Source organism: Macaca fascicularis, chromosome 1 (assembly GCF_037993035.2).
Source record: "Macaca fascicularis isolate 582-1 chromosome 1, T2T-MFA8v1.1".
NCBI lineage: Eukaryota > Metazoa > Chordata > Mammalia > Primates > Cercopithecidae > Macaca > Macaca fascicularis.
The window spans coordinates 86,579,839-86,861,664 of NC_088375.1; the positions used below are offsets into that span (position 1 = coordinate 86,579,839).

General features: G+C 47.3%; 2 non-coding genes and 41 pseudogenes across 2 annotated transcripts; 40 read left to right on the forward strand and 3 right to left on the reverse strand.

The window, feature by feature from the left end:
- The first annotated feature begins 4,616 nt into the window (after positions 1-4,616).
- LOC123570581 (5S ribosomal RNA) lies at positions 4,617-4,734 on the forward strand (annotated as a pseudogene).
- Positions 4,735-30,633: 25,899 nt separating this feature from the next.
- On the forward strand, positions 30,634-30,752 carry LOC135968920 (5S ribosomal RNA). The gene has a single exon (XR_010583954.1). It is a non-coding gene; the product is annotated as a 5S ribosomal RNA (ribosomal RNA).
- A 2,870-nt stretch (positions 30,753-33,622) lies between these two features.
- On the forward strand, positions 33,623-33,741 carry LOC135968982 (5S ribosomal RNA; annotated as a pseudogene).
- Positions 33,742-35,196: 1,455 nt separating this feature from the next.
- LOC135968950 (5S ribosomal RNA) lies at positions 35,197-35,315 on the reverse strand (annotated as a pseudogene).
- A 3,746-nt stretch (positions 35,316-39,061) lies between these two features.
- LOC123570819 (5S ribosomal RNA) lies at positions 39,062-39,180 on the reverse strand (annotated as a pseudogene).
- Positions 39,181-48,162: 8,982 nt separating this feature from the next.
- Positions 48,163-48,281, reverse strand: LOC123570971 (5S ribosomal RNA; annotated as a pseudogene).
- Positions 48,282-49,959: 1,678 nt separating this feature from the next.
- Positions 49,960-50,077, forward strand: LOC123570717 (5S ribosomal RNA; annotated as a pseudogene).
- Positions 50,078-51,485: 1,408 nt separating this feature from the next.
- LOC123571000 (5S ribosomal RNA) lies at positions 51,486-51,604 on the forward strand (annotated as a pseudogene).
- A 5,089-nt stretch (positions 51,605-56,693) lies between these two features.
- LOC135969000 (5S ribosomal RNA) lies at positions 56,694-56,812 on the forward strand (annotated as a pseudogene).
- Positions 56,813-58,190: 1,378 nt separating this feature from the next.
- LOC135968983 (5S ribosomal RNA) lies at positions 58,191-58,309 on the forward strand (annotated as a pseudogene).
- A 1,476-nt stretch (positions 58,310-59,785) lies between these two features.
- Positions 59,786-59,905, forward strand: LOC135968938 (5S ribosomal RNA; annotated as a pseudogene).
- Positions 59,906-64,002: 4,097 nt separating this feature from the next.
- On the forward strand, positions 64,003-64,121 carry LOC135968929 (5S ribosomal RNA; annotated as a pseudogene).
- A 5,556-nt stretch (positions 64,122-69,677) lies between these two features.
- Positions 69,678-69,786, forward strand: LOC123571117 (5S ribosomal RNA; annotated as a pseudogene).
- Positions 69,787-72,916: 3,130 nt separating this feature from the next.
- LOC123570641 (5S ribosomal RNA) lies at positions 72,917-73,035 on the forward strand (annotated as a pseudogene).
- A 2,262-nt stretch (positions 73,036-75,297) lies between these two features.
- LOC123571088 (5S ribosomal RNA) lies at positions 75,298-75,416 on the forward strand. Its single transcript, XR_006695255.2, has one exon. It is a non-coding gene; the product is annotated as a 5S ribosomal RNA (ribosomal RNA).
- Positions 75,417-76,586: 1,170 nt separating this feature from the next.
- Positions 76,587-76,705, forward strand: LOC123570902 (5S ribosomal RNA; annotated as a pseudogene).
- Positions 76,706-79,368: 2,663 nt separating this feature from the next.
- LOC135968980 (5S ribosomal RNA) lies at positions 79,369-79,487 on the forward strand (annotated as a pseudogene).
- A 2,262-nt stretch (positions 79,488-81,749) lies between these two features.
- Positions 81,750-81,868, forward strand: LOC123570591 (5S ribosomal RNA; annotated as a pseudogene).
- A 13,893-nt stretch (positions 81,869-95,761) lies between these two features.
- Positions 95,762-95,880, forward strand: LOC123570655 (5S ribosomal RNA; annotated as a pseudogene).
- A 3,099-nt stretch (positions 95,881-98,979) lies between these two features.
- On the forward strand, positions 98,980-99,098 carry LOC123571225 (5S ribosomal RNA; annotated as a pseudogene).
- A 2,541-nt stretch (positions 99,099-101,639) lies between these two features.
- On the forward strand, positions 101,640-101,758 carry LOC135968937 (5S ribosomal RNA; annotated as a pseudogene).
- A 979-nt stretch (positions 101,759-102,737) lies between these two features.
- Positions 102,738-102,856, forward strand: LOC135968964 (5S ribosomal RNA; annotated as a pseudogene).
- Positions 102,857-104,878: 2,022 nt separating this feature from the next.
- On the forward strand, positions 104,879-104,997 carry LOC135968979 (5S ribosomal RNA; annotated as a pseudogene).
- A 5,232-nt stretch (positions 104,998-110,229) lies between these two features.
- On the forward strand, positions 110,230-110,348 carry LOC135969013 (5S ribosomal RNA; annotated as a pseudogene).
- Positions 110,349-112,857: 2,509 nt separating this feature from the next.
- On the forward strand, positions 112,858-112,976 carry LOC135968970 (5S ribosomal RNA; annotated as a pseudogene).
- Positions 112,977-121,550: 8,574 nt separating this feature from the next.
- Positions 121,551-121,669, forward strand: LOC135969006 (5S ribosomal RNA; annotated as a pseudogene).
- A 1,277-nt stretch (positions 121,670-122,946) lies between these two features.
- On the forward strand, positions 122,947-123,066 carry LOC135969011 (5S ribosomal RNA; annotated as a pseudogene).
- Positions 123,067-125,413: 2,347 nt separating this feature from the next.
- LOC135969014 (5S ribosomal RNA) lies at positions 125,414-125,532 on the forward strand (annotated as a pseudogene).
- A 1,444-nt stretch (positions 125,533-126,976) lies between these two features.
- On the forward strand, positions 126,977-127,095 carry LOC123570916 (5S ribosomal RNA; annotated as a pseudogene).
- A 2,342-nt stretch (positions 127,096-129,437) lies between these two features.
- LOC123570569 (5S ribosomal RNA) lies at positions 129,438-129,556 on the forward strand (annotated as a pseudogene).
- A 2,633-nt stretch (positions 129,557-132,189) lies between these two features.
- LOC123571272 (5S ribosomal RNA) lies at positions 132,190-132,308 on the forward strand (annotated as a pseudogene).
- Positions 132,309-134,860: 2,552 nt separating this feature from the next.
- Positions 134,861-134,979, forward strand: LOC123570881 (5S ribosomal RNA; annotated as a pseudogene).
- Positions 134,980-137,223: 2,244 nt separating this feature from the next.
- On the forward strand, positions 137,224-137,343 carry LOC123570579 (5S ribosomal RNA; annotated as a pseudogene).
- A 2,384-nt stretch (positions 137,344-139,727) lies between these two features.
- LOC123571275 (5S ribosomal RNA) lies at positions 139,728-139,846 on the forward strand (annotated as a pseudogene).
- Positions 139,847-145,640: 5,794 nt separating this feature from the next.
- LOC123570604 (5S ribosomal RNA) lies at positions 145,641-145,759 on the forward strand (annotated as a pseudogene).
- A 2,346-nt stretch (positions 145,760-148,105) lies between these two features.
- Positions 148,106-148,224, forward strand: LOC123570949 (5S ribosomal RNA; annotated as a pseudogene).
- Positions 148,225-152,780: 4,556 nt separating this feature from the next.
- On the forward strand, positions 152,781-152,899 carry LOC123571096 (5S ribosomal RNA; annotated as a pseudogene).
- Positions 152,900-155,323: 2,424 nt separating this feature from the next.
- On the forward strand, positions 155,324-155,442 carry LOC123570862 (5S ribosomal RNA; annotated as a pseudogene).
- A 2,427-nt stretch (positions 155,443-157,869) lies between these two features.
- Positions 157,870-157,988, forward strand: LOC123571026 (5S ribosomal RNA; annotated as a pseudogene).
- A 1,313-nt stretch (positions 157,989-159,301) lies between these two features.
- On the forward strand, positions 159,302-159,420 carry LOC123571260 (5S ribosomal RNA; annotated as a pseudogene).
- Positions 159,421-175,742: 16,322 nt separating this feature from the next.
- On the forward strand, positions 175,743-175,861 carry LOC123570597 (5S ribosomal RNA; annotated as a pseudogene).
- Positions 175,862-178,183: 2,322 nt separating this feature from the next.
- Positions 178,184-178,302, forward strand: LOC123570586 (5S ribosomal RNA; annotated as a pseudogene).
- A 4,439-nt stretch (positions 178,303-182,741) lies between these two features.
- On the forward strand, positions 182,742-182,859 carry LOC123570593 (5S ribosomal RNA; annotated as a pseudogene).
- The last annotated feature ends 98,967 nt before the right edge of the window (positions 182,860-281,826 follow it).

Here is a 281,826-nt window from a genome sequence, read left to right on the forward strand (position 1 = left end):
AGGAAACCCGTCACAGAGCTCTGTTGCTCCTCTCGCATGAACGGCCTGGCCACTCTGTTCTCGCCCAGCCCAAGCCCCCTCCACCCTATCCCGGCCTGCTCAAAAGGGCCCTGCCTAAAGGAACAGGGCGCTCTCTCTCCAAGGATCTATCGTTGTCGCTCTCTAGCTTCCACTCCCTCACTCTTCTGAGTTTGCCCCTGCAGCTCGCGATATTTCTGTCGCCTTCCCTCTGTCTCTCTGTCTCTCTCTCTTTCTCTGTCCTTCTCTCTTTCTCTGCCTCTCTGTATGTCTCTTTCCCTCTCCCTGTCCCCTGTCTCTCTCGATTGCTGTCTCTCTCCTTCCCTCGATTTCAATCTCTCCATCCATCTCTTCCTTGCTCTCCTTCAAGCCATTTGTGTGTACATGCATGTGTGTGTGTGTGTATGTGTCTGTGTGTCTGTGTGTGTGCCCGCGCTCGCGCGTGTGTGCATTCTTGTGCGAGAGCACCCTGGTGTGTCTGTGTGTGGGGCTGAGGATTTGCTTCTGGTGGTGGTGGGTTGTGTCTGGGTTTCTCTCAGCCTCTCTCACCAGGGATCAGGCTGCCGACTCTAGTGCCAGCCCGGGACAAAGCAGAGCATCCCCCAAACCCCAACTCCCATGCCCTCTTGCCCACCGGCCATTTCTTGGTCGGAACAAGTGACCGTGGTTGGCGTGTTGTGAGAAAAAGGCCACTGGGCCGGCTGTTTGATCTTGGCCAGCCTTGACGGCTCTGGGTGGGTGGGGCAAGAAGGGGGCCTCGCAGGAGATCGTGAGCCACCAGGGATCCAGAAGAATACCTGCGCGACAGGGCAGATGACCGGACAGGGTCCCAGGATCGTGGTCTCTGGGCCCTGACACCTCAGAGCACTCCCTGTTCTGAGCGGGCCTGACGTGGTGAAAGCTCAGGAGCTCGGGAGCTGGGGGAAGGCCACAGGCGAGGGGCTCGGGGGTCCCGATCCCAGCCACGCGTTCCCGGGTTGGCGCGGCCAGCTGGAAGCTGGCGGGCATGGCTGGCCAGGGCTCTTGAGGCAGCCAGGCGCCTCTGGGCCGTAACACCTTGAACACGCCCAATATCCTCTGATCTCCGAAGCTAAGAAGGCTCGGGCCTGGTTAGTACTTGGATGGGAGACCGCCTGGGAATACCCGGTGCTGTAGGATTTTTTGTTTTCTTTCTTGTCTTTCTTTCTTTTCCACCTTCCTTTCCTCCCTTCTCTCTCTCTTCTTTGTTTCTTTGTTTCTTTCTTTCTTTGTTTCTTTCTTTCTTCCTTCCTTCCTCCTTCTCTTTTGTTCTCTCCTTTTTCTTTCTTCTTTCTTTCTTCTTTTCTTTCTTTCTCTCTCTCTTTCTTAGATTTTTTCTCTTTCTATCTTTCTTTCATCTGTCTTTCTTTTCTTTCTCTTTTTCTTCCATTCTTATTTCTTTCCTCCTTTCTTTCTTTCCTTCTTTCTTCCCTTTCTTTTTCTCTCTCTCTTTCTTTCTTCCTTTCTTTCTTTCTCTCTTTCTTTCATTCTTCCTTTCTTTCTCTCTTTGTTTCTTTCTTTCCCTCTCTTACTCTCTCACTTTCTTTCCTTCTCTCTTTCTTTTTTCTTTCTTTCTTTCTTTCTTTTCTTTCTTTCTTTCTTTCTTTCTTTCTTTCTTTCTTTCTTTCTTTCTTTCTTTCTTTCTTTCTTTCTTTCTTTTTCCTTCCTTTCTTTCTTTCTTTCTTTCTTTCTTTCTTTCTTTCTTTCTTTCTTTCTTTCTTTCTTTCTTTCTTTCTTTCTTTCTTTTTCCTTCCTTCCTTCCTTTCTTTCTTCCTTTCTTTCTTTCTTTCTTTCTTTCTTTCTTTCTTTCTTTCTTTCTTTCTTTCTTTCTTTCTCTTTCTTTCTTTCTTTCTTTCTTTCTTTCTTTCTTTCTTTCTTTCTTTCTTTCTTTCTTTCTTTCTTTCTCTTTCTTTCTCTTTCAAATGCAATCTCAGTCTGTCACCCAGGCTGTTGTGCAGTGGCACGATCTCGGCTCACTGCACGCTCCGCCGCCTGGGTTCACGCCATTCTCCTGCCTCAGCCTCCTGACCCCCTGGGACTATAGGCACCCGCCACCTGTATAGGCCCGGCTCATGTTTTGTACTTTCAGTAGAAACAGGATTTCACCGTGTGAACCAGGCTGGTCTGGATTCCTGCCATTGTGATCCACCCGCCTCGGCCTGCTGTAGGCTTTTGTGGCTTGTCCCCTCCCTCATTTGCCCCTACTGTCGCCATGCTTCCCAACCTCCCCTGACTCTGCTCCCCCTATATCGCCCACCTACACCCCTGCCGCAGCCGGGGACCTCTTCCTGGGGGTCCGCCACCAAAGAACCAATGGGCATCTACATCCCACTGCTTCCGCCTTGCCGCCGCCCTGCCAGGAGCCTCGATCTAGACCGGGAGGGCAGGGGGCCGGACCCCAAAGGCGCAGGCGCGAGTTCCCTGCCGTTCGTGGTGCCTTCCCACTTCCGGAACGCCATGCGATTCCATTGACACATCGGGCGCTGCCGCAACTTTCCAAACTGGGGGACAGGGTGGGCTGGGGCAGCGGGTGCCACACATGCCAGCCAAGACCTCCGCTACAGAAGGCAGGGGCTGCTTTATCCGGGGGAAAGGCAGTGGCGCGATCTCGGGTCACTGCAAGCTCCGCCTCCGGGGATCATGCCATTTCCCTTGCTCAGCCTCCTCAGTAGCTGAGACTACAGGCACCTGCTGCGACTCTCGGCTCATGTTTTGTAGTTTTAGTGGAGACGGGGTTTCACTGTGTAAGCCAGGCTGTTCTGGATCTCCTGACTTAGTGATCCACAAGCCTCGGCCTCCCAAAGTGCTAGGATTACAGGCGTGATCCACTGTGCCCGGCCTGCTGTAGGCTTTTGTGGCTCCCCCCATCCCTCCCTTCCCCCTACAGTCGCCATGCTTCCCAACCTGCCCTGACTCTGCTCCCACTTTATCACCTGCCTTCACCCCCGCGGCAGCCGGGGACCTCCTCCTGGGCTTCTGCCACCAAAGCACCACCTGGCAGCAGAATCCCACCGCTTCTGCCTCGCCGCCGCCCCGCCAGAAGCCCAGCTCCACCCGGGAGGGAAGGGGGCCAAACCCCAAAGTTGCAGGCGCGGGTTTCCTGCCATTTGCGGTGACTTCCAGCTCCGGGAATGACCAGGCGATTCAATCCACTCATCAGGCACCGCCGCAACCTTCCAAACTGGGGCAAGGGGCGGGCAGGCGCAGCGGGTGCCAGACAGGCCAGTCAAGACCTTCGCTCCAGAACGCAGGGGTTGCTTTATTCGGGGGAGGGACATTGCTTCGCCAGCCACCAGGAAAAGAGTCTCTGTGCACCCGGATTCCCATTGCCACCATCTTCGTGTATCTCCAGTCCCAAGGACAATCCACAGACCCAGGTCTCCGGCCCCCTGGGCACGTCTGTTGCCACAGCTCCCGCCAAACCTGTGGGCACACTCTGCCAATCAAGGGGCGCACCGAACTGCACCAAGAGCAGATGGAGGTGCCAAGAGAGGAAGGAGCCTACGAAACCAACCTCCAAAGCAAGCAATTAATCCAAGACAAAACCCGTCTCAGAGTTCCATTGCTCCTCTTGCATGGACGGCCTGGTTACCCTGTTCTGGCCCACCTCATGCCCCCTCCACCCTATCCCATCCTGCTCAAAAGGGACCTGCCTACCAGAGCAGGGCACTCCCTCTCCATGGCTCTATCTCTTTTGCTCTCTACCTCCCTCCCTCTCTATCTTCTGGGTTTCCCCTGCACCTCCCGCTATTTCTGTTGCCTTCCCTCTGTCTCTCTGTCTCTCTTTCTCTGTCCCTTTCTCTTTCCTGAATCTCAGTCTGAATCTTTCCCTCTCCCCCTCCCCTGTCTCTCTCAATCCCTGTCTCTCTCCCTCCCTCGGTTTCAATCTCTTCATCCATCTCTTCCTTGCTCTGCTTCAAGCCGTTTGTGCGTGTATCTGTGTGTGTGTGTGTCTGCGTGTGTGCGTGTGCCCGTGTGTGGGTTCCAATGTGCCAGCACCCGGGCCTGTCTTTGTGTGGGGCTGTGGATTTTCTCCTGGTGGTGGTGGGGTGTGTCTGGGTTTCTCTCAACCCCTCCCACCAGGGATCAGGCTACTGGATCTAGTGCCAGCCAGGGTCAAACAGGATAATCCCCCAACATCCAACGCCCCACACCCTCTTGCTGACAGGCCGGGACTTGGTCGGGACAAACGACCATGGTAGGGTCATTCTGAGAAAAAGGCCACGTTGGCTGGGCTGGCTGTTCAGCCTTGGCCAGCCCTAAGGGCTCTGTGTGGGTGGGGAAAGAGGGGACCTCACAGGAGCTCCAAAGCGTCCAGGGATCCAAAAGAATACCTCCGTGACAGGGCGGAGTACTGGATGGCATCCCAGGATAATGGGATCTGGGCTGTGACGCTTCAGAGCACTCCCTGTTCCGACCGGGCCCGACGTGGTGGAAGCTCGGAATCTTGGGAGCCGGGGGAAGGCTGCGTGCAAGCAGCTCGGGGCTCCTGATCCGAGCCCTGAGTCCCCGGGCTGGCGGTGCCGGCTGGAAGCCGGCAGACATGGCTAGGCCGGGCTCATGGGGCAGCCAAGAGCCTCTGTGATGTCCATACCACCCTGAACTCGCCCGATCTCGTCTGATCTCAGAAGCTAAGCAGGGGCGGGTCTGGTTAATACTTGGATGGGAGACCGCCCGGGAATATCGGATGCTACAGGCTTTTTTGCTTTCTTTCTTTCTTTTCTATCTTCCTTTCTTCCCTTCTCTCTCTCTTTCTTTCTTTCTTTCTTTCTTTCTTTCTTTCTTTCTTTCTTTCTTTCTTTCTTTCTTTCTTTCTTTCTTTCTTTCTTCCCTCCCTCCCTCCCTCCCTCCCTCTCTTTCTTTCTTTCTTTCTTTCTTTCTTTCTTTCTTTCTTTCTTTCTTTCTTTCTTTCTTTCTTTCTTTCTTTCTTTCTTTCTTTCTTTCTTTCTTTCTTTCTTTCTTTCTTTCTTTTTTTCTTTTCTTTCTTTCTATCTCTCTCTCTTTCTTTCTTACTTTTTCTTCCAAACGGTGTCTCACTCTGGCACACAGGCTGCAGTGCTGTGGTGGGATCTCAACTCACTGCAAGCTCGGCCTCCCGGGTTCACGCCATTCTCATGCCTCAGCCCCATGAGCAATGTGGATTACATGCGCCCCCCACCACGCCTGGCTCATGTTTTGTAGTTTTAGTAGAGATGGTGTTTCACCGTGTAATCCAGGCTTGATCTCCTGACCTTGTGATCCACAGGCTTTGGCCTCCTAAAGTGCTGGGATTACATCTGGGGTCCACTGCCACTGCGCCCGGCCTGCAGTAGGCTCTTGTGGCCTCCCCCCTTGATACCTTCCCTCTACTATCGCCTTGCTTCCCAACCTCCCTTGACTCTGCTCCCTCTTCATCGCGCCCCTACACCCCCGCCGCACCCGGGGAACTGCTTCTGGGAGTGAGACACCAAAGCACCACTGGGCAGCAGCATTGCACCACTTCCGCCTAGCCGCTGCCCCATCAGGAGCCCGGCTCCAGCCTGAGAGGCTGGGGCCCGGACCCCAAAGGCACAGGCCCAGGTGTTGGCATTGTGAGAAAAAGACTACACACTGCTGGGCCACTTGTTCACCCTTGGCCAGCCCTGAGGGTTCTGGCTGGGTGGAGCAAGAATGGGCGTCGCAGGAGCTCCTGAGCCACCAGGGATCCAAAAGAATACCTCCGTGACAGGGAGGAGTACCGTACGGTGTCCCAGGATTATGGGCCCTGGGCCTTGATGCCTCAGACTGCTCCCTGTTAGGAGTGGCCCGACATAGTGGAAGCTCGGGAGCTTGGGAGCTGGTCGAAGGCCTTGGACGAGCGCCAGGGAGGTCAAGATACGAGCCCAGTGGGCTCCGGCTGGTGGTGCCAGATGGAAGCCGGCGTGCATGGCTGGGCTGGGCTCTTGGGACAGGAGGTGCCTCTGCTGGCGTCTACAGCCATACCTCCCTGAATGCGCCCTATCTCATCTGTTCTTGGAAGCTAAGCAGGTAAGCAGGGTTCTTGCTGGGTAGTGCTTGCATGGGAGACTGCCTGGGAATTCCAGGTGTTATAGGCTTTTTTGCTTTCTTTCTTCTCTGTCTTTCTTTTCTACCTTCGTTTCTTCCCTTCTCTCTATCTTCTTTCTTTCTTTCTCTTTCTTTCTTTCTTTCTTTCTTTCTTTCTTTCTTTCTTTCTTTCTTTCTTTCTTTCTTCCTTTCTTCCTTTCTTCCTTTCTTCCTTTCTTCCTTTCTTCCTTTCTTCCTTTTTCTTCCTTTCTTCCTTTCTTCCTTCCTTCTTTCCTTCTTTCTTTTCTTTCTTTCTGTATCTTTCTCTCTCTTTCTTTCTTTCTTTCTTTCTTTCTCTTTCTTTCTTTCTTTCTTTCTTTCTTTCTTTCTTTCTTTCTTTCTTTCTTTCTTTCTTTCTTTCTTTCTTTCTTTCTTTCTTTCTTTCTTTCTTTCTTTCTTTCTTTCTTTCTTTCCTTCTTTCTTTCCTTATATCTTTCTTTCTCTCTTTCTTTCTTATTCTCATTTTCTTTCAGATGGAGTCTCGCTCTGTTAACCAGGCTGGAGTGCAGTGGTGTGATCTCGGCTCACTGCAAGCTCCTCCTCTGAGGTTCACGCCATTCTCCTGCCTAAGCCTCCTGAGCAACTGGGACTACAGGTGTGGCCACCACGCCTGGCTCATGTTTTGTAGTTTTAGTAGAGACGGCGTTTAACCATGTTAGCCAGGCTGGTCTGGATCTCCTGACAACATAATCCACCCGCCTTGGCCACACAAAGTGATGAATTACAGGCATGATCCACCGCACTCGGCCTGCTGTAGGCTTTTATGGCTTTCCCTCTCCCTTCCTTCCCCCTTGTGTCTCCATGCTTCCCGAGGTCTCCTGACCCTGCTCCCACTTTGTTGTCCACTTACACCCCCACTGCATCTGGGAACCTCCTCCTGGGGGTTCGCCACCAAAGCACCAACAGGCAGCTGCAACCCATCGCTTCCACCTCACCTCCGCCTCACCAGGATCCTGGCTCCAGCCCGGGAGAGCAGGGGGCTGGACCCCAAAGGTGCAGGCATGGGTTCCCTGCCTTTCCCATTGCCTTCCTGCTCCCAGAATGCCCAGGAGATTCAATCCACTCATTGGGTGCCGCGGGAACCTTCCAAACCGGGGGAAGGGGCGGGCAGGGGTGAAGGGGTGGCCTGCCCCTCCACACCTGTGGGCGTTTCTCGTTAGGTGGAATGACAGACGTGAGAATAGAAATGAGACACAGATACAAAGTATAGAGAAAGAAAAAATGGGCCCAGGGGACCGGCGCTCAGCATACAGAGGACTCATACTGGCACAGGTCTCTGAGTTCCGTTAGTATTTATTGATAATTATCTTTACCATCTTAGAAAAAAGGGAAGTGGAAGGATAATAGGATCATCGTAGGGAGAAGGTCAACAGTAAAACATATGAATAAAGATCTGTGTGACATGAATAATTTTAAGGAAAAGTGCTGTGCCTTGATATGCATATGCAAACATCTTCATAAACATTTTTAGTGCATAAAGAGCAGCATTATGCTAGCAAGTCCCACCTTTCTCCCTAAGGTGGTTTTCTCCATTCTCAGTAAACAGAACATACAATCGGGTTTTACACTGAGATGTTCCATTGCCCAGGGACAGGCAGGAGACAGATGTTTTTCTCTATCTCAACTGCCAACAATGGCCAAGAGGCCTTCTTTCCTCTTGTACTGGTCCTCCTCAGCACAGACCCTTCACGGGTGTCAGGCTAGGGGATGATCAGGTCTTTCCCATCCCACAAGGCTGTATTTTAGACTATCACATGGGGAGAAACCTTGGACAATACCTAGCTCTCCTAGGCAGAGGTCCCTGCGACCTTTGGCAGTGTACATGTCCCTGGGTACTTGAGATTAAGAGAATGGTGATGACTTTTAACCAGCAAGCTGCCTCAGGCACTTGTTTAACAAAGCACATCCTGCACAGCCCAAAATCCTTTAAACCTTGAGTCACCACAGCACATGTGTCTTGCAAGGACAAGGTTGGTGGTAGGGTCACAGATTAACAGCATCTCAAATACAGAACAAAATGGAGTCTGTTATGTCTACTTCTTTCTATATAGACACAGTAACAGGCTGATCTCTCTTTCTTTTCCCCAGATTTCCCCCTTTTCTTTTCAACAAAACCACTATTGTCATCATAGCCCCTTCTCGATGGTCGCTGTCTCTTTGGAACTGTTGGGTATACCTTCTGACTAACAGCAGACAGAACAGGTACACAAGGATTAATATGAAATTTACAACAGTGGTACTTTAGATGGTCTTAACCGAAGTGACAGGGTTAAGATTTTTGAGGCCATCAGCAACTCCTGCAATTGCCTCAGTTTCTGGTACCAACACAGAGATCACATACTTCACAAGTTAATAAAATATCACAAAGCAAGTGGAAGCAGGATGAGATCACAGGATGGCGTTAAAATTAAAATGAAAATTGCTAATGAAACTTCGGGCATGCATTGTCATTGATAACATCTTATCAGGAAACAGGGTTTGAGAGCAGACAACCTGTCTGACCAAAATTTATTAGGTGGGAATTTCCTCGTCCTAATAGGCCTGGGAGTGCTACCGGAGATCGGGACTTATTTCATCCCTTTGGCTTCAATCGTAAATGTGGCACACTTCCAAGGGGGTCGTTTATAGACCTACCCTCAGAGTGCATTCTCTTTCTCAGGGATATTCAACGATATTTCTCCTGAGAAAAAGAATTCAGCGATATTTCTCCTATTTGCTTTTAAAAAGAGGAGAAATATGGGTCTGTTCCGTCCGGCCCACCAGCGGCCAGTTCAAGGTTACTTCCCTTGTTCCCTGAACATCGCTGTTATCCTGTTCTTTTTTCAAGATGCCCAGATTTCATATTGTTCAAACACACATCTTCTACAAACAATTTGTGCAATTAACGGAATCATCACAGGGTCTTGAGGTGATATATATCCTCCTCAGCTTACAAAGAAGATGATGGGATTAAGAGATTAAAGACAGACATAGGAAATTATAAAAGTATTAATTTGGGAGAACTAATAAATGTCCATGAAATCTTCACATTTTATGTTTTTCTGCCGTTGCTTCAGCCAGTCCCTCCGTTCAAAGTCCCTGACTTCCCACAACATCCTCTCTCCCTTTCCTTCTATATAAATGTGCCATGGCGATGAAGGCTTGTTCGTTCTCTCGATTTTGACGCAGGATTCTTTGACTGGTCTGGCACACACCTTTGATACAATCATTAAAGCTGCAAGCAGCATTTTTCCTGGGGTTTGTGTCAGCTTTGTGCTAGCTAGGCTTTTTCCAGCTAGCAGTGTCAGCTTCTTTAACTGTGCCCAGGTTGGCAGCTCTGCCTTTTTGGTGCATGGCGACTTCATCTGTTCTTCTGATATCACCACTTGGTTCATCTTGCGAGCCAATGGTGCTCGATTGTGGTGTTTCCATCTCTGTGGAGGTGCTTTTCTTTGCGTCTCCAATGGTTCCATTGTAGAACTTCAAATGTTTAGTGGGTATCCAAACAGGAAGCTGATTTTCTCCTGGTGAAACAAAAGCAAAACCTCTTCCCCAGGTTATCACCTTCCCTATTTTCCATGTCTTATTTTTGTTGTCTCTCCACCAAATCAGTTTTCCTTCATGTGGACTGTTCTTTTTACCAGTAAGATGTTGTTCTGCAGAAGTAGTAGTCTGATTTCTATAAATGTTTAAAAAAATTAAATTATTTAGTGCTAGATTAAGCTGCATCTGAGGAGTGGTACACTCCTTACTGTCTCCCCCTTCTTTTTGTTTAACTAACTGAGTTTTGAGTGTTCTATTAGTTCTTTCAACTACGGCCTGTCCTTGGGAATTATAAGGAATTCCTGTGTATGTGTAATTTTCCACCGATTTAAGAATTTTTGGAAAGCTTTACTACAATATCCTGGTCCATTGTCAGTTTTAATTTTTTCTGGAACTCCCATTACAGCAAAACAAGCTGATAAATGTTTTTTAACATGGGAAGTACTTTCTCCTGTCTGGCAGGTTGCCCATATGAAATGTGAATAAGTATCAACTGTTACATGAAGATATGATAATTTTCCAAATGAAGGTACATGTGTAACATCCATTTGCAATAATGCATTAGAACACAGACCTCTGGGATTAACTCCTGCCTCTTGAGTGGGCAGGTGTAGTACTTGACACTGGGAGCAATGTTGTACAATATCTTTTGCCTGTTTCCATGTGACATTAAATTTGTTTTTTAACCCTGCTGCATTTACATGAGTCAAAGCATGAAGTTCTTGTGCTTTTATGAATGCAGAGGATACCAGTAAGTCAGATTGTTCATTTGCTTTAGTTAAAGGTCCTGGTAAATTAGTGTGTGCTCGAATATGAGTAATATAAAATGGGAAATTCCTTTTTCGTACAGTTTGTTGTAAAAAATTGAACAGCTGGTTTAACTGATCATCCATGCTATGTTTAATTAGAGCTGTCTCAACATCCCTTGTAGCCTGTACTACATATGCAGAATCTGATATAATATTAACAGGTTGATTAAAATCTTGTAACACTGTAATGACTGCAACCAACTTTGCCCTTTGAGCCGATTGATATTGAGTTTTGATTACTCGCTCTTTTGGCTCTATGTAAGCTGCTTTTCCATTGCTGGAACCATCAGTAAATACTGTCAGAGCATTCTCTAAAGGTTCATGTCTGGTAATTTTAGGTAAAATCCAAGTAGTCAATTTTAAAAACCGGAAGACTTTTGTTTTTGGGTAATGATTATCAATAATTCTCACAAAATCAGCAAGACCAATCTGCCATGCACCAGAATTGATAAAGGCTTGTCTAAGTTGTTCCTTGGTTAAAGGAACAACTATTTTGTCTGGGTCATTACTACACAATTTTATTATTCGTAATCTTGCCTGACCAATTAATGTAGCTATTTGATGCAAGTATAATGTAAAAGTCTTAATTGTACTGTGAGGAAGGAATGACCACTCCACAAGATCAGTATTTTGAACAATGATGCCTGTTGGAGAATGTACAGTAGCAAAAATCAAAAGTTGGAGTGGGGCTAAGGAATCTATTCTGCTTATTTGCGCTGACTGAATTTTTTCTTCAGCTAATTTAATTTCTTTTGTTGCCTCTGGGGTTAATATTCTTTTACTATTTAAGTCTGGATATCCTCTTAGGATAGAGAACAAATTTGACATGGCATAAGTAGGAATGCCTAGAGTTGGCCGAATCCAATTAATATTGCCTAACAATTTCTGAAAGTCATTTAATGTTTTTAATGTGTCTTTTCTTATTTTTATTTTTTGTGGCTTAATTTTTCTATTTTCTATCTACATCCCTAAATAATGAAAAGGAGTAGAGGTTTGAATCTTATCAGATGCTATTGTTAGTCCTGCATTGGCAACCTCTGCTTGCAGAAATGTGTAACAGTCAATTAATTTGTCTCTTGTTTCTGTAGCACATAAAATATCATCAATATAGTGAATGATATAACAATCTGAAAATTTGTCTCTAACTGGTTGAAGGACTTGACCTACGAAAGTTTGACAAATAGTTGGACTATAAGCATTCCCTGAGGTAATACTTTCCACTGAAACCTGGTGGCTGGTTCTTTATTATTTATGGCTGGTATAGTAAAGGTAAATTTTTCACAATCTTGCTCTGCCAGAGGAATGGTAAAAAAGCAGTCCTTTAGATCATTTATAATTAAAGGCCAGTCTTTTGAAATCATGGCCGTAGAGGGCAATCCAGGTTGGAGAGGTCCCATGGGCTGAATTACAAATACAGGAGAATTCCAGGGCGAGAATGAAGGCTCAATGTGTCCCTTTTCTAATTGTTCCTTTGCTAACAAATGTAAAGCCTCCAGTTTTTGTTTTGGTAGTGGCCACTGATTTACCCATACCAGTTTTTCGTTTTCCAAGTTAATGGAACGGGTTTAGGAGGCTCTACAGTGGCCGCCCCTAAAAAGGATACCCTATTCCTTTTCTTTCTTGATTTTTTTCAGTCTCAATTGGGACTTTAATGCCATTTTCATTTTTCCTAATCCCTTTCCTGGTATATATCCTATCTTAGTCATGATTTTTTGACTCGTGGGGCTGTATAATGGAGCGGGCATAATGATTTCCGCACCCCATTGTTGTAACAAATCTCGACCCCATAGATTAACAGGAATTGAAGTAATCATTGGCTGAACAGTACTTTCTTGATTATCTGGCCCTAAACAATGTAAAATCATTGTACTTTGACACACTTCTGAAGCTGTGCCTATGCTGACAATTCTTGTAACAACTTTTTGTTTAGGCCAATTTTTTGGCCACTGATTTAAAGCAACGACAGAGACATCTGCTCCAGTGTCTACCAACCCTTCAAACTGTTTTCCTTGAATAATGGCCTTAAACACAGGTCTGTTCTCAGAGACCTGACTTGCCCCATATGCAGCCTTTCCTGCCAGATAAGTGCTTCCAAACCCTCCCGTTCTTTGTATCTCACTGTTTCCAACTTTAATATAAAGTAGGAGTAATAATTGAGCAACCCTGTCTCCTGGAATGGCACTCCAAGGAATTGAGGAACTAATAACCAATTGAATTTCGCCTTTATAGTATGAATCAACCACACCAGTATGAATTTGAACTACCTTTAGATTTAAACTTGATCTTCCTAAGATTAGTCCTACAGTCCCCTCAGGCAATGGGCCCTATACCCCTGTGGGGATTTTTCGTGGAGGCTCCCCTGGAAGCAGAGAGACTGCTTGTATAGTACATAAATCTACTGCTTGTGGCACGGGATAATTGCCGTATTGTGATAACTGGCTTATTCCCTGAAACACTTGTGACAGTGGGGGTTGTTGTTCCTGAAAACCCTGAGGAACAAAAGGCTGAATTGGGAATGCCTGTTTGTTGCGGGGCCTGAGGCTGGCCCCTCCTCTCATTTCCTGACAGTGGTTGCCCATTTTTATCAAATTTAGAACGACATTGATTACTCCAATGTTTTCCCTTTTTACATCTTGGACATAGGCCAGGTGGCTCTTTATCTGTTGTTGTAGTAGCTTGAGTAGTTGCATTTTGTTTATTTGAGACTAGGCAATTCTTTTTTAGATGACCAATTTGACCAAAATTATAACATTTTCCCCCGAATGTTCTAACTTGTCCTCCTAAAGCAATTCCTATGATTGCTTGAGTCATAAGCATAGCTTTATGCATAGCTCCTCCAATTCCAACACAGGCTTTAACATACTCTGAGATTACATCTGATCCTGCCGGAACCCTTCCTTTTAATGGCTTAATGGCTGATTGACAATCAGGATTGGCGTTTTCATATGCCATCAACTCCACTATGACATTATGGGCATTCTCATCGGTAATTGACTTTTGAGCAGCATCTTGAAGTCTTGCTACAAAATCAGGGTAGGGCTCTTTAGAGTCTTGTCTTATTGTATTGAAGGAGGGGCAGGTTGTTCCTGGGTCTTGGATTTTCTCCCAGGCCCTAAGGCAGATAGCCCTAATTTGCTCAATGGCCTCATTTGGCATTATTACTTGTTGGCTAGCAGTGCTCCAATTTTGACCTATTCCTAATAGTTGATCTGCATCTATGTTAATTGGAAGATTGGCAGTCCTATTTCTTCGGACCTGTTCTTGTGCCCCATCAATCCACCAAGTCTTAAATTGTAAAAATTGCGAGGGTAAGATTGATGATTTTGCCAGAATCTCCCAATCATAAGGAATGAGTCTATGTCCATGAGCAAAGGAATCTAATAATGTTCTCATGTAAGGAGAGTTGGGTCCATACTGTATTACTCCCTCTTTCATTTCTTTTAGCATTTTTATAGAAAAGGACTTATATCTGGCTTCAGCTACGGCAGACTCTCCATCATGGACCCCTTCTCCAGGTAGTCTTCATTCTAATATTACTGGGAATTGCCATGCCTCAATATTTCCTTGTTTTCTTGCCTCATCAATAATTTTATGTAATGCACTACACCCTGTGTACTAGGTGGTGCTGTAGGATTAAGTCTCATGGTGGGCAGCTGAGGATATGGCACCCTGCCCTGTGGCACTGGAAACATTCCTGGCTGTCCATACAGATTTTCTGGGGGCAACTGATACTGAAGTTTGGCTGGTGGCCAGTATTGATAGGCTACTGGCGGCTGGGTCTCATTTTCTACCGGATGATATTGTGGACACTGTATTTGGATTGGCATTGCTATGACAGAGACTCTATCTTTTTCTATTTGATCTTCTTTTGGAGTTTGTACTTGTTTAACCTGCATTTGAGGTTGTAAAGTTACAGGCATCTGAGCTGCTGTAAGAGGAGTTGGCCATCGTGGTTTAGACTCTGATGGCTCTGCTAATTCTGGACCTTTTTCTTCTAATTTTAACGTTTCAGGATATGTCACCTCCTGTAATTGATTATCGTCAACATTTTGCATTGACCGAGCCATTACCGGCTCTGCTACACATTTACAGTGTGAATTTTCTGTTCCTTTCCGGGATTCTACCCCTACCTCTTTTTCACAATCTACTGCACAGCTTTCAGGGATATCAGAAACTGAAACATTATCTTCTGTTTGAAACGGTTCTAAAGCTACTTTAATAATGACCCAATAATTCCATACTGTAAGTGGGATGATTTTACCTTCCCTACTTGCTTGTTTTAATTCTTTGCCAATTTTGTCTCAGTCTTTTAGATCTAAAGTTCCCTGTTCTAGAAACCATGGGCAAAACTGTTCTATTGTTTGAAATAGCGTAATTAGATATTTGGTAGAGACTTTAACTCCCCCTCTTTTTAAGAGAATTTTAATAAAGCTGTGATAAGAGGCATATTTACTTTTAGTTTCCCCCATTGTTACCCTAGGTTCTTCTGAGTGCATAAGCTTACTGCAAGACTGACTGTAGATGTACTCAGGAGTCTCTCATCGACTTGTCCTCAATGACCATGCTCAAGCATACCTTCACCTTAGAGAAAAGTACCCACGTTGGACACCAGATGAAGGGGTGGCCTTCCCTTCCACACCTGTGGGCGTTTCTCATTAGGTGGAACGACATACTTAAGAAAAGAAATGAGACACAGAGACAAAGTATAGAGAAAGAAAAAGTGGGCCCAGGGGACCGGCGCTCAGCATACGGAGGACCCACGCGGGCACCGGTCTCTGAATTCCCTTAGTATTTATTGATAATTATCTTTACCATCTTAGAAAAAAGGGAAGTGGGCCGGGCGCGGTGGCTCAAGCCTGTAATCCCAGCACTTTGGGAGGCCGAGACGGGTGGATCACGAGGTCAGGAGATCGAGACCATCCTGGATAACACGGTGAAACCCCGTCTCTACTAAGAAATACAAAAAACTAGCCGGGCGAGGTGGCGGGCGCCTGTAGTCCCAAGTACTCTGGGAGGCTGAGGCAGGAGAATGGCGTGAACCCAGGAGGCGGAGCTTGCAGTGAGCTGAGAGCCGGCCACTGCACTCCAGCCTGGGCTACAGAGCGAGACTCCGTCTCAAAAAAAAAAAAAAAAAAAAAAAAAAAAAAAAGAAAAAAGGGAAGTGGAAGGATAATAGGATCATCATAGGGAGAAAGTCAGCAGTAAGGCATATGAATAAAGATCTGTGTGACATGAATAAGTTTAAGGAAAAGTGCTATGCCTTGATATGCATATGCAAACGTCTTCACAAACCTTTTTAGTGCATAAAGAGCAGCATTGCCTTAGCAAGTCCCACCTTTTGCCCTAAGGCGGTTTTCTCCATTCTCAGTAAACAGAACATACAATCGGGTTTTACACTGAGATGTTCCATTGCCCAGGGACAGGCAGGAGACAGATGCTTTTCTCTATCTCAACTGCCAACAATGGCCAAGAGGCCTTCTTTCCTCTTGTACTGGTCCTCCTCAGCACAGACCCTTCACGGGTGTCAGGCTAGGGGATGATCAGGTCTTTCCCATCACATGAGGCCATATTTCAGACTATCACATGGGGAGAAACCTTGGACAATACCTAGCTCTCCTAGGCAGAGGTCCCTGCGACCTTTGGCAGTGTACATGTCCCTGGGTACTTGAGAATTAAGATTAAGAGAAGACTTTTAATCAGCAAGCTGCCTTCAGGCACTTGTTTAACAAAACACATCCTACACAGCCCAAAATCCTTTAAACCTTGAGTCACCACAGCACATGTGTCTTGCAAGGACAAGGTTGGTGGTAGGGTCACAGATTAACAGCATCTCAAATACAGAACAAAATGGAGTCTGTTATGTCTACTTCTTTCTATATAGACACAGTAACAGGCTGATCTCTCTTTTCCCCACACTGGGGGCAGCAGGTGCCACATACGCCTGCCAACACCTCTGCTCCTGTAGGCAGGGGCTTCTTTACCGGGTGGAAGGACATTGCATCGCCAGCCACCAGGAAAACAGTCCTTATGCACCTGGAATCCCATTGTAACCAACTTCGTGTAAACTCCAGTCCTGAGGACACACCAGAGACCCAGGCCTCCTCACCTATGGGCATGCCTGGCTCCATGGCTCCTGCCAAAAGGGTGGGTGCACTCTGCAAATCAAGGGGCCCACTGCTCCACACCGAGAGCATAACGAGATGGAACAAAGGATTGAACCTACAAAACCCACCTCCAAAGCAAACAATTAATCCAAGACAGAAGCTTGCTCCTCTTGCATGGACGGCCCGGCCACCCTGTTCTGGCCCAGCCCAAGCCACCTCCACCCTATCCAGGCCTGCTCAAAAGGGACCTGCCTACCAGAGCAGGGCACTCCCTCTGTAATGCTCTGTCACCCTCGCTCTCTAGCTCCCTCCCCCTCTCACTTCTGGGTTTGCCCCTGCACCTCACGCTACTTCTGTCGCCTTCCCTCTGTCTCTCTGACTCTCTCTCTTTCTCTGTCCCTCTCTCTTTCTCTGCTTCTCTGTCTGTCTCTTTCCCTCTCTCCCTCCCCTGTCTCTCTGAAAGCCTGTCTGTCTCCCTCCCTCGGTTTCAATCTCTCCATCCATCTCTTCCTTGCTCTACTTCAAGCCGTTTTTGTGTGTGTGCATGTGTGTGTGTCTCTGTGTGTGTGTCTGTGTGTGTGCCTCAGCCCCTCTCTCAGGGGATCAGTCTACCTGTTCTAGTGCCAGCCGGGGCAAAGCAGGGCCATCCCCCAACCCCCAACATGCCGCCCCTTCTTGCCCAACTGCCGGGTCTTTGTCAGAACAAGTGACTGTGGAGGGGACATTGTGAGAAAAAGACCATGCATGGCTGGGCCGGCTGTTCGACCTTGACCAGCCCTGACGGCTCCAGGTGGGTGGGGCAAGAGGGGATCTCTCAGGAGGTACTGAGTGGCCAGGAATCCAAAAGAATACTTCCACGATAGTGGGGAGGACTGGAAAGGGTCCCAGGATTGTGGGCCCTGGGCCCTGGGTCCTGACTCCTCGGAGCACACCCTGTTCTGAGCGGACCAAATGTGGTGGAAGCTTGGGAGCTCAGGAGCTGGGGGAAGGCTATGGACGAGCAGCTCAGGGGTCCCGATCCCAGCCTGGTGACCCTGGGCTGTTGGTGCTGGCTGGAAGTGGGCAGGCATGGCTGGGCCCGGCTCTTGGGGCAGCCAGGCGCCTCTGAGGCATCTACTGCCATACCAACGGGAAGGCACCCAATCTCATCTGATCTCGGAAGATAAGCTGTGTCGGGCTGTTATGCCCAGACCGTTTGTTCCCCAAAGAAGACCACTAGAGTCCAGAGTCAAAGCCAAGCGGCAAGGATCTTTACTACAAGTTCGAACTTGGTCACTCCATTCTACAGCATACAGGAGGGCCTCGAACAATGTGAGTGCTTGCTTTTTATAGCCCGATGTAAACAGGATATGTAAAGTTACAGGGAACAAGGTAGTTCTCTCGGTTATTGCATTACAATTGGTTAACATTATACATTTAGCATTCCTTATTGGAGATCTCCCAGGTGATGTTTTTCTGAAGTTTGAAAGAAATATGGAGGAATGTGTTTGTGCTGGGCTCAGGAAGTTGGGAGATATATGGGGGATGTGCCTCATTCCTTTCATTCCCCCTTCTTTTCAGGTAACTCTAGAGCCAATCTTGGGTCTTATAAGTCTGACTCTGTTTCAGCGTTTACAGGTTGGTATTGGGCTCTGAGGACCATGAGCTGAACGGTGTTAAACCTTTCTCTGACAAACTGCAAAATTCTGTTAACAACACAAGGTCCTATGGTTAGCAGAAATAGTAGACTTAGCAGGGGTCCAAGGAAGGGGGCTAACAGAGAAAACATAGAGGAATTCCACCGTTGGTCTGCAGCTGAAGCAAACTGCCGTGTTTTTACTTCAGTGCTTAACTTGCATAACTGTTGGACCCGGTCTTCTACAAGCCCTGATTCATTTATGTAGAAACAACAGTCCTCTTTCAGAAACATACATGTACCACCTTTTTTAGCAGTGAGTAGGTCTAGGGCCCTCTGGTTCTGCAAGGTTACCTGGGCTAGGGACGTGAGTTGCCGCTGAAGGGAGGCAAGGGACTCAGCTGATTCCTTCATAGCCACGGCAAATTGTTGGCACAAGTTGTTGCTTGCTATGAGGGTGTGACCTAGGGCTTTCCCCCCGCCATCTCGGCCGCAATGAGGGATGCGGTGAGGGAGATTCCTTCAATGAGGGGGAGAAATATGGCTCGTGCAGGTCTCGGTCTAGGGACTGGGTGAATAGCAGTACTAGTCCAGTTACCGGTGTACCCTAGGAACTCGCCAGCAGTTATTAGAGTCAACCGGGGAACTAATGGGACAGGAAGACACAGTAGGTTGGTAACAGAGGGACTAGATAGGTCCTTAGATAATGTCCCATTACACTAGAAGAATATGCCTGGCGGAGCCCTTAGGGTGATATTAGGGGGCACTGCAGTGATGCTGCAGAGGCTGGAATTGGTTCCTGAGAAACAGTAGGGAAACTTTTCCTGACTGGGGTTTAGGTGCTGGTTTGGTGTTTTCCCCAGCGGCCACTAGGGCGGCTAATGTTAGGGCTAGACTACCTAACTGCATGTTTGCAGTGAGCTATATTGCAGGCGCAGGGTGAGTTTTAAGGGGTTGTTCTTAGCTCTGTCCACAGTCCACGTGGCCGGTGCTTCAGCCGCTGCTGTGATTGGTCCTAGAAGGTCGGAGGTTGGGTCCACTGGCTTGACGTGGGTGTAGTGGATCCACGACGTGATGCCTTTTACCTTCAGGGTGGTGGGTGTGGTCAGGAGTACCTGGAGTGGTCCCTTTCACCTGGGTTCTAGGGTCTCTTGTCGGTGTCGCTTAACCAGGACCTAGTCTCCTGGCTGGGAGATGGGGTGTCGGTGGGGGACTGGTCTCATATAGTTCCTTCAGCTTGGGCCAGATTTCTTGATGAATTTTCTGCAAGGCTTGTAGGGAAAATAAGAGTTCAGAGACATTTTCTGTTTCAGATTTGAGCAGATCATCTTTTAGACTGGGAACCAGGGGTGGGGGTCTGCCATACATGATTTTGTAAGGGGTAAGGCCCAGTCTGTAAGGGGTATTACGGGCCCGGAACAGAGCGTAGGGGAGAAGGACCACCCAATTAGCACCAGTCTCCATAGTCAATTTAGTTAAGGTCTCTTTTAAGGTCCGATTCATCCTTTCTACCTGTCCTGAACTCTGGGGCCTGTAAGCACAATGTAATTTCCAATTTGCCCCAAGGATGGAAGCCAAATCCTGACTTACCTTAGCGACGAAGGCTGGCCCATTATCTGACCCTATCTGGACGGGGAAGCCATACCTGGGGAGGATATCTTCCAGAATTTTCTTTGCTATAACCTGAGCAGTTTCTCTTTTGGTTGGAAATGCTTCAGTCCACCCTGAAAAAGTATCTACAAAGACAAGTAAGTACCGATACCCATACTTTCCTGGCTTTATTTCAGTAAAATCTACTTCCCAGTAGATACTGGGCCTGGTTCCTCTAAGCCTTGTTCCCACTGCAGCCTGGGACTGGGGGTAGGCGTTGTTAAGCTGGCAGACTTTGCAACTTGCCACGATGCTGCTGGCCATCTCGGCTGTATGTCTGAATTTGAGCTTAGAGTGTCTGATCAGGTCTATCATCCGCCGAGCACCCAGGTGGGTGGCTCGGTGGATGTGTTCTAACACTTGTTGTCCTAATTTTTCTGGTAGGATGGTTTGGTCATTAGTATCAGTCCACCACCTATTCTGGGTCTGTTTCAGGGGAAGCTTGTCAATCCACTGGAGATCTTGTTCTGAATAATCAGGGAAATGTGGCAAGTCCCGGGGGCCCGGGTCAGGGAGCTGGAGCACAAGGAGTTGGCTGGGAGCCTTTGCCACATTTCTTGCAGTTTGGCCTGCCAGAAAGTTGCCTTGAGCAGTTGGAGTGGTTGATTTCTGATGCCCTGGGCAATGCACAATGGCTAACTTTTCTGGCTTCCATAGCGCTGTTAACAGGGCTAGGATCTCTTGCTTGTTTTTTTTTTTTTTTTTTATCTCTTTTCCTTTAGCTGTTAGTAACCCTTGCTCCCTGTAGATGGCCCCGTGTATGTGCGCCGTAGCAAAAGCATATCGGCTGTCTGTATATACTGTCAGCTTCTTCCCTGCCCCTAAGGTAAGAGCTTGGGTGAGCGCTATCAGTTCGGCCTTCTGGGCCGATGTCCCCGGGGGCAGGGGTCCCACCCAGATTACCTCAGTCTCTGAAGTTACTGCCGCTCCAGCGTACCTCTGGCCTTGATGCATGAAGCTGCTCCCATCAGTGAACCAGACGAGGTTAGCATCAGGGAGTGGGCGGTCCTGCAGGTCCTCTCCAACTCCGTGCACCTGAGCTAGTATCTCGGTGCAATCATGGAGCGGCATGTCCAGGTCCGGGTTGGGCAGCAGCGAGGCAGGGTTTAAGGTCGTTGGGGGCAGGAAGGTTATCCTGATAGGATTTAGTAGTAGTCCTTGGTAGTGGGTGAGCCGGGCATTACTTATCCATCGATTAGGTGGCTGTTTGAGTACACCTTCGATGGCATGTGGGGTAATGACCCCCAATTCTTGACCCATGACAAGTTTATCAGCATCTTGTACCATCAGAGCTGTGGCCACAATCATTCGGAGACAAGGGGGCCACCTGGCAGCCACTGGGTCTAACTTCTTTGACAGGTAGGCAACTGGCCTCCACCAGGGGCCTAAATTCTGAGTTATTACTGCCTTGGCGACACCTTTGCTCTGGTCCATGTATAAGTGGAAGGGCTTGGTGACATCAGGTAGTCCTAGTGCAGGCGCAGAGAGTAGGGTGGTTTTGATCTGTTGGAAAGCCGACTCGGCTTCGTCTGTCCAATTAAATGGCTGCTGCCCCCGTGTTGCCTGATACAAGGGTTTAGCCAGTTCTGCGAACCCAGGTATCCATAGTCTATAAAATCCCGCCGACCCCAGGAATTCCCTCACTTGTCGGGTGGATTGTGGCCTGGGAATCTGCAGAACAGTCTGCTTCCAGGCATCTGTTAACCAGCGCTGCCCTCTTTTTGGCAGGTACCCCAGATATGTTACTTCTGGCTTACAGATTTGAGCTTTCTTTGCCGAGGCTCGGTAGCCTAGATTTCCCAGAGCTTGTAAGAGACTCTTGGTCCCTTGAATACAAGCTTCTTGGGTCTCAGCAGCAATCAGGAGGTCATCAACATTTTGTAGTAAAGTTACCTCAGGGTGTTTACGTCGGTACTCACCCAGGTCTTCATGGAGGGCCTCATCGAACAGGGTAGGAGAGTTTTTGAATCCCTGCGGCAGCCTGGTCCATGTCAGTTGGCCACTTATGCCCCTTCCAGGGTCATTTCACTCGAAGGCGAAGAGCTTTTGGCTCTGAGGGGCTAAAGGCAAACTGAAGAAAGCATCTTTCAAATCTAAAACAGTGTACCATTGATGTTTAGGGTTTGGGGTACTCAGGAGGGTATACGGGTTTGGCACAGTTGGGTGTATGTCCACAATCCTCTAAGTCTTCTAATTTCTAGAGTTTCCCTTTAATGTCTGGGGCTGCCTGATTTCCGAAAGACATTACAACAGCTGCCTGACTTCCTGGAGCCTCTGGGTCTATGGGGGTGTACTGTCTAAAAGCTTCCATTAACCTTTCTAAGTAGGTAGCTGGGCTCTCTGTCTTTCCCTGCAGAACAGAGTATACTTTAGCCAAATTAGTGGGCTTGAGAGCAGCTGCCCAGAGACCCGCCATTAGAGTCTGGCGATAAAGGCGTAGCCGTCCCCTACCTTCTGTCGTGTTGTAGTCCCACGCCGGCCTGTATTCTTTCTCGCTTTTCCATTGTGTAGAAGATTTGGAGGAGCTGCTAACAATCATCCCAAATGGGCTGGTGGGTGAACATGACACTATCCAGTAAAGCCATTAAATCTTTGGGGTTGTCTGAAAACCGAGCACTTTGGGTCTTCCAGTTATACAGATCACTGGTAGAGAATGGCCAGTACTGGAGCCTGGGGATTCCTGTGTCATCTGGGGGTCCTATTTCCCGAAGGGGTAGAGCCACTGTGGAGTCAGGTGGCTGGGGGGGGGCTAGCCCGCGAAGTGTGCCCTCGCGTCCACCCCGCTGGCCCTTCAAAGTTACTTTTACTTTTAGCGGGTCCTTGTGTGCCGGCCGCCTCCCATCCGCCTGCTTTTTCCCCAGGCTCAGCGTGGGGGGCTGGGGCCTGGGGCCCGGAGGGGTACGGAGGGGGTTCTGTGAACAGTGGGTCCCCGCTGTCAGGTAGAACAGGATGGGATTTCCCCGCAAAGGTAGAACAGGATGGGGAGGGGCAGTTAGTTGCTTGGATTTTAGTGGTCGAGCAACCAGTGCCTTACAGGGTTCAGAGGCTAATTGGAAAGGGGACAGCCAAGGAGGCGGGTTCTCAACAAGATCCTGCCATATGAGGATATATGGGATTTGATCTAAGTGGCCCGCACGCCCAGGTAGGAAAATCTTGGACTTTACCCTAGTGATGACAGCAAGTTGGAAGGTCCCTTCGGGTGGCCACCCCACATCAAAGGCAGGCCATTCAGAGTGACACAGAGTAATTAGCTTTCCTTTCCTGATTTCTATACCAAGATCATGGCCCCTTGCTCTAACTTCTTTGAAATTACTTGTAAGGAGAGATAGAGGAGTGCTCTGGGTATTACCCATCCTGTAATAATTTGTAGTTTCTTCCTGTAAAGGAATGTGGGTTAGAATCCCTGTAAAGGAAATCTGATCTGACTTATTAATGATATCTAGTTGCAGGCGCACTTTGGCAGCCCTGCTCAGAGTTAGCTGCCTGGATTGCGATTGGGCTCAGGCAGCCCAGATCAGAGATAGCCGCTGCCCGCCAAACCGGGGCAGTTCAGATTGCAAGTGCGCACCAGAAGTCCGGGTCAGAGTTAGCTGCCTGGATCGCGATCGCGCTCGTGCTCGGGCAGCCCAGATCAGAGATAGCTGCTGCCCGCCAAACCGGGGCAGTTCAGATCGCAAGTGCGCACCAGAAGCCCGGGTCAGAGTTAGCCGCTCGGATCGCGATCGCACTCCAGCAGCTCGGATCGCAAGCGCGCACCAGAAGCCCGGGTCAGAGTTAGCCACTCGGATCGCGATCATGCTCTGGCAGCTCGGATCGCAAGCGTGAACCAGAAGCCCGGGTCAGAGTTAGCCGCTCAGATCGCAATCGCGCTCCGGCAGCTCGGATTGCAAGCGCGCATCGGAAGCCCGGGTCAGAGTTAGCCGCTCAGATCGCGATCGTGCTCCTTCAGCTCAGATCGCAATCTAGATCAGACGAGAGCAAGGGGACGTCTCCCACCAGTCTCCACTGGCCGTCCTACAGCGCGTCCACCAGGACTGCGCCAGCTCGTTTCAGACCTTGTGAGTCACAGATTCAGATTCAGAACAGACACAGACAGACAAACGGAGATGAGCCGGCTCACCTATCAGTAGATTGATCTTAGTAGATCCGTTGACCAGGGGTCTGGTGGGCTTGGGGAATCCCAGACGAGCCCCCAGATGTTATGCCCAGACCATTTGTTCCCCAAAGAAGACCACCAGAGTCCAGAGTCAAAGCCAAGCGACAAGGATCTTTACTACAAGTTCGAACTTGGTCACTCCATTCTACAGCATACAGGAGGGCCTCGAACAATGCGAGTGCTTGCTTTTTATAGCCCGATGTAAACAGGATATGTAAAGTTACAGGGAACAAGGTAGTTCTCTCGGTTACTGCATTACAATTGGTTAACATTATACATTTAGCATTCCTTATTGGAGATCTCCCAGGTGATGTTTTTCTGAAGTTTGAAAGAAATATGGAGGAATGTGTTTGTTCTGGGCTCAGGAAGTTGGGAGATATATGGGGGATGTGCCTCATTCCTTTCAGGGCCTGGTTAGTACTTGGGTGGGAGACCATCTGGGAATACCGGGTGCTGTAGGCATTTTTGCTTTCTTTCTTGCCTTTCTTTCTTTTGTACCTTCCTTTCTTCCCTTCTCTCTCTCTCACCTTAATTTCTATCTTTTTACTTTCTTTTTTCTTTCTTTCATTCTTTTCTTTCTCTCTTTCATTCTCTTTCTTTTCTTTCCTTCTTTCGTTCTTTCCTTCTTTATTTTCTCTTTTTCTTTCTTTCTTCCTTTCTTTCTCTCCCTTCCTTCCTTCCTTCCTTCCTTCCTTCCTTCCTTCCTTCCTTCCTTCCTTCCTTCCTTCCTTCCTTCCTTCCTTCCTTCCTCTCTCTCTCTCTTTCTCTCTCTCTTTTCTTTTCTTTCTTTCACCAGGCTGGAGAGCAGTGGTGCAATCTCGGCTCACTGTAAGCTCCGCCTCCCAGGTTCATGCCATTCTCTTGCCTCAGAGACCAGGTTTCACCGTGTAAACCAGGCAGGTCTGGATCTCCTGACCTCGTGATCCACCCGCACCCGCCTCAGCCTCCCAAAGTGCTGGGATTACAGGCTTTTATGGCTTCCCCCTTCCCTCCCTTCCACCTACTGTCACCATGCTTCCCAACCTCCCATGACTCTGCTCCCCCTTTATCGCACCCCTACACCCCTGATGCACCTGGGGAACTCCTTCTGGGGTTGCGCCACAAAAGAACTCCTTCTGGGGTTGTGCCACAAAAGAACCACCGGGTATCAGCATTCGACCGCTTCCGCATCACCACCGTACCGCCAGGAGCCAGGCTGCAGCCTGGGAGGCATGGGGCCAGGCCCCAAAGGCACAGGCCCGAGTGTTGGCATTGTGAGAAAAAGTCCATTTGCTGCTGGGCTGCCTGTTCGCCCTTGGCCAGTCCTGACATCTCTGGCTGGGTGGGGCAAGAGGGGGCCACGCAGGATTTCTTGAGCCTCCAGGGAATCCAAAAGAATAACTCTGCAACAGGGCAGAAGACCGGACGAGGACCCAGGATCGTGGGCTCTGGACCCTGATGCCTCGGAGCACTCCCTGTTCTGAGCGTGCCGGACGTGGTGGAACCTTGGGAGTTCGGGAGCCTGGGGAATCTGTGGGCGAGTGGCTCTGTGGTCCCGATACAAGTCTGGAGGCCCCGGGCTGGCGGTGCTGGCTGGAAACCTGTAGGTATGGCTGGGCTGGGCTCTTGTGGCAGCTAGGTGCCTCTGCTGACATCTGTGGCCACACCACCCTGAGCTCGCGAGATCTCATCTGATCTCGGAACCTGAGCAGGATCGGGCGTGGTTAATAGTTGGATGGGAGACTGCCTGGGAATATTGGGCGCTGTAGGCTTTTTTGCTTCCTTTTCTACATTCCTTTCTCTCCTTCTCTCTCTCTCTTCTTTCCTTCTTTTCTCTCTTTATTTCTTCCGTTTTTTCTTTCTCTTCTTTTTTAGTTCTTTCTTATCTTTCTCTCTTTCTTATCTTTCTCTGTTTCTTATCTTTCTCTCTTTCTTTCTTTCTTTCCTTCTTTCTTTTCTTTCTTTCTTTCTTTCTTTCTTTCTTTCTTTCTTTCTTTCTTTCTTTCTTTCTTTCTTTCTCTCTTTCACTCTTTCTTTTTGTCTTTCTTTCTCTCTTTCTTTCTCTCTCTTTCTTTCCCTCCCTCCCTCTTTCTTTCTTTCTTTCTTTCTTTCTTTCTTTCTTTCTTTCTTTCTTTCTTTCTTTCTTTCTTTCTTTCTTTCTTTCTTTCTTTCTTTCTTTCTTTCTTTCTTTCTTTCTCTCTCTCTCTCTCTCTTTTCCTTCCTTCTTTCTTTTTCTCCCAGACGGAGTGTCACTCTATCACCCAGGGTGGAGTGCAGTGGTGGGATCTCGGCTCACTGCAAGCTCCCTCTCACACGTTCACACCATTCTCCTGCCTCAGCCTCTCGAGCAGCGGGGACTACAGGCGCCTGCCCCCACGCCAGGCTCATGTTTTGTAGTTTTAGTAGAGAGGGGGCTTCACCATGTTAGCCAGACTGGTCTGGATCTCCTGACCTCGTGAGCCACTCACCTCTGAATCCCAACGTGCTGTGGTTACAGGTGTGATCCACCGCACCCACCCTGCTGTAGTCTTTTGTGGCTTCCCCCCTCTCTCCCTTCCCCCTACTCTTGCCATCCTTTCCAAACTCCCCGGACTCTGCCCCCACTTTATCGCCCACCTACAAACCCGCTGCAGCTGGGGACGTACTCTTGGGGGTCCGCCCCAAAAGCACAATCAGGCAGCAGCATACCACCACTTCCGCCTTGCTGCTGCCATGCCTGGAGCTCTGGTCCATCCCGGGAGGTCAAGGGGCCAGTCCACAAAGGCGCAGGCACAGGTTCCCTGCCGTTGGAGCTGCCTTCCCGCTCCCAGAATTCCAAGGCGATTCAATGCACTCATCGGACGCTGCCTCAACCTTCCAAACTGGGGGAAGTGGGAAGCAGCAGCAGCAGGTGCCACACACACCAGTCAAGACCTCTGCTCCAGAACACAGGGGCCGCTTTATCCAGGGGAAGGATATTGCTTTGCCAGCCACCAGGCAAACAGTCCCTGTGCACCCGGATTCCATTGCCACCAACTTCGTGTAAACTCCAGTCCCAAGGACATGCCAGAGACCCAGGCCTCGGGTACCGTGGGCTCACCCATTTCCATGGCTCCTGCCAAGTGGATGGAGGAACTCTGCAAATCTAGGGTCCCAATGCACCGTACCAGGAGCAAAGGGAGGTTCCAACAATGGAAGGAGCCTACAAAAACCACCTACAAAGCAAGCAATTAACCCAAGACAAAACCTGTCTCAGAGCTCCATTACTCCTCTTGCATGGATGGCCTGGTCACCTTGTTCTGGCCCAGCCCATGCCCCCTCCACCCTAACCAAGTCTGCTCAAAAGGGACCTGCTTACCGGAGCAGGGCACACCCTCTCCAAGGCTCTATTGCTCTCGCTCTGTAACTCCCTTACCCTCTCTCTTCTGGGTTTGCCCCTGCAACTCATGCTCCTTCTGTTGCCTTCTCTCTGTCTCTCTGTCTCTCTCTCTTTCTCTGTCCCTCTCTCTTTCTCTCCCTCTCTGTCTGTCTCTTTCCCTCTCCCCATGCCCTGTCTCCCTCGACTGCTGTCTCTTTCCCTCCCTCGGTTTCAATCTCTCCATCCATGTCTTCCTTGCTCTCCTTCAAGCCGTTTGCATGTGCGTGCATGTGTGTGTGTGTCTTTGTGTGTTTGCACACTTGTGTGGGTTCCCACATGCGATCGCCTAGGTGTTTCTGTGTGTGGGTCTGTGGATTTTCTTCTGGTGGTGGTGGGGTGTGACTGGGTTTCTCTCAGTAACTCTCGCCGGTGATCAGGCTGCCGGCTCTAGTGCCAGCCTGGGGAAAAGCAGGGCCATCTGCCAACCCCCAACTCCTGTCGTCCTCTTGCCCACTGGCCGGGTCTTGGTCTGGACAAGGGACCGTGGTGTGGGCGTTGTGAGAAAAAGGCCGCGTGCAGCTGGGCAGGCTGTTCACCCTTGGCCAGCCCTGATGGCTCTGTGTGGGTGGAGCAAGAGGGGGCCTTGCAGGAGCTCCTGAGTGCCCTGGGATCCAAAAGAACATCTCCACGACAGGGCTGAAGTCGGGACGGTGTCCCAGGATCCTGGGCCCTGGGCTCTGATGCCTGGGGGCACTCCCTGCTCTGAGTAGGCCCGATGTGGTGGAACCTTGGAATCTCGGGAGCCCGGGGAAGGCCAGGGGCAAGCGGCTCAGAGGTCCCGATTCGAGCCTGGGGCCCCCGGGCTGGTGGTGCCGGCTGGAAGCCGGTAGTCATGGCTGTGACGAGCTGTTAGGGAAGCCAGGCACCTCTGCTAGCATCTATGGCCATACCACCCTGAATGCGTCTGATCTCAGAAGCTAAGCAGAGTCGGGCATGGTTAGTACTTGGATGGGAGATGGCCTGGGAATACTGGGTGCTGTAGGCTTTTTTCCTTCCTTCCTTCCTTCCTTCCTTCCTTCCTTCCTTCCTTCCTTCCTTCCTTCCTTCCTTTCTTTCTTTCTTTTCTTTCTTCTTTCTTCTTTCTTTCCCTCTTTCTTTTTTTCTTTCTTTCTCTCTCTCTTTTTTTCTTTTCTTTTTTTCTTTCTTTCTTTCTTTCTTTCTTTCTTTCTTTCTTTCTTTCTTTCTTTCTTTCTTTCTTTCTTTCTTTCTTTCTTTCTTTCTTTCTTTCTTTCTTTCTTTCTTTCTTTCTTTTCTTTCTTTTCTTTCTTTTCTTCTGCCTTTTTCTTCCAAACACAGTCTCACTCTGTCACCCAGGCTTTAGTGTAGTGGCACATCTCAGCTCACTGCAAGCTCTGCCTCCCGGGTTCACGCCATTCTCCTGCCTCAGCCTCCCAAGCAGCTGGGACTACCCGCGCCCACCACCATGTCAGCTTAGGTTTTGTAGTTTTAGTAGAGACGAGGTGTCACCACGTAAGCCAGGCTGGTCTGGATCTCCTGACCTCGTGATCCACACACCTCAGCCTCCCAAAGTGCTGGGATTGCATTCGTGATTCACTGCACCCAGCCTGCAGTAGGCTTTTGTGGCTTTCCCCCTCCCTCCCTTCCCCCTACTGTCGCCATGCTTCTGGACCTCCCGACTGCTCCCGCTTTATTGCCTGCCTTCACACCCGCCGCAGCCAGGACCTACTCCTAGGGGTCCGTCACGAAAGCACCACTGGGCAGCAGCATCCCACCACTTCTGCCTCGCCGATGATCTGCCAGGAGCCCAGCTCCAGCCCGGGAGAGCAGGGGGCCAGACCCCAAAGGCGCAGGCACTGGTTCCCTGCTCTTCGCGATGCCTTCCCACTCCTGGAAGGCTTAGGCGATTCAATCCTCTCATCTTTCGCCACCCTCCAATCAGGGAGAAGGGGTGGGCAGGGGCAGCGGGTACCACACATGCTAGCCAAGACCTCCGCTCCAGAAAGCAGGAGCTGCTTTATTTAGGGGAAGGACATTACATCGCCAGCCACTACGAAAACAGTCCCTGTGCACCAGGATTCCCATTGCCACTAAGTTTGTGTAAACTCCAGTCCCAAGGACACGCCAGAGACCCAGGCCTTGGGCCCAGTGGGCACGCCCGGTGCCACAGCTACTGCCAGTTGGGCGGGGGCACTCTGCAAATCAAGGTGATCACTGTACCGCACCAAGAGCATAGGCTGGTGCCAACAAAGCAAGGAGCCTATGAAATCCACTTCCACAGCAAGCAATTAATCCAGGACAAAACCCGTCTCAGTGCTCCTTTGCTCCTCTCCCATGGACGGCCTGGCCACCCTGTTCTGGCCCAGTCCAAGGCCCCTCGAACACATCCCGGTCTGCTCAAAAGGACCCTGCCTACTGGAGCAGGGTGCTCCCTTTCCAAGGCTCTATCGATCTCTCTCTCTAGCTTGCTGCACCTCTCTTCTGGGTTTGCCCCTGCATGTCACGATACTTCTATCGCCTTCCCTCTGTCTCTCTGTCTCTCTCTCTTTCTCTGTCCCTCTCTCTATCTCTGCCTCGCTGTCTGTCTCTATCCCTCTCCACCTTCCCTGTCTCGCTCCGTCACTGTATTTCTCCCTGCCTCGGCTTCAATCTCTCCATCCATCTCTTCCTTGATCTCCTTCAAGCCGTTTGTGTGTGTGTGCACGTGTGTGTGTGCGTGTGTGTGTATGCATGTGTCTGTGTGTGTGCTCGCTCGCGTGTCTGTTCCCACGCACGAGTGCCCGGGTGTGTCTGTGTGTTGGGCTGTGGATTTGCTCCTCGTGTTGGTGGGGTGTGTCTGGGTCTCTCTCAGCCCCTCTTGCTGGAGATCAGGCTGCTGGCTCTAATGCCAGCCCAGGGCAAAGCAGGGCCATTCCCCAACCCTCAATGTCCTCTTCTCTACCCAGCCTGTCTTGGTCATTACAAGCGACCGTGGTGGGCACATTGTGAGAAAAAGGCCACGTGAGGCTGGGCCGGCTGTTCAACCTTGGCCAGCCATGACGGCTCTGGCTGGGTGGGGCAAGAGGGGGCCTAACAGAAGCTCCTGAGTGGGCAGGGATCCAAAAGAATAACTCCAAGACAGGGAGCAGGATATGGGCAGTGGGCCCTGATGCCTTGGAGCACTCCCTGTTCCGAGTGGGCCCGACACGGTGGAAGCTTGGGAGCTCGGGAGCTGGGGGAAGGTCGCAGGTGAGTGGCTTGGGGGTCCCGATACGAGACCGGCAGCCCTGGGCTGGTGGTGCTGGCTGGAAGCCAGTGGGCATGGCTGGGCCAGCCTCTTGGGGCAACCAGGTCCTTCTGCTGGCATCTATGGCCATACCACCTTGAATGCACCTGATCTCATCTGATCTTGGAAGCTAAGCAGGGTCGGGCCTGGTTAGTGCTTGGATGGGAGACCGCCTGGGAATACCAGGTGCTGTAGGCTTTTTTGCTTTCTTTCTTGTCTTTCTTTCCTTTCTACCTTCCTTTCTTTCCTTCTCTCTCTCTCTTCTTTCTTTTTCTTTCTTTTCTTTCTTTCCTTCTTTCTTTATTGCATTCTTTCTTATTTCTTTCCTTCTTTCTTTCTTTTCTTTCTTTCTCTCTCTTTCTTTCATTTTTTCCTTCCTTCTTTCTTTTGTTCCTCTCTTTCTTCTTTCTTTCCTTTCTTTCTCTCTTTCTTTTCTTTCTCTCTTTCATGATTTCTTTTTTCTTCATTCTTCATTCCCTTCTTTCTTTTTTCTTTCTTTCCTTTCTTTCTCTCCCTTTCTTTCATTTTTTCTTTCTTTCTCTCCCTTCCTTCCTTTCTTTCTTTCTCTCCCTTCCTTCCTTTCTTTCTTTCTCTCCCTTCCTTTCTTTCTTTCTTTCTTTCTTTCTTTCTTTCTTTCTTTCTTTCTTTCTTTCTTTCTTTCTTTCTTTCTCTTCTTTCTCTTCTTTCTCTTCTTCCTTCCTTCCTTTCTTTCTTTCTTTCTTTCTTTCTTTCTTTCTTTCTTTCTTTCTTTCTTTCTTTCTTTCTTTCTTTCTTTCTCTCTCTTCTTTCTCTCCTTCCTTCCTTCCTTCCTTCCTTCCTTCCTTCCTTCCTTCCTTCCTTCCTTCCTTCCTTCCTTTCTTTCTTTCTTTCTTTCTTTCTTTCTTTCTTTCTTTCTTTCTTTCTTTCTCTCTCTCTCTCTCTCTCTCTCTCTCTCTCTCTTTCTTTCTTTCTTTCTTTCTTTCTTTCTTTCTTTCTTTCTTTCTTTCTTTCTTTCTTTCTTTCTTTCTTTTTTTCTTTCTTTCGTTTTCTTCCAAATGGAGTCTCACTCTGTCACCCAGGCTGGAGTGCAGTGGTGGATCTCGGCCCACTGCAAGCTCCGCCTCCCAGGTTCAAGCCATGCTCCTGCCTCAGCCTCCCGAGAAGTGTGGACTACAGGCACCCGCCACCACACTGGGCTCTTGTTTTGTAGTTTTAGTAGGGACGGGGCTTCACCCTGTTAGCCAAACTGGACTGCATCTGCTTACCTCGTGATCCACCCTCCTCGGAATCCCAATGTGCTGTGATTATAGACGTGATCCACCGTGCATGGCCTGCTGTACTCTTTTGTGGCTTCCCCTCCCTCCCTTCCCCCTACTGTTGCCATACTTCCCAACATCCCAGACTCTGCTCCCCATTTATGGCCCCCCTATACTCCTGCTGCCCCAGGGGTCTCCTTCTAGGGAGGCGCCACCAAAGCACCACCAGACAGCAGCATCCCAGCCCTTGTGCCTCGCTGATGCCCCGCCAGGAGACCGACTCCAGCCCGTGAGGGCAGGGGGCAGGACACCAAAGGCATAGGCACGGGTTCCCTGCTGTCCGCGGTGCCTTCCCACTCCCAGAATGCCCAGGCGATGCAATCCACTCATCGGACAAAACTGCAACCTTCTAAACCGGAGGAAGGGGCAGGCAGGGGCAGCGAGTGCCTCACAGGTCAGCTACGACATCCGCTCCAGAACGCAGGGGTTGCTTTAGCCGGTGGAGGGACATTGCTTCGCCAGCCAACAGAGGAACTGTCCCTGTGCACCCAGATTCCCATTGCCAAATCTTCATGTAAACTCCAGTCCCCAGGACACGCCAGAGACCCAGGCTTCGGGCTTCGTCAGCACACCCAGTGCCACAGCTACCGCCAAACGGGTGGGCATACTCTGCAAATCAAGGGACCCACTGCACTGCACCAAGAGCACAGGGAGGTGCCAACAAAGGAAAGAGCCTAAGATATCCACCTCCAAAACAAGCAATTAATCCAAGACAACATCTGTATCAGTGCTGCGTTGCTCCTGTCTCATGGACGGCCTGGCCACCCTGTTCTGGCCCAGCCCAAGCCCCCTCCACCCTATCCTAGTCTGCTCAAAAGGGCCCTGCCTACCGGAGCAGGGTGCTCTCTCTCCAAGCCTCTATCGCTCTCGCTCTCTAGCTCCCTCTACCTCTCTCTTCTGGGTTTGCCCCTGCACCTCATGCTACTTCTGTCACCTTGCCTCTGTCTCTCTGTCTCTCTCTCTTTCTCTGTCCCTTTCTCTTTCTCTGAATCTCGGTCTCTCTCTTTCCTTCTCCCCCTCCCCTGTCTCCTGTCTCTCTTGCTTGCTGACTCTCTCCCTCCCTCGGTTTCAATCTCTATATCCATCTCTTCCTTGCTCTACTTCAAGCAGTTTGTGTGTGTGCGCGTGTGTGTGTGTCTGTGTGTGTGTATGCACTCGTGTGTGGGTTTCCACGTGTGAGAGCCCTGTTGTGTCTGTGTGTGGGGCTGTGGATTTGCTCCTGGTGGTGGCGGCATGTGTCTGGGTTTCTCTCAGCCCCTCTCACTGGAGATCAGGCTGCTGGATCTAGTGCTAGCCCGGGGCAAAACAGGGCCATCCCCCAACCCCCTACCCCACACACCCTCTTGACCACCGGCTGGGTCTTGATCAGGATAAACGACCGTGGTGTTGGCATTGTGAGAAAAAGTCCATGCGCTGCTCAGTTGCCTGTTCGCCCTTGGCCAGTCGTGATGGCTCTGGCTGGGTGTGGCAAGAGGGGGCCTCTCAGGAGCTCCTGAGCCTCCAGGGCTCCAAAAGAATACCTCAGTGACAGGGTGGAGGACCAGACAGTGTCCGAGGATCGTGAGCCTTGGGCCCTGATGCCTCAGAGCACTCCCTGTTCCAAGCGGGCCTGATGTGGTGGAACCTCAGGAGCTCTGGAGATGGGGGAAGGTGGAGGGCAAGTGGCTCGGGGGTTCATATACGAGCCTGGCGTCCCCGGGCTGGCAGTGCCAGCTGGACGACAGTGGGCATGGTTGGGCCGGGCTCTTGGGGCAGCCAGGCACCTCTACTGGTATCTATGGGCATACTGCCCTGAACCTGCCCGATCTCATCTGATGTTGGAAGCTAAGCAGTGTGGGGCCTGGTTAGTACTTGGGTGGGAGACCTCCTGGGAATACTGGGTGCTGAAGAGTTTTTTGTTTTCTTTCTTGTCTTTCTTTCTTTTCTACCTGCCTTTCTTTCCTTCTCTCTCTTTCTCTCTTGCTTTCTTTTCTTTCTTTCTTTCTTTCTCTCTTTCTTTCCTTCTTTCTTTCTTACTTCTTTCCTTCCTTCTTCCTTTCTTTTCTTTCTTTCTTTCTCTCTCTCTTTCTGTCTTTCCTTCTTTTTTCTTTTCTTTCTCTCTTTCTTTCTTTCATTCTTTTTTGTTTTATATTCTTTCTGTCTCTCTTTCTTTCTTTGTTTCTGTCCTTTCTTTTCTTTCTTTCTCTCTTTCTTTTCTTTATTTCTCTCTTGCTTTCTTTCCTTCTTTTCTTATTTCTGTTTTCTTTCTTTTTCTCTTTCTTTCTTTCCTCTTTTCTTTCATTCTCTATTTCTTTCTTTCTTCTTTCTTAATTCTCCTTTTCTTCCTATCTCTCTCTCTCTTTTTTCTTTTCTTTTCCTTTCTTTCTTTCTTTCTTTCTTTCTTTCTTTCTTTCTTTCTTTCTTTCTTTCTTTCTTTCTTTCTTTCTTTCTTTCTTTCTTTCTTTCCTTCCTTCCTTTTCTTCCAGATGGAGTCTCATTCAATCTCCCAGGGTGGAGTGCAGTGGTGCAATCTCGCCTCCCAGGTTCACACCCTGGGAGTGACTCCATCATGTCAAGGCGAGGTGAAAGCAGTGGGATGCTCTAGCCAGTGGTGCTTTTGTAGTGGACCCCCAGCAGGAGATCCCCTGCTGCAGCGGGTTTGTAGGTGCGTGATAAATGGGGAGCAGAGTCATGGGAGGTTGGGAAGCATGGCGACAGTAGGGGGAAGGGAGGGAGGGGGATGCCACAAAAGCCTACAGTAGGTTGGGTGCGGTGGATCAAGCCTGTAATGCCAGTACTTTGGGATACCGAGGCAGTTGGATCATGACTTAAGGAGATCTAGGCCAGCTTGGCTAATACAGTGAAACCCCATCTCTACTAAAACTGCAAAACATGAGCTGGGCGTGGTGACAGGCGACTATAGTCCCATGTGCTTGGGAGGCAGAGGCAGGAGAATGGCGTGAACCCAGTAGGCCGAACTTTTAGTGAGCTGAGATCATGCCACTGCATTCCAGCCTGGGTCACAGAGCGACACTCCATCTGGAAGAAAAAGAAAGAAAGAGAGAGAGAAAGAAAGAAAGAAAAAAGAGAGAGAAAGAAAGAAAGAAAGAAAGAAAGAAAGAAAGAAGAAAGAAAGAAAGAGAAGGAAAAGAAAGAAAGAAAGGAAGAAAGAAAAGAAAGAAAGAGAGAAAGGAAGAAAGAAAGAAGAAAGAAAGAAACAGAGAAATAATAAAAAAGAAGGGAAGAAAGAAAAAAGAGTGAAAGAGAAAGAAGAAACAAAGAAAGAAAGAAGGAAAGAAAGAAGAGAGAGAGAGAGAATGGAAGAAAGGAAGGTAGAATAGAAAGAAACACAAGAAAGAAAGCAAAAAGGTCTACAGCACCTGGTATTCCTAGGTGGTCTCCCATCCAAATACTAACCAGGCATGACCCTGCTTAGCTTCTGAGATCAGACGAGATTGGGCACATTCAGGGTTGTGTGACCATAGACACACATGATCCTGGGACCCTGTCCGGTTCTCCACCCCGTCTTGGAGTTATTCTTTTGGATTTCTGGCCACTCAGGAGCTCTTATGAGGCCCCCTCTTGCCCCATCCACCCAGAGCCCTCAGGGATGGCCAGATGTGAACAGCCAGCCCAGCCACACTGGGCTTTTTCTCACAACACCCCTACCATGGTAGCTTGTCCTGACCAAGATCCAGCTGGTGGGCAAGAGGGCGTGGGCTGTTGGGGCTTGGAGGAAGGCCCTGCTTTGCCCTGCCTGGCACAAGAGGCAGCAGTCTGATCCCCAGTGAGAGGGGCTGAGGCACACACACACATGCACACACACACAAACGGCTTGAAGAAGAGCATGGAAGATGTATGGAGAGATTGAAACAGAGGGAGGGAGAGAGATAGTGAGTGAGAGAGACAGGGGAGGGGGAGAGGGAAAGAGACAGACCGACGTTCAGAGAAAGAGAGAGGGACAGAGAAAGAGAGAAAGACACAGAGACAAAGGGAAGGTGACAGAAGTAGCGCGAGGTGCAGGGGCACACCCAGAAGAGAGAGGTGGAGGGAGCTAGAGGGTGAGAGTGATAGAGCCTTGGAGAGAGAGTGCCCTGCTCCGTTAGGCCAGGCCCTCTTGAGCCAGCCGGGATAGGGTGGAGGGGGCTTGGGCTGGGCCAGAATAGGGTGGCCAGGCCTTCTATGTGAGAGAAGCAATGGAGTGCTGAGACGGGTTTTTTCTTGGATTAATTACTTGCTGTGGAGGTGGGTTTCATAGTCTCCTTCCTTTCTTGGTACCTCCCTGTGCTCTTGGTGCAGTGCAGTGGGCCCCTTGATTTGCTGAGGGTGCCTGCCAATTGGTGGGAGCCATGGTACCGGGCGTGCCCAAGGGGAATGGAATGAGGCCTGGTTCTCTGGTGTGTCCTCCGGACTGCATTTTACACAATGTTGGTGGCAATGGAGTGTGTGGCACCCGCTGCCCCTACCTGCGCCTTCCCCTGGTTTGGAAGGTTGTGGGGGCGTCCAATGAGAGGGTTCAATCACCTGGGGATTCTGGAACAGGGAAGGCTCCGTGAATGCCATGGAACCTGCACCTGTACTTTTGGGGTCCGGCCCCCTGCCCTACCAGGCTTGAGCTGGACTCCTGGCTGGGTGGCAGCAAGGCAGAAGCAGTGGGAGGCTGCTGCCCTGTGGTGTTTGGTTGGCAGACCCCCAGGAGGAGGTCCCCGGCTGCTGTGGTGGTGTAGGTGGGCGATAAAGGGGGAGCAGAGTCAGGGAAGGTTGGGAAGCATGGTGACAGTAGGGAGAAGGGTGGGAGGGGGAAAGCCAAAAAAGCCTATAGCAGGCCATGTGCAGTGGATCATGCCTGTAATTCCAGCACTTTCAGAGGCCAAGGCTGGTGGATCACGAGGTCAGGAGATCCAGACCACCCTGGCTAACATGGTGAAATCCCGTCTCTGCTAAAGTTACAAAACATGAGCCAGGCGTGCTGGCGGGCACCTGTAGTCCCAGCTGCTCATGAGGCTGGGGCAGGTGGATGGCATGAACCCAGGAGGCGGCGCTTGCAGTGAGCTGAGATCATGCCAATGCATTCCAGCCTGGGTGACATAGTGAGACTCCATCTGGAAGAGAAACAAAGAAATAAAGAAAGAAAGAAAGAAAGAGAAAGAAAGAAGAGAAGGAAAGAAGGAAAGAAAGAATGAAACAATAAGGATAGAGATAAAGAAGGAAAAGAAAGAAAGAAAAAGGAAAGAAAGAAAGAAGAGAGAGTTCGGGCCTGTTCAGGGTGGTATGACTGTAGACGGCAGCAGAGGACCCTGACTGCCCCAAGAGGCTGGCCGAGCCATGCCCACTGGCTTCCAACTGGCACCACCAGCCCAGGGTTGCTGGGTTTGGATCCAGAACCCAGAGCCGCTTGCCCGAGGCCTTCCCCCAGATCCCAAGCTCCTGAGTTTCCACTATGTCGGGCCTGCATGGAACAGGGAGTGGTCCGAGACACCAGTGCCCAGGGCCTATGATCCTGGGAGCCCGTCCGGTCCTCCGTCCTGTCTAAGAGGTATTCTTTTAGATCCATGGTGGCTCATAAGCTTTTGTGAGGCCCCTCTTGCCCCACCCACCCAGAGCCATCAGGGCCGGTTGTGCCACTGCCCTCCAGCCTGGGTGACAGAGGGAGACTCCATCTGGAAGAAAAAGAAAGAAAGAAAGAAGGAAAGAAAGAAAGAAAGAAAGGAAGGAAGGAAGGAAGGGCAAAAGAAAGAAAAAGAGAGAGAAAGAAAAGAGAGAAAGATGGAAAGAAAGAAAGAAAAGAAAGAAAGAAAGAAGAAAGAAAGAAAGAGGGAAAGAAAAGAAAGACAGATAGAAAGAGAGAAAAAAGACAGAATTGAAGGAAGGAAGAAAGAGAGAAAGAAAAAAGAAAGAAAGAAAGAAGAGAGAGAGAAGGGAAGAAAGGCAGGTAGAAAAGAAAGACAGACAAGAAAGAAAGCAAAGAAGACTACAGAAACCGTTATTCCCAGGCGGCCTCCCATTCAAGTACTAACCAGGCCCAACCCTGCTTACCTTCCACGATTAGATGAGTTCAGGCGCGTTCAGGTTGGTATGGCCATAGACGCCAGCAGAGGTGCCTGGCTGACCCAAGAGCCCGGGCCAGCCATGTCTGCCATCTTCCAGCTGGCACCGCCAGCCCCCGGGACGCCGGGCTTGGATCGGGACACCCGAGCCGCTCACCTGTGGGCTTCCCCCGCTCCCAAGCTCCCAGGTCTCCACCACGTTGGGCCCGCTCGGAACAGGGAGTGCTCCGAGGGGTCAGGGCCCATGGCCCACTATCCTGGGACCTCATCGGCTCCTCCGCCCTGTTGTGGAGGTATTCTTTTGGATCCCTGGTGGTTCAGGAGCTCCTGCAAAGCCCGTTTTTGCCACACCCAGCCAGAGCCATCAAGGCTGGCCAAGAGCAAAAAGGCAGTCCAGCTGTGCCTGGCATTTTTCTCACAATGTTAACACCCTGGCCTGTGCTTTTGGGGTCCAGCCCCCTCCCTCCCAGCCTGGAGCCAGGCTCCTGGCAGGGTGGGGGCTAGGCAGGAGCAGTGGAATGCTGCTGCCTGGTGGTGCTTTGGTGGTGCACCCCCAGAAGGAGTTCCCCAGTTGCATCAGGTGTGTAGGGGCACGATAAAGGGGGAGCAGAGTCAGGGGAGGTTGGGAAGCACGACGATAGAAGGGGGAAGGGAGGGAGGGGGAAAGCCATAAAAACCTACTGCAGGCCATGTGCAGTGGATCATGAATGTAATCCCAGCACTTTGGGAGGCCGAGGCATGTGAATCAAGAGGTCAGGAGATCCAGACCAGCCTGGCTTGCACAGTGAAACCCCATCTCTAGTAAAACTACAAAACATGAGCCGGGCGTGGTGGCAGGAGCGTGTAGTCCCAGCTGCCCGGAAGGCTGAGGCAGGAGCATGGCTTGAACCCAGGAGGCGGTGCTGACAGCTGAGATCGCACCATGACAGTCCAGCCTGGGTGACAGAGAGAGACTCTGTTTGGAAGAAAAAGAAGAAAAGAGAGAAGGAAAGAAAGAAAGAGAGAGCGAGAGAAAGAAGGAAAGAGAGAGAGAAAGAAAGAAAAGAAAGAAGGAAGGAAAGAAAGAAGGAAAGAAAGGGGAAAGAAAGAAAGAAAAGAAAGTAAGATGGAAAGAAAGAAGGAAAACAAAAAAGGAGAGAAGGGAGGAAAGGAAGGTGGAAAAGAAAGACAAGAAAGAAAGCAAAAAAGCCTACAGTACCCAGTATTCCCAGGTGGTCTCCCATCCAAGTACTAACCAGGCCAGATCCTGCTTAGCTTCTGAGATCAGACAAGATCGTGCGCATTCAGGGTCATATGGCCGTAGACACTGGCAGAGGAGCCTCGCTGCCCCAAGAGCCCAGTGCAGCTATGCCTGCTGGCTTCCAGCTGACACTGCCAGCCTGGGGCCACCAGGCTCGAATCAGGAGCCCGCTCCCCCGTGACCTTCCCCCGGCTCCCGAGATTCCAAGTTTCCACCACATCAGGCCCACTCAGAACAGGGAGTGCTCTGAGGCGTCAGGGCCCACGGCCCAGAATCCTGGGAACCCAACCCATCCTCAGCCCTGTTGTGGAGATATTCTTTTGGATCCCAGGCCACTCAGGAACTCCTGTGAGGCCCCCTCTTTCTCCACACACACAGAGCTATCAGGGATGGCCAAGGGCGAACAGCCGGTCCAGGCACGTGGCTTTTTTCTCACAATGCCCCCACCACAGTCGCTTGTCCTGACCAAGACCCAGACAGTGGGCAAGAGGCCATGGGGGGTTGGGGGTTGGGGATGGCCCTGCTTTTCCCCAGGCTTGCACTATAGCCGGCAGTCTGATCTCCGGTGAGAGTTGCTGAGAGAAACCCAGCCACACCCCACTACCACCAGGAGAAAATCCACAGCTGCACACACAGACAGACCTGGGAACTCACACACGGGAATCCACACACGTGCATAAACACACACAGACACACACACCCACACACACACGCATGCACATGGGAACATCTTGAAGGAAAGCAAGGAAGAGATGATGGAGAGATTGAAACTGAGGGATGGAGAAAGACAGCGGTTGAGAGAGACAGGGGAGGGGGAGAGGGAAAGAGACAGACAGAGAGGCAGAGAAAGAGAGAGGAACAGAGAAAGAGAGAGAGATAGAGAGACAGATGGAAGGCGACAGAAGGAGTGCGAGGCAGAGGGGCAAACCCACAAGAGAGAGGGTGAGGTAGCTACAGAGTGAGAGTGATAGAGACTTGGAGAAGGAGCACCTTGCTCTGGTAGGCAGGGCCCTTTTGAGCAGGCTGGGATAGGGTGGAAGGGGCATAGACTTGGCCAGAAGAGGGTGACCAGGCCGTCCATGCAAGAGAAGCAATGGAGCACTGAGACAGGTTTATTCTTGTGTCGGGACCTGCGTGTTTCCTAAACAAAGGAATGAACACACAAGACAACACAAGACAGGACAAACATGGCGGCTGCCCCAAACGGCACTCTCTGCTTTATTTTATACAGTGGTTTGTGGAATGTTGCCAAGTCACAAGACACATGTTGTTCTTCTGACCTTTCCCTGACTTCCTGGTTTTTCAAGATGTTTACACATTAACCAGTCCCTAGCGTCTGCAGTTTGCAGCTGGCTCCTTTGTCCTCTCTGTTTGTGGGGAAGGAACGTCCTGTTTTGTTTGCAAGAGCAGGACTTATCTGGAACATCTCGTTTGTGAGCATGTAGTCCTCTACATTTCCCCTTTCTTTATTTACAAGTTTAAATTTCTTTCAAAACCATCATCACATGTTGAGCTCACTGGGATTCGGTGTTTGCCCTTTGGCACCATCTCCAGCAGACTGTGAAAATGACAAAGGCAAGAACAACAATCAATACATTACTAGAAACAGAAGTCAGTAAAGTTTTTACAGGGCTCATAGGGTTTAAAGACGTCAAGCTTTGTGCAATACCAGTCATCAAATCTGCTCCGGTCAGCAACGGTAACTGATTGCGAAATGTTTCAGAAATGTTTTGTGTTAATTCTTGTATTTCTAAGGAAAGATTATTATGGCCAATTAAAAGTCTCTTTATCTCAGTCCAATTATGTACAGTGCTGTTAAAAGGAACAGGAGTAATACAAAATTAGGTAGTATTCCAATCACATTTTAACAAAGCTCGCATATTTAACACTGTTAGCTGATCCCCCAACCAAGAAACCACTTGCTCCAGATTATCCACTCGTTCAGTCAGATGAGCATCTATGTCTCGTTGTTGTTGCCACAACAAATGTGATTGTTCATGCCATTGTTGTACAAATTCTGCATTTTGTATACTCTGGTGTAGAGCTAATCCAGCAACGGGGGTAGTGGAAGCAATTGCTACAAGTCCTACCACCGCTGCTATGACGACCTCAACTACTCTCCAGCTGCAGTGGACAAGATCTTGCATTACTTTGTAAATCTGAGTAACCCCAGCAGATTCACTCCAGGCATGTGTTAAGTTCACAGGTAGCCAGGTTTCTTTTCTGGCCCTTAGTATATATAAATCGGAATGAGACTCATTCCAATTATTATTCCACCAAGTATTATTTATACAACTTAAGAATGTGCAATTGTTTGTACAGTTAACTATTCCCGGATTATTATCCTATTTAGAAATTCCTGTTAACAATAAGTAAGGTTTTCTCACACAAGCAATTACATATCTAGAACTATTTTGATGCAAAGATATATGGAAAGGGTTAGAAATGTTAGTAGTACAATTCAAGGACATGTTTCCCGTGAAAGTGAACATTGGTTTACCTGCAGCTAGCAACTTCCAAATATGACTCTGTATTTGTGAGGTATTAGCCAAATGTGGCATAGGGGGTGATAAGCCACCATCATGCCAAATAATAGTTTCATTGCCATCTGCAGCAATGTTGTGATTACCCTTATGCCAGCGCAGGTTGACGTGACTAAATTTAGTTTGGAAATCTCTATGTGCACTCCAATCAGTAACAAGGTATCTACGACTTTTCCATTTTACTTCTAAAAATAATCGTGACCCACTGCCTCTACACCTAGTCCACTCTAGTTGGGAAACATCTCCAGACACATCAGGTGTAGGGCATAAAGATAAAGTACTTGGCAGAGTTTCATTAAGTATAGCAGTATGATTATACTTGAAACTTTGAGCCACAATAATCATAGTAAAAGCAGATATATGACTATGGTTATAGCGAACAGCTCAAGCCTCATGAGAAGGATGCAGACAATGTGGACTACTCCCCAGACATATAGGTAACCTTTCAACCCCAAATTGATATGAATTATTTACTGTGCCAGTGTCTAATTCAGGATCCTGGTTTAAAAAAGCTGATGGCATCCAAACAGTATCATTAGTAAATACTGGAACTTCTTTGTCTCCTCAGGCCACACCTTGATATAAGGGTGGAAAGGGAATATAAGCCCAGTATGAGAATTCTTCAGCTGTTACCTGGCAATTCACTACAGCCAGCATAGCCAAAAATAAAATCAGTGGGGTTTTGGGCTGCCCGGCTTGTTGAACAACCCCTTCAGCTTCCTGAGTAAGCTTTTTCAGTTGACCCCATGTTGGAGGCTCCGCACCTCGAGTCCCGAAGGTGAATGTTCTTTGAACGCTCAGATTCAGCTCCTGAAATTCCTTGAGGAACTCCTTGGATTGGCTTCTCTTCACCATGGCACTGTTTCAACCATTGAGATGGAAACCACTCGTCTCTGGCACCTGTATGGACAAAAGCATAGCCTCGGTCCCATTGTAAAACTTTTTCTTTTAAATATTGTCCTCGTAATGAAGGATAATACACCCACAGATTACTGTTTTGTGACTTTTCTAAAGGCTGTTGAAAATGTTTCACTGCTGCTGACTGCTGTAATTGGCGCCAATGGTTGAGAAAATTTAAAGTAAAAAGGGCTTTCAGAATTTGATGTTTTGGGGAGTCTCGCCCATATCCCCCTGTTTGTTTTAAAAGTTGTAATTTTAAAGTAGCATTGGCTCTTTAAATAATTGCTTGGCCTTGACTGTTAAATGGGATACTAGTGAAATGATGAATATGGTATAAAGAAAGGAAGGCAGCGAATTTACGAGAGCGATAAGCAGGGGTATTATTAGTTTTTAATTCAGCAGGAACTCCTATAACCACAAAACAAATGAGTAAATGAGTAATAACAGAATCAGCCTTTTCAGAGGGTAATGGTGTAGCCCATTGGAAATGGGACCACGTATCAATTGTATGATGAACATACTTTAAACGACCAAAAGAAGAGACATAAGTTACATCCATTTGCCAAATGTGATTTTGTTGAAGTAGGTATGCCTAAGATGGGGCAAAGCCAATTTATGTCTCCTAGCAATTTTTGAAAATCATTAAGGGTCAAAAGTTGATCTCTTCGAATTTGAACCTTTTGTGGCCGAATATGCTTTTCCACTACAAGATATCCTAAATATTGAATAGGAAATTGAGTTTGTATTTTCTCAGGAGAAATTTGCAAATTATATTGCGTTAATTGCTGTTGCAAAGCTTGAAAAACTTGACTTTGCAGGGCTTCATCCGGAGTTGCTAATAAAATATCATCCATGTAATGATATATCAATACAGTAGGAAATTGACATCTAACAGGATTTAAGGCTCTATGCACAAATTCTTGACAAAGAGTAGGACTATTAAGCATACCTTGAGGGAGAACTTTCCATTGGTATCTTTGAGTAGGCTGTTCAGTAAACAGTAAAATCAAATTTTTCACAATCTTGGGGTTGTAATGGAATATTAAAAAACAGTCTTTAAGATCTATGACCATTAATTTCCAGTTTTGTGGAATAAGGGCTGGATTAGGAAGTCCAGGTTGTAAAGTCCCCATAGGTTGAATACAAGCATTTACAGCTCTAAGATCAGCTAATAAATGCCATTTTCCACTTTTCTTTTTAATAACAAACACAGGGGAATTCCATGCAGAAGTACTTGTTTCAATATGCCCCTCGGCCAATTGTTCCTTAACTAAAATTTTTAAATCCTCAAATTTTTCTTTAGACAATGGCCACTGTTCCACCCAAACAGGAGTTGTAGTTTTCCACTTCAATTTTAAAGCTTGAGGTTTGTGGACAGTGGCTAAGAGTTTAAAAGATTGTAGCCCATTTTGAACATCATATTTTTGACAGCTAGAGAAATATGAGGAATGCCTAGCAAGGCACCAAATTGTTGTAAAAGTTTACAGCCCCAAAGGTTAATATTAATGGGAACAATATAAAATAATACTTTTCCCTGTTGTCCTTCAGGTCATACACAGCTCAGGGGCTCAACACTTTGGTAGACTACAGAAGCAGGACCTAGGCCGGATAGAGTAACCGATACTTGTTTCTTTTTCCAATGAGCAGACCATTGAGCCAAGCAAATAATGGATACATCTGCTCTTGTGTTGACTAATCCCTCAAAAAGTATCCCATTAATTTGCAATGAACATAAAGGTTTTTGATCGGAAACTAAAGTTTCCCAGAAAACAGTTTTCGTAGTACTACTGAAACCTCCTTGAGGAGACACATCTCTAGACAGAAAAGGAAAAAAAGGCAATAAAAGCAATTGTGCAAAACGTTCCCCTGCCTCTAGGTGCATAAATTGTGAGACCTGTACCATAATAAGGATTTCATCAGTAAAATCAGGATCAATGACTCCTGGAACCACCATTAACCCTCGCATAGTGCTGCTGCTTCGACCTAACAAAAATCCTACATGTCCCTTTGGCAAAGGGCCACATACTCCAGTAGTTAACTTATATATTCCTCCATTAGGAGACAGAGTATAAGTTTGAGTAATACCCAAGTCAGCAGCAGCACTCTGCTTAGTGGCAGCATAAAGCTGAGAAACGGGGGTGGGGGTGATACCATTAAGGATGACTTGAAGTCATTCCTTGATGTTGTAAGCCATCGCTCACTGTGTATTGTGGTAGGCCTGCATTGTAATTGTTGGGGCCCCAAGCCTGTGGGTCCCGGTTCCCATTTCTTGGGAGGGGTGACAATAAATTCCACTTTTATCAGTTTTTGAACAACATTCATTTGTCCAATGTTGACCTTTTCCACATAGTTTGCACTCCCCAGAAGGTAATTTTTTCTCTTTTGTGGTCAGGAAGCCCAGTTTTTTCCAGCATTCTTTCTTAAAAAGGCCAGGCTTCCTGCACTGAAAACATACACCTTGTTTAGAATTACTCTTTAAGGCCTTAGAAAGTGCTCCAGCAAACAGTTGAGCATTGTAAATAGCTCCTCCCATGCCCGCACAAGCCTGAATATACTCATCTAAATTGGCTCCACTGGCTTTTAAAGGTCTTAATAACTTTTGACACTCAGGATTAGCGTTTTCAAAGGCCAGCATATCCAGAAGAATTTTAAAATCAGGTCCCACACCTACAGTCTTTAATACAGCATCTTGAAGATGAGCTAAAAAATCTGGATATGGCTCATTAGCTCCTTGCAGGATTTTTACAAATGATAAAGAAGTTTTGCCTGCTATCTCAACTTTAGTCCAGGCTTTCATAAACAAAGTTTTAATCTGAACGATAGCAGTGTTGTCTAGGCCAGCTTGAGCATTAAGAGTGGCATATTGTCCAGAACCCATAAGTTGTTCTTCAGTAGGTCCTGGGGATTACGGGTAGCATTTTTTCTAGCTTGTACTCTTGCTTCCTCCTACCACCAAATTTTCAATTGAAGTCATTGAGAATGGTCAAGGACAGTCTTTCCTAACGTCTCCCAATCAATAGGAATCATCATATGTTCTGAAGAGAAGGAATCGAGAAGGCTGAGAACAAACGATGACTGAGGTCATAAATGGAAATTGCAGCTTTCATTTCCTTTAGAAATTCAAATTGTAGTGCTGTAAAAGTCACATTATGGCCACCGTTTGGAAACTGAGCATTGGGGCCAAAAGCGGCTTGTGTTATTGGGAACAAATCTAATTCTTCAAAATCATCTTTTACCTTCGATTCCTTCTTTTCTCCTACAGGAGGAAAGGGCACAGAGAAAACCTGACCCGACATAGGCAAAGAATTTGGAGGTGGCGGCAAGGGGAAATCTTCCTCCAAAGGAGCAGAAGGGAAAGTGACAGGAAAGGCTTGTGGCGGAGAGATAGGAGAAACAGGAGCAGCAGCACCTTGTAATTTTAACAACTGTTGTAACATATCTACAATGCACTGCAAGTCAGAATTTCCTTCAGATGAAGGAGGCATTAGCTCTTCTTCCAACTCCTTATCTTCAGCAACCAGGGTGTAAATATGTTCCTCTTCGAGATCATTCCTCTCTAAAGCTTCAGATGCCTCACCTCCTGTGGCAGTATCGCCATGTTCTGAGTCAGTTTCAAGTAATTCTAATGCCTGAGTAATGGAACTACACAAAGTCCACAAAGTCAGAGGCATCATTTGCCCTCGCTGATGAGCTCGATGCAGGACTTTGACTACCTGTAACCATTCCTTTCGATTTAGCTGTACTTTAGTTTGATATTGAAACCAATAAAAATGTTGTTCAACATGGGCAAACAATCTCTTCAAAGTCTTCTCTTTTACTTCTACTCCTATAGACATTAACAGTCCCTGGAGTAACCGCAAGTATTCAGAGGCCAGAGAGGTGGAATTCCCCATAATTTTCCCATGGGTCCCCCTTCTTTATTTACTTACCCGGGGTGCTCCCCCTCCAGTTCCTTGCTCTCAAGGAGCCACGGAACCTGCTCGCTGTGCCAAATGTCGGGGCCCGCGTGTTTCCTAAACAAAGGAATGAACACACAAGACAACACAAGACAGGACAAACATGGCGGCCAACCCAAACGGCATGCTCTGCTTTATTTTATACAGCCATTTGTGGAATGTTGCCAAGTCACAAGACACATGTTGTTTTTCTGACCTTTCCCTGACTTTCTGGTTTTTCAAGATGTTACACATTAACCAGTCCCCAGGGTCTGCTGTTTGCAGCTGGCTCCTTTGTCCCCCCTGTTTGCAGGGAAAGAATGTCCTGCATTGTTTGCAAGAGCAGGACTTATCGGGAGCATCTTGTTTGCGAGCATGTAGTCCTCTACATTCTTGGGTTAATTGCTTGCTTTGGAGGTGGGTTTCGTAGGCTCCATCCTATGTTGGCACCTCCCTGTGCACCTGGTACAGTGCATTGGGCCCCTAGATTTGCAGAGTGCACCCATCCATTTGGCACGAGCCGTGGAATGGGGCCTGCCCATGGTGGCTGAGGCCTGGGTCTCTGGTATGTCCTTGGAGCTGGAGTCTTCACGAAGTTTTTGGCAATGGAATCTGGGTGCACAGGGACTATTTTCCTGGTTACTGGCAAAGCAATGTCCTTTCCCCAGATAAAGCGGCCCCTGCAATCTGGAGCAGAGGTCTTGGCTGGCATATGTGGCACCTGCTGCCCCTGCCTGCCCCTTTCCCTGGTTTGGAAGGCTGTGGCAGCACCTGATGACTGCATTGAATCTCCTGGGCATTCTGGGAGTGGGAAGACTGCATGAACACCAGGGTACCTGCGCCTGAGCCTTTATGCACTGGTCCCTTGACTTCCCAGGATGGACCTGGGCTCCTGGCATGGAGGCAGTGAGGCGGAAGTGGTGGGAGGCTGCTGTCCAGTTGTCCTTTGGTGGAGGATGCCAAGAGGACATCCTGGCTGTGGTGCTGTTGTAGGCGGGCAATGAAGTGGTCACAGAGTCCAGGGAATTTGGGAAGCATGGTGACAGTACCGGGAAGGGAGGGATGGTTGAAGCCACAAAAGACTGCAGCAGGCCAAGCTCAGTGGATCATGGCTGTAACCACAGCACATTGGGATTCTGAGGAGGGTGGATCATGAGGTCGGGAGATCCAGACCAGCCTGGCTAACACGGTGAAACCCTGTCTCCACTAAAACTACAAAACATGAGCCCGGCGTGGGGCCAGGCACCTATAGTCCCCACTGCTCGGGAGGCTGAGGCAGGAGAATGGCATGCACCTGGGAGACGGAGCTTGAAGTGAGCCGAGATCATGCCACTGCACTCCACCTTGGGTGATAGAGTGAGACTCCATCTGGACGAAAAAGAAAGAAAGAAAGAAAGATAGAAAGAAAGAAAGAAAGAGAGAGAGAAAGAAAGAAAGAATGAAAGAGAGAAAGAGAGAGAGAAAGAAGGAAAGAAGAAAGGAAGAAAGAGAAAGAAAAGAAAGAAGGAAAGAAAAAAGAAAGAAAAAAGAGTGAGAAAGAGAAAGAAAAGAAAGAAGAAACAGAGAAAGAAGGGAAGAAAGAAAGAAAGAAAGAGAAGAAAGAAAGAAGAGAGAGAGAAGGAAAGAAAGGAATGTAGAAAATAAAGAAAGACAAGAAAGAAAGCAAAAAGGTCTACAGCACCCAGTATTCCCAGACTGTCTCCCATCCAAGTACTAACAAGGCCCGACCCTGCTTAGCTTCCGAGATCAGAGGAGATCATGTCCATTCAGGGTGGCATGGCTGTAGATGCTGGCAGAGGCACCTGGCTGCCACAAGAGGCCAGCCCAGCCATGCCAGCCAGCTTCCAGCTGGTACCAACAGCCCGGGGACTCCAGGCTTGTATCGGGAAACCAGGGACTCTAGCCAGTGTCCTTCCCCAGGCTCCCGAGCTCCCAATCTTCCACCACGTCCGGACCACTCAGATTAGGGACTGCTCTGAAGCATCAGGGCTGAGGGCCCACGATCCTGGGACCCAGTCTGTTCCACCCACCGCCATGTCACAGAGTTGTTCTTTTGGATCCCTGGCAGCTCAGGAGCTCCTGTGAGGCCCCCTCTTGTCCCACTCAGTCAGAGCCGTCAAGGTTCAAGCCAGCTTGATGGCAAGCTCTGCCTCCTCGGAATCCCAAGGTGCTGTGGTTACAGGCCCAATCCACTGCGCACAGCCTGCTGTAGTCTTTTGTGGCTTTGCCCCTCCCTCCCTACCCCCTACTGTCGCCTTGCTTCCCAAACTCCCTGAACTCTACTCCCACTTTAACTCCCGCCTACATCCCTGCCACAGCCTGGGACTACCTCTTGGGTATCCGCTATGAAAGCACAACTGGGCAGCAGCCTCCCACAGCTTCCAGCTCACCGCCGCCAGACGAGGAGCCCGGGTCCATCCCGGGAGGGCAGGGAGCCGGACCATAAAGGTGCAGGCACAGGTTTCCTGCCGTTCATGCTACCTTCCCACTCCTGGAATGCCCAGACGATTCAGTGAACTCATCGGGTGCTGCTGCAACCTTCCAAACCGGGGAAAGGTGCGGGCAGGGGCAGCGGGTGCCACACACGCCAGCCAAGACCTCCGCTCCAAAGCGCCAGGGCCGCTACTTCTGTCACCTTCCCTCTGTCTCTCTGTCTCTCAATCTTTCTCTGTCCCTCTCTTTCTCTGCCTCTCTGTCTCTTTCCCTCTCCCCCTGCCCTGTCTCTCTTGATCACTGTCCCTCTCCCTCCTTTGGTTTCAATCTCTCCATCCATCTCTTCCTTGCTCTCCTTCAAGCCGTTTGTGTGTGCATGCATGTGTGTGTGTGTGTGTCTGTGTGTGTTTGTGCACACGTGTGTGGGTTCCTGCTTGCGTGTACCCTGTTGTGTCTGTGTGTGGGAATGTGGATTTTCTCGTGGTAGTGTTGAGGTGTGACTGGGTTTCTCTCAGCAACTCTCGCCGGGGATCAGGCTGCAAGCTCTAGTGCCAGCCCAGGGAAAAGCAGGGCTATCCCCCAACCCCCAGCCCCCACCCCCCCTTGCCCACCGGCTGGGTCTTGGTCTGGAAAAGCGACCATGGTGGGGATGTTGTGAGATAAAGGCCACGTGCTGCTGGGTCGGCTGTTTGCCCTTGTCCAGCACTGACAGCTCTGGGTGGGTGGAGCAAGAGGGGGCCACCCAGGAGTTGCTGAGACACCTGGGATCCGAAAGAATATCTCCACAACAGAGCTGAGGACGGGACGGTGTCCCAGGATCCTGGGCCCTGGGCCCTGACGCCTTGGAGCACTCCCTGTTCTGAGCGGGACAGAGGTGGTGGGACCTTGGAATCTCGGGAGCTGGGGGAAGGTCACTCGCGAGCGGCTCGGGGATCCCAATTCGAGCCCAGTGGACCCAGGCTGGTGGTGCCGGCTGGAAGCCAGAGGTCATGGCTGGGCTGGGCTCTTGGGGAAGCCAGGCACCTCTGCTGGCGTCTACAGCCATACCACCCTGAATGTGCCTGATCTCGTCTGATCTTGGAAACTAAGCAGGGTCGGGCCTGGTGAGTACCTGGATGAGAGACCACTGGGAATACTGGGTGCTGTAGGCTTTTTTGCTTTTTCCCTTGTCTTTCCTTCTTTTCCACCTTCCTTTCTTCCCTTCTTGCTCTCTCTCTTCTTTTTCACTTTCTTTCTTTCTTTCTTTCTTTCTTTCTTTCTTTCTTTCTTTCTTTCTTTCTTTCTTTCTTTCTTTCTTTCTTTCTTTCTTTCTTTCTCTCTCTCTCTCTTTCTTTCTTTTCTTTCTTTCATTCTTTCTTTTCTTTCTTTGTGTCATTCTTTATTTTCCTTTTTTCTTCTTTCTTTCTTTGTTTCTCTTTCTTTCTTTCTTTCTTTCTTTCTTTCTTTCTTTCTTTCTTTCCTTCCTTCCTTCCTTCCTTCCTTCCTTCCTTCCTTCCTTTCCTTCCTTCTTCCTTTTCTTTCTTTCTTTCTTTCTTTCTTTCTTTCTTTCTTTCTTTCTTTCTTTCTTTCTTTCTTTCTTTCTTTCTTTCTTTCTTTCTTTCTTTCTTCTCTCTCTCTCTCTTTCTTTTTCTTCCAAATGGAGTCTCGCTCTGTCATCCGGGCTGCAGTGCAATGGCGGGATCTCAGCTCACTGCAAGCTCTGCCTCCCAGGTTCATGCCATTCTCCTGCCTCAGCCTCCCAAGCAACGCGGACGACATGCTACCCCCACCACGCCTGGCTCATGTTTTGTAGTTTTAGTAGAGACGGAGTTTCACTGTGTAAGCCAGGCTGATCTGAATCACCTGACCTCGTGATCCACATGCTTTGGCATCCCAAAGTGCTGGGATTGCATTAGTGATCCACCGCACCCAGCCTGCAGTAGGCTTCTGTGGCTTCCCCACTCCCTCCCTTCCCCCTACTATCCTCTTTCTTCCCAACCTCCCCTGACTCTGTTCCCCCTTTATTGTGCCCCTACACCCCCAACGCACTCAGGAAACTGCTTCTCAGGGTGCGCCACCAAGGCACCACTGGGCAGCAGCATTCCACTGCTTCTGCCTAGCCGTCACCATGCCAGGAGCCCGGCTCCAGCCAGGGAGGCAGGGGGCCAGACCGAAAAGGCACAGGCCTGGGTGTTGGCATTGTGAGAAAAAGGCCACACTTCGCTGGGCCACCTGTTCACCCTTGGCCATCCCTGACGGCTCTGACAGGGTGGAGCAAGAGGGGTCCTTGCAGAAGTTCCTGAGCCACGAAGGATCCAAAAGAATACGTCTGCAACAGGGCAGAGGACCTGTTGGGGATCCAGGATCGTGGGCCCTGGGCCCTGACACCTCAGGGTACTCCCTGCTTGGAGCTTTCCGGACGTGCTGGAGGCTCGGGAGCTCAGGAACCCGGGGAAGGCCACGGGGAAGCAGCTCAGTGTTCCCGATAGGAGCCTGGAGGCCCCAGGCTGGCGGTGCCACCTGGAAGCTGGCGGGCATGGCTGGGCTTGGCTCCTGTGGCAGCCAGACGCCTTTGCTGGCGTCTACGGCTATAACATCCTGAATGTGCGAGATCTCATCTGATCTCAGAAACTAAGCAGTGTCAGGCCTAGTTAGTACTTGGATGGGAGGCCGCCTGGGAATACTGGGTGCTGTGGGCTTTTTTGCTTTCTTTCTTGTCTTTCTTTTTTTCTACCTTCCTTTCTTTCCTTCTCTCTCTCTCCTTTCTTTCTTTCCTTTTCTTTCTTTCTTTCTTTTTTCTTTCTTTCTGTCTTTCTTTCTGTCTTTCTGTCTTTCTTTCTTTCTTTCTTTCCTTCTTTCCTTCTTTCCTTCTTTCTTTCTTTCTCTCTCTCTTTCTTTCTCTTTCCTTCTTTCTTTTCTTTCTTTCACTCTCTCTTTCTTCCTTCCTTCCTTCTTTCCTTCCTTCCTTCCTTCTTTCCTTCCTTCCTTCTTTCCTTCCTTTCTCTCTCTCTCCTTCCTTCCTTCCTTTCTCTCTCCCTCCCTCCCTCCCTCCCTCCCTCCCTCCCTCCCTCCCTCCCTCTCTCTCTCTCTCTCTCTCTCTCTCTCTTTCTTTCTTTCTTTCTTTCTCTTTCTTTCTTTCTTTCTTTCTTTCTTTCTTTCTTTCTTTCTTTCTTTCTTTCTTTCTTTCTTTCTTTCTTTCTTTCTTTCTTTCTTTCTTTCTTTCTTTCTTTCTTTCTTTCTTTCTTTCTTTCTTTCTTTCCTTCTTTCATGCTTGCTTGCTTGCTTTTTCTTCCAGATGGAGTCTCGCTCTGTCACCCAGGCTGGAGTGCAGTGGCACGATCTTGGCTCACTTCAAGTTCCGCCTCCCGGGTTCACGCCATTACCCTTCCTCAGCCTCCTCAGCAGCTGGGACTATAGGCGCCTGCCACCACACCTGGCTCATGTTTTGTAGTTTTAGTAGAGACGGGGTTTCACTGTGTAAGCCAGGCTGGTCTGGACCTCCTGACTTTGTGATCCACATGCCTCGGCCTCCCAAAATGCCGGGATTACCGGAGTGATCCACCGTGCCCGGTGTTCTATAGTCTTTTGCTTCTTCTCCCATCATTCCCTTCTCCCTACAGTTGCCATACTTCCCAACCTCCCCTGACTCTGCTCCCACTTTATCACCTGCCGACACCCACGCTGCAGCCTGAGACCTCCTCCTGGGCTTCCGCCACCAAAGCATCACCGGGCAGCAGAATACCACCACTTCTGCCTCACCGCCGCCCAGCCAGGAGCCTGGTTCCACTCCGGGAGGGCAGGGGGCTGGACCCCAAAGGTGCAGTTGCGGGTTCCCTGCCATTTGTGGTGCCTTCCTACTCCGGGAATGACCAGGCGATTCAATCCACTCATCGGGCACCGCTGCAACCTTCCAAACCAGGGGAAGGGGTGGGCAGGGGCAGTGGATGCCACACACGCCAGCCAAGACCTCTGCTCCAGAATGCAGGGGCTGCTTTTTTCGGGGGAGGACATTGCTTCAACAACCACCAGGAAAACAGTCCCTGTGCACCTGGATTCCCATTGCCACCATCTTTGTGTAACTCCAGTCCTGAAGACAATCCACAGACCCAGGTCTCGGGCCCCATGGGCACGCCTGGTGCCATGGCTCCTGCCAATTGGGCAGGCACTGTCTGCCAATCAAGGGGCGCACCGAACAGCACCAAGAGCAGATAGAAGTGCCAAGAAAGGAAGGAGCCTACGAAACCCACTTCCAAAGCAAGCAATTAATCCAACACAAAACCCATGTCACCGTTCCATTTCTCCTCTCACATGGACGGCCTGGCCACCCTGTTCTGGTCCAGCCCAAGCCCCCTCCACCCTATCCCGGCCTGCTCAAAAGGGCCCTGCCTACTGGAGCAGGGAGCTCTCTCTCCAAAGCTCTATCACTCTGGGTCTCTAGCTCCCTCATGCTCTCTCTTCTGGGTTTGCCCCTGCACCTCGTGCTACTTCTGTCGCCTTCCCTCTGTCTGTCTCTCTCTCTGTCCCTTTCTCTTTCTCAGCCTCTCTGTCTGTCTCTTTCCCTCTCCATCTCCCCTGTCTCTCTGAATCGCTATCTCTCTCCCTCACTCGTTTTCAATCTCTCCATCCGTCTCTTCCTTGCTCTCTTTCAAGCCATTTGTGTGGGCGTCCGTGTGTGTGTGTGTGTGTGTGTGTGTGTCTGTGTGCATGGGAACGCCTGTGTGTGTTCCCGTGCAAGAGTGCCCTGCTGCATCTGTGTATGGGGTTGTGGATTTGCTCCTGGTGGTGGTGGGGTGTGTCTGGGTTTCTCTCAGCCCCTCTTGCAGGGGATCAGCCTGCTGGCTATAGTGCCAGCCTGGGGCAAAGCAGGGCCATCCTCCAACCACCCAGTCCCATGCCTTCTTGTGCACCAGACTGGTCTTCTTTGGGACAAGCAACCATGGTGGGGGCGTTGTGAGAAAAATGCCTCGTACTCCTGGGTCAGCTCTTCACCATTGGCCAGCCTTGACGGCTTTGGGTTGGTGGGGCAAGAGGGGGCCTCACAGGAGCTCCTGAGTGGATCCAAATGGATACCTATGTGAATTGGCGGAAGACCAGATGGGGTCCCAGGATCATGGGACCTGGGCTCTGACACCTCAGACCATGCATATTCTGAGCAGGCTCTTTTTGTTGCTCGGAGCTTGGGAGGTGGGTGAAGGCCACTGGCAAGCGACTCAGGGGTCCCTGATCCGAGCCCAGCGACCCCAGTCTGGCAGTTCCGGCAGGAAGCCGGTGGGCATGGCTGATACGGGCTCCTGGGGCAGCCAGGGGCCTCTGCCGGCGTCTATGGCCATGTCAGCCTGAACGCACCTGATCTTGTCTGATCTCGGAAGCGAGGCAGGTTCAGGCCTGGTTCGTATTTGGATGGAAGACCATCAGGGAATACCGAGTGCTGCAGGCTTTTTGCTCTCTTTCATGTTTTCTTTCTTCTCTACCTTCCTTACTTCCCTTCTCTCACTCTCTCTTTTCTTTCTTTCTTTCGTTCCTCCCTTCCTTCCTTCCCTCCCTCCCTCCCTCCCTCCCTCCGTCCCTCCCTCCCTCCCTCCCTCCCTCCCTCCCTCCCTCCCTCCTTCCTTCCTTCCTTCCTTCCTTCCTTCCTTCCTTCCTTCCTTCCTTCCTTCCTTCCTTCCTTCCTTCCTTCCTTCCTTCCTTCCTTCTTTCTCTTTGAGATGGAATCTCACTCTGTCACCAAGGCTGCAGTGCAGTGATACGATCTCGGCTCACTTCAAGCTCCACCTCCCTGATTCATGCCATTCTCCTGCCTCAGCCTCCCAAGTTGCTGGGACTGCAGGCGTCCGCCAACATGCCTGGCTCATAGTTTCTAGTTTTAGTAGAGACAGGGTTTCACCGTGTCAGCCTGGCTGATCTGGATCTCCTGACCTCATGATCCACCTGCCTCAGCCTCCCAAAGTGCTGGGATTACAGGTGTGGTCCAATGCACACAGCCTGCTGTAGGCTTTTGTGGCTTCTCCCCTACCTCCCTTCGCCTACTGTCACCATGCTTTCCAAACTCCCCTGAGCCTGCTCCCCCTTTATCGCCTGCCTACACTCCCACTGCAGCTGGGGGCCTCCTTCTGGGGGTCCACCACCAAAGCACCACTGGGCAGCAGCATCCCAGTGCTTCCATGTTGTGGCCGCCACACCAGGAGACCGTCTCCAGCTCGGGGCGTGGAAGGGGGCAGGACCCCAAATGTGCAGGCATGGGTTCCATTCCGTTCATGATGCCTTTCCTCTCCTGGAACTCCCAGGCAGTTCAGTCCATTCATCGGGTGCCACCGCAACCTTCCAAACCAGGGGAAGGGGTGGGCAGGGGCAGTGGGTGCCACACACACCAGCCAAAATCTCCGCTCCAGAACACAGGGGCTGCTTTATCTGAGGGAAGGACATTGCTTTGCCAGCCACCAGGAAAACAGTCCCTGTGCACCCAGATTCCCATTGCCACCAACTTCATGTAAACTCCAGTTCAGAGGACATGCCAGAGACCCAGGCCTCAGGCTCCATGGGCATGCCCATTGCCACGGCTCCTGCAAAACGGGCGGGCACACTCTGCAAATCAAGGGGCTCACAGCACCAGAAAAAGAGCACAAGGAGGTGCCAACAAAGGAAGGAGACTATGCAACTCACCTCCAAAGCAAGCAATAAACCCAAGACAAAACCCGTCTCAGAGCTCCATTGCTCCTCTTGCATGGATGGCCTGGTCACCCTGTTCTGGCGCAGCCCATGCCACCTCCACCCTATCCGCTGCCTACAGGAGCGGGGCGCTCCCTCTCCATGACTCTATAGCTCTCGCTCTCTAGCTCCCTCCCCCTCTGTCTTCTGGGTTTTCCCCTGCACCTCGTGCTACTTTTGTGGCCTTCCCTCTGTCTCTCTGTCTCTCTGTCTCTCTTTCTCTGCCTCTCTGTCTGTCTCTTTCCCTCTCCCCCTCCCCTGTGTCTCTCGATCGCTGTCTCTCTCCCTTCCTCCTTTTCAATCTCTCCATTCATCTCTTCCTTGCTCTCCTTCAAGCTGTTTGTGTGTGAGTGCATGTGTGTGTGTGTGTATGTGTGTTTGTGTGTGTGCAGGCACCCGTGTGTGGTTTCCAACGCGTGAGTGCCCAGGCGTGTCTGTGTGTGGGGCTGTGGATTTGTTCGTGGTGGTGGGGTGTGTCTGGGTTTCTCTCAGCCCCTCTCGCCGGGGATCAGCCTCCTGGCTCTAGTGCCATCCCGGGACAAACAGGGCCATCCCCCAACTTCCAATGCCCCACACTGTCTTGCTCCACTGCTGGCTCTTGGTCAGGACAAGCGACCGTGATGGGGACAGCCACGTGTGGCTGGGCTGGCTGTTCGCCCTTGGCCAGCAGTGATGGCTCTGGGAGGGTGGGGAAGAGGGGGCCTCACAGGAGCTCCAGAGCGGCAAAAGATCCAAAAGAATACCTCCGTCACAGGGCGGAGGGCTGGATGCGGTCCTAGGATCGTGGGCCCTGGGCCCTGACACCTAGGAGCACTCCCTGTTCCAAGTGGGCCCAACGTGGTGGAGGCTCGGCTGGGGAACACCACAGCTGGGGAACACCTTGAGGTCTGCCACCAAAGCACCACCAGGAAGCAGCATCCCACCGCTTCTACCTCACTTCTGCTCGGGAGCTGGGGGAATGTTGAGGGTGAGCGACTTGGGGGTCCTGATCCGAGCCCTGCAGCACTGGGCTGGCGGTGCCCATTGGAAGCCAGCTGGCATGGCTGGGCCGGGCTCTTGTGGCAGCCATGCACCTCTGCCAGCATCTGCAGCCATACCACCCTGAATGCGCCTGATCTCGTCTGATCTCGGAAGCTTAGCAGGTTGGGGTCCATTTGGTACTTGGATGGGAGACCGCCTGGAAATACCAGTCGCTATAGGTTTTTTTTCTCTTTCATGTCTTTCTTTCTTTTCTACCTTCCTTTCTTCCCTTCTGTCTCTCCCTCTCTTCTTTCTATCTTTCTTTCTTTCCTTTCTCTCTTTTACCTTTCTTTCTTCTTTCTTCCCTTCTTTCTTTTCTTTTCTCTTTCTTTCTTTCTTTCTTCTTTCTTTTCTTTCTTTCTTTGTTTCTTTCCTTCTTTCTTTCCTTCCTTCTATTTTTCTTTCTTTTTTCTTTCTCTCTTTTTTCCTTCTTCTTTCTTTCCTTCTTTCTTTCTTTTCTGTCTTTCTCTCTCTTTCTTTATTTCGTCCTTCCTTCCTTCTGTCATTCCTTCCTTCCTTCCTTCCTTTCTTTCTTTCTTTCTTTCTTTCTTTCTTTCTTTCTTTCTTTCTTTCTTTCTTTCTTTCTTTCTTTCTTTCTTTCTTTCTTTCTTTCTTTCTTTCTTTCTTTTTTTCTTCCAAACGGACTCCCACTCTGCCACCCAGGCTGGAGGGCAGTGGCACGATCTCAGCTTGCTGCAAGCTCCGCCTCCCATGTTCACGCCATTCTCCTGCCTCAGCCTCTCAAGCAGCTGGGACTACAGGGGCCTGCCATCACACCTGGCTCGTGTTTTGTAGTTTGAGTAGAGATGGGGTTTCACCGTGTAAGCCAGGCTGGTCTGGATCTCCTGACCTCATGATCCACACGTCTCGGCCTCCCAAAGTGCTGGGATTACAGGTGTGATCCACCAGTCGTGGCCTGCTGCAGGCTATTTTGGCTTTCGCCTTCACTCCCTTCCCCCTACTATCACCATGCTTCCCAAATTCCGCGACTTTGCTCCCCCTTTATTGCATCCCTACACCCCCTATGCACCCAGGGAATGCCTTCTGAGGGTGCGCCACCAAAGCACTACTGGGCAGCAGCATTCCACTGCTTCTGCCTATTCGCCGCCCCACCAGGAGCCTGGCTCCAGGCTGGGAGGGCAGGGGGCCGGATCCCAGAGGTGCAGGCCCAGTTGTTCTCATTGTGAGAAAAAGGCCACGCCACTGGGCCGCCTGTTCGCCCTTGGGCAGCCCTGATGGCTCTGGCTGGGTGGGGCAAGAGGGGGCCTCACAGGAGCTCCTGAGCCCCCAAGGATTCAAAAGAATACGTCCGCGACAGGGCGGAGGACCGGACAGGTTCCCAGGATCATTGGCCCTGGGCCCTGGCACCTGAGAGCACTCCCTGTTCCGAGTTGGCCAGACGTGGTGGAAGTTCGGCAGCTCGGGATCCAGGGGAAGGCTGTGGGCAAGTGGCTCGGGGATCCTGATACGAGCCTGGAGGCCCCGTGCTGGCTGTGCCACCTGGATGCCACTGGGCATGGCTGGGCGGGGCTCTTGTGGCAGCCAGGCGCGTTTGCCGGTGTCTAAGGTCATACCATCCTGGACCAGCGAGATCTCGTCTGATCTCAGAAGAGAAGCAGGGTCGGACCTGGTTAGTACTTGGATGGGAGACTGCCTGGGAATACTGGGTGCTGTGGGCTTTCTTTCTTTCTTCTTTCTTTCCTTCTTTCTTTCTTTTCTTTCTTTCTTTCTCTCTCTCTTTTTTCTTTATTTCTTTTCTTTCTTTCTCTCTCTTTCTTTCTTTCTTTCTTTCTTTCTTTCTTTCTTTCTTTCTTTCTTTCTTTCTTTCTTTCTTTCTTTCTTTCCCTCCCATCCTCCCTCTCTCTTTCTCTCTTTCTCTCTCTCTCTCTCTCTCTCTTTCTCTCTTTCTCTCTTTCTCTCTTTCTCTCTCTCTCTCTCTCTCTCTCTCTCTCTCTCTCTCTCTCTCTCTCTCTCTCTCTCTCTCTCTCTCTCTCTCTCTCTCTCTCTCTCTTTCTCTCTTTCTCTCTTTCTCTCTTTCTCTCTTTCTCTCTTTCTCTCTTTCTCTCTTTCTCTCTTTCTCTCTTTCTCTCTTTCTCTCTTTCTCTCTTTCTCTCTTTCTCTCTTTCTCTCTTTCTCTCTTTCTTTCTTTCTTTCTTTCTTTCTTTCTTTCTTTCTTTCTTTCTTTCTTTCTTTCTTTCTTTCTTTCTTTCTTTTCTTTCTTTCTCTCTTCCAAACGGAGTCTTGCTCTGTCACCTAGGCTGGACTCTAGTGGCACAATCTCAGCTCACTGCAAGCTCCGCCTCCCGGGTTCACACCATGCTCCTGCCTCAGCATCCCGAGAAGCTGGGACTACACGTGCCCACCACCGTGCCTGGCTCATGTTTTGTACTTTTACTAGAGATGGGGTTTCACTGTGTAAGCCAGGCTGGTCTGGATCTCCTGACCTCGTGATCCACTTGACTCAGCCCCCCAAAGTGCTGGTATTACAGGCGTGGACCAACGCACCTGGCCAGCTGTAGGCTTTTTTGCTTCCCCCGTCCCTTACTTCCTGCTACTGTTGCCATTCTTCCCACACTCCCCTGACTCTTCTCCCCCTTTATCGCACCCCTACACCCCTGCCACAATCGGGGACCTCCTTTTAGGGGTGCACCACCAAAGCACCACCGGGCAGCAGCATTCAACTGCTTCTGCCAGCCTCCACTCTGCCAGGAGCCCGGCTTCAGACTGGGAGGGCAGGTGACAGGACTGCAAAGGCGTAGGCCTCGGTGTTGGTGTTTTGAGAAAAAGGCCACGTGCTGCTGGGCCACCTGTTTGCCCATGGCCAGCCCTGATGGCTCTGGCTGGGTGGGGTAAGAGGGGGCCTCGCAGGATCTCCTGAGTTGCCAGTGATCCAGAAGAATACCTCCCCGACAGGACAGAGGACTGGACGGGTTCCCAGGAATGTGGACCCTGGGCCCTGATGCCTAGGAACAGTCCCTGTTTCGAGCGGGCCCATTGTGGTTGAAACACGGCAGCTCGGGAGCCGGGGGAAGGCCTCGGGCGAGGGGCTTGGGGTTCCCGATATGAGCCCAGAGGCCCAGGGCTGGCGGTGCCTGCTGGAAGCTGGCGGGCATGGCTATGCCGGGTTCTTGTGGTAGCAAGGTGCCTCTGCTGGCGTCTATGGCCATACCTCCCTGAACGCACCTGATCTCATTTGATCTCTCGAAGCTAAGCAGGGTAGGTCCTGGTTAGTACTTGGATGGGAGACCACCATAGAATACCGGGTCCTGTAGTCTTTTTTGCTTTCTTTCTTGTTTTTCTTTTCTACATTCCATTCTTCTGTTCTCTCTCTCTCTTCTTTCTTTTTTCTTTCCTTCTTTCTTTCTCTTTCTTTCTTTCTTTCTTTCTTTCTTTCTTTCTTTCTTTCTTTCTTTCTTTCTCTCTTTCTTCTATCTTTCCTTCTTTGTTCTTTTTCTTTCTTTTTTTCTCTCTCTTTCTTTCTATCTTTCTTTCCATCTTTCTTTCTTTCTTTCTATCTTTCTCTCTTTCTACTTTCTTTCCTTTCTTTCTTTCTTTCTTTATTTTTTCTCTAATTCGTTCTTTCTGTTCTCTCTCTTTCTTTTCTTTCTCTCTTTCTTCTTTCTTTCTTTTTTCTTTCCTTTCTTTGCTTCTTTCTCTCTTTCTTTTATCTTTCCTTCTTTCTTTTCTTTCTTTTTTCTCTCTCTTTCTTTCTTTCTTTGTTTCTTTCCATCTTTCTTTCTTTCCTTTCTGTCTTTCCTTCTCTCTTTCTACTTTCTTTCCTTCTTTCTTTTCTCTCTCTCTTTATTTATTCTTTCTCTATTTTTTCTTTTTTTTCTCTTTCTTTTTCTTTCTCTCTTTCTTTCTTTCCTTCTATCTTTCTTTCTTCTTTCTTTCCTTCCTTCATCCTTTCTTTCTTTCCTTCTTTCTCTCTTTCTCTTTCTTTCTTTCCTTCCTTCCTTCCTTCCTTCCTTCCTTCCTTCCTTCCTTCTTTCTTTCTTTCTTTCTTTCTTTCTTTCTTTCTTTCTTTCTTTCTTTCTTTCTTTCTTTCTTTCTTTCTTTCTTTCTTTCTTTCTTTCTTTCTTTCTTTCTTTCTTTCCTTCTTTCTTTTTCTTCCAGACAATGTCTCACTCTGACACCTAGGGTGGAGTGCAGTGCTGCTATCTTGGCTCACGGGAAGCTCCGCCTTGCACATTCACGCCATTTTCCTGCCTCAGCCTCCCGAGCAGGGGGGACTACAGGCACCCACTGACACATCGGGCTCATGTTTTGTAATTTTAGTAGAGACGGGTTTTCACCATTTTTGCCAGGGTGGTCTGGATCTCCTGAATTCGTGATCCACCCTCCTCTGAATCTCAACGTGCTGTGGTTACAGGCGAGATTCACTGCGCCTGGCCTGCTGTAGTCTTTTGTGGTTTCCCCCCTCCCTCCCTTCCCCCTACTGTCACCATGCTTCCCAACCTTCCTGGACTCTGCTCCCACTTTACTGTAAGCCTACAACCCCGCTGTAGCTGGGGACGTCCTCTTGGGTGTCCGCCACGAAAGCACAACTGGGCTGCAGCCTCCCACCGCTTACTCCTCGCTGCCGCCATGCCAGGAGTCTGGGTCCATCGTGGGAGGTCAGGTGGCCAGACCACGAAGGCACAGGCACAGGTTCCCTGCTGTGCACGCTGCCTTCCCACTCCTGGAATGCCCAGGTGATTTAACGCACTCATCGAGCACCACTACAACCTTGCAAACATTGGGAAGGGCAGGTAGGGGCAGCGGGAGCCACACACACCAGCCAAGACCTCCGGTCCAGGACTCAGGGGCTGCTTTATCTGGGAGAAGGACATTGCTTTGCCAGTCACCAGGAAAACACTCCCTGTGCACCCAGATTCCATTGCCACCAACTTTGTGTAAACTCCAGTCCGGAGGACATGCCAGAGACCCAGGCCTCGGGCACTGTGGGCACGCCTGGTGCAACACCTCCTGCCAAATGGACAGGTGCACTGTGAAATTCTAGGGGCCCAATGCACCACACTAGGAGCACAGGAAGGTGCCAACAAAGGAAGGAGTCTAGAAACCCAACTCCAAACAAGCAATTAACCCAAGACAAAACCCGTCTCAGAGCTCCATTGCTCCTCTTGCATCAATGGCCTGGTCACCCTGTTTATCTCAACCCATGCTCCCTCCACCCTATCCCGGCCTGCTCAAAAGGGCCCTGCCTACCGGAGCAGGGTGGTCCCTCTCCATGGCTCTATCTCTCTCGCTCTCTATCTCCCTCCCCCTCTGTCTTCTGGGTTTCCCCTGCACCTCCCGCTATTTCTGTCAACTTCCACCTCAAGCTACTTCTGTGGCCTTCCCTCTGTCTCTCTCTGTCTCTCTCTCTTTCTCTGTCCCTCTCTCTTTCTCTGAATCTCATTCTGTCTCTTTCCCTCTCCCCTTCCCCTGTTTCTCTTGATGGATGTCTCTCTCCCATCATCGGTTTCAATCTCTCCATCAATCTCTTCCTTGCTCTCCTTCAAGCCGTTTGTGTGTGCATGTATGTGTATGTGTGTGTGTCTGCGTGTGTGCTCGCACGTGAGTGAGTTCCTGTGTGCGAGCACCTGGGTATGTCTGTGTGTGGGCCTGTGGATTTGCTCCTGGTAGTGGTGGGGTGTGTCTGGGTTTCTCTCAGCCCCTCTCGCTGGGGACCAGGCTGCGGGCTCTAGTGCCAGCCTGGGGCAAAGTAGGGCCATCCCAACCCCCAACCACCCATGCTCTCTTGCTCACCGGCTGGGTCTTGGTTGGGACAAGCAACCGTGTTGGGGGCGGTGTGAGAAAAAGGCCATGAGAGGCTGGGCCGGCTGTTCATCCTTCGCCAGCCCTGATGGCTCTGCGTGGGTGGAGCAAGAGGGGGCCTCGCAGGAGCTACTAAACTTTCAGGGATCTAGAATATCTCTGCGACAGGTTGTAGGATCAGACGGGGTCCCAGGATCATGGGCCCTGGGTCCTGAAGCCTCGTAACACTCCCTGTTCTGAGCGGGACCTACATGTTAGAAGCTTGGCAGCTTGGAAGCCATGGGAAGGCCATGGTCGAGCAGCTCTGCTGTGCTGATATGATCCCGGTGGCCCCGGGCAGGCGGTGCCGGCTACAAGCAGGCGGGCATGGCTGGGCTGGGCTCTTGTTGCAGCCAGGCGCCTCTGCTGGCATCCATGGCCACACCAACTTGAACGCACTTGAACTCGTCTGATCTTGGAAGCTAAGCAGGGTCGGGCCTGGTTAGTATGTGGATGGGAGGCCGCCTGGCAATACCGGTTTCTGAAGTCTTTTTTGCTTCCTTTCTTGTCTTTCTTTCTTTTCTACCTTCCTTTCTTCCCTTCTCTCTCTTCTTTCTTTCTTTTCTCTTTCTTTCTTCTTTCTTTCTTCCTTCCTTCCTTTCTCTCTTTTGTTCTTTCTTTCTTTCTTTTCTTTCTTTCTTTCTTCTTTCCTTCTTTCTTTCTCTCTTTGTTTCTTCTTTCTTTCCTTCTTTCTTTCTTTTCTTTCTTTCTTTCTATCTTTCTCTCTTTTTTTCTCTCTCTCTTTCTTTCTCTCTCTTTCTTTCTTTCTTTCTTTCTTTCTTTCTTTCTTTCTTTCTTTCTTTCTTTCTTTCTTTCTTTCTTTCTTTCTTTCTTTCTTTCTTTCTTCTTTTTCTTTCTATCTCTCTTTCTGTCTCTCCCTCCCTTCCTTCCTTCCTTCCTTCCTTCCTTCCTTCCTTCCTTCCTTCCTTCCTTCCTTCCTTCCTTCCTTCCTTCCTTCCTTCCTTCCTTCCTCTCTTTCTGTCTGTCTTGCTTGCTTTCTTCGTTGCTGTGGATTTGCTCCTGGTGGCAGTGGGGTGTGTCTGCGTTTATCCGAACCCCTCTCTCTGGGGATCAAGCTGCCGGCTCTAGTGTCAGCTCCGGGCAAAGCAGGGCTATCTCCCAAACCCCCACCCCCCACATCATCTTGCCCACTGGCCGGGTCTTGGTTAGGCCAAGCCACCATGTTGAGGTCATTGTGAGAAAAGAGCTCAGTGTGGCTTGTCTGGATGTTCGTCCTTTGCCAGCTTAGTCGGCTCTGGGTGGGTGGAGCAAGAGGGGGCCTTGCAGGAGCTCCAGAGCGGCCAGGGATCCAAAAGAATACCTCCGCAACAGGGTGGAGGACCAGACGGGGTCCCAGGATCGTGGGCCTTGGGCCCTGATGCCTCAGAGCACTCAATGTTCTGAGCAGGCCAGACGTGGTGGAAGCTCAGCAGCTCAGGAGTGGGATAAGTCTGAAAGTGAGCGGCCCAGGGGTCCCGATCCGAGCCCAGCGGCCCCAGGCTGGTGGTGCCAGCTGGAAGCAGGTGGGCATGGCTGCGCTGGGCTCTTGGGGCACCCAGGGGCCTCTGCCCACGTCTATGGCCATACCACCCTGAACGCGCCCGATCTCATCTGATCTTGGAAGCTAAGCAGGGTTGGGACTGGTTAGTACTTGGATAGCAGACCGCGTGGGAATACCGGGTGCTGTAGGGTTTTTTGCTTTCTTTCTTGTCTTTCTTTCCTTTCTACCTTCCTTTCTTTCCTTCTCTCTCTCTCCCTTCTTGCTTTTTCTTTCTTATCTTTCTTTCTCTCTATCTTTCCTTCTTTGTTTCCTCTTTCTTTCCTGTTTTCTTTCTCTTTCTTTCTTTCCTTCCTTCTTTCTTTCTTTTCTTTCTCTCTCTTTCTTTGTTTTTCTTTCTTTGTTCCTTCCTTCCTTCCTTTCTCTCTTTCTTTCTTTCTTTCCTTCCCTCCCTCCCTCCCTCTTTCTTTCTTTCTTTCCTTCCCTCCCTTCCTCCCTCCCTCCCTCTTTCTTTCTTTCCCTCCCTTCCTCCCTTCCTCCCTCCCTCCCTCTTTCTTTCTTTCTTTCTTTCTTTCTTTCTTTCTTTCTTTCTTTCTTTCTTTCTTTCTTTCTTTCTCTCTCTCTCTCTCTCTCTTTCTTTCTTTCTTTCTTTCTTTCTTTCTTTCTTTCTTTCTTTCTTTCTTTCTTTCCTTCCCTCCCTTTCTCCCTTCCTCCCTCCCTCCCTCTTTCTTTCTCTCTCTCTCTTTCTTTCTTTCTTTCTTTCTTTCTTTCTTTCTTTCTTTCTTTCTTTCTTTCTTTCTTTCTTTCTTTCTTTCTTTCTTTCTTTCTTTCTTTCTTTCTTTCTTTCTTTCTTTCTTTCTTTCTTTCTTTCTTTCTTTCTTTCTTTCTTTCTTTCTTTCTTTCTTTCTTTCCTTTTCTTCCAGACAGTGTCTCGCTCTGTCACCCAGGTAAGAGTGCAGTGGTGTGATCTCGGCTCAATGCAAGCTCTGAGTCCTGGGTTCTCGCCTTTCTGCTGCCTCCATTTCCCAAGCAGCTAGGACTACAGGCACTCGCCACCATACCCAGCTCATGCTTTGTAGTTTTAGTACAGACGGGGTTTCACCATGTTAGCCATGCTAGTCTGGATCTCCTGACCTCGTAATCCACCCAAATCGGTCTCCAAAAGTGCTGAGATTACAGATGTGATCCACCGTGCCTGGCCTGCTACAGCAGGCTTTTGTGACTTCCCCCCTCCCTCCCTTCCCCCTACTGTCAACATGCTTCCCAACTTCCCCTGACTTTGCTTCCCCTTTATTGCCTGCCTACAACCCGCCACAGCCTGTTACCTCCTCCTGGGGGTCCGTCACCAAAGCACCACCGAGCTGCAGGACCCCACCTCTTCCACCTCGCTGCCGCTCCACCAGAAGCCCGGCTCCAGCCCGTGAGGGCAGTGGGCTGGACCTCAAAGGCGCGGATGCGGGTTCCCTGCTGTTGGCAATGCCTTCCCACTCCTGGAATGCGCAGGTGATTCAATCCACTCATTGGACCCCACTACAACTGTCCAAACCATTTAAAGGGGCCGGCAGAAGTAGCGGGTGCCACACACGCCAGCCAAGACCTCTGCTCCAGAATGCAGGGCCTGCTTTATCCGGGGGAAGGACATTGCTACGTCAGTCACCAGGAGAACAGTCCCTGTTCACCCGATTCCCATTGCCAACAAGCTCGTTTAAACTAAAGTCCTGAGGACTCGCCAGAGACCCAGGCTTCAGGCCCCTGGGCACACCCGGTGCCATGGCTCTCTCCAAATGGGCGGGGGCACTCTGCAAATCATGGGGCCCTCTGCACCATGCCAAGAGCTCAGGGAGGTGCCAACAAAAGAAGGAGACTATGAAACCCACCTCCAAAGCAAGCAATTAATCCAAGACAAAATTGGTCTCAGTGCTCCATTACTCCTCTCACATAGACGACCTGGCCACCCTGTTCTGGCTCAGCCCAATCCCCCTCCACCCTATCCCGGCCTGCTCAAAAGGGCCCTGGCTAACAGAGCATGGCACTTCCACTCCAAGGCTCTATCGCTCTTGCTCTCTAGCTTCCTCCCCCCTCTCTTCTGTGTTTGCCCCTGCACCTTGCGCTCCTTCTGTCGCTTTCCCTCTGTCTCTCTGTCTCTCTCTCTTTCCCTGTCAATCTCTCTTTCTCTGATTCTCTGTCTGTCTCTTTCCCTCTCCCACTCCCCTGTCTCTCTCAATCGCTGTCTCACTCCCTCCCTCGGTTTCAATCTCTCCATCCATGTCTTCCTTGCTCTCCCTAAAGACGTTTGTGTGAGCATGCATTTTTGTATGTGTTTGTGTGTGTGTATGTGTCTGAGTGCACACGCCCATTTGTGTGTTCTTGCACTCGAGCACCTGGGTGTGTTTGTGTGTGGGGCTGTGGATTTCCTACTGGTGGCGATGGGGTGTGTCTGCATTTCTCTCAGCCCCTCTCGCCTGGGATCAGGCTGCTGGCTGGAGTGCCAGCCTGGGGCCAAGCAGGGCCATACTGCAACCGCCAACCCCCCACGCTGTCTTGCCCACCGTCCAGGACTTGTTGGGGAAGTGCGACCGTGGTGGCGGTGTTGTGAGAAAAAGTCCACGTGCCGCTGGGCCAGCTGTTCCCCCTTGGCCAGCCCTGACAGCTCTGACTAGGAGGGGCAAGAGGGGGCCACGCAGGAGCTCCTGAGCGACCATGGATCCCAAAGAATACCTATGCGACAGGGTGGAGGACTGGGCGGCGTCCCAGGATCAGGGTCCCTGGGCCCTGATGCCTCGGAGCACTCCCTGTTCTGAGCAGGCTCTATATGGTGGAAGGTCGGGAGCTCTGGAGCTGGGGGAAAACCACAGGTGAGCGGCTTGGGGGTCCCGATCGAAGCCCAGCAGCCCTGGACTGGCAGTGTTGGCTGGAAGCTGGCGGGAGTGGCTGGGCCGGGCTCTTGGGGCAACCAGGCTCCTCTGCTGGCATCTACAACCATACCACCCTGAGCACGCCCAATCTTGTCTGCTCTTGGAAGTTTAGCAGGGTTGGGCCGTTTAGTTCTTGGATGGGAGACTGCCTGTTAATACCGGCCGCTGAAGGCTTTTTTGCTTTCTTTCATTTCTTTCTTCCTTTCTTCCCTTCTCTCTCTCTTCTTTCTCTCTTTTTTCTTTCTTGTCTTCTTTCTTTGTTTTCTTTCTCTCTTTGTTTAATTCTTTCTTTCGCCCTTCCTTTCTTCCTTCCTTTCTTTCTTTTCTTTCATTCTTTCTAGCTCTTTCTTTCTCTTTCTTTCTTTCGTTCTTTTATTCTTTTGTTCTTTCTTCTTTCTCACCTTCTTTTTCTTTCTTTCTTTCTTTCTTTCTTTCATTCTTTCTTCTTTCTCTCCTTCTTTTTCTTTCTTTCTTTCTCTTTCTCTATTTCTTTTGTTTGTTTCTTTGTTTCCTTTCTTTCTTCTTTCTTTCCTTCTTTCTTTCTTTTCTTTCTTTCTTTCTTTCTTTCTTTCTTTCTTTCTTTCTTTCTTTCTTTCCTTCCTTCCTTCCTTCCTTCCTTCCTTCCTTCCTTCCTTCCTTCCTTCCTTCCTTCCTTCCTTCCTTCCTTCTTTCTTTCTTTCTTTCTTTCTTTCTTTCTTTCTTTCTTTCTTTCTTTCTTTCTTTCTTTCTTTCTTTCTTTCTTTCTTTCTTTCTTTCTTTCTTCTTCTTTCTTCCTTTCTTTCTTTTTTCTTCCAGATGGAGTATGGCTCTGTCACACAGCCTGGAGTGCAGTGGTGCAATCTCACCTCACTAAAAGCTTGGCCTCCTGGGTTCACGCCATTCTCCTGCCTCAGCCTCCGAAGAAGTGGGGACTACAGGCCCCCATCACCACACCAGGCTCATGTTTTTTTGTTTTAGTAGAGACGGGGCTTCACCCTGTTAGCCAGACTGCTCTGGATCTCGTGACCTCATGATCCACCCTCCTGAGAATCCCAACGTGTGGTGGTTACAAGTGTGATCCACTGCGCACGGCCTGCTGTAGTCTTTCGTGACTCCCCCCTCCCTCTTTTCCCCCTACTGTCGCCATGCTTTCCAACCACCCCGAATTCTGCTCTCACTTTATTGCCCGCCTACACCCCCGCCGCAGCCAAGGACGTCCTCTTCGTGATCCGTCACAAAAGCACAACCGGGCAGCAGCTTCCCACAGCTTCCACCTTGCTGCCACCATGCCAGGAGCCCGGTTACATCCCGGGAGGGCAGGGGGCCGGACCATAAAAGCGCAGATGCAGGTGCCCTGCCGTTCACGCTGCCTTCCTGCTCCAAGAACCCCCAGGTGATTCAATGCACTCATCGGACGCCACTGCAATCTTTCAAACCGGGGGAAGGGACGGGCAGGGGCAGCGGGTGCCACACATGCCAGCGAAGACCTCCGCTCCAGAATGCAGGGGCCGCTTTATCCCGGGGAAAGACATTGCTTCACCAGCCACCAGGAAAACAGTCTCTGTGCACATGGATTCCATTACCATCAACTTCGTGTAAACTCCAGTCCCGAGGACATGCCAGAGAACCAGGCCTCGGGTACTGTGGGCGCGCCCGGTTCCAGGGCTCCTGCCAAATGGACAGGGCACTCTGCAAACCTAGGGGCCCAACGCACCACACTAGGGACACAGGGAGGTGCCAACAATGGAAGGAGCATACTAAACCCACCACCAAAGCAAGCAATTAACCCAAGATAAAACCCATCTCAGTGCTCCATTGTTCCTCTTGCATAGACGGCCTGGTCACCCTGTTGTGGCCCAGCCAATGTACCCGCCACCCTATGCCGGCCTGCTCAAAACGGCCCTGCCTACCGGAGCAGGGCGCTCCCTCTCCAAGGTTCTATTGCTCTTGCTCTGTAGCTCCCTCGCCCTCTATCTTCTTGGTTTGTCCCTGCACCTCACACTCCTTCTGTTGCCTTCCCTCTGTCTCTCTGTGTCTCACTCTTTCTCTGTCCCTCTCTTTCTCTGCCTCTCTGTCTGTCTCTTTCCCTGTCCCCTTCCCCTGTGTCTCTCGATGGCTGTCTCTCTCCCTCCCTCGGTTTGAATCTCTCCACCCATCTCTTTCTTGCTCTCCTTCAAGCCGTTTGCATGTGCGTGTATGTGTGTGTGTTTGTGTGTCTGTGTCTGTGTGTGTTTGCACGCGTGTGTGTGGGTTCCTGCGCGTGAGCGCTCAAGTGGGTCTGTGTGTGAGGCTTTGGATTTTCTCCTGGTGGTGGTGGGGTGTGAGTGGGTTTCTCTCAGCAACTCTTTCTGGGGATTATGCTGCCGACTCTAGTGCTAGCCTGGGAAAAAGCAAGGCCATCCCCCAACTCTCAACCCCCCACACCCTCTTGCCCACCGGCTGGGTCTTGGTTGGGAAAAGCGACCGTGGTGGGGGCTTTGTGAAAAAAAAAACCAAGTGCGGCTTTGCCAGCTGTTGGCTCTTGGCCAGCACTGAGGGCTCTGGGTTGGTGGATCAAGAGGGGGTCTCGCAGGAGCTGCTGAGTGGGCTGGGATCCAAAAGAATATCTCCGTGACAGGGCTGAGGATGGGATGGGGTCCCAGGATCCTTTGCCCTGGGCTCTGACACTTCGGAGCACTCCCAGTTCTGAGCGGGCCTGATGTGGAAGCTTGGAATCTCAGGAGCCAGGGGAAGGCCTCAAGTGAGCAGCTCGGAGGTCCCAATTGGAGCCTGGCGGCACAGGGCTGGTGGTGCCAGCTGGAAGCTGGCGGGCATGGTTGGGTGGGGCTCTTGGGGCAGCCAGGTGCCTCTGCTTGTGTCTATGGTCATACCACCCTGAACGTACCTTGTCTCGGAAGGTAAGCAGGGTTGGGCCTGGTTAGTACTTGGATGGGAGACCACCTGGGAATACCGGGTGCTGTAGGCTTTTTTGCTTTTTTTCTGTCTTTCTTGTCCACCTTCCTTTGTTCCTTTCTTGCTCTCTCTCTTCTTTTTTGCTTTCTTTCTTCTTTCTTTTCTTTCTTTCCTTCTTTCTTCTCTCTTTCTCTCTTTCTCTTTCTTTCTTTCTTTCTTTCTTTCTTTCTCTCTCTTTCTCTCTCTCTTTCTTTCTTTCTTTCTTTCTTTCTTTCTTTCTTTCTTTCTTTCTTTCTTTCTTTCTTTCTTTCTTTCTTTCTTTCTTTCTTTCTTTCCCTCTCTCTCTCTCTTTCTTCTTTCTTTCATTCTTTCTTTCTTTCTCTCTCTCTCTGGCTCTTTCCTTCTTTTTCTTCCACACAGAGTCTCGCTGTCACCCAGGCTGAAGTGCAGTGGCGGGATCTCAGCTCACTGCAAGCTCTGCCTCCCAGGTTCACGCCATTCTCCTGCCTCAGCCTCCTGAGCAGCTGGGACTACATGCACCTGCCACCACGCCCAGCTCATGTTTTGCAATTTTAGTAGAGACGGGGTTTCACCGTGTTAGCCAGGATGGTCTGGATCTCCTGACTTCGTGATCTACACAACTCGGCCCCCTAAACTTCTGGGCTTACATTTGTGATCCACCCTGCCCAGCCTGCTGTAGGCTTTTGTGGCTTTACCCACTCTCTCCCTTCCCCTATTATCGCCATGCTTCCCAACCTCCTCTGACTCTGCTCCCCCTTTATCGCGCCCCTACAACCATGATACACCCAGGGAACTCCCTCTGGCGGTGCGCCACCAAAGTGCCATCAGGCAGCAGCATTCCTCCACTTCTGCCTAGCTGCCACCCCGCCAGGAGCCTGGCTGCAGCCTGGGAGGGCAAGCGGTCAGACCCCAAAGGCACAGGCCTGGGTGTTGGCATTGTGAGAAAAATTCCATGTGCCACTGTGCCGCCTGTTCGCCCTTGGCCAGCTGTGACGGCTTTGGTGTGTGGGGCAAGATGGGGACTCACAGGAGCTCCTGAGCCACCAGGGATCCAAAAGAATACCTCTGCGACAGGGCGGAGGACCGGAGGGGGTCCCAGGATCGTGAGCCCTGGGCCCTGATGCCTCGGAGCACTCTCTATTCCGAGCAGGATGGACGTGGTGGAAGCTCAGGAGCTCTGGAGCCAGGGCTTTTTTGTCTTTCTCTTTGTCTTTCTCTTTCTTTCTTTGTCTCTTTTCTTTCTTTTCTTTGTCTTTCTTTTCTTTGTCTCTCTCTTTCTTTCTTTATTTGTTCTTTCCTTCTTTCTTTTCTTTCTCTTTCTTTCTTCTTTCTTTCCCGTTTCCTTTTCTTTCTCTCTCTTTCTCTTTCTTTCTTTCTCTCTTTCTCTCTCTTTCTTTCTCTCTCTTTCTTTTCTTTTCTTTCTTTCTTTCTTTCTTTCTTTCTTTCTTTCTTTCTTTCTTTCTTTCTTTCTTTCTTTCTTTCTTTCTTTCTTTCTTTCTTTCTTTCTTTCTTTCTTTCTTTCTTCCTTTCTTTCCTTTCTTTCCTTTCTTTCTTTCCTCTTTCTTTCTTTTTCTTCCAGATGGAGTCTCACTCTATCACCCAGGGTGGAGTGCAGTAGCATGATCTCAGCTCACTTCAAGCTCCGTCTCCCTGGTTCATGCCATTCTCCTGCCTCAGCTACCCGAGCAGTGGGGACTACAGGTGCCCGCCACCACACCGCGCTCATGTTTTGTAGTTTTAATAGAGACGGGGTTTCACCGTGTTACCCAGGCTGGTCTGGATCTCCTGACCTCGTGATCCACCCTCCCAGAATCCCAACGTGCTGTGGTTACAGCCGTGAACCACCGAGCCCAGCCTGCTGTAGTCTTTTGTGGCTTCGACCATTCCTCCCTTCCCCCTACTGTTGCCATGCTTCCCAACTTCCCTGGACTCAGCTTCTACTTTATCGCCCACCTACAAAACCGTCGCATCCGGGGACGTTCTCTTGAGGGTCCACCAACAAAGCACAGCTGGGCAGCAGCCTCCCACCACTTCTGCCTTGCCACCGCCATGCCAGGAGCCCAGGTCCATCCCGGGAGGTCACGGGGCCAGTCCATAAAGGCGCAGGCGCAGGTTCCCTGACATTCTCGCTGCCTTCCCATTCTCGGAAGGCCTAGGTGATTCAACGAACTCATCAGGAGCCTCCACAACCTTCCAAACAGGGGGAAGGGGCGGGCAGGGGCAGCGGGTGCCACATACGCCAGCCAAGACCTCCTCTCCGGAACACAGAGGCCACTTTATCCGGGGAAAGGACATTACTTGCCAGCCTCCAAGAAAACAGTCCCTGTGCACCCAGATTCCATTGCCACCAACTTTGTGTAAACTCCAGTCCCGAGGTCACACCAGAGACTCAGGCCTCAGGCACCTTGGGGATGACTGGTGCCATGGCTCCTGCAAAATGGACCGGCGAACTCTGCAAATCTAGGGGCCCAACGCACCGCACCAGGAGCACAGGGAGGTGCCAACAAAGGAAGAAGTCTATAAACCCCACCTCCAAAGCAAGCAATTAACCAAAGACAAAACCAGTCTCAGTGCTCCATTGCTCCTCTTGCATGGATGGCCTGGTCACCTTGTTCTGGCCCAGCCCATGCCCCGTCCACCCTATCCCAGCCTGCTCGAAAGGTCATTGTCTATCAGAACAGGGCGCTCCCTCTCCATGGCTCTATTGCTCTCACTCTCTCTGTCCCTCCCTCGCTATCTTCTGGGTTTCCCCTGCACTTCTTGCTATTTCTGTCACCTTCCCTCTATCTCTTTGTCTCTCTCTCATTCTCTGTCCCTCTCTCTTTCTCTGAATCTCAGTCTGCCTCTTTCCCTCTCCCCTTACCCTGTTTCTCTTGATGGATGTCTCTCTCCCACCATTGGTTTCAATCTCTCCATCCATCTCTTCCTTGCTCTCCTTCAATCTGTTTCTGTGTGTATGCATGTGTGTGTGTGCGCGTGTGCCCGTGTGTGGGTTCCAATGTGTGAGCACCCAGGTGTGTCTGTGTGGGGCTGTGGATTTGCTCCTGGTGGTGGTGGGGTATGTCTGGGTTTCTCTTAGCCCCTCTCGTGGGGGATCAGGCTGCCTGCTCTAGTGCCATCCCAGGGAAAAGCAGGGCCATCCCCCATCCTCCAATGCCCCAGAGCCAAGGGCCTCTGCTGGCGTCTATGGCCATACCACCCTGAAGGCGCCTGATCTTGTCTGATCTCAGAAGCTAAGCAGGGTCGGGTCTGGTTAGTACTTGGATAGGAGACAGCCTGGGAATACTGGGTGCTACAGGCTTTCTTGTCTTTCTTTCTTTTCTACTCTTCTTTCTTGCCTTCTCTCACTCTTCTTTCTTTCTTTCTCTCATTCTTTCTTTCTTTCCTTCTTTCTTTTCTTTCTTTCTTTCTTTCTTTCTTTCTTTCTTTCTTTCTTTCTTTCTTTCTTTCTTTCTTTCTTTCTTTCTTTCTTTCTTTCTGTCTTTCTCTTTCTTTCTTTCTGTCTTTCTTTCTTACTCTCTTTTTCTTCCAGACAGAGTCTCGGTCTCTCACCCAGGCTGGAGTGCAGTGGCGCAATTTCATCTCACTGCAAGCTCCGAGTCCCGGGTTCACCCCATTCTCCTGCCTCAGCCTCCTGAGCAGCTGGAACTGCAGGCACCCACCACCACGCCAGACTCATGATTTGTAGTTGTAGCAGAGACTGGGTTTCACCATGTTAGCCAGGCTGGTCTGGATCTCCTGACCTCGTGATACACCCGCCTCAGCCTCCCAAAGTGCTGGGTTTCCAGGCGTGATCCACCAGTCCCGGCCTACTGTAGGCTATTTTGGCTTCCCCCCTCACTCCTTTCCCCATACTCTCGCCATGCTTCCCAACCTTCCCTGACTCTGCCCCTGCTTGATCGTCCACCTACACCCCCACCACAGCTGGGGAGCTACTCTTGGGGGTCCGCCACCATAGCACCACCGGGGAGCAGCATCCCACTGCTTCTGCCTCACTGCCGCCCTGCCAGGAGCCCGGCTCCAGGCTGGGAGGGCAGGGGGCTAGACCCCAAAGGCACAGGCACGGGTTACCTGCGGTTCGAGGTGCCTTCCCACTCCCAGAACGCCCAGGCGATTCAATCCACTCATCGGGCGCTGCTGCAAATTTGCAAACTGGGGCAAGGGGCAGGCAGGGTCAGCGGGAGCCACACACTCCTGCCAAGACCTCGGCTCCAGAATGCAGGGGCTGCTTTATCCAGGGGAAGGACATTGCTTCTCCAGTCGCAAGGAAAACAGTCCCTGTGTACCTGGATTCCCATTGCCACCGAATTCTTGTACACTCCAGTCCTGAGGACAAGCCAGAGACCCAGGCCTCGGGCCACGTGGGCACGCCCAGTGCCATGGCTCCCGCGAAACAGGCCGGGACACTCTGAAAATCAAGTGGCCCACCGCACCACACCAACAGCACAGGGAGGTGACAACAAGGAACGAGCCTACGAAACCCACATCCAAAGCAAGCAATTAATCCAAGAGGAAATCCGTCTCAGCACTCCGTGTTGCTCCTCTTGCATGGACGGCCTGGCCACCCTGTTCTGGCAGAGCCCAAGTCCCCTCCACCCTATCCTGTCCTGCTCAGAAGTGCCCTGCCTACCAGAGCAGGGTGGTGTCTCTCCAAGGCTCTATCACTCTTGCTCTCTAGCTACCTCCCCCTCTCTCTTCTGGGTTTGCCCCTGCACATTGTGCTACTTCTTTCTCCTTCCCTCTATATCTCTCTTTCTCTTTCTCTGCCTCTCTGTCTGTCTCTTTCCCTCTCCCCCTCTCCTGTCTCTCTTGATCGGTGTCCCTCTCCCTCCCTAAGTTTCAATCTCTCCATCCATCTGTTCCTTACTCTCCTTTAAGCCATTTGTGTGGGCATTCATGTCTGTGTTTGTGTGTGTGTGTGTGTGGGTGTGTGTTTCTGTGAGTGTGCATGTGCGTGCGTTGGTTCCCGTGTGCGAGCGCTCAGGTGTGTCTGTGTGTGGGGCTGTGGATTTGCTTCTGGGGGTGGTGGGGTTTGTCTGGGTTTCTCTGGACCCCTCTTGCTGGGGATCAGGCTGCTGGCTCTTGTGCCAGCTCTGGGGAAATCAGGGCCATCTCCCAACGCCCAACCCCCCATGCCCTCTTGCCCACCGGCCGGGTCTTGTTCGGGACAAGCCTCCATGGTGGGGGCATTCTGAGAAAAGAGCCAGGCGTGGCTTGTCCAGCTGTTCGTCCTTGGCCAGGTCAGAAGGCTCTGGGTGGTTGGGGCAAGAGGAGGCCTCGCAGGAGGTCTTGAGCAGCCACTGATCCAAAAGAATACCTCAGTGACAGGGCAGAGGACCAGATGGGAGCCGAGGATCGTAGGCCCTGCACCCTGATGCCTTGGAGCACTCAATGTTCTGAGTGGGCCAGATGTGGAGGAAGATCGGGAGCCCAGGGAAGGCCGAGAGCGAGTGGCACAGTGGACCTGATACTGAGCCCGGCAGCCCCAGGCTGGCAGTGCTGACTGGAAGCAGGCATGCATGGCTGGTCCAGGCTCTTGGGGCACCCAGCTGCCTCTGCCTACATCTACGGCAATACCACCCTGAACGCGCCCGATCTCATCTGATCTCGGAAGCTAAGCAGGGTTGGGCCTGGTTAGTAATTGGATGGCAGACCACCTGGGAATACCGGTTGCTGTAGGCTTTTTTGCTTTGTTTCCTTCTTTCTTTCTTTTCTTTCTCTCTCTCTCTCTTTCTTTCTTTCTCTTTCTTTCTTTCTTTCTTTCTTTCTTTCTTTCTTTCTTTCTTTCTTTCTTTCTTTCTTTCCTTCCTTCTTTCTTTCTATTCTTTCTTTCTCTCTCTCTCTGTCCCTTCCTTCCTTCCTTCCTTCCTTCCTTCCTTCCTTCCTTCCTTCCTTCCTTCCTTCCTTCCTTTCCTTCTTTTTCTTCCAGACGGAGTATCGCTCTACTCCCAGGGTGCAGTCTAGTGGTGTGATCTTGGTTCACTGCAAGCTTCGCCTTCCAGGTTTACGCCATTCTCTTGACTCAGCCTCCCAAGCAGCAGGGACTACAGGCGACCGCCCCTATTCTGGGCTCATATTTTGCAGTTTTACTAGAGACAGGCTTTCACTATGTAAGCCAGGCTTGTCTGGATCTCCTGACCTTGTAATCCACATGCCTCGGGCTCCCAAAGTGCTGGGATTATATTCGTGATCCACCGTGCCCGGGCTGCAGTAGGCTTTTGTCGCTTCCCCCTTCCCTCCTTTCCCCCTACTATCGCCATGCTTCCCAACCTCCCCTGACTTTGCTCCCCGTTTATCGCACCCCTACACCCCTGACACACCTGGGGAACTCCTTCTGGTGGTGCACCACCAAAGCACCACTGGGGAGCAGCATTCCATCGCTTCCGTCTAGCCACTGTCCCGCCAAGAGCCTGGCTCCAGCCTGGGAGGGCAGGGGGCAGGACCCCAAAGGCGCAGGCCTGGGTGTTGGCGTTTTGAGAAAAAGTCCAGGTGCCGCTGGGCCGCCTGTTCGCCCTTGGACAACCCTGATGGCTCTGGCTGTGTGTGGCAAGAGCAGGCCTCGCAGGAGCTCCTGAGCTGCCAGGGATCCAAAAGAATACCTCTGTGACAGGGCAGAGGATGAGACGGGGTTCCAGGATCGTGGGCGCTGGGCCCTAATGCCTCAGAGCACTCCCTTTTCTGAGTGGGCCGGACGTGGTGGAAGCTTGGGAGCTCGGGAGCTGGGGGAAGGCCATGGGCGACCAGTTTGGCGGTCCCGATATGAGCACGGAGGCCCCTGGCTGGTGGTGTTGGCTGGACGCCCGTGGGCATGGCTGGGCCGGGCTCTTGTGGCAGCCAGGCGCCTATGCCAGGGTCTATGGCCATACCACCCTGAACACACGAGATGTCATCTGATCTCGGAAGCTAAGCAGGGTCGGACCTGGTTAGTATTTGGATGGGAGATCGCCTGGGAATACCAGGTGCTGTGTGCTTTTTTGCTTTCTTGTCTGTCTTTCTTTTCTACCTTCCTTTCTCTCCTTCTCTCTCTCTCTTCTTTCTTTATTTTCTCTCTTTCTTTCCTTCTTTCTTTCTTTCCTCTTTCCTTCTTTTCTTTCTTTCTCTTGCTCTTTCTTTCCTTCTTTCTTTCTTTTCTTTCTCACTTTCTTTCTTCTTCCTTTCATTCTTTCTTTCTCTTCTTTCTGTCTCTTTCTTTCTTTCTTTCTTTCTTTCTTTCTTTCTTTCTTTCTTTCTTTCTTTCTTTCTTTCTTTCTTTCTTTCTTTCTTTCTTTCTTTCTTTCTTTCTTTCTATTTTTCTTTTTCTTCAGGATGGAGTCTGGCTCTGTCACCCAGGGTGGAGTGCAGTGGCGCAATCTCGGCTCACTGCAAGCTCCACCTCACGTGATCATGCCATTCTCCTGCCTCAGCCTCTGGAGTAGCGGGGACTACAGGCACCCACCCCCACACCGGGCTCATGTTTTGTACTTTTTCTAGAGACGGGGTTTCACCGTGTTAGCCAGGCTGTTCTGGATCTCCTGACCTCGTGATCCACCGTCCTCTGAATCCCAATGTGCTGTAGTTGCAAGCGTGATCCACCTCGCACAGCCTGCTGTAGTCTTTTGTGACTTTGCCCCTCCCTCCCTTCCCCCTACTGTCACCATGCGTCCCAATCACCCCGGATCCTGCTCCCACCTTATCGCCCGTCAACACCCCTGCCACAGCCAGGGTCATGCTCTTTGGGGCCCGCTGCGAAAATGCAACCGGGCAGCAGCCTCCCACCGCTTCCGTTTCACCGCCACCATGCCAAGAGTCCGGGTCCATCCCGGGAGTGCAGGGAGCCGGTCCATAAAAGTGCCGGCGCAGGTTCCCTGCCGTTCGCGCTGCCTTCCTGCTCCCTGAATGCCCAGGTGATTCAGTGCACTCATCGGGCTCCGCTGCAACCTTCCAAACTGGGGGAAGGGGAGGGCAGGGGCAGCGGGTTCCACACACGCCAGCCAAGACTTCCACTCCAGAATGCAGGGGCCGCTTTATCCGGGACAAGGACATTGCTTTGCCAGCCACCAGGAAAGCAGTCCTTGTGCACCCGGATTCCGTTGTCACCAACTTCATATAAACTCCAGTCACGAGGACATGCCAGAGATCCAGGCCTCGGGCACCGTGGCCACACTCAGTGCCACAGCTCCTCCCAAACGGACGGGTGCACTCTGCAAATCTAGAGGCCCAACGCACCACACCAGGAGCACAGGGAGGTGCCAACAAATTAAGGAGCCTACGAAACCCACCTCCAAGGCAAGCAAGTAAGCCAAGACAACACCCCTCTCAGCACTCCATTGCTCCCATTGCATGTACGGCCTGGCCACCCTGTTCTGGCCCACCCCAAGCCCCCTCCACCCTATCCCGGCCTGCTCAAAAGGGCCCTGCCTACCAGATCAGGGCTCTGCCTCTCCATGGCTCTATCTCTCTCACTCTCTATTTCCCTCCCACTCTATCTTCTGGGTTTCCCCTGCACCTCCTGCTATTTTTATTGCCTTCCCTCTGTCTCTATGTCTTTCTCTCTTTCTCTGAATTTCAGTCTGTCTCTTTCCCTCTCCCTTTCCCCTGTCTCTCTTGACGAATGTCTCTCTCTCACCATCAGTTTCAATCTCTCCATCCATCTCTTCCTTGCTCTCCTTCAAGCCATTTGCATGTGTGTTCATGTGTGTGTGTGTGTGTGTATGTGTGTGAGCCCGTGTGTGGATTCCCATGTGCAAGCACTTGGGTGTGTCTGTGCATGGGGCTGTGGATTTGCTCTCGATGGTGGTGGGTTGTGTCTGGGTTTCTCTCAGACCTTATAACCAGGGATCAGGCTGCTGGCTATAGTGCCAGCCCGGGGCAAAGCAGTGCCATCACCCAACCCCCAACCCCCATGCCCTCTTGCCCACCGGCACTGTCTTGGTAAGGACAAGCGACCCGGTGGGGGTGTTGTGAGAAAAAGGCCATGTGCGGCTGGGCCAGCTGTTTGCCCTTGGCCAGCTGTGATGACTCTGGGTGGGTTGTGCAAGAGGGGGCCTCTCAGGAGCTCCCGAGTGATCAGGAATCCAAAACAATACCTCCGTGAGGCCGGGCGCGGTGGCTCAAGCCTGTAATCCCAGCACGTTGGGAGGCCGAGACGGGCGGATCATGAGGTCAGGAGATCAAGACCATCCTGGCTAACACGGTGAAACCCCGTCTCTACTAAAAAATACAAAAAACTAGCTGGGCGAGGTGGCAGGCGCCTGTAGTCCCAGCTACTTGGGAGGCTGAGGCAGGAGAATGGCGTAAACCCAGGAGGCGGAGCTTGCAGTGAGCTGAGATCCGGCCACGGCACTCCAGCCTGGGCGGCATAGCGAGACTTTGTCTCAAAAAAAAAAAAAAAAAAAAGAATACCTCCGTGACAGGGCAGAGTACTGGACAACATCCCATGATCGTAGTCCCTGGGCTCTGATGCCTCTGAGCCCTCCCTCTTCCAAGCAGGCCTGAGGTGGTGGGAGCTCAGAAGCTCGGGAGCTGGCAGAGGGCCACTGGTGAATGACTTGGGGGTCCTCATCTGATCCCTGCAGCACCGGGCTGGTGGTGCCGGCTGGACGCTGGCCAGCATGGCTGGGCCGGTCTCTTGGGGCAGCCAGGCACCTCTGCCGGCATCTAGGGCCGTACCACCCTGAACGCACCCGATCTCATCTGATCCCGGAAGCTTAGCAGGGTCGGGCCCATTTAGTACTTGGATGGGAGACGGCCTGGAAATACCAGGCGCTGTAGGCTTTTTTTCTTTCTTCCATGTCTTTCTTTCTTTTCTACCTTCCTTTCTTCCCTTCTGTCTCTCTTCTTTCTTTCATTCTTTCTTTTCTCCTTTCTTTCTTTTCTTTCTCTCTTTTTTCTGTCTTTCTTCTTTTCTTCTTTCTTTTCCTTCCTTCCTTCCTTCCTTCCTTCCTTCCTTCCTTCCTTCCTTCCTTCCTTCCTTCCTTCCTTCCTTCCTTCCTTCCTTCCCTCCTTCCTTTTTCTTCCAGACGGAGTCTCACTCTATCACCCAGGGTAGAGTGCAGTGGCGTGATCTCGGCTCACTTCAAGTTCTGTCTCCCAGGTTCATGCCATTCTCCTGCCTCAGCCTCCCTAGCAGCGGGACTACAGGCACTGGCCCCCAAGCCAGGCTCATGTTTTGTAGTTTTAGTGGAGGCGGGGTTTCACCGTGTTAGCAAGGCTGGTCTGGATCACCTGACCTCGTGATCCACCCTCCTCAGAATCCCAATGTGCTGTGGTTACAGCTGTGATCTACCGATCCTGGTCTGCTTTAGTCTTTTGTGATTTCAACCATCCCTCCCTTCCCCCTACTGTCATCATGCTTCCCAACTTCCCTGGACTCTGCGCCCACTTTATTGCCTGCCTACAACACCACCACAGCCGGGGACATCCTCTTGGTGTCCGCCACCAAAGCACAACTGGGCAGCAGCCTTCTACCTCTTCTGAATCACTGCCACCATGCCAGGAGCCTGGGTCCATCCTGGGAGGTCAGGGGGCCAGTCCATAAAGGCGCATGAGCAGGTTCCCTGGTGTTCATGCAGCCTTCCCGCTCCTGGAACGCCCAGGAGATCCAATGCACTCATCAGGTGCTGCCATAACCTTCAAACCAGGGGAAGGGGCAGGCAGGGGCAGCGGGTTCCACATATGCCAGCAAAGACCTCTGCTCCCGAACGCAGGGGCCGTTTTTTCCCGGGGAAGGACAGTGCTTTGCTAGCCACCAGGAAAACAGTCCCTGTGCACCCAGATTCCATTGCCACCAACTTCGTGTAAACTGCAGTACTGAGGACATTCCAGAGATCCAGGCCTCAGGCACCGTGGGCACACCCGGTTCCACGGCTCCTGCCAAATGGACGGATGCACTCTGCAAATCTAGGGGCCCAGCGCACCGCATGAGGTGCACAGGGAGGTGCCAACATAGGAAGGAGCCTACGAAACCCAACTCCAAACAAGCAATTAACCCAAGAATAAACCCGTCTCAGTGCTCCATTGCTCCTCTGGAATGGACGGCTTGGTCACCCTGTTCTGGCCCAGTCCATGCCCCCTCCACCTTATCCCAGCCTGCTCAAAAGGGCCCTGCCTACCGGAGCAGGGCGCTCCCTCTCCAATTCTCTATCGCTCTTGCTCTGCAGCTACCTTGCCCTCTCTCCTCTGGGTTTGCCCCTGCACCTCGAGCTCCTTCTGTCACCTTTCCTCTGTCTCTCTGTCTCTCTCTCTCTCTCTGTCCCTCTCTCTTTCAGTTTCTCTCTGTCTGTTTGTTTCCCTCTTCCCCTCCCCTGTCTCTCTGACCGCTGTCTCTCTCCATCCCTCAGTTTCAATCTCTCAATCCATCTCTTCCTTGCTCTCCTTCAAGCCGTTTGCATGTGCGTGTGTTTGTGTGTGTCTGTGCGTGTTGCGTGCATGTGTGGGTTCCCGTGCTCGAGTGCCCAGGTGTGTCTGTGTGTGGGGCTGTGGATTTTCTCATGGTGGTGGTGAGGTGTGACTGGGTTTCTCTCAGCAACTCTTGACAGAGATGAGGCTGCCGACCCTAGTGCCAGCTTGGGGAAAACGGCCATTACCCAACCCTCAACCCCCATGCCCTCTTGCCCACTGGCCAGGTCTTGGTCAGGACAAGCTTCCGTGGTGGGGGCATTGTGAGAAAAAAGCCACGTGTCTGGAATGGCTGTTCACCCTTGGCCAGCCCTGACAGCTCTGGGTGGGTGGAGCAAGAGGGGGCCTCGCAGGAGCTTCTGAGCGGCCTGGGATCCAAAAGAATATCTCTGTGCAGGGCTGAGGACAGGACGGGGTCCCAGGGTTCTGGGCCGTGGGCCCTGATGCCTCGGAGCACTCCCTGTTCTGAGCGGGCCTGACATGGTGGAACCTTGGAATCTCGGGAGCTGGGAGAAGGCCACGGGCGAGGGGCTCAGAGGTCCTGATTCGAGTCTGGTGGCCCTGGGCTGGCGGTGTCAGCTGGAAGCTGGCGGGCATGGTCGTGCAGATCTCTTGGGGCAGCCAGGTGCCCCTGCCAGCGTGTATGGCCATACCACCCTGAATGTTCCTGATCTTTTCTGATCTCGGAAGCTAAGCAGGATCTGGCCTTGTTAGTTCTTGGATGGGAGACCATCTGGGAATTCCAGGTGCTGCAGGCCTTTCTACTTTCTTTCTTTTCTTTAATTTCCACCTTCCTTTCCTCCATTCTCTCCCTCTCTCTTCTTTTTTGCTTTCTTTCTTTCTTTCCTTCTTACTTTCTTTTTCTTTCTTTCCTTCTTTCTTTTCTATTTTTCTTTCTCTCTCTCTCTTTCTTTCTCTCTTTCTTTCTTTCTTTCTCTTTCTTTCTTTCTTTCTTTCTTTCTTTCTTTCTTTCTTTCTTTCTTTCTTTCTTTCTTTCTTTCTTTCTTTCTTTCTCTCTCCCTTCCTTCCTTCCTTCCTTCCTTCCTTCCTTCCTTCCTTCCTTCCTTCCTTCCTTCCTTCCTTCCTTCCTTCCTTCCTTCCTTCCTTTCTTTCTTTCTTTCTTTCTTTCTTTCTTTCTTTCTTTCTTTCTTTCTTTCTTTCTTTCTTTCTTTCTTTCTTTCCCTTCCTTCCTTCCTTCCTTCCTTCCTTCCTTCCTTCCTTCCTTCCTTCCTTCCTTCCTTCCTTCCTTCCTTTCTCTTTCTTTCTTTCTTTCTTTCTTTCTTTCTTTCTTTCTTTCTTTCTTTCTTTCTTTCTTTCTTTCTCTCTTTCTCTCTTTCTTTCTTTCTTTTTTTCTTCTTTTTCCTTCTTTCTTTCTTTTCTTTTTTTCTATCTCTCTGTCTCTCTTTCTTTCTTCTTCTTCCAAATGGTGTCTCGCTCTGCCACCCAGGCTGCAGTGCAGTGGCGGAACCTCAGCTCACTGCAAGCACCACCTCCTGGGTTCACGCCATCCTCATGCCTCAGCCTCACTAGCAATGTGGACTGCACGCGCCTCCCACCACGCCCAGCTTATGTTTTGTAGTTATAGTAGGGACGGGTTTTCACCGTGTAATCCAGGCTGGTCTGGATCTCCTGACCTTGTGATCCACACGCTTTGGCCTCCTAAAATTCTGGGATTACATCTGTGATCCACTGCCACCGCGCCCAGCCTGCAGTAGGCTTTTGTGGCTTCCCCCCTCGCTCCCTTCCCCCAACTATTACCTAGCTTCCCAACCTCCCCTGACTTTCCTCTCCCTTTATCACGCCCCTACACCCCCGACGCACCCGGGGAACTGCTTCCGAGGGTGAGCCACCAAAGCACCACCCGGCAGCAGCATTCCACCACTTCTGCCTAGCTGCCACCCCACCAGGAGCCCAACTCCAGCCTGGGAGGCCAGGGGCCGGATCCCAAAGGCTCAGGCCCGGGTGTTGGCATTGTGAGAAAAAGGCCACACACCGGTGGGCTGCCTGTTCGCCCTTGGCCAGCCGTGAGGGCTCTTGCTGGGTGGAGCAAGAGTGGGCCTCGCAGAAGCTCCTGAGCCACCAGGGATCCAAAAGAATACCTCCGTGACAGGGCAGAGTACCGTACGGTGTCCCTGGATTGTGGGCCCTGGGCCTTGACACCTCAGACTGCTTCCTGTTAGGAGCGGTCCCCACATGGTGGAAGTTCGGGAGCTCGGGAGCTGGTTGAAGGCCTTGGACGAGCACCATGGGGGTCAAGATACGAGCCCATTGGGCTCAGGCTGGCGGTGCCGGATGGAAGCCAGCGTGCATGGCTGGGCCGAGCTCTTGGGACAGCCAGGTGCCTCTGCTGGCGTCTACAGCCATACCTCCCTGAACGAGCCTGATCTCATCTGTTCTTGGAAGCTAAGCAGGTAAGCAGGGTCCTTCCTTGTTAGTGCTTGCATGGGAGACTGCCTGGGAATTCCAGGTGTTATAGGCTTTTTTGCTTTCTTTCTTCTCTTTCTTTCTTTTCTACCTTCCTTTCTTCCCTTCTCTCTTCTTTCTTTTTTTTCTTTCTTTCTTTTTCTTTCTTTCTCTCTCTTTCTTTCCTTCTTTCTTTCTTTTCTTTATCTCTTTCTTTCTCTTTCTTTCTCTTTCTTTCCTTCTTTCTTTCTTTCTTTCCTTCTCCTTCCTTCCTTCCTTTCTTTCTTTCTTTCTTTCTTTCTTTCTTTCTTTCTTTCTTTCTTTCTTTCTTTCTTTCTTTCTTTCTTTCTTTCTTTCTTTCTTTCTTTCTTTCTTTCTTTCTTTCTGTCTCTGTATCTCTTTCTTTCTTTTTTTCTTTCTCTTTTTCTTTCTTATTCTCATTTTGTTCCAGATGGAGTCTCACTCTGTTAACCAGGCTGGAGTGCAGTAGTGTGATCTCGGCTCACTGCAAGCTCCTCCTCTGGGGTTCACGCCATTCTCCTGCCTAAGCCTCCCGAGCAGCTGGTACTACAGGTGTGGCCACCACGCCCGGCTCATGTTTTGTAGTTTTAGTCGAGATAAGGTTTCACCATGTTAGCCAGGCTGGTCTGGATCTCCTGACTACGTAATCCACCCGCCTCGGCCACACAAAGTGATGGATTACAAGCATGATCCACCACTCCCGGCCTGGTGTAGGCTTTTGCGGTTTCCCCTCTCCCTCCCTTCCCCCTTCTGTCACCATGCTTCCCGCCCTCCCCTAACCCTGCTCCCACTTTGTTGCCCACCTACACCCCCACTGCATCCAGGAACCTCCTCCTGGGGTCTGCCACCAAAGCACCACCGGGCAGCTGCAACCCACCACTTCCGCCTCACCACCGCCTCACCAGGATCCCGATTCCAGCCCGGTAGGGCAGGGGACCAGACCCCAAAGGTGCAGGCGCGGATTCCCTGCCTTTGTTGTTGCGTTCCCTCTTCCAGAATGCCCAGGCGATTCAATCCACTCATCGGGTGCTGCCAGAACCTTCCAAACCGGGGGAAGGTGTACTCAGGGGCACATACAACTGCCACCACCTCTGCTCCAGTAGGCAGGGGCTCCTTTATACGGTGGAAGGACATTACATCGTCAGCCACCAGGAAAACAGTCCTTGTGAACCCGGATTCCCATTGTCATCAACTTCGTGTAATCTCCAGTCCTGAGGACACACCAGAGACCCAGGCCTCCTGAACCATGGGTACGCCTGGTTCCACAGCTCCCACCAAACGGGTGGGCGCACGCTGCAAATCAAGGGGCCCACCACAACGCACCAAGAGCATAGCGAGGTGGAATAAAGGATGGAGCCTACAAACCCACCTCCAAACAAGCAATTAATCCAAGAGAAAACCCATCTCAGTGCTCCGTTGCTCCTCTCACATGGACGGCCTGGCCACCCTGTACTGGCCCAGCCCAAGCCCCTTCCACCATATCCCGGCCTGTTCAAAAGGGCCCCGCCTACCAGAGCAGGGTGCTCCCTCTCCAAGGCTCTATCGCTCTCACTCTCTAGCTCCCTCCCCCCTCACTTCTTGGTTTGCCTTGCACCTCGCGCTACTTCTCTCGCCTTCCCACTGTCTCTCTGACTCTCTCTCTTTCTCTGTCCCTCTCTCTTTCTCTGCCTCTCTGTCTGTGTCTTTCCCTCTCCCACTACCCTGTCTCTCTCAAAGGTTATCTGTCTCCCTCCCTTGGTTTCAATCTCTCTATTCATCTCTTCTTTGCTCTACTTCAGGCCGTTTGTGTGTGCGTGCATGTGTGTGTGTGTGTGTGTGTGTGTGTTTGTCTGTGTGTGTGCCTCAGCCCCTATCGAGGTGGATCAGGCTGCAGGTGCTGTGCCAGCCCGGGGCAAAGCAGGGGCATCTCCCAACCTGCCACACCCTCTGGCCCACATGCTGGGTCTTGATCGGGACAAGCGACCATGGTGGGGACGTTGTGAGAAAAAGGCCACGTGCGGCTGGGCTGGTTGTTCGACTTTGGCCAGCCCGGACTGCTCTGCTAGGGTGGGGCAAGAGGGGGCCTCTCCAGAGCTACTGAGCGACCAGGAATCCTAAAGAATAGCTCTGCCATAGTGGGGAGGACTGGATAGGGTCCCAGGATTGTGGGCCCTGGACCCTGTCACCTCGGAGCACTCCTTGTTCCGAGTGGGCCTGACGTGATGGAAGCTCGGGAGCCCCAGAGATGGGGGAAGGCTTCAGGCGAGTGGCTTGGGTGTCCCCATCTGAGGCCAGTGGCACCAGGCTGGCTGTGCCGGCTGGAAGCCTGTGGGCATGGCAGGGCCCGGCTCTTGGGGAAGCATGGTGCCTCTGCTGGTGCCTACTGCCATACCACCCTGATCTTGGAAGCTAATCAGGGTCGGGCCTGGTTAGTACTTGGATGGGAGACCACCTGGGAATACCGGTTGCTGTAGCATTTTTTACTGTCTTTCTTTCTTTTCTACCTTCCTTTCTTCCCTTCTCTCTCTCTCTTTTCTTTCTTTCTATCTTTCTCTCTTTCCTTCTTTCTTTCCCTCTTTCTTTCTTTTCTTTCTCTCTTTCTTTCTTCCTTTTCTTTCATTATTTCTCTCTCTATTTCTTTTCTCTCTCTTTCTTTCTTTTTCTTTCTTCTTTCTTTCTTTCTTTCTTTCTTTCTTTCTTTCTTTCTTTCTTTCTTTCTTTCTTTCTTTCTTTCTTTCTATCTTACGTTCTTTCTTTCCTGCCTTATTTTCTCTCTCTCTTTCCTTCTGTCTTTTTTCTTTCTTTCCATCTTTCTTTCATTCACTCTTTCTTACTTACTTCTTTCTATCCTTCTTTCTTTCTTCTTTCTCTATTTCTTCTTTCTTTCTTCTTTCTTTCTTTAATCTTTTGTTTCTTTCTTTTCTTTCTTTCTCTCTCCCTCTTTCTTTCTGTCTTTCTTTCTTTCCTTCTTTCTTTCTTCTTTATTTAATCCTTTCTTCATTTCTTTTCTTTCTCTCTCTCTTCCTTTTTTCTTTCTTTTCTTTCTCTCTCTTTCCTTCTTTTTTCCTTTCTTCTTTCTTAATCCTTTTTCTCTCTCTTTCTCTCTTTCTTTCTTTCTTTCTTTCTTTCTTTCTTTCTTTCTTTCTTTCTTTCTTTCTTTCTTTCTTTCTTTCTCTCTCTCTCTCTCTCTCTCTCTTTCTTTCCTTCTTTCTGTCTTTTCCTTCCAGAGGGAGTCTCCCTCTGTCACCTAGGCTGGAGTGCAGTGGCACAATCTCGGCTCACTTCAAGCTCCGCCTCCTGGGTACACAGCATTCTGCTGCCCCAGTGTCTTGAGCACCTGGAACTACAGGTGCCCACCACCATGCCCAGCTCATATTTTGTAGTTTTTGTAGAAACCGTTTAGCACCGTGTTAGCCATACTGTTCTGGATATACTGACCTCGTGATCCACCCACCTCAGCCTCCGAAAGTGCTGGGATTACAGTCGTGTTCCACCACGCCTGGTCTCTTGTAGGCTTTTGTGGATTCACCCCTCCCTCCCTTTCCCCTTCTGTCACCATGCTTCCCAAGCTCCCTTGACTCTGCTCCCACGCTTTCATCCACCAACACCCCTGCCACTGGTGGGGACCTCCTACATGGGCTCTGCTACCAAAGAACCACTGGGAAGCAGCACCCCACTGCTTCCGCCTAGCCGCTGCCCCACCAGGAGCCTGTCTCCAGCCCAGGAGGGCAGGGGGCTGGACCCCAAAGGCGCAGGCACAGGTTTCCTGCCGTTCGCGGTGCCTATCTCCTTCCGGAACGCCCAGGTGATTCAATCCACTCACCAAGCGCCGCTGGAACCTTCCAAACAGGGGGAAGGAACGGACAGGGGCAGCAGGTGCCACACACGCCAGCCAAGACCTCTGCTCCAGAATGCAGGGCCTGCTTTATCCAGGGGAAGGACGTTGCTACGCCATCGACCAGGAAAACAGTCCCTGTACATCTGAATTCCCATTGCCAGCAACCTCGTGTAAATTAAGTCCCTAGGACTCGCCAGAGACCCAGGCCTTGGGCCCCGTAGGCACACCTGGTTCCACGGCTCCCACCAAATGGGTGGGTGCACTCTGCAAATCAAGGGGACCACGGCACCGCACATGGAGGTTCCAAAAAAGGAAGGAGCCTACGAAACCCACTTCCAAAGCAAGCAATTAATCCAAGACAAAACCTGTCTCAGCGCTCCATTGCTCCTCTCACTTGGACGGCCTGGCCACCCTGTTCTGGCCAAGCCCAAGCCCCCTCCACCCTATCCGGCCTGCCCAAAAGGGAACTGCATAAAGGAGCAGGGCGCACTCTCTCCAAAGCTCTATTACTCTCGCTCTCTAGCTCCCTCTGCCTCTCTCTTCTGGGTTTGCCCCTGCAACACGCGCTACTTCTGTTGCCTTCCATTTGTCTTTCTGTCTCTCTCTGTTTTTCTGCCTCTCTGTCTGTCTCTTTCCCTCTCCTCCTCCCCTGTCTCTCTCGATCACTGTCTCTCTCCCTCTCTCGGTTTCAATCTCTCCATCCATTTGTTCCTTGCTCTCCTTCAAGCCGTTTGTGTGGGTGTGCAAGTGTGTGTATATGTGTGAGTGTGTGTGTATGTTTCTGTGTGTGTGTGCAAGCACGTGTGTGGGTTCCTGTGTGTGAGCTCCAGGGTGTGTCTGTGTGCGGGGCTGTAGATTTGCTCCTGGTGGTGGTGGGGTGTGTCTGGGTTTCACTGAGCCCTTCTCTCTGGGGATCATGCTGCTGTCACAACTGCCAGCTCCGGGCAAAGCAGGGCCATCTCCCAACCCCCAAACCCCAACATCCTCTCGCCCTCCAGCTGGGTCTTGGTCGGGACAAGCCACCGTGGAGGGGGTGTTGTGAGAAAAGGGCTAGGATCGGCTGGTCTGGCTGTTTGCCCTTGGCCAGCTCAGACGGCTCTGGCTGGGTGGGGCAAGAAGGGGCCTCACAGGAGCTCCTGAGCCACCAGGGATGCAAAAAATACCTCCGAGACATGGCGGAGGACTGGGTGGGGTTCCAGGATCATGGGCCCTGAGCCCTGACGCCTCGGAGCACTCCCTGTTCGTAGCGGGTCCGACGTGGTGGAGCCTCGGCAGCTCAGGAGACTGGGAAAGGCCATGGGCGAGCTGCTCTGGGGTCCCGATACGAGCCCAGAGGCACCTCTGCTGGTGTCTACGGCCATACCACCCCGAACGGGACAGATCTCGTCTGTTCTAGTGAAGCTAAGCAGTGTCGGGCTTGTTTAGTACTTGGATGGGAGACTGCCTGAGAATACCGGGTGCTGTAGGTTTTTGGCTTTCCTTCTTGTCTTTCTTTCTTTTCTACCTTCCTTTCTTCCCTTCTCTCTCTTCTTTCTTTCTTTGTTTCTTTCTTTGTTTCTTTGTTTCTTTCTTTGTTTCTTTCTTTCTTTCTTTCTTTCTCTTTTTCTCTCTCTTTTTTTCTCTCTTTCTCTCTTTCTTTCTTTCTTTCTTTCTTTCTTTCTTTCTTTCTTTCTTTCTTTCTCTCTCTCTCTCTCTCTCTCTCTCTCTCTCTCTCTCTCTCTCTGTCTGTCTGTCTTTCTTTATCTTCCAGACGGAGTTTCACTCTGACACCCAGGCTGGAGTGCCGTGGCCCAATCTCGGCTCACTGCAAGCTCCACTTCCCCAGTTCACGCTATTCACCTGCCTCAGCCTCCCAAGCAGCTGGGACTACAGGCATCCGCCACCCTGTCCGGCCCATGTTTTGTAGTTTTATTAGAGACGGGGTTTCACTGTGTTAGCTGGCCTTGTCCGGATCTCTTGACCTTGTGATCCAACCGCCTCGGCCTCCGAAAGTGCTGGGATTACAGGCGTTATCAACCATGACCTGCTTTCTGTAAGCTTTTGTGGATTCCCCTCCCCCACACTTCCCCCTACTGTCACCATGCTTCCCAACCTCCCCTGACTCTGCTCCCCCTTTATCGCCTGCCTAAGCCACAGCCACAGCCGTGGACCTCATCCTGGGGATCCGCCATCAAAACACCACAGGGCAGCAACATCCCACCGCTTCTGCCTGGCTACCACCCCGCCAGTAGCCTGGCTCCATTCCAGGAGGGCAGGGGGCCGGACCCCAAAACAGCAGGCCCGGGTTCCATGCCGTTCTCGGTGCCTTCCCTCTCCCGGAACTCCCAGGCAGTTCAATCCACTCATTGGGTGCCCCTGAAACCTTCCAAACTGGGGGAAGGGGCGGGTAGGGGCAGCGGGCACCACACATGCCAGCCAGGACCTCGGCTCCAGAATGCAGGGGCTGCTTTATCTGGAAGAAGGACATTGCTTTGCCAGGCAATAGTAAAGCAGTCCCTGTGCATCCAGATTCCCATTGCCACCATCTTCGTGTAAACTCCAGTTACGAGGACACACCAGATACCCAGGTCTTGGGCTCCGTGGGCACGCCCATTGCCATGAATCCCGCCAAACGGATGGGCGCAATCTACAAATGAAGGGGACAACCGCACCGCACCAAAAGCACAGGGAGGTGCCAGCAAAGGAAGGGGCCTACGATACCGAAATTCAAAGCAAGTAATTAATCCAAGACAAATCCCATCTCAGCGCTGCGTTGCTCGTCACCCATGGGTGGCTTGGCCACCCTGTTCTGGCCCAGCTCAAGTCCCCTTCACCCTATCCTGGCCTGCTCAAAAGGGCCCTGTCTACCGGAGCAGGGCAGTGTCTCTCCAAGGCTCTATAGCTCTCAGTCTCTAGCTCCCTCCCCCTCTCTCTTCTGGGTTTGCCCCTGCACCTCTCAATATTTCTGTCGCCTTCCCTCTGTCTCTGTCTCTCTCTCTTTCTCTGTTCCTCTCTCTTTCTCTGCTTCTCTGTCAGCCTCTTTCCCTCTCACCCTCCCCTCTCTCTCTCGATCACTGTCTCCCTCGCTCGATTTCAATCTCTCCATCCATCTCTTCCTTGCTCTCCTTCAAGCCATTTGTGTATGTGTGCATCTGTGTGTGTCTGTGTGTGCACGCACGCTTGTGTGTGGGTTCCCGTGCACGAGCACCCAGGTGTGTTTGTGTGTGTGGCTGTGGATTTGCTCCTGGTGGTGGTGGGATGTGTCTGGGTTTCTCTCAGTCCTGCTCACCGGGGATCAGGCTGCCAGCTCAGGTGCCAGCCTGGTGCAAAGCAGGGCTATTCCCCATCCCCAACACCCCACACCCTCTTGCTCACCATCCGGGCCTTGGTCGGGACAAGCAACTGTGATGGAGACATTGTGATAAAAAGGCCACGTGCGTCTGGGCCAGCCCTGATGACTCTGTATGGGTGAGGCAATAGGGGGCCTCACAGGAGCTCCTGAGCAGCCAGGTACCAATAGAATACCTCCCCGACAGGGTAGAGGACCAGACAGGGTCCCAGGATCGTGGGCCCTGGGTCTTGACGCCTCAGAGCACTCCCTGATCCGAGCGGATGCGACATGGTGGAAACTCGGGAGCTCGGGGGAAACTCAGAAACTCGGAAACTCGGGGGAAGGCTGCAGGCAAGGAGCTCGGGGGTCCCGATCCCAGCTCGGCGGCCCTGGGCTGACGGTGCTGGCTGGAGTCCAGCGGGCATGGCTGGGCTGAGCTCTTGGGGCAGCCAGTCGCCTCTGCAGGCATCTACCACCATACCACCCTGAACGCACCTGATCTCAGAAGCTAAGCGGGGTCAGGCCTGGTTAGTACTTGAATGGGAGACCCTCTGGAAATACCAGGTCCTGTAGGCTTTTCTGCTTTCTTTCTTTTCTACCTTCCTTTCTTCCTTTCTTTCTCTCTCTTCTTTCTTTCTTTCTTTCTTTCTTTCTTTCTTTCTTTCTTTCTTTCTTTCTTTCTTTCTTTCTTTCTTTCTTTCTTTCTCTCTCTCTCTCTCTCTCTCTCTCTCTCTCTCTCTCTGTCTGTCTTTTTCTTCCAGACGGAGTCTTTCTCTGTCACCCAGGCTGGAGTGCAGTGGCGCGATCTCGGCACACTTTAAGCACTGCCTCCCGGGTTCACGCCATTCCCCTTCCTCAGCCTCCTGAGCGGCTGGGACTCCAGGCACCTGCCACAATCCCTGGCTCATGTTTTGTTGTACTAGAGACGGGTTTTCACTGTGTAAGCCAGGCTGGTCTGGATCTCCTGACTTCGTGATCCCAATGCCTCGGCCTCTCAAAGTGCTGGGAATACAGGCGTGATCCACTGTGCCCTGCCTGCTGTAGGCTTTTGTGGCTTGCCCTCTCCCTCCCTTCCCCCTACTGTCGCCATGCTTCCCAACCTCCCCTGACTCTGCTCCCCCTTTTCACTCGCCTACACCCCCGCCTCAGCTGGGGACCTCCTCCTGTGGGTCCGCCACCAAAGCACCACCAGAAAGCAGCATCCCACTGTTTCCTCCTCGCCACCACCTTGCTAGGAGCCAGGCTTCAGCCCGGGAGGGCAGGGGGCCGTACCCCAAAGGCGCAGGCATGGATTCCCTGCTGTTCACAATGTCTTCCCACTCCGGGATCGCCCAGGGGATTCAATCCACTCATCGGGCGCTGCTGCAAGCTTCCAAATGGGGGAAGGGGCGGGCAGGGGCAGCAGGTACTACACACGCAGCCAAGGCCTCCACTTAAGGACGCAGGGGCTGCTTTATCCGGGGGAAGGACATTGCTATGCCAGGCACCAGGAAGGCAGTCCCCGTCTACCCAGATTCCCATTACCACAAACTTTGTGTGAACTCCAGTCCTGAGGACACACCAGAGACTCAGGCCACGGGCTCCTTGGGCACGCCCATTGCCATTAATTCTGCCAAATGGGCAGGCGCAATCTACAAATCAAGGGGACCACCACATCGCACCAAGAGAACAGGGAGATGCCAACAAAGGAAGGAGCCTACGAAACCCACCTCCAAAGCAAGCAATTAATCCAAGACAAATCGCGTCTGAGTGCTCCGTTGCTCCTTTCGCATGGAAGGCCTTGCCACCCTGTACTAGCCCAGCCCGAGCTCCCTCCACCCTGACCAGGCCTGCTCAAAAAGGCCCCGCTTACCGGAGCTGGGCGCTCCCACTCCAAGGCACTATCACTCTCGCTCTCTGGCTCCCTCCCCCTCTCTTCTGGGTTTGCCCCTGCCCCGCTTGCTACTTCTGTCACCTTCCCTCTGTCTCTCTGTCTCTCTCTCTTTGGCTGTCCCTCTCTCTTTCTCTGCATCTCTGTCTTTCTGTTTCCCTCTCCCCCACCCCTGTCTCTCTCGATCGCTGTCTCTCTGCCTCCCTAGGTTTCAATCTCTCCATCCATCTCTTCCTTGCTCTCCACCAAGCTGGTTGTGTGTGTATGCATAGGTGTGTGTGTGTTTGTGTGTGTGTATGTGTGTCTGTGTGTGTGCGCGCGCGTGTGTGTGGGTTCCCGTGCACGATTACCCAGGAGTGTCTGTGTGTGGGGCTGTGGATTGCTCGTGGTGGTGGTGGGGTGTGTCTGGGTTTCTCTGATCCCCACTCGCTGGGGATCACACTGCCGGCTCTAGTGCCAGCTCTGGGCAAAGCAGGGCCATCTCCCAACCCCCAACCCCCCACACCCTCTTGCCCACTGGCCAGGTCTTGTTCGGGACAAGCCACCGTGGTTGGGGCGTTGCGAGAAAAGGGCCAAGAGTGGCTGGTCCGGATGTTCACCCTTGGCCAGCTCAGGCGGCTCTGGGTGGGTGGGGCAAGAGGGGTCCTCACAGGAGCTCCTGAGCAGCCAGTGATCCAAAAGAATATCTCCACGACAGGACGGAGGACTGGATGGTGTCCCAGGATAGTGGGCCCTGGGCCCTGATGCCTCAGAGCACTCAATGCTCTGAGCAGGCCGGACGCAGAGGATGCTCGGTGGATGAGGAGTCGGGTAAGGCTGAGAGCGAGTGGCCCCGGGGAACCTGATACGAGCCCGGCGGCCCCGGGCTGGTGGTGCCGGCTGGAAGACAGCAGTCTGATCTCCTCCAATCTCAGAAGTTAAGCAGGGTCAGGCCTGGTTAGTACTCGGTTGGGAGACCGTGTGGGAATACCGGATGCTATTGGCTTTTTGGCTTTCTTTCTTGTCTCTCTTTCTTTCTATCTTCCTTTCTACCCTTATCTCTCTCTCTCTCTCTTATTTTTTGCTTTCTTTCTTTCTTTTATTCTTTCTTTCTTTCTTTCCTTCTTTCTTTTTCTTTCTTTCTCTTTCTTTCTTTCTTTATTCTTTCCTTCCTTCCTTCCTTCCTTCCTTCCTTCCTTCCTTCCTTCCTTCCTTCCTTCCTTCCTTCCTTCTTCTTTCTTTCTTTTGTTTTCTTCCAAACGGAGTCTCGCTCTGTCACCCAGGCTGGAGTGCCATGGCGTGATCTCATCTCACTGCAAGCTCCACCTCCCGGGTTCACGCCATTTTCTTGCCTCAGTCTCCTGAGCAGCTGGGACTACAGGAGCCCGCCTGCATGCCGGGCTCATGTTCTGTAGTTTTAGTAGAGATGGGATTTCACCATATTAGCCAGGCTGATCTGGATCTCCTGCCATCGTGATCCACCCCTCCGGGCCCCAACAGTGCTGGGTTTACATACATGATCCACCACGCCTGGCCTGCTGTAGGCTTTTGTGGCTTGCTGCCTCCCTCAATTGCCCCTACTGTCCCCATGCTTCCCAACCTCCCCTGACCCTGCTCCCCCTTTTCGCCTGCCTACTCCCCTGCTGCAGCCGGGGACCTCGTCCTGGGGGTCCGCCACCAAAGCATCACCGGGCAGCAGCATCCTACTGTTTCCGCCTCACCACTGCCCTGCCAGGAGCCCGGTTCCAGCCCGGGAGGTCAGGGGGCCGGACCCAAAAGGCGCAGACACGGGTTACACTGCCAGAATACCCATGCAATTCCATCCACACATCGGGCGCCATGGCAACCTTCCAAATTGGGGGAAGGGACGAGCAGGGGCAGCGGGTGTCACACACGCCAGCCAAGACTTCTGCTCCAGAACGCAGGGGCTGCTTTATCCGGGGGAAGGACATTGCATCGCTAGCCACCAGGAAAACAGTCCCTTTGCACCTGGATTCCCATTGCCACCAACTTCTTGTAAACTCCAGTCCCGAGAACACGCCAGAGACTCAGTCCTCGGGCCCTGTGGGCACGCCCAGTCCCTCCTCTCCCGCTGGCACACTCTGCAAATCAAGTGCTATTGTTGCGGTGCAGAGGCCACAGCACCGCACCAATAGCAGAGGAATATGCCTACAAAGAATGAGCCTATGAAACCCACCTCCAAAGCAAGCAATCAATCCAAGACAAAATCTGTCTCAGTGCTTGGTTTCTCCCCTCACATGGACGGTCTGGCCAAGCTGTTCTGGCCCAGCCCAAGCCCCCTCCACCCTATCCCGGGTTGATCAAAAGGGCTCTACAGGGCTCTATTCGCTCTTGCTCTCTACCTCCCTCCCCCTCTCTCTTCTGAGTTTGCCCCTGTACATCATGCTACTTCTGTTGCCTTCCCTCTGTGTCTCTGTCTCTCTCTCTCTCTCTGTCCCTCTCTCTTTCACTGCCTCTCTGTCTCTTTCCCTGCCCCCCTCCTATCTCTCTCGATCGCTGTCTCTCTCCCTTCCTCAGTTTCAATCTCTTCATCCATCTCTTCCTTGGTCTCCTTCAAGCTGTTTGTGTGTGTGTGCATGTGTGTGTGTGTGTGTGTGTCTGTGTGGATGCATGTGTGTGTAGGTTCCCGTGCCCGAGCGCCTGGGGTGTGTCTGTGTGTGGGCCTGTGGATTTGTTCCTAATGGTGGTGTGGTGTGTCTGGGTTTCTCTCAGGCCCTCTCGCTGGACATCAGTCTGCCGGTTCCAGTTCCAGCCTGAGGAAAACCAGGGCCATCCCCCATCTCCCAAACCCCTACGCCCTCTTGCCCACAGACCGGGACTGGGTCGCGACAAGCCACCGTGGTAGGGACATTCTGAGAAAAACTGCAAGCTTGGCTGGGGTGGATGTTCGCCCTTGACCAGCCCTGACGGCTGTGCGTGGATGGGGCAAGAGGGGGCCTTGCATGAGCTACTGAGCGGCCATGGATCTAAAGAATACCTCCTAGACAGGGCAGAGGACCAGACGGGTTCCCAGGATTGTGAGCCCTGGGCCCTGATGCACTCCCTGTTCCATGCAGGCCCGACGTGGTGGAAACTCGGGAGCTTGGGAGCTTGGGAGCTGGGGGAAGGCTGCGGGAGAGCGGCTAGTGGGTCCATATCCAAACCTGGTGGCCCTGGGCTGGTGGTACCGATTGGAAGCCGGTGGGCATGGCTGAGCTGGACTCTTGGGGCAGCCAGGTGCCTCTGCTGCTGTTTACGGCCATACCACCCTGAATGCGCCCGATCTGGTCTGATCTCAGAAATTATGCAAGGTTGGGCCTGGTTAGTACTTGGATGGGAGACCACCTGGGAATACCAGGTGCTGTAGCTTTTTTTGCTTTCTGGTCATTCTTTCTTTTCTACCTTCCTTTCCTCCCTTCTCACTCTCTTCTTTCTTTCTTTCTTTGTTTCTTTTTTCTTTCTTTTATTTCTTTCTCTCTTTCTTTCTTTCCTTCTTTCTTTCTTACTTTCTTTCCTCTTTGTTACCCCCTTTCTTTTCATTCTTTCTCTCTCTCTTTCTTTCCTTCTTTTTCTTTGTCTCTCTTTCTTCTTTCTTTCCTTCTTTCTTTCTTTTCTTTTTTGTTCCTTCTTTCTCTCTTTCTTTTCTTCTTTCTTTCTTTTCTTTCTCTCGTTTTTCTTTCTTCTCTAATTCCTTCTTTCTTTCTTTTCTTTCATTCTCCCTCTCTTTCTTTCTTTTTTCTTTCTCTCTTTCTTTCTCCTTTCCTTCCTCCTTTTCTTCTTTCTTTCTGTCTCTTTATTTCTTTCTCTTTCTTTCCTTCTTTCTTTCGTTCCCTCTCTTTCTTTCTTCTTTCTTTCCTTCTTACTTTCTTTTCTTTCTTTCTCTCTCTCCATTTCTTTCTTTCTATCCTTATCTATGTCTCTATCTTTCTTTTCTTCTTCTTTCTGTAGTTCTTACTTATCTTTCTTTCTTACTCTCTCTCTCCCTTTCTTTCTCTTTCTTTCTTTCTTTCTTTCTTTCTTTCTTTCTTTCTTTCTTTCTTTCTTTCTTTCTTTCTTTCTTTCTTCTTGCTATCCTTCTTTCTTCCATTTCTTTTCTTCTCTTTCTTTCTTTCTTTCTTTCTTTCTTCAGGCTATCTTTCTTTCTTCCATTTCTTCTCCTTCCTTCCTTCCTTCCTTCCTTCCTTCCTTCCTTCCTTCCTTCCTTCCTTCCTTCCTTCCTTCCTTCCTTCCTTCCTTCCTTCCTTCCTTCTTTCTCTCTCTCTCTCTCTCTCTTTCTTTCTTTCTTTCTTTCTTTCTTTCTTTCTTTCTTTCTTTCTTTCTTTCTTTCTTTCTTTCTTTCTTTCTTTCTTTCTTTCTTTCTTCCTATCTCTCTTTTTGTTACAGATGGAGTCTCAGTCTGTCACCCAGGCTGTCGTAGTATGGCGCGATCTCGGCTCACTGCAAGCTCCGCCTCCTGTGTTCACGCCATTCTCCTGCCTCAGCCTCCCGAGCAGCTATGACTACAGTTGTCCGCCATCACACCCGGCTCATGTTTTGTAGTTTTAATAGAGGTGGGATTTCAACGTGTTAGTCATTTTGGATTTTGGTCTGGATCTCCTGACATCGTGTTCCACCTGGCTTGGCCTCCCACAGTGCTGGGATTACAGGCATGATCCACCACGCCTGGCCTGCAGTAGGCTTTTGTGGCTTGGCCCCTCCCTCAACTGCCCCTACTGTCACCCTGCTTCCCAACCTCCCCGGACTCTCCTCCCCCTTTGTCACCTGCCTAGACCCCTGCTGCAGCCGGGGACCTCCTCCTGGGGGTCCGCCACCAAAGCACCTCCGGGCATCAGAATCCCACCACTTCTACCTCACCACTGCACTGCCAAGAGCCTGGCTCCAGTCCAGAAGGGTGGAGGGCTGAAACCTAAAGGCGCAGGCATGGGTTCCCTGCTGTTCCCAGTGCCTTCCCACTCTGGGAATGACCAGGCGATTCAATCCACTCAACGGGTGCTGCCACAACCTTCCAAACCGGGGGAAGGGGTGGGCAGGGGCAGCAGGTACCACACATGTCAGCCAAGACCTCAGCTCCAGAACGCAGGGGCTGCTTTATCTGGGGGAAGGACGTTGCTTTGCCAGCCAAGAGGAAGAGTCCCTGTACACCTGGATTCCCATTGCCACTATTTTCATGTAAACTGCATTCCCGAGGACACTCCACAGACCCAGTCCTTGGGACCGGTGGGCACGCCCGTTGCCACGTCTCCAACCGTATGGGCGGGCGCACTCTGCCAATCAAGGGGCCCACCAAATCAAACCAGGAGCATATGGAGGTGCCAAAAAAGGAAGGAACCTACATAAAACCACCTCCAAAGCAAGGAATTAATCCAAGAGAAATTAATCCGTCACAGCGCTCTGTTGCTCCTCTCGCATGAATGGCCTGGCCACCCTGTTCTCGCCCAGCCCAAGCCCCCTCCACCCTATCCCTGCCTGCTCAAAAGGGCCCTGCCTGCTCAAAAGGGCCCTGCCTGCTCAAAAGGGCCCTGCCTAAAGACGCAGGGCACTCTCTCTCCAAGGCTCTATCGCTGTTGCTCTCTAGCTCCCACCCCCTCACTGGGTTTGCCTCTGCACCTCATGATGTTTCTGTCGCCTTCCCTCTGTCTCTCTGTCTCTCTCTCTTTCTCTGTCCCTCTCTCTTTCTCTGCATCTCTGTCTGTCTCTTTCCCTCTCACCCTCCCCGTCTCTCTCAATTGCTGTTTCTCTCTTTCCCTCAGTTTCAATCTCTCCATCCATCACTTCCTTGCTCTCCTTCAAGCCATTTGTGTGTACATGCATATATGTGTGTGTACGTGTGTGTGTGTATGTGTGCCTGCACTCGCGTGTGTGTGGGTTGCCGTGCAAGAGTGCCCCGGTGTGTCTGTGTGTGGGGCTGTGGATTTGCTCCTGGTGGTGGTGTGGTGTGTTTGGGTTTCTCTCACCCCTCTCGCTGGGGATCAAGCTGCCAGCTCTAGTGCCAGCCCGGGGCAAAGCAGAGCATTCCCCAACCCCCAACAACCCACGCCCTCTTGCCCACCAGCGGTTCTTGATCGGAACAAGTGACCATGGTTGGGGCATTGTGAGAAAAAGGCCACACGTGGCTGGGCCAGCTCTTCGATCTTGGCCAGTACTGACGGCTCTGGTTGCATGGGGCAAGAGGGGGCCTCGCAGGATTTCCTGAGAAACAGAGATCCAAAAGAATATCTCCGCGACAGGGCGGAGGATGGGATGGGGTTCCAGGATCGTTGGCCCTGGGCCCTGATGCCTTGGAGCACTCCCTGTTCTGAGTGGACCCAACGTGATGAAACCTTTGAATCTCGGGAGCTGGGGGAAGGCCATGGGCCAGGGGCTCGGGGGTCGCTATCCGAGCCTGGCGTCCTCAGGCTGGCAGCATCAGTTGGAAGCCGGCGAGCATGGCTGGGCTGGGCTCTTGTGGCAGCCAGGCGCCTATGCTGGCATCTACAGCCATACCACCCTGAACACATGAGATCTCATCTGATCTCAGAAGCTAAGCAACATCGGGCCTGGTGAGTACTTGGATGGGAGACCGCCTGGGAATACTGGGTGCTGTGGGCTTTTTTGCTTTCCTTCTTGTCTTTCTTTATTTTCCACCTTCCTCTCTTCCCTTCTCTCTCTCTGTCTTCTTTTTTGCTTTCTTTTTTTCTTTTTCTTCCCTTTCTTTCTCCCTTCCTTCCTTCCTTCTTTTCTTTTTCTTTCTTTCTTTCTTTCTTTCTTTCTTTCTTTCTTTCTTTCTTTCTTTCTTTCTTTCTCTTCTTTCTTTCTTACTTCTCTTTCCTTCTTTCTTTCTTTTTCTTTCCTTCTTTCTCTCTTTCTCTCTCTCTCCTTCTTTCTTTCATTTTTTCTTCTTGCTTTCCTTCTTTCCTTCTTTCTTTTCTTTCTCTCTTTCTTCTTTCTTTCTTTCTCTCTCTCTTTCTCTCTCCCTCCCTCGCTTCCTTCCTTCCTTCCTTCCTTCCTTCCTTCCTTCCTTCCTTCCTTCCTTCCTTCCTTCTTTCCTTCCTTTCTTCCTTCCTTCTCTCTTTCTGTCTTTCTTTATCTTCCAGATGGAGTCTCGCTCTGACACACAGTCTGGAGTGGAGTGGCCCAATCTTGGCTCACTGCAAGCTCTGCTTGCATCCCCGGCTCACACCATTTACCTGCCTTAGCCTCCCTAGCAGCTGGGACTAGAGGCGACTGCCACCCCACTCAGCTCACATTTTGTAGTTTTGTTAGAGATGGGGTTTCACCGTGTTAGCCTGGCTGGTCTGGACCTCCTGACCTCGTGATCCACCTGCCTAGGCCTCCCAAAGTGCTAGAATTACAGGCGTGATCCACCGTGCCTGACCTGCTGTAGCCTTTTGTGGCTTCCTCCCTTTCAGCCTTCCCCCTACTGTTGCCATGCTTCCCAACCTCCCCTGACTCTGCTCCCCCTTTATCGCCTGCCTAAATTACCGCCATACCTGGGGACCTCCTCCTTCGTGTCCGCCAACAAAACATCACAGAGCAGCAGCATCCCACCCCTTCTGCATCACCGCCACCCTGCCAGGAGCCTGGTTCCAGCCCAGGAGGGCAGGGGGCCAGACCCCAAAAGCGCAGGCGCCAGTTCCCTGCCATTCTCCATGCCTTCCCTCTCCTGGAACTCCCAGGCGGTTCAATCCACTCATCGGGCGCCTCTGAAACCTAGCAAACTGGGGGAAAAGATGGGCAAGGGCTGTGGGTGCCACACATGCCGGCCATAACCTCCGCTCCAGAATGCAGGGGCTGCATAATCTGGGAGAAGTACATTGCTTTGCCAGCACCAGTAATACAGTCCCTGTGCACCCAGAATCCCATTGCCACCAACATCGTGTAAACTCCAGTCCCGAGAACACACCAGAGATGCAGGCCTCGGGCCCAGTGGGCATGCCCGGTTCCATGGCTCCCACCAAATGGCCAGGCGCACTCTGCAAATCAAGGTGCCCACCGCACCACACCAAGAGCACAGGGAGGTGCCAACAAAGGAAGGATCCTACAATACCCAAATCCAAAGCAAGCAATTAATCCAAGACAAATCCCGTCTCAGAGCTCCGTTGCTCCTCTTGCATGGACGACCTGGCCACCCTGTTGTGGCCCACCCCAAGCCCCCTCCACCCTACCCAGGACTGCTCAAAAGGGTCTTGCCTACCGGAACTGTGTGCTCCCTCTCAAAGGCTCTACCACTCTCACTCTCCAGCTCCCTCTCCCTCTCTCTTCTGGGATTGCCTTTGCATCTCGTGCTACTTCTGTCGCCTTCCCTCTGTCTCTCTGTCTCTCTCTTTCTCTGTCCCTCTCTCTTTCTCTGACTTTCTGTCTGTCTGTCTCTTTCCCTCTCCCCTTCCCCTGTCTCTCTCGATTGCTGTCTGTCTCCCTCCCTCAGTTTCAATCTCCCCATCCATCTCTTCCTTGCTCTCCTTCAAGCCGCTTGTGTGGGTGTGCATGTGTGTGTGTGTATGTGTATGTGTGTGTGTCTGTGTGCGTGCGTGCTTGCATGTGTGGGTTCCCGTGTGCGAGGTCCCTTGTGTGTCTGTGTGTGGGGCTCTGGATTTGCCCCTGGTGGATGTGGGGTGTGTTTGGGTTTCCCTCTGCCCCTCTAGCCAGAGGTCAGGCTGCCAGCTCTAGTGCCAGCCCAGGGCAAAGTAGGAACATGCCAGAAACCACAATCCCCAACTCTGTCTTGCCCAGCGACTGGGTCTTGGTTGGAACAAGCGACCATGCTGGGGGCGTTGTGAGAAAAGCCCTGGGAGGCTGGGCCAGCTGTTCGAACTTGGCCACCCTTGATGGCTCTGGGTGGGTGGGGCAAGAGGGGGCCTTGAAGGAGCTCCTGATTGGCCAGGGATCCAATAGAATACTTCCACGACAGGGTGGAGGACCTGACGGGGTCCCATGATGGTGGGCCCTGGGCCCTGACTCCTCGGAACACTCTCTGTTCCAAGCGGGCCTGATGTGGTGGAAGCTCAGGAGCTCGGGAGCCAGGGGAGGACCGCGGGCGAGCGTCTCATGGGTTCCGATCCGAACCTTGCGGCCTAGGGCTAGCGATGCCAGCTGGAAGCCAGTGGGCATGGCTGGGCCAGGCTCTTGGGACAACCAGGCACCTCTTTCTGTGTCTATGGCCATACCACCCTGAACGCAACTGATCTTGTCTGATCTCGGAAGCTAAGCACGGTCGGGCCTGGTTAGTACATGGATGGGAGACCAGCTGGGAATACCGAGTGCTGTAGGCTTTTTTGGTTTCTTTTTTGTCTTTCTTTCTTTTCTACCTTCCTTTCTTCCCTTCCCTCTCTCTCCTCTCCCTCCCTCTTCTTTCTTTCCTTCCTTCCTTCTTTCTGTCTTTCTTTCTTTTCTTTCTTTCTCTCTTTCTTTCTTCTTTCTTTCTTTCTTTCTTTCTTTCTTTCTTTCTTTCTTTCTTTCTTTCTTTCTTTCTTTCTTTCTCTTTCGTTCTTTCTTTCCTTCTTTCTCTTTTTTTCTTTCCTTGTTCCTTTCCATCTTTCTTTCTTTTTCAATCTCTCCATCCATCTCTTCCTTGTTCTCCTTCAAACTGTTTGTGGGTGCGTGCATGTGTGTGTGTGTGTTTGTGTGCGTGGGCACAATTGTGTGTTACCGTGCCCGAACGTCCAGGTGTGTCTCTGTGTTGGGCTGTGGATTTGCTCCTGGGGGCGGTAGGGTGTGTCTGGGTTTCTCTCAGCCCCTCTCACCAGAGATCAGGCTTCCAGTTCTAGTGCCAGCCCAGGCCAAAGCAGGGCCATCCCCCATCCCCCAACAACCCACACTCTCTTGCCCACCGACCGAGTCTTCATCGGGACAAGCGACCGTGTTGGGGGCATTGTGAGAAAACGCCACACAATGCTGTGTTGGCTGTTCGCTATTGGCCATCTCAGACGGCTCTGGCTGTGTGGGGCAAGAGGGGGCCTTGCAGGAGCTCCTGAGCCACCAGGTATCCAAAAGAATACCTCTGTGACAGGGCGGAGGACCAGACGGGGTTCCAGGATCATGGGCCCTGGGCCCTGATGCATTGGAGCACTCCCTGTTCGAAGCGGGCTGGACAAGGTGGAAGCTCAGGAGCCCGTGAGCTGGGAGAAGGCCACGGGTGAGCTGCTCGGATGTCCCGATTCAAGCCTGGAGGCCCTGGGCTGTCGTTGCTGGCGGGAAGCTGGCTGGCATGGCTTGGAAGGGCTCTTGTGGCAGCCAGGTCCCTCTGTCAGTGTCTATGGCCATAGCACCCTGAATGCGTGAGATCTCGTCTGCTCTCGGAAGCTAAGCAGGGTTGGGCCTGGGTAGTACTTGGATGGGAGACCACCTGGGACTATGGGGTGCTGTAGGCTTTTTTGCTTTCTTTCTTTTCTACCTTCCTTTCTTCCCTTCTCTCTCTCTTCTTATTTGTTTTCTTTCTTTCTCTCTCTCTCTTTCTTTCTTTCATTGTTTCTTTCTTTCTTTTCTTTCTTTCTCTCCCTTCCTTCCTTCCCTCCCTCCCTCCCTTCCTTCCTTCCTTCCTTCCTTCCTTCCTTCCTTCCTTCCTTCCTTCCTTCCTTCCTTCCTTCCTTCCTTCCTTCCTTCCTTCCTTCCTTCCTTCCTTCCTTCCTTCCTTCCTTCCTTCCTTCCTTCCTTCCTTCTTTTTCTTCCAGATGGAATCTCTCTCTATCACCCAGGGTGGAGTGCAGTGGCACGATCACGGCTCACTTCAAGCTCCGCCTCATGCTTTCACGCCATTCTCCTGCATCAGCCTCCTGAGCAGTGGGGTCTACAGGTGCCCGCCCCCACACGGGCCTCATGTTTTGTAGTTTTAGTAGAGACCGGGTTTCACGGTGTTAGCCAGGCTGGTCTAGATCTCCTGACCTCGTCATCCACCCTCCTCAGAATCCCAACGTGCTGTGGTTACAGGCGTGATCCACCGCACCTCTCCTGCTGTAGTCTTTTGTGGCTTCCTACCTCCCTCCCTTCCCCCTACTGTTGCCATGCTTCCCAACCTCTCCGGACTCTGCTCCCACTTTATCGCCCACCTACACCCCCGACATAGCTGGGGACGTCCTCTTGGGGGTCCACTACGAAAGCATAACCAGGCAGCAGCCTCCCAGCACTTCCACCTCGCCACCGTCATACCAGGAACCCAGGTTCATCCTGGGAGGGCAGGGGGCTGGACCATAAAGGTGCAGGCACAGGTTGCCTGGGCACGCCCATGGCCTCCATGGCTCCATGGCTCCTGCCAAACAGGCAGGGACACTCTGCAAATCAAGGGGCCCACCACATGGCACCAAGAGCACAGGGAGGTGCCAACATGGGAAGGAGCCTACAAAACCCACCTCCAAATCAAACAATTAATCCAAGACAAAATCCATCTCAGTGCTCCATTTCTCCTCTTGCATGGATGGCCTGGTCATCCTGTTCTGGCCCACCCCATGCCCCCTCCACCCTATCCTGGCCTGCTCAAAAGGGCCCTGCCTACCAGAGCAGGATGCTCCCTCTCCAAGGCTCTATTGCCCTCGCTCTCTCGCTCCCTTGCCCTCTCTCTTCCGGGTTTGCCCCTGCATCTCGAACTACTTCTGCTGCCTTCCCTCTGTCTTTCTCTGTTCCTCTCTCTTTCTCTGTCTCTCTGTTTGTCTCTTTCCTACTCCCCCTCCCCTGTCTCTCTCAATGGCTGTCTCTCTCAATCCCTCGGTTTCAATCTCTCCATCCATCTCTTCCTTGCTCTCCTTCAAGCCGTTTGTGTGTGCGTGCATGTGTGTGTGTGTCTGTGTGTGTGTGTGCGCACACACACGTGTGTGGGTTCCCATGCATGTGCACCCGGGTGTGTCTGTCTGTGGTGGTATGGATTTGCTGCTGGTGGTGGTGGGGTGTGTCTGGTTTCTTAGCTGCTGACTCTAGTGCCAGACCGGGTTAAAGCAGGGCCATCCCCCAACCCCCAACACCCCACGCCCTCTTGCCCACCGGCCGGGTTTTGCTCGGGACAAGCTACCATGGTGTGGGCGCTGTGAGAAAAAGGCCACACCTGGCTGGAACAGCTGTTCACCCATGGTCAGCCCTGACGGCTCTGTGTGGGTGGAGCAAGAGGGGGATTCGCAGGAGTTCCTGAGGGGCCAGGGATCCTAGAGAATACCTGTGCGACAGGATGGAGGAGGGGACAGGGTCCCAGGATCGTGGGCCCTGGGTGCTGACGCCTCGGAGTGATCCCTATTTTGAACGGGCCCAACGTGATGGAAACTCGGGAGCTCGGGAGCTGGGAGAAGGGCCTGGGCGAGTGGCTCCTGGATCCCAATACGAGCCCGGCAGGCCCGGGATGGCAGTGCCGGCTGGAAGCTGGCGGACATGGCTGGGCCAGGTTCTTGGGGCAGCCAGGCGCCTCTGTTGCTGTCTACTGCCATACCACCCTGAACACGATCAATCTCGTCTGATCTTACAAGCTAAGCAGTGTCGGGCCTGGTTAGTACTTGGATTGGAGACCCCCTGGGAATTCCGGGTGCTGTAGGTGTTTTTTCTTTCTTTTTTGTCTTTCTTTCTATTGTACCTTCGTTTCTTCCCTTCTCTCTCTCTCCTCTTTCTTTCTTTCGTTCTTTCTTTCCTTTTTTCTTTCTTTCTTTTGTCTTCCTTTCTCTCTTTCCTTCTTTCTTCTTTCTTTTCTTTCATTATTTCTCTTTCTTTCCACCTTTCTTTGTTTTCTTTCTTTCTTTCTTCTTTCCATCCTCCTTTCTTTCTTTTCTTTCTCTCTCTCTTTCTTCTTTCTTTAATTCTGTCTTTCTCACTCTCTTTCTTTCTTTTCTTTCTCTCTTTCTTTCTTCTTTCTTTTCTCTTTCTTTCTTTCTTTCTCTCTCTCTCTCTCTCTCTCTCTCTCTTTCCAAATGGTGTCTCACTCTGTCACCCAGGCTGGAGTGCAGTGGCACGGTCTTGACTTACTTCAAGTTCTGCCTTTCTTGTACATGCCATTACCTGCCTCATCCTCCTGAGCAGCTGGGACTACAGAGGCCCGCCACCACACCCGGCTCATGTTTTGTAGTTTTAGTAGAGACAGGGTTACACAGTGTTAGCCAAACTGGTCTGGATCTCCTGACCTCGTGATCCACCTGCCTTGACCCTTGAAAGTGCTGTGATTACAGGCATGCCTTGACCCTTGAAAGTGCTGTGATTGTAGGCTTTTGGGGCTTCCCCCCTCATTCCCTTCCCCCTACTTCTGCCATGCTTCCCAACCTAGCCTGATGCTGCTTCCGTTTTATGGCCAGCCTACACCCCCACAGCAGTCGGGGATCGCCTCCTGGGGGTCCCCCACCAAAGCACCACCAGGCAGCTGCATTCCACCTCTTCCACCTCGCCTCTGCCTCGCCAGGATCCCAGCCCCAGTCTGTGATGGCAGGGGGCCCAACCCCAAATGCGCAGGCATGTGTTAGCTGCCTTTCCCAGTCCCTACCCACTCCCACAATGCCCAGGCGATTCAATCCACACTTTGGGTGCTTCTGGAACTTTCCAAACCAGGGAAAGGGGCAGGCAGGGGCAGCGGGTGACATACGTGCCAGCCAACATCTCTGCTCCAGTACACTTTGGCTGCCTTATCTGGGGGAATTACATTGTGTCACCAGGAACCAGGAAAACAGTCCCTGTGCACCCAGCTTCCCATTGCCACCATGTTCATGTAAACTCCAGTTTGAGGACACTCCACAGACCCAGGACTCAGGCCCCGTGGGCTCGCCGGTTGCCACAGCTCCCGCCAAATGGGTGGGCACACTCTGCAAATCAGGGGGCCCACTGCATCACACAAAGGGCACAGGGAGGTTCCAACAAAAGAACGAGCCTACAAAACCCACATGCAAGGAAAACAATCCAAGAAAAAACCAGTCTCAACGCTCCACGGTGCTCCTCTCGCATGGATGGTATAGCCACACTGTTCTGGCCTTGTCCAAGCCCCCTCCACCATATCCCAGTCTACTCAAAAGGGCCCTGCCTACCGGATCAGGGCAGTGTCTCTCCAAAGCTCTATCGCTCTCGCTCTCTAGCTCCCGCCACCTCTGTCTTCTGGGTTTGTCCCTGCACCTCGCGCTACTTTTGTTGCCTTCCGTCGGTTTCTCTATCTCTTTCTCTGTCCCTCTCTATTTCTCTGCCTCTCTGTCTGTCTCTTTCCCTCTCCCCTTCCCTTGTCTTGCTCGATCGCTGACTCTCTCACTCCCTCGGTTTCAATCTCTCCATCCATCTCTTCTATGCTCTCCTTCAAGCCGTTTGTGTGTGCGTTCATCTGTGTGTGTGTGTCTGTGGGTGTGCGTACACGCGTGTGTGGTTTCCCACATGAAAGAACCCAGGTGTGTCTCATTGTGGGGCTGTGTATTTGTTCCTGTTGGAGGTGAGATGTGTCTGGGTTTTTCTCAGCCCCTTTCGCCGGGAATCAGGCTGCCAGCTCATGTGCCAGCCTGGAGCAAAGCAGGGCCACCCCCATGCCCAACCCACCACACCCTCTTGCCCACCGGCTGGGCCTTGGTCGGGACTAGCGACTGTGGTGGGGGCGTTTTGATAAAAAGGCTACACATGGCTGGGCCAGCTGTTCGCCCTTGGCCAGCCCTGACGGCTCTGGGTGGGTGCGGCAAGAGGGGGCCTCACAGGAGCTCCTGAGCTGCCAGGGACCCAAAAGAATACATCCCCAACAGGGTGGAGGAGCGGACAGGGTCCCAGGATCGTGGCTCTGGGCCTTGATGCCTTGGAGCACTCCCTGTTCCAAGCGAGTGTGATGTGGTGGAAGCTCGGGAGCTCAGGAGTCAGGGGGAAGGCTGAGGGCGAGAAGCTCGGGGGTCCCGATCCCAGCCCGGCAGCCCCGGGGCAATGGTGCTGGTTGGAAAGTGGCGGGCATGGCTGGGCCAAGCTTTTGGTGCAGCCAGGCACCTCTGCCACTGTCCACCACCATGCCACCCTGATCAGATCTCATCTGATCTCGGGAGCTAAGTAGGGTCAGACCTGGTTAGTACTTGAATGGGAGACCATGTGGGAATACCGGGTGCTGTAGGCTTTTTTGCTTTCTTTCCTGTCTTTCTTTCTTTTCTACCTTCCTTTCTTCCCTTCTCTCTCTCTCTCTCTCGTTTGCTTTCTTTCTTTCTTTCCTTCTTTTGTCTTTCTTTTCTTTCTTTCTTTTTCTCTTTCTTTTCTTTCTCTTCCTTCCTTCCTTCCTTTTCTTTCTTTCTTTCTTTCTTTCTTTCTTTCTTTCTTTCTTTCTTTCTTTCTTTCTTTCTTTCTTTCTTTCTTTTCTTTTCTTTTCTTTCTTTCTTTCTTTCTTTCTTTCTTTCTTTCTTTCTTTCTTTCTTTCTTTCTTTCTCTCTCTCCCTCCCTCCCTCCCTCCCTCCCTCCCTCCCTCCCTCCCTCCCTCCCTCCCTCCCTTCCTTCCTTCCTTCCTTCCTTCCTTCCTTCCTTCCTTCCTTCCTTCCTTCCTTCCCTCCTTCCTTCCTTCCTTCCTTTCTTTTTTTCCAAATGGAGTTCCTCTCTGTCACCCAGACTGGAGTGCAATAGTGTAATCTAATCTCACTGCAAGCCCCGCCTCCCAGGTTCATGCCATTCTCCTGCCTCAGTCTCCTGAGAAGCTGGGACCACATGCTCCCACCACCACACCCAGCTCATGTCTTGTAGTTTTACTAGAGACGGGGTTTCATCGTGTAAGCCAGGCTGGTCTGGATCTCCTGACCTTGTGATCCACATGCCGGGGCCTCCCAATATGCTGGGATTGTATTCATGATCCACCCCGCCCGGCCTGCAGTAGGGTTTTGTGGCTTCCCCATTCCCTCCCTTCCCCCTACTGTCGCCATGCTTAACAACCTCCCCTGTCTCTGCTCCCCCTTTTTCGCACCCTACACCCTCAACACACCCGGGGAACTCCCTCTGGGGGTACGCCACAAAAGTACCACTGGGCAGCAGCATTCCATTGCTTCCACCTAGCCGCCGCCCCGCCAGGAGCCAGGAATCTTTGGCAAGACCCCAAAGTCGCAGGACCGGGTGTTTGCATTTTGAGAAAAAGTCCATGTGCCACTCTGCCGCCTGTTCGTCCTTGTCCAGCCCTGACGGCTCTGGGTGGGTGGGGCAAGAGGGGTCCTCACAGGAGCTCCTGAGCCTCCAGGGATCCAAGAGAATACCTCTGCGATAGGGCAGAGGACCGAACGGGGTCCCAGGATCATGAGTCCTGGGCCCTGACGCCTCGGAGCACTTCCTGTTCCGAGACCCCCAGACGTGGTGGAAGCTCGGGAGCTCAGGAGCCGGGGGAAGGCCGCAGGCGAGTAGCTCAGGGGTCCCAATAGGAGCCCAGAGGCCCGGGGGTGGCGGTGTCGGTTGGAAGCGTGCGAGATCTCATCTGATCTCGGAAGTTAAGCAGGGTCGGGCCTGGTTAGTACTTGGATGGGAGACCGCGTGGGAATACTGGGTACTGTAGGGTTTTTGCTTTCTTTCTTGTCTTTCTTTCTTTTCTACATTCCTTTCTTTCCTACACTCCTTTCTTTCATTCTCTCTCTCTCCTTTCTTTCCTTTCTTTCTCTCTTTCTTTTTTCCTTTTTTCTTTCCTTCTTTCTTTCCTTTCTTTCTCTCTCTCTTTCTTTGTTTCTTTCTTTTTTCTTTCCATCTATATTTCCTTTTTCTTTCTTCTTTCTTACTTTTCTCTTTCTTTCTTTCTTTCTTTCTTTCTTTCTTTCTTTCTTTCTTTCTTTCTTTCTTTCTTTCTTTCTTTCTTTCTTTCTTTCTTTCTTTCTTTCTTTCTTTCTTTCTTTCTTTCTTTCTTTCTTTCTTTCTTTCTTTCTTTCTTTCTTTCTTTCTTTTTTCTTTTTCTTCCAGATGGAGACTTGCTCTATCACTCATGGTGGAGTGCAGTCGCACAATCTCCCCTCACTGCAAGCTCCACCTCACGCATTCACACCATTCTCCTGCCTCAGCCTCCCGAGAAGTTGGGAATACAGGTGCCCACCCCCACGCTGGGCTCATGTTTTGTAGTTGTAGTAGAGATGGGGATTCACTGTGTTAGCCAGGCTGGTCTGGATCTCCTGACCTTGTGATCCACATGCCTCGACCTCCCAATGTGTTGGAATTACATTCGGGATCCTCCGTGCCCAGCCTGCAGTAGGCTTTTGTGGCTTACCCCCTCCCTCCATTCTGCCTACTATCCCCATGCTTCCCAACCTCCCCTGACTCTGCTCCCCCTTTATCATGCCCCTAAACCCCCGATGCACCTGGGGAACTCCTTCTGGGGGTGTGCCACCAAAGAACCACCAGGCAGCAGCATTCTACCGATTCCACCTAGCCACCGCCAGGCCAGGAGCCCGGCTCCAGCCTGTGAGGGCAGGGGGCCGGATTCCAAATCTCAGGCCCAGGTGTTGTCGTTTTGAGAAAAGGGCCACATGCCGCTTGGCCGCCTATTTGGCATTGGCCAGCCCTGACGGATCTATCTGTGTTAGGAAAGAGGGGGCCTCACAGGAGCTTGTGAGCCACCAGGGATCCAAAAGAATATCTCTGTGACAGGGCAGAGGACCAGACTGGGTCACAGGATCATGGGCCCTGGGCCCTGACGCCTTGGAGCGCTCCCTGTTCTGATCTGGCCAGACGTCGTGGGAGCTTGGGAGCTCGGAAGTCGGGGGAACGCCATGGGAGAGTGCCTCAGGGGTCCAAATACCAGCCTGGAGGCCCCGGGCAGGCGGTGCTGGCTGGAAGCCGGCAGGCATAGCTGGACCCGGCTCTGAGGGCAGCCAAGGGCCTCCGTGGTGTCTACATCCATACTACTTTGAATGTGCCCAATCTCATCTGATCTCAGAAGCTAAGCAGGGTCGAGTCTTGTTAGTACTTGGATGGGAGACCACCTGGGAATACCGGATGCTACAGGCTTTTTTGCTTTCTTTCTTGTCTTTCTTTTCTACCTTCCTTTCTTCCCTTCTCTCTTCCTTCCTTCCTTCCTTCCTTTCTTTCTCTTTCTTTCTTTCTTTCTTTCTTTCTATCTTTCTTTCTTTCTTTCTTTCTTTCTTTCTTTCTTTCTTTCTTTCTTTCTTTCTTTCTATCTTTCTTTCTTTCTTTCTTACTTTCTTTCTTTCTTTCTTTCCTTTCTTTCTTTCTTTCTCTTTCTTTCTTTCTTTCTCTTTCTTTCTCTCTCTCTCTCTCTCTCTCTCTTTCTTTCTTTCTTTCTTTCTTTCTTTCTTTCTTTCTTTCTTTCTTTCTTTCTTTCTTTCTTTCTTTCTTTCTTTCTTTCTTTCTTTCTTTCTTTCTTTCTTTCTTTCTTTCTTTCTTTCTTTCTTTCTTTCTTTCTTTCTTTCTTTCTTTCTTTCTTTCTTTCTTTCTTTCTTTCTTTCTTTCTTTCTTTCTTTCTTTCTTTCTTTCTTTCTTTCTTTCTTTCTTTCTTTCTTTCTTTCTTTCTCTTCCAGACAATGTCTCACTCTGTCACTCAGGCTGGAGTGCAGTGGCTTGTTCTTGGCTCACTGCAAGTTCTGACTCCCGGGTTCCCGCCATTCTCCTGCCTCAGCCTCCCGAGTAGCTGGGACTGCAGGCATCTGCCACCACGCCTGGCTCATGTTTTGTAATTTTAGTAGAGATGGCATTTCACCATGTTAGCCAGGCTGGTCTGGATCACCTGACCTCGTGATCCAACTGCCTCAACCTCCCAAAGTACTGGGATTACAGGTGTGATTCACTGTGCCGGGCCTGTTGTAGTCTTTTGTGGCTTCCCCCCTGCCTGTCTTACCCCTACTGTTGGCATGCTTACCAACTTCCCCTGACTCTGCTCCCACTTTATCGCCCGCCTACACACCCGCTGCAGCCTGGGACCTCCTCCTGGGGGTCCGCCACCAAAGCAGCCCTGGGCTGCAGGACCCCAATGCTTCTGCCTTGCTGCTGCTCTGCCAGGAGCCCAGCTCCAGTCTGGAAGGGCAGCAGACCGGACCCCAAAGGCGCAGGCGCAGATTCCCTGCCGTTCATGGTGTCTTCCCGCTCCCGGAATGCCTAGGTGATTCAATCTACCTATCAGACCCCGCTGTGACCTTCCAATCAGGTTAAAGGGGCCAGCAGGGGCAGCAGGTGCCACACACACCAGGCAAGACCTCCGCTCCAGAATGCAGGGCCTGCTTTATCTGGTCGAAGGACATTGCTCTGTCAGTCACCAGGAGAACAGTCTCTGTGCACCTGGATTCACATTGCCACCAACTTCATGTAAACTCTAGTCCTGAGAAACAAACCAGAGACCCAGGCCTTGGGCCCTGTGGGTACGCCTGGTTCCATGGCTCCCGAGAAATGAGTGGGCGCACTCTGCAAATCAAGGGGCCCACCACACCACAACAACAGCACAGGGAGCTGCCAGCAAAGGAAGGAGACTAGGAAAACCACCTCCAAAGCAAGTAATTAATCCAAGACAAAACCCGTCTCAGTGCTCTGTTGCTCCTCTCGCATGGACATCCTGGTCACCCTGTTCTGGACCAGCCCAAGCCCCCTCCACCCTATCCCAGTCTGTTCAAAAGTGCCTGGCCTAGCAGAGCAGGGCACTCCCTCTCCAAGACTCTATCGCTCTTGCTCTCCAGCTCCCTGCATCTCTCTCTTCTGGGTTTGCAGCTTCACCTCCTGCTACTTCTGTCACCTTCCCTCTGTGTCGCTGTCTCTCTCTCTTCTCTGTCCCAGTCTTTCTCTGAATCTCTGTCTGTCTCTTTCCCTCTCCCCTTCCCATGTCTCTCTCGATAGATATCTCTCTCCCTCCTTCGGTTTCAATCTGTCCATCCATCACTTCCTTGCTCTCTTTAAAGCCATTTGTGTTTGCATGCATGTGTGTGTATGTGTGTGTGTGTGTTGTGTGTCTGTGTGTGCGTGCACGCGTGTGTGGGTTCCTGAACGCGAGCGCCCAGGTGTGTCTGTGTGTGGGGCAGTGGATTTGCTCCTAGTGGTGCTGGCGTGTGTCTGGGTTACTCTCAGCCCCTCTCACTAGAGATCAGGCTGCCGGCTCTAGTGCCAGCCCGGGGCAAAGCAGGGCAATCCCCTGACCCCCAACATCTCACGCCCTCTTGCCCACCAGCCGGGTCTTGGTCGGGATAAACGAGCGTGGTGTTGGCATTGTGAGAAAACGTCCATGCACTGCTCAGCCACCTGTTCGCCCTTGGCCAGCCCTGATGGCTCTGGCTGGGTGGGGCAAGAAGTGGCCTCACAGGAGCTCCTGAGCTGCCGGGGATCCAAAAGAATACCTCCGTGACAGGGTGGAGGACTGGACGGGGTCCCAGGATCATGGGCCCTGGGCCCTGATGCCTTGGAGCACTCCCTGTTTGGAGTGGGCCTGATGGGTGGAAGCTCGTGCTGACAGGGACAGCTGGAAGCTGGTGGGCGTGGCTGGTCCGGGGTCCTGGGGCAGCCAGGTGCGTCTGCCGGCATCTAGGGGCATACCACCCTGACCCCGCCTGATCTCACCTGATCTCAGAAGCTAAGCAGTGTGGGGCCTGGTTAGTACTTGGATGGGAGACAGCCTAGGAACACCGGGTGCTGTAGGCATTTTTGTTTTCTTTCTTGTCTTTCTTTTCTACCTGTCTTTCTTTCCTTCTCTGTCTCTCTCTTCTCTCTTTCTTTCTTTTCTTTCTTTCTCTCTTTCTTTCCATCTTTCTTTCTTTCTTCCTTCTTTCTTTTTTTTCTCTCTCTCTTTTTCTTTCTTTCTTTCCTTATGTATTCTTTTCTTTCTCTCTTTCTCTTTGTTTCTTCTTTCTTTTCTTTCATTCTTTTTCTCTCTTCCTTTCTTTCCGTCATTCTTTGTTTCTTTCTTTTCTTTCTGTCTCTCATCCTTTCCTTCATCCTTTTCTTTCTCTTTCTTTCTTTTTCTTCTTTCTTCGTTTTCTTTCTTTCTCTTTCTTCTTTGTTTTTCCTTCTTTCCTTCTTTTCCTTCTTTCTCTCTTTCTTTCTTCTTTCTTTCCTTCTCACTTTCTCTCTGTCTTACTTCCTCCCTCCCTCCCTCCCTCTCTCTCTTTCTGTCTTCCTTCCTTCCTTCCTTCCTTCCTTCCTTCCTTCCTTCCTTCCTTCCTTCCTTCCTTCCTTCCTTCCTTCCTTCCTTCCTTCCTTCCTTCCTTCTTTCTTTCTTTCTTTCTTTCTTTCTTTCTTTCTTTCTTTCTTTCTTTCTTTCTTTCTTTCTTTCTTTCTTTCTTTCTTTCTTTCTTTCTTTCTTTCTTTCTGCCTTTCTGCCTTTCTGCCTTTCTGCCTTTCTGCCTTTCTTTCTGTCTTTTTCTTCCAGACGGAGTCTCCCTCTGTCACCCAGGCTGGAGTGCAGTGGCGCGATCTCGGCTCACTGCAAGCTCCTCCTCCGGGGTTCACGCCATTCTCCTGCCTAAGCCTCCCGAGCAGCTGGGACTACAGGCGTGGTCACCATGCCCAGCTCATTTTGTAGCTTTAGTAGAGATGTGGTTTCACCGTGTTAGACTGGCTGTTCTGGATCTCCTGACTAAGTGACCCACCCCCTCGGCCACACAAAGTGCTGGATTACAGGCATGATCCACCACTCCCTGCCTGCTATAGGCTTTTGTGTGTTGTCCTTTCCCTCAATTGCCCCTTCTGTCACCATGCTTCCCAACCTCCCCTGACTCTGCTCCCCCTTTATCACCCGCCTACTCCCCTGCCACAGGCAGGAACCTCCTCCTGGGTATCTGGCACCAACACACCACCAGGCAGCAGCATCCCACTTCTTCTGCCTCACCACTGCCCTCCCAGGAGACTGGCTCCAACCTGGGAGAGGAGGGGGCCAGACAACAAAGGCACAGGCGTGGGTTCCCAGCCATTCGCGGTGCCTTCCCGCTACCGGAATGCCCATGCGATCCAATCCACATATCGGGCACTGATGCAACCTTCCAAACTGGGGGAAGGGGCTGGCAGGGGCAGCGGGTGCCACACATGCCAGCCAAGACCTCCACTCTAGAATGCATGGGCTGCTTTGTCCAGGAGAAGGACATTAATTCTGCAGTCACCAAGAAAACAGTCACCTTGCACCTGGATTCCCATTGCCACCAACTTCTTGTAAACTCCAGTCCCGAGGACATACCAGAGACCCAGGCCTCGGGCCCCGTGGGCACGCCCGGTGCCACGATGTCTACCACCATACCACCCTGAATGTGCCAGATCTCATCTGATCTTGGAAGCTAAGCAGGGTAGGATCTGGTTAGTACTTGGATGGGAGATACCGGGTGCTGTAGGCTTTTTTGCTTTCTTTCTTGTCTTTCTTTCTATTCTGCCCTCCTTTCTTTCCTTCTCTCTCTCTCTTTTTTCTTTCTTTCTTTTCTTTCATTCTCTCTTTCTTTCTTTCCATCTTTCTTTCATTCTTTCTTCTTTGCTTCCCTCTTTCTTTCTTTTCATTCTTTCTTTCTCTCTCTTTCCTTCTTTTTCCTTTCTTTTCTTTCTGGCTTTCTTTCTTTCTTCATTCTTTCCTTCTTTATTTTTCTTTTCTTTCTGTCTTTCCCTCTCTTTCTTTCTTTTCTTTCTTTTCTTGCTCTCTTTTTTCTTTCTTCTTTCTTTAATTCTTTCTTTTCATTCTTTCTCTCTTTCTTTCTTTTCTTTCTCTCTTTCATTCTTACTTATTTCTTTCCTTCTTTCTTTCCTTTCTCTCTTTCTCCCTTTCTTTCTTTTTTCTTTCGTTCTCTCTCTCTTTCTTTCTATTTCTTTCTTTCTTTCTGTCTTCTTTCTTCCCTTCTTTCTCTCTTTCTTTCCTTCTTTCTTTCTTTTGTTTCTTTCTCTCTCTCTTTCTCCCTCTTTTTCTCTTTCTTTCTTTCTTTCTTTCTTTCTTTCTTTCTTTCTTTCTTTCTTTCTTTCTTTCTTTCTTTCTTTCTTTCTTTCTTTCTTTCTTTCTTTCTTTCTTTCTTTCTTTCTTTCTTTCTTTCTTTTCTTCTTTCTTTTTCTTCCAAATGGAGTCTCACTCTATCACCCAGGGTGGAGTGCAGTGGCGTGATCTCGGCTCACATCAAGCTCCATCTCCCAGGTTCACGCCATTCTCCTGTTTCAGCCTCCTGAGCAGCAGTGACTTGAGGTGGCCGGCCTCGAGTCAGGCTCATGTTTTGTAGTTTTAGTAGAGACGGGGTTTCACCGTGTTGGCCAGGCTGGTCTGGATCTCCTAACTTTGTGATCCACATATCTCGGACACCCAAAGTGCTGTGGTTACAGCCGTGATCCATGGAACCCGGCTTGCTGTAATCTTGTGGCTTCAACCATCCCTCCCTTCCCCCTACTGTCACCATGCTTCCCAACTTCCCATTTACTCTTCTCCCACTTTAGCACCTTTCTACACCCCCGCCACCACTGGAGACCTCCTCCTGGACTTCTGCCAGCAAAGCACCACCAGGCAGCAGAATCCCACCATTTCTGCCTCTCTACCGCCCCACCAGGAGCCTGGCTCCTTTCCGGGAGGGCAGGTGGCCGGACCCCAATGGTGCAGGCGTGGGTTCCCTGCCGTTTGCTGTGCCTTACAGCTCCGGAAATGACCAGGCGATTCAATCCACTCTTTGGGCGCCACCGCAACCTTCCTAACCTGGGGGAGCGGTGGGCAGGGGCAGAGGGTGCCACATACGACAGCCAAGACCTCCGCTCCCAAACGCAGGGGCTGCTTTATTCGGGGGAAGGACATTGCTTCGCCAGCCACCAGAAAAACAGTCCCTGTGGACCCGGATTTCCATTGCCACCATCTTCGTGTAACTCCAGTCCCGAGGACAATCCACAGACCCAGGCCTTGGGCCCTGTGGGCAAGCCCATTGCCAAGACTCCCACCAAATGGGTGGGCACACTCTGCCAATCATGGGGCCCACCAAACCACACAAAGAACAGATGGAGGTGCCAAGAAAGGAAGAAGCCTACTAAACCCACTTCCAAAACAAGAAATTAATCCAAGAGAAAACCCGTCACAGCCCTCCTGAGTGGCAAGGTATGAGAAGAATACCTCCCTGACAGGGTGGAGGACCCGACGGTGTCCCAGGATTGTGGGCCCTGGGCCCTGACGCCTCGGAGCACTCCCTGTTCCGAGCGGGATGGACGTGGTGGAAGCTCGGGAGCTCAGGAGCCAGGGGTAGGCCACAGGCCAGTGGCTCCACCGTCCTGATACAAGCCCGGAGGCCCCTGGCTGGTGGTGCCAGCTGGAAGCCAGCAGGCATGGCTGGGCCGGGCTCTTGAGGCAGTCAAGAGCCTCTGCTGGTGTCTACAGCCATATCACCCTGCATACCTGACATCTACTCTGATCTCAGGAGCTAAGCAGGGTCGGGCCTTGTTAGTACTTGGATGGGAGACTGCTTGCGAATACCAGGTGCTGTAGAATTTTTTGCTTTCTTTCTTATCTTTCTTTCTTTTCTACATTCCTTTCTTTTTTTCTTTCTCTCTCTCTCCTTTCTTTCTTTTCTTTCTCTCTCTCTCTCTCTTTCTTTCTTCTTTCTTTCCTTCTTTCTTTGTCTTCTTTCTTCCTTTCTCTCTCTTTCTTTCATTTTTCTTTCCTTCTTTCTTTTCTTTCTCTCTTTCTTTCTTCTTTCTTTCCTTCTTTCTTTCTTTTCTTTCTTTCTTTCTCTCTCTCTCTTTCTTTCTTTCTTTCTTTCTTTCTTTCTTTCTTTCTTTCTTTCTTTCTTTCTTTCTTTCTTTCTTTCTTTCTTTCCTTCTTTCTTTCTTGCCTATCTCTCTGTCTGTCTCTCTTTCTCTGTCCCTCTCTCTTTCTCTGAATCTCAGTCTGTCTCTTTCCCTCTCCCCTTCCCCTGTTTCTCTTGATGGATGTCTCTCTCCCACCATTAGTTTCAATCTCTCCATTCATCTCTTCCTTGCTTTCCTTCAAGCCATTTGTGTGTGTGTGTGAGTGTGTGTGTGTGCACGTGCCCATGTGTGGGTTTCAATGCGCGAGTGCCCAGGTATGTCTGTGTGTGGGGCTGTGGATTTGCTGCTGGTGGTGGTGGAGTGTGTCTGGGTTTCTCTAAGCCCCTCTCACCGGGGATCAGGCTGCTGGCTCTAGTGCCATCCCGGGGAAAATCAGGGCCATCCCCCATCCTCCAATGCCCCAGAGCCAAGGGCCACTGCTGGCATCTACAGCCATACCATCCTGAAGGCGCTCGATCTTGTCTGATCTCAGGAGCTAAGCAGAGTCGGGTCTGGTTAGTACTTGGATGGGAGACTGCCTGGGAATACTGAGTGCTACAGGCCTTCTTGCTTTCTTTCTTGTCTTTCTTTCTTTTCTACCTTCCTTTCTTCCCTTTTCTCTCTCTTCTTTCTTCCTTTCCTTCTTTCTTTCTTACTTTCTTTTCTTTCTTTCTGTGTCTCTTTCTTTCTTTCTGTCTTTCTTTCTTACTCTTTTTCTTCCAGATGGAGTCTCACTGTGTCACCCAGGCTGGAGTGCAGTGGCGCAATTTTGTCTCAGTGCAAGCTTCAACTCTCAGGTTCAACCCATTCTGCAGCCTCAGCCACCTGAGCAGTTGGAACTACAGGCACCCGACACCATGCCAGGCTCATGATTTGTAGTTTTAGGAGAGACTGGGTTTTGCCATGTTAGCCAGGCTGGTCTGGATATCCTGATCTCATGATCCACCTGCCTTGGCCTCCCAAAATGCTGGGATTACAGGCATGATCCACCAGTCCCAGTCTGCTGAAGGCTATTTTGGTTCCCCCCTTACCCCCTTCCCCATACTGTCGCCATGCTTCCCAAACTTCCTTGACTCTGCTCCTCCTTTATGGCCCGCCTACACCCTCGCCACAGCCGGGGACCTCCTCCTGCGGATCTGCCACCAAAGCACCACCGGGAAGCAGCATCCCACCGCTTTTGCCTCGCTTCCGACCCGCCAGGACCTCGGGAGCTGGGGGAAGGCCGCGGGCGAGCGGCTTCAGTGTCCCGATCCGAGCCCTGTGGGCCTGAGCAGGCGGTGGCTGCTGGAAGCTGGCGGGCATGGCTGGGCCGGGCTCTTGGGGCAATCAGGCGCCTCTGTTGCCATCCCCTGCCAAACAACCCTGAAAGTGCTGGATTTCATCTGATCTTGGAAGCTAAGCAGAATTGAGCCTGATTAGTACTTCAATGGGACACGGCCTGGGAATACTGGTTGCTGTAGGTTTTTGGCTTTCTTTCTTGTCTTTCATTCTATTCTACTTTCGTTTCTTCCCTCCTCTCTCTCTCTCTTCTTTTTTCTTTCTTTCTTTCTTCCTTCCTTTCTTTTGTTCTTTCTTTTTTCTTTCCTTCTTTCTTTTTTCTTTCTTTCTCTCCTTTCTTTCCTTTTATTTTTCTTTACTGTCATTATTTCTCTCTTTCTTTCTTTCCTTCTTTCCTTCTTTCTTTCTTTCTTACCTTCTGTCTGTTCTACATTCTTTCTTTTTGTTCTTTCTTTCCCTCTTTCTCTCTCTTTCTGTCTTTCTTTCTTTCCACCTTTCATTCTTTTCTTTTGTTCTTTCTTTCTGTCTTTTTTCTTTCTTTCCTTCTTTCATTCTTTCTTTATTTTCTTTCTCTCTTTCCTTCTTTCTTTAATTTTTGCTTTCTTTTCTTTCTTTCTCTCTCTTTCTTTCTTTCTTTTTTCTTTCGTTGTTTCCTTCTTCCTTCTTTCCTTCTTTCTTTCTCTCTCTTTCATTCTCTCTTTCTTCCTTCCTTTCTTCTTTCTTTTCTTTCTTTCTCTCTTTCTGTCTTTCTTTCCTTCTTTCATTTCTTTCCCTCTTTCTTCCTTTTTTCTTTCTTTCCTTCTTTCTTTCTTTTCTTTCTCTTTCTGTCATACTTTCTTTCGTCTTTCAATTCCTTCTTTCTTTCTTACTTACTTTCTTTCTATTCTTTCTCTATTTCTTTCTTTCCTTCTTTCTTTCTTGTTTCTTTCCCTTTTTTTCCTTCCTTCCTTCCTTCCTTCCTTCCTTCCTTCCTTCCTTCCTTCCTTCCTTCTTTCCTTCCTTCCTTTCTTTCTTTTCTTTCTTTCTCTCTCTCTCTTTCTTTCTTTCTTTCTTTCTTTCTTTCTTTCTTTCTTTCTTTCTTTCTTTCTTTCTTTCTTTCTTCCTTCCTTCTTTCCTTCCTTCCTTCCTTCCTTCCTTCCTTCCTTCCTTTCCTTCTTCTTTCTGTCTTTCTTTCCTTTTCTTCCAGACAGAGCCTCGCTCTGTCACCCAGTCTGGAGTGCACTGGCACGATCTCGGCTCACTGGAAACTCTGCCTCCCGGATTCACGCCATTCTCCTGCCTCAGCCTCCTGAGAAGCGGGGACTACAGGCACCCACCGCTGTGCTGGGCTCATGTTTTGTAGTTTTAGTAGAGACAGGGTTTCACCATGTTTCCCAGGCTTTTCTGGATCTACTGACCTCGTGATCCACTCCCCTCAGATTCCCAAAGTGCTGAGATTACAGACGGGATCCACCTTGGCCAGCCTGCTGTATGCTTTTGTGGCTTCCCCCCTCCCTCCCTTTCTCCTACTGTCACTATGCTTTCCAACCACCCCTGACTCTGCTCCCATTTATCAACCTCCTACACCTCCACCACTGCTGGGGAACTCCTCTTTGGGGTTCGACACTAAGGCACCACCAGGCAGCAGCATCCCACCACTTCCACCCTGCAGCCGCCACGCCAGGAGCCCTGGTCCAGCCCCAGAGGGCAGGGGGCCGTACCCTAAAGGCGCAGGCGCAGGTTCCCTGCCTTTTGCATTGCTTTCCTGCTCTCAGAATGCCCAGGAGTTTCAATGCACTCATCGTGCACTGCCACAACCTTTCAAACCAGGAAAGGAGTGGGCAGGGACAGCAGGTGCCACACACACCAGCCAAGACCTCCACTCAAGAACACAGGGGCTGTTTTATCTGGGTGAAGGACATTGCTTCACCAGCCACCTGTAAAACATTCCCTGTGCACCCTCATTCCCATTGCCACCAACTTCGTGTAAACTCCAGTCCCGAGGACAAGTCAGAAACCCAGGACTCAGGCATCGTGGGCATGCCTGGTGCCACCTCTCCCGCCAAATGTGCAGCGCACTCTGCAAATCAAGTGGTCCACCGCACCACACCAAGAGCACAGGGAGGTGGCAACAAAGAAAGGAGCCTATGAAACCCACCTCCAAAGCAAGCAGTTAATCCAAGACAAAACCCATCTTGGTGCTCAGTTGCTCCTCTCGTATGGACCACCTGGCCATCCTATTCTGGCCCAGCCCAAGCCCCATCCACCCTATCCCAGGCTGGTCAAAAGGGCCCTGCCTACTGGAGCAGGGTGCTCCCTCTCCAAGTCTCTATCGCTCTCACTCTCTAGCTTCCTATCCCGCTCTCTTATGGGTTTGCCCCTAAACCCCATGCTACTAGTATCGCCTTCCGTCTGTCTCTCTGTCTCTTTCTCTTTCTCTGTACCTCTATCTTTCTCTGCCACTCTATTTCCCTATGCCCCTCCCCTTTCTCTCTCGATCGCTGTCTCTCTCCCTGCCTCGGTTTCAATCTCTCCATCCATCTCTTCCTTGCTCTCCATCAAGCCGTTTGTGTGGGCGTGCATGTGTGTATTTGTGTGTGTGTGTGTTTGTGTCTGTGTGTGTGCTCGCGTGTGTGTGAGTTCCTGTGCACATGCACCCGGGTGTGTCTGTGTGTGGGGCTGTGGATTTGCTCCTGGTGGTGGTGGTTTGTGTCTGGGTTCTCTCAGTCCCTCTCGCCAGGGATCAGGCTGCTGACTCTAGTGCCAGCCCATGGCAAATCAGGGCCATCCCCCAACTCCCAAACCCCCATGCTGTCTTGCCCACCAACCGGGTCTTGGTTGGGACAAGCACCCATGGTGGGGCGATATGAGAAAAAGACCACGTGAGGCTGGGCTGGCTGTTCACCCTTGGCCCGCCCTGATGGCTCTCAGTGGTTGGAGCAAGAGGGGGCCTCGCAGGAGCTACTGAGCGGCCAGGGATCCAGAGCAATATCTCCACAACAGGGTGGAGGATCCAACGGGGTCCCAGGATCATGGGCCCTGGAACCTCAGAGCACACCCTGTTCCGAGCAGGCCTGATGTGTTGGAAGCTGGGCAGTTCAGATGCCATGGGAAGGCTGCAGTTGAGGGGCTCTAGGGTCCTGATACGATCCTGGTGGCCTGGGTTGGTGGTGCCAGCTGGAAACAGGCTGGCATGGCTGGGCTGGGCTCTTGTTGCAGCCAGGCTCCTCTGCTGGTGTCTACGGCCATAACAACCTGATCATTCCTGAACTCTTCTGATCTCAGAAGCTAAGCAGGATCAGGCCTGGTTAGTACTTGGATGGGAGGCTGCCTGGGAATACTGGTTTCTGTAGCCTTTTTTGCTTTCTTTGTTGTCTTTCTTTCTTTTCTACCTTCCTTTCTTCCCTTGTCTCTCTCTCTTCTTTCTTTTATCTTTCTTTCTTTCCTTCTTTCTCTCTTTCTTCCTTCCTGTCTTTTTCTCTTTTTCCTTTTTTCTTTCTTTCTTTTCTTTCTTTCTGCTGTCTTTCTTCTTCTTTTTCTTTCTCTCTTCCTCCCTCCCTCCCTCCCTCCCTCCCTCCCTCCCTCCCTCCCTCCCTTCCTCCCTTCCTTCCTTCCTTCCTTCCTTCCTTCGTTCCTTCCTTCCTTCCTTCCTTCCTTCCTTCCTTCCTTCCTTCCTTCCTTCCTTCCTTCCTTCCTTCCTTCCTTCCAGATGGAGTCTCACTCTATCACCCAGGATGGAGTGCAGTGGTATGATCTTGGCTCAGTGCAAGCTCCGCCTCCCGGGTTCACTACCTATTCCTGCCTCAGCCTCCTGAGCAGCGGGAACTACTGGTGCCCGTCCCCACATTGGGCTTAAGTTTTGTAGTTTTACTAGAAACCGGATTTCACCATGTAAGCCAGGCTGGTCTGGATCTCCTGACCTCGTGATCCACATGCCTCTGCCTCCCTAAGTGTTGGGATTACATTTGTGATCCACCCTGCCTGGCCTGCAATAGGCTTTTGTGGCTTCTCCCCTCCCTCCCTTCCCCCCTACTATTGCCATGCTTCCCAAACTCCCATGACTCTGCTCCCACTTTATCATGCCCCTACACTCCCGATGCAATTGGGGAACTCCTTCTGGTGCTGCACCACAAAAATACCAACAGGCAGCAGCATTCCACCACTTCTGCCTAGCTGTCGCCCCGCCAGGAGCCCAGTTCCAGCCTGAGAGGGCAAGGGGCCAGACCCCAAAAGCACAGGCCTGGGTGTTGGTGTTGTGAGATGAAGGCCATGTGCCGCTGGGCTGCCTGTTCGCCCTTGGCCAGGGCTGACGGCTCTGGCTGCGTGGAGCAAGAGGGGGCCTCACAGGAGCTCCTGAGCCAACATGGATCCAAAAGAATACCTCCCTGACGGGGCGGAGGAGCGGACAGTGTCCAAGGATCATGGGTCATGGGCCCTGACGCCTCAGAGCACTCCCTGTTCCGAGCGGGTCCAACATTGTGGAAGCTCAGGAGCTCGGGAGCTGGGGGAAGGCCGCGGGCAAGGGCTCTGGGGTCCGGATACGAGCCCAGAGGCCCCGGGCTGGTGGTGCCAGCTGGAAGCCAGCGGGCATGGCTGGGCCAGGCTCTTAGGGCAGCCAGGCGCCGCTGCCGGTGTCTAGGGCCATAGCCGCCAGAACGCACCCGATCTCGTCTGGTCTCGTGAAGCTAAGCAGGGTAGGACCTGGTTAGTACTTGGATAGGAGACCACCTGGGAATACTGAGTGCTGTAGTCTTTTTAGCTTTATTTCTTGTCTTTCTTTCTTTTTTCCTTCCTTTCTTTCCTACTCTCTCTCTTGTTTCTTTCTTTCTTTTCTTTCTTTCTCTCTTTCTTCTTTCTTTCTTTCTTTCTTTCTTTCTTTTTCTTTCTTCTTTGTTTCCATCTTTCTTTCTTTTCATTCTTTCTCACTCTCTCTTTGTTTCCTTCTTTCTTTCTTTCCTTCTGTCTTTCTTACTTTTCTTTCTCTTTCTCTCTTTCTTTCTTGTTTCTTTCCTTCTTTCTTTCTTTTCTTTCTTTCTTCATCTCTTTCTTGCATTCCTTTCTTCTTTCTTTGGTTTCTTCTTTCTTCTTTCTTTAATTCTTTCTTTCTTTTCTTTCTTTCTCTCTCTCTTTCTTTTGTACTTCTTTCTTTCCTTCTTTCTTTCCTTTCTCTCTTTCTTTCTTTCTTTCATTCTTTATTTCTTTTTTCTTTCTTTCTTGCTTTCTTACTCTTTCTTTCTTTCTTTCTTTCTTTCTTTCTTTCTTTCTTTCTTTCTTTCTTTCTTTCTTTCTTTGTCTTCTTTCTTCCCTTATTTCTTTCTTTCCTTCCTTCTTTCTTTCTTTTCTGTCTTTCTCTCTTTCTTCTTTCTATCCTTCTTTCTTTCTTTTCATTTTTTCTCTCCATTCCTTCCTTCCTTTCTTTTCTTTCTTTCTTCCCACTTTCTTTCTTCTTTGTTTCCACCTTTCTTTTCATTCTTTCTCTCTCTTTCTTTCCTTCCTTCTGTCTTGCTATTCATTCTTTCTCTGTTTCTTTCTTTCTTCTTTCTTTCTTTTCTTTGTTTCCTTCTTTCTTTCTTCCTCTCTTTCGTTTCTTCTTTCTTTTCTTTCTCTGTTTTTTCTTTCTTTGTTTCTTTCTTTTCATTTTCTCTCTCTCTCTTTCTTCCTTCTCTCTCTGTCTTTCATATTTCTTTCTTTTCCTCTTTCCTTTCTTTCTTTCTCCCTTTCTTACCTTTTTCTTTCTTTCTCTTTCTTTCTTCTTTCCTTTTTTCTTTCTGTCTTCTTTCTTCCCTTATTTCTTTCTTTCTTTCCTTCTTTCTTTCTTTCTTTCTTTCTTTCTTTCTTTCTTTCTTTCTTTCTTTCTTTCTTCTTTTTATCCTTCTTTCTTTCTTTTCTTTCTTTCTCTCCCTTCCTTCCTTTCTTCCTTCCTTCCTTTCTTTCCTTCCTTCCTTCTTTCTTTCTTCCTTCCTTCCTTCCTTTCTTTCTTTCTTTCTTTCTTTCTTTCTTTCTTTCTTTCTTTCTTTCTTTCTTTCTTTCTTTCTTTCTTTCTTTCTTTCTTTCTTTCTTTCTTTCTTTCTTTCTTTCTTTCTTTCTTTCTTTCTTTCTTCTCTTTCTCTCTTTCTCTCTTTCTTCCTTTCTTCCTTTCTTCCTTTCTTTCTTTCTTTTTCTTTCTTTCTCTTCCAGAAGGGGTCTCACTCTGTCACTGAGGCTGGAGTGTAGTGGCGTGATCTCGGCTCACTAAAAGCCTGGGCTCCCTGGTTCTCGCCATTCTCCTGACTCAGTCTCACAAGCACCTGGGACTGCAGGTGCCTGCCACCATGCCCGGCTCATGTTTTGTAGTTTTAGCAGAGATGGGGTTTCACTGTATTAACCAGGTTGGTCTAGATCTCCTGATCTCATGATCCACCTGCCTCAGCATCCCAAAATCCTGGGATTACAGGCGTGATCCACCATGCACAGCCTGCTGTAGGGTTTTGTGGCTTCCACCCTCCCTCCCTTCCCCATACTGTCGTCATTATTCCCAACCTCTCCTGAGTCTGCTCCCCAATCATCACGCCCCTACACCCCCACCGCATCTGGGGACATCCTTCTGGGTTGAGCCACCAAAGCACCACCGAGCAGCAACATTTCACCGTTTCTGCTTAGCCTTCGCCCAGCCAGGAGCCTGGCTCCAGGCTGACAGGGCAGGGGGCCGGAGCCCCAAGGTTCAGGCTCTGGTTTTGACGTTGTGAGAAAAATGCCATGCGCTGCTGGGCCGCATGTTCACCCTTGGACAACCCTGACGGCTCTGGCTGGCTGGGGCTAGAGGGGAACTTGCTGGAGCTCCAGAGCCACCAGGGATCCCAAAATATACCTCCGCGACATGGCGGAGGACCGTACTGTGTCCTAGGATCGTGGGCCCTGGGCCCTGACCCCTCAGAGTGCTCCCTGTTATGAACAGGCCCAACATGGTGGAAACTTGTGACCTCGGGAGCTGGTGGAAGGCCGCGGGCCAGCGCCTCACGGGTCCAGATACGAGCCTGGAGGCCACGGCCTGGCAGTGCTGGCTTGAAGCCAGCGGGCATGACTGGGCCGGGCTCTTGGGACAGCCAGGCACCTCTGCCCACGTCTATGGCTATACCACGCTGAACGCGCCCAATCTCGTCTGTTCTTGGAAGCTAAGCATGGTCCGGCCTGTTTAGGACTTGCATGGCAGACCATCTGGGAATACCAGGTGCTGTAGGTTTTTGGCTTTCTTTCTTGTTTTTCTTTCTTTTCTACCTTCCTTTCTTCCCTTCTCTCTGTCCTTTCTTTCTTTTGTTCCTTCCTTCTTTCTTTTCTTTCACTCTTTCTCTCTTCTTTCTTTCTTCTTTCCTTCTTTCTTTCTTTTCTTTCTTTTTTTCTCTCTCTCTTTCCATCTTTCTTTCTTTCCTTTCTTTCTTTTTCTCTTTCTTTCTTCTTTCTTTCCTTCTTTCTTTCTTTGGTTTGTCTCTTTCTTTATTTCTCCTTTCTTTAATTCTTTCTTTCTTTCTTTTCTCTTTCTCTCTCTTTCCTTTATTTCTTCCTTTCTTTCTTCTTTCTTTCCTTCTTTCCTTCCTTCCTTCCTTCCCTCTTTCTTCTCTTTCTTTCTTTCTCTCTTTCTTTCTTTCTCTCTCTCTTTCTTTCTTTCTTTCTTTCTTTCTTTCTTTCTTTCTTTCTTTCTTTCTTTCTTTCTTTCTTTCTTTCTTTCTTTCTTTTCTTTTCTTTTCTTTTCTTTTCTTTCTCTTCCAAAAGCGGTCTCGCTCTGTCACCAAGGCTGGAGTGCAGTGACGTGATCTCAGGTCACTTCATGCTCCACCTCCCGGGAAAACTCTATTCTCTTGCTTCTGTCTCCCAAGCTGCTGGGAATACACTTGCCCGCTACCATGCCCGGGTCATGTTTTGTAGTTTTAGTAGACACAGGGTTTCACCGTGTAAGCTAGGTTGGTCTGGATCTCCTGACCTCATGATCCACATGTCTCTGACACCCAAAGTGATGGGATTACATTTGTGTTCCCCTCCGTCCAGCCTGCAGTAGGTTTTTGTGGCTTCCCCCTTCCCTCCCGTCCCTGTATTATCGCCATGCTTCCCAACCTCCCCTGACTCTGTTCCCCCTTTATTGCGCCCCTACACCCCTGACGCACCCAGGGAACTCCCTCTGGTGGTGCACCACCAAAGTGCCATCGGGCAGCAGCGTTCCACGACTTTCGCCTAGCCACCGCCCCACCAAGAGCTCTGCTCCAGCCTGGGAAGGCAGGGGGCCGGACTACAATGGTGTAGGCCCGGGTGTTGGAGTTGTGAGAAAATGTCCATGCGCCTCTGGGCTGCTTGTTCGCTCACGTCAGCCCTGATGGCTGTTGCTGTGTGGGGCAAGAGTGGGCCTCGCAGGAGCCCCTAAGCCACCAGGGATACAAAAGAATTCCTCTGCGACAGGGTGGAGGAACGGACGGTGTCCCAGGATCGTGGTCCCTGGGCCCTGACACCTTGGAGCACTCCCTGTTCTGGGCGGGCCAGATATGGTGGAAGCTCGGGAGCTCAGGAGCCAGCAGGCCATTGGCTAGCGGCTCCAGCATCCCAATACGAGCCCAGAGGCCCCGGGCTGGTGGTACCGGCTGGAAACTGGCGGGCATGGCTGGGCCAGGCTCTTGTGGCAGCCAGGCGCCTCTGCTAGCGTCTATGGCCATACCACCCTGAACGCGCGAGATCTCCTCTGATCACAGAAACTAAGCAGGGTAGGACCTTGTTAGTATTTGGATGGGATACCACCAGGGAATACAGGGTGCCATAGACTTTTTTGCTTTCTTGTCTTTCTTTTTTTCCATATTCCTTTCTTTCCTTCTCTCTCTCTCTATTCTTTCTTTCTTTTCTTTCTTTCTCTCTTTCTTTCCCTCTTTCTTTTTCTTTCTCTCTTTCTTTTTTCTTTCCTTCTTTCTTTCTTTCTTCTTTCTTTCCCTCTTTCTTCTTTCTTTCCTTATTTCTTTCTTTTCTTTCTCCTTCCTTCCCTCCTTCCTTCCTTCCTTCCTTCCTTCCTTCCTTCCTTCCTTCCTTCCTTCCTTCCTTCCTTCCTTCCTTCCTTCTTTCTTTCTTTTTCTTCTAGACGGAGTCTCACTCTATCACCAAGGGTGGAGTGCAGTGGCATGATCTTGGCTCTCTTCATGCTCTATCTCCCATGTTCACGCAATTCTCCTGTCTCATCCTCCTGAGCAATGGGGACTATAGGCACCTTCCCCCACGACGGCCCCATGTTTTGTCGTTTTAGCAGAGATGAGGTTTCACCGTGTTAGCCAGGCTGGTCTGCATCTCCTGACCTCATGATCCACACTCCTCAGATTCTCAACATGCTGTGGGTGCAGCCATGGTCCGTGGAGCCTGGCCTGCTGTAGTCTTTTGTGGTTTCAACCATCCCTCCCTTTCCCCTACTGTCACCATGTCTCCCAACTTCCCCAGATTCTGCTCCCAGTTTATCACCCTCCTACAATACCTCCGCAGCCGGGAATGTCCTTTTGGGGGTCCGCCACCAAAGTAAAACTGGCAGCAGCCTCCCACCGCTTCCACCTCGCCGTCGCCATGCCAGGAGCCTGAGTCCATCCTAGGAGGTCACGGGGCCAGACCATAAAGGCGCAGGTGCAGGTTCCCTGTCGTTCGCGCTGCCTCCCTGCACCCGGAATGCCCAGGAGATTCAATGCACTCATCAGGCACCACCGCAAACTTCCAAACATGGGGAAGGGGCGGCAGGGGAAGTGGGTGCCACACTCACCAACCAAGACCTCTGCTCCACAACGCAGGGGCTGCTTTATCAGGGGGAAGGACATTGCTTTGCCAGCCACCAGGAAAACAGACCCTGTGAATCTGGATTCCATTGCCACCAATTTCGTGTAAACTCCAGTCCTAAGGACATGCCAGAGACCCAGGCCTTGGGCAATGTATGCATGCCTGGTGCCACGGCTCCCGCCAAATGGATGGATGAACTCTGCAAATCTAGGGGCCCAATGCACCGCACCAGGAGCACAGGGAATCGCCAACATAGGAAGGAGCCTACGAAACTCACCTCCAAAATAAGCCATTAATCAAAGACAACACCCATATCAGCGCTGTGTTGCTCCTCTTGCATGCATGGCCTGGCCACCTTGTCCTGGCCCAGCCCAGGCTCCCTCCACCCTATCCCGGTCTGCTCAAAAGGGCCCTGCCTACAGGAGCAGGGCACTCCATCTTCAAGGCTTTATCACTCTCGCTTTTTAGCTCCCTCCCCCTCTCTCTTCTGGGTTTGCCCCTGCACCTCCCACTACGTCTGTTGCCTTCCCTCTGTCTCTCTGTCTCTCTCTCTCTTTCTGTATCCCACTCTCTTTCTCTGAATCTCTGTCTGTCTGTTTCCCTCTACCCTTCCCCTGTCTCTCGATGGATGTCTCACTCCCTCCTTTGGTTCCAATCTCTCCATCCATCTCTTCCTTGCTCTCCTTCAAGCCGTTTGTGTGTACGTGCATGTGTGCATGTGTGTGTGTGTTTCTGTGTGTGTGTGCTTGCCTGTGTGTGTTCCCGAGTGCGAGAGCCTGGGTGTGTCTGCGTGTGGGGCTGTGGATTTGCTCCTGGTGGTGGTGGCGTGTGTCTGGGTTTCTCTCAGCCCCTCTTGCTGGAGATCAGGGTGCCAGTTCTAGTGCCAACCAGGGGCAAAGCAGGGCCACCCCGAAACCTGAACCCCCCATGCCCTGTTGCCCACCGGCCGGGTCTTGGTCGGGATAAACAACCATAGTGTCAGTGTTGTGAGAAAAAGTCCATGTGCAGCTCAGCCGCCGGTTCACCCTTGGCCAGCCCTTATGGCTCTAGCTTGTGGGGCAAGAGAGGGCCTCGCAGGAGCTCGTGAGTCACCGGGATCCAAAAGAGTACCTCCATGACAGGGCGGAGGACTGGACGGGGTCCCAGGATTCTGGGCCCTGGGCCCTGATGCCTGGGAGCATTCCCCGTTCCAAGCAGGCCCAACATGGTGGAAGCTCGGGAGCTCGGGAGCCAGAGAAGGCCGCGGGCCAACGTCTTAGCGTTCCCTATCCTAGCCTGGTGTCCCCAGGCTGACGGTGCCAGCTGGAAGCTGACAGGCATGGCTGGGCTGGGCTCTTGGGGCAGCTAGGTGCCTCTGCCAGCGTCTACAGCCAAACTACCCTGAATGCACCTGATCTCGTCTAATCTCAGAAGCTGAGCATGGTCGGATCTGGTTAGCACTTGTATGGGAGACCACCTGGGAATACTGGGTGCTGTAGGCTATTTTGCTTTCTTTCTTGTCTTTCTTTCTTTTCTACCTTCGTTTCTTTCCTTCTCTCTCTCTTCTTTCTTTTTCTTTGTCTCTTTCTTTCTTTCTTCTTTATTTCCTTCTTTCCTTCTATTCTTTCTTTCCCTCTTTATTTTCTTTGTCTCTCTTTCTTTCTTCTTTCTTTCCTACTTTCTTTCTTTTCTCTTTCTTTCTCTCTCCATTTCTTTCTTCCTTTCTTTCTCTCCTTCTTTCTTTCTTTTTTCTTTCTTTCTTCTTGCTGTCCTTCTTTCTTCCATTTCTTTCTCTCTCTCTCTTTCTTTCTATCTTTCTTTCTTTTATTTCCTTCTTTCCTTATCTTCTTTCTCCCTTCCTTTCTTTCTATCTTTCTGTTTTCTTTCTTTCTTTTTCTTTCTTTCTTCTTTCTTCCCTTCTTTCTTTCTTTCCTTCCTTCTTTCTGTCTTTCTTTTCTTTCTTTCTTTCCTTCCTTCTTTCTTTGTTTCTTTCTTCTTTGTTTCCTTCTTTCTTTTCTTTCTTTCTCTCTGTTTCTTTTTTCTTTCATCCTTCCTTCCTTTCTTCCTTTGTTTTTCCTTCCTTCCTTCCTTCCTTCCTTCCTTCCTTCCTTCCTTCCTTCCTTCCTTCCTTCCTTCCTTCCTTCCTTCCTTCCTTCCTTCCTTCCTTCCTTCCTTCCTTCCTTCCTTCCTTCCTTTCTTTTTCTTCCAGATGGAGGTTCGCTCTGTCACCCAGGCTGGAGTGCAGTGGCGCGATCTCAGCTCACTGAAAGCTCGGCCTCCCGGGTTCACGCCATCTTCCTGTCTCAGTCTCCCGAGCACCCGGGACTGCAGTCGCTAGCCACCATGCCCAGCTCATGTTTTGTAGTTTTTGTAGAGACGAGTTTTCACTGTATTAGCCAGGCTGGTATACATCCCCTGATCTTGTGATCTACCTTCCTTGGCATCCAAAAGTCCTGGCATTATAAGTGTAATCCAATGTGCCCAGCTTGCTGTAGGCTTTTGTGGCTTCCCCCTCCCTCCCTTCCCCCTACTGTTGCCATGCTTCCCAACCACCCCTGACTCTGCTCCCCCTTAATCGCCCACCTACACCCCAGCCACAACTGGGGATCTCCTGCTGGGTGTTCGCACAGAAACACCACCAGGCAGCAGCATCCCACCACTTCCTCCTCGCCACCACCCTCTCAGGACCCATTCTTCAGCCCTGGAGGGCAGGGGACCAGACCTCAAAAGCGCAGGCGGGGGTTCCCTGCTGTTCGCACTGCCTTCCTGCTACCGGAATGCCCAGGCGATTCAATGCATTCATAGGGCACCGCCACAACCTTCCAGTCCAGGGGAAGGGGCAGGCAGGGGCAGCGGGTGCCACACACACCAGCCAAGAACTCCGCTCCAGATCGCAGGGGCCACTTTATCTGGAGGAAGGACATTGCTTTGCCAGCCACCAGGAAAGCAGTCCCTGTGCAACCAGATTCCACTGCCAGCAACTTCATGTAAACTAGAGCCCTGAGGACATGCCAGAGACCTAGGCCTTGGGCCCAGTGGGCACGCCCGGTTCCACGACTCCCGCCAAATGGGCGGGTGCCCTCAGCTAATCAAGGGGCCCGATGCACCACACCAAGAGTGCAGGGAGGTGCCAACAAAGGAAGGAGACTATGAAACCCACTTACAAAGAGAGAAATTAATCCATGACAAAACCCGTCTCAGCGCTCCGTTGCTCTTTTCATATGGATGGCCTTGACACACTATTCTGGCCCAGCCCAAGCCCCCTCCACCCTAACCCGGCCGGATCAAGAGGGCCCTGCCTACTGGAGCAGGGCGCTCTCTCTCCAAGGCTCTATCGCTCTAGCTGTCTAGCTCCCTCCGCCTCTCTCTTCTGGGTTTGCCTCTGCACCTTGCGCTACTTCTGTCGCTTTCCCTTTGTATCTCTGTCTCTCTCTCTTTCTCTGTCTCTCTCTGTTTCTCTGAATCTTGGTCTGTCTCTTTCCCTCTCTCGCTTGCTGTCTCTCTCCCTCCCTCAGTTTCAATCTCTCCATTCATCTCTTCCTTGCTCTACTTCCAGCCGTTTGTGTGTGCGTGCATGTGTGTGTGCGTGTGTGTGTGTGTCTGTGTATGAGCCACAGCCCCTCCTGCTGGGGATCAGATTGCCGGCTGTAGTGCCAGCCTGGGGCAAAGCAGGGCCTTCCCCCAACCCCCAACAGCCCACGCCATCTTGCTCACCGGCCAGATCTTGGTCGGGACAAGCTACCATGGTGGGGGAGTTGTGGGAAAAAGACCACACGCAGCTGGACTGGCTGTTCACACGTCGCCAGCCCAGACGGCGCTGGGTGGTTGGGGCAAGAGGGGGCCTCATAGGCGCTCCTGAGCGGCCAGGGATCCAAAAGAATGATGCCATGGCAGGGTTGAGGACCAGACAGAGTCCCAGGATCATCGGCCCTTGGCCCTGATGCCTTGGAGCACTCCCTGTTCCAAGCAGGCTAACGTGGTGGAAGTTTGGGAGGTCGGGAGCCAGGGGATGGCTGTGGTCAAGTGGTTTGGGGGTCCCGATAGAAGCCCAGAGGCCCCGGGCTGGCAGTGCCAACTGGAAGCCGGCGGACATTGCTGGGCTGGGCTCTTGGGGCACCCAGGTGCCTCTGCTGGCATGTTTGGCCATATCACCCTGAACTTGCCCGATCTCGTCTGATCTCGGAAGCTAAGCAGGGTCATGCCTGGTTAGTACTTGGGTGGGAGACTGCCTGGAAATACCGGGTGCTGTAGGCTTTCTTGTCTTTCTTTCCATTCTACCTTCCTTTCTTCCATTCTCTCTCTCTTTCTTCTTTCTTTCTTTCTTTCTTTCTTTCTTTCTTTCTTTCTTTCTTTCTTTCTTTCTTTCTTTCTTTCTTTCCTTCTTTCTTTCTTTCTTTCTTTCTCTCTTCTTTCTTCTTTCCTTCTTTTCTTTCATTATTTCTCTGTCCCTTCCTTAATTTCTTCTTACTTTTCTTTCTTTCCCTCTTTCCTTCTTTCTTACTTTCTTCTTTGTCTCCTTTATTTCTTTTCTTTCTTTCTCTCTCTTTCTTCCGTTTTTCTTTTTCTTTCTCTCTTTCTTTCTTCTTTCTTTCCTTCTTTCTTTCTTGTCTTTCTTTCTTAATTTCTTTCTTCTTTCTTTAATTCTTTCTTTCTTTTCTTTCTCTCTTTCTTTCTTTCTTTTTCTTTCTTTCCTTCTTCCTTTCTTTTCTTTCTTTCTGTTTCTCTCTCTCTTTCTTTCTTACTTTCTTCCTTTCCTTCTTTTTCTTACAAATGGAATCTCACAATGTCACCCAGCCTGGAGTGCAGTGGTGCAATCTCGGCTCACTGCAAGCTCCACCTCCTGGGTTCACGCCATTATCCTGTCTCAGCCTCCCAAGAAGCGGGGAATACAGGCACCCGCCACCACACCCGGGTCATGTTTTGTAGTTTTAGTAGAGACAGGGTTTCTCCATGTTAGCCAGGCTTGTCTGGGTCTCCTGACCTCGTGATCCATTCTCCTTGGATTCCCAAAATGCTGGGATTACAAGTATGATTCACCATTCCAGGCCTGCTGAAGGCTTTTGTGGCTTCCCCTCTCCCTCCTTTTCTCCTACTGTAGACATGTTTCCCAACCTCCCCTGACTCTGCTCCCAATTTATGGAACTCCTATACCTCTACCGCAGCCAGGGACTTCCTCTTGGGTGTTCGCCATGAAAGCACAACCAGGCAGCAGCCTCCCACCACTTCTGCCTGGCCACCACCAAGCCAGGAGCCCGAGTCCATCCCGGGAGTGCAGGGGGCGGGACAATAATGGGGCAGACGCAGTTTCCCTGCTGTTCGATGTGCCTTCCCGCTCCCAGAATGCCCAGGTGATTCAATCCACTCATCCGGTGCCATTGCAACCTTCCAATCCTGGGGAAGGGCCGGCGGGTGCAGCAGATGCCACACACGCCAGAAAAGACCTCTGCTCCAGAACGCACGGGCCGCTTTATCCAGGGGAAGGACATTGCTTTCCCAGCCACCAGGAACATAGTCCCTGTGCACCCCGATACCCATTGCCACAAACTTCATGTAGACTCCAGTCCCAAGGACATGCAAGAGACCCAGCCCTTGGGCCCCGTGGGCACACCCACTGCCACGGCTCCTTCCATACGAGCGGGCAACTCTGCAAATTAAGTGACCCACTGAACAGCACCAAGAGGACAGGGAGGTGCCAACAAAGAAGGAGCCTCCAACACCCACCTCCAAAGCAAGCAATTAATCCAAGGGAAAACCTGTCACAGTGCTTCCATGCTCCTCTCACATGAACGGCCTGGCCATCCTGTTCTGGTCCAGCCCAAGCCACCTCCACCCTATCCCGGCCTGCTCAAAAGGTCCCTGCCTAATTGAGCAGGGTGCTCCCTCTCCAAGGCTCTATCACTCTTTCTGTCTACCTCCCAACCCCTCTCTCTTCTGGATTTGCCCCGCAACTTGCGATATTTCTGTCACCTACACTCTGTCTCTCTGTCTCTCTCTCTTTCTCTGTCCCTCTCTCTTTCTCTGCCTCTCTGTATGACTCTTTCCCTGCTCCGCTCCCCTGTCTCTCTCGATTGCTGTCTCTATCCTTCCCTCAGTTTCAATCTCTCCATCCATCTCTTCATTGCTCTACTTCAAGCCGTTTGTGTGTGCGTGCATGTGTGTGTGTGTGTGTGTCTGTGTACCTGTGCTCGCGCGTGTGTGGGTTCCCACGCACGAGCGCCCAGGTGTGTCTGTCTGGGGCTGTAGATTTGCTCCCTGTGGTGGTGGGGTGTGTCTGGTTTTCTCTCAGCCCCTCTCACTGGGGATCAGGCTGCCAGGTCTTGTGCCAGCCTGGGGCAGAGGAGAGCATTCCCCAACCCCGAACCCCCCCCACATCCTCTTGCCCACCAGCCGGGTCTTGGTCAGAACAAGCGACCGTGGTTGGGGCTTTGTGAGAAAAAGGTCACGCGCGGCTGAGCAGGCTGTTAGAACTTGGCCAGTCCTGATGGCTCTGTGTGGGTGCTTCAAGTGGGGGTCTTGCAGGACTTCCTGAGTGGCCAGGGATCCAAAAGAATACCTCCATGACGGGGCAGAGGACGGGACGGTGTCCCAGGATCGTGGACCCTGGACCCTGACACCTCGGAGCACTCCCTGTTCTGAGCCGGCCTGACGTGGTGGAAACTCGGGAACTCCAGAGCCGGGGGAAGGCAGCGGGCCAGCTGCTTGGGGGTCCAGATCCGAACCCGGGTGCCCCGGGCTGGCGGCACTGGCTAGAAGCTGGCGGGCATGGCTGGGCCGGGCTCTTGGGGCAGCCAGGCACCACTTCTGGCGTCTATGGCCATACCACACTGAACTCGCCCGATCTCATCGGATCTCAGAAGCTAAGTGGTGTCGGGCCTGGTTAGTACTTGGATGGGAGACCATCTGGGTATACTGGGTGCTGCAGGTCTTTTTGCTTTGTTTCTTGACTTTCTTTCTTTTCTACCTTCCTTTCTTCCTTTCTCTGTCTCTTCTTTCTTTCTTTCTTTTCCTTCCTTCCTTCCTTCCTTCCTTCCTTCCTTCCTTCCTTCCTTCCTTCCTTCCTTCCTTCCTTCCTTCCTTCCTTCCTTCCTTTCTTTCTTTCTTTCTTTCTTTCTTTCTTTCTTTCTTTCTTTCTTTCTTTCTTTCTTTCTTTCTTTCTTTCTTTCTTTCTTTCTTTCTTTCTTTTTCTTCCAGACAGAGTCTCGCTCTGTCACCCAGGCTGCAGTGCAGTGGCGCAATCTCAGCTCACTACATGCTCGGCATCCCAGGTTCGCACCATTTTCCTGCCTCAGCCTCCCGACCGCCTGGGACTATAGGCGCCCTCCAGCATGCCCAGCTCATATATTGTAGTTTCAGTAGAGACGGGGTTTCACCATGTTAGCCAGGCTAGTCTGGATCTCCTGACCTCGTGATCCACCCGCCTCGGCCTCCCAAAGTGCTGGGATTACGGGCATGATCCACCACATACCGTAGGCTTTTGTGGCTTTCCCCCTCCCTCCCTTCCCCCTACTGTCGCCATGCTTCCCAACCTCCCCTGACTCTGCTCCCACTTTATGGCCTGCCTACACCCCCGCCACAGCCAGGGACCTCCTCCTGGGGGTCCTCCACCAAAATACCACTGGGAAGCAGCATCCCACTACTTCCGCCTTGCCGCCGACCAGTCAGGAGCCTGTACAGGTGCGGGTTCCCTGCCATTCATGGTACCTTCCTGCTCTGGAATACCCAGGTGATTCAGTCTACTCATCCTTCGCTGCCCTCCAATTTGGGGGAAGGGGAGGGCAGGGGCAGCAGGTGCCACACACGCTAGCCAAGACCTCTGCTCCAGAATGCAGGGCTGCTTTATTTGGGAGAAGGACATTGCCTCACCATCCACTGGGAAAACAGTTGCTGTGCACCCAGATTCTTATTGCCACCAACTTCGTGTAAATTCCAGTCCCGAGGACACACCAGAGACCCAGGCCTCAGGACCAGTGGGCACGCCCACTGACACGGCTCCTGCCAATCGGGCGGGCGCACTCTGCAGATCAATGTGACCACTGCACCACACCAAGAACATTACGAGATGCCAACAAAGGAAAGAGCCTAGGAAACGCACCTCCAAAGCAAGTAATTTATCCAGGACAAAACCCCTCTAGGCGCTCCATTGCTCCTCTTGCATGGACGGCCTGTCCACCCTGTTCTGGCCCAGTCCAATGGCCTGCTCAAAAGGACCCTGCCTACCAGAGCAGGGTGCTCCTTCTCCAAGGCTCTATCAATCTCGCTCTTTACCTCCCTGTGCCTCTCTTTTCTGGATTTGCCCCTGCACCTCACGCTACTTCTGTCACCTTCCCTCTGTCTCTCTGTCTCTCTCTCTTTCTCTGTCCCTCTCTCTTTCTCCGCCTCTCTGTACATCTCTTTCCCTCTCCACTTCCCCTGTCTCTCTCAATCACTGTATCTCTCCCTCCCTCGATTTCAATCTCTCCATCCATCTCTTCCTTCATCTCCTTCAAGTCATTTGTGTGTGTGTGCACTTGTGTGTGTGCGTGTGTGTATGCATGTGTCAGTGTGTGTGCTCGCATGCGTGCAATTTACCGTGCATGTGTGTCCATGTGTGTCTGTGTGTTGGGCTGTGGATTTGCTCCTGGTGGTGGTGGGGTGTGTCTGGGTTTCTCTCAGCCCCTCTCGCCGGGGATCAGGCTGCTGGACCTAGTGCCAACCCGGGGCAAACCAGGGCCATCCCGCAACCCACAACCCCCCACTCTCTTGCCCACTGGCCGGGTCTTGGTTTTGACAAGCAACTGTGGTGGGGGCGGTGTGAGAGAAAGACCATGTGAGATGTGTCCGGCTGTTGTCCCTTGGACAGCCCTGATGGCTCTGATTTGGTGGATCAAGAGGGGGCCTCGCAGGAGCTACTGAGCGGCCAGGTATCCAGAAGAATATCTCCGCGACAGGGTGAAGGATCAGATGGGGTTCCAGGATCATTTTCCCTGCACCCTGAAGCCTCAGAGCACTCCCTGTTCTTAGAGGGTCTGATGTGTTGGAAACTCGGCAGTTTGGAAGCCATGGGAAGGCTGCTGTCGATCGTCTCTGGGGTCCCGATACGAGCCCGGCAGCCCTGGGCTGGCGGTGCTGGCTGGAATCAGGCGGGCATGGATGGGCTGGGCTCTTAGGGCAGCCAGGCACCTATGCTGGTGTCTACGGACCTACCAACCTGAACGCACCTGAGCTCGTATGATCTCTAGAAGCTAAGCAGCATTGGGCCTGGTTAGTACTTGGATGGGAGGCCGCCTGGGAACACTGGTTGCTGTAGGCTTTTTTGTTTTCTTTCTTGTCTTTCTTTTCTACCTTCCTTTCTTCCCTTCTCTCTCTCTCTTCTTTCATTCTTTCTTTTTTCTTTCTTTCTTTCCTTCTTTCTTCCTTCCTTCCTTTCTCTCTTGTGTTGTTTCTTTCTACGTTTCTTTCTTTTCTTTCTCTCTCTTTCTTCTTTCTTTTTTCTTTCTTTCTCTCTTTCTCTCTCTCTTTCTTTCTTTCTTTCTTTCTTTTTCTTTCTTTCTTTCTTTCTTTCTTTCTTTCTTTCTTTCTTTCTTTCTTTCTTTCTTTCTTTCTGTCTGTCTGTCTGTCTTTCTTTCTTTCTGCCTTCCTGCCTTCCTGCCTTCCTGCCTTCCTGCCTTCCTGCCTTCCTTCTTTCCTTTTCTTCCAGAGGGAGTCTCACTTTGTCACCCAGGGTGGAGTGCTGTGGCACGATCTCGGCTCACGGCAAGCTCTGCCTCCTGGGTTCACGCCATTCTCCTTCCTCAGCCTCTCGAGCAGCTGGGACTACAGGCGCCCACCACCATGCCCGGCTCATGTTTTGTAGTTTTTTGCAGATGCGGTGTCACTGTGTAAGCCAGGCTGGTCTGGATCTCCTGATCTTGTGATCCACCTGCCTCGGCCTCCCAAAGTGCTGGGATTACAGGTGTGATCCACCATGCCCAGCCTGCTGTAGGCTTTTGTGGCTTTCCCCTTCCCTCCCTTCCCCCTACTGTCGCCATGCTTCCCAACCTCCCCTGACCATGCTCCCCATTTATGGTCCCCTTACACTCCCGCTGCAGCCAGGGACCTCCTACCGGGGGGTCGCCACCAAGGCACCACCAGGCAGCAGTATCCCAGCGCTTCTGCTTCACTGCCACCTGCCAGGAGCCTGATTCCAACGCAGGAGGGAGGGGGCCGGACCCCAAAGGCATAGGTGCGTGTTTCCTGCTGTTCGTGATGCCTTCCCGCTCCCGGAACACCCAGGTGATGCAATACACTCATCGGGCACCACTGTAACCTTTCAAACCAGAGGAAGAGGCAGGCAGGGGCAGCGGGTGCCGCACAGGTCAGCCATGACCTCCGTTCCAGAAAGCAGGGGTTGCTTTATCTGGTGGAGGGACATTGCTTCGCCAGCCGCCAGGGAAACTCTCCCTGTGCACCCAGATTCCCATTGTCACAATCTTGTTAACTCCAGTCCCGAGGACACACCAGAGACCAAGGCCACGGGCCTCGTGGGCATGCCTGATGCCATGGCTCCCATCAAAGAGGCAGGAGTACTCTGCAAATCAAGGGACCCACCGCACTGCACCAAGAGCACAGGAAGTTGCCAACAAAGGCAGGAGCCTAAGATACCTACCTCCAAAACAAGCAATTAATCCAAGACGACATCTGTATCAGCACTGCGTTGCTCCTCTCGCATGGATAGCCTGGCCACCTGGTTCTGGCCCAGCCCAAGCCCTCTTGACCCTATCCCAGTCTGCTCAAAAGGGCCCTGCCTACCGGAGCAGGGTGCTCCCTCTCCATGCCTCTATCTCTCTCGCTGTCTAGCTCCCTCCCCCTCTCTCTTCTGGGTTTGCCCCTGCACCTCCCACTACTTCTGACACCTTCCTTCTGTCTCTCTGTCTCTCTCTGTCCCACTCTCTTTCTCTGAATCTCTGTCTGTCTCTTTCCCTCTCCCTTTCCCCTGTCTCTCTCGATGGATGTCTCACTCCCTCCTTCGGTTTCAATCTCTCCAACTATCTCTTCCTTACTCTCCTTCAAGCTGTTTGTGTGTGCATGCATGTGTGTGTGTGTGTGTGCGTGCCCACACATGTGTGGGATCCCTCGCGCGAGAGCCCGGGTGTGTCTGTGGATTTGCTCCTGGTGGTGGTGGCATGTCTGGGTTTCTCTCAACCCTCCTCGCTGGAGATAAGGCTGAGGGCTCTACTGCCAGCCTGGGGCAAAGCAGGGGTTTCACCCAACCCGGAACCCTCCACACCCTCTTGACCACAGGCCGGGTCTTGGTCGGGATAAACGACCATGGTGTTGGTGTTGTGAGAAAAAGTCCACACGCTGCTCAGTCGCCTGTTCGCCCTTGGTGAGTCATGATGGCTCTGGCTGGTTAGGGCAAGAGGGGGCCTTGCAGGAGCTCCTGAGCAGCCAACAATCCAATGGAATACCTCCGCTACGGGGTGGAAGACTGGACGGGGTCCCAAGATAGTGGACCCAGGCACTGACTCCTCAGAGTGCTCCCTGTTATGAGCCCAATGTGGTGGAAGCTCAGGAGCTCGGGAAGCGGAGTAAAGACATGGCGAGTGCCTCAGGGGTCCCAATCTGAGCCCACCGGACCCAGCTTGGGGGTGCCGGCTGGAAGCTGGTGGGCATGGCTGGGCTGGGCTCTTGGGACAGCCAGGCACCTCTGCTGGCGTCTACGGCCATACCACCCTGAACACGCCAAATCTCGTCTGTTCTGGGAAGCTAAGCAGAGTCGGGCCTTTTTAGTACTTGGATGGGAGACTGCCTGGGAATACAGGGTGCAGTAGGTTTTTGGCTTTCTTTCTTTCTTTCTTTCTTTCTTTCTTTCTTTCTTTCTTTCTTTCTTTCTTTCTTTCTTTCTTTCTTTCTTTCTTTCTTTCTTTCTTTCTTTCTTTCTTTCTTTCTTTCTTTCTTTCTTTCTTTCTTTCTTTCTTTCTTTCTTTCTTTCTTTCTTTCTTTCTTTCTTTCTTTCTTTCTTTCTTTCTTTCTTTCGGTCTCTCTCTCTCTCTCTTCTTCCAGACGGAGTCTCACTCTATCACCCAAGTTGGAGTGCAGTGGCGTGATCTTGGCTCACTTCAAGCTCCATCTCTCATGTTCACACCACTCTCCTGTCTCAGCCTCCTGAGCAACATGGACTATAGACGCCTGCTCCCACGCCGGCCTCATGTTTTGTAGTGTTAGTAGCAGAGACAAGATTTCCCCGTGTTAGCCAGGCTGGTCTGGATCTCCTGACCTCATGATCCACACTCCTCGGAATCGCACGTGCTGTGGTTGCAGCCATGATCCACGGAGCCTGGCTTGCTGTAGTCTTTTGTGGCTTCAACCATCCCTCCCTTTCCCCTACTGTTGCCATGCTTCCCAACTTCCCCCATTCTGGTCCCACTTTATCCCCCACCTACAACACCGCTGCAGCTGGGGACATCCTCTTGGGGATCTGCCACCAAAGCACATCTGGGCATCAGCGTCCCACCACTTACAACTCACTGCCACCATGCCATGAGCCTGGGTACATCCCAGGAGGTCAGGGGGCAGACCATAAAGGTGCAGGCGCAGGTTCCCTGCCATTGGCGGTGCCTTCCAACTCCCGGAATGCCCAGGAGATTCAATGCACTCATTGGGCACCACCGCAACCTTCCAAAGAGGGGGAAGGGGTGGGCAGGGGCAGTAGGTGCCACACACACCAACCAAGACCACCGCTCCAGAATGCAAGGGCCTTTTTTATCCGGGGAAAGGACATTGCTTTGCCAGGCACCAGGAAAACAGTCCTTGTGCACCCAGATTCCATTGCTACCAACTTCGTGTAAACTCCAGTCCCGAGGACATGCCAGAGACCCAGGCCTCAGGCAACGTGGGTATGCCCAGAGCCACGGCTCCTGCCAAATGGACGGGTGAACTCCGCAAATGTAGGGGCCCAATGCACTCCACCAGGAGCACAGGGAAGTGCCAACATAGGGAGGAGCCTAGGAAACCCACCTCCAAAATAAGCCATTAATCCAAGACAACATCCGTATCAGTGCTGCGTTGGTCCTCTTGCATGGACGGCCTGGCTACCCTGTTTTGGCCCAGTCCAACCCCACTCCACCCTATCCCAGTCTGCTCAAAAGGGCCATGCCTACCAGAACAGGGCGCTCCATATCCAAGCCTCTATCACTCTCGCTCTTTAGCTCCCTCCCATTCTCTCTTCTGTGTCTGCCCCTTAACTTCCTGCTACTTCTGTCACCTTCCCTCTCTCTCTCTCTCCCTGCTTCCCAACCTCCCCTGACTCTGTTCCCCCTTTATTGCCTGCCTACACCACCGCCACAGCTGGAGACCTCCTCCTGGGGGTCCACCACCAAAGCACCTCCAGGCATCAGAATCCCACTGCTCCCACCTCACTACTGCACTACTAGGAGCCCGGCTCCAGTCCGGGAGGGCAGGGGTACGAACACTAAAGGTGGAGGCGCAGGTTCCCTACCATTCACCATGCCTTCCCGCTCTTGGAATAACCAGGAGATTCAACCCACTCAGTGGGCACCATTGCAAACTTTCAAACTGGGGAAAGGGGTGGGCAGTGGCAGCAGGTGTCACACATGCCAGCCAAGACCTCAGCTCCAGAATGCAGGGGCAGCTTTATCCGGGGGAAAGACATTGCTTCACCAGCCACCAGGAAAACAGTTCCTGTACACCTGGATTCCCATCGCCACCATCTTCATGTAAACTCCAGTCCCAAGGACACTCCACAGACCCAGCCCTTGGGCTCCGTGGGCACGCCTGTCCCCACGGCTCCCACCAAACATGAAGGTGCAATCTGCCAATCAAGGGGCCCACCGAATCGCACTAAGAGCACATGGAGGTACCAACAAAGGAAGCCGCCTACGAAAACCATCTCCAAAGCAAGCAATTAATCCAAGACAAACCCCTCTCAGCGCTCCGTTGCTCGTCTCGCATGGGCGGCCCGGTCACCCTCCTCTGGACCAGCCCAACCCCCCTCCACCCTATCCTGGCCTGCTCAGAAGGGCCCTGCCTTAAGGAACAGGGAGCTCTCTCTCCATGGATCTGTCACTGTTGCCCTCTAGCTCCCAACCCCTCACTCTTCTGGGTTTTCCCCTGCACCTCATACTCCTTCTGTCGCCTTCCCTCTGTCTCTCTGTCTCTCTCTCTTTCTCTGTCCCTCTCTCTTTCTCTGTCTCTCTCTATGTCTCTATCCCTCTCCCCCTCCCCTGTCTCTCTCAATCGCTATCTCTCTCCCTCCCTTGGTTTCAATCTCTGCATCCATCTCTTCCTTGCTCTCCTTTGAGCCATGCATGTGTGCATGCATGTGTGTGTGTGTGTGTGTGTGTGTGCGTGTGCCTGCACTCGCGCATGTGTGGGTTCCCGTGCAAAAGCGCCCGGGTGTGTCTGTGTGTGGGGCTGTGCATTTTCTCCTGGTGGTGGTGCAGTGTGTCTGGGTTTCTCTCAGCCCCTTTCGCCGGGGATCGGGCTGCTGGCTCTAGTGCCAGCCTGGGGCAAAGCAGAGCATCCCCCAACCCCCAACCACCCACGCCCTCTTGCCCACCGGCCGGTTCTTGGTCGTAACAAGTGACCGTGGTTGGGGCATTGTGAGGAAAAGGCCAGCTGCGTCTGGGCAGCCTCTTCGATCTTCGCCAGTCCTGACAACTCTGGGTGGTAGGGCAAGAGGAGACCTCGCAGGAGTTCCTGAGCGGCCAGGAATCCCCCCTAACGTGCAAGATCTCATCTGATCTCAGAAGCTAAGCAGGGTCGGGCCTGGTTAGTACCTGGATGGGGGACTGCGTGGGAATACCAGGTGCTGTAGGGTTTTTGTTTTCTTTCTTGTCTTTCTTTCTTTTCTACATTCATTTCTTTCCTTCTCTCCTTCTCTCTTCTTTCTTTCCTTTCTTTCTTTCTCTGTTTCTTTTTTTTTTTTTTTTTGTATTTTTTAGTAGAGACGGGGTTTCACCGTGTTAGCCGGGATCGTCTCTCGATCTCCTGACCTCGTGATCCGCCCATCTCGGACTCCCAAAGTGCTGGGATTACAGGCTTGAGCCACCGCGCCCGGCCTTCTCTGTTTCTTTCTTTCCTTTTTTCTTTCTTTCTTCTTTCTTTCTTTTCTTTCTTTCCTTCTCTTTCTTTTTTCTTCCTTCTTTATTTCTTTCTTTCTTCTTTCTTTCCTTCTTTCTTTCTTTCCGTTCTTTCTTTCTCTCTCTCCTTCTTTCTCTCTTTCTTTCTTTCCTCCTTCCTTCCTTCCTTCTTTCCTTCCTTTCTTCTTTCTTTCTTTCTTTCTTTTTCTTCCAGATGGAGTCTCACTCTATCACCGAGCGTGTAGTGCAGTGGTGTGATCTCGGCTCATGGCTATCTCTGCCTCATGCATTCATGCCATTCTCCTGCCTCAGAATCCTGAGCAGTGGGGACTACAGGCGCCCACACCTATGCTGGGTTCATGTTTTGTAGTTTTAGTAGAGATGGGGTTTCACTGCGTTAGCCAGTCTGGTCTGGATCTCCTGAGCTCATGATCCACCTGTCTCGGCCTCCCAAAGTGCTGGGATAACAGGCGTGATCCACCACCCCCAGCCTGCTGTAGGCTTTTGTGGCTTCTCCCCTCCCTCCCTTTGCCTACTGTCACCATGCTTCCCAACCTCGCCTGACTATGCTCCACCTTTATCGCCCACCTACATGCCCGAAGCAGCCGGGGACCTCCTTCTGGGGATCTGCCACCAAAGCACCACCCAGCAGCAGCATCCCAGTGCTTCCGCATCACGGCCACTCTGCCAGGAGACCGGCTCCACCTCGGGGGAGGGTGGGGGAAGAGGTCAGGACACCAAAGGCGCAGGTGTGGATTCCCTGCTGTTCACGGTGCTTTCCCTCTCCCAGAACGCCCAGGTGGTTCAGTCCACTCATCAGGCACCACCGCAAACTTCCATACTGGGGGAAGGGGTGGGCCGGGGCAGCAGGTGCCACACATGCCAGCCAAGACTTCCTCTTCAGAATGCAGGGGCTGCTTTATCCAAGGGAATGACTTTGCTTTGCCAGTCACCAGGAAAACAGTCCCTGTGCACCCAGATTCCCATTGCCACAAATTTTGTGTAAACTCCAGTCCCGAGGACATGCCAGAGACCCAGGCCTTGGGCCCCATTGGCACGCCCGTTGCCACAGCTCCCACAAAAAGGGCTGGTGCACTTTGTAAATCGAAGGACTAACAGCACCACACAAAGAGCACAGGGAGGTGCCAACAAAGAAAAGAGACTGTGAAACCCACCTTCAAAGCAGGAAATTAATCCAAGACAAAACCCGTCTCAGCACTCCAATGCTCCTCTCGCATGGACGGCCTGGCCACCTTGTTCTGCCCCAGCCCAAGCCCCCTCCAGCCTATCCAGGCCTACTCAAAAGGGCTCTGCCTACCAAGCCCCCTCCAGCCTATCCAGGCCTACTCAAAAGGGCTCTGCCTACCTCAGCAGGGTGCTCCCTCTCCAAGACTCTATTGCTCTCGCTCTCTAGCTCACTCCCCCTCTCTCTTCTGGGTTTGCCCCTGCACCTCGTGCTACTTCTCTTGCCTTCCTTCTGTCTCTCTATCTCTCTCTCTTTCTCTGTCCCTCTCTCTTTCTCTGTCTCTCTGTCTGTCTCTTTCCCTCTCCCCCTACCCTGTCTCTCTCGATTGCTGTCTCTCTCCCTCCCTCGTGTTCAATATCTCCATCCATCTCTTCCTTCCTCTCCCTCAAGCCGTTTGTGTGTGCGTGCATATGTCTGTGTGTGTGTGTGTGTCTGTGTATGGGCACGTGCACGTGTGTGCATTCCCGCAGGCAAACGCCCAGGTGTGTCTATGTGTAGGGCTGTGGATTTGCTCCTGGAGGTTGTGAGGTGTTTCTGGGTTTCTCTCAGCCCTTCTGGCCGGGGATCAGGCTGCCGGCTATACTGCCAGCCCAAGGCAAAACAGGGCCATCCCCCGACTCCCAACTCCCCACGCCCTCTTGCCCACTGGTCGGGTCTTGGTCTGGCCAAGGTACCGTGTTTGGGTCATTGTGAGAAAAGGGCCAGGCACGTGTTGTCTAGATGTTTGCCCTTGGCCAGCCCAGGCGGCTCTGGGTGGGTGGAGCAAGAACAGGCCTCACAGGAGCTCCTGAGCTGTCAGTGATCCACCGTTTCCACCTAGCTGCTGCCCCGCCAGGAGCCCAATTCCATCCTAGGAGGGCAAGGGGCCGGACCCCAAAAGCACAGGCCTGGATGTTGGCATTGTGAGATGAAGGCCATGTGCCGCTGGGCTGCCTGTTTGCCCTCGGCCAGGGCTGACGCCTCTGGCTGGGTGGGTCAAGAGGGGGCCTCGCAGGAGCTCCTGAGCCAACATGGATCCAAAAGAATACTTCTGTGACAGGGCGGAGGAGCAGACAGGGTCCCAGGATCGTGGGTCATGGGCCCTGAGGCCTCAGAGCACTCCCCATTCTGAGCAGGCCCGACATTGTGGAAGCTCGGGAGCTCGGGAGCTGGGAAATGGCCACGGGCGAGCGACTTGCAGTTCCGGATATGAACACGGAGGCCCCGGGCCAGTGGTGTTGGCTGGAAGCTGGCAGGCATGGCTGGGCCAGGCTCTTGTGGCAGCCAGGTGCCTCTGCCGGCGTCTACGGCCATACCACCCTGAACGCACGAGATCTCATCTGATCTCGGAAGCTAAGCCAGGTTGGACCTGGTTAGTCCTTGGATGAGAGATCGCCTGGGAATACCGGGTGCTGTGGACTTTTTTGCTTTCTTTCTTATCTTTCTTTCTTTTCTACCTTCCTTTCTTTCCTTCTCACTCTCTCTCATCTATCTTTCTTTTCTCTCTCTTTCTTTCTTTCTTTCCTTCTTTCTTTCTTTCTCTCACTCATTCTTTCTTTCTTTTCTTTCTCTCTTTCTTTCTTTCTCTCTATTCTTTCTCTCTCCTCTCCTTCCTTCCTTCCTTCCTTCCTTCCTTCCTTCCTTCCTTCCTTCCTTCCTTCCTTCCTTCCTTCCTTCCTTCCTTCCTTTCTTTCTTTCTTTCTTTCTTTCTTTCTTTCTTTCTTTCTTTCTTTCTTTCTTTCTTTCTTTCTTTCTTTCTTTCTTTCTTTCTTTCTTTCTTTCTTTCCTTTCGACTTTCTGTCTTTCTTTCTTTCTATTTCTTACAGACGGAGTCTCGCTCTGTCACCCAGGCTGGAGTGCAGGTGTGTGACCTTGGCTCACTAAAAGCTCAGCCTCCTGGATTCATGCCATTCTTCCTGCCTCAGCCTCCCGGGCACCTGGGACTACAAGCACCCGTCACCATGTTTTGCAGTTTTAGTAGAGATAGGGTTTCACTGTATTAGCCAGGTTGGCCTAGATCTCCTGTAGTTGTGATTCACCCACCTTGGCATCCCAAAATACTGGCATTACAGGCTTGATCCACCACATCTGGCCTACTGTAGGCTTTTGTGGCATCCCCCTCCCTCCCTTCCCCATACTGTCAACATGCTTCCCAACCTCCCCTGACTCTGCTCCCCCTTTATTGCCCACCTACACCCCCACTGCAGCCGGGGATCTCCTGCTGGGTGTCTGCCACAAAATCACCACCGGTCAGCAGCATCCCACTGCTTCTGCCTCTCCCCCGCCCCACCAGGGTCCCTTCTCCAGGCCGGGAGGGCAGGGGTCCAGACCCCAAAGGTGCAGTCGCGGGTTCCCTGCTGTTCACAGTGCCTTCCCGCTCCAGGAAGGCCAAAGCAATTCAATCCACTCATCCAGCGCTGCTGCAATCTTCCAAAATGGGGGAAGGGGTGGGCAGTGTCAACAGGTGCCACACACGCCAGCCAAGACCTCTGCTCCAGAATACAGGGCCTGTTTTATCCAGGGAAAGGACATTGCTATGCCAGCCACCAGGAAAACAGTCCCTGTGCACCCGGATTCCCATTGCCACCAACTTCATTTAAACTAAAGTCCTGAGGACACGCCAGAGACCCAGGCCTCAGGCCTCCTGGTCACACCCAGGGCCACGGCTCCTGCCAAACAGGTGGGGGTACTCTGCAAATCAGGGGGCCCTCCGCACCGTGCCAAGAGCACAGGGAGGTGCAAACAAAAGAAGGAACCTATGAAACCCACCTCCAAAGCAAGCAATTAATCCAAGACAAAATCAGTCTCAGTGCTCCATTACTCCTCTCACATAGACGGCCTGTCCACCCTGTTCTGGCCCAGCCCAATCCCTCTCCACCCTATCCTGGTGTGCTCAAAAGGGCCCTGGCTAACGGAACATGGCACTTCCACTCCAACTCTCTATCGCTCTTGCTCTCTAGCTTCCTCCCCCTCTCTTCTGTGTTTGCCCCTGCACCTCGTGCTCCTTCTGTCACCTTCCCTCTGTCTCTCTCTCTCTCTCTCTCTTTCCCTGTCAATCTCTCTTTCTCTGTTTGTCTGTCTCTTTCCCTCTCACCCTCCCCTGTCTCTCTTGATCGCTGTCTCTCTCCCTCCCTCAGTATCAATCTCTCCATCCGTGTCTTGTTTGCTCTCCCTCAAGACGTTTGTGTGTGCATGCATGTGTGTGTATGTTTGTGTGTCTGTGTGTGTGTGTGTCTGAGTGCACGCGCGCATGTGTGAGTTCCTGCACGTGAGTGCCCGGGTGTGTCTATCTGTGGGGCTGTGGATTTCCTCCTGGTTGTGATGGGGTGTGTCTGGGTTTCTCTCAGCCCGTCTCGCCAGGGATCAGATTGCTGGCTCTAGTGCCAGCCCAGTGCCAAGCAGGGCCATACCTCAACCCCCAAACCCCCACACCATCTTGCCCACCGGCCAGGTCTTGTTGGGGAAGAGGGACCGTGGTGGCGGAGTTGTGAGACACAGTCCACGTGCCACTGGGCCAGCTGTTTGCCCTTGGCCAGCCCTGATGACCCTGGCTAGGAGGGGCAAGAGGGGGCCACGCAGGAGCTCCTGAGCAACCACAGATCCAAAAGAATACCTAAGCAACAGGGTGGAGGACTGGACAGGGTCCCAAAATCCTGGGTGCCGGCTAGAAGTTGGAGGGCATGGCTGGGCCGGACTGGCAGTGCTGGCTGGAATCTGGTGCACATGGCTGGGCCGGGCTCTTGGGGCAGCCATGTGCCTCTGCTGGCATCTACAGCCATACCACCCAGAAGGCACCCGATCTAGTCTGATCTCAGAAGCTAAGCATGGTCAGGCCTGGTTAGTACTTGGATGGGAGACTACCTGGGAATACCCGGTGTTGTAGGCTTTTTTGCTTTCTTTCTTGTCTTTCTTTCTTTTCTCCCTTCCTTCTTTCCTTCTCTCTCTCTTCTTTCTTCCTTCCTTTCTTTCTTTCTTTCTTTCTTTCTTTCTTTCTTTCTTTCTTTCTTTCTTTCTTTCTTTCTTTCTTTCTTTCCTTTCTTTCCTTCTTTCTTTTCTTTCTTTCTCTTCCTTCCTTTCTTTATTTCCTTCTTTCTTTCTTTTCTTTCTTTCTCTCTCTCTTTCTTTCTTTCTTTCTTTCTTTCTTTCTTTCTTTCTTTCTTTCTTTCTTTCTTTCTTTCTTTCTTTCTTCTTTCTTCCCTTCATTCTTTCTTTTTTCTTTGTACCTCTTTCTTTCTTTCTATCTTTTGTTTCTCTCTTTTGTTCTTTCTTCTTTCTTCCCTTCTTTCATTCTTTTGTTTCTTTCTCTCTCCTTCTTACTTTCTTTCTTTTTCCTTTCTTCTCTTTCTTTGTTTTCTTTCTTTTCTTCTTTCTTTCTTTCCTCTCTCTTTTCTTTCTTTTTCTATTTCTTTCTTCTTTCTTTCTTTCTTCCCTTTCTTTCTCTTTTTCTTTTTCTTCCTTTCTTCCTTTCCTTCCTTCCTTCCTTTCTTTCTTTCTTTCTTTCTTTCTTTCTTTCTTTCTTTCTTTCTTTCTCTCTCTATCTCTTTCTTTTATTCTCTCTTTCTTCTTTCTTTCTTTCCTTCCTTCCTTCCTTCCTTCCTTCCTTCCTTCCTTCCTTCCTTCCTTCCTTTCTTTCTTTCTTTCTTTCTTTCTTTCTTTCTTTCTTTCTTTCTTTCTTTCTTTCTTTCTTTCTTTCTTTCTCTCTCTCTATCTCTTTCTTTCATTCTCTCTTTCTTCTTTCTTTCTTTCCTTCCTTCCTTCCTTCCTTCCTTCCTTCCTTCCTTCCTTCCTTCCTTCCTTCCTTCCTTCCTTCCTTCCTTCCTTCTTTCCTTCTTTCCTTCTTTCCTTCTTTCCTTCTTTCCTTCTTTCCTTCTTTCTTTCTTTCTTTCTTTCTTTCTTTCTTTCTTTCTTTCTTTCTTTCTTTCTTTCTTTCTTTCTTTCTTTCTTTCTTTCTTTCTTTCTTTCTTTCTTTCTTTTTTTCTTCCAAATGTAGTCTCAGTCTGTCACCCAGGCTGTCATGCAGTGGTGCGATCTCGGCTCACTGTAAGCTCCACCTCCTGGGATCATGCCATTCTCCTGCTTCAGCCTCAGGAGCAGCTGGGACTACAGGTGCCCGCCACCACACACGGCTCATGTTTTGTACTTTCAGTAGAGACGGAATTTCACCGTGTTAGCCAGGCTGGTCTGGATGTCCTGACAACGATCCACCTGCCTCGGCCACACACAGTGTTGGGATTACAGGCGTGATCCACTATGCCTGGCCTGTTGTAGGCTTTTGTGGCTTGATCCCTCCCTCAGTTGCCCCTACTGTTGCCATGCTTCCCAACCTCCCCTGACTCTGCTTCCTCTATATCACCCGCCTGCACCCCTGCCACAGACAAGTACCTCCTCCTGGGTGTCCACCACCAAAGCACAACCGGGCAGCAGCATCTCACCACTTCTACCTCGCTGCTGCCTTTCCAGGAGCCCAGCTCCAGCCCAGAGAGCAGGGGACAGGACCCAAATGTGCAGGCGCTGGTTCCCTGCTGCTCGCAGTGCCTTCCCACTCCCGGAACGCCCATGCGATTCCATCCACACATTGGGCACCATCACAACCTTCCAAACCAGGGGAAGGGACAGGCAGGGTCAGCGGGTGCCACACACACCAGCCAAAACTTCTGCTCCAGAAAGCAGGGGCTGCTTTATCCGTTGGAAGGACGTTGCTTTGCCAGCCACCAGGAACACAGTCCCTTTGCACCCAGATTCACATTTTCACCTACTTCGTGTAAACTCCAGTCCTGAGGACATGACGGAGACCCAGGCCTCAGACCCCGTGGGCACACCTGGTGCCACAGCTCCCACCAAACGGGTTGGCGCACTCTGCAAATCAACGGGCCCACCGCACCACTCCAAGAGCACAGGGAGGTGCCAACAAAGGAATGAGCCTACGAAACCCACCTCCAAAGCAAGCAATAAATCCAAGAGAAAACCCATCACAGCGCTCCTGAGCGGCCAGGTACCAAAAGACAGGGTGGAGTACCGGATGGGGTCCCAGAATCATGAGCCCTGGGATGCTCTGGGTGGGTGTGGCAAGAAGGGACCTCTCAGGAGTTTCTGAATGGACAGGGATCCAAAAGAATCCCAAAGTCCTGGGATTACAGACGTGATCCACTGCGCCCGATCTGGTGCAGGCTTTTGTGACTTCCCTCCTCTCTCCCTTCCCCCTACTGTTGCCATGATTCCCAACCTCCCCTGACTTTCCTCCACCATCATCATGCCCCTACACCCCCACCGCATCTGGGGATCTCCTTCTGGGGGTGTGCCACCAAAGCACCACTGGGCAGCAGCATTCCATGACTAATGCCTAGCCATCGCCCCGCCAGGTGCCTGGCTCCAGACTGGCAGGGCAGGGGGCTGGACCCTAAAGATGCAGTCACTGGTGTTGGCATTGTGAGAAAAATGCCACATGCCGCTAGGCCGCCTCTTCACCCTTGGCCAGCCCTGACGGCTCTGGCTGGGTGGGACAAGAGGGGGCCTCGCAGGAGCTCTTGAGCTGCCACAGATCCATAAGTATACCTCTGCGACAGGGCAGAGGATCAGGCTATGTCCCAGGATTGTGGGCCCTGGGCCCTGACGCCTCAGAGTGCTCCATGTTATGAGCAGGCCCGACATGGTGGAACCTTGGAATCTCGGGAGCCGGGGAAAGGCCTCAAGCGAGTGGCTCAGAGATCCTCATTTGAGCCCAGCGGTCCTGGGCTGGCGGTGCCAGGTGGAAGCCAGCGGACATAGCTGGGCTGGGCTCTTGGGGCAGCAAGGCGCCTCTGCCAGCGTGTACGGCCATACCACCCTGAACGTACCCGATCTTGTCTGATCTCAGAAGCTGGCCTGGTTAATTCTTGGATGGGAGACCACCTGTGAATACCGGGTGCTGTAGGCTTTTTTGCTTTCTTCCTTGTCTTTCTTTTCCACCTTCCTTTCCTCCCTTCTCTTCCTCTCTCTTCTTTTTTGCTTTCTTTCTTTCCTTGTTACTTTCTTTCCTTTCTTTCTTTCCTTCTTTCTTTTTTTCTTTCTTCCTTTCTCTCTCTCTTTCTTTCCTTGTTTTCTTTCTCTCTTTCTCTTCTTTCTTTCCTTCTTTCTTTCTTTTCTTTCACTATTTCTCTCTCTTTCTTTCCTTCTTTCTTTCTTTTTTCTTTCCTTTTTCCCTTTCTTCTTTTGTTTTCTTTCATTCTTTCTTTCTTTCTGTTTCTGTCCTTCTTTCTTTCTTTTCTTTCTCTCTTTCTTTCCTTCTTTCTTTTCTTTCTTTCTCTCTTTCTTTCTTTCCTTCTTTCTTTTCTTTCTTTCCTTCTTTTCTTCTTTCTTTGTTTTCTTTCTTTCTATCGTTCTTTCTTTACTTCTTTTCCTTCTTTCTCTCTTTCTTTCTTTCTTCTTTCTTTCCACCTCACTTTCTTTTCTCTCTCTCTTTCTTTCTTTCTTTCTTCCTTTCTTTCTTTTTTCTTCCTTTCTTTCTGTGTTTCTTTGTGTCTTCCTTTTTCTTCCAGATGGAGTCTTGCTCTGTCACCCAGGCTAAAGTGCAGTGGTGCAATCTTGGCTCACTAAAAACTCCTTCTCCTGGGTTCACACCATTCTCCTGCCTAAGCATCTTGAGCAGGTGGGATTACAGGCATGGCCACCACGCCCAGCTCATATTTTGTAGTTTTAGTAGAGATGTTGTTTCAGCATGTTAGCAAGGGTGGTCTGGATCTCCTGACTAGGTGATCCACATGCCTCAGCCACACAAAGTGCTGGATTGCAGGCATGATCCACCGCGCCCAGCCTGCTATAGGCTTTTGTGGATTCCCCTCTCCCTCCCTTCCCCCTGCTGTCTTCATGCTTCTCGACCTCCCCTGACTCTGCTCCACTTTTATCATGCCCCTACACCCCCAGCGCAGTCAGGGAGCTCCTTGTATGGATGCGCCACCAAAGCGCCACCGGGCAGCAGCATTTCACCGCTTCCATCTAGCCACCACCCCACCAGGAGCCTGGATCCAGCTTGGGAGGGCAGGGGGCCGGACCCCAAAGGCACAGGCCCAGGCCCAGGTGTTGGCGTTGTGAGAAAAAAGGCCACATACTGCTGGGCTGCCTCTTCGCCCTTGGCCAGCTCTGATGGCTCTGGCTGGGTGGGGCAAGAGGGGGCCCTGCAGGAGTTCCTGAGCTGCCAGAAATCCAAAAGACTACTTCCTCGAAAGGGTGGAGGACCAGACGGATTCCCAGGATGGTGGGCCCTGGGTCCTGACGCCTTGGAGCACTTCCTGTTCCCAGCGGGCCCTATGTAGAGGAAGTTCGGCAGCTTGGGAGCTGCGTAAGGCAATAGGCGAGCGGCTTGGGGGTCCCGTCATGAGCCAGGTGACCCCGGGCAGGCGATGCTGGCTGGAATCCTGTGGGCATGGCTGGGCCAGGCTCTTCTGGCAGCCAGGCGCCTCTGCCAGCGTCTATGGCCATACCAGCTTGAACACGCCCAATCTCGTCTGATCTCAGAAACTAAGCAGGGTAGGACTTGGTTAGTATTTGGATGGGAGACCACCTGGGAATACCAGGTGCTGTAGTCATTATTGTTTTCTTTCTTTTCTTCCTTCCTTTCTTTTCTTCTTTCTTTCTTTTCTTTCTTTCTTTCTCTCTCTCTCTTTCTTTCTTTCCTTCTTTCTTTCCTTTCTTTCTCTCTTTTTTCTTTCTTTCTTTCTTTCTGTTTCTCTTTCCTTCCTCTCTCTTTCTTTCTTTCTTTCTTTCTCTCTCTCTCCTTCTCTCTTTCTCCCTTTCTCCCTTTCTCCCCCCCTCTTTCTCTCTTTCTCTCTCTCTCTCTTTCTTTCTCTCTCTCTGTCTCTCTCTCTCTTTCTTTCTTTCTTTCTTTCTTTCTTTCTTTCTTTCTTTCTTTCTTTCTTTCTTTCTTTCTTTTCTTTTCTTTTCTTTTCTTTTCTTTTCTTTTTCTTCCAGATGGAATCTCACTCTGTCACACACGCTGGAGTGCAATGGCGTGATCTCAGCTCATAGCAAGCTCGGCCTCCCGGGTTCATGCCATTCTCCTGTCTCAGCCTCCCGAGCACCTGGGACTAAAGGCAACCGCCAACACGCCCAGCTCATGTTTTGTAGTTTTAGTAGAGATGGGGTTTCACCGTGTTATCCAGGCTGGTCTGGATCTCCTCACCACGAGATCCACCTGCCTCAGCCTCCCAAAGTGCTGGGATTACAGGCGTGATCCACCACCGCATACTGTACACCTTTGTGGCTTCCCCGCTCCCTCCTTTCCCCCTACTGTCGCCATGCTTCCCAACCTCCCCTGACTCTGCATCTGCTTTATCACCTGCCTACACCCCTGCTGCAGCCTGGAACCCCCTCCTGGGGGTCTGCCACCAAAGTACCACTGGGGAGCAGCATCCCACCGCTTCCGCCTCACCACCAACCCACCAGGAGCCCGGCTCCAGCCATAGAGGGTAGGGAGCCGGACCCCAAAGGTGCATGCACAGGATCCCTGTCTTTCGCAGTGTCTTCCCACTCCTGGAACGCCCAGGAGATTCAATCCACTCATCGTTCACTGCCTTCCAATCTGAGGGAAGGGGCAGGCAGGGGCAGAATGTGCGACACACGCTAGCCAAGATGTCTGCTCCAGATTGCAGAGCTGCTTTCTCTGGGGGAAGGACTTTGCTTCCTCAGCCACCAGGAAAACAGTCCTTGTGAACCCGGATTCCCACTGTCACCAACTTCGTGTAAACTCCAGTCCCGAGGACATGACAGACACCCAGGCCTCAGGCCCTGTGGGAACGCCCAGTTCCACGACTCGTGCCAGTCGGGCAGGTGCACTCTGCAAATCAAGGTGACCGCCACATGGCATGAAGAGCATTATGAGGTGCCAAAAAAGGAAGGAGCCTATGCAACCCACCTCCAAAGCAAGCAGTCAATACAGGACAAAACCCGTCTCAGCGCTCCCTTGCTCCTCTTGCATGGACAGCCTGGCCACGCTGTTCTGGCCCAGTCCAAGCCCCCTCCAAACTATCCCGTCCTGCTCAAAAGGACACTGCCTATCGGAGCAGTGCGCTCCCTCTGAAAGGCTCTATCGATCTCGCTCTCTAGCTCCCTGCGCCTCTCTCTTCTGAGTTTGCCCCTGCACCTCACGATACTTCTGTCGTCTTCCCTCTGTCTCTCTGCCTCTCTCTCTTTGTCTGTCCCTCTCTCTTTCTCCGCCTGTCTGTCTGTCTCTTTCCCGCTCCAACTCCCCTGTCTCTCTCGATCGTTGTATCTCTCCCTCCCTCGGTTTCAATCTCTCCATCCATCTATTCCTTGATCTCCTTAAAGCTGTTTGTGTGTGCATGCATGTGTGTGTGTGCCTGTGTGTGTATGTGTGTGTCTGTTTGTGTGCACGCACGTGTGCATGTTCCTGTGCACGAACGCCCAGGTGTGTCTGTGTGTTGGGCTGTGGATTTGCTCCTGGTGGTGGTGGGGTGTGTTTGAGTTTCTCTCAGCCCTTCTTGCTGGAGATCAGGCTACCACCTCTAGTGCCAGCCTGGGGCAAAGCAGGGCCATATCCCAACCCCCAACCCCCCACTCCCTCTTGCCCACCCGACAGGTCTTGGTCTTCACAAGTGACCGTTGTGTGGGCGTTGTGAGAAAAAGGCCATACACGGCTGGACTGGCTGTTCGCCCTTGTCCAGCTCTGATGACTCTGGCTGGGTGGGGCAAGAGGGGGCCATGCAGGAGCTCCTGAGCGACCACGGATCCAAATGAATACCTAAGCGACAGGGTGGAGTACTGGAGGGTGTCCCAGGATCATGGCCCCTGGGCCCTGACGCCTCAGAGTGCTCCATATTACGAGCGGTCCAGACGTGGTGGAAGGTTGGGAGCTCCGGAGCTGGTGGAAGGCCACGGGTGAGTGGCTCAGGAGTCCTGATACGAGCCTGGTGTCCCTGGGCTGGTGGTGCCAGCTGGAAGCCTGTGGGCATGGGCGGACCAGGCTCTTGGGACAGCCAGGTGCCTCTGCTGGTGTCTATGGCCATACCACCCTGAATGTGCTCGATCTCATCTGTTCTTGGAAGCTAAGCAGGGTCTGGGCTGGTTAGTACTTGCATGGGAGACCGTCTGGGAATACCAGGTGCTGTAGATTTTTGGGTTTCTTTCTTGTCTTTCTTTCTTTTCTACCTTCCTTTCTTCCCTTCTCTCTCTCTCTTCTTTCTTTCTTTTCTTTCTTTCTCTCTTTCTCTTCTTTCTTTCTTTTCTTTTGTTTTTTCTTTCTTTGTGTCTTTCTTTCATTCATTCTCTCTCTCTCTTCCTTCCTTCCTTCCTCTTTCTTTCTTTCTTTCTTTCTTTCTTTCTTTCTTTCTTTCTTTCTTTCTTTCTTTCTTTCTTTCTTTCTTCCTTCCTTCCTTCCTTCCTTCCTTCCTTCCTTCCTTCCTTCCTTCCTTCCTTCCTTCCTTTCTTCCTTTCTTCCTTTCTTTCTCTCTTTCTCTCTTTCTTTCTTCTCTTTCTCTCTTTCTTTATTTCTTTTTCTTCCAGACGGAGTCTCGCTCTGCCACCCAGGCTGGAGTGTAGTGGCATGATCTCAGCTCACTAAAAGCTCGTCCTACCGGGTTCACGCTATTCTCCTGCCTCAGCCTCCCAAGCACCTGGGACTACAGGCGCCTGCCACCACGCCTGGCTCATGTTTTGTAGTTTTAATAGAGACAAGGTTTTACCGTATTAGCCAGGCTGGTCTAGATCTCCTGAACTCGTGATCCTTCCACCACGGTATCTCAAATTCCTGGCATTACAGACTTGATCCACTGCACCCGGCCTGCTGTAGGCTTTTGTGGCTTCCCCCTCCCTCCCTTCCCCATACTGTCGCCATGCTTCCCAACCTCCCCGGACTCTGCTCCCCCTTTTTCATCTGCCTACATCCCCCCTGCAGCCAGGGATTTCCTGCTGGGTTCCGCCACAAAAGCACCACTGGTCAGCAGCACCCCACTGTTTCCACCTTGCTGCCGCCCTGCCAGGACCCATTCTACAGCCCGGGAAGGCATGGGACCAGACACCAAAGGCGCAGGCATGGGTTCGCTGCCGTTCGCAGTTCCTTCCCACTCCTCAAATACCCTAGGTGATTAAATCCACTCCTCGGGCACTACCGCAATCTTCCAAACGGGGTGAAGGGGCGGGCAGGGGCAGCAAGTGCCATACACCCTAGCGAAGACCTCAGCTCCAGAATGCAGGGCCTGCTTTAACTGGGGGAAGGATGCTGCTACACCAGCCACCAGGAAAGCAGTCCCTGTGCACCCGGATTCCCATTTCCACCAACTTCGTGTAAGCTAAAGTCCCGAGGACTCACTAGAGACCCAGGCCTCAGGCCCCGTGCACATGCCCGGTGCCACGGATCCACCAAAAGGGCGGGCACACTGCAAATCAAGGAGTCCAACACACCGCACCAAGAGCACATGGGGGTTCCAAAAGAGGAAGGAGCCTACGAAACTCACCTGTAAACCAAGCAATTAATCCAAGACAAACCCGTCTCTGCGGTCCGTTGCTCGTCTCACATGGATGGCCTGGCCACCCTGTTCTGGCCCAGACCAAGCCCCCTCCACCGTATCCTGGACTGCTCAAAAGGGCCCTGCCTACTGGAGTAGGGCACTCCCTCTCCAAGGCTCTATCTCTCTTGCTCTCTAGTTCCCTCCACCTCTGTCTTCTGGGTTTGCCCCTGCACCTTATGCTACTTCTGTCGCCTTCCCTCTGTCCCTCTGTCTATCTCTTTCTCGGCCTCTTTGTCTGTCTCTTTCCATTTCCCATCTCCCCCTCCCCAGTCTCTCTCAATTGCTGTCTCTCTCCCTCCCTCGGTTTCAATCTTGCCATCCATCTGTTCCTTGCTCTCCTTCAAGCCATTTATGTGGGTGTGCATGGGTGTGTATGTGTGTGTGTGTATTTCTGTGTGTGTACACGCACACGTGTGTGGATATCCGCACGTGAGCACCCTGGTGTGTCTGTGTGTGGTGCTGTGGATTTGCTCCTGGTGGTGGTGGGGTGTGTCTGGGTTTCTCTCAGCCCCTCTCGCTGGGGATCAGGCTGTCAGCCATAGTGGCAGCTCCGGGCAAAGCAGGGCCATCTCCCAACCCCCAATCCCCCATGCCGTCTTGCCAACTGGCCTGGTCTTGGTCGGGACAAGCCACCATGGTGGGGCTGTTGTGAGAAAAGGGCCAGGCGCAGCTGGTGCGTATGTTTGCCCTTGGCCAGCTCAGATGGCTTTGGGTGGCTGAAGCAAGAGAGGGCCTCGCAGGAGATCCTAAGCGGCCAGTGATCCAAAAGAATACCTCCATGACAGGTCGGAGGACCAGACGGAGTCCTGGGCCCTGATGCCTCGTGGGCCCTGGGCCTTGATGCCTCCCAGCACTCCATGATCCGAGCCGGCCAGAAGTGGTAGAAGCTCAGCAGCTCGGGAGCAGGATAAGGCTGAGGGCTAGAGGCCCAGGGGTCCCGATCCAAGCCCGGCGCCCGGGCCTGGTGGTGCCATCTGGAAGCCTGCGGGCATGGCTGAACCAGGCTGTTGGGGCACCCAGGCACCTCTGCCCATGTCTATGGCCATACCACCCTGAACATGACCGATCTCATCTGATCTCCAAAGTAAAGCAGGATCGGGCCTGGTCAGTACTTGGATGGGAGACTGCCTGGGAATACAGGGTGCTGTAGACTTTTTTGCTTTCTTTCTTGTCTGTTTTCTATCTTCCTTTCTTCCCTTCTCTCTCTCTTCTTTTTTGCTTTCTTTCTTTCTTTCTCTGTTTCCTTCTTTCTTTCCTTCTTTCTTTCTTTCCCCATTCTTTCCTTCTTTCTTTTTTCTCTCTTTCCTTTCTTTCTTTTTTCTCTCATTTCTTTCTTTCTTTCTTTCTTTCTTTCTTTCTTTCTTTCTTTCTTTCTTTCTTTCTTTCTTTCTTTCTTTCTTTCTTTCTTCCCTCCCTCCCTCCCTCCCTCCCTCCCTCCCTCCCTCCCTCCTTCCTTCCTTCCTTCCTTCCTTCCTTCCTTCCTTCCTTCCTTCCTTCCTTCCTTCCTTCCTTCCTTGCTTCCCTCCTTCCTTCCTCCTTTTTCTTCCAAACGGAGTCTCACTCTGTCAACCAGGCTGGAGTATAGTGGCAGGATCTCAGCTCACTGCTAGCTCTGCCTCCCGGGTTCATGCCATGCTCCTGCCGCAGCCTCCAGAGCAGCTGGGACTACACGGGCCTGACACAATGCCCGGCTCATGTTTTTTAGTTTTAATAGAGACAAGGGTTCACCATGTAAGCGAGGCTGGTCTGGATCTCCTGACCTCGTGATCCACATGCTTTGGCTTCCCAAAGTGCTGGGATTACATTCGTGATCCACCACACTCGGCCTGCAGTAGGCTTTTGTGGCTTCCCACCTCCCTCCCTTCCCCGTACTATCGTCATGCTTCCCAACCTCCCCTGACTCTGCTCCCCCTTTATCGTGCCTCTACACCCCCGATGGATCTGGGGAACTCCTTCTGGAGGTGCTCCACAAAAGCACCACCGAGCAGGAGCATTCCACGGCTTCCACCTAGCCACCGCCCTGCCAGGAGCCTGGCTTCAGCCTGGGAGGTCAGGGGACCGGACCCCAAAAGTGTAGGTCTGGGTGTTGGCATTGTGAGAAAAAGGCCACGTGCCACTGGGCCACCTGTTTGCCCTTGGCCAGCCCTGACAGCTCTGGCTGGGTGGGGCAACAGGGGGCCTCGCAGGAGCTCCTGAGTCCCCAGGGATCCAAAAGAATACCTCCGCAACAGGGTGGAGGACTGGATGGGGTCCCAGGATCGTGGGCCCTGAGGCCTCGGAGCACTCCCTGTTCCGAGTGGGCCAGACGTGGTGGAAGCTCAGGAGCTCAGGAGACGAGGGAAGGCCATGGGCAAGCGGCTCGGGGGCCCCAATAAGAACCTGGAGGCCCCAGGCTGGCAGTGCCGGCTGGAAGCCTGCGGGCATGGCTGGGCCAGGCTCTTGTGGCAACCAGGCGCCTATGCTGGTGTCTACAGCCATACCACCCTGAACGTACGAGTTCTCATCTGATCTTGGAAGCGAATCAGGGTTGGGCCTGGTTAGTATTTGAATGGGAGACTGTCTGGGAATACCAGCTGCTGTAGGCTTTTTTGCTTTCTTTCATGTCTGTCTTTATTTTCTACCTTCTTTCTTTCCTTCTCGCTCTCTCTTTTTTCTTTCTTTGCTTTCTCTCTTTCTTTCTTTACTTCTTTATTTCTTTCATTCTCCTTTCTTTCCTTTCTTTGTTTCTCTCTTTCTTTCTTTCTGTCCCTCTTTCTTTTCTTTCTCTCTTTCTTACTTTCTTCTTTCTTTCCTTCTTTCTTTCTATTCTCTCTTTCTTTCCTCTCTCTTTCCTTCTCTCTCTCTCTTACTTCCTTTCTTTCCTTCTTTCTTTCTTTTCTTTCTCTCTTTCTTTCCTTCTATCTTTCTATTCTTTCTTTCTCTCCCTCTTTCCTTCTCTCTCTCTATCTCTGTCTCCTTCCTTCCTTCCTTCCTTCTTTCTTCCTTCCTTCCTTCCTTCCTTCCTTCCTTCCTTCCTTCCTTCCTTCCTTCCTTCCTTCCTTCCTTCCTTCCTTCCTTCTTTCTTTCTTTCTTTCTTTCTTTCCTTTCTTCCTTTCTTCCTTTCTTTCTTTTTCTTCCAGACAGAGTCTCGCTCTATCACCCATGGTGGATTGCAGTGGTGCGATCTGGGCTCACTGCAAGCTCTGCCTCCTAGGCTCACGCCATTCTCCTGCCTCAGCCTCCCAAGCAGCGGGGACTATATTCACCCACCCCCACGCTGGGCTCATGTTTTGTAGTTTAAGTAGAGATGGAGTTTCTCCATGTTAGCCAGGCTGGTCTGGATCTCCTGACCTCGTGATCCACACTCCTCGGAATCCCAACATGCTGTGGTTACGGGCGTGATCCATCACGCCTGGGCTGCTGTAGGCTTTTGTGGCTTCCCCCATCCCTCCCTTCTACCTACTGTCGCCATGCTGCCCAACCTCCCCAACTCTGCTCCCACTTTATTGCCCACCTACATCCCTGCCGCAGCTGGGAACATCCACTTGGGGGTCCGCCACGAAAGCATAACTGGGCAGTAGCCTCCCACTGCTTTTGCCTCACTGCTGCCATACCAGGAGCCTGGGTCCATCCCTGGAGGGAATGGGGCAGGACCAGAAAGCGCAGGCATGGGTTCCCTGCCATTTGCACTACCTTCCTGCTCCCGGAATGCCCAGGCAATTCAATGCAGTCATTGGGCACTGCCACAACCTTCCAAACTGGGGGAATGGGCGAGTAGGGGCAGCGGGTGCCACATAGGCCAGCGAAGACTTCCACTGCAGAACGCAGGGGCCGCTTTATCCAGGGGAAGGACATTGCTTTGTCAGCCACCAAGAAAACAGTCCTTGTGCACCTGGATCCCATTGCCACCAACTTTGTGTAAACTCCAGTCCCAAGGACATGCCAGAGACCCAGACCTCGTGTCCCGTAGGCACGCCTGCTGCCATGGCCTCTGCCAAATGGATGGGGACACTCTGCAAATCCAGGAGCCCAATGCACCGCACCAGGAGCACAGGGAGGTGCCAACAAAGGAAGGAGCCTACAAAACCCACCTCCAAAGCAAGCAATTAACCCATGACAAAACCCATCTCAGCGGTCCATTGCTCCTCTTGCATGGATGGCCTGGTCACCCTGTTCTGGCCCAGTGCATGCCCCCTCCACCCTATCCCAGCCTGCTCAAAAGGGCCCTGCCTACTGGAACAGGGCGCTCTCTCTCCAAGTCTCTATCACTCTGGCTCTCTAGCTCCCTCCCCCTCTCTATTGGGTTTGCCCCTGCACCTCACTCTCCTTCTGTTGCCTTCCCTCTGTCTCTCTGTCTCACTCTCTTTCTCTGTCCCTCTCTCTTTCTCTGACTCTCTGTCTGTCTCTTTCCCTCTCCCCCTCCCCTGTCTCTCTCGACCGCTGTCTCTCTCCATCCCTCGGATTCAATCTCTCCTTCCATCTCTTCCTTGCTCTCCTTCAAGCCGTTTGCATGTGCATACATATGTATGTGTGTGTCTGTGTGTCTGCACGTGCCCGTGTGTGGGTTCCAATGCGAGAGCGCCCCGGTGTGTCAGTGTGTGGGGCTATGGATTTGCTCCTGGTGGTGGTGGGGTGTTTCTGGGTTTCTCTCAGCCCCTCTCGCTGGGGATCAGGCTGCTGGTTCTAGTGCCTGCCCAGGGCAAAGCAGGGCCATCCCCCAACACCCAACACTCCACACCTTCTTGCCCCCTGCCGGCTCTTGGTCGGGACAAGCGATCATGATGGGGACATTGTGAGAAAAAGACCATGTGTGACTGGGCTGGCTGTTCGATCTTGGCTAGCCCTGATGGCTCTGGGTCTGTGGGGCAAGAAGGGGACTCGCAGGTGCTCCAGAGGAGCCAGGGATCCAAAAGAATACCTCCGTGACAGGGCAGAGACCTGGACAGGGTCCAAGGATGGTGGGCCATTGGCCCTGATGCCTTGGAGCACTCCCTGTTCTGAGCGGGCCCAACGTGGTGGAAGCTTGGCAGCTCAGGAGCCAAGGGAAGGCCACGGGCGAGTGGCTTGGAGGTCCCGATCCAAGCCCAGCAATTCCAGGCTGTTGGAGCCAGCTGGAAGCTGACAGACATGGCTGGGCTGCCTCAGCTTCCCGAAGTCCTGGCATTATAGGTGTGATCCACCTCGGCCGGCCTGCTCTAGGCTTTTGTGGCTTCTCCCTCCCTCCCTTGCCCCTACTGTCGCCATAGTTCCCAACCTCCCCTGATTCTATTCTCCCTTTATCGCCCACCTACAACACCGCCACAGCTGGGGACCTCCTCCTGGAGGTCCGCCACCCAAGCACCACTGGGCAGCAGCATCCCACCACTTGAGCCTCGCCACCACCCAGCCGGGAGCTCGTCTCCAGCCCTGGAAGGCAGGGTCAGACCCCAAAGGTGCAGGCATGGGTATACTACCATTCACGATGCCTATCGCCTTCTGGAACGCTCAGGCGATTCAATCCACTCATCAGGCACCTCCAGAACCTTAGAAACCGGGGGAAGGGACAGGCAGGGGCATCGGGTGCCACACACACCAACCACGACCTCTGCTCCACATTGCAGGGGCTGCTTTATCAGGGGAAAGGACATTGCCATGCCAGTCACCAGGAAAACAGTCCCTGTACACCCAGATTCACATTGCCACCAACTTCATGTAACTCCAGTCCCAAGGACATGCCAGAGACCCAGGCCTTGGGCCCCGTGGGCACGCCAGGTGCCACGGCTCACGCCAATCAGGTGGGCACCCTCTGCAAATCAAGGGAATCAGTGCACTGCACCAAGAGCACACGGAGGTTCCAAAAAAGGAAGGAGCCTATGAAACCCAGCTCCAAAGCAAGCAATTAATCCAAGACAAAACCCATCTCCCATGCTTCATTGCTCTTCTTGCATGGACGGTCTGGTCACCCTGTTCTGGCACAGCCCATGCCCTCTCCACCCTATCCCAGCCTGCTCAAAATGGCCCTGCCTACTGGAGTGGGGCGCTCCCTCTCCAAGGCTCTATCACTCTCGCTCTCTAGTTCCCTGCCCCACTCTCTTCTGGGTTTGCCCCTGCACCTCGCGCTGCTTCTGTCGCCTTCCCTCTGTCTCTCTGTCTCTCTCTCTTTCTCTGCCTCTCTGTCTGTCTCTTTCCCTCTCCCCCTACCCTGTGTCTCTTGATCGCTGTCTCTCTCCCTCCCTCGGTTTCAATCTCTCCAGCCATCTGTTCCTTGCTCTCCTTCAAGATGTTTGTGTGGGCGTGCATGTGCGTGTATGTGTGTGTGTGTTTCTGTGTGTGCGCACGCGCGTGTGTGGGTTCCAGAGCACGAACACCCGGGTGTGTCTGTCTGTGGGGCTGTGGATTTGTTCCTGGTGGTGGTGGGATGTGTCTGGGTTTCTCTGAGCCCCTCTCAGTGGGGATCAGGCTGCTGGCTCTAGTGCCAGCTCTGGGCAAAGCAGGGACATCTCCCAACCCCCGACCCCCCACGCCCACTTGCCCACTGGCCGGGTCTTGGTCCGGCCAAGGTACTGTGTTCGGGTCGTTGTGAGAGAAGGGCCAGGCAAGTGTTGTCCAGATGTTTGCCCTTGGCCAGCTCAGGTGGCTCTGGGTGGGTGGAGCAAGAAGGGGCCTCGCAGGAGCTCCTGAGCTGCCAGTGATCCAAAAGAATACCTCTGCGACATGGTGGAGGAACAGACAGTGTTCCAGGATTGTGGGCCCTGGCCCCTGATGCCTCGGAGCACTCATTATTCTGAGTGGGCCAGACGTGGTGGAAGCTCGGCAGCTCGGGAGTGGTTTAAGGCTGAGAGCGATGGGCCTGGGGGTCCCGATCCGAGCCTGGCTTTAAGCAGGCGGGCATGGCTGTGCCAGGCTCCTGGGGCACCCAGGTGCCTCTGCCCACGTCTATTGCCATACCACCCTGAACACGCCCAATCTCATCTGATCTCTCAAGCTAAGCAGGGTCACGCCTGGTTAGTACTTGGTTGGGAGACCGTGTGGGAATACCGAGTGCTGCAGGGTTTTTGCTTTCTTTCTTGTCTTTCTTACCTTTCTATCTTCCTTTCTTTCCTTCTCTCTCTCTCTCCTTGTTTTTTCTTTCTTTTCTTTCCTTCTCTCTATCTTTCTTTCCTTCTTTCTTTCCTCTTTCTTTCCTGCTTTCTTTCTTTTCTTTCTTTCTCTATCTTTCTTTCCTTTCTTCTTTCTTTCTTCTTTCTCTCTTTTTCTTCCTTTCTTTGTTTCTTTCTTTCTTCTTTCTTTCTTTCCTCATTCCTTTCTTTCTTTCTCTTTCTTTCTTTCTCTCTTTCTTTCTTTCTTTCTTTCTTTCTTTCTTTCTTTCTTTCTTTCTTTCTTTCTTTCTTTCTTTCTTTCTTTCTTTCTTTCTCTCTTTCTTTCTTTTTTTCCTTCCTTCCTTCCTTCCTTCCTTCCTTCCTTCCTTCCTTCCTTCCTTCCTTCCTTCCTTCCTTCCTTCCTTCCTTCCTTCCTTCCTTCCTCTTCTTTCCTTCTTTCTTTCTTTTTTTCTTTCTTTCTTCCTTTCTTTTTCTTCCAGACAGTGTCTCGCTCTGTCACCCAGGTTGGAGTGCAGTGGCATGATCTCGGTCACTGCAAGCTCTGACTCCTGGGTCCTCACCATTCTCCTGCCTCCGTTTCCTGAGTAGCTGGGACTACAGGCGTTCACCACCACGCCTAGGTCATGTATTGTAGTTTTAGTAGAGACGGGGTTTCACCATGTTAGCCATGCTGGTCTGGATCTCCTGACCTCGTGATCCACCTACCTCGTCATCCCAAAGTGCTGGGATTACAGGTGTGATCCATCGTGCCTGGTCTGCTGTAGGGTTTTGTGGCTTCCCTTCTCCTTCCCTTCCCCCTACTGTTGACATGCTTCCCAACTTCCCCTGACTCTGCTTTCCCTTTATCGCCCGCCTACACACCCGCCACAGCCTGGTACCTCCTCCTGGGGGTCCGTCACCAAAGCACCACCGAGCTACAGGAGCCCACCTCTTCTGTCTCGCTGCCGCTCTGCCAGGAGCCCGGCTCCAGCCTGGGAGGGCAGTGAGCTGGATCCCAAAGGCAAAGGCATGGGTTCTCTGCTGTTCATAGTGCCTTCCCACTCCCAGAATGCGCAGGTGATTCAATCCACTCATCGGACCTGCTGCAACCATCCTAACCAGTTAAAGGGGCCGGCAGGGGCAGAGGGTGCCACACATGCCAGCCAAGACCTCTGTTCCAGAATGCAAGGCCTGCTTTATCTGGGGGAAGGACAATGCTACGTCAGTCACCAGGAGAACAGTCCCTGTGCACCGAATTCCCATTGCCACCAACCTCATTAAAACTAAAATCCCGAGGACTCGCCAGAGACCCAGGCCTTGGGCCCCATTGGCATGCCCTATGCCACAGCTCCTGCCAATCGGGCAGGGGTACTCTGGAAATCAAGGGGCCCTCCACATTGTGCCAAGAGCACTAGGAGGTGCCAACAACGGAAGGAACCCACGAAACCCACCTCCAAAGAAAGCAGCCATAAAAAAGGATGAGTTTGTGTCCTTTGTAGGGACATGGATGCAGCTGGAAACCATCATTCTTAGCAAACTATCACAAGAACAGAAAACCAAACACCGCATGTTCTCACTCATAGGTGGGAACTGAACAATGAGATCACTTGGACTTGGGAAGGGGGACATCACACACCGGGGCCTATCATGGGAGGGGGGAGGGGGGAGGGATTGCATTGGGAGTTATACCTGATGTAAATGACGAGTTGATTGTTGCTGACGAGTTGATGGGTGCAGCAAACCAACATGGCACAAATATACATATGTAACAAACCTGCACGTTATGCACATGTACCTTAGAACTTAAAGTATAATAATAATAAAAAATAAATAAATAAAAAAAAGAAACAAAAAAAAAAAGAAAGAAAGAAAGAAAGCAATTAATCCAAGAAAAACCTGTCTCAGCACTCTATTACGCCTCTCGCATAGACAGCCTGGCCACACTGTTCTGGCCCAGAACAAGCACCCTCCACCCTATCCCGGCCTGCTCAAAAGGGCCCTGGCTAACAGAACATGGTGCTCCCTCTCTAAGGCTCTATCGATCTCGCTTTCTAGCTTCCTCTTCGTCTCTCTTCTGTGTTTGCCCCTGAACCTCACGCTGCTTATCACTTTCCCTCTGTCTCTCTCTTTCCCTGTCCCACTCTCTTTCTCTGCCTCTCTGTCTCTTTCCCTCTCTCCCTCCCCTGTCTCTCTCGATCACTGTCTCTCTCCCTCCCTCAGTTTCAATCTCCAATTCATCTGTTCCTTGCTCTCCCTCAAGACGTTTGTGTGTGTGTGCATGTGTGTGTGTTTGTGAGTGTGTGGGAGTGTGTATGTGTCTGTGTGTGTGCACATGCACGTGTGTGGGTTCCTGCACGAGGGCCTGGGTGTGTCTGTGTGTGGGGCTGTGGATTTGCTCCTGGTGGTGATGGGGTGTGTCTAGGTTTCTCTCAGCCCCTCTTGCTGGGGATCAGCTTTCCAGCTGTAGTGCCAGCCCGGGGCCAAGCGGGGCCATACCCCAACCCCTAACCCACCAAACCCTCTTGCCCACCGGCCAGGTCTTCTTGGGGAAGAGCGACCATGGTGGCATCGTTATGAGAAAAAGGCCACACGACACAGGACCTGATGGCTCTGGCTGGGTGGGGCAAGAAGGGACCACGCAGGAGCTCCTGAGCAACCATGGATCCAAAAGAATACCTAAGTGACAGTACGGAGGACCGGACTGGGTCCCAAGAACATGGGCCCTGGGCCCTGACGCCTGGGAGCACTCCCTGTCCTGAGCAGTCCTGACGTGGTAGAAGGTCTGGAGCTCTGGAGCTGGGGGAAGTATTCGGGTGAGCGGCTCAGGGTTCCCGATATGAGCCCAGTGTCCCTGTTCTGGCGGTGCCCACTGGAAGCTGGTGGGAATGGTTGGGTGGGCTTTTCGGGCAGCCAGGTGCCTCTGCAGGCAGCTACGGCCATACCACCCTGAATGCGCCCAATCTGGTCTGATCTCGGAAGCTTAGCTGGGTGGGGCCATTTAGTATTTGGATGGGAAACCGCCTGGGAATACCAGGCACTGTTGGCTTTTTCACTTTCTTTCATGTCTTTCTTTCTTTTCTACTTTCCATTCTTCTCTTCTCTCTTTCTCTTCTTACTTTCCTTCTTTCTTTCTTTTCTTCTTTCTTTATTTCTTTTCTTTCTCTTTTTTCTTCATTCTTTCTTTAATGCTTTCTTTCTTTTCTTTCTTTCTCTCTTAATTTTCTTTCTCTCTTCTTTCTTTCCATCTTTCTTTCTTTTCCTTCTTTCTTTCTCCCTTTCTTTCTTTCTTCTGTCTTCCCTTCTTTCTTTCTCTATCTCTTTCTTCTTTTTTCTTCTTTCTTTCTTTTCTTTCTTTCTCTCTCTTTCATCCCTCCTTCCTTCCTTTCTTCCCTCCTTTCTTGTTTTCTTTCTTTCTTCTTTCTTTCATTCTTTCTTTTCTTTCTTTCTTTCTTCTCTTCTCTCTTTCTTTCTTCTTTCCTTCTTTCTTTCTTTCTTTCTCTTTTTCTCTCTTTTTTCTTTCATTCTTCTTTCTTTCCTTCTTTCTTTCTTTCTTTCTTTCTCTCTTTCTTTCTTTCTTTCTTTCTTTCTTTCTTTCTTTCTTTCTTTCTTTCTTTCTTTCTTTCTTTCTTTCTTTCTTTCTTTCTTTCTTCCTTCCTTCCTTCCTTCCTTCCTTCCTTCCTTCCTTCCTTCCTTCCTTCCTTCCTTCCTTCCTTCTTTCCTTCCTTTTCTTCCAGACGGGGTCTCACTCCGTCACCCAGGGTGGAGTGCAGTGGCACGATCACGGCTCACTTCAAGCTTCCTCTCCCAGGTAAACGCCATTCTCCTGCCTCAGTCTCCCAAGCAGCTGGGACTACAGGTGCCTGCCACCACGCCCATCTCATGTTTGTAGTTTTAGTAGAGACAGGGTTACACCATGTTAGCCAGACTAGTCTGGATCTCCTGACCTTGTGATTCACCCTCCTTGACCCCCGAAAATGCTGGGATTACAGTCGTGTTCCACCATGCCCGGTCTGCTGTAGGCTTTTGTGGCTTCCCCTCTCCCACCTTTCACCCTACTGTTGAAATGCTTCCCAGCCTCCTCTGACTCTTCACCCCCTTTATTGCCCACCTACACCACCGTCACAGCTGGGGACCTCCTCCTGGGTGTCCACCACAAAAGCACCACCGGGTAGCAGCATCCCACCACTTCTGCCATGCCACCACACCACCAGGAGCCTGGCTCCAGCCCGGGAGGGCAAGGGGCCAGATCTCAAAGGTGCAGACGTGGATTCCCTGCCGTTCGCCGTTCCTACCCCTCCAGGAAGGTGCAGGCGATTCAATCCACTCTTCGGATGCTGCCACAACCTTCTGAACTGGTTGAGGGGGCGGGCAGGGTCATCCGGTGCCACAAATGCCAGCCAAGACTTCCACTCCACAACACAGAGGCTGCTTAATTCGGGGGAAGGAAATTGCTTCACCACCCACCAGGAAAATGGTCCCTGTGCACCCGGATTACCATTGCCACCAACTTCGTGTAAACTCTAGTCCTGTGGAACACACCAGAGACCCAGGCCTCGAGCCCCATGGGCACGCCTGGTGCCACGGCCCCCGCCAACTGCCGGGCACACTCTACAAATCAAGGGGCCCACCGCACTACACCAAGAGCACAGGAAGGTGCCAACAAAGGAAGGAGCCCATGAATCCCACCTGCAAAGCAAGCAATTAATCCAAGACAAGACCCGTCTCAGCGCTCCATTGCTGCCCTCGCATGGACGGCCTGACCACCCTGTTCTGGGCCAGCTCAAGCCCCCTGTACCCTATCCAGGCCTGCTCAAAGGGCCGTGCCTATCAGAGCATTGCGCTCCCTCTCCAATTTTCTATTGCTCTGAATCTCTATCTCCCTCCCCCTCTCTCTTCTGGGTTTCCCTCTGCACCTTGCGCTACTTCTATCGTCTTCCTTCTGTCCCTCTCTCTTTCTCTGTCCCTCTCTCTTTCTCTGCCTCTCTGTCTGTCTCTTTCCCTCTCCACCTACCCTGTCTCTCTCGATTGCTGTCTCTCTCCCTTCCTCGATTTCAATCTCTCCATCCATCTCTTCCCTACTCTCCTTCAAGCAGTTTGTGTGTGCGTGCACGTGTGTGTGTGTATGTATGTGTGTGTGTGTGCACGCGCATGTGTTGTTTTCCACACATGAGGGCCTGGATGTGTCTGTGTTAGGCTGTGGATTTGCTTCTGGTGGTTTTGGGGTGTGTCTTGGTTTCTCTCAGCATCTCTCACCGGAGATCTGGCTCCCAGCTCTAGTGCCAGCCTGGGACAGAGCAGGGCCATCCCCCAACCCCAACCTCCCAGGCCCTATTGCCCACTGGGTGGGTCTTGTTTGAAACAAGCGACCATTGTGGGGGCGTTGTGAGAAAAAGGCCACGTCCAGTTCATCTGGCTGTTCGCCCTTGGCCAGCCGTGACGGCTCTGGCTGGGTGGGGCAAGAGGGGGCCTCACAGGAGCTCCTGAGCGGCCAGGGATCCAAAGGAATTCCTACACGACAGGGTGGAGGACCGGATGGGGTCCCAGGATCGTGGGCCCTTTGCCCTGATGCCTTGGAGCACTCCCTGTTCTGAGCCGGCCAGACGTGGTGGAAGATTGGGAGGTCAGCAGCCGGGGGAAGACCGCAGGCGAGCGGCTCGGGGGTCCTGATACGAGCCCTGTGGCACCGGACTGGCAATGCCAGCTGGAAGCCAGCCGGCATGGCTTGTCAGGGCTCTTGGGGCAACCAGGCGCCTCTGCCGGCATCTATGGCCATAACACGCTGAACACGCCTGATCTCTTCTGATATCGGAAGCTTAGCAGGGTCAGACCTGTTTAGTACTTGGATGGGAGACCACCTGGAAATACTGGGCGCTGTAGGCTTTTTCTCTTTCTTTCATGTCTTTCTTTCTTTTCTACCTTCCTTTCTTCCGTTCTGTCTCTCTTTCTCTTCTTTCTTTCTTTTTCTTCTTTCTTTCTTTCTCTCTTTTTTCTTTCTTTCTTCTTCCTTTCTTTCTTTCTCTCTCCCTTCCTTTCTGTATTTCTTTGTTTCTTTCATTTTCTTTGTTTCTTTGTTTCTTTCTTTCTTCTTTCTTTCCTTCCTTCCTTCCTTCTTTCTTTCTAACCTTCCTTCTTTTTTGTTTCTCTGTCTTCTTTCTTTCCTTTTTTCTTTCTTTTCTTTCTTTCTCTCTCTTTCATTTGTCTTTCCTTCCTTCCATTCTTTCCTTCTTTCTCTCTCTCTTTCTTTCTTTCTTTCTTCTTTCTCCTTCCTTCCTTCCTTCCTTCCTTCCTTCCTTCCTTCCTTCCCTCCCTCCCTCCCTCCCTCCCTCCCTCCCTCCCTCCCTCCCTCCCTCCCTCCTTCCTTCCTTCCTTCCTTCCTTCCTTCCTTCCTTCCTTCCTTCCTTCCTTCCTTCCTTCCTTCTTTTTCTTCCAATCAGAATCCCACTCTGTCACCCAGGCTGGAGGGCACTGGCGTGATCTCAGCTCACTGCAAGCTCCGTCTCCTGGGTTCATGCCATTCTCCTGCCTTAGCCTCCCGAGCAGCTGGGACTACAGGCACCCGTCACCACTCCCTGCTCCTGTTTTGTTGTTTTAGTAGAGACGAGGTTTCACCGTGTAAGCCAGGTTGGTCTGGATCTTCTGACCTCGTGATCCACATGCCTTGGCCTCCCAAAGTGCTGGGATTACATTCATGATCCACCCCGCCCGGCCTGTAGTAGGCTTTTGTGGCTTCCCCCCCTCACTCCCTTCCCCCTACTATCACCATTCTTCCCAATCACCCCTGACTCTGCTCCCCCTTTATTGTGCCCCTACATCCCTGCTGCATCTGGGGACTTCCTTCTGGGTTGCGCCACTGACGCACCACTGGGCGGCAGCATTCCTCCTCTTATGCCTATCCGTCGACCTGCCAGGAGCCCGGCTCCAGCCTGGGAGGGCAGCGGGCCAGACCCCAAAGGTGCAGGCGCTGGGGTTGGCATTGTGAGAAAAAGGCCATGCGCCGGTGGGCCACCAGTTCGCCCTTGGCCAGCCCTGAAGGCTCTGGCTGGGTGGGGCAAGAGGGGGCCTTGCAGGAGCTCCTGAGCCACCAGGGATCCAAAAATATACCTCTGCAACAGGGTGGAGGACCGGACTGTGTCCCAGGATTGTGGGCCCTGGGCCCTGATGCCTCAGAGTATTCCCTGGTATGAGAGGGCCCGAGGTGGTGGAAACTCCGGAGCTCAGGAACTGGTGGAAGGCTGTGGGCGAGGGCCTCGCGAGTCCCGATAAGAGCCCACTGGGCCTGGGATGGCGTTGCCAGTGGGAAGCCGTCGGGCATGGCTGGGTTGGGCTCTTTGGACAGCCAGGTGCCTCTGCTGGTGTCTACGTCCATATAACCCTGAACGCGCCCTATCTCATCTGTTCTTGGAAACAAAACACGGTCCGACCTGGTTAGTACTTGCGTGGGAGACTGACTGGGAATACTGGGTGCTGTAGGTTTTTGGCTTTCTTCCTTGTCTTTCTTTCTTTTCTACCTTCCTTTCTTCCCTTCTCTCTCTCTTCTTTCTTTTTTCCTTTCTTTCTTTCCTTCTTTCTTTTTTTCTCTCTTTCTTTCTTCTATCTTTCCTTTTTACTTTTTTCTTTCTTTTTTTCTCTTTCTGTCTTTCTTTCATTCTTTCCATTTCTTTCTTTTCTTTTTTCTTTCTCTCTTTCTTTATTCTTTCTTTCCTTCTTTCTTTTCTTTCTCTCTTTCCTTATTTCTTCTTTCTTTTCTCTCTTTCTTTTCTTTCTCTCTTTCCTTCCTTCTTTTTTTCTTTCTTCTTTCTTTCCTTCCTTTACTCTTTTTCTTCTTTCTTTCTTTCTTCCTTTCTTTCTCTTTCTTTCTTTCTTTCTTTGTTAATTTCTTTTTTCTTTCTTTCTCTCTTTTTTCTTTCTTTCTTTCTTTTCTTTCTCTCTTTCTTTCTACTTTCTTTCTCTCTCTCTTTCGCTCTCTCTCTCTTTCTTTCTTTCTTTCTTCCTTCCTTCCTTCTCCTTCCTTCCTTCCTCCCTTCCTTCTTCCTTCCTTCCTTCCTCCTTCCTTCCTTCCTTCCTTCCTTCCTTCCTTCCTTCCTTCCTTCCTTCTTTCCTTCCTTCTTTCTCTCTTTTTTTTTCTTTCTTTCTCTCTCTGCCAGACAGAGTCTCGCTCTATCACCCAGGATGGAGAGCAGTGGCGCAATCTCAGCTCACTTCAAGCTCCATCTCCAAGGTTCACATGATTCTCCTCTCTCAGCCTCCCAAGCAGCAGGGACTACATTCGCCCACCCCCACGCTGGGCTCATGTTTTGTAGTTTAAGTAGAGACGGAGATTCTCGGTGTTAGCCAGGCTGGTCTGGATCTCCTGACCTTGTGATGCACCCTCCTCGGAATCCCAACGTGCTGTGGTTACACCCATGATCCATGGAGCCGGACCTGCTGTAGTCTTTTGTGGCTTCAACCATCCCTCCCTTTCCACTACTCTTGCTATGCTTCCAAACTTCCCAGTACTCTGTTCCCACTTTATTGCCCACCTACAACAGCACCACAGCTGCAGACATCCTCTTGGGGGTCCGCCACCAAAACACAACTGGGCAGAAACCTCCCACAACTTCCACCTCATCACCACCATGCCAGGATCCCGGGTCCATCCCGGTAGGTCAGGAGGCCACTCCATAAAGGTGCAGGCACAAGTTCCCTGCCATTCGTGCTGCCTTCGCACTCTCAGAACACCCAGGGGATTCAATGCACTCATCAGGTGCCGCCGCAACCTTCCAAACTGGGGGAATGGGTGGGCAGGGGCAGCGGGTTCCACACATGCCAGGCAAGACCTCCGCTCCAGAATTCAGGGACCACTTTATCAGGGGGAAGGACATTGCTTTGCCAGCCATTGGGAAAACAGTCCCCGTACACCCGGATTCCATTGCCACCAACTTTGTGTAAACTCCAGTCCTGAGGACATGCCAGAGACCCAGGCCTTGGGCACCGTGGGCACACCCGGTGCCATGGCTCCCACCAAATGGATGGGTGCACTCTGCAAATCTAGGACCCAACATACCGCACCAGGAGCACAGGGAGGTGCCAACAAAAGAAGGAGCCTATGAAACCCACCTCCAAATCAAGCAATTAGCCCAAGAAAAAACCAGTCTCAGCACTCCATTGCTCCTCTTACATGAACGGCCTGGTCACCCTATTCTGGCCCAGCCCATGCCCCCTCCACCCTATCCCGACCTGCTCAAAATGTCCCTGACTACTGGACCAGGATGCTCCCTCTCCATGGCTCTATCTCTCTTGCTCCCTATCTCCCTCCCCCTTGACCTTCTGGGTTTCCCCTGCACCTCCCGCAATTTCTGTTGCCTTCCTTCTGTCTCCCTGTCTCTCTCTCTTTCTCTCTCCCTCTCTCTTTCTCTGAATCTCAGTCTGTCTCTTTCCCTCTCCAATTCACTTGTTTCTCTCGATGGATGTGTCTCTCCCACCATTGGTTTCAATCTCTCCATCCATCTCTTCCTTGCTCTCCTTCAAGCTGCTTTTGTGTGAGTGCATTTATGTGTGTGTGTCTGTGTGTGTGCACGTGCCCGTGCGTGGGTTCCAACGCATGTGCACCCAGGCATGTCTGTGTGTGGGGCTGTGGATTTGCTCCTGGTGGTGGTGGGGTGTGACTGGGTTTCTCTCAGCCCCTCTTGCCACTGATCAGGCTGTCAGCTCTAGTGCCAGCCCGGGGGCAAACAGGGCCATCCCCCAACTTCCAACGCCCCACGCCATCTTGCTCCACTGCCAGCTCTTGGTCATGACAAGCGACCGTGATGGGGACGTTGTAAGAAAAAAGCCACACTCGGCTGTGCTAGCTGTTCGCCCTTGGCCAGCCGTGACAGCTCTGGGTGGGTGGGGCATGAGGGGGCCTCTCAGGAGCTCCAGAGTAGCAAGAGATCCAAAAGAACACCTCTGTGACAGGGCAGAGTACTGGACGGTGTTTCAGGATCGTCGGCCCTGGGCTCTGACTCCTCTGAGCACTCCCCGCCTGACGTGGTGAAGGCTCAGCAGCTCAGGAGCCGGGGGATTTCCACGTGCGAGCAGCTTGGGGGTTCCAATCTGAACCCGGAGTCCCCGGGCTGGCAGTGCTGGCTGGAAGCCGGCCAACATGACTGGGAAGGGTTCTTGGGGCAGCCAAGGGCCTCTGCGGGTGTGTACGGCCATACCACCCTGAAGGCACCTGATCTCGGAAGCTTAGCAAGGTTAGGCCCATTTAGTACTTGGATGGGAGACCGCCTGGAAAAACCGGGCACTATAGGTTTTTTTTCTCTTTAATGTCTTTCTTTTCTAACTTCCTTTCTTCCCTTCTGTTTCTCTCTCTCTTCTTTCTATCTTTCTTTCTTTTCTTTCTCTCTTTTATCTTTCTTTCTTCTTTCTTTCCTTCTTTCTTTTCTTTCTTTCTTTCTCCTTTCCTTTCTTTCTTTTCTTTCTTTCTTTCTCCTTTCCTTTCTTTCTTTTCTTTCTTTCTTTCTTTGTTTCTTTCTTGTTTCTTCTCTTCTTTCTTTCTTTCTATCCTTCTTTCTTTCTTTGCTTTCTTTCTCTCTTTCTTTATTTCGTCCTTCCTTCCTTCTATAATTCCTTCATTCCTTCCTTTCTCTCTCTCTCTCTTTCTCTCTCTCTTTCTTTCTTTCTTTCTTTCTTTCTTTCTTTCTTTCTTTCTTTCTTTCTTTCTTTCTTTCTTTCTTTCTTTCTTTCTTTCTTTCTTTCTTTCTTTCTTTCTTTCTTTCTTTCTTCTTTCTTTTCTCTTCCAAATGGACTCCCACTCTGTCACCCAGGCTGGAGAGCAGTGGCACGATCTCAGCTCGCTGCAAGCTCCACCTGCTGGGTTCAAGCCATTCTCCTACCTCAGTCTCTCGAGCAGCTGGGACTACAGGCACCTGCCACCATGCCCGGCTCATGTTTTGTACCTTTAGTAGAGACGGGGTTTCACTGTGTAAGTCAGGCTTGTCTGGATCTCCTGACCTCGTGATCCACACGCCTTGGCCTCCCAAAGCGCTGGGATTACAGGCGTGATCCACCAGTCACGGCCTGCTGCAGGCTATTTTGGCTTTCCCCCTCACTCCCTTCCTCGTACTATCACCATGCTTCCCAAATTCCTCTGACTCTGCTCTCCCTTTATCCATGGAATGCACCCATGGAACACCTTCTGGGGGTGTGCCAGCAAAGCACCACTGGGCAGCAGCATTCCACCACTTCCAGCTATTCGCCGCCCCACCAGGAGCCCGACTCCAGCCTGGGAGGGCAGGGGGCCAGAGCCAGAGGCACAGGCACGGGTGTTGTGAGAAAAAGGCCACACACCGCTGGGCCCCCTGTTCACCCTTGGCCAGCCCTGATAGGTCTGGTTGGGTGGGACAAGAGGGGGCAAAGCACCACTGGGCAGCAGCATTCCACCACTTCCAGCTATTCGCCGCCCCACCAGGAGCCCGACTCCAGCCTGGGAGGGCAGGGGGCCAGAGCCAGAGGCACAGGCACGGGTGTTGTGAGAAAAAGGCCACACACCGCTGGGCCCCCTGTTCACCCTTGGCCAGCCCTGATAGGTCTGGTTGGGTGGGACAAGAGGGGGCCTTGCAGGAGCTCCTGAGCTGCCAAGGATCCAAAAGAATACGTCTGCAACAGGGCAGAGGACCGGACGGGATCCCAGGATCATTGGCCCTGGGCCCTGATGCCTCAGAGCACTCCTTGTTCAGAGTGGGCCGGACGTGGTGGAAGCTCGGCAGCTCGGGATCCAGGGGAAGGCTGTGGAGTGGCTCTGGGGTCCCGATACATGCCCGGAGGCCCTGGGCTGGCTGTGCTGCCTGGATGCCGGTGGGCATGGCTGGGCAGGGCTCTTGTGGCAGCCAGGTGCCTTTGCCAGTGTCTAAGGCCATACCACCCTGAACCAGCAAGATCTCATCTGGTCTCGGAAGATATGCAGGTTCGGGCCTGGTTAGTACTTGGATGGGAGACTGCCTGGGAATACTGGGTGCTGTGGGCTTTTTTGCTTTCTTTCTTGTCTTTCTTTCTTTTCTACCTTCCTTTATTTCCTTCTCTCTTTTCTTTCTTTCTTTCCTTTCTTCCTCTCTTTCTTTCTTTCCTTCTTTCTTTTTTCCTTTTCTTTCTTTTTCTTTCTTTCTTCTTTCTCTCTATTTCTTTCTTTCCTTCCTTCTTTTCTCTCTTTCTTTCTTCTCCCTCCTTTCTTCCTTCCTTCCCTCCCTCTCTCTTTCCTTCTTTCTTTCTTTTTCTTTCTTTCTTCTTTCTCCCCTCCTTCCTTCCTTCCTTCCTTCCTTCCTTCCTTCCTTCCTTCCTTCCTTCCTTCCTTCCTTCCTTCCTTCCTTCCTTCCTTCCTTTCCTTTTCTTCCAGACGGAGTCTCGCTCTACCACCCAGGCCAGAGTGCAGTGGCATGATCTCGGCTCATTGCAAGCTCCGTCTCCCAGGTTCACACCATTCTCCTGCCTCGGCCTTCCGAGCAGCGGGGATTGCAGACGCTTGCACCCACCCCAGGCTCATGTTTTGTAGCTTTAGCAGAGATGGGGTTTCACCGTGTTAGCCAGGCTGGTCAGGATCTCGTCCTGCTGTAGTCTGTTGTGTTTCCCCCCCTCCCTCCTTTCCCCCTGCTGTCGCCATGCTTCCCAACCTCCCTGGACTCTGCTCCCACTTTATTGCCCGCCTATATCCCCTCTGCAGCTGAGGACGTCCTCTTGGTGATCCGCCCCAAAAGCAGAACCGGTCAGCAGCCTCCCACCGCATCCACCTCGCCGCCGCCAATCCAGGAGCCCAGGTCCATGCCGGGAGGGCAGGGGGCGGAACCATAAATGCGCAGGGGCATGTTCCCTATGGTTTGCACTGCCTTGCCGCTCCCAGAACGCCCAGGTGATTCAATGCACTCATCGGGCGCTGCTGCAACCTTCCAAACTGGAGGAAGGGGCAGGCAGGGGCAGCGGGTGCCACACACGCCAGTCAATATTTCTGCTCCGTAACACAGGAGCTGCTTTATGCGGGGGAAGAACATTGCTTTGCCACTCACCAGGAAAACAGTCCCTGTGCACCCAGATTCTATTGCCACCAACTTCGTGTAAACTCCAGTCCCGAGAACTTGCCAGAGACCCAGGCCTTGGGCACTGTGGGCACGTCCAATGCCATGACTTCTGCCAAATGGTCTGGTGCACTCTGCAAATCTAGGGGTCCAACGCACTGCACCAGGAGCACAGGGAGGTGCCAATACAGGAAGGAGCCTACGAAACCCACCTCTAAAGCAAGCAATTAACCCAAGACCAAACCCATCTCAGCGCTCCATTGCTCCTCTTGCATGGACGGCCTGGTCACCCTGTTCTGGCCCAGACCATGGCCTCAACCCTAACCCAGCCTACTCAAAAGGGCCCTGCTTACCGGAGCAGGGTGCTCCCTCTCCAAAGCTCTATCATTCTCGCTCTCTAGCTTCCTCCACTTCTCTCCTCTGGGTTTGCCCCTGCAACTCGCGCTCCTTCTGTCGCCTTCCCTCTGTCTCTCTGTCTGTCTCCCTTTCTCCATTCCTCTCTCTTCCTCTGCCTCTCTGTCTGTCTCTTTCTCTCTCCCCCTCCCCTGTCTCTCTCGACTGATGTCTCTCTCTGTCCCTCAGTTTCAATCTCTCCATCCATCTCTTCCTTGCTCTCCTTCAAGCTGTTGGCATGTGCATGCATGTGTGTGTGTGCGTGTCTCTGCGTGTTTGCACGTGTGTGTGGGTTCCCGTGCATGAGCGCCCAGGTGGGTCTGTGTGTGTGGCTGTGGGTTTTCTCCTGATGGTGGTGGGGTGTGACTGGGTTTCTCTCAGCAACTCTCGCCGGGGATCAGGCTGCCGGCTCTAGTGCCAGCCTGGGGAAAAGCAGGGCCATTCACCAACTTCTATACCCCCACGCCTACTTGCCCACCGACCAGTTCTTGGTCAGGACAAGCGACCGTGGTGGGGGCATTGTGAGAAAAAAGCCACGTGGTTGGGCCGGCTGTTCACCCCTGCCCAGCCCTGATGGCTCTGAGTGGGTGGAGCAAGAGGCGGCCTCGCAGGAGCTCCTGAACGGCCTGGGATCCTAAAGAACATCTCCACGACAGGGCTGAGGATGGGATGGGGTCCCAGGATTCAGGGCCCTGGGCCCTGATGCCTCGGAGCACTCCCTGTTCTGAACGGGCTTGACGTGGTGGAAGCTCGGGAGCAGAGGGAAGGCTGCGGGCGAGTGGCTCAGGAGTCCCGATTCGATCCCAGCTACCCCAGGCTGGTGGTGCAGGCTGGAAGCCGGTGGGCATGGCTGGGCTGGGCTCTTGGGGCAGCCAGGTGCCTCTGCCAGTGTGTACAGCCATACCACCCTGAACATGCCCGTTCTTATCTGATCTCGGTAGCTAAGCAGGATTGGTCCTAGTTAGTACTGGGATGGGAGACCACCTGGAAATATAGGATGTTTTAGGCTTTTTTGCTTTCTTTCTTGTCTTTCTTTCTTTTCCGCCTTTCTTTCCTCCCTTCTCTCTCTCTGTTCTTTCTTTCTTTCTTTCTTTCTTTCTTTCTTTCTTTCTTTCTTTCTTTCTTTCTTTCTTTCTTTCTTTCTTTCTTTCTTTCTTTCTTTCTTTCTTTCTTTCTTTCTTTCTTTCTTTCTTTCTTTCTTTCTTTCTTTCTTTCTTTCTTTCTTTCTCTTCCAAACGGAGTATCGCTCTGTCACCCAGGCTGGCGTGTAGTGGCGTGATCTCAGCTCACTGCAAGCTCTGCATCCAGGGTTCATGCCATTCTCCTGCCTCAGCCTCCTGAGCAACTGGGACTATAGGTGTCCTCCACCACGCCCGGCTCATGTATTGTAGTATTAGTGGAGACAGTGCTTCACCATGTTAGCCAGGCTGGTCTGGATCTCCTGACCTCGTGATCCACCCGCATTGGCCTCCCAAAGTGCTAGGATTACAGGCGTGATCCACCGCATGCTGTAGGCTTTTGTGGCTTCCCCCCTCCTACCCTTCCCCCTACTGTCGCCATGCTTCCCAGCCTCCCCTACTCTGCTCCCACTTTATTGCCTGCCTAAACCCCCGCCACAGTCGGTAACCTCCTTCTGGGGGGTCTGCCACCAAAGCACCACTGAGCAGCAGTATTCCATCGCTTCCACCTTGCCGCCGACCCGCCAGGAGCCCATACAGGTGCGGGTTCCCTGCCATTCACGGTGCCTTCCCACTACCGGAATACCCAAGTGATTCAGTCCACTCATCGTTCGCCACCTTCCTAATTGGGGGAAGGGGAGGGCAGGGGCAGTGGTTGCCACACACGCTAGCCAGGACCTCCGCTCCAGAACACAGGGCTGCTTTATCTGGGGGAAGGACATTGCCTCGCCATACACTGGGAAGCAGTCCCTGTGCACCCAGATTCCCCTTGCCTCCAACTTCGTGTAAACTCCAGTCCCGAGGACACACCAGAGACCCAGGCCTCAGTCCCAGTGGGCACACCCAGTGACACATCTCCTGCTAATTGGGCGGGTGCAATCTGCAAATCAATGTGACCACCGCACCGCACCAAGAGCACTGGGAGGTGCCAACAAAGGAAGGAACCTATGAAACCCACCTCCAAAGGAAGCAATTAATCCAGGACAAAACCCATATCAGCACTCCGTAGCTCCTCTTGCATTGACTGCCTGTCCACCCTATTCTGGCCCAGTCCAAGCCCCTTCCAACATATCCCGGCCTGCTCAAAACGACCCTGCCTACCGGAGCAGGGTGTTCCCTCTCCAAGGCTCTACTGATTTCACTCTGTACCTCCCTGCACCTCTCTCTTCTGGGTTTGTCCCCGCACCTCGCGCTACTTCTGTCATCTTCCCTCTGTCTCTATGTCTCTCTCTCTTTCTCTGTCCCTCTCTCTTTCTCCGCCTCTCTGTCTGTCTCTTTCCCTCTCCACCTCCCCTATGTCTCTCTTGATCACTGTATCTCTCCCTCCCTTGGTTTCAATCTCTCCATCCATCTCTTCCTTAATCTCCTTAAAGCCGTTTGTGTGTGTGTGTACTTGTGTGTGTGCGTGTGTGTATGTGTGTGTGTGTGTTTGCGACGTGCTTGCGATTTCCCGTGTGTGTCTGTGTGTTTGGCTGTGGATTTGCTCCTGGTGGTGGTGGGGTGTGTCTGGGTTTCTCTCAGCCCCTCCTGCTGGAGATCAGGCTGCCAGTTATAGTGCCATCCCGGGGCAAAGCAGGGCCATACCCCAACCCCCAACCTCTTGCCCACCTGGCGCGTCTTCATCTTTACAAGCGACCGTGGTGGGGGTGTTGTGAGAAAAAGGCCATGTGCGGCTAGGTGGCTGTTTGACCTTGGCCAGCCGTGACGGCTCTGGCTGGGTGGGACACGATGGGGCCTGACAGGAGCTCCTGAGTGGCCAGGGATCCAAAAGAATAACTCCGTGACAGAGAGGAGGACCAGTCAGGGTCCCAGGATCGTGGGCCCTACGCCCTGATGCCTCAGAGCACTCCCTGTTCTGAGCAGACCCGACGTGGTGAAATCTCAGGAGCTCAGGAGCCAGAGGAAGGCCGTGGGTGAGGGGCTCTGGGTCCTGATATGATCCCCGTGGCCCCAGGCCAGCGTTGCCGGCTGGAAGACTTCGGGCATGGCTGGGCCAGGCTCTTGGGGCAGCCAGGCGCCTCTGCTGGCATCCACGGCCACACCACGCTGAACGTGATCTAGTCTGATCTCGGAAACTAAGCAGGGTCTGGAATGGTTAGTACTTGCATGGGAGACTATATGGGAATACCGGGTGCTGTAGGCTTTTTTGCTTTCTTTCTTGTCTTTCTTTCTTTTGTACCTTCTTTTCTTTCCTTCTCTCTCTCTCTTCTTTCTTTTTTCTTTTTTTCTTTCTCTCTTTCTCTTTCCTTCTTTCTTTCTTTCTTTCTTTCCTTCTTTCCTTCTTTTTTCTTTCTTTTCTTTCTCTTTCTTTCTTCTTTCTTTCCTTCGTTCTTTTCTTTTCTTTCTTTCATTCTCTTTCTTTCTTTCTCTTTCTTTCTTTCTTTCTTTCTTTCTTTCTTTCTTTCTTTCTTTCTTTCTTTCTTTCTTTCTTTCTTTCTTTCTTTCCTTCCTTCCTTCCTTTTTCTTTCTTTCTTTCTTTCTTTCTTTCTTTCTTTCTTTCTTTCTTTCTTTCTTTCTTTCTCTCTCTCTCTCTCTCTCTCTCTCTCTCTCTCTCTTCTTTCTTTATTCCATTCTTTTCTTTCTCTCTTTCTTTCTCGGCTCATTTCAAGCTCCACCTCCTGGATTCCTGCCCTTCCCCCTCTTCAACCTCCTGAGTGGCTGGGACTAAAGGCGCCCATCCCCATGCCTGGTTAATTTTTTATTTTTAATAGATATTCTCCCACCTCGGCCTCCCAAAGTGCTGGGCTTACAGGCATGAGCCATTATACCTAACCATCAGTGTTTTGTATGTCTTCTCACATGACCCACCTTTCCAGCCTGTTCTAGCCCATCCCAAACACACTCCACCATATCCCAGCCTGCTGATAAGGGCCTTTAGCTGAGAAAGTCTCTCCCTCTTCACACCTTTATCGCTCTTGGTCTCTAGCTCTCTCACCCTCACTTTTTCTCTTCTTTCCCCTCCATCTCGTGGTTTTCTTGCCGCCTTCTCTCTCTATCTCTCTGTCTGTGTCTCACAGTCCCCGTTCGATGTCTTTCTCATCTCTGTTTCTCTCCCTCCCTCCTTTTCTGTCTCTACATCTCCCTCTCACTTGCACTCCTTTAAGCTGTCTGTGGCTGTATTTTTCTGGGTTAGTGTTTTGCCCCGCACATGTACCTGTGAGTGTTCTTGTGTGGGGTGCGTTTGCTCATGGGGTTGGTGGGGGTGTGTCTGAGTGTGTCAGATCTTCTTTCCCAGAATCAGGCTGGTGGTTCTAGTGCCAGAGTGGGCAAAGAAGGGCCCCATGCCCTCTTGCCCAAGGGCCAGTTCTTCATTGTGGTAAATGAGGGTAGTGAGGGTGTTGTGAGAAAAATGTTCCATGTGGCTGGGCAGGCTATTTGCCCCTGGGATCGTGGGCACTGGGCACTGCTGTGTTGGAGCCCACCAAGTTTTGAGTGGTCCTGATATGCTGGAAGTTTGGGAGCATGGGAGCGAGGGGAAAGCTGCAGATGAGAAGCTCTGGGGTACCCAACTGAGTGCCTTGGCACGAGCTTGGCAATGATGGCTGAAATCAGGCAGGCATAGCAGAGCCTGGCTCTTGGGGCAGTCAGATGCCTCTCCCAGTGTCTGGTATGCCACTCTGAAGGTGCCTGACATCCTCTGATCTTGGAGCTAACAGTGTCAGGCCTGGTTGGTACCTCAGAATACAGTGTTCTGTAGTTTTTTTTTTTTTTTTTTTTTTTTTTTTTTGGCTTTTCAGCTCCCTCCCTTACCCCTATTGTGGCCATATTTCCCAACAGCTCCATGAGTCTGCTCCTGCTTTTGTGCTCACCTGTGCCCCTCCGCAACCTGGGACCTCCTCCTGGGAGTCTGCCACTGCGACACCACCAGGTAGAAACATTACATTGCATTTGCCACACCATTGCCCTACCAGGAGTCTGGCTCCAATTTGTTGTTTGCCTGGCCTGTCCTGACAGCTTTGGGTGGGTGGGGCGAAAGGGTGCCATGCAGGAGGGGTGGCAAGGGATCCAAATCAATACCTCAGCAGCAAGACTAGGACAAGAGGACATCCCAGAACCGTGGGCCCTGGGCCCTGGCACCTCAGAGCACAGCCTGTTCTGAGTGAGCCCAATGCAGTGGAAGCTCGGAAGCTCAAGAGCCAGGGGAAGGATGTGGGTGAGCAGTTCAGTGGTCTCTTATTTTAGTCCCACCACCCCAGTCTGGTGGTGACTGCTGGAACCAGGCAGGTGTGACTGGGCTGAGCTCTTGGGGCTGCCAGGCAACTCTGCTCGTGTCTATGGCCATACCACATTGAATGCGTCAGATTTCGTGTGATCTCAGAATCTAAGCAGGGTTGGGCCTGGTTAGTACTTGGATGGGAGACCACCTGGAACACTGGGTGCTCTAGGCTTGTGGTTTTTTTTTTTGGTTTCTTTGCTCCCTCCATTCTCCCTATCTTTCTCATGCTTCCCAACCGCTGCCTAACTTTGCTTTCCTTTTAAGCCCCCCTCATTGGCCCCTTCCAAAGCCCCGAACCTCCTCCTGGGAGCCTGCCCCTGCATTGCCAAAGGATAGCACCATCCCAGCACTTCTGTCTCAACACCATCCCTCCAGGAGCCAGGCTACTGCTGGGGCAGGTCAGAACTTGACAAGCAAATTTGCAGACCCATGTTATTTGCTGTCAGAGGTGTCTTCCCACTCCCAGAATGGCCAAGCAATTCAATTTACTAATCGAACACTGCTGCAGCAGTCTACGCCATGGGAAAGAGAGGGCAGGGGAAGTAGTTACCACACAGGCCAGCTTAGAAGCCTGGTCCACAACACAGAAGCTGCTCATCCGTGGAAAGGACATTGCTTGCCCACTCATGTGGATAACAGTTCATTTGCACCCATATTTCCATTGTTACTATGTGTAAACTGCAGTCCTGAGCACACAAGTGAGGTCCTGGCATGCTTGGGTACACTAGGTGCAGTAGGCTTTTTCCTCTGGCTTTCCCATTCCCTATTCACCCTATTTTCACCAAGTTTCCCACCACCCCCTGGGTGACCAAACCACAGATGGGGACCTTTTCCTGGGAGTCCGCCCTACCAGCACAGGCAGGCAGCAGCATTCCACCACTTCTGCTTCACTACTGCCCCACCAGGAGTCTGGCTCCAGCCTGGGCAGGCCAGAGCAATAACCCAAAGGCAGGGCCATATCCCAAAGGCACAGGTGCGTGTTTCCTGACATCTGGGGTGTCTTCCTTCTCTCGGAATGCCCACGCTATCCAATATATTCATAAGGAGTCACTGCCACAGTCTTAACTGGGAGAAAACACAGGCAGGAGCAGCGGGTTCCAAAGACACCAGACAATATCTCCACTCCAGAATGCAGGGTCTGCTCATCTGGGGGAGGAACATTGATCTCAGTCAACAGGAAAACTGTCCCTGTCCACCCAAATTACCACTGCCACCAATGAGTAAACTCCAGTCCCAAGGACATGAGAGCGACACAGCCCTCAGGCACCATGGGCAGGCTCAGAGCATGTTCTTGCCAGATGGGTGGGTAAACTCTGAAAACCTCAAGGCCCATGGTACTAACAGCATAGGTTGGAGTCAACTAATGAAGGACCCTACGAAACCTGCCCCCAAAACAACCAACCAATACAAGAAAAACACCTCTCAGGGCTTTGTCTTTCTGCATAGGCCACACAGCCACCATGTTCTGGGCCAGTCCAAGCATCCTCCACATTCTCCCAGCCTGTTCATTGGGTTCATGCCAACCAGAGCAGGGCACTACAAATTTAAGTCTCTTTAGGTCCCTCACCCTGACTATTTCTCTTCTTTCCCCTCAACTTCGCACTCTTTTTTCTGATTCGACACACTGCTTTTGTAGAATCTGCGATGGGATATGTGGAAGCCCATTGAGGTCTATGGTGAATTCCAAATATCCCCATATATAAACTAGAAAGAAGTTAAACCGTTGTTTTGATTCAGCCTGTTGGAAACACTCTTTTTGTAGAATCTGGGTAGGAACATTTGAGAGCACTTTGAGACCTATAGGGAAGAAGCAAATATCCTCAGATAAAACCAAAAAGAAGCTTTTTGTGAAACCACTTTGCCATGCATTGATCCATCTCACAGTGTTTGATTCAGCAGAGGGAAAATTCTCTTTGTGAGAATCTGACAAGAGAAAATTGGGCGGGAGTCCATGGGAACCTGCTGTTAAAAATCTAATATCAGCAGATAAAAACTAGATAGAAACTGTGAAACAGCTTTTGATGCTTGAATTCATCTCACAGAGTTAGAATTTTACTTTCTTTAAACAGGTTGGAAACATTTTTGTAGAATCTGCAAAGGGAAATTTGGAAGCCTATGGTGGCCTATAGTGAAAAACAGTATATCCCCTGATAAAAACTGGAAAGACGAAATCTGTGAGACTGCGTGGCAATATGTGTACCCATCTCACAAAATTAAACTTTTCTTTTGATTCAGCAGGTTGTAGAATCTTCCAAAGGATATTTGGGAGCCCACAGAGGCCTGTAGAAAATAACTACATATCCCCAGATAAAAACTAGAGAGAACTGGTATGTAAAATCAATTTTCAATGTGTGGATTCATCTCACAAAGTTAACCACTTCTTTTGATTAAGCAGGTTTGAAACACTTTTTCTGTAAAATCTGTAAAGGGACATTTGGGAGCCCTTTGAGCCCTATAATGGAAAATCAAATATTCCCAGCTCATACTAGAAAGAATGTGTCTGTTAGACCCCTTTCAAAGTGCGGATTCATTTCACAGAGATAAAGTTTTCTTTAGATTAATAAGGCTGAAAACACTTTTTAGGAAAATCTATTAAGGTATATTTCGAATCCTTTCGGAGCCTATAGTGAAAAGCTGTGTATCCCCAGATAAAAATTAGAAAGAAGCTATCTCTGAAACCACTCTGCAATGTGTGGATTCATCTTAGCAGGTTGGAAACATTTTGTAGAAACTATGATGGGATATTTTGGAGTCCATAGAGGCCAAAGGGGGAAAAAAAATCCAAAGAAGAAAACAAAAAAGAAGCTATCTGTTAAGCCTCTTCCCAATGTGTGGATTTATCTCACAGAATGAACTCAACATTTCTTTTGATTAAGCAGGTAGAAGACACTTTTTGTAGAATCTGTGAAGGTGCGGTTGGGAGCACAATGAGGTCAATAGTGAAAAATTGAATACCACAGGTAAAACTAGAAAGAATCTTATCTTTGAAACTGTTTTGCAATGTGTGGATTCACCATGACAGAATTAAACCTTTATTATAATTCAGCAGATTGGAGACACTGTTTCCGTAGAAAGTGCAGAGAGACATTTGGGAGCCCTATAGTGGAAAACTGAATAGCCACAGGTTAAAAAGTAGAAAGAGGCAGAAGTTATCTGTGAAATGGGTTTGTGATATGTGTCTTCATGTCACTGAGGCAAATCCTTCTTTGGATTCAGCAGGTTTTGAACACTTTTTGTACAATCCGCAAAATTATAAGGAAGTCCTTTGAGGTCTGCAGTGAAAAACTTAATATCTCCAGATTAAAAACTGGAAATAGGCAGGGTGCGGTGGCTCAAGCTTGTAATCCCAGCACTTTGGGAGGCTGAGATGGGTGTATCACGAGGTCAGGAGATCGAGACCATCCTGGCTAACACGGTGAAACCCCGTCTCTACTAAAAAATACAAAAAACTAGCCGGGCGAGGTGGCGGGCGCCTATAGTCACAGCTACACGGGAGGCTGAGGCAGGAGAATGGCATAAACCTGGGAGGTGGAGCTTGCAGTGAGCTGAGATCCGGCCACTACACTCCAGCCTGGGTGACAGAGCAAGACTCTGTCTCAAAAAAAAAAAAAAAAAAACTAGAAATTATCTAGGAAACTGCTTTGCAATTTGTAAATTTATCTGAGTTCCACATTTCTTTAGATCCAGCATACTGAAAACACTTTTATTGTAGAATCTACTTAAGAATTTTTGGGAACATATTTTGTCTCCTAAGTAACAATTTTCCAAGGAATAAACCAGAAAGAAGTTATCTGTGACATGTAGATTCTTCTCAGAAAGCTAAACCATCCTTTTGATTAAGCATGTTTAAAATAGTCTTTTGGTAATATCTGCAAAGGAACACTTTTAACTGCATTGTTACTAATAGTGGAAAACAGAATATCCCCAGATAAAAGTTGGAAAGAAGCTGCTGTGAATAGTGCTGAATAAACATTCGTGTGTTATTGTGTTAATAGCAGAGTGATTTATAATGCTTTTGGTATATACCAAGTAATGGGATGGCCGGGTCAAGCGGGATTTCTAGTTGTAGATCCTTGAGGGATCACAAAGACTTGGAATCAACCCAATGTCCATCAGAGACAGACTATTAAGAAAATGTGGCATATATACACCATGGAATAATCTGCAGACATAAAAATTTATGAGTTTGTGTCCTTTGTAGGGACATGGATGCAGCTGGGAAATAGTATTGTCAGCAAACTACCACAAGAACAGAAAACCAAACGTTTCTTTTGATTCAGCAGTTTGGAAACACTGTTTTTGTATATTCTGTTTGGGAAAATTTGGGAGCCCCTTTGTGGACTACAGTGAAAAAGAGAACATCCTCATATGAAAGCTAGAAAGAAGCTATCCGTGAAACATTTTGCAATGTGTGGCTTCATCTCACAGAGTTGAAACTTAGTTTTCAATTCTTCCTGTGGGAAACACTCTTTTTGTAGAATCTCCAAAGAGACATTTTGGAGCACCTTGAGGCTTAGAGTGAAAATGGAAAAGGCCCAGATAAAAACTAGAAAGAAGCAGTCTGTGAAATCACGTTAAGTCACGTGGATTTATTTCACAGAGTTAAAACTTTCCTTTGATTCAGTGTGTTAGAAACACTGTTTTTTTTGAGTCTGTGAAGGGATATTTGGGAGCCCCTTCAACCCTATGGAGGAAAACAGTATATCTGCAGACAGGAACCACAAAGAAGCTATCTGTGAAACTATATTACAACATGTTGATTCAGCTCATGGAGTTCAATCTTTATTTTTATTCAACACTTTGGAAACATCTTTTTTGTAGGATCTGAGAAAAGATATTTGGGAGTCCCCTAGGGTCTGTAGTGGAAAATTAAATATCCCCCAATAAAAACTAGAAAGAAACTATCTAGAAGGCTGCATTGCTGTTATTGGCTTCATGTCACAGGGTAAAATCCTTCTTTTGGTTCAGCAAGTTGGCAACACTCTTTTTCTAGAATCTGCGTAAAACACTTTAGAACCCATTGAGACCTATAGAGAAAATTCGAATATCCTCACATTAACAACTAAAAAGACTCTACCTTAAAAACCATTTTCAAAGGTGAGGATTCATCTCACAGAGTTAAACAGATTTTTTTTTAATTATCAGGTTTGGAGTACCGTTTTGGAGACTCTATGGAGACATAATTTGAAGTCCATTGAGGCCTATACTGAAAATATTTTATCCCCAGATAAAACCAGAAAGAAGCTATCTGTGAAACTGAAACTCCTTTGAAATTTGTGGGTTATTCACACAGTTAAATATTTCTTTTGATTCAGCATTTTGGAAACACTGTTTTTGTGCAATTTGCGGAGGGACATTTTGGAGCCAATTGAGGCATGCAGTTAAAAACGACGTATTCCCCGAGAATACTAGAAAGAAAATATCTGTGAAACCACTTTGCAATGTGTTGATTCCCCTCACAGAGTTCAACATCTCTTTTGATTCAGCAGGCTGAAAACCCTCTTTTTATTGAAGCTGTGAAGTGATATTTTGCAGTGAATTGACATCTATAGTGAAGAATATAGTATCCACAGATAAGAACTACAAACAAGCTCTTTGAGAAAATATTTGTGATGTCTGTATTCATCTCCCAGTGATAAACCTATCTTTTTTTTCAGCAGGTTGGAAACACTCATTTTGGAGAATCTGTGAGGGGACATTTCGAAGCCCTTTGGTGCCTATAGTGCAAAAACAAATATACCAGATGAAAGTAGAAAGAAACTATTTGTGAAAATGCTTTGCCATTTTTGGATTTATCTCACAGAGTTAAACTTTTTTTAACTTCAGCAGTTGGAAACACTTTTTGTAGAATCTGCAAAGGGGCATTTGGGAGTTTATTAAGGCATTTAGTGAAAAACCGAATGTCCCCACATAAAAGTTAAAGAATCTGTGGAACCAGTTTGCAATTTGTGGATTCATCTTACAGAGTTAAACCTTTTTATTGTTTCAGTAGGTTGGTAACACTGTTTTTGTAGAATCTGTGAAGGGGCATTTGGAGTACTTTGAGGCCTAAGGGAAAACAGTATAACCCATGATAAAATCTAGAAAGAAAAAAAAATCTGTGAAACCACTTTGGAATATGTGGATTGATGTCACAGACTTAAATGTTTCCTTTGATTCAGCAGGGTGGAAACACAGTTTGGAAGGCATATTTGGGAGCACCATTAGGTCTATAGGAAAAAAATTCCCCATATAAAATCTAGAAAAAAATCTATCTGTGAAACCTCTTTGCAAACTGTGCATGCATTTCACAGAGTTCAAACTTTCTTTTGTTTCAGCAGATTGTTAACGATATTTTTGAATAATCTGTGAAGGGATAATTGGGAACCCAATGAGGCTTATATTGAAATTCGAAATAACCTCAGATAAACACTAGGAAAAACCGATTTGTGAAACTCATTTGTGATATGTGTGATCATCTGACAGAGATAAGCTTTTCTTTTGATTATGCAGGTTGGAATCATCTTTTTGTGGAATGTGTGAAGAGACATTTTGGAACCCCTTGAGACCTATAGTGAAAAACGGAATATCCTCAGACAAAAACTGTAAAGAAGCTATCAGTGAAACCGCATTGTGATGTGTGGATTCTTCTAACAGAGTTAAACTTTTTTTGATTCAGCAGTTTAAAAACACTGTTTTCTAGAATCTGTGAAAGGACATTATAATGGCCATTGATGCTGATAGTTAAAAATTTAATAGCCAGAGAAAAAAACTAGGAAGAAGTTACCTGTGTAACCACCTTGTGATGTATGTTCATCTCACAGAGTTAAAACTTTCTCTCGATTCAACAGTTGGGAAGTCCTTTTTGCAGAATCTCTGTAGGGATATTTGGGACCCCACTGAAGTCTATAGGAAAATCATAATATCCCCAGATAAAAACTAGAAAGAATCTATCTGTAAAACAACTTTGTAGTATGTGGAGTCATCTCACAGGGTTAAATCTTCCTTTCGATTCAGCAGTCTGAAAACACTCTTTGTAAAATCTGCGAAGGGACATTTTGTAAGACATGCGGTCTTCTAGTGAAAAAACAAATATCCTTTATAAAAATTAGAAACAAGCTATCTGTGAGCGCTGTGTGCTTGTTGGATTCATCTGAGTGAGATAAAACTCTCTGTTGTTTCTGTATTCTGCAGGTGGGAAGCACTCTTTTTTTAGAACCTGAGTAGGGATATTTGGCTTCCATTGATACTGATAGTTAAAAACAGAATATGCATAGATAAAACCTAGAAAGAAGATATCTGTGTAACAGCTTTGTGAAATGTGGATACATGTCACAGATTTCAATGTTTCCTTTGATTTAGCATGTTGGAAACACTGTTTTTGTAGTCTTTGAAGGGTCTTTTGGAGGCAATGTAGGCATATACAAAAAAAATTCAATATCCAAAGATAAAAACTATAAAGAAACTCTCCGTGAAACTGATTTGCAAAGTGTTGATTCACCTTACAGAGTTGAACTTTTCCGTGTTGCAGCAGGTTGGAAAACCTCTTTTTGCAGTGAGTGTAAAGGGATATTTAGGAGCCCATTGAGGCCTAACCTGAAAAATGGAGTAACCCCAGATAAAAACTAGAAAGAAACTGTCTTTGAAACCATTTTGTGATGTGTGAATTCATCTCAGAGAGGTAAACTTTGTGTTGATTCAGCATGGTGGCAACGTTCTTGTCTTTATTATTATACTTTAAATACTAGGGCACATGTTCACAACGCACAGGTTTGTTACATATGTACATGTGTGCCATGTTGGTGTGTTGCACCCATTAACCCGTCATTTGCATTAGGTATATATCTTAATGCTATCCTTCCCCCCTCTACCCACCCCATGACAGGGCCCTGTGTGTGATGTTCCGCTTCCTGTCTCTAAGTGTTCTATTGTTCCATTCTCACTTATGAGTGAGAACACGTGGTGTTTGGTTTTTCCTCTTTGCGATAGATTGCTGAGGTGATGGTTTCCATATGTTGTCAGTTTTTAAAGGAGATGTGGTGCTGAGAAGAATGTATATTCTGAGAAGTGAGAATAAGTGAGATGTGGTGCTGAGGAGAATGTATATTCTGAGAAGTGAGAATAAGTGAGATGTGGTGCTGAGAAGAATGTATATTCTGTTGACTTGGGGTCAAAAATTCTGTGGATGTCTATTAGGTCCACTAGGTGCAGAGCTGAGTTCAATTCCAGGATGTCCTTGTTAACTTTCTGTTTCGTTGATTTGTCTAATATTGACAGTGGGGTGTTAAACTCTCCCATTATTATTGTGTGGGAGTGTAAGTCTCTTTTTTTTAAATATATTTTTTAATTTATTTATTTATTATTATACTTTAAGTTCTAGGGTACATGTGCATAATGTGCAGGTTTGTTACATATGTATACGTGTGCCATGTTGCTGTGCTGCACCCATCAACTCGTCAGCACCCATCAACTCGTCATTTACATCAGGTATAACTCCCAATGCAATCCCTCCCCCCTCCCCCCTCCCCATGATAGGCCCCAGTGTGTGATGTCCCCCTTCCCGAGTCCGAGTGATCTCATTGTTCAGTTCCCACCTATGAGTGAGAACATGTGGTGTTTGGTTTTCTGTTCTTGCGATAGTTTGCTAAGAATGATGGTTTCCAGCTGCATCCATGTCCCTACAAAGGACACAAACTCATCCTTTCTTATGGCTGCATAGTATTCCATGGTGTATATGTGCCACATTTTCTTAATCCAATCTGTCACTGATGGACATTTGGGTTGATTCCAAGTCTTTGCTATTGTGAATAGTGCTGCAATAAACATACGTGTGCATGTGTCTTTATAGCAGCATAATTTATAATCCTTTGGGTATATACCCAGTAATGGGATGGCTGGGTCATATGGTACATCTAGTTCTAGATCCTTGAGAAATCGTCATACTGTTTTCCATAATGGTTGAACTAGTTTACAATCCCACCAACAGTGTAAAAGTGTTCCTATTTCTCCACATCCTCTCCAGCACCTGTTGTTTCCTGACTTTTTAATGATCGCCATTCTAACTGGTGTGAGATGGTATCTCATTGTGGTTTTGATTTGCATTTCTCTGATGGCCAGTGATGATGAGCATTTTTTCATGTGTCTGTTGGCTGTATGAATGTCTTCTTTTGAGAAATGTCTGTTCATGTCCTTTGCCCACTTTTTGATGGGGTTGTTTGTTTTTTTCTTGTAAATTTGTTTGAGTTCTTTGTAGGTTCTGGATATTAGCCCTTTGTCAGATGAGTAGATTGCAAAAATGTTCTCCCATTCTGTAGGTTGCCTGTTCACTCTGATGGTAGTTTCTTTTGCTGTGCAGAAGCTCTTTAGTTTAATGAGATCCCATTTGTCAATTTTGGCTTTTGCTGCCATTGCTTTTGGTGTTTTAGACATGAAGTCTTTGCCCATGCCTATGTCCTGAATCGTACTACCTAGGTTTTCCTCTAGGATTTTTATGGTATTAGGTCTAACATTTAAGTCTCTAATCCATCTTGAATTAATTTTTGTATAAGGAGTAAGGAAAGGATCCAGTTTCAGCTTTTTACTTATGGCTAGCCAATTTTGCCAACACCGTTTATTAAATAGGGAATCCTTTCCCCATTTCTTGTTTCTCTCAGGTTTGTCAAAGATCAGATGGCTGTAGATGTGTGGTATTATTTCTGGGGAATCTGTTCTGTTCCATTGGTCTATATCTCTGTTTTGGTACCAGTACCATGCTGTTTTGGTTACTGTAGCCTTGTAGTATAGTTTGAAGTTAGGTAGTGTGATGCCTCCATCTTTGTTCTTTTGACTTAGGATTGTCTTGGAGATGCGGGCTCTTATTTGGTTCCATATGAACTTTAAAGCAGTTTTTTCCAATTCTGTGAAGAAACTCATTGGTAGCTTGATGGGGATGACATTGAATCTATAAATTACCTTGGGCAGTATGGCCATTTTCACGATATTGATTCTTCCTATCCATGAGCATGGTATGTTCTTCCATTTGTTTGTGTCCTCTTTTATTTCACTGAGCAGTGGTTTGTAGTTCTCCTTGAAGAGGTCCTTTACATCCCTTGTAAGTTGGATTCCTAGGTATTTTATTCTCTTTGAAGCAATTGTGAATGGAAGTTCATTCCTGATTTGGCTCTCTGTTTGTCTGTTACTGGTGTATAAGAATGTTTGTGATTTTTGCACATTAATTTTGTATCCTGAGACTTTGCTGAAGTTGCTTATCAGCTTAAGGAGATTTTGGGCTGAGACGATGGGGTTTTCTAAATATACAATCATGTCATCTGCAAACGGACAATTTGACTTCTTCTTTTCCTAACTGAATACCCTTGATTTATTTCTCTTGCCTGATTGCCCTAGCCAGAACTTCCAACACTATGTTGAATAGGAGTGGTGAGAGAGGGCATCCCTGTCTTGTGCCAGTTTTCAAAGGGAATTTTTCCAGTTTTTTCCCATTCAGTATGATATTGGCTGTGGGTTTGTCATAAATATCTCTTATTGTTTTGAGATATGTTCCATCAATACCGAATTTATTGAGCGTTTTTAGCATGAAGGGCTGTTGAATTTTGTCAAAAGCCTTTTCTGCATCTATTGAGATAATCATGTGGTTCTTGTGTTTGGTTCTGTTTATATGCTGGATTATGTTTATTGATTTGCAAATGTTGAACCAGCCTTGCATCCCAGGGATGAAGCCCACTTGATCATGGTGGATAAGCTTTTTGATGTGTTGCTGAATCCGGTTTGCCAGTATTTTATTGAGGATTTTTGCATCGATGTTCATCAGGGATATTGGTCTAAAATTCTCTTTTTTTGTTGTGTCTCTGCCAGGCTTTGGTATCAGGATGATGTTGGCCTCATAAAATGAGTTAGGGAGGATTCCCTCTTTTTCTATTGATTGGAATAGTTTCAGAAGGAATAGTACCAACTCCTCCTTGTACCTCTGGTAGAATTCAGCTGTGAATCCATCTGGTCCTGGACTTTTTTTGGTTGGTAGGCTATTAATTATTGCCTCAATTTCAGAGCCTGCTATTGGTCTATTCAGGGATTCAACTTCTTCCTGGTTTAGTCTTGGAAGAGTATAAGTGTCCAGGAAATTATCCATTTCTTCTAGATTTTCCAGTTTATTTGCGTAGAGGTGTTTATAGTATTCTCTGATGGTAGTTTGTATTTCTGTGGGGTCGGTGGTGATATCCCCTTTATCATTTTTTATTGCGTCGATTTGATTCTTCTCTCTTTTCTTCTTTATTAGTCTTGCTAGTGGTCTGTCAATTTTGTTGATCTTTTCAAAAAACCAACTCCTGGATTCATTGATTTTTTGGAGAGTTTTTTGTGTCTCTATCTCCTTCAGTTCTGCTCTGATCTTAGTTATTTCTTGCCTTCTGCTAGCTTTCGAATGTGTTTGCTCTTGCTTCTCTAGTTTTAATTGCGATGTTAGAGTGTCAATTTTAAATCTTTCCTGCTTTCTCTTGTGGGCATTTAGTGCTATAAATTTCCCTCTACACACTGCTTTAAATGTGTCCCAGAGATTCTGGTATGTTGTATCTTTGTTCTCATTGGTTTCAAAGAACATCTTTATCTCTGCCTTCATTTCGTTATGTACCCAGTAGTCATTCAGGAGCAGGTTGTTCAGTTTCCATGTAGTTGAGCGGTTTTGATTGAGTCTCTTAGTCCTGAGTTCTAGTTTGATTGCACTGTGGTCTGAGAGACAGTTTGTTATAATTTCTGTTCTTGTACATTTGCTGAGGAGTGCTTTACTTCCAATTACATGGTCGATTTTGGAGTAAGTACGATGTGGTGCTGAGAAGAATGTATATTCTGTTGATTTGGGGTGGAGAGTTCTATAGATGTCTATTAGGTCTGCTTGCTGCAGAGATGAGTTCAATTCCTGGATATCCTTGTTAACTTTCTGTCTCGTTGATCTGTCTAATGTTGACAGTGGAGTGTTGAAGTCTCCCATTATTATTGTATGGGAGTCTAAGTCTCTTTGTAAGTCTCTAAGGACTTGCTTTATGAATCTGGGTGCTCCTGTATTGGGTGCATATATATTTAGGATAGTTAGCTCTTCCTGTTGAATTGATCCCTTTACCATTATGTAATGGCCTTCTTTGTCTCTTTTGATCTTTGATGGTTTAAAGTCTGTTTTATCAGAGACTAGTATTGCAACCCCTGCTTTTTTTTTGTTCTCCATTTGCTTGGTAAATCTTCCTCCATCCCTTTATTTTGAGCCTATGTATGTCTCTGCGTGTGAGATGGGTCTCCTGAATACAGCAGACTGATGGGTCTTGACTCTTTATCCAGTTTGCCAGTCTGTGTCTTTTAATTGGAGCATTTAGTCCATTTACATTTAAGGTTAAGATTGTTATGTGTGAACTTGATCCTGCCATTATGATATTAACTGGTTATTTTGCTCGTTAGTTGATGCAGTTTCTTCCTAGCATCGATGGTCTTTACATTTGGGCATGTTTTTGCAATGGCTGGTACAGATTGTTCCTTTCCATGTTTAGTGCTTCCTTCAGGGTCTCTTGTAAAGCAGGCCTAGTGGTGACAAAATCTCTAAGCATTTGCTTATCTGTAAAGGATTTTATTTCTCCTTCACTTATGAAACTTAGTTTGGCTGGATATGAAATTCTGGGTTTAAAATTCTTTTCTTTAAGAATGTTGAATATTGGCCCCCACTCTCTTCTGGCTTGTAGAGTTTCTGCCGAGAGATCTGCTGTTAGTCTGATGGGCTTCCCTTTGTGGGTAACCCGACCTTTCTCTCTGGCTGCCCTTAAGATTTTTTCCTTCATTTCAACTTTGGTGAATCTGGCAATTATGTGTCTTGGAGTTGCTCTTCTCGAAGAGTATCTTTGTGGCGTTCTCTCTATTTCCTGGATTTGAATGTTGGCCTGCCCTACTAGGTTGGGGAAGTTCTCCTGGATGATATCCTGAAGAGTGTTTTCCAACTTGGTTCCATTTTCCCCCTCACTTTCAGGCACCCCAATCAGACATAGATTTGGTCTTTTTACATAATCCCATACTTCTTGCAGGCTTTGTTCATTTCTTTTTCTTCTTTTTTCTTTTGGTTTCTCTTCTCGCTTCATTTCATTCATTTGATCCTCAATCGCTGATACTCTTTCTTCCAGTTGATCGAGTCGGTTACTGAAGCTTGTGCATTTTTCACGTATTTCTCGTGTCATGGTTTTCATCTCTTTCATTTCGTTTATGACCTTCTCTGCATTAATTACTCTAGCCATCAATTCTTCCACTTTTTTTTCAAGATTTTTAGTTTCTTTGCGCTGGGTACGTAATTCCTCCTTTAGCTCTGAGAAATTTGATGGACTGAAGCCTTCTTCTCTCATCTCGTCAAAGTCATTCTCCGTCCAGCTTTGATCCGTTGCTGGCGATGAGCTGCGCTCCTTTGCCCGGGGAGATGCCCTCTTATTTTTTGAATTTCCAGCTTTTCTGCCCTGCTTTTTCCCCATCTTTGTGGTTTTATCTGCCTCTGGTCTTTGATGATGGTGACGTACTGATGGGGTTTTGGTGTAGGTGTCCTTCCTGTTTGAGAGTTTTCCTTCTAACAGTCAGGACTCTCAGCTGTAGGTCTGTTGGAGATTGCTTGAGGTCCACTCCAGACACTGTTTGCCTGGGTATCAGCAGCAGAGGCTGCAGAAGATAGAATATTTCTGAACACCGAGTGTCCCTGTCTGATTCTTGCTTTGGAAGCTTCCTCTCAGGGGTGTACTCCACCCTGTGAGATGTGGGGTGTCAGACTGCCCCTAGTGGGGGATGTCTCCCAGTTAGGCTACTCAGGGGTCAGGGACCCACTTGAGCAGGGAGTCTGTCCCTTCTCAGAGCTCAACCTCCGTGTTGGGAGATCCACTGCTCTCTTCAAAGCTGTCAGACAGAGTCATTTGCATCTGCAGAGGTTTTGGCTGCGTTTTGTTATTGTTTACTGTGCCCTGTCCCCAGAGGTGGCGTCTACAGAGACAGGCAGGTTTCCTTGAGCTGCTGTGAGCTCCACCCAGTTCGAGCTTCCCAGCAGCTTTGTTTACCTACTTAAGCCTCAGCAATGGCGGGCGCCCCTCCCCCAGCCTCACTGCTGCCTTGCCGGTAGATCACAGACTGCTGTGCTAGCAATGAGGGAGGCTCCGTGGGTGTGGGACCCTCCCGGCCAGGTGTGGGATATGATCTCCTGGTGTGCCTGTTTGCTTAAAGCGCAGTATTGGGGTGGGAGTTACCCGATTTTCCAGGTGTTGTGTGTCTCAGTTCCCCTGGCTAGGAAAATGGATTCCCTTCCCCCTTGCGCTTCCCAGGTGAGGCAATGCCTCGCCCTGCTTCAGCTCTCGCTGGTCGGGCTGCAGCAGCTGACCAGCACCGATCGTCCGGCACTCCCCAGTGAGATGAACCCAGTACCTTAGTTGAAAATGCAGAAATCACCGGTCTTCTGTGTCGCTCGCGCTGGGAGTTGGAGACTGGAGCTGTTCCTATTCGGCCATCTTGCTCCGCCCCTCTGTAAGTCTCTTTTTAAGTCTCTAAGGACTTACTTTATGAATCTGGGTGCTCCTGTATTGGGTGCATTTAGATTTGGGATAATTAGCCCGTCTCGTTGAACTGATTCCTTTACCATTATGTAATGACCTTCTTTGTCCCTTTTTAACTTTATTGGTTTACGATCTGTTTTATCAGAGACTGGGATTGCAACCTCTGCCTTCTTTTGTTTTCTATTTGCTTGATAGGTCTTCCTCCATCACTTTGTTTTGAGCCTGTGTGTGTCTCTGCTCGTGAGATGGGTGTTCTGTATACAGCACACAGATGGGTCTTAACTGTTTATCCAATTTGCCAGTCTTTGACTTTTAATTGGAAATTAGGGTGGAGTATTGTCCCCTACTGTTTTCTCGCTTGTAGATTTTCTGCCGAGAGATCCGTGGTTAGTCTGATGGGCTTCCCTTTGTGGGTACCCCGACCTTTCTCTCTGGCTGCCCTCAACATTTTTTCTTTCTTTACATCTTCGTTGAATCTGACAATTATGTGTCTTGGAGTTGCTCCTCTGGTGGAGAATCTTTGTGGCGCCCTCTGTATTTCCTGAATATGAATGTTGGATTGCCTTGGTAGGTTGGGGAAGTTCTCCTGGATAATACCCTACACAGTGTTTTCCAACCTGGTTCCATGCTCCCCATCACTTACAGGTACACCAATGAGACATTGATTTGTTCTTTTCACATAGTTCTATATTTCTTAGAGTGTTTGTTCATTTCTTTTTACTCTTTTTTCTCTAAACTTCTCATTTCATTTCATATATTTGATCTTCAGTCACTGATACCCTTTCTTCCAGTTGATCGAGTCAGTTACAGAAACTGCTGCATTAGTCATGTAGTTCTTGTTTTCAGTACCATCAGGTCATTTAAGGACTTGTCTATGGTGGTTGTTCTAGTTTTCCATTCTTCTAATTTTTTTCAATGTTTTTGTCTTCTTTGCGATGATTCTGAACTTCCTCCTTTAGCTCGGATGTTTCATCCGCTGAAGACTTTCACTCTCAACGCCTCAAAGCCATTCTCTGTCAAGCTTTGTTCCATTGTTAGTGAGGAGCTGCCTTCCTTTGGAGGGGGAGAGGTGCTCTGATTTTTAGAACTTTCAGGTTTTCTGCTATTTTTTTCCCCATCTTAGTTGTTTTACCTACCTTTGGTCTTTGATGATTCTGACGTACAGATGGGATTTTGGTGTGTATAACTTTTCCGTTTGCTCTTTTTCCTTCTAACATTCAGGACCCTCAGTTGCAGGTCTCGGAGTTTTCTAGAAGTCCACTCCACACTCTGTTTTTCTGGGTATCAGCAGCCGAGGCTGCAGGATAGAGAATATTGCTGAACAGCAAACGGCAACATTCTTTTTGTAGAAACGGTGAACGGATATTTTGGAAAGCATTGGGGTCTATAGCGGAAAACCGAATCTCCTTAAAGAAAAACTGGAAAGAAATCTGGAAACCACTCTGCAATTTGTGGATTCACCTAACAGAAATAAACCTTTCTTTTGCTTCAGTAGGTTGGAAACACTTTTTTATAGAAAATGTGAAGTGACATATTGAAGCCCATTGTGACCAACAGTCAAAAACAGAATATCTCCTGATAAAATCTAGAAAGAAACAATTTGTGAATCTGCTTTGTGACCGGTTGTTTCATTTTACAGACAAACCGTTATTTGAATCGGCATGTTGGAAACTTTTTTTGTAGGTCGTGGCGAAGAATATTTGGTAGCCCACTGACCTAGTCAAAAACTGAATATCATGAAAAACTGGAAGGAAGCTATCTGTGAAACTACTTTTTGATATGTCCATTCATCTCAATCTATTCTTTTGATTCAGCATTTGGAAACACCCTTTTTAAACTATCTGCAAAGAAATATTTCTTAAGAAACATTTAACTCTATGAGATAAAGCCACACATTGGAAAGAAGTTTCACCAATAATTTCTTTATCTTTTTTATCTTGGGACTTCAATTTTTCCCAAAGTCCTAACAGGGCTCTCAAATGTCCCTTCAAAGATTCTACAATAAGTGTGTTTCCAACCTGTTGAATAAAAAGAAAAGTTTTACTCAGTGAAATCAATCCACACAACACAAAGCATTTCACTGGTAGCTTCTTTCTAGTTTTTATCAGGGCACATTTTTTCACCATAGGCTACAAGGGACTCTAGTATGTCTTTCACAGATTCTACAGAAACAGTGATTCCAGTCTGCTGAATCAAAAAATAATTTTACCTCTGTGAGATGAATGCACATAAAACAAAGCAGTTTCACAGACAGTTCCTCTCTATTTTTTATCTGGGAATATTTTGTTTTGCACCATAGACCTCTAGCGGCTCCCACATATCCTTTAGCAGGTACGACAAAGGAGTGTTTCCTGGCTAATTAATCAAAAGAAAGGTTTAACTCTGTGAGATGATTCCACACATCACAACTTGCTTTCACAGACAACTTCTCTCTAGAATTTATATATGCATATTCTGGTTTTCACTGTAGGCAACAATGGGATCCCAAATGTGCCTTGTTAGTTTCTAAGAAAAGTGTTTATAACCTGCTGAATAAAAGAAAGAGTTAACTCTGTGGGATGAATCCACAAATTACACAGTGGTTTCACACTTCCTTCTAGTTTTTATCCAAGGGTATTCAGTTTTTCACTCTAGGCCCCAATGGGCTTCAAATGGTCCCTTCCCAGATCTAAAATAAATGTTTTTTGCAAACTTCTGAATCAAAAATTTACTTTTGTTAGGTATATCCGTGCATCAAAAAGCAGTTTCTTGTTTTAACCTGGAGATATTCCTATTATCACTAAAGGCCAAAATGGGTTCCAAAATTTCCCATTGCAGACACTACAGATAGAATGTTTCCAACATTCTGAATAGAAAGAAAGGTTTAACTCTGTAAGATGAATCCACATATCACAAAGCTGTTTCACAGATAGAGTCTTTCTAGTTTTTATCTGGTGCTATTACATTGTTCACTGTATTCTTCAAAGGGCTTCCAAATTTTCTTTTGCAAATTATACAAAAATAGTATTTGCACCCTGCTAAATGAAAAGAAAGTTTTACTTTTGTTAGATGAAGCCACACAGACCCAAGAACTTACCCAGCTAGCTTCTTTCTGGTTTTTATCCGTGCATATTCTGTTCTTTTGATAGGGCTCAATGGGCTCCCAAATTTCCCTTCACAGAGTGTACCAAAAGAGTGCATCCAATCTGTTGAATGAAAATAAATGTTTCACTGTGTAACAGAAACCCACACATCACAAAGCAGTTTCACAGATAGCTTTTATGTGGTTTTCATCAAGTGATTTTCAGTTTTCTCTTAGAAACCTCAATGGGCTCTAAAATGTCCCCTCACATATGCTGCAAAAACAGTCTTTTCATTTTCTGAATCAAAAGAGAGTTTGAACTAAGTGAATTGAATTCAGACAGAACTATGCAGTTTCATACATAGATTCTCTGTGGCTTTTGCATGGAATATTTTGTTTTTCACTATAGGCTTCAACTGGCATCCGTATGTCCCTACACAGACTCATAAAAAAGAGTGTTTCCTATCTGCTGAATAAAAATTTACTCTGTGAGTTGAATACATACATCAAAAAGCAGTTTCACAACTAGTTTCTTCCTTGTTTTATCCGGGGATATTTACATTATCATCATAAGTTCTCTAAAGGTCTCTTTGCAGTTTCTCCAAAGGATCGTTACAACTTACCCAAACATCACAAAGCAGTTTCACAGATATGCTTTTTCTAGTTTTTTTTTTTTCCTGCGAATATTTAGTTTTTCACTATAGGCCTGAATGGGCTCCTGTATGTCCCATTGTGGATCCTGCAAAAAGACGGCTTCTGCCCTGCTGAATGAAAGGAAAAGTTATCTTTTTGAGATAAATCCACTTATTGCAAATTGATATAACATTTTCCTTCTTTCTAGACTGAATCAAGGGATAGTCAGTTTTTCCTTATAGGTCTTAACGGTCTTATAGTGTCTCAAACCTTCTCCTTTGCAGATTCTACAAAAAGTGTGTCTCCAACCTACTGAATCAAAAGAAAAGTTTAAATCTTTGAGATGAATCCACACATAGCAAAGCAGTTTCACAGATAGCTTCTTTCTATTTTTTATTTGTGTACATTCTTTTTCACTATAAGCTGATATGGGCACCCAAATATAACTTCAGAGATTCTACAAAAAGCGTATGTCCAACCTGCTGAGTCAAAAAAGTTTAATTCTGTGAAAGAAATCGACACATTGCAAACAATTTCACAGATACCTTCTTTGTAGTTTTTAACTGGGGATATTCCTTTTTTCCCTATGTGCTACAATGGGCTCTAAGTGTCCTTTCACAGATTCTATAAAAAGAGTCTTTCTAACATGCTGAATTAAAAGAAACATTTAGCACTGTGAGATGGATTCGCTCATCTCAAAGCAGTTTCACAGATCGGTTCTTTCCGGTTTTTATCTGAGGCTACATTGTTTTTCACTTTAGGCCTCAATGGCTTCCACTATGTCCTTTTGCAGATATTACAAGAGAGTGTTTCCAGCCAAATAAATCAAGAAAAACCTTTAACCCGGTGAGATGAATTCACGTATACCAAAGTGGTTCCACAGAGAGCTTCTTTCTAGTACTTACTCACGGATACTTTGTTTTCCACTGCAGGCCTAAAAAGCCTCCAAAATGGCCCCTCACAGATTCTGAAAAAGAGCGTTACCAACCTGTTGAATCAAAAGAAACGTTTAACTCTGTGATATGAAAGCACATATCACAAAGCAAATTCACAGATATTTATTTCAAGATTTTAACTGGACATACTTTTTTTGCGTATAATCCTCAATGTGTTCACAGATTTCATTTCACAAATTCTAAAAAAGGATTTCCCAAAGTACTGAATCAAAAGAAAATTTTCACTCTGTGAGATGAATCCACACATTGAAAAGCAGTTTTGCCGATAGCTTCTTTGTAGTTTTCATCTGTGGATAGACGGTTTTTATCCTGTAGGTTTCAATGGGCTCAGAAATGTCCAGGGTCGATTAGAGAAATAATTCCTTTCCAACAAGCTGAGCCAAATGAAATTAAATTCTGGGAGATGAAGCCACACATTGGAAAGTGATTTCACAGTTTCTTTCTAGTTTTTATCCAAGGATATTCGGTTTTTTCACTATAGGTTTCAAAGGCCTCTCTAGTGTCCCTTAAATGATTTTTCCAAAAAAATAGAGCCTTTCCAATCACTTGAACTAAAAAAAAAATTATCTGTACAAGATGAATCCAGACATCACAAAGCGGCTTAACACAAAGTTTTTTCTAGTTTTTGCTTGACGGTGTTCCCTTTGTCGCCATAGGCTTCAATGAGTTCCAAAATATCCCATCTCAGATTCCGCAAAGAAAAAGGTTTATCTCCATTAGTAAATAAGCAAATCCCAAAGCAGTTTCTCAGAAGGCTTCTGTCCAGTTTCTATCTGAGGATATAAGCTTTTTAACCATAGGCCTCAATGCTCTTCCGAATATCCCATTGCAAACTCAAAGAAAACAGTGTTAGCAAAGTGTTCAATGAAAAGCAAGGGGTAATTCTGTGAGATGAATTCAACCACACAAAGCAGTTTCTCAGAAAGCTTCTTTCAAGTGTTTATGTGAGGGTAAAACCCTTGTGGCCATAGGCTTCATTGCATTCCAAAATATCCGTTCTCAGATTCCAAAAAACATTGATACCAATCTGCACCCTCAAGAGAACGGTTTACCTCTATGAGACGAATGCACACATCACAAAACAGTTTCTCAGAAAGCTTTTTTCCAGTTTTCATGTGACGATACTTCATTTTTTATCATAGGCATCAAAGTGTTCCTGAATATACCAATGCACAATTCACATAAAGAGTGCTACCAAACTGGTCAATGTAAATAAAAGTGTACCTCTATGAGACGAATTCACGCATCACAAAGCCTTTTCTCAGAAAGCTTCTTTCAGTTGTATTCTGATGGCATTTAATTTGTGACCTTTGGCTTCAAGGCCATCCAAAATATCCCTTCTCAGATTCCACAAAACAGTGTTCACAAACAACTCCATGAAAATTTTGGTGTAACTCTGAGAGATGGACTCACACTTCAGAAAGCAGTTTGTCAGAAACCTTTCCAGTTTTCATCTGGGGATGTTTCTTTATTCACCTTAGGCCTCAAGGTGCTCAGAATTATCACATTGCATATTCCAAGAAAACTGAGTAAGAAAACAACTCAATGAAAAGAGTAACTCTGTGAGATGAATTAACACATCACACAGCAATTTCTCAAAAGGCTTCTTTCTAGTTTTTATATTTGGATATTTCCTTTTCATCATCGGCTTCACGGCCATCCAATATATCCCTTCTCCGATTTCTACAAGACATTGCTAACAAATTGTAATATGAGAGTAGTGTAACTCTGTGAGATGAATTCACGCATCATGAAGCTGTTTCTCAGAGACCTTCTTTCTATTTGTGTTCTGAGGATAATTCCTTTGTCACCATAGGCTTCAAGGCGATCAAAAATATCCCTTCCCAGATTATACAAAAAGAGGGCTTACAAACTGCTCCATGAAAGGAATGTTATATCTCTGTGAGATGAATTAACACATCACAAAGCAGTTTCTCACAGAGCTTCTTCCTAGTTTTTATCTGAGGATATTACCTTTGTCCCCATAGACTTCAAAGTGATCCAATATATCACTTCTCACTTTCCATAAAAATGTTGATGCTAGCTGCTCCCTCAATGGAAATGTTTAACTCTATGGCTGAATGCACACATCACAAAGCAGGCTCTCAGAAGGTTTCTGTGCCATTTTCATTGGAGGATATTTCCTTTTCCACCATAGGCCTCAGTGCGATCCAGGATATCCCACTGCAGATTTCATGAAAACAGTGTTATCAAGTTGCTCAATGTAAAGAAAGGGGTTCGTCTGTGAGATGAAATCACACATCACAAACAGATTTCTCAGAAAGCTTCTTTCTAGTTGTACTCTGAGGATAATTCCTCTCTCACCATGGGCTTCAAGGCCAACCAAAATATCCCTTCTCAGATGCCAAAACACCAGTCCTAACAAAGTGCTCCATGAAAAGTAAGGTGTAACTCTGTGAGATGAATAGGCCCATCATGAAACAGTTTCTTAGGATGCTTCTTTCCAGTTTTCATCTCAGGATATTTCTATTTTCTCCTTAGGCCTCGATGCCCTCCCGATTATCACATTGCAGACTCCATGGAAACAAGGAGAGTACACAGCTCAATATAAAGCAAAGTGTAATTCTGTGAGAGGATTTCACACGTCACAAAGCAGTTTCCCACAAAGTTTCTTTCTAGTATTCATCTGAAGATGTTTCGTTTTTCACTATAGGCCTCAAAGTGCTCCAGGATATCCCATTGCAGATTCCACAAAAACAGTATTAGAAAACTACGCAAAGAAGAATAGAGGTAACTCTGTGAGATGAATTGACACAGGACAAAGCAGTTTCTCAGAAAGCTTCTTTCCAGTTTGCATCTGAGGATATTTCATTTTTCACCTTAGGCCTCAATCTGCTCCTGAATATCCCTTTGCAGATTCCACGAAAACAGTGTCAACAAGCTGGTAAATTTAAAGAAAACTGTATCTCTGTGATACGAATGCACACAACATGAAGCAGCTTCTTAGAAAGATTCATTCCAGTTTTCCTAGGATGTTTTGCTTGTCACCATACCCACAAGGTGCTCCTGAATATCCCAAAGCGTATTCCCCGAAAATAGTGTTAGCAAAGTGGTCAATGAAAAAAGATGAATTCACACATCTCAAAGCTGTTTCTGAGAAAGCTTCCTTTTAGCTTTATCTGAAGTTATGCCCTTTGTTGCCATAGCATTCAATGCACCAAAAATATTTCGTCTTAGATTCCACGAAAATATTGATACCAAACTGCTCTCTCAACAAAAACATTTATCTCTATGAGATGAATGACCGTATCAAAAAGGCACCTCTCATTAGCCTTCTCTCCTATTTTTATCTGAGGATTTTTCCTATTTCACCCAAGGCCTCAATGCACTTTGGAATACCCAATTGCAAACTCCATGAGAAGAGTGTTGGCAAAGTCCTCAATGAATAAAAGGTGTACTTTTTTTCACACATCACAATAGTAGAGACGGGGTTTCCCCAGTTCGCCAGGCTGGTTCCAAACCACTGACATCAAGTGATCCATCCTCTTTGGCCTACCAAAATGCTGGGATTACCGGCATGAGCCAGTAGGCTGGCCTGCAGTTATTTTCATCTGTGTCTTTACATTTGTATGTGTTTGAGAGTGAAAATATTTTTAATTTTTTTTTCTCCCTAGTACTATCTAGCATAGTGATTTACACAGTAGGCCCAAAATAAATGGATGATGCTACTCAGATTGTAGTTTACAGAAATACAGCTAGCTGCCATAGCTATGAAAACACGGGAATAGAATTCATGGGATTCTGCCTCAAAAACATATATGTTTGTTTCTTTTATTCCAGAAAGACAACAGGAAGCGAATCTTTTTTGGCATTCAGATTACAGGAATCCTCCACCTGCGCAATTACCTGGGAGCCATTGAGAAATGGTTGAGGTTACAAGATAAATATGACTCTGTATTATACAGCATTGTTCACCTACACTACATTACTGGCTCCCAAGACCCAGGTGTCCTTCAGCAGAGCATCTTGGACATGACTGCTGTCTTTCTTGCCTGTGGCATAAATCCAGAAAACAGCAAACTTTTCAAGCAATCTCAGGTAATCTTCTCATAATAGAACTGAGAAAATATTCATTTGCAGATTATTTGAGGAAAAAATATTGAATGGTTCACACAGCTCCTGCTTGTGATTTTTAAAAAGGTTTTGAAATTGACTTTTTCAAAAGTGATTTTTTTCAGATTAATGTTTTATTTGTGTTTATAGCTTTGACTATCATTGTATTATAAGAGTATTTTTCATGTTTCCTCTACTGTATTTGGTGAGTTTATGATGACTCACATACCAAGAGTTTCGTTTCATTAGTACTTCTAACACTGATGTTATTTTGCAATACTGGGTTTCTTTCAAACGGATTACTTTGTTCTGTTGGCTAAACTCCTTGTGATCAAGGATAGAAATTAGTGAAAAATAGTCTTATGTAATTCCAATGTTGCTGTACTGTGTGTTGTATTTAGAAGGTCTGTTGGATAATTCCCACTGTTCATTCTTTGTGTAATAGTTTTTAGAAGATTTGATTGCAGAATTTGGGAAATTGGAAGACAAATTTCAAGTATCTTGTGTTTAAGTTAACAAATGCTTTATAGCAAAGCTGAAATATTTGACTCATAGCTTCACTACGGATGTATCAGTTTATTCTTGGACAGGCAGGTAGTCTGGCCTAGAGACAAGGCCATCAAGATACACCTTAGAAAAAATAAAAACTTTATCTAGATCATGGCTTCATTATGTATCGTCTTTAACCTTCCGACAAAGCCCAGCCTAGGAATGGTGTGTTATATATGGTACAGTACATGTTAACATGCACGCATATGTGTAAACTTCCTTGATTGTATATTTGTAATATTATTTTTACATTATTTTATACATAAAACTTAATCTAACAGTTCTTGCAGAACAGACAGTTAAAAAATATGTGATAAATGAAAAGACTATAATGATCCCTTGGCAACCAAAGGGTGTTGGTTCCAGGACCACCAAAGCTACCAAAATCTGCAGATGCTCAATTTACTTATATAAAATGGAATCATATTTGCATGTAACCTACACATATTCTCTCATATACCTTAAACCATCTCTACATCAAGAGATCTGTGGTACAATATGGTGAGCATAGTAAATAATAATGTATTGTATATACAAAAATCACTTAAAGAGAGGTAAGTATGAGAGGTTATATATGTTAGATAGCAAGATTGTGCCACTTTACAATGTATACATAGTTCAAAGCATTAGATACATAATAAATATATACATTTCATTTCATTGAGCACTTTGCTCACACTTTTTTCATGGATTGTGCAATGGGCTATTCCGGAGCACATTGAGGCCTGTTGTGAAAAAATGAAATATCCTCAGATGAAAACTAGAAAGAAGCTTTGTGATGTGTGAATTCATCTCACAGAGTTACACATTTATTTACATTGAGGAGCTAGATAACACTGTTTTCGTGGAATTTGAAGCTTTCTGAGGAACTGCTTTGTGATGTGTCAATTCATCTCACAGAGTTATACCTGTCTTAGGGAACAGTTTGTTAGCACAGTTTTTGTGGAATCTGAGACGGGATATTTTGGATCACCTTGAAGCCTGGGGTGACAAAGGAAGTATCCTCAGAATACAACTAGAAAGAAACTTTCTGAGAAACTGCTTTAAGATGTATGAATTCATCTCACAGAGGTACAATTTTCTATACATAGACCAGCTTACTAACATTATTTTCATGCAATCCACAATGGGATATTCTGGAACACATAGAGGTCTATTGGGAAAAACAATGTATCATCAGATGAAAACTGGAAAGAAACTTTCTGAGAAACTGCTTAGGGGGACAAACGGAATAGCCCAAGATAACAACTAGGAAGAAGGGATATCTGTGACAAACTGCATTGTGATGTATGATTTCATCTCACAGAGATACACTCTTCTTTTCATTGAGCAGTTTTCTAACACTCTTTTGGTGGAATCTGCTACAGGATATTCTTGAGTGCCTTGAGACCTATGGTGAAAAACGAAATATCCTCAGATGAATACTGGAAAGAAACTTTCTGAGAAAATTCTTTGTGATGTGTGAATTCATCCACAGAGTTATCCCTTAATTTTCATGGAGCAGTTTTTAAACACTGTTTTTTGGAATCTGAGAAGAGAATTTGGATTGCCTTGAAGATGAAGGTGACAAAGGAAATAGCCCAAGATAAAAACTAGAAAGAAATTCTGTGAGAAACTGCCTTGTGATGTTGAATTAATCTCACAGAGTTACAATTTTCTTTTCATACAGCAGTTTGCTAACACTTTTTCCTGGAAACTGCAAAGGGATATTTGGTATTCTGTTAAGGAAATTTCTTCAGGTGAAAACTGGAAAGAGTGGCGTGACCAAGATGGCTGTATAGGAGCAGTCCCAGCCTCCAGCTCCCAGTGTGAGTGACACAGAAGACGGTTGGTTTCTGCATCAACTGAGGCACTTGATTCATCTCACTAGGTAGTGCCATAAAATAGAAGCTAGTCAGCTGGTACAGCCAGACCAATGAGAGCTGAAACAAGGCAAAGCATTGCCACATCTGGGAAGCAAAAGGGGGAAGGGAATCCCTTTTTTCAAGCCAAGGGAAATGGAGACACACAACACTTGGAATATCTGGTAACTCCCATCTTAATTCTGTGCTTTACCAAAGGTCTTAGCAAATGGCACACCAGGAAATTATATCCCACACCTGGCCCAGAGGTTCCCATGCCCAAGAAACCTGCCTCGTTATTTTCAGAGGAGTCTGAGATCTAATTGCAAGGAAGCAGTGAGGCTGCGAGAGGGCTTCCTTCAATTGCTGAGGCTTAAGTGTTTAAACAAAGCCACCAGGAAGCTCGAGTTTGGTGGAGCCCACTGCAGCTCAAGGAGGCCAACTTGCCTCTGTAGTCTCCTCATCTGGGGACAGGGCATATCTAAACAAAAAGCAGCAGAAACCTCGGCAGAGGTAAATGCCCTTGTCTGATAGCTTTGAAGAGAACAGTGGGTTTCCCAGCACGGAGGTTGAGATCTGAGAACGGACAGACTGCCTGCTCAAGGGGGTCCCTGTACCCTTAGTAGCCTAACTGGGAGATATTTCGCACTAGGTGCAGATCGACACTTCACTCCACACACGGCAGTGTTCACCACTGAGACGAAGCTTCCAGAGCAAGAGTCAGATAGCAAGAGTTGCTGTGCAGCAATATTCTATCTTCTGCAGCCTCCGCTGTTGATACCTAGGCAAACAGGGTCTGGATTGAACCTCAAGCAAACTCCAACAGACCTGCAGCTAAGGCTCCCATTAGAGGGAAAACTAACAAAGAGAAGACACCCGCACCAAAATCCCATCTGTATGTCACCATCATCAAAGACCAAAGGGAGATAAAACCACAAAGAGGGGGAAAAAGCTGGGCAGAAAAGCTGGAAATTCAAAAAAAACAAAGCATATCTCCCCCTCCAATGGAACACAGCTCATCACCAGCAATGGAACAAAGCTGGATGGAGAATGACTGACGAGTTGAGAGAAGGTTCAGTCGATCAACCTTCTCAGTGCTAAAGGAGGAACTACATAACCAAAGCGAAGAAGGAAAAACATTGGAAAAAGAATGGATGAATGGATAACTGGAATAATCAATGCAGAGAAGACATTAAAAGAACTGAGAGAGATGAAAACTATAACATGAGAAATGCATGACAAATGCACAAGCTTCAGTAACTGACTCGATCACCTGGAAGAAAGAGCATCAATGACTGAAGATCAAATGAATGAAATGAAGTGAGAAGTGTGGAGAAAAAAGAGTAAAAAGAAATGAACAAAGCCTCCAAGAAGGATGGGAATATGTGAAAAGACCAAATCTACGTCTGATTGGTGTGACTGAAAGTGATGGGGAAAATGGAACCAAGTTGGAAAACAGTCTGCAGGAACTTCCAGAACTTCCCCAACCTAGTAAGGTAGGCCGACACACAAATTCAGGAAATACAGGGAAGGCCACAAACATACCCCTTGAGAAGAGCAACTCCAAGACACATGTTAGATTCACTAAAGTTGAAATAAAGGCAGCCAGAGAGAAAAGTCTGTTTAAACAAAAAGGGAAGCACATTAGATCAAGAGGAGCTCTCTCGACAGAAATTCTCCAAGCCAGAAGAGTGGGGGCCAATATTCAACATTCTTAAAAATTCTCAACCAAGAATATCAACCAAGAATTTCATATCCAGCCAAAATTTTCATAAGTGAAGGAGACATGAAATCCTTTACAGACAAGCAAAGGCTTAGACATTTTGTCACCACCAGACCTGCCCTACAAGGGATCCTGAAGGAAGCACTAAACAGGGAAAGGAAAAACTGGTTCCAGCCATTGCAAGAACACGTCAAACTGTAAAGTCCATCGATGCTAGGAAGAAACTGCATCAACTAGCAAGCAGAATAACCAGTTAATATCATAATGACAGGATCAAGTTCACACATGACAATATTAACCTTAAATGTAAATGGACAAAATGGTCCAATTAAAAGACACAGACTGCCAAATTGGATAAAGAGTCAGGACCCATCAGTTTCCTGTATTCAGGAGACCCATCTCATATGCAGAGACACACACAGGCTGAAAATAAAGGGATGATCTACCAAGCAAATGGAAAACAAACAAACAAAAAAGCAGGGATTGCAATCCTAGTCTCTGATAAAACAAAGTTTAAAACATCAAAGGTCAAAAGAAACAAAGAAGGCCACTACATAATGGTAAAGGAAGAGCTAACTATCCTAAATATTAATGCACCCAATAAAGGAGCACCCAGATTAATAAAGGAAGTCCTTAGAGACTTATGAAGAGACTTAGACTCCCGTAAAATAATAATGGGAGATTTTAACACCCCACTGTCAACATTAGACAGATCAATGAGACAGAAAGTTAACAAGGATATCCAGGAATTGAACTCAACTCTGCACCAAGTGGACCTATTAGGCATCTACAAAACTCTCCACCCCAAATCAATAGAATATACATTCTTCTCAGCACCACATTACACTTATTCCAAAATTGACCACATAGTAAAGAACTCTTCAGGAAATGTGAAAGAATGAAATCATAGCAAACTGTCTCTCAGATGACAGAGGAATTAATCTGGAACCCAGGACTAAGAAAATCAAAACCGTTCAACTACACGGAAACTGAACAAGCTGCTCCAGAATAACTACTGGGTGTATAACGAAATGAAGGCAGAAATAAAGATGTTCTTTGAAACCAATTAGAAAAAAGGTACAACATAGCAGAATCTCTGGGACACATTTAAAGCAGTGTGTAGAGGGACATTTATAGCACTAAATGTTCACAAGAGAAAGCAGGAAAGATCTAAAATTTACACCCTAACATCACAATTAAAAGAATTGGAGAAGCAAGAGCGAACACATTCAAAAGCTAGCAGGAGGCAAGAAATAACTAAGATCAGAGCAAAACTGAAGGAGATAGAGACAAAAAAAAAACTCTCCAATCAATGCACCCAAGAGCTGGTTTTTTTGAAAAGATCAACAAAATTGATAGACGGCTAGCAAGACTAATAAATAAGAAGGGAAGAATCAAATAAACACAATAAATGATAAAGGGGATATCACCACTGACCCCACAGATATACAAATTACCGTCAAAGAATGCTATAAATATCTGTAGGCAAATAAACTACAAAACCTAGATGAAATGGATAATTTCCTGGGCACATGCTCTCCGAAGACTAAACCAGGAAGAAGTTAGATCCATGAATAGACAAATACCAGATTCTGAAGTTGAAGCAGTAATTAGCCTACTAACAAAAGAAAGTCCGGGACAAGATGGATTCACAGCAGAATTCTAGCAGAGGTACAAGGAGCAGTTGGTACCATTCCTTCTGAAACTATTCCAATAAATAGAAAAAGAAAGAATCATCCCTAATTCATTTATGAGGCCAACAGCATCCTGACACCAAAGTGTGACAGAGATACAACAAAAAAGTAATTTAGACAAATATCCCTGATGAACATCGATTCAAAAATCCTCAATGAAACACTGGTAAACTGAATCCAGTAGCACATCAAGAAGCTTATCCACCATGATCGAGTGGGCTTCATCCCTGGGATGCAAGGCTGGTTCGACATATGGAAATGAATAAACCTTATCCAGCATAAAAACAGAACCAAAGACAAAAACCACATGATTATCTCAATAGATGCAGAAATGGCCTTTGACAATATTCAACAGCTCTTCATGCTAAAAAGTCTCCATAAATTCGGTATTTGTGGAATGTATCTCAAAATAATAAGAAATATTTATGACAAATCCACAATCAATATCATACTAAATGGGCAAAAACTGGACGCATTCACTTTAAAAACTGGCACAAGACAGGGATGCCCTCTTTAGTAGAAAGCCTTTATTAGAAATCTGAAACTGGATCTTTTCCTTACTCATACGAAAATTATTTCAAGATTGATTAGACACATAAATGTTAGATTTAAAACCATAAAAACCCTGGAGGAAAACCTAGGTAATACCATTCAGGACATAGGCATGGAAAAGGACTTCATGTCTAAAACACCAAAAGCAATGACAACAAAAGTGAAAGTTGAGAACTGAGATATAAACTAAACTTCCGCACAGCAAAAGAAACTACCATCAGAGTGAACTGGCAACCTACAGAATGGGAGAAAATTTTCAATCTACTCACCTGACAAAGGGCTAATATCCAGAACCTATAGAGAACTCAATCAAATTTACGAGAAACAAAACAACCGCATCAAAAAGTGGACAAATGATGTGAACAGACACTTCTCAAAAGAAGATACTCATACAGACAACAGACACATGAAAAAATGCTCATCATCACTCGCCATCAGAGAAATGCAAATCAAAACCACAGTGAGTTACCGTCTCACACCAGTTAGAATGGCAATCATTTAAAAATGAGGAAAAAAGTGCTGGAGAGGATGTGGACAAATAGGAGCACTTTTACACTGTTGGGACTGTAAACTAGTTCAACCGTTGTGGAAGACATTGTGGCTGTTCCACAAGGGTCTAGAACTAGAAATACCTTTCAACCCAGTCATTCCATTACTGGGCATATAGCCAAAGGATTATAAGTCATGCTGTTCTAAAGACTCAAGAGTATGGATGTTTATTGTGGCATTATTTACAATAGCAAAGACTGGGAATCAACCCAAATGTCCATCAGTGGCAAATTGGATTAACAAAATGTGGCCCACATACAAAAAGGAATGCTATGCAGCTATAAAAAGTGATGAGTTCATGTCCTTTGTAGGGTTATGGATGCAGCTGGAAACCATCATTCTCAGCAAACTAACACAAGAACAGAAAACCAAATACTGCATGTTCTCACTCATAGGTGGAAACTGAACAATGAGATTACTTGAACACAAGAAGGGGGGCATCACACACCACGTCCCATTGTGGGGAGGATTGGGGGGAGGGATAGCATTAGGAGATACATCTAACATAAATGATGAGTTAATGAGTGCAGCACACCAACATGACACATGTATACATATGTAACAAACCTGCATGTTGTGCACATGTACCCTAGAACCTAAAATATAATTTAAAAAAAATTAAAGGGGAAAGAAGCTTTTGGAGAAACTGCTTTGTGATGTGTGAATTCATCTCACAGAGCTGAACTATTCTTTTTCATAGCGCAGTTTAGCATCAAAGTTTTGATAGAATCTGAGAAGGGCTATTTTGGATCACCATGAAGCCTATGGTGACAAAGGGTGTATCCCTACATAACAACTAGAAATAAACTCTCTGATAAAGTGCTTCATGATGTGTGAATTCGTCTTACAGAGTTACACTTTTTCACTCAGCAGCTTGCTAAGTCTGTTTTCGTAGAATCTGCAATGGGATATATGGGAGCACTTTGACGCCTATGGTGAAAAATAAAATATCGTCAAATGAAAACAGGATGGAAGCCTTGTGAAAAATAGCTTTGTGATGTGTGCCTTCGTCTCACAGAGATACACCAGTTTTCTCATGGAGCAGTTTTTTAGCACTTTGGTTTTGGACTCTGACGAGGGATTCTTTGGATCGCCTTGAAGCCAATGGCTACAAAGGATATATAGCAAGATAAAAACTAAAAAGAAGCTATCTGAGAAATGGCTTTGTGATGTGTGAATTCATCTTATGGAGTTTTACTATTCTTTTAATGGAGGTGTTATATAACCAAATAAAGCTAGAAAAAAGCTTTTTCTAAAATAGCATTGTGATGTCTTGATTCATCTTGTACAAGTAAACCTTTGATTTAATTCAACCGGTTGGAAAGTCTCTATTTTTTAAAAAAATAGTTCCGGCGCGGTGGCTCATGCCTGTAATCCCAGCACTTTAGGAGGCCGAGGCAGGTGGACCACGAGGTCAGGAGATCGAGACCACCCTGGCTAACACTGTGAAACCCTGTCTCTACTAAAAATACAAAAAATTAGCAGAACCTGGTGACGGGCGCCTGTAGTCCCAGCTACTCGGGAGGCTGAAGCAGGAAAATTGCTTGAATTTGGGAGGCAGAGGTTGCAGTGAGCTGAGTTGGTGCCACTGCACTCCAGCCTGGGCAACAGAGAGATGCTTCATCTCAAAAAGAAAAACAAAACAAAAAAAAAAGAAAAGAAAAGAAAAGAGGAAAAGAAAAGAAAAGAAGAGAAAAGAAAATAAGGTACATATACAGCATGGAACACTATGTAGTCATAAAAAAATGTAAGTCAGATCATGAAACTCTTCTGCTGACACTATTCACTATAGTGAAGACATGGAATCAGACACCCCCTGGCTCTCTTGGACCTTGTCCTTACAATGAGCCACACTGGCGTCCTTGTTGTTCCTCAAACACACTAAGTATACTTCTCCTTCAGGAATTTTAATGTGCTATTAAGTATCTAATTCAGTAAAGTAAAATAGAGTTGAGAAAAGAGAAGTGAAATACCACACTGCCCATTCTTTCACATATTAACATCTCTGAAATCTGGATGCACTTCACAAGAAAATAGTGTCATAGTTTAACTGGCAGTAGCTTTTTTTTCTTTCTTAGAGGCACATAAAGTAATGATAATGGGTCGTGAGTTGCTTAAATTCAGTAAAATGCAGTAATGACGATATCCATTTAGAAGCATGTATCAAGTGTCAGGCAATATGATAAGCATTTTCCACCCAATATTTCATGTTTCCCACTAACAGGTAAGTTTTAACTGCAAAGGCCATTCATCGAGTAAATACTAACTCATCTTAGAACTTGGCTCTAAAGCCTGTAATTCCACTGAGCACACAACCCTTGAAAATCAAGACTTCACATCCACTTCCGGTTCTACCACTTATACCATTTGTGATCTGAGCAAGCTCCTGGCTCTCTTTGGGTCTGTTTCTTCATGTGGAAAGCAAGGGAGTTCTATTAGGCTTTCTGTAAGGCAGTGGTTCCCAAAGCCAGTCCATGGACCAATAGCATTAGAAAAGCCTAGAGAGGTTTTAGAAAAATGGAGCAAAAGAGAAATGAAGTATGTGGGATGGAAGGGTGGGGATAGATCCACATAGGATATTCTGCTATGTGGATTCAAAGGAGTGCCAGTTTCCTTCCCGAAGGCTCTTTGATCTATGTACTGTGATTACATTTCAGTTACCATTTAGAGCTGTGATCCTCCAAATATGCTTCCAGGACCAGCAGCATCAGCATCACCTGGGAACTCATTAGCAATGCTAATTATTAGTCTCCATTTGATCTATTGAATCAGAAGCTCTGGTGGGGTTGCTGGGAGGGGGCAGGGAACAGTGTTTTAACCACTCCTCTAGGTGACCCTAATGCAGACTCAAGCTTGAGAATTAGAGGAAGTAGGGGAGGACATGAGGCTTCACTTCATGTAAATAATTTGTGCTCCCCTCCTCCTCAACTCCTCTAGCCCTTCCAGCTTACAGAGGGTTTAGGTCAACAGTATGGTGGACAGCAGCGTGGCAATGACATTGATGAAAATTGGAAAGGCTCTCCCTGAGTCAATCTCTGCCTGGAGACCAACATAGAATTCTTGGAGAGGAAGAGTTCAGGAATGATAGGTAACATGTTACTCTCAACAGGAGGCAGTCAAGGAATGAGAAGCAAGCTTGGTCTTTGAGAATCATCCAGTCCATCAGCAAGTTCTACAAATCCTATCTCCTGCAGTCGAGTCCAGCTGTTTCTCTCCTCTATTCTTCCCATGCAGTGCACAACCTCCATGACCTCCCATCTGAGCCACTATAATATCTTCTAGCTCTTCTTCATCATTCCTCTATCATCCCTTCTCAACACAACAGCCCAAATTAGCTTCCTAAAACTTTATTCTGTCATGAACTTTCTAACAGGTTTCCATTCTTGTTAAGAAAATGTGACCCATGAGGTCCACATGATCGGGTCTCAGCCTACACTCTGGCCTCATCTCTGGCTACTCCCTGTTCTTTGTTCTCTACCAAGCATACTGACCTTATTTCAGTTCCAGGCTCAAGGTCTCTGCGCATGATGCTCCCTTTACCTGGGATGTGCATCCTCCCTCCTTCACTCACTAGCTCCTGCTCATCCTCCAGCTGTCAGCCAGTCACTCCCCCAAGGAATTCCTCCAAGCCCTCAGCTAAGTTAGGAATTTCTATTATATGCTCTTATAACACACTGGTTTTCATTCATACCACTTTTTACACTTGTAATGTAAATACTTGCTTAAGTTTTGTCTGCCCACTCAACAGTATGTGTTATGAGGTCAAGGATCATGTCTATCTTTCTCTGTTGTATCTCCAGTTTCTAGTAGGATGTCTGGCATTAATCAAGTGCTCAATAAACGTCTGTTGAAAAGTGATAAAGGAAGTGTTTTCTGTTGTTCATCATTACAAGTCTTAAAAACAAAGTCCTGGGAGTTTGATCAAGGGTTGCCTTGGCTAATGGTGCTTTAGCAGACAACAGACACAGGAAACTTCCTTGTAAGTCGGGGTCATGATATATTTTTTTGCAATCTATCTTTACCTGCATGTATTTAGTTAACAAATGTATTTCTTCTATGAATATGTATGTATTTATTTAATAAATAAGTTTTTGCTGTGTATCAGGTGTTCTTCTGAAGATACAGTAGTAAGCAAGACAGATAAAGTAATTTATCTCATGAATCTTACATTCTGGTAGGGGAAACAGAAAAAAAGACCATAGATTTTTCATAATCAAATAGACACAATTTGATTATGTATTTGACAGTAGCTATTACTGGCTCTTTCTATTCAGGTAGTGTGAAGAAGCTATGGAAAATACTAAAACATGATATTGGATAGGAGTGCTGATGGTGTGTAGGGGGGCTCTTTTAAGTAACAAACTTCAATGGAGATTTTCTGTTTCTCTTGTGCTTGTTTACCTCCTTGTTGAAATTGTGAGCAATTTTGAGAATATCAATCATGTCAGATTCTTCCTTTTCTCCCTCAGTACCTGCCAACACACAGCATCCATGAGCTGTTCAATACACATCTGGCAAATAAATAAGTAGATGAAAAAGCAGAGAGGGCTACAAGTATTGCACACAATCTCCAGACAACGAAAGTTAGGATGGAGGTCTAGAAATTGGGACAAAGTAATATAAGGATGAGGATAGACAATTCAGAGATAAGAATTTAGTAAATCAGCAATAGCCACATTAAGAAAATAGGCAATGTTTCTCAGTGATTCAGTATGTCCAAGGGCCTTAGAGAAAGGGCACAGGAAAATGGACAAGATGATCTTGGATGACCTTTCTCATCCTACTGAATCTTTGGAACCAGGAGAAGCCCAGGGCAACCAACGTGGCACTTCTCAGCTGTACCAGTGTGGTTTTCCCATTGAATGTGTCTATTTTGGGTAAACTCCTTCTGTGGAAGGGATCTCAGCCAATAGTCAAGACTCAGAAATGCCAAGTTGGCCCAAGACCTAAATGTCAGGTCTCCTTGCTTTCCCCCAACTTCACTTCCTCATTCATCAAATCCCACCAGTTTGTCTTTGTTCTATTATGAACTGTAAAGAAGCATGAAAAAGTGGGGAATGTCAAGGGAAACAGGAGACCCTGCAGCAAAGAAGTGTCTCCTGGTTTTTCCTGCTGAGTTGCCTTAGTGGTTTTCTGATGCTTCCTCTACCCACCAATCTCCTGGACAGAGAAGCCAATTCACTCTTCCAGCTTCCCAGAGTGGAAAACTACCAGCACAGTCCGTGGCAGGCCCAGCAAAGAGCTCCAGCCCTCCAAGCTCTGGTAGGGCCTGGCAGGCAGGCTGAGGAGAAGCAGCTGCCACCAGTCCCCAGCTTCCCAAGAATTATTTTTCATACTATCCTGCCAAGGCTGACAGCCTGAAAGGGTTGCTTGTTCCATGATGTTTACCATCTCACCACTAGCTCCAGACCACAGGCTCCCCGTCAATGAGTGTCCTATATACAGCTTCCAGGAAAACACACACATGGCCCACATGAGGCCTGAGGTGCAGAGACCTGACACCTGGGCCTCTCTGGGCCCAGACAAGACTGACTAGGGGGCATTATTGGGATCAGGGGTCCCAAGCCAGTCTACAATCTAAAGGGATATCTACAATCATAAAACTTTGGAGTCCAGAAGCAAATTTAAGAAGCCAATCCCTCCAATGTCTCCATGTTAAATATCAGAACCTCTGAGGCCCAGAAAGGTGAACTGACTTACTCAAGTTCACACAGAGGGCTAGGGTAACCAGGACTGAAATTCAGGTCTCCTGATCCCTGGTTCTTCCTTTTCCAACCCTAGGCTACCGTGGTATAGTTCTTCCAGTTTCTGAAAGGACAAGGTAGTCCAATTAAAGAAGCTGTCACAGAGGCCCTGCTTCCCACAAGTTTCACAGAGCAGGCTATTTCAGACTGGTCCTTTGTGCAGATAAATATTGACACAATGGGATTCCACAGTGGGGCCAAGAAAGATTATTTGGGTTTCTTTCTTCAGCCTACAGGGCTATTCTTTGGGTACAATGGTCACCCAGACCTCTTGTGCAAGTTGAAATTCCCCTTAGGAATGGACCTTTAGGATTGCAGTTTTCCTGGAAGCCCAAAATACTTTCCAGAAACAATTCTCGCAGAGCCCCAGAAGGGCAGTCCCCAAGCTGTAGTGGGTTTCAGGGTACTAAGATAGGGATCAGATAATGAATTCCTCTTCCTGGTTAACAAAGTCAGTGAAGCTTTCATAGTAAATAGTATGTCCTTTCCCCAACAAGAAAGAAGTTTAAGAGAAAACTGGGTAGCTATGAAGATCAGGAGTGAAGAAGAAAACTGAGGCCATGGTGTGGAATTATGGAAAGTTTATATTTAAGACTTGGCTCTGCCACTTCTGAATTATGGGACCCCACTACCAGTTAGTTACCAAACCTCTATGAACTTCAATTTCTTCATCTTTAATAATCCTGCCAAACCAAGGTTGTTGTAGAGATTTAACATAATGTATACAAAGAAGTTAGCATACTTCATAGAATGTAATGGGGCTCAATAAATGATATCTAGGAGGAGAAGAGAGAATCATTTGTTTTAAATATTACATTCAGTCTTTCTTAAATAATTCAAAGGTTTTATGACCTTAGAAAGGTTACTTAAGCTTTCAGCCTCTCAATTTCATGGTAGTAATGGCACTTGTTTATAGGCATGCCATAAGGAATATATGAGTTAATTCTGTCAAGCACATAGAGCACTAACGTTCAACAAAGTTAGATATTATTTGTTTTTTAATTATTTTTACTTTGACTCATTCGGTAAATTTTGGAGTCGGCTTTCAAAGTTGCATAAGATAAAAGTAAATGAAAAAGAAAGAAAGAAAGAAAGAAAGGAAGGAAGAAATTTGGATAAAGGAAAAAGAAAATAGGAACAAGATAAGCTAGAGCTAAAGTTAACATAGAACGTGTATTGCATTTGGTTCTATACCACTGGCTGATGATGAGTTTCAACTTTGGCTCTGAGCTTCCTAGAAATCAAGTCAAAAAGTAAAACATAATTAGTTAACATGAATCGCAGTGGCAACAAAGTATAAATCCACTTTTTATTAATGTCTCTGTTTCTAGGTGGGATGGAGTAGCATGCAGTAAGTAATCAGTGCTCCCTCTAAAAGTAACTGGAAGAGCTAAATAAAATTCATAAATCATCTACTTGAAGGAATCTGATTGTTTCTAAGGCAATGAGAATGCAGAGACCAAGACTTCAGAGAAGGGAGAATCTCAGAGAGGTGAGGGAACTTCTATAGCCACTTTCAGCCATTTGCCCATTTGGAGCAGGGGCAGGAGGCTGACTCCGGGTTTGGCACTAGCAGAGGGTTGCTACGGTACAAAATCAGCAGAGTTTTTAAGGGAGACCTGGTATCCCTCGAGCATGCAGCATATCTCACTCAGCACATGTGCCAAATGCTGGGGCTGTGTGGAGGAGGAATGTAAGGAGAAGCCCTCTGATGAGGTGAGCTGAGTTTTTGAGAGTTGGACAAGACACAGATTAGAGTTCAGGACCTGGTGGGGAGAGAGAACACGTGGGAGATTTTAAGCAGCACTGGAAGACCATGAATTCAGGCTTATATTCTACCAGCTACCCAGAATGAAGACACTTTGCTCTGCTTTCGAGGTGGATTTGCCCCATGCCCAAGCCCAGGGCTCCTCCCATGCCAATACATTTCTCAAGTTAGCAATGCCTGTATATAGAGAGTAAACATCATTGCATACTTCCTATCTTTAATATAGGTTACAGTAGCCGAAAGATTGAATCTGACTTCCTCCCTTGAAATGCCAATCATAGGATTTTTACATATATTTGAGTCAAATTTAACCACTTTTTCCTTTAAGTATAACGATCAAAATGCTCCACTTGTGGCCTTTAGGAACAAACATGAAGGCCTCACCCTCCCCCGCAGCCCCGGGCTGCTCTACCGCTTCAAGGAGGTGGGCTCTCCCAGTTCTCTAACACTAGAAGGTTGGACCCCTGGTGCTGCACTTTAGTAGCTTCAGCTAAAGCGGCCTCGGTTCATTATCTTCCCTCTAATTTACTCATTCCATACTCAGCATCTCATCATTTAAAAGGATGATATTCCTAAGGGTTCCTTCTCAGCTTCACAACATCTTTCTGAGATCAAGTCTCACACGGCATCATTTATATCTTTTTTGTTTTGTTCTTTGGGGGGGGGGGGAAAAAAGGGCCAGGCGCGGTGGCTTACACCTGAAATCCCAGCACTTTGGGAGGCCAAGGTGGTCAGATCACCTGAGGTCAGGAGTTCGAGACCAGCCTGACTAACATGGAGAAACTTCATCTCTACTAAAAATACAAAATTAGCCAGGCATGGTGGTGCATGCCTGTAATCCCAGCTACCTGAGAGGCTGAGGCAGGAGAACCTCTTGAACCTGGGAGGCAGAGGTTGCAGTGAGCCGCGATCATGCCATTGCACTCCAGCCTGGGCAATAAGAGTGAAACTCCGTCTCAAAAAAATAAATAAATAAATACAAAGAAGCCTGGGAGTTTCCTTGACTTCCTTTTTCTCCCTCCCTCTTCTTATTCATCAAACATTTGTTGATTGCCTATATAACCCAAGCACTGTCATAGGTGCTAGTCATGAAGACACAAAAGATTATCATTACACCAAAGACAAAGACCAAAGTCATAAAAATCTCTGAAGCAGGAAAAAAAAAAAGTTGCATAATTTTTTTTAACAACTCATCACCTCCCACTTAAGCTCATAAAAAAACCTCACTGATTTTAGTGTCTTCTACTTTACTGTGTATGTGTCCAAACCACTGAAAAATTCTGTGAGGGCTATCTTGCCACATCCATGCTCTTCAGAGACCCACAGGCCAAGACCAAGAACTAAGTCAACAATCACACTATTCTCCCCAGAAAAAAAATAAATAAATAAAAAATAAAAAATATATATATACATATAAATATATAGTAATGGATATGCTTGGCCTGAGCACAGGGCCCTACATCCCTTTCGAGTTAGGGTGGCCAGAGTTCAGGACTGTTAGAAGCTCCGTTCCCCAAAAGCAACTTAAGTCTGTCTTGGGGACCACAAAGGACCTTAATGGTCACAAATGGAGCTTTTTTCTCTTTCTTCCTCCGGCATCATCTGCTTGATAGAAACTATTGTTTCATAGTGTTTATTTTCATTTTCTTCTCTTCCAAAAGTAAGAAGTCACAGTCTTTGATATTTGCATGTAACTTTTCAAAACCCATTTATTTCCATTATCTCATTCAATCCCCTGCAGTAACCCTATGAAGTTCAGAGAGCAAAGTTTATGGACCCCATGTTATAAATGAGCAAAGTGAGGTGCAGAGATTTACCTAAAGTCACAAAGCTAAATAGTGACAGAGCTGGAAGTAGAATCTGGATCTCTTGATCCTCATTATCATTGTCTAGTAACCGTATCACACGGTCATCACACACTGCTACCAGCACACACACCCTGTTTATAGTGTGATCCCTAGGGTCAAGAACCACCAAGCTGGGGAAGAATTTGGACAGAGAGCCCAGGGAGGATTATTGCTTGTGTAATTTTTAGAACACGCTGGTCCCAGGATTTGTTGAAATATGATAGCAAAAGGAACGTGCACCCTGGGAAAGACAACAAGGCATAGCATTATGTTAACACCAGGTGAAGCAAGGCCTTTGATCATAAGGCATTTGTCATATACTGAGTATCCCAAGACTATACGGTTCCTACTTTTGGTCCCATCCTACCCCCACCTTTTCCCTCATGACCCCTCAATAATCACTATCCTGACTCTTGTTTTTCTATTTGTGCCTCTGCACCTTTTCTTTGGCTCAAAAGCTTTCCCTTCCTCTTTTCACCTAGCCTAGCAAATTCTTTCAGCTCCAGCTAACTCTCATACCTTCAGTATCTCAACTAGCATGACACCGGAGATTTGACCTGATTGGGTAAAATGAGAACATATTTACATATATATTTATAAAATATATATATAAATATTTATCTAAATATAGATATTTATATAGATATTTATGTTCACGTGTAACATGTAACACGTGAACATATAGATAGATATATCTATATATACATACATACATACATCAATATACATACATAGATATTTAATATTTATTATAATATTTATATTGCTTTTTATCCTGTATATATATTTGTTTCATATCCTTTTCCTATTTTTTATCTGTATCAATGTTTCTTACATACTTACATCACTATACTGTATGTTTTGATCTTATAGACTTGAAGCCCCTAGAGTTCTTGTCAGCTTTCAGAAAAAAACATTAATAAGCAAATATGTGAAGCACCAGTGATGTACGGCCCTAATGACCCCAGTGCCTGATTTCCATGGTAAGCAGGGTTCCTGTCTCCTTGTCCGCTCCTGCCAACACTGTTGTTCTTCTGTAGACTCTTAGTCTTTCCACATGAGAGCTCTGAGCAACCCTGAGCTCTGCAGGTGGTTGTGAAAACTGAGAGGTCCAGAGAACGGACTTTGTGTGAAGCTCTTCCTGCAGTCCCATGATCATGTTCCTGGCCCCAAAGTTTAGACTCAAGGAGACTAGGTCTCTGTGGCCTCTATCCCTACTGACCACAGAAAAAAAGTTCAGCCTTGTTTTTTCTTGCATTACTTTTAGCTCCTGTGACTGCCTTTTACAAGTTAGGAATCCAGGCCTCAGAATGCAAAACAACAGGGTAAAGGCAAAGTTTTAGGGTATGAACCGGGAATTCACCTGGCTACTTTGGATGGAAAGCTGATGATGCAGTAGATGCATTTGGAACCCTTTTATCCCAAGATACAAAGCCCAGGAATTAGGAGAAGTCTGCCCTCAAAGAAAATAAAATATTTTTACAGTATAGCATAAATAATTAAGTTAAAATATAGAGAACAGTATAGAATAATGGAAAGACTAATGAAGTCTGCCATTATCACAGCACAATATACAAAATTAAGGAAGAGGACAGAAGTTCTAGCATTTATTAATCACATTCTGTGTGTTTGATGCTATGCTAGGTACTTTACATATATTCTCTTACTCTTTGTAGCAGCCCTTAAGGCAGCGATCAGTGAGAGGTGTCAAGACTGCAGTTAGAGAAGCCAAAACTCTGACCATGCTCTCCCAGCAAGTAGGCAAAGACTGGTTAGGTCCGGTAATAGTGTTTTCAAACATGTTTCTTCCCATCACTTTATCTCCCTAAACTTCAGTTTCCTCAATCGTACAAGATTAGATTAAATCAGTCATTCTTAGCCTTTTCTGGAACTGGTCACAGAGTCTTTTGAGCATCTGATAATAGAAAATTTTTTCCTTCTGCAAATGTACTTTTGTTTTCACACATTAAGTTTGGAATGCAATTTCAGGGGATTCACAGGTCTCTGTAGCCCATTCATGGCTGGTCCGTGAATCTGGGGTTCCTCTGCCTTGACATTCCTTGAGTCTCACACTCCACAGGCAGTAGAGCACAGAGGTCAAGAGCATGCTTGTGGCTGAGTGTGGTGGATCATACCTGTAATCCCAGCACTTTAGGAGGGCGAGGTCAGGAGTTCAAGACCAGTCTGGCCAACATAGCAAAACCCCTTCTCTACAAAAAACACTCAAACTAGTTGGGTGTGGTGGTGCATGCCTGTAGTCCCAGCTACTTGAGGAGCTGAGGCAGGAGGATCGCTTGAGCCCAGGAGGTCAAGGCTGCAGTGAGTCATGTTCATGCCACTGTACTCCAGCCTGGGTGACAGAGCAAGATGCCCTCTCCAAAAACAAACAAACAAAACACTCTTAACTGATACATTGTTGGAAATTCGAAAAAAAAAAAAAAGGATAAAGAAAAAAGAAGTAGAAGAAAAGAGCATGCTTGCTGGAACTGGGTCGAATCCCAGTTCTGCCACTTAGCTTTCTCTATAACCTGGTGTGAGTTACCTAATGTTTCTTGGCCTCACTTTCTCCTCTGTAAAACTGGAATAATAATACTATTATTATGTAATAATACTAATACTAATAAGATTATTATGAGGATTAAATTTGTTGACACCACTTAAAATGGTACCCAGAATATATTAAGTGTTCATTGAATATTCTTTGAATTTTGAATTCTCTTTTTCCCTATTTGGCACAACCAAGGGGGCTCAAGAGGCAGACGAGTTTCTGTTTTACCCACAGAAAGACTCTTTTACTGGCAGGAAGGATGCCAAAGGGAACTCTCAGGCGTCAGCCTAGACTTAACAAACACACAAGCAAGAAAGAGCCAATCTGGGCAGCTTCTAGCATTGCTCACTTAAGATAAATTCAACCAAAGAGGTCTTTTGCCAACCTTTTATGTCTTTGTCTCAGGGCCCTGTTCAGGCCATCTAACACACAGTCCCCCCTACCACCCACCCCCCCACACACATACACACAGATCACAACACTAGTACCTCAGGCCTGGTTTCACAAACCTGAAATCACCTTCTCATTAACAGACAAGGCCACATAAACCTTCTCAGCACATCTCTGGGAACATGAATGATGAGAACCCAGGGAAATAAAAGTGAGTTTCCAATTTGGAAATATGTGTAGGTGAATTAACACATAGTAGCCTTGGTGGAAGACAAGGGAGAGGTGATAAAGGGACAATCTGGTGCAGAAGGGAACCAAAGCATCCCTGGTGCTTCAGTTTCTGGGTAGGGGTAAGTTGGCCCTGCAGGGCTTCTAGCTGCAGCCTTCCTCATTTAGCATAATGAGACTAGGTGTGGGCACTGTATATCCTATTCATCTGACTCCATTCTTTGGCCTCAGGCTGTCCCTCAAACCTCAATTACATCTCACCCCCATAAAGGTACATTGGAAGTTGGTTGCAGAAAGGAAGCCATAAGGCTGCACAGATACACATGATTTTTAGGTAAAGGTCACTTCAGCACATCACTCCCTGAGGGCTCAGGTGGAAATCACCTGGGGTTGGGAGACAGGTAGCACTGCGTCCTTGTCTTAGCTTTACTATTAGCTAAATGTAGAGCATGGGCAAATCACTCACCTGTTTTGACTCCGTTTCCTCATCTGTAAAATGAGGAAGAGTGACTTAGATATTTCTAAGGTCCATTCCAAAATGAATAGTCTAGAAATTCTAGTTGTCTGACCCTAAGAACTCAATGACACATGGGATTGATGCTGGAAAGAACAAAAACCACAGTGGTGCACCTAAAATAAATTTGAGGCCAGGAGAAGAAAAACTCTTCCTCTCCTAATCCCAAACCCTGAATGGCTTTGCCACTCTTTTTCAAAGTGGAAGCATTCTGAATACCAAAAGGGGACTCCCACCCCGGGACTCTGAACTGGTAGTAAGTTGCCTGCTTCCTATGAGGGGAAAGTGTGAGATGAAAATGGGAAGTCCCAGCACTGCCCTGCCCCAGCTTTGTACCATGGATCCTAAAGGCCTGGTTTGCCTGTTGAGAAGAAGAGATGTTTCTCCCTTTCCTAACCACAAACAGTTGTCACAGGTCAAGTCAGGGGAGTGAGAATAAGCACCCCTGTACTTTTTATACACAACGGTCCTCTAGTTGGCTGAGTGGGTCCCAGGGCTTCAGATCGCTGGGCTAGAATTACAGGATCATCAGGATACTTCTGTTCATCCTCCTATCTGGAAAAACGTAAGGTACCAGTTCCCCACCAACCATTGCAACAGTGGTTTTATGACCCCTAGGGGATCCTGACACTGATGTACACTCAGACAACTACTACAGCCCAGTATTTTAGTACAGGATTGTGGAGTCTAAAGAGGTTCCTTTCCCATGGAGATACCCTTAGTTCTCCTATCAAGTTTGGCAGTCCCAGCCCAAGTTGGAAATAAGGAAAAACTTGACTCAAGGATCCCACAGAGGAATGGATCCCCTACATAGCCCTGCTGGCTCTCTCACTCATTACCCTCCACTAGGAGCCCCACATGTTCCTCTCCCTCCTCTCAGACATTGCATATGCTGTATCTTCAGCCTGAAATGCTACTTCTTGGTCTCACCTCTAAAGCAAAAGATGCACTGGAGCAGGGTGGCTTGTAGCACTATGATGCTCCTGCAGGTTAGGCTAGGGCAGGGTTTCTGCACTTCACCTGCCACTAAGCAGAGTTTTAGGGTTTAAAAATTTTAAGTATTTATCAGTCACTTCCTGTGTGCTTTACCCCAAAGGCAAGATTCTCCTGAAATTCAGACTTCACATCCCTGAGCCTGGGAAGTGGTAGGGAGTTGGAAACAAGTAGTCTTTCTTGCAAAAAACAGCCATGCAACTTCAGGGGCTATACCTCCAAGTCCAAAGCCCAACAAATCTTCCAGTATGTGCTATAAAGTTCTCACACCATAAAAATCACAGCAATTTTGTAGCAGGAAGGGTACCATAGATTATCTAATCCAACTTAATCTTACTACAGGGGAAAAGATTAAGGAAGTACAAAGAGACACATAACAACGTCCTCACTGTCACACAATTAATTTATGACCAAGTCAGGATTATAATTAGGGTTGTTATTCAAAAGTAAGCTAAATACTTTTTTCTAAGTTAACTTCAAATCATTCATCAGAACTAATAACATTGCAACCATCTGTTGATTTGTAGAAACGATTTTCAGAAATTATTGGGATGATTATTTGTTTGATTTGGATGTCACTAGCTAAATGGTATTTCTGATCCATGATTTGGATATAAGAGACTGCCTCAAATTCTTCCAGTAACTTCCCCCACTGGATGAATGATGATTAGGTTCCAGTTCCTGGTGCACCGTTGCAGCTGGAAGATAGGTGAGAACACTGCCCACAATTCAGGACTATGTATATACAATTTCATGTCAGCATTTCCCACAAAGTCTTGCATAGCCTACGCTGCAGGCCCCCTTGACAATGCTGCCTTTAACACTGCCATTACTAGAAATGCCACTAACACCACATGCCTCACTGCCTGCTTTGCCAAAACTCAGATGCTTTAGAACAGTGAGCCAAGAACTCTGCTGCCTTCGTGCCTTGGCCACCTATCTCTGTCATACTACCACTACTCTGCAGCCTCTCTGGATGACACCAGTGAGACATTTATGATTTAAAATAGTAGAGAATATTTAAAATATAAACAAGATTATTTATCCTCTCTTGGTATCTTCTGAGATCCCAAGATGGATATTTCATATCATATCATATTCAATGTTTCTGCTATCAACTAAATCATGCTAATACTGAAGGCTTATTGACCAATAGTCCCTGTAAAGTCTTCAACAATGAGCTTCAACTAATTATTATTTTATTTTTATTTTATTGAGTTTAATGCTTAGCTCAGTAACTATTAACCAACCAATATTTTATATGCAATAACCAACTAAAATGTTTCAATAATTTAATAATTGGTTGCATATTGGATTTGCTTATAACCCAGGTCTCTTGGCTTAAGTTCTATTTGTTGTATCATGTGGCCACCCTATGGGAAAAACCTAACTGGCCAAGAATTTACTCAGTCTTTCAGTGCCTTCAGTTACCTTTCAATACTTTTGGTTATAGTCAGTCTTTCAGTTGACACCAGTAAGGACTCCTGAAGAGTCATCCTTAAATCAACATGCATTTATTATATGTTGAATTTATGCTCAGCAGTGTGCAAGCTATAACATTCCATGAGCCTCAGGATTCATGATAGGCTCTTTATCACTGATAATGAATGAAAATTTCTGATCTGCTTCAAACACTCATCTCTGGTTTGACTTGGTAAAATAGAAAGAAATGGCAGGGGGAAGGATTAGTCCTTCAACATATCCTGTTTTCCTATAAAGGTCTTTGCAAATCGAGATGTCTGTTTCTTTTTCCCTGTCAGAAAGAGCCAACAGAAATACCTGACACCAGAAATAGAAAAAAAAAAAAAAAAAAAGATGACTATTTGCTGTCTTCAAACAGCCCATTTCCTGTTCCAGGACCCACAGTGTGGACTCTAACACAGAAGATTAGCTCTCCTGGTTAGTCATTTAAATGTCCTCATGGTATGCCAGTCTCTGTGAGTATGCTTACCACCAAAACATCCCACCACTCCATGCACTCACAGCACTCTTCCTTGGAACTCAGAGCATGAAGAATGTAGTAGGAGGCAACCAAACATCAACAATTGATTGAGAGGAATACAGAGCAGAAAAAGGAAAAAATGCTACCCAAGTTAGGATCCGAGATGCAACAGCTGAGCTTATTACGAGAAAGTAACAAGGCACTGGGCTTCTTCAACCAATTATTCTTTGATTTTAAGGAGTTTTGATAATATTTTCTATTGAAGGTATAAAGAAAAACCCATGCACATGGAACTTTTGTGAAAGGAGGAGAGCAAGCATTTCACAAATGAACCCTTATGCTATGAAGAGGACAAAATTAAAGCACCCTCCAGTATCAAAATATAGCATGGAACAACTGGAACTCACATATACTGCTACGGGATGGTAAAATGGTAAAGCACTTCAAAACAATTTTTGGTAATATGCAGAATAGTACATCATATGCTACACATATGAAAGTTCCACTTCTAAGTGTATACTCAAAGGAACTGAGTACTTATCTCTACTAAAAGTTTTATACAAGAATAATTATAGGAGCTTTGTTCATAATAGGCCCAAACTAGAAATTATCCAAATTCCCATCTACAGTAGGTTGGCTAAATAAAATATTCAAACAAAGTAATATACAACAATGAAAATGAATAGTTGACAACTGCATACAACAGTAGGATGAATCTCATAAACAAAATTTTGAGTGAAAGAAGCCAGACACAAAGAGTATTTGTGCATCATCTAATTCCGTGTATATAAGTACAAAAATGGGCAAAACTCATCTATGTTGCTGGAAAGCAGGATAATGGCTACCTTTGGGGGGTGGTGAGAAAAGTTACTGGAAGGGAGCATGAAGAGAGCTTCTGAAATGCTGGTATAGTTCTGTTTCTTAATTTGGGTACTTTTTAGATGTGTTCAGTTTATAAAATTCATAAAATTCAACACTTAAGCTGTGTATACTTTTCCATGTTCATATTTGTGGCAAAATGAAAAAAAAAATGACTCCAATTTTTCTCCAATACCTGCATCCCAGATCTTTACCATCTAATTTTTTGTGCTCTCCCACTCTGACTCTGGGTTTGGCCACATGAATTGCTTTGGCCAATGAGACATAAACATGATTTCAGCAGTGACTTGAAAAATGTTTGAATATTCTGGCTTCTGGTCTCGTTCCTGTGCAATTTCCAGGAAAACATACCCAGGCTAGTCTGCAGGAGGATGAAACAGAGAACAGCAAAGTTGCCCCATTCATCTGTGCCATGGCCATCCTAGATGAGCCAATAGCCAGCTGACTCTCAGTTATGCTTGAGTGAATCAACACAGAACAGAGAAGAGTCCAAACAAGTCCAGCTAGGAGCCAAAAAATGTTCATTTAAAGACATTGAGCTTTGGATAGGTTGTTAAGCAGCATTATTGTATAACAAATAATACAATTATTTACTTCCATTTAAACTTTAAAAATGCATGTAATACAACATAATCCCACAAAATTAGGCTCAAAAAATTCTCCTAACCTATTTATTTTGAGCATGGCTGCACCATAGAGGAAAGAGATCCCACAGGACCAGGATCCCAAAAGCATAACAGGACATCCAAGTAAAATCAAAGCCTAAGACAGCCAGAAACAACTCGTAAACCAACCTGAAGAAGTTCTCTAAGACATCTAAAAATTCTGTCCTGTTTTTCTCAGAAGATGCAGAAGCAAATGGTTCCTTCTGCCACCTCCCATTTTTTAAATGCCCTCTTACTGCACTGTACTCTATATAAGAAAATCTTTTACAATATTCAACAGGTTGTGTTAAAATACATATATATATGTGTGTGTGTGTATATATATATGTGTGTGTGTGTGTATATATATATAAAATATTAGTTTTTGTTCTTATTTCACCATGGAGAAAGAACTTTGTAGACCCTCTTGGCAGCTTTTAGACCTACCATTGAACATTGATGGGTTTTAACATTCTGCCGGTCTTCTAGCATATAGCTGAGTAATAGCCATGTTACCTGGATTAACCTGAGCTTTTGCAGAACTCAAGATAGGCAGCAGCAGGAACAGCACTAAGAGCATTCTGGGAATCAGGATCATCTCAGAAGATGGTGTTGGAACTGGAGTCTGCCGCCAACCAATAATGCAAGAAAACAGAAAGGGAAGGAGAGGAAATGAGTGAGTCAGATACTGCCAACATGAATGAATACATTTCTCACAGTTAATTTTGTGTTCCTGCAGTGTTTATTTTTACATATGGGACTTCAAATCATAGACTTTGGGAGTTGAATGGCACATCCAATAATCACCTAATACAATAATTTTCAAACTCTATCAGATTGCACACTCATGAAATTTATATTAGCAAAACTACAGTCAGACAACAAAGTTTTCCTCAGATAAATACTTACCCAAATGGTGAATAATGGCAAAGTAAAACTTATATTTATCATGTAAACTGGTGTTTTCAAAATCTTAATACTGATTCCAATATTCAACCAAGAGAAACATTCAATACTTTTAATGTTTGCCTTTCAAAACTTATACATTCAATATTTATACCGATTCATTATCTCTGGAGTGATACCTGGGATTCTGTATCTTCAGGTTTCCCCAGAATGATTCATATGATAATAGATTAGATTTGGAGACATCAGTATGAACTCATGTTTAGCTTAATAAGCATACAAATAGTTACATATGGAAATATTTGTAGACATGTGTATATGCCTGGGTTAGTATACACACATATGTTCCATCCGCTGAGAGGGCCTAGAGGCAATGACGTCCCAGTAGCAATGAGAAAACCTAGTGCTCAGATCTTGATTTTTAATAACCATTCTTCAATAAAAGGAGACAGGATTCCTCAGGAAAATGGCTGATTCTGGGAATGGTGCAGAATATACACGAGATAGACTTGGAGTATCTTTTAGTGCCAGAAATTGAGAAAACGTACACGCAAAAAGATTATGGGGGATGTCAAAGGGATACAGTATCTCACTTAATGAGTTCCCCCTCCAAAAAAAGTAGTATTGAATTATAAACCAAAGAATAAAATAAATATCCATGAGTCCATGCTGCTATAAATTAATAATTGGATAAATAAATGGGGAGAATAGGCATATTTCCAATGCAAAAGAATTCCAAATAATTTATGTAGATAATCTGCTCTTAAGGAAATGAAGCATTACTATCTCCCTTCCCCAGCACCTTAAAAGTTAGTTGCATGTAGTTACTTTGTCCCAAGAAATACAGTGTAAAAATGGAGAAAGAAAAAGAGTCATTTTTCAGTGGAGAAATCTGACAAACACTTCCTCAAGACAGGGTGATCAAGGTTAACACCAACACTGATAAGTCATATTGATGGTATGTGTACTTGATATTATGTGATGAAAATGACACTTTTGTACTTTTATTAATGTACAAAATGTACTTGATATTATGTGATGAAAAGACCACCTCTGTGGTCTTCCACCCAAAAACCTATTACCTCAGTCTACTTATGAAAAAATCACCAGACAAATCTCAATTGAGGGAAATGCTATAAAGTTTCTGTTGAGTAATCCTCAAAACTGTCAAGGTAACTAAAAACAAGGAAGTCTGAGAAACTGTCACAGCTAAGGGAGCCTAAGGAGACACGATGACTAAGTGTAATGTTATATCCAGACAGAGGACATTAGGGGAAACTGAGGAAATCAGAATAAAGAATGGACTTTAGCTAATAATAATGTATCCATATCAGTTCATTCATTTTGACAAATGTACTATGTTAATATAAGATGATAATACTAGGGGAAACTGGATGTGGGATATACAAAGATTTCCTGTACTAGCTTCACAATGATTATGTAAATATAAAACTGTTCTAGAAGGCCAGGCACATTGGCTCACACCTGTAATCCCAGAACTTTGGAAGGCCGAGGTGGGCGGATCATCTGAGGTCAGGAGTTCGAGACCAGCCTGGCCATCATGGTGAAACCTCGTCTCTGTTAAAAATACAAAAATTAGCCAGGCATGGTGGTGAGTGTCTGTAATCCCAGTTACCTGTATTCTCAGTTACTTGGGAAGTTAAGGCATGAGAACCACTTGAACCCAGGAGGTGGAGGTTGTAGTGAGCCGAGATTGTGCCACTGCACGCCAGCCTGGGTGACAGAGCAAGACCAAAAAAAACAAAAACAAAAACAAACAAAAAAAACCTGTTCTAGAATACAAACTTGATTTTGATTTTTTAAAAATTCCCTCTGAGTAACACTAATAATCAAGCAAGCATTGGATGCACTGTTAGAAATATTATGTGACACAATATTATAAAGAAAGAAAAAAATCTCTTAAACTGGAGTGATTAGGGAAGGCTTCATGGAGAAGAAAATATCTGATCAGGTTCTTGAAGGATGGATAAGACTTTAATAGGCAATAACGGGGTGGAGTAAAGAAGAGGATGACATAAGTAAGGCACTTTCTTTTTCAGGAAACAGAAGTTTTCTAAGACAATTTCTAAGCAGTATAATACTGACACACTCAGAGGGGCTAAAAAAAAAAAAAAAAAAAAGAAAGCAATATAGTCAGATGGTTTTGACTGAAGAGGATGGATCCAAACAAATAAAACACAGAAGATTTAAATGACCCCATAGTGAGGGGCTGAGGGGTGTGCGATCCACAACTACAAAGGGTGATGAGCATAGTTTCATAGGATTGATTTGGATAAGATAAAATACATGTCTCAGTGTTCCTAGCTACTTCCAGCAGCAGGAACACTATTTCCATAAATAAGTCCCTAAAGAAACATGTCCAGAGAAAGAAACACACAGGTGAAGCCTGGAGACATTGGTCTTGGCTATAGTTGAGCACTAACTCATGACCATAATCCAGGATATCCTTCCAGAGAGACCCGAGCTCTTTGTGAGCAGCCATTCAGTAAGCACTGAGACCCAGGACTGCCCTGGCTCACCTCCCTCTCCTAGCAGCCTTTTGCACAAGAGTCCTAGAATTCTCTCTCTCCTGTGGCATCTCTCTCATGGGTTACTGGCCGTAACTTCCTCCCCTCCATAACCTTCCCCAATAATTCCTTCTGCAAAGAATATCTCCCACACCTCATTTCCTTTCTTGCCTTCACCAAAACACATGCTTAATTTAACTCTATTGGATCCTTCACAACATTGTTATAAAATTATCCATTTACTCATTAACTTCAAAATGGCTCATTCTTGTATTGCCAACATTGTTATAAAATTATCCATTTAGGCCGGGCGCGGTGGCTTAAGCCTGTAATTCCAGCACTTTGGGAGGCCGAGACGGGAGGATCACGAGGTCAGGAGATCGAGACCATCCTGGCTAACATGGTGAAACCCCGTCTCTACTAAAAAAATACAAAAAAACTAGCCAGGTGAGGTGGCAGGCGCCTATAGTCCCAGCTACTCAGGAGGCTGAGGCAGGAGAATGGCGTGAACCCGGGAGGCAGAGCTTGCAGTGAGCTGAGATCCCTCCACTGCACTCCAGCCTGGGTGACAGCAAGACTCCGTCTCAAAAAAAAAAAAAAAAAAAAAAAAAAATTATCCATTTAATCATTAACTTCAAAATGGCTCATTCTTGTATTGCCAAAGTATTACTTTACATCATGTACAAAGTATGTGCTCGAAAATGGTTTTTAACTGAACTAAGTCAAACTTACTAGATGTTCAAAAAATGTTGACTAATTTACTTTTTGAAACTGTTGCTGGGCTTCACGCTATGAATCTCCAAAAGCAGTAATTATTTTTCTGTTTTGCTTAAAATTAGATGAGTATCAGCTAACAAACAGAGCACTGTAAAGCACCTAGAAGTATTATACCTATACCGTGTGTATCTACTGCGAATCAGAGATGTCTCTTACAATATTCACGGTAACTCAATGAATTTTGTTTTCAACAACGGGGAGCTAAGGAGAAAGAGGTTAAAGCTGATCAGGTTACACACCTGATAGGTGACCAAACTCGTATGTGAACCTAAGGCTGGTGTTACTTCAAAATCCACATGAGTTTTTGTTGTTGTTGTTGCTCCTTCTTTTGTTTTTGCTCATCATCACACTATAACATCCTTCGATCTGGGCTCCACCTACTTCACCAGAGCTGCCCTTCTCCTCATCCTTTCCACCTCAGTCACACTGGGGCTTCTTTTCTTTTTTCTTCCATTTTCTTTTGCCTAAGGACCTCTGCCAAGAACTTTCTCTCCTCTCTTTGCCTAGTTCAGATCTCCACTAAATGGTCACTTTCTCAGTGAAATATTCTCTGATCCCCTTGATTGTTACACGCTCTAAAAACATGTTTTCTATATAGAAATGATCATAGTTTCTCACTATATATTCATTGCTGTGATTGTTTAATTTGCATTACCCCCAACACACACAAGCTCCATGTTCATTTTATTCACTATTGTAGTCTCAACACTACCAGAGTGCCTGGTAAGTATTTGCAGAATGAATTAATGATTGTCTTGAGCCATATATTCAGTGACTACATCTGGTCATTTTAAATTCCATGCCCTAAAAGGAAGTATCTCCAAAGCTTATTGTGAGCAGAAAAACCCTTTTCTGCACCTTTGAAGGAGTCTTTCCAAGGGTTCAATATTTAAACAATGTGACATGTGAACAGAACTCAAAAGAAGCATGTCAAGGACTGCTGAAAAAGCCCTTCTCTACCCAATTCTTTAGTTAGTAGTAGAAATCCCTTTGGCAATTTATTTAAGCCTTAAGAAATAAAACTCAAAATGCAAACACCAGTGGTCAAGCCATTGGCCTTCATTCATTCATTCAGCAACTATTTTGTAAATAGCTATTAGGTGCTATTACAGGTGATAAGCACATCAGTAAAAAAGGCAAAGAAGGTTCCTGCCAACGTGGAACTTATAGTACATAAGCAAACAAGTATATGAAGAAGAATTTTAAAGAAACATATCTACATGGAAGAACATAAAATACAGTAATGTAATACAAAGGGAATGAGAGCTATTTTAGGTAAGGTGGCCAGCAAAGGCCTCCCTGAGTATGTAATTGGTATATAAATAGATAAGCAGAACATTGAAGAGAATGAACAACCCAGAAAAGACTCATGATTAAATGGAAATGCACCACCTGAGAAAGGGAGCATTTAAACTTGGTGAAGAAGTTTCAGATGCTTTAGTAGTCGACATAGGCATGGGCAAGGACTTCATGTCTAAAACACCAAAAGCCACAGCAACGAAAGCCAAAATTAACAAATGGGATCTAATTAAACTAAAGTGCTTCTGCACAGCAAAAGAAACTACTATCAGAGTGAACAGGCAACCTACAGAATGGGAGAAAATTTTTGCAATCTACTCATCTGACAAAGGGCTAATGTCCAGAACCTACAAAGAACTCAAACAAATTTACAAGAAAAAAACAAACAACCCCATCAAAAAGTGGACAAAGGATATGAACAGACACTTCTCAAAAGAAGACATTCGTACAGCCAACAGACACATGAAAAAATGTTCATCATCACTCTCCATCAGAGAAATGCAAATCAAAACCACAATGAGATACCATCTCACACCAGTTAGAATGGCAATCATTAGAAAGTCAGGAAACAACAGGTGCTGGAGAGGATGTGGAGAAATAGGAACACTTTTACACTGTTGGTTGGATATTCAATTTTTCACTCTAGACCTCAATGGGCTTTAAATGTTTCCTTCCAAGATCTACAATAAATGCTTTTCCAAACTTCTGAATCAAAAGAAAAGTTTATCTTTGTGAGATGAATCCATGTATCTCAAAACAGTTTCACAGTTTCTTGTTTTAATGTGGAGATACTCATTTTATCACTAAAGGCCTCAACGGGTTCCAAAATTTCCCATTGCAGACACCACAAAAAGAATGTTTACAACATTCTGAATAAAAAAAGAAAAGTTTAACTCTGTAAGATGAATCCACATATCATAAAGCTGTTTCACAGATTCGCAAGTTTTGTATAACTTTCGAAAGTTATACAAAAATAGTATTTGCACCCTGCTGAATGAAAAGAAAGTTTTACTTTTGTTGGTGAAGCCAAACAGACCAAAGCACTAACACAGATATCTTCTTTCTTGTTTTTTATCCGTGCATATTTTGTTCTTTTGATAGGCCTCAATGGGCACCCAAATTTCCCTTCACAGAGTGTACCAAAAGAGTGCATCCAATCTGTTGAATGGAAATAAAGTTTCACTGTGTAACAGAAATCCACACATCAGAAAGCAGTTTCACAGATAGCTTTTATCTGGTTCTCATCAATTGATTTTAAGTTTTCTCTTAGAAACCTCAATGGGCTCCAAAATGTCCCTTCACATACACTACAAAAGCACTCTTTCCACCTTCTGAATCAAAAGAAACCTTGAACTAAGTGAATTGAAACCAGACATAACATACGTAGATTTTGCATGAGATACGTTGTTTTTGGCTGTAGGCTTCAACGGGCATTCACATATCCCTACAGAGATTCATTAAAAAAATAGTGTTTCCTACTTGCTGAATAAAAAAAAGATTTACTCTGTGAGGTGAATGCATACATAAAAAAGCAGTTTCACAGCTAGGTTCTTCCATGCTTTATCTGGGGATAATTATATATCATTATAGATTCTCTAAATGTCTCTTTGCCATTTCTCCAAAGGGTGGTCACAACTTACCCAAACCTCACAAAGCGGTTTCACAGATATGATTTTTCTGTTTTTTTTTTTTTTTTCCTGCAAAAATTTACTTTTTCCCTGTAGGCCTGAATGGGATCTCGTATGTCCCATCGCAGATCCTGCAAAAAGACAGCTTCCGACCTGCTGAATGAAAGGAAAAGTTATCTTTTAGAGATAAGTCCACATATTGCAAATTGATGCAACATTTATCTTCTTTCTACACTGAATCAAGGGATACTCAGTTTTTCCTTATAGGCCTTAAGGGTCTTTCAATGTCACTTCAGAGTTTCTACCTAAACAGTGTCTCAAACCTGCTGTATCAAAAGAAAGGTTTACCTCTGTAATATGAATCCACATATTGAAAAGAAGTTTCACAGATAGCTACTTTCTGGATTTACCTGGCCTTATTCCATTTTTCATTATAGTCAAAAATGGACAGCTTTAACACTGTGAGATTAATCCTCACATCGCAAGGCAGTCTCACAGATAACTTTTTAAGTTTTTATCTGGTGACATTTTGTTTTTCTCTGTAGGTCTCACAGGTTTCCCAAATGTCCAGTTGCAAATTCTGCAGAAAACATGTCTCTAATCTGCTGAATCTAAAGAAAAGTTTAACTCTTTAGATGAATCCACGTATTGCAAAGATGTTTGTAATATCATTTCTTTCTCATTTTTACCTGGAGACCTTCTCTTTACAATTATAGACCTCAATGTCCCTTTACAGATTCTATGAAAACAGTTTTTACAACCTGTTGCATCAAAAGAATAGTTTGACTCTGTGAGGGGAATCCAGAGATCTCCAACTATCGGTTTCACAGATAGCTTTTTGTAGTTTTTAAGTGGGGATATTCAGTTTTTCACTACAATTATCAATTGACCCCGAAATGTCTGCAGATTCTACAAAAACGGGGTTTACAGCCTGCTGTATCAAAATAAAGGTTTATCTTGGTGAGATGAATCCACATATCACACATGAGTTCATTGTTATTTTTTCCACTTTTTTTTTGATGCGTTAATTTCTCCTTTTGCCTAGGCTTCAGTGCCATGGTGTGATCTCAAATCACTAAAACCTCCACCTCCTGGGTTTTACTGATTCTCCCTCCTCAGCCTTCTGAGTAGCTGGGATTACAGGCCTGTGCCAAAATGCCCAGCTAATTTTGTATGTTTAGTAGAAATGAGCTTTCTCATTTTAGTAAAGCTGGTGTGGAAATCCCAACATCAGGAGATCCACCTGCCTTGGACTCCCAAAGTGCTGAGATTACAGGCATGAACCAATGTGCCTGTACTGATTTTTCTAGTTTATATCCAAGGATATTGGGTTTTTCACTCTAGGCCTCATTGGGCTCAAAAATTTCCTCCCTCAGATTCTACAGAACGTGTTCCCAACCTGATAAATCAAAAGAAAGTTTGAAGTTTGTGAGATGAATTAATACATTACAAAGTGGTTTATGAGGTTGCTTCGGTCTAGTTTTTACCTGAGGATATTATGTTTTTCACTCTAGCTGTCTATGGATGAAAAATTCCACATCAGAGGTTCAGAAAAAAAAGTTTCCAAACTGCTGAATCAAAATAAAGTTTAACTTATGAGATTAAGCTACACATCACAAAGCAGTTTCACAGATAGCTTCTTTACTTTTTATATTGTGGTATTCATTTTTTCAATATTGGTCAAATGTGTTCTGAAATGTCCCTTTGCAGATCATAAATAAAGAGTCTTTCCAAACCATTGAATCAAAAGAAAGTTTTAACTCTGTGGGATGAATCCACAGATGAAAAAGCCGTTTATGAAATTGTTTCTTTATATTTTTTATTTTAACATACTCCATTTTTCACTATAGGCCTCAATGGTCTTTAAAATGTTCCTTTGCAGATTCTACAAAAAGTGTTTCCAAAGTAACGAATCAAGGGAATTGTTTAGCTCTGTGAGATGAATTCACAGATAGCAAAGCAATTTCACAGATACTTTCCTTCTAGTTTTTAACTGTAGATATCCCTTTTTTTGCCATGTGCTGCAATGGGCTCAAAATATTCATTTTTTTTTTTTTTCTTGAGACGCAATCTTGCTTTGTCACCCAGACTGGAGTGCAGTGTTGCCATCTTGGCTCACTGCAATCTCCGCCTCCCAGGTTCACGCCATTCTCCTGCCTCAGCCTCCCGAGTAGCTGGGGCTACAGGCGCCTGCCACCACGGCCGGGTAATTTTTTGTATTTTTAGTAGAGACGGGGTTTCACAGTGTTAGCCAGGATGGTCGCAATTTCCTGACCTCGTGATCCGCCCGCCTCGGCCTCCCAAAGTGCTGGGATTACAAGAGTGAGCCACCATGCCTGGCCTATTTTTTAAAAATAGAGACTTTCTAACTGGTTGAATTAAAACGAAGGTTTACTTGTACAAGATGAATCAAGACATCACAATGCTATTTTAGAAAAAGCTTTTTTCTAGTTTTATTTGGTTATATAACACCTCCATTAAAAGAATAGGAAAACTCCGTAAGATGAATTAACACATCCATAGCCATTTCTCAGATAGCTTCTTTTTAGTTTTTATCTTGATATATCTCCTTTGTCACCATCGGCTTCAAGGCAATCCAAAGAATCCTTCGTCAGAGACCAAAAAAGAGTGCTAAAAAACTGCTCCATGAGAAAACTGGTGTATCTCTGTGAGACGAATGCACACATCAAAAAGCTATTTTTCACAAGGCTTCTGTCCAGTTTTCATTTGAGGATACTTCGTTTTTCACCATAGGCCTCAAAATCCTCCCATGTATCCCTTTGCACATTCTACGAAAACGGACTTAGCAAGCTGCTGAACGAAAAAATGTAACTCTGTAAGATGAATTCACACATCATGAAGCACTTTATCAGAGAGTTTATTTCTAGTTGTTATGTAGGGATACACCCTTTGTCACCATAGGCTTCATGGCGATCCAAAATATCCCTTCTCAGATTCTATCAAAACATTGATGCTAAACTGCTCTATGAAAAAGAATAGTTCAGCTCTGTGACATGAATTCATGCATCACAAAGCAGTTTCTCCAAAAGCTTCTTTCTACCTTTTGCTGAATTCTCCATTCTCATTCTGGGTAGGGTTGGGATTTGGTGGGAGTACATGTACCTCAAGTCTAATCATGATCTTATTGGAGAGAGCTCAGTAGGAAAGTAATAACCTATTCATTTAAACAACTTTTTCTCTGTTAGTCTTTTTGTTGAACTTCATAGAATTAATGGAGAAAGACTTTTGGTTAGAGTGTATGTTTCTTACAAGAGATGTGACTCCATCTTAAGATTTTAAGATGACTCCATTTTAAGAGACTCTTAAAAAAATAAGGATTGTCACTGCAGGAGTGTACAGAGCACCTCAACTATTGGAGTCCAAGTGGTCTCTTGGGTGGGTCATAAAATCTGAGTCATAAGAACCTCATGGCAAAGAAAACTTGAAACTGCGAAGTCTCACATAGTCATTTGCTGAAAACTGAAGTATCCCAGCAAATGTGGGGTTAGACCTCCTTAGAGAAACACGTTCCAATATGAGATCAAACCTGACAATTTTGCATGCTAACCTGGACTGTTTCTTATTACAGCAAAGGAGATGGGCTTTTTGTTTGCTTTGGGTGTATTTGTTTTTGCTGCCAAAGTGTTGTAATGTCATAATTATTTAATATGTATGAGGCCTAGTTGTGTACTAGGGAGAGTCAAAATACATTTACTATGAAATGAGATCAGCTCCAGTTGTTTAAACAGCTCCAGTTGTAACAATAAAAGCTAAGACTTGATGCCAAGCACTGTTTCTAGGTATTAACTCATTGACTCCTCATGATTACTCCTCACGATGGTCCTCTTGGAAAGGATCCTGTTTTTCTATGAGAAAACTGAAGCTTGAGTGTTAACGAACTTGCTTAAACTCACACATTTAGTAAAGGTCAGCGTTTAGATTTAAAACAAGGCACCCTCATTCTAGAGCCTGTGGCTCAACCGCTGAGCTATACTGCTTGTTAGTGTTGTTGGTGAAGTGATAGTAGAAGTAGATGGGCTAGAGTTCTCCATTTCTAACCCTAAAAATCTATAGCTATTAACACTGAAGACAGCAACTGCCAATTAAATAAATCCTCGATGAGACCGAGAAGAGAATCTGCTAATCTGTTGGTCACTAATATCTGCAGTTTATCTGCTTGTCTATCTGCAGTAGAACTGTCTTAGAACACTTTGCTGAATGAAATTGAACATAGAAAGCTGACTGAAGGGAAAACAGAGAAGGTGGGATAGTTGAGAAGGGAGTAAGATCAGACAAATGGCAATGCTCTGTGGGATACTGTGTCCAAGCAGAACAGTCAAGGGATTCAGTTCTCAGAAGCTGTTCAGGCAGACGCCCTCCTTAGAGGGTCGGTTAGTGCCTTGCTGTATGCACATTTGAGGCTGTTCAAAGCATGAGGGAGGCATGGTCTGTGCTCATTCCAGGCATCCAAAGCACCAGGGAGGCAGGATCTGTGTTCATTTCGGGCGTCTTATCTCGCTGCCACTTCCAGGCCTGCCCGTTACAGACAATATATTTACTACACTCTCCCTTCTCCTTTATTTTTACTTCTGGATGTGCCATGGTGAATATTTTTCAGGGGAATGGGAGGAATAGTTTCCTTCTCAAGCTGGGTTGAAACCTAGCACTATGATTAGGGTTGCACTATCTTCTGCCTGCCTCTCCCCTAACTCCTGCTGTGTATAGGCGGGCATGGCTCAAGCATCCTCAGGGCTGGGAGAAGGCTGCATTAGGAATGTTCCTACCAGCAGAAGCTGGCCAGTGGGAGGCTTGTAGGCACTTTCTAATTTACCATTCTCCTCTTGAACTATGCAGCAGTCTGAGGGGCTGTTCAGAGGATTCTCCCCAGTCATTCCCATTGCTAGCTTTGGGGGCCTTCTCCCATAGTTCATAGCCACATACTAATGTGCCTTATTCCTAAAGCCCTGTCCTGGGGGTTTTTGAAGAAAAGGAATGAAGATCAACATGCCTTCCATAGCCCGAAATTACACTGTTTGACTCATATAGTGAGGAACTTTATAATCTGTAATCCTTTTGGGATTGTCTGTACTATACGGATATTCTCTGGGACTTATGCTTATGTAACCAAGATTGTCTGCAATGGGGAGCTCCCATGATGGGGAATTCAGAAGAAGGCTGGCATAGGCTTCTAACTTATACCAGTGCTCCCTGATGCCTGTGAATATGGGGAAAGGGCGAGGAGATTTTGAGAACAGATAAGAGACATTTGAATTTCTCCATGCCTTCTGAAAAACCATGTGCAGAGATGAATTGAAACTTACCTTGTTAGCATTATAAATCTAAACACTTTCCTTGCTAGGCCGCAATGGCTTAATAATATCCTCTAAAGAATCTATGTTCACTCTACTTGCATCGATTTATATCTCCTTTTTCCAATTCTACATTGTCTCTGGACACTTCTACTTCCAAATATCACCTGTTTAAGGAATAGCACTTACCTTGTCTTGCACTGTGAACCCAAATTTCTGTGAAAAACGGTCTCTGGACGTTGTTCCCACTTGAGATTGCTGAGTGTCATAAACATTGGTTTTGAAGAGTACGGAGTGTTGTTGGAAGACAGCTTGAGGCTAAACGTGGTTGTGCAATATGGTTCCTACACACTGTCCAGCAGGTGGTTGGATACAGTTATGCCATGCTCTGCTTCTTGGTTTATTCCATTCAAAGCATGAAAAATAAAAGCAAAATGTAGAATATCTTCAATGAATTCAACTTCTCTTAAGCTCACTTTTATCACCTTTCTATAAGACTCAGTCATTATTTCTGAATATGCCATCAATTTTATGTGAGTGAAAACCCAGTTTTAGTTTTAAAACACACATATATAACAATAAGGTGCAAAGTTCTACAGTAAAATTCTTAGACATAAACACTGAGATTTTTGGATTCACAAATAAATAGTTTAGATAACACTCAGAAAGATCTTTTCCTCCTAATTAGCTTCTATTGTCACATCGTCCTAAGTTGATGTGTAGCTCAATTTGTTAGGAAAGGGATTTCCTACACATGCCCTAACTATAATCATAAGCATCTGCAACTCTGTTTTCAAACAAAGCATCTGCAGTTCTATTTTCAAACAGACGGTTACTCATGAGAGAGCTTCTTTAAACTGCAATGGACCACACAAAGGTGGATGTCTAGCACATTTGCCGTGACTATGACTTTGCCTGACCTATCTTTCACTGTTTCTTCTTTTCTTTTTATTTATTTATTTATTATTATTATTATTATTATACTTTAAGTTCTAGGGTACATGTGCATAATGTGCAGGTTTGTTACATATGTATACTTGTGCCATGTTGGTGTGCTGCACCCGTCAACTCATCAGCACCCATCAACTCATCATTTACATCAGGTATAACTCCCAATGCAATTCATCCCCCCTCCACCCTCCCCATGAGAGGCCCCAGTGTGTGATGTTCCCCTTCCTGAGTCCAAGTGATCTCATTGTTCAGTTCCCACCTATGAGTGAGAACATGCGGTGTTTGGTTTTCTGTTCTTGCGATAGTTTGCTAAGAATGATGGTTTCCAGCTGCATCCATGTCCCTACAAAGGACACAAACTCATCCTTTCTTATGGCTGCATAGTATTCCATGGTGTATATGTGCCACATTTTCTTAATCCAATCTGTCACTGATGGACATTTTGGTTGATTCCAAGTCTTTGCTACTGTGAATAGTGCCACAATAAACATATGTGTGCACGTGTCTTTATAGCAGCATGATTTATAATCCTTTGGGTTTATACCCAGTAATGGGATGGCTGGGTCATATGGTACTTCTAGTTCTAGATCCTTGAGGAATCGCCATACTGTTTTCCATAATGGTTGAACTAGTTTACAATCCCACCAACAGTGTAAAAGTGTTCCTATTTCTCCACATCCTCTCCAGCACCTGTTGTTTCCTGACTTTTTAATGATTGCCATTCTAACTGGTGTGAGATGGTATCTCATTGTGGTTTTGATTTGCATTTCTCTGATGGCCATTGATGATGAGCATTTTTTCATGTGTCTGTCAGCTGTATGAATGTCCTCTTTTAAGAAATGTCTGTTCATATCCTTTGTCCACTTTTTGGTGGGGTTGTTTGTTTTTTTCTTGTAAATTTGTTTGAGTTCTTTGTAGGTTCTGGATATTAGCCCTTTGTCAGATGAGTAGATTGCAAAAATGTTCTCCCATTCTGTAGGTTGCCTGTTCACTCTGATGGTAGTTTCTTTTGCTATGCAGGAGCTCTTTAGTTTAATTAGATCCCATTTGTCAATTTTGGCTATTGTTGCCGTTGCTTTTGGTGTTTTAGACATGAAGTCCTTGCCTATGCCTATATCCTGAATGGTATTAACTAGGTTTTCTTCTAGGGTTTTTATGGTATTCACCTCACATAGGTAAAGCTTTATTTACATTACACAGCCTGGAAAATCCGTCATGGTTGGATCTGCAAAGGGATATTCGGGAGCACATTCAGGCCTATGGTGAAAAAGGAAGTATATTCAGATTAAAACCGGAGAGAAGCTTTCTGATAAACTGCATTGTGATGTGTGCATTCCACTCAGGGAGTTATAAATCTTTTCTCATAAGGCAGTGTTTGAACACTGTTCCTGTAAAACCAAAAAAGTGATGTTTCGAAGCGCATTCAAGACTATGGCGAAAAGTGAAATATCCTCAAATAAAATCCAGAAAGAAGCATTCCAAGAAACTGCTCTCTGATATGTGAATTCATTTCACAGAGTTGAAACTTACTCTACATTGCTCAGTTTGGAAACTCTGTCTTTGAGGAATCTGCGAAGGGACATTAAGTGGCGCCCGGAGGCCTGTGGCGAGCAAGGAAATGTCTTCCGTTGAAAACTCGAGAGAAGCTTTTTGAGCAACTGCTTTCTGATGTGTGTATTCATCACATAGAGTTAAATCATTCTTTGGATTGAACAGTTTGAAATCACTGTTTCTGTGGAATCTGAGGAAGGACATTTGGGAACGATCTTTAGAGTATGGAGAAAGAAATACCCTCAGATAAAAACCAAAAGGAAGCTTTCTGTGAAACTGTTATGTATCGTGTGAATTCCCCTCCCTCAGTTAAGCTTCTCTTTTCATTGAGCAGTTTTCTGACACTGTTTATGTTTAGCGTCTGAAGGGATATTCAGGAGCGCTTTGAGGCTTATGGTGAAAAAGGAAATATGTTCAGATAGTAACTGGAGAGAAGCTTTCCTAGGAACTGCTTTGTGGCGTGTGCATTCCACTCACAGTTTTATACCTCCCTTATCATACAGCATCAGAGAAACCCTTTTGGAGAAAAAGGTACCAAGGGATATTCGGAAGCATATTGACGCATATGGGTAAAAGGTAAATAGCCTCAGACAAAAACAGGAAAGAAGCTTTCTGTGAAACTGTTTTGTGATATGTGTTTTCATGTCACATAGATAATGCTTTCTTTACATTACGCAGCTTGGAAACTTTGTCATGGATGGATCTGCGAAGGGACATTCGGGAGCACATTGAGGCCTATGGTGAAAAAGGAAACATCTTCAGATAAAAACTGGAAAGAAGCTTTCTGTGTATCTGCTTTTTGCTATGTTTATTCATCTCATATAGATAAAGCTTTCTTTACATTATGCAGCTTGGACAGTCTGTCATGTATGGATCCGGGAAGGGATATTAGGGATCTCTTTCAGGCCTAGGGTGAAAAAAGAAATATCTTCAGATAAAAACTTGAGGGAAGATTTCGGAAAAATTGATTAGCGATGTGTGCTTTCCACTCAGGGAATTATAACTCTTTTCTCATAAGGCAGTGTTTGAACACTGTTCCTGTAAAACCGAAAAAGTGATATTTCAGCGAGCATTGAAGATTATGGTGAAAAGCGAAATATCCTCAAATAAAACACAGAAAGAAGCGTTCCAAGGAACTGTTCTCTGATATATGCATTCATTTCACAGAGTAAAAGCTTACTCTACATTGTACAGTTTGTAAACTCTGTCTTTGAGGAATCTGCGAAGGGATATTAAGTGGCCCCCAGAGGCCTGTAGTGAGCAAGGAAATATCTTCTGTTGAAAATTGAAGAGAAGCTTTCTGAACAACTGCTTTGTCATGTGTGTATTCATCTCATAGAGTTAAATCATTCTTTGTATTGAGCATTTTGAAATCAGTGTTTCTGTGAAATCTGAGAAAGATATTTGGGAACACTCTTTAGAATATGCTGACAAAGAAATACCCTCAGATAAAAATCAGAAGCAAGCTTTCTGTGAAACTGCTCTGTGTCGTGTGAATTCCACTTGCACTGTTAAGCTTCTATTTACGTTGAGCAGTTTTCTAACACTGTTTATGTTTAGCGTGTGAAGGGGTATTTGGGAGCCCTTTGAGGCTTATGTTGAAAACGGAAATAACTTCAGTTAGAAACAGGAGAGAAGCTTTCCAAGGAACTGCTTTTAGACGTGTACATTCCACTCACAGAGTTATACCTTTCTTCTCATAGAGGATTGGGGAATTCTTTTTGGAGAAAAAGCTATCAAGGGCCATTCGTGTGTATATGGATGACTATGGTGAAAAAGGGAATATACTCATACAAGAACTGGAAAGAAGCTTTCAGTGAAAGTGCTTTGTGATAGAAATGATTATTCATCTCACATAGATAAAACTTTCTTTATATTACGCAGGTTCAAAACTTCATCATGGAAAGATCCGTGAAGGGACATTCGGGAGCACAATCAGGCCTAAGGTGAAAAAGGAAATATCTTTAGATAAAAACTGGAGAGAAGCTTTCTGAGAACCTGCTTTGTGATGTGTGCATTCCACTCAGGGAGTTTTAACACTTTTCTCATAAGGCCTTCTTTGAACACTGTTACTGTAAAATCGAAAAAGTGATATTTGGGAGTGCATTGAAGACTATGGCACAAAGTGAAATATCCTCAAATAAAACCCAGAGAGAAGCGTTTCAAGAAACTCCTCTCTGACATGAGCATTCATTTCACAGTGTGAAAGCTTACCCTACATTGCCCAGTTTGGAAACTCTGCCTTTGAGGAATCTGCGAAGGGATACTAAGTTGTGCCCGGAGGCCTGTAGTGAGCAAGGAAACGTCTTCCGATGAAAACTGAAGAGAAGCTTTCTGAGCAACTGCTTTGTGATGTGTGTATTCATCTCATAGAGTTAAATCATTCTTTTGATTAAGCAGTTTGAAATCACTGTTTCTGTTTAATCTGAGGAAGGACCTTTGGGAACCCTCTTTAGAATATGCTGAAAGAAATACCCTCAGATAAAATCCAGAAGGATCTTTCTGTGAAACTGCTATGAGTCATGTTAATTCCTCTGGCTCAGTTAAGCTTCTATTTTCATTGAGCAGTTTTCTAACACTGTTTATGTTTAGCGTCTGAAGGGATATTCAGGAGCGCTTTGAGGCTTACAGAAATATTAAATATGTTAAGATAGAAACGAGAGAAGCTTTCTGAGGAACTGCTTTGTGAAAGGTACATTCCATTCAGTGTTATAGTTTTCTTCTCATACAGCATTGGGGAAATCATTTTGCAGAAAAAGGTACCAAGGGATATCCGGGAGCATACTGACGCCTATGGTGAAAAGGGAAATAGCCTCAGACAAAAACTGGAAAGAAGCTTTCTGTGAAACTGTTCTGTGCTATGTGTATTCATATCATAGAAATAAAGCTTTCTTTACATTACACACCTTGGAAACTCTGTCATGGATGGATCCGCAAAGGGATCACATTCAGGACAATGTTGAAAAAGGAAACATCTTCAGATAAAAAGTGGAAAGTAGCTTTATGAGAATCTGCTTTTTGCTATGTTTATTCATCTCACATAGATAAAGCTTTCTTTACATTACGCAGCTTAGAAACTGAGTCATGGACGGATCCGCGACGGGACATTCTGGAACACATTCAGGACTATGATGGAAAAGGAAATATCTTCCGATAAAAACCGGAGAGAGGCTTTCTAAGAAACTGCTTTGTGATGTGTACATTCCACTCAGGAAGTTATACCTCTTTTCTCATAAGGCTGTTTTGAACACCGTTCCTGTAAAACCGAAAGAGTGATATTTCATACCACAATGAAGACTATGGCGAAAAGTGAAATATCCTCAAATAAAACCCAGAAAGAAGCATTCCAAGAAACTGCTCTCTGATATGTGCATTCATTTCACAGAGATAAATCTTACTCTGCATTGCCCATTTTGGAAACTCTATCTTTGAGAAATCTGCAAAGGGATATTAAGTGGCGCCGGAGGCCTGTGTTGAGCAAGGAAATGTCTTCCATTGAAAACTGGAGAGAAACTTTCTGAGCAACTGCTTTGTGATGTGTGTATTCATCTCATAGAGGTAAATCATTCTTTGTATTGAGCAGTTTGAAATGACTGTTTCTGTGGAATCTGAGAAAGGACATTTTGGAATGCTCTTTACAATATGCTGAAAAAGATATACCCTCAGATAAAAATCAAAAGGAAGCTTTCCGTGAAACTGCTCTGTGTCATGTGGATTCCACTTGCACAGTTAAGCTTCTCTTTTCATTGAGCAGTATTCTAACACTGTTTTCGTGTAGTGTGAGAAGGGATATTTGGGAGCACTTTGAGACTTATGTTGAAAACGGAAATAGCTTCAGATAGAAACAGGAGAGAAGCTTTCCGAGGAGCTGCTTTGTGATGTGTGCATTCCGCTCACAGAGTTATGCCTTTCTTCTCATAGAGCATTGGGAATCCCTTTTGGAGAAAAAGCTACCTAGGGCCATTCGGGTGTATATGGACGACTATGGTGAAAAAGGGAATATCCTCAGACAAAAACTGAAAAGAAGCTTTCTGTGAAAGTGCTTTGTGATAGATATGATTATTCATCTCACATAGATAAAATTTTCTTTATATTATGGAGGTTGGAAATCTCATCATGGAAAGATCTGTGAAGGGACATTCAGGCGCACATTCAGGCCTATGGTGAAAAAGGAAATATCTTCAGATAAAAACTGGAAAGAAGCTTTCTGAGAACCTGTTTTGTGATGTGTGCATTCCACTCAGGGAGTTATACCTCTTTTCTCATAAGGCAAACTTTGAGCACTGTTACTGTAAAACTGAAAAAGTGATATTTTGGAGGGCATTGAAGACTGTGGCAAAAAGTGGAATATCCTCAAATAAAACTCAGAGAGAAGCGTTGCAAGAAACTGCTCTCTGACATGTGCACTCATTTGACAGAGTTAAAGCTTACTCTACATTGCACAGTTTGGAAACTCTGTCTTTGAGGAATCTGAGCAAGGAAACGTCTTCTGATGAAAACTGGAGAGAAGCTTTCTGAGCAACTGCTATCTGATGTGTGTATTCATCTCATAGACTTAAAGCATTCTTTGAATTGAACAATTTGAAATCACTGTTTCAGTGGAATCAGAGGAAGGACATTTGGGAATGCTTTTTAGAATATGGAGAAATAAATATCCTCAGATAAAAACCAGAAGGAAGTTTTCTGTGAAACTGCTATGTGTCGTGTGAATTCCTCTCGCTCAGTTAAGCTTCTGTTTTCATTGAGCAGTTTTCTAACACTGTTTATTTTTAGCTTTGATGTGATATTCGGGAATGCTTTGAGGCTTACGGTGAAAAAGGAAATATGTTCAGATAGTAACTGGAGAGAAGCTTTCCGAGGAACTGCTTTGTGACGTGTGCATTCCATTCACAGTGTTACACCTCTCTCATCATACAGCATCACAGAAACATTATTGGAGAAAATGATAAAACAAGGGATATTCGGGAGCATATTGACGCATATGGTGAAAAGGCAAATAGCCTCAGACAAACACTGGAAAGAAGCTTTATGTGAAACTGCTTTGTGATATGTGTTTTCATGACAGATAGATAATGCTTTCTTTACATTACGCAGCATGGAAACTCTGTCATGGACGGATCCGCGAAGGGACATTCGGGAGCACATTCAGGCCTATGGTGAAATAGGAAATATCTTCAGATAAAAACTGGAAAGTATCTTTCTGTGAAACTGCTTTTTGCTATGTTTATTCATCTCACATAGATAAAGCTTTCTTTACATTATGCAGCTTGCAAACTCCATCATGTATGGATCCGCAAAGGAATATTCGTGAGCACATTCAAGACTATGGTGAAAAAGGAAATATTTTCGGATAAAAACTGGAAAGAGATTTTCTGTCAAACTGTTCTGTGATATGTGTATTCATCTCACATAGAGAAAACTTTCTTTATATTATGTAGTTTGGAAACTTCGTCATGGACGGATCCGCCAAGGGACATTCTGGAGCACATTCAGGCCTATGGTGAAAAAGCAAATATCTTCAGATAAAAAAACTGGATAGAAGCTTCCTGAGAAACTGCTTTGTGATGTGTGCATTCCACTCAGGGAGTTATACCTCTTTTCTCATAAGGCAGTGTTTGAACACTGTTCCTGTGAAACCGAAAAAGGGATATTTCGGAGCTCATTGAAGATTATGGCAAAAAGAGAAATGCCTCCAATAAAACCCAGTATGGAGCGTTTCAAGAAACTGCTCTCTGATATGTGCATTCATTTCACAGAGTTAAATCTTACTGTAGGTTGCCCTGTTTTGAAACTCTGTCTTTGAGGAATCTGTGAAGGGATATTAAGTGGCACCCGGAGGCCTGTGTTGAGCAAGGAAATATCTTCCAATGAAAACTGGAGAGGGGCTTTCTGAGCAACTGCTTTGTGATGTGTGTATTCATCTCATAGAGTCAAACCATTCTTTGGATTGAACAGTTTGCAATCACTGTTTCTGAGGAATCTGAGGAAGGACATTTCAGAACGCTCTTTAGAATATGGAGAAAGAAATATCCTCAGATAAAAAACAAAAGGAAGCTTTCTGTGAAACTGCTATGTGTCATGTGAATTCCTCTCACTCAATTAAGCTTCTCTTTTCATTGAGCAGTTTTTGAAGACTGCTTATGTTTAACTTACGAAGGGATAATCGGGAGCGCTTTGAGGCTTACCGTGAAAAAGAAATATGTTCAGATAGAAACTGGAGAGAAGCTTTCCGAGAAACTGCTTTGTGACCTATGCATTCCACTCACAGTTATACCTCTCTTCTCATACAGCATTGGGAAAACCCTTTCAGTGAAACTGTTCTGTGATATGTGAATTCATCTCACATACATAAAGCTTTCTCTACTTAACACAGCTTGGAAACTCTGTCATGGACAGATACACGAAGGGATAGTCGGGAGCACGTTCAGGACAATGGTGGAAAAGGATATATCTTCAGATAAAAACCGGAAAGAAGCTTTTTGTGAATCTGCTTTTTGCTGTGTTTATTCATCTCACATGGATAAAACTTTCCTTATATGACGCAGTTTGGAAACTCCGTCTTGGACGGTACTGCGAAGGGACATTCGGGTGCACATTCAGGCCTGTGGTGAAAAAGGAAATATCTTGAGATAAAAACTGGATAGAAGCATTCTGAGAAACTGCTTTGTGATGTGTGCATTCCACTTAGGGAGTTATACCTCTTTTCTCATAAGACAGTGTTTGAACACTCTTCCTGTGAAACCGAAAAAAGGATATTTCGGAATGCATTGAAGACTATGGCGAAAAGTGAAATATCCTCAAATAAACCCCAGAAAGAAGCGTTCCAAGAAATTGTTCTCTGATATGTGCATTCACTTCCAAGAGTTAAAGCTTACACTACGTTGCCCAGTTTGGAAACTCTGTCTTTGAGGAATCTGCGAAGGGATATTAAGTGGCGCCCGGAGACCTGTGTTGAGCAAGTAAATGTCTTCAGATGAAAACTGGAGGGAAACTTTCTGAGCAACTGCTTTGTGATGTGTGTATTCATCTCTTAGAGTTAAATCATTCTTTGAATTGAGCAGTTTGAAAGCACTGATTCTGTGGAATCTGAGAAAGGACTTTTGGGAATGCTCTTTAGAATATGCTGAAAAAGAAACACCCACAGATAAAACCAGAAGGAAGCTTTCTGAGAAACCGCTCTGTGTCGTGTGAATTCCACTTGCACAGTTAAGCTTCTATTTTCATTGAGCAGTATTGTAACACTGTGTTTAGTCTGCGAAGGAATATCCGGGAGCGCTTTGAGGCTTAAGGTGAAAACGGAAATATCTTCAGATAGAAACTGGAGAGAAGTTTAAGAGGAGCTGCTTTGTGATGTGTGCATTCCACTCACAGAGTTATACCTTTCTTCTCGTAGAGGATTGGGGAATCCCTTTTGGAGAAAAAGCTACCAAGGGACATTCGGGAGTATATGGAGGGCTATGCTGGAAAGGAAATATCCTTAAACAAAAACTGTATAGAAGTTTCGGTGAAACTGCTTTGTGATAGACATGTTTATTCATCTCACATAGATAAAATTTCTTTATTATGCAGGTTGGAAACTCCGTCATGGATGGATCCACAAAGGGAGGTTCGGGAGCACATTCAGTCCTATGGTGAAAAAAGAAATATTTGCAGATAAAAACTAGAGAGCAGGTTTCTGAGAAACTGCTTTGTGAGGGGTGCATTCCACTCAGGGAGTTATACCTCTTTTCTCGTAAGGCAGTGTTTGAACACTGTTCCTGTAAAACCAAAAAAGGTATATTTCGGAGTGCCTTGAAGACTATGGAGAAAAGTGAAACATAATGAAATAAAACCCAGAAAGAAGCGTTCCAAGAAACTGCTCTCTGATATGTGCATTCATTTCACAGAGTTAAAGCTTACACTACGTTGCCCAGTTTGGAAACTCTGTCTTTGAGGAATCTGCAAAGGGAAAGTAACAGGCATCTGGAGGCCTGTGGTAAGCATGGAAATGTCTTCTGATGAAAACTGGAGAGAAGCTTTCTGAGGAACTGCTTTGTGATGTGTGTATTCATGTCATAAGTTAAACCATTCTTTGGATTGAGCCGTTTGAAATCACTGTTTCTGTGGTATCTGAGGAAGGACATTTGGGTAAGCTCTTTAGAATATAGAGAAAGAAAAATCCTCCGATTAAAACCAGAAGGAAGTTTTCTGTGAAACTGCTAAGTGTCGTGAGAATTCCTCTCGCTCAATTAAGCTTCTTTTTTTCATTGAACAGCTTTCTAACACTGTTTATGTTTATCATGTGAAGGTATATTCAGGTGCATGTTGAGGTTTACTGAGAAAAAGGAAATATTTTCAGTTAGGAACTGGAGAGAAGTTTTCCGAGGAACTGATTTGTGACGTGTGCATTCCACTCACACTGTTACACCTCTCTTCTCATACAGCACCAGAAAAACCCTTTTGGGGAAGAATGTACCAAGGGATATTCGGGAGCATATTGACGCATATGGTGAAAAGGAAAATAGTCTCAGACAAAAAAACAGGAAAGAAGCTTTCTGTGAAACTGCTTTGTGATATGTGTTTTCATGTCAGATAGATAATGCTTTCCTTACATTACGCAGCTTGGAAACTCTGTCATGGACGGATCCGCGAAGGGACCTGTGGGAACACTGTCAGGCTTATGGTGAAAAAGGAAATGTCTTCAGATAAAAACTGGAAAATAGCTTTCTGTGAATCTACTTTTTGCTACGTTTATTCATCTCACATAGATAAAGCTTTCTTTACATTACGCAGCTTGGAAACTCGGTCATGGACGGATCCGAGAAGGGATATTCAGTATCACTTTCAGGCCTATGGTGCAAAAGGAAATATCTTCACATAAAAACTGGAGAGTAGACTTCTGAGAAACTGCTTTACGATGTGTGCATTCCACTCAGGGAGTTATAACTCTTTTCTCATAAGGCAGTGTTTGAACACTGTTCCTGTAAAACTGAAAAAGTGATATTTCGGAGCGCATTGAAGACTATTTTGAAAAGTGAAATATCCTCATATAAAACCCAGAAAGAAGCATTCCAAGAAGCTGCTCTCTGATATGTGCATTCGTTTCAAAGAGTTAAAGCTTACTCTATAATTCACAGTTTGTAAACTCTGTCTTTGAGGAATCTGCGAAGGGATATTTAGTGGCGCCCGGAGGCCTGTGATGAGCAACGAAATATCTTCCTTTGAAAACTGGAGAGAAGTTTTCTGAGCAACTGCTTTGTGATGTGTGTATTCATCTCATACAGTTAAATCATTCTTTGTATTGAGCAGTTTGAAATAACTGTTTCTGTGGAATCTGAGAATGGACATTTGGGAACACTCTTTAGAATATACTGAAAAAGAAATACCCTCAGATAAAAACCAGAAGGAAGCTTTCTGTGAAACTGCTATGAGTCGTTTGAATTCCTCTCACTCAGTTAAACTTCTCTTTTCATTGAGCAGTTTTCTAACACTGTTTATGTTTAGCATGTGAAGGGATATTTGGGAGCGCTTTGAGGCTTATGGTGAAAAAGGAAATATATTCAGATAGAAACGAGAGAAGCTTTCTGAGGAACTGCTTTGTGACGTGTGCATTCCACTCAGAGTGTTATAGCTCTCTTCTCATACAGCATCGGGGAAACCTTTTTGGATAAAAAGGTACCAAGGTATATCCGGGAGCATATTGACTCTTATGGTGACAAGGGAAATAGCCTCAGAGAAATACTGGAAACAAGTTTTCTGTGAAACTGTTCTGTGCTATATGTATTCATCTCACATAGATAAAGCTTTCTTTACATTATGGAGATTCGAAACTCTGTCATGGATGGATCCGCGACGGGACATTCTGGAGCACATTCAGTACTATGGTGAAGAAGAAAATATCTTCAGATAAAAACCGGAGAGAGAAGCTTTCTGAGAAACTGCTTTGTGATGTGTGCATTCCATTCAGGAAGTTATACTTCTTTTCTCGTAAGGCTGTTTTGAACACCGTTCCTGTGAAACCGTGAAAGTGATATTTCGGACCACATTGAAGACTATGGCGAAAAGTGAAATATCCTCAAATAAAACCCAGAAAGAAGCGTTCCAAGGAACTGCTCTCTGTTATGTGCCTTCATTTCACAGAGTTAAATCTTACTCTGCATTGCCCATTTTGGAAACTCTATCTTTGAGGAATCTGAAAAGGAATATTAAGTGGCGCCGGAGGCCTGTGTTGAGCAAGGAAATGTCTTCTGGTGAAAACTGGAGAGAAACTTTCTGAGCAACTGCTTTCTGATGTGTGTATTCATCTCATACAGTTAAATCATTCTTTGGATTAAGCAGTTTGAAATCACTGTTTCTGTGGAATCTGAGAAAGGACATTTGGGAAGGCTCTTTAGAAAATGCAAAAAACATATACCCTAATATAAAAATCAGAAGAAAGCTTTCTGTGAAACTGCTCTGTGTCATGTGAATTGCACTCACACAGTTAAGCTTCTCTTTTCATTGAGCAGTATTCTAACACTGTTTTTCTGTAGTGTGCGAAGGGTTATTTGGGAGCCCTTTAAGGCTTATGTTGAAAACGGAAGTACCTTCAGATAGAAACATGAGAGAAGCTTTCCGAAGAGCTGCTTTGTGATGTGTGCAATCCACTCACAGAGTTATACCTTTCTTCTCATAGAGGATTGGGGAATCCCTTTTAGAGAAAAAGCTACCAAGGGCCTTTCGGGTGTATATGGACGACTATGGTGAAAAAGGGAATATCCTCAGACAAAAACTGGAAAGAAGCTTTCTGTGAAACTGCTTTGTGATAGGTACGTTTATTCGTCTGACATAGTTAAAACTTTCTTTATATTACGCAGTTAGGAAACTCCGTCATGGATCAGATCCACGAAGGGATATTCAGGAGCACATTCAGGCCTATGGTGAAAAACAAAATATCTTCAGATAAAAACCAGAGAGAAGCTTTCTGAGCACCTGCTTTGTAATGTGAGTATTCATCTCTTAGAGTTAAATCATTCTTTGGATTGAGCAGTTTGAAATCACTCTTTCTGTGGAAACTGAGAAAGGACATTTGGGAACGCTCTTAAGAATATACTAAAGAAGAAATACCCTCAGATAAAAACCAGAAGGAAGCTTTCTCTGAAACTGCTTTGTGTCGTGTGAGGTTCACTCACACAGTTCAGCTTCTCTTTTCATTGATCAATAATCTAACACTGTGCTTAGTCTGTGAAGAGATATTCGGGAGTACTTTAAGGCCTGTGATGAGCCAGGAAATGTCTTCTGTTGTAAACGGGAGGGAAGTTTCTGAGCAACAGCTTTGTGATGTGTGCATTCCCCCACACTGTTATAGCTCTCTTCTCATACAGCATCTTAGAAACCCTTTTGGAGAAAAAGGGACCAGGGGATATTTGGGGGCATTTTGTCGCCTGTGGTGAAAAGAGAAATAGTCTTAGACAAAAACTGGAAAGAAGATTTCTGTGAAACTGCTCTGTTCTATGTGTATTCATGTCACATTGATAAAGCTTTCTTTACATTGCGCATTTTGGAAACTCCATCATGGATGGATCTGCAAAGGGACATTCGGGAGCACATGCAGGCCTATGGTGAAAAAGGAAGTATATTCAGGTAAAAACTGGAGAGAAAATTTCTGAAAAACTACACTGTGATGTGTGCATTCCACTCAGGGGTTTATACCTCTTTTCTCATAAGGTAGTGTTTGAACACTGTTCCTGTAAAACCGAAAAAGTGATATTTTGGAGGGCATTGAACACTATGGTGAAAAGTGAAATATCCTCAAATAAAACCCAGAAAGAAGCATTCCAAGAAACTACTCTCTGATATGACCATTCATTTTACAGAGTTAAAGCATAATCTACAGTGCCCAGTTTGGAAACTGTCTTTGAGGTAACTGCGAAGGGATGTTATGTGGGGCCCGGAGGCCTGTGGTGAGCAAGGAAATGTCTTCCGTTGAAAACTGGAGAGAAGCTTTCTGAGCAACTGCTTTGTGATGTGTGTATTCATCTCATAGAGTTAAATCATTCTTTGGATTGAGCCGTTTGAAATCAACATTTCTGTGGAACCTGAGAAAGGACATTTTGGAATGCTCTTTAGATTATGCTGAAAAAGAAATATCCTCAGGTAAAAACCAGAAGGAAGCTTTCTGTAAGACTACTCTGTGTCATGCGAATTCCACTCGCACAGTTCAGGTTCTCTTTTCATTAAGCAGTATTCTAACACTGTTTTTGTTTAACCTCTGATGGAATATTCAGGAGCGTTTTGAGGCTTATGGTTAAATCGGAAATATCTTCAGATAGAAACTGGAGAGAAGCTTTCCGAGGAGCTGCCTTGTGACGTGTGCATTCCTCTCACAGAGTTATACCTTTCTTCTCTTAGAGGATTGGGGAATTCCTTTTCGAGAAAAAGCTACCAAGGCACATTCACCATATGGACGGCCATGGTGAAAAAGAAAATATCCTCAGACAAAAAGTGGAATGAAGCTTCTGTGAAACTACTTTGTGATAGATATATTTATTCATCTCACATAGATAAAACTTCCTTTATATTATGCAGTTTGTAAAGTCCATCATGGACGGATCCACAAAGGGACTTTCGGGAGCACATGCAGGCCTACGGTGAAAAAGAAAATATCTTCAGATAGAAACTGGAGACAAGCTTTCTGAGAAACTGCTTTGTGATGTGTGCATTCCACTCAGGGAGTTATACCACTTTTCTCATAATGCAGTGTTTGAACACTGTTCTGGTAAAACTGAAAATGTGATATTTAGGATCGCATTGAAGACTACGGTAAAAATTGAAATGTCCTCTAATAAAACTCAGAAAGATGCGTTCCAAGAAACTGCTCTCTGATATGTGCATTCGTTTCACAGAGTTAGAGCTTACTCTACATTGACCAGTTCGGAAACTGTCTTTGAGGAATCTGCGAAGGGATATTAAGTGGCGCCCGGAGACCTGTGGTGCGCAAGGAAATGTCTTTCGACGAAAACTGGAGAGAAGCTTTCTGAGTAACTGCTTTGTGATGTGTGTTTTCATCTCATAGAGTTAAACCACTCTTTAGATTGAGCAGTTTGAATTCACTGCTTCTGTGGAATCTGAAGAAGGACATTTGGGAATGCTCTTTAGAATATGGGGAAAGAAATATCGTCAGATAAAAACCAGAAGGAAGCTTTCTGTGAAACTGCTGTGTGTCGTGAGAATTCCTCTCACTCAGTTAAGCATGTCTTTCCATTGAGCAGTTTTCTAACACTGTTTATGCCGAGCGTGCAAAGGGATATTCGGGAACGCTTTGAGGCTTAGGGTGAAAAAGGAAATATATTCAGATAGAAACTGAAGAGAAGCTCTCCGAGGTACTGCTTTGTGACATGTGCATTCCATTCACAGTGTTATACATCTCTTCTCATACAGCATCCAGGAAATCCTTTTGGAGAAAAAAGTACCAAGGGATATCCCAGAGCATAGTGACGCCTATGTTGACAAGGGATATAGCCTCAGACAAAAACTGGAAAGAAGCTTTCTGTGAAGCGGCTCTGTGCTGTGTGTATTCATCTCACATAGATAAAGCTTTCTTTACATTACGCAGCTTGGAAACTCTGTCATGGAGGAATTTGCAAAGGGACATTCGGGAGCACATTCAGGACTATGGTGATAAGGAAATATCTTCAGATAAAAACTGGAAAGAAGATCTGTGAATCTGCTTTTTGCTATGTTTATTCATCTCACATAGATATAACTTTCTTTACATTACGCAGCTTGGAAACTCCGTCATGAAGGGATTCACGAAGGAACATGCGGGAGCACATTCAGTACTATGGCGAAAATGGAAATATCTTCAGATAAAAACTGGAGAGAAGCTTTCTGAGAAACTGCTTTGTGATGTGTACATTCCACTCAGGGAGTTACACCTCTTTTCTCATAAGGCAGTGTTTGAACACTGTTCCTGTAAAACCCAAAAAGTTATATTTTGGAGCGCATTGAAGACTATGGCTAAAAGTGAAATATCCTCAAATAAAACCCAGAAAGAAGCGTTCCAAGAAAGTGCTCTCTGATATGTGCATACATTTTACCTAATTAAAGCATGCTCTACATTGCCCAGTTTGGCAACTCTGTCTCTTAGGAATATGCAAAGTGATATTAAGTGGCACCCGGAGGCCTGTTTTGAGCAAGGAAATGTCTTCCATTGAAAACTGGAGACAAGCTTTCTGAGCAACTGCTGTGTGATGTGTACATTCATCTCATAGAGTTAAATCATTCATTGGATTGAGCAGTTTGAAATCACTGTTTCTGTGGAACCTGAGGAGGGACATTTGGGAAAGTTCTTTAGAATATGCTAAAGAAGAAATACCCTCAGATAAAAACCCGAAGGAAGATTTCTGTGAAACTGCCCTGTGTCGTGTGAATTCCAGTCCCACAGTTAAGCTTCTCTTTTCATTGAGCAGTAGTCTAACACTGTTTTTGTTTAGTCTGTGCAGGGATATTCGGGAGCGCTTTGAGGCTTTTGGTGAAAAAGGAAATATGCTCAGATAGAAACTGGAGAGAAGCTTTGCGAGCAGCTGATTTGTGACGTGTGCATTCCACTCACAGAGTTATACCTCTCTTCTCACAGGGGACTGGGGAATCCCTTCTGGAGAAAAAGCTACCAAGGAACATTCAGGTGTATATGGACGACTATGGAGAAAAAGGAAATATCCTCAGACAAAAACTAGAAAGAAGCTTTCTGTGAACCTGCTTTCTGAGAGATATGTTTATTCATCTCACATAGATAAAACTTTCTTTATATTATGCAGTTTGAAAACTGCATCATGGACGGATCTGCAAAGGGACATTTGGGAGCACATTCAAGCCTATGGTGGAAAAGGAAATATCTTGAGGTAAAAACTGGAGAGAAGCTTTCTGAAAAACTGCTTTGTGATGTGGGCATTCCACTCTGGGAGTTGTACTTCTTTTCTTATAAGGCAATGTTTGAACACGGCTCCTGTAAAATCGAAAAAGTGACATTTTGGAGCTCATTGAAGACTATGGCGAAAAGTGAATTATCCTCAAGTAAAACCCAGAAAGAAGCATTCCAAGAAACTGCTCTCTGATATGTGCATTCATTACACAGAGATAAAGCTTAATCTACATTGCCGAGTTTGGAAACTCTGTCTTTGAGGAATCTGAGAAGGGATATTAAGTGGCGCCTGGAGGACTGTGGTGAGCAAGGAAATGTTTTCCAATGAAAATTGGAGAGAAGCTTTCTGCGCAACTGCTTTGTGATGTGTGTATTCATCTAATAGAGTTAAAGTATTCTTTGGATTGAGGAGTTTGAAATCACTACTTCTGTGGAATCTTAGGAAGGATATTTGGGGATGCTCTATAGAATATGGAGAAAGAAATATCCTCAGATAAAAACCAGAAGGAAACTTTCTGTGAAATTACTATGTGTCGTGTGTATTCCTGTCACTCAGTTAAGCTTCTTTTTTGCTTGAGCAGTTTTCTAACACTGTTTATGTTTAGATTGAGAAGGGATATTCGGGAGTACTTTGAGGCTCACAGTGAAAAAGAAAATATGTTCAGATAGAAACTGGAGAGAAGCTTTCCGAGGAACTGCTTTGTGACGTGTGCATTCCACTCACAGTGTTATACTTCCCTTCTCATACAGCATCGGGGAAACCCTTTTGGAGAAAAAGGTACCAAGGGATGTTTTCTTCAGCATATTGACGCCTATGGTGAAAAGCAAAATAGCCTCAGACAAAAACTGGAAAGAAGCTTTCTGTGAAACTGCTCTGTAATATGTGTATTCATCTCACATAGATAAAGCTTCCTTTCCATTATGCAGCTTGGAAACTCTGTCATTGACGGATCTTCGAAGGAACATTCTGGAGCGCATTTAGGATTATGGTGAAAAAGGAAATATCTTCAGATAAAAACTGGAAAGAAGCTTTCTGTGAATCTGCTTTTTGCTACGTTTATTCATCTTACATAGATAAATCTTGCTTTATCTTACGTAGCTTGGAAACTCTGTCATGGAGGAACTCGCGAAGGGACATTCAGGAGCCCAGTCAGGATGATGGTGAAAATGGAAATATCTTCCAATAAATAATGGAGAGATGCTTTCTGAGAAACTGCTTTGTGGTGTGTGCATTCCTCTCAGGGAGTTATATCTCTTTTCTCATAAGTCATTGCTTTGAACACTGTTCCCGTAAAACCGAAAAAGTGATATTTTGAAGCACATTGAAGACTATGGCGACAAGTGAAATATCCTCAATAAAACCCAGAAAGAAGTGTTCCAAGAAACTGTTCTCTGATACATACATTCATTTCACAGAGTTAAAGCTTACTCTACTTTGCCCAGTTTGGAAACTCTGTCTTTGAGGAATCCGTGAAAGGATATTAGGTGGCTCCCAGAGGCCTGTGGTGAGCACCGAAATGTCTTCCGTTGAAAACTGGAGAGCAACTTTCTGAGCAACCGCTTCGTGATTTGGGTATTCATCTCATAGAGTTAAATTATTCTTTGGATTTTGCAGTTGAGATCACTGTTTCTGTGGAATCTGAGAAAGGACACTTGGGAATGCTCTTTAGAATATGCTGAAAAAGAAATACCCTTTGATAAAAACCAGAAAGAAGCTTTCTGTGAAACTGTTCTGTGTCATGTGAATTTCACTTACATAGTTCAGCTTCTCTTATTATTGAGCAGTATTCTAACACTGTTTTTGTTTAGTCTGCGAAGGGATATTCGGGAGCGTACTGAGGCTTACGGTGAAAATGGAAATATCTTCAGAGAAAAACTGAAGATATGCTTTCCGAGGAGCTGCTTTGTGACCTGTGCTTTCCACTCACAGGGTTATAGCTTTCTTCTCATGGAGTACTGGGGAATCCCTTTTGGAGGAAAAGTTACCAAGGGATATTCACCATATGGACGGCTAAGGTGGAAAAGGAAATATCCTCAGACAAATACAGGAAAGAAGCTTTCTCTGAAACAGCTTTGTGATATATATGATAATTCATCTCACAAAAATAAAGTTTCTTTATGTTACACACTTTCAAAACTCCATCATGGACGGATCCGCGAAGGGACATTTGGGAGCACATTCAGGCTTATGGTGAAAAAGGAAATACCTTGAGATAAAAACTGTAGAGAAGGTTTCTGAGAAACTGCTTTGTGATGTGTGCATTCCTCTTAGGGAGTTTTAACTCTTTTCTCGTAAGACAGTGTTTGAACACTGTTCCTGTAAAATTGAAAAAATTATATTTCGGAGTGCATTGAAGACTGTGGAGAAAAGCAATATGTCCTAAAATAAAATCCAGAAAGAAACGTTCCAATAAACTGCTCTCTGATATGTGCATTCATTTCACAGAGTTAAAGCTTACTCTACGTTGCCCATTTTGGAAACTCTGTCTTTGAGGAATCTGTGAAGGGATAATAAGTGGCGCCCAGAGGCCTGTGGTGAGCAAGGAAATGTCTTCCGTTGAAAACTGGAGATAAGCTTTCTGAGCAATTGCTTTGTGATGTGTGTATTCATCTCATAGAATTAAACCATTCTTTGGATTTAGTAGTTTGAAATCACTGTGTCTGTGGAATCTGAGGTAGGACATTTGGGAACACTCTTTAGAATATGATGAAAAAGAAATACCCTCAGATAAAAAACAGAAGGAAGCTTTCTGTGAAACTGCTCTGTGTCGTGTGAATTCCACTCGCACAGTTAAGCTTCTCCTTTCATTGAGCAGTATCCTAACACTATTTTTGTTTAGTCTACGAAGGGATATTCAGGAGCACTTTGAGGCTTATGGTGAAAAAGGAAATATCTTCAAATAGAAGCTGGAGAGACGCTTCTGAGGAGCTGCTTTGTGATATGTGCATTCCACTCACAGAGTTATACCTTTCTTCTCATAGAGGATTGGGGAATCCCTTTTGGAGAAAAGGCTACCAAGGGACATTCGGGAGTACATGGACGGCAATGGTGAAAAGGAAATATCCTCAGACAAAAACTGGAAAGAAACGTTCTGTGAAACTGCTTTGTGATAGACATCTTGATTCATCTCACAGAGATAAAACTTTCTTTATATTACGCCATTTGTAAACTCCGTCATGGACGGATCCGCGACGGGACATTCAGGAACACATTCAGGTCTATGGTGAAAAAGGAAATATCTTCAGATAAAAACTGCAGAGAAGATTTCTGAGAAACTGCTTTGCGATGTGTGCATTCCACTCAGGGAGTTATACGTCTTTTCTCATAAGGCAGTGTTTGAACACTGTTCCTGTAAAGCCGAAATGGTGATATTTCAGAGCACATTGAAGACTGGCGAAAAGTGAAATATCTCGAAATAAAACCCAGAAAGAAGCGTTCCAGGAAACTGCTTTCTGATATGTGCTTTCATTTCCCTGAGTTAAAACTGACTCTATGTTGCCCAGTTTGGAAACTCTGTCTTTGAGGAATCTGCGAAGGGATATTAAGTGGTTCTCGGAGGAATGTGGTGAGCAAGGAAATGTCTTCCGTTGAAAACTGGAGAGAAGATTTCTGAACAACAGCTTTGTGATGTGTGTATTCATCTCATAGAGTTAAATCATTCTTTGAATTGAGCAGTTTGAAATCACTGTTTCTGAGGAACCTGAGAAGGGACATTTTTAACGCTCTTCAGACTATGCTGAAAAAGAAATACCCTCAGATAAAACCAAAAGGAAGATTTCTGTGAAACTGTTCTGTGTCATGTGAATTCACCTCACACAGTTAAGCTTCTCTTTTCATTGAGCAGTATTCTAACAGTTTTTGTTTAGTCTGCGAAGGGATATTCGGGAGTGCTTTCAGGCTTATTGTGAAAACGGAAATATCTTCAGATAGACACTGAAGAGAAGCTTTCCAGGAGCTGATTTGTGACATGTGCATTCCACTCACAGAGTTATACCTTTCTTCTCATAGAGGATTGGGGAATCCTTTTTGGAGAAAAAGCTACCAAGGGACATTGGGGAGAATATGGATGGATATGGTGAAAAAGGAAATATCCTCAGACAAAAACTGTAAAGAAGCTTTCTGTGAAAGTGCTTTGTTATAGATATGTTTAGTCATCTCACATAGATAAAACTCTCTTTATATTATGCAGTTTGGAAATTCCATCATGGACGGATTCACGAAGGGACATTCGGGAGCAGTTTCAGGACTATGGTGAAAATGGAAATATCTTCAGATAAAAACTGGAGAGAAGCTTTCTGAGAAACTGCTTTGCAATGAGTGCATTCCACTCAGGGAGTTATACGTCTTTTCTCATAATGCAGTGTTTGAACTCTGTTCCTGTAAAACCGAAAAAGTAATAATTCGGAGCGCATTGAAGACTATGATGAAAGTGAAATATCCTCAAATAAAACCCAGAAAGAAGCGTTCCAAGAAACTGTTCTCTGATATGTGCATTCATTTCACAGAGTTAAAGTTTACTCTATATTGCCCAGTTTGGAAACTCTGTCTTTGAGGAATCTGTGAAGAGATATTAAGTGGCGCCCGGTGGCCTTTGTTGAGCAAGGAAATGTCTCCCGTTGAAAATTGCAGAGAGGCTTTCTAAGCAACTGCTTTGTGATGTGTGTATTCATCTTCTAGAGTTAAATCATTCTTTGGATTGAACAGTTTGAAATCACTGTTTCTGTGTAACATGAGAAAGGACATTTGGGAACGGTCTTTCAAATATGCTGTAAAAGAAATACCCTCAGATAAAAACCAGAAGGAAGCTTTCTGGGAAACTGCTCTGTGTCGTGGGAATTCCACTCTCACAGTTCAGCTTCTCTTTTCTTTGTGTAGTATTCTAACACTGTGTTTAGTCTGCGAAGGGATATTTGGAAGTGCTTTGAGGCTTATGGTAAAAAAGGAAATACGTTCAGATAGAAACTGGAGAGAAGCTTTCCACGGAACTGCTTTGTGACGTGTGCATTCCACTCACAGAGTTATACCTTTCATCTCATGGAGGTTTGGAGAATCCCTTTTTGAAAAAAAAAGCTACCAAGGGACATTCGGGAGTATATGGATGGCTATGGTGAAAAGGGAAATATCATCAGACAAAAACTGGAAGGAAGCTTTCTGTGAAACTACTCTGTGATATGTGTTTTCATGTCACATAGATAAAGCTTTCTTTACATTACGCAGCTTGGAAACTCTGTTATATACGGATCCACGAAGGGATATTCGGGAGCATATTGATGTCTATGGTGCAAAGGGAAATAGCCTCAGACAAAAACTGAATAGAAGCTTTCTGCGAAACTGCGCTGTGATATGTGTATTCATCTCACATAGGTAAAGGTTTCTTTACATTACACAGCTTGGAAACCCTGTCATGGACGGATCCATGAAGGGACATTTGGGAGCACATTCAGGACTATGGTGAAAAAGGAAATATCTTCAGATAAAAACTGAAAGAAGATTTCTGTGAATCTGCATTTTGCTATGTTTATTCATCTCACATAGATAAAGCTTTCTTTACATGACACAGCTTGAAAACTCTGTCATGGATGGATCCATGAAGGAACATTCGGGAGCACATTCAGGACTATGGTGAAAAAGGAAATATCTTGAGATAAAAACTGGCGAGAAGTTTTCTGAGAAACTGCTTTGTGATGTGTGCATTCCACTCTGGGAGTTGTACCTCTTTTCTCATAAGGCAGTGTTTTAACACTTTTCCTGTAAAACCCAAAAAGTGATATTTCAGAGCACATTGAAGACTGTGGTGAAAAGTGAAATATCCTCAAAGAAAACCCAGAAAGAAACATTTCAAGAAAATGCTCTCTGATATGTGCATTCATTTCACAGAGATAAAGCTTACTCAACGTTGCCTAATTTGGAAACTCTGTCTTTGAGGAATCTGCGAAGGGATATTAAGTGGCGCACTTAGGCCTGTGGTGAGCAAGGAAATGTCTTCCGTTGAAAACTGGAGAGAAGTTTTCTGAGCAACTGCTTTGTGATCTTTGTATTCATCTCATAGAATTAAATCATTCTTTGGATTGAGCAGTTTGAAATCACTGCTGCTGTGGAACCTCAGAAAGGACATTTAGGAAGGCTCTTTAGAATATGCAGAAAAAAGAAATACGTTCAGATAAAGACCAAAAGGAAGCTTTCTGTGAAACTACTATGTTTTGTGTGAATTCCTTTCACTCAGTTCAGCTTCTCTTTTCATTGAGAAGTTTCCTAACACTGTTTATGTTTAGCCTGTGAAGGGATATTCGGGAACGCTTTGAGGCTCATGGTGAAAAAGGAAATATGTTCAGATAGAAACTGGAGAAAAGCTTTCTGAGGAGCTGCTTTGTGACGTTTGCATTCCACTCACAGTGTGATACTTCTCTTCTCATACAGCGTTGGGGAAAGCCTTTTGGGGAAAAAGGTACCAAGGGATATTCGGGAGCATATTGATGCCTATGGTGCAAAGGGAAATAGCCTCAGACAAAAACTGGATAGAAGCTTTCTGTGAAACTGCCCTGTGATATGTGTATTCATCTCACATAGGTAAAGCCCTCTTTACATTACACAGCTTGGAAACCCTGTCATGGACGGATCCACGAAGGGACATTCAGGAGTACATTCAGGACTCTGGTGAAAAAGTAAATATCTTCAGATAAAAACTGGAATGAAGTTTCTGTGAATCTGCTTTTTGCTATGTATATTCACCTCATATAGGTAAAGCTTTCTTTACGTTACGCAGCCAGAACACTCTGTCATGGACGGATCTGTGAAGGGATATTCGGGATCACATTCAGGCCTATGGTGAAAAAGGAAATATCTTCAGATAAAAACTGGAATGAAGCTTTCTGAGAATCTGCTTTGTGATGTATGCACTCCACTCAGGGAGTTTTACCTCTTTTCTCATAAGGCAGTGTTTGAACCCTGTTCGTGTAAAACGGAAAAAGTGATATTTCGGAGCGCCTTGAAGACTATGGTGAAAAGTGAAATATCCTCAAATAAAACCCAGAAAGAAGCGTTCCAAGAAACTGCTCTGTGATATGTGCATTCATCTCAAAGTGGTAAAGCTTTCTCTACATTGCCCAGTTTGGAAACTTTGTCTTTGAGGAATCTGGAAGGTATATTAAGTGTTGTCCGGAGGCCAGGTGTGAGCAAGGAAATGTCTTCCATTGAAAACTGGAGAGAAGATTTCTGAGCAACCACTTTGTGATGTTTGTATTCATCTCATAGAGTTAAATCGTTCTTTGATTGAGCAGTTTGAAATCACTGTTTTTGTGGAACCTGAGAAAGGACATTTGGGAATACTCTTCAGAATATGCTGAAAAAGAAATACCCTCAGATAAAAACCAGAAGGAAGCTTTTTGTGAAACTTCTCTGTGTCGTGTGAATTCCACTCGCACTGTTAAGCTTCTCTTTTCATTGAGCAGTATTCTAACACTGTTTTTGTTTAGTCTGTGAAGGGATATTCGGGAGCTCTTTGAGGATTATGGGGAAAACAGAAATAATTTCAGATAGAAACTGGAGAGAAGATTTCTGAGGAGCTGATTTGTGAAATGTGCATTCCACTCACAGAGTTACACTTTTCTTCTCATAGAGGATTGGAGAATCCCTTTTGGAGAAAAAGACACTAAGGGACATTCGGAAGTATATGGATGCCTATGGTGAAAAAGAAAATATCCTCAGACAATAACTGGAAACAAGCTTTCTGTGAAACTGCTTTGTGATATATTATTCAACTCACATAGATAAAACTTTCCTTATATAAAGAATTTCTAGTTTTTATCTGAGGATATTTCCTTTGTCAACAAAGATTTCAATGTGATACAAAATATATCATCATAAATGCATCAGAAACAGTGGTAACAGACTGCTCCATGAAGTGAAATTTTAACTCTGTGAGATGAATTCACACATCATAAAACAGTTTCTCAGAAAGCTTCTTTCTAGTTTTTATCTTGGTATATTTCCTTTTTCACCATAGGCCTCAATGAGTTCCCAAATATCACTTTACGAATTCCACGAAAATTGTGTTAGCAAACTGCTTCATGAAGGGAAAAGTTTATCTCTGTGGGATGAATTCACACATCACAAATACGTTTCTCAGAAAGTTTCTTTTTGTTTTTATCTGAGGATATTTACTTTTCTACCATATGCCTCAATGCACTCCAATATATCCATGAAGCAGTTTGGTAACATCGTTTTCGTGGAATCTGCCAAATTGTATTTGGGAGTTCATTGAGGCCTACGGTGAAAAAGGAAATATCCTCACATAGAAACTAGAAAGAAGCTTTCTGAGAAACTACTTTGTGATGTGTGAATTCATCTCACCGAGGTAAACCTTTCTCTTCATGCAGTAGTTTGCTAACACAGTAGTGGAATCCGTAAAGTGGTATTTGGGAATGCATTGAGGCCTAAGATGGAAAAGGAAATATCCTCAGACAAAAATTAGAAAGAAACTTTCTGAGAAACTGCTTTATGATGTGTGAATTCATCTCACAGAGTTAAAATGTCACTTCAGGGAGCAATCTGTTACCACTGATTTAGGGGAATCTGAGAAGGGATATGTTGGATTGCATCGAAGCCTACGCTGACAAAGGAAATATCCTCAAATAAAAACAAGAAAGAAGCTTTCTGAGAAACTTCTTTGCGTCGTGTGAATTGATCTCAGAGGCTTACACATTTCTCTTCATGAAGCAGTTTCCTAACACTGTTTTTGTGGAATCTGCAAACTGATATTTGGGAGAGCTTTGAGGCCTACGGTGAGAAAGGAAATATCCTCAGATAAAAACCGGAAAGAAGCTTTCTGAGAAACTGCTTTTTGATGTGCGAATTCTTCTCACAGAGGTACACTTTCGTTTCATGGAGCAGTCTGTTACCACTGTTTTTGGGGAATCTGAGAAGGAATATTTTAGATCGCATTGAAGCCTACGCTGACAAAGTAAATACCCTCAAATAAAAATGAGAAAGAAGCTTTCTGAGAAACTTCTCTGTGACGTGTGAATTCATCTCACAGAGTTACACATTTCTCTTCATGAAGCAGTTTGCTAACACTGTTTTCATGGAACCTGCAAAGTGATATTTGGGAACGCTTTGAGGCCTATGGTTAAAAAGGAAATATCCTCAGATAAAAACTAGAAAGAAGCTTTCTGAGAAACTTCTTTGTGATGTGTGAATTCTTCTCACAGTGTTACACCTTTCTCTCAGTGAAGTAGTTTGCCAACACAGTTTTTGTGGAATCTGCAAAGTGATATTTGGGAATGCATTGAGGCCTATGGTGAAAAAGGAAATATCCTCAGATAAAACCTAGAAAGAAGCTTTCTGAGAAATTGCTTTATGATGTGTGAATTCATCTCACAGATTTAAAATTTCACTTCATGGAGTAGTCTGTTACCATTGTTTCTGGGGAATTTGTGATGCGATATTTTGGATCACATTGAAACCTATGTTGACAAAGAAATCTCCTCAGATAAAAACTACAGAGAAGCTCTCTGAGAAACTTCTTGGTGATGTGTGAATTCATCTCACAGAGTTACACCTTTCTCTCAATGAAGCAGTTTGCTAACATGTTTCCATGGATTCTGCAGTGGTATTTGGGAAGGCATTGAGGGCTATGGTGAAAAAGGAAATAGCCTCAGATAAAATCTAGAAAGACACTTTCTGATAAACTGCTTTCTGATATCTGAATTCATCTCACAGAGTTACACTTTGATTCATGGAGCAGTCTCTTACCATTGTTTTTGGGGAATCTGAAAGGGATATTTTGGATCGCATTGAAGCCTACGCTGACAAAGGAAGTATCTGCAAATAAAAACGAGAAGAAAGCGTTCTGAGAAACTGCATTGTGATGTGTGACTGCAACTCAGACAGTTACACTTTTCTTTTCGTTGATCAGTTTGTTAACACTGTGTTCTTGAAATCTGCCATGGGATATTTCTTAGCTCAATGAAGCTTAAGGTGACAAAGGAAATCTCCTCAGATAAAAACGAGAAAGAAGCTTTCTGAGAAACTGCTTCATGATGTGACAATGCATCTCTTAGAGTTATACCTATATTTCGAAGAGCCATTTGTTAGCACTGTTTTTTGGAATCTGAGAAGTGATAATTTAATCACTGTGATGACTCTATGCACAAAGGAAATATCCTCAGATAAAAACCAGAATAAAGGTTTCTGAGAAACTGGTTTGAGATGTGTGAATTCATTTCACTGTTTAACCACTCTTTCATGGAGGAGTTTGCTAGCACTGATTTTGTGGAATCTCAGAAGTGATATCTTGGATATCATTGAATCCCAGGGTGGAAAAGGAAATATCCTCAGATAAAAACTGCAGAGAAGCCTTCTGAGAAACTGCTTTGTTGTAGGTGAATTCAGCTCACAGAGTTACAGCATTGTTTTCATTGAGATGCTTGCTAACAGTGTTTTCCCAGAATCTGCAATGAGACACACGGGGTGCTTTGAGACCAGAAATAAACTCAGATGAAAGAGGAAGGAAACTTTCTGAGAAAATGCTTTGTGATGTGTGAATTCAACTCCCAGAGATACACCTGTCTTTCGTGGAGCTGTTTGATAGCACTGTTTTTGTGGCATCTGAGAACTGATATTTAGTATCGCTGAAGACTCTACGGCCAAAGGAAGTATCCTCAGATAAAAACCAGAATGAAGCTTTCTGAGAAACTACTTTCTGATGTGTGAATTCATCTCACAGAGTTACACCTGTATTTCATGGAGCCGTTTGCTAGCACTGTTTTTGCGGAATCTGAGAATTGATATTTTGGATAGCTATGAAGACTTTATGGACCAAGGAAAAATCCTCAGGCAAAAACCAGAAAGAAGCTTTCTGAGAAACTGCTTTATGATGTGTGAATTCATCTCACAGACTTACACCACTCTTTCATGTAGGCGTTTGCTAGCACTTTTGCTGTGGAATCTCAGAGGTGATATTTTGGATATCATTGAATCCCATGGTGAAAAATGAAATATCCTCAGATAAAACCTGGAGAGAAGCCTTCTCAGAAATTGCTTTGTGGTGTGTGAATTCATCTCACAGAACTACACCTTTGTCTTCATGAAGCAGTTTACTAACACTTTTTTCATGGTATGCGCATAGTGATATTTGGGAGCGCATTGAGGTCTACGGTGAAAAAGGAAATATTCTGAGATAAAACGTGGAAAGAAGCCTTCTGAGAAACTGCATTGTGGTGTGTGAATGCAAGTCACAGAGTTACTCATTTCTTTTCATTATCAACTTGCTAACACTGTTTTCTTGAAATCTGCAATGGGATATTTCTCAGTGCCATGAAGCTTAAGGTGACAAAGGAAATATCATGAGATAAAAACTAGAAAGAAGCTTTTTGAGAAACTGCTTTGTGGTGTGTGTATTCATCTCACAGAGTTACACCCTTTCCTCCATGAAGCAGTTTGCTAACACCGCTTTCGTGGAATCGACCAAGTTGTATTAGGAAACACATTGAGTCCTACGTTGAAAAAGGAAATACTTCAGATAAAAACTAGAAAGAAACTTTCTGAGAAACTACTTTGTGATATGTGAACTCATCTCACATAGATAAAGCTTTCTTCACGTTATGTAGCTTGGAAACTCTGTCATGCATGGATCCGCGAAGGGACTTTCGGGTGCACATTCGGGACTATGGTGAAAAAGGAAATATCTTTGGATAAACACTGGAAAGAAGCTCTGTGAATCTGCTCTTTGCTATGTTTATTCATCTCACATAGATAAAGCTTTCTTTACATTACACAGCCTGGAAACTCCATCATGGACGGATCCGCAAATGGATATTTGGGAGCACATTCAGGACTATGGTGAAAAAGGAAATATCTTGAGATAAAAACTTGAAAGAAGCTTTCATTGAGACTGCTTTGTGATAAATATATTTATACATGTCTCATAGATAAACCTTTCTTTACATTATGCAGCTGGGAAACTCTGTAATTGGTGGATCCGCGAATGGACATTCAGGAACACATTCAAGACTATGGTATAAAAGGTAATATCCTCAGACAAAAATTGGAAAGAAGCTTTCTGTGAAACTGCTTTGTGATAGATAGATGTGTTTATTCATCTCACATAGCTAAAACTTTCTTTATATTACACAGTTTGGAAGCTTCGTCATGGACAGATCATTGAAGGGACATTCGGGAGCACATTCAGGCCTATGGTGAAAAAGGAAATGTCTTGAGATAAAAAATGGACAGAAGCTTTCAGAGAAACTGCTTTGTGAAGGGTGCATTTCACTCAGGGAGTTATACCTCTCTTCTCATAAGGCAGTGTTTGAACACTGTTCCTGTAACAACGAAAAAGTGATATTTTAGAGTGCATTGAAGCCTATGGATAAAAGTGAAATATCCTCAAATAACACTCAGAAAGAAGCATTCCAAGAAACTGCTCTCTGATATGTGCATTTGCTTCACAGAGATAAAGTTTATTCTACATTTCCCAGTATAAATGTAGAAATATCCCATTGCAGATTTCAAGAAAAGAGTGTTAGCAAGTTGATCAATGAAAAGAAATGTGTAACTCCGTGACTTGCATTCACACATCACAATGCAGTTTCTCAGAAGGCTTCTCTCCACTTTTTATCTGAGAATATTTCCTTTTTCACCATAGACCTCAATGTGCTCCCAAATATCACTATGCGGATGCCACGAAAACAGTGTTATCACACTGTTTCATGAAGACAAAGGTGTAGCTCTGTGAGATGAATTCATACACCACAAAGCAATTTCTGAGAAGGCTTCTCTCCAGCTTTTTTCTGAGGATATTTCATTTTTCACCATGGGATTCAATGATATCCAAAATATCACCGCTGAGATTCCACAGAAAAAGTGCTAGCAAACTCTTCCATGAAAGAATGGTGTAACTCTGTGTGATGAATTCACAGATCATAAAACAGTTTCTCAGAAGGTTGTTTCTGTTTTTTGTCTGATGATATTTCCTTTGGCCGTAGAGTCTTCAAAGCGATCTGAAATATCAGTTCTCAGATTCCACAAAAACAGGGCTATCAAACAGCTCCACGAAAGACAGGTGTATCTCTGTGAGTTCAATTTATGCATCACAAACCAGTTTCTCAGAAAGCTTCATTTTCATCCGAGTTTATTTCTGGTCTCAAAGCGCCCCCATGTGTCTCATTGCAGATTCTGGGAAAACACTGTTAGTAAGCTTCTGAATGAAAACAGGGCTGTAACTCTGTGAGCTGAATTCACCTACAACAAAGCAGTTTCTCAGAAGGCTTCTCTGCAGTTTTCATCTGAGGATATTTCCTTTTCCACCCTGGGATTCAATGATATCCAAGATATCACTTCTGAGATTCCACAAAATCAGTGCTAGCAAACTCCTCCATGAAGAGTGGTGTCACTGTGAAATAAACTCACACATCTCAAACCAGTTTCTCAGAAAGCTTCATTCTGGTTTTTGTCTGAGGATATTTCCTTTCTAGAGTCTTCATAGCGATCCAAATTATCACTTCTCAGATTCCACAAAACCAGTGCTAGCAAACGGCTCCTTGAAACACAGGGGTAACTCTAAGAGATGCATTGTCACATCACAAAGTAGTTTCTCAGAAAGCTTCTTTCTCGTTTTTATCTGAGGAGATTTCCTTTGTCACTGTAAGCTTCATTGAGCTAAGAAATATCCCATTGCAGATTTCAAGAACACAGTGTTAACAAACTGATCAATGAAAAGAAAAGTGTAACTCTCTGAGTTGCAGTCACACATCATAAATCCATTTCTCAGAATGCTTCTTTCTCGTTTATATTTGAAGATACTTCCTTAATCAGCGTAGGCTACAATGCGATCCAAAATATCCCTTTCAAGTTTCCCAAAGACAATGCTAACAGACTGCTCCATGAAACGAAAGTGTAACTCTGTGAGATGAATTCAGGTATCAGAAAGCAGTTTCTCAGAAAGCATCTTTCTATTTTTTATCTGAGGCTATTTCCTTTTTCACCATAGCCCTCAAAGCGCTCCCAAATATGACTTTGCAGATTCCACGAAAATATGATAGCAAACTACTTCATTGAGAGAAAGGTGTAACTCTGTTAGATGAATACACACGTCATAAAGAAGTTGCTTAGAAAGCTTATTTCTAGGTTTATCTGAGGATATTTCATTTTTCACCACAGGCCTCAATGCATCCCCAAATATCACTTTACGGATTCCATGTAAACTGTGTTAGCACACTGACTCATTGAGGGAAATGTGTAACTCTGTGAGACGAATTCACACATCGCAAAGAAGTTTCTCAGAAAGTTTCTTTCTAGTTTTTATCTGAGGATATTCCCTTTGTCAACATAGGTTTCAATGCGATCCAAAATATCACTTCATAAATTCTCCAGAAACAGTGTTAACAGACTGCTCCATGAAATGAAAGCGTAAATCTGTGAGAAGAATTCGCACATCAGAAAGCAGTATCTCAGAAAGCTTCTTCCTGGTTTCTATCTGAGGATATTTCCTTTTTCACCATAGGCCTCAAAGCTCTCCCAAATATCACTTTGCAGATTCCACGAAAACAGTGTTAGCAAACTGCTTCATGAAGACAAAGGTGTACCTCCGTGAGATGAATTCACACATCACAAAGTAGTTTCTCAGAAAGCTTCTTTCTAGTTTTTATCTGCGGTATTTCTTTTTTCACCGTAGGACTCAATGCCCTCCCAAATACAACTTGGCTGATTCCCCAAAAACAGTGTTAGCAAACTGCTTAATGGAGGGAATGGTGTAACTCTGCGAGGTGAATACACACACCACAAAGCAGTTTCTCAGAAAGCTTCTTTCTAGTTTTTATCTGAGGATATTTCATTTGTTACCGTAAGCTTCATGGCACTGAGAAATATCCCATTGCAGATTTCAAGAAAACATGTTAGCAAGTTGATCAATGAAAAGAAATGAGTAACTCTGTGACTTGCATTCACATGTGAAAATGCTGTTTCTCAGAACGCTTCTTTCCAGTTTTTATCTGAGAATATTTCCTTTTTCTCCGTACACCACAACGCACTCCCAAATATCACTATGTGGATGCCACGAAAACAGTGTTAGCAAACTGCTTCATGAAGACAAAGGTGTAGCTCTGTGAGATGAATTCACACACCACAAAACAGTCTCTGAGAAGGCTTCTATCCACCTTTTATCTGAGTATAGTTCATTTCTCGCCATGGGATTCAATGATATCCAAAATATCACCTCTGGGATTCCACAGAAAAAGTGCTAGCAAACACTTCCACGAAAGAATGGTGTAAGTCTTTGAGATGAATTCACACATCATAAAGCAGTTTCTCAGAAAGCTTCTTTCTGGTTTTTGTCTGAGGATATTTCCTTTGTCCGTAGAGTATTCAAAGAGATCCGAAATATCCGCTCTCAGATTCCACAAAAACAGGGGTATCAAACAGCTCCACGAAAGAGAGGTGTATCCCTGTGAGTTCAATTCACGCATCACAAGGCAGTTTCTCTGAAAGTTTCTTTCCTTTTTGATCTCAGTTTATTTCTGGACTCAAAGCGCCCCCATGTGTCTCATTGCAGATTTTGGGAAAACACTGTTAGCAAGCTTCTGAATGAAAACAGGGCTGTAACTCTGTGAGCTGAATTCACCTACAACAAAGCAGTTTCTCAGAAGGCTTCTCTGCAGTTTTCATCTGAGGATATTTCTTTTTCCACCCTGTAATTCAACTATATTCAAGATATCACTTCTGAGATTCCCCAAAATCAGTGCTAGCAAACTCCTCCATGAAAGAGTGATGTCACTGTGAAATGAATTCACACATCACAGAGCAGTTTTGCAGAAAGCTTCTTTCATATTTTTAATAGAGGATATTTCCTTTGTCTGTATGGTCTTCATAGCGAACACAAATATCCCTTCCTGGACTCAACAAAAAGAATGATATCAGAATGCTCCATGAAAGGAAAGTGTATCTCTGTGAGATGAATTCATACATCACAAAGCAGTTTCTCAAAAAGCTTCTATCTTGTTTTTCTTGGAGGATATTTGCTTTGTCATCGTAAGCTTCATGGCGCTAAGAAATACACCACTGCAGATTTCAAGAAAACAGTGTTAGCAAACTGATCAATGAAAAAAACAATGTAACTCTGTGAGTTGCATTCACACATCACAATGCAGTTTCTCAGAACGCTTCTTTAAAGTTTTCATCTGAGGATATTTTCTTGTTCACCACAGGCCTCAATGCACTCCTAAATATCACTTTGCAGATTCCACGAAAACTGTGTTAGGAAAATGTTTCATGGAGAGAAACTTGTAAACCTGTGAGATGAATTCACACATCACAAAGAAGTTTCTGAGAAATCTTCTGTCTAGTTTTTATCGGAGGATATTTCCTTTGTCACCATAATCTTCATGGCGCTAAGAAATATCCCATTGTAGATTTCAAGAAAACAGTGGTAGCAAACTGATCAATGAATAGAACAGTGTAACTCTGTGAGTTGCATTCACATATCACAATGCAGTTTCTCAGAAGGCTTCTTTAAAGTTTTCATCTGAGGATATATCCTTTTTTACCGTAGCCCCCAATGTGCTCCAAAATATCGCTTTGCAGATTCCACGAAAGCAGTGTTGGCAAACTGCTTCGTGAAGAGAAAGTTTTAACTTGTAAGATAAATTCACACATCACAAAGCAGTTTCTCAGAAAGCTTCTTTCTGGTTTTCATCTGAGGATATTTCCTCTGTCTGAGGAGTCACCACAGCGATCTAAAATATCACTTCTGAGACCCCACAAAAACAGAGCTAGCAAACGGCTTGACGTTCTATATATGTAACTCTGTGAGATGAATTCACACATCACAAGGCAGGTTCTCAGAAAGCTTCCTTCTGCTTTTTATCTGAGGATATTTCCTTTGGCCATTTAGTCTTCAAAGCAATTTGAAATATCTGATCTGAGATTCCACAAAATCAGGGCTAGCAAATGACTCCACGAAATACAGGTGTAATTCAGTGAGTTGAATTCACATATCTCAAATAATTTCTCAGAAAGTTTCTTTCTTTTTTCAGCTGAGGCTCTTTGTGGTCTCAAAGCGCCCCCATGTGTCTCATTGCACATTCTGCGAAAACACTGTTAGCAAGCTTCTCACTGAAAACAATGATGTCACTCTGTGAGCTGAATTCACCCACAACAAAGCAGTTTCTGAGAAGGCGTCCCTGCAGTTTTTATCTGAGGATATTTCATTTTTCACCATGGGATTCAACGATATTCAAGATATCACTTCTGAGATTCCACAAAAACAGTGCTAGCAACTTCTCCATCAAAGAGTGGTGCAACTCTGTGAAACTAATTCACACATCACAGAGCAGTTTAGCAGAAAGTTTCTTTCACGTTTTTAATTGAGGATATTTTCTCTGTCCGTGTAATCTTCATTGACATCTGAAATCTCCCTTCCCAGACTCAACAAAAAGAGTGGGTACAGAATGCTCCATGAAAGGAAAGTGTATCCCTGTGAGATGAATTCACACATCAGATAGCACTTTCTCAGAAACCTTCTTTCTAGTTTTCATCTGATTATATTTCCTTTTTCACCACAGGCCTCAATGCGCTCCCAAATATCACCTTGCAGTTTCCACCAAAACTGTGTTATCAAATTGCTTCATGAAGAGAAACGTGTAACTCTGTGAGATGAAGTCACACATCACAAAGAAGTTTCTCAGAAAGCTTCTTTCTCGTTTTTATGTGAGGACATTTCCTTCGTCTGAGGAGTCTTCATGGCGAACCACAATATCACATCTCAGATGCCACAAAAAGAGTGCTAGCAAACGGCTCCACGAAATACATGTGTAACTCTGTGAGATGAATTCACACATCACAAAGCAGTTTCTCAGAAAGTTTCTTTCTCGTTTTTATCGGAGGATATTTCCTTTGTCACCATAACCTTCATGGTGCTAAGAAATATCCCATTGCAGATTTCAAGTAAACATTGTTGGCAAACTGATCAATGAAAAGAAAAGTGTAACTCTGTGAGTTGCATTCACACATCACAAGGCAGTTTCTCAGAACGCTTCTTTCCAGTTTTCATCTGAGGATACTTCTTTTTTCATCACAGGCCTCAATGCGCTCCCAAATATCACTTTGCAGATTCCACGAAAACGGTGTTAGGAAACTGCTTCATGGAAAGAAACGCGTAAACGTGTGAGATGAATTCACACATCACAAAGAAGTTTTTCAGAAAGCTTCTGTCTAGTTTTTTCCGGAAGATATTTCCTTTGTCACCGTAAGCTTCATGGCGCTAAGAAATATCCCATTGTAGATTTCAAGAAAACAGTGGTAGCAAACTGATCAATGAATAGGACACTGTAACTCTGTGAGTTGCATTCACACATCACAATGCAGTTTCTCAGAACGCTTCTTTAAAGTTTTCCTATGAGCATATATCCTTTTCCACCATAGCCTTCAAGGCACTCCCAAATATCACTTTTCAGATTCCACGAAAACAGTGTTAGCAAACTGCTTCATGAAGAGAAAGGTGTAACTCTGTGAGGCGAATTCACACACAACAAAGAAGTTTCTCAGAAAATTTCTTTCCAGTTTTCATCTGAGGATATTTCCTTCATCCGAGGAGTCATCATAGCAATCCAAAATATCAGTTCTCAGATGCCACAAAAAGAATAATAGCAAATGGCTCCACGAAATACATGTGTAACTCTGTGAGGTGAATTAACACATCACAAAGAAGTTTCTCAGAAAGCTTCTGTCTAGTTTTTATCGGAGGATATTTCCTTTGTCACCATAAGCTTCATGGTGCTAAGAAATATCCCATTGCAGATTTCAAGAAAAGACTGTTGTCGAACTGATCAATGTAAAAAACACTGCAAGTCTGTGAGTTGCATTCACACATCACAATGCAGTTTCTCAGAACGCTTCTTTCCAGTTTTCATCTGAGGATATTTCCTTTTTCACCACAGGCCTCAATGCACTCCCAAATATCATGTTACAGTTTCCACGAAATAGTGTTAGCAAACTGTTCCATGAAGACTAAGATGTCACTCTCTGAGCTGAATTAACACATCACAAAGAAGTTTCTCAGAAAGCTTCTTTCACGTTTTTAATTGAGGATATTTCCTTTCTTAGCAAAGGCCTCAATGCGATCCAATATATCCATTCTCACATTCCCCAAAGACAGTGGTAATAGACTGCTCCATGATGTGAAAGTATAGCTGTCTAAAATGAACTCACACATCATAAAACACTTTCTCAGAAAGCTTCCTTCTGGTTTTCATCTAAGGATATTTCCTGTTTCAACATAGGCCTCAATGTGCTCCCAAATATCACTTTTCAGATTCCACGAAAACGGTGTTAGGAAACTGCTTCATGGAAAGAAACGTGCATTTGTGTGAGATGAATTAACACATCACAAAGAAGTTTCTGAGAAAACTTCTGTCTAATTTTTATCGGAGGATGTTTCATTTTCTCCGTAAGCTTCATGGCTCTAAGAATTATCCCATTGTAGATTTCCGAAAAACAGTGTTAGAAAACTGATAAATGAACAGAACACTGTAACTCTGTGAGTTGCATTCAGACATCACAAACCAGTTTCTCAGAAAGCTTCTTTCTGGTTTTCATCTGAGGATATTTCCTCTGTCTGAGGAGTCATCATAGCGATCCAAAATATCACTTCTGAGACCCCACAAAAACAGAGCTAGCAAACGGCTCCACGAAATACATGTGTAACTCTGTGAGATGAATTCACACATCACAAGGCAGGTTCTCAGAAATCTTCCTTCTGCTTTTTATCTGAAGATATTTCCTTTGGCCGTTTAGTCTTCAAAGCGATTCGAAATGTCCGATCTCAGATTTCACAAAATCAGGGCTAGCAAACGTCTCCACGAAATGCAGGTGTAATTCAGTGAGTTGAATTCACACATCACAAACAGTTTCTCGGAAAGTTTCTTTCTTTTTTCAGCTGAGGCTCTTTGTGGTCTCAAAGCGCCCCCATGTGTCTCATTGCACATTCTGCGAAAACACTGTTAGCAAGCTTCTCACTGAAAACAATGATGTCACTCTGTGAGCTGAATTCACCCACAACAAAGCAGTTTCTGAGGAGGCCTCTCTGCAGTTTTTATCTGAGGATATTTCATTTTTCACCATGGGATTCAATGATATTCAAGATATCACTTCTGAGATTCCACAAAAACAGCACTAGCAAACTCCTCCATCAAAGAGTGATGCAACTCTGTGAAATGAATTCACACATCACAGAGCAGTTTCACAGAAAGCTTCTTTCACGTTTTTAATTGAGGATATTTCCTTTGTCCGTGTAGTCTTCATTGACAACAGAAATCTCCCTCCCCAGACTCAACAAAAAGAGTGTGAATAGAATACTCCATGAAAGGAAAGTGTATCTCTGTGAGATGAATTCGCACAACAGATAGCAGTTTCTCAGAAATCTTCTTTCTAGTTTCATCTGAGGGTATTTCCTTTTTCACCACAGGCCTCAATGTGCTCCCAAATATCACTTTGCAGATTCCACGAAAACTGTGTTAGCAAACTGCTTCATGAAGAGAAAAGGTGTAACTCTGTGAGATGAATTCACACATCACAAAGAAGTTTCTGAGAAAGCTTCTGTCTAGTTTTTATTGGAGGATATTTCCTTTGTCACCATAATCTTCATGGCGCTAAGAAATATACCATTGTGGAATTCAAGAAAACAATGTTAGCAAACTGATCAATGAATAGAACAGTGTAACTCTGTGAGTTGCATTCACATATCACAATGCAGTTTCTCAGAACGCTTCTTTAAAGTTTTCATATGAGGATATATCCCTTTTCACCTTTGTCCTCAATGCGCTCCGAAATATCACTTTTCAGATTCCACGAAAACTGTGTTAGCAAACTGCTTCATGAAGAGAAAAGGTGTAACTCTGTGAGATGAATTCACACATCACAAAGGAGTTTCTCAGAAAGTTTCTTTCCAGTGTTCATCTGAGGATATTTCCTTCATCCGAGGAGTCATCATAGCGATCCAAAATATCACCTCTCAGATGCCACAAAAAGAGTGCTAGCAAACGGCTCCACAAAATAAATGTGTAACTATGTGAGATGAATTCACACATCACAAAGCAGATTCTCAGAAAGCTTCTTTCTCGTTTTTATCGGAGGATATTTCCTTTGTCACGGTAAGCTTCATGGCGCTAAGAAATATCCCATTGCAGATTTCAGGAAAACACTGCTGGGAAACTGATCAATGAAAAGAACAGTTTAAGTCTGTAAGTTGCATTCACACATCACAATGCAGTTTCTCAGAACGCTTCTTTCCAGTTTTCATCTGAGGATATTTCCTTTTTCAAAACCGGCCTCAATGCGCTCCCAAATACCACGTTGCAGTTTCCACGAAAACAGTGTTAGCAAACTGTTCCATGAAGTCTAAGGTGTAATTCTCTGAGATGAATTAACATATCACAAAGAAGTTTCTCAGAAAACTTCTTTCACGTTTTTAATTGAGGATATTTCCTTTCTCAGCGGAGGCCTCAACGTGATCCAATATATCCCTTCTCACAATCCCCAAAGACAGTGGTAATAGACTGCTCCATGATGTGAAAGTATAACTCTCTAAAATGAACTCACACATCATAAAACGCTTTCTCAGAAAGCTTCCTTCTAGTTTTCATCTAAGAATAGTTCCTGTTTCAA